Genomic DNA, 225659 nt, shown 5'->3' on the forward strand with positions numbered 1-225659 from the left:
ATTAATTTATCACGCTGTAATTTGAACGGTATCTTTAAAATGCGTACAGATCATTGCAAAAGTTTGATTAATACTGCCTGAGGATTTAAGGTTGGCAACTTTATCACGAATATTTAATAATATATTAATACACAAATATCAAACTTCGCTTGAAACTAAAAAGGTTCCTCAAAATACTGCAAAGTAACTATAAAAGACTTGGATATATTTTCTAAATGTTTTGAAAAACATTAATTTATCGGGATTTGTTTTGTCGATAGGCGGGATCCCATTTGCTTGACATACGTCATCATAGGAAAAAATCCCGAAGTAATCCTAAAAATTCGAATTTTTAAAAGCCAATAGGAAGGAAACTTAGAAAATATATCCAAGTCTTTTATATTTAGTTACTTTGCAGTATTTTGAGGAACTTTTTTAGTTTCAAGCGAAGTTTGATATTTGTGTATTAATATATTATTAAATATTCGTGATAAAGTTGCCAACCTTAATCCTCAGGCGGTATTAATCAAATTTTTGCAATGATCTGTACGCATTTTAAAGGTACCGTTCAAATTACAGCGTGATAATTTAACACATGCAAATACAGTTATAATAAAATCAATCAAAATGAAGTCCTATTCTTGTGTATTTTAGCAACGTTTATATACAGCAGTGGTTCCAGCGAATACATGCGAGAAAATTGAGATCCTGATTTTTGTGACATCACATGCATAAAGATAAATGAATTTTTCTCATGTTTTCTTTGGTATTTTTTTTAAAACTTCACTCACTCACCTTCCTGTAATCTTGATATGCGTAAAATATACAAGTTTTAAAAAAATCGTACGAGCCGAAGTTAATTTTTATGATGATTTGACGACTTACTCCAAGACTGTCTATATTTTTTGGAGCGACGAGCTTAATTGAGGAATTGAGGAATGGGGAAGGAAAGGGTTTCTCGTTTTTCACGTTTCTTATTTTTACGGAAATCGCTGAGATTGTATATTCTAATTCGAATGTGAGTATAATGATTTTTTAGGATTTTTGTCCGCATGTCCGCTTGTCCGCTTGTCCGCATGTTCGCTTGTCCGCATGTCCGCTTGTCCGCATGCCCGCGTTTTCCACCTAACCTCCAGCATCGGCCCATTTGGCAAAAAATTAGTAAAATTGATGCGTTCATCAGACTTGATGCAAGTTGTTCCATCAGGCTTGCTGCAAGTTGACATTTTCAGACTTGATGCAACTTGTTTCATCAACCTGCATCAATTGCAAGTCTGCAAATGTGAACTTGCAGCAAGCCTGATTTTACCGGCTTGGTGCAAGTTGATGACGTCAACAAACTTGCTGCAACTTGTTGACAAATTGCAGCAGGCCGGTAAAACCCGCAACTTGCAGCAAGTCTGTGGCGTTTCTGGCTGTGTACCCAGCAATATACGATATTGCTGCCTCTTTGTACTCAGACAGTTCAATTGCGTTAGACACATCACAGTAGTCATGATCGACGGCAGCTGGCTCTCTTAACTCCAGGTCGTATCGCCTTGCAATCGTTACGTCTGAGATCCCAGTTGGTGTTTCTTCAATTTCACACTGGTCTTTGACAAAGTTCAGTATCTCCGTGTCATCTTGAGCGACGCAGTTTCCACGTCCTCCTTTAATATTGTGCCTCATCAGCAGTTCTTTGTAAACAGCTACAAACTGGCGTGTGGTTGGATTATTATTCCATCCTCCGTATGCTCGCACAGCACCGAAGAACAACTCCAAGTGATCTTGGCTCATCTTGTACGTCAAGAGGTATTTTAGTACTGGTTTCTCCGTCATAACCAGATCGTCGGCCAATCCCAAAACTGCTTTGATGCAAATAAGAAAACCAAGAAACCCGGTCTTTCTTTTTGTCTTGAGAATCGATCTTCTATCAGGACCCTTTAGATTTCGAATGTACTCATTCGCCTGGCCCAGAAACTTCTTCGTGTGCTGATCATTCGATCTCCTGATTGGCGCTTTGTAATTCTTCGCTAGCCGGTTTCTGGAATTCAAAACATCAAATAAGCGATCAAGAACACGAATAAACTTCACAGTTGGACCACATCCCTGAAATTGTGGCAATTTCAGCTTACCTTCACACGGTATTCTAAAGCATCAGTGACACTCGAACTGAGCGCCTGTGTTGCTAGGTTTACCTTCATCTTCTGTGGTTTCCATTTGATACGCCCTGCCCGAAGCTTATTTGCCAGATGTAAACCCTCTGATTCTTGCAACTGATGCAATTTCTCGATGAATTGCCACTGAATTGTGTTCCCTTCTTCATCCTTCAGAACTTGCCAGTCCGACATTGTGTTTCGCACCAACTTTATCATGTGGCAGGCATCCAGAAACACGTAGATCTTGGCCTCTGGGTCACACTGGCGGATGCGGAAAATACGCCTGCAGGCTATCAGGTGTAAGAATTGCGCCGAGCTCCTTTAACATCGCCTGGTGGGTCGAAGGACCATCGCATGTGAAAGAAGTCACCTTCACCCCAACTTCGTGCAATTTTCAAATGCATTCTTTCGTCAAGTTTGCCTTCTCTTCACCAGTGAGTCCATTTACTAGAAAATATCCACAGGGTATTTTCCAACTTGAGTTTGCGCAAACAGCCATGTATACAAGAGCATCCGTTGCCTCAGGTAGAGAGTCGTCTTCAATGCCCATTCCGAGGTCGACATAGCCACGCATTCTCTTTCCATCCCACTCAACATGTTTTCGTATGGACATCTCAGGGTGCAGGCGCAAACAACTTCTTCACCATCTATTCTTGCAGCAAGGACCTTAGCTTTAAAAGCTGTCAAGGCATCTTTCGTGAAACCGGGTTCACCATCCATCGAGGTATACAACGATCGGATCACAGATACGTGTGGTAGCCCCAGCTGAAAACTTTTCCGAACATAATTATATGCCTTCGTCGAATAAAACTTTAAACATGCTTTTACTCAAAAATCAAATAGTTTAATTTTCAGCAGTGTTATATACTGCTGCAGTTCACTACCCCATCATTTATATATCATTATATATCATTGTATATTATATTATTCATATATATATATATATATATATATATATATATATATATATATATATATATATATATATATATATATATTATATACACTGTTAATTCAAAAGAGTCATTTTGACTCCTTCAAAGGAGTCGTTTTCTTGACCCCAGGACGACTCCTTGAAGAGAGTCATTTTGACTCATTTTAGGTTGACACCTGTAAAGAGTCATTTTAACGCTTTAACTAGAGTCATTTTGACTACCCATGGAGTCGTTTCAAAATGACTCTTGCATCAGTTAAAATGCAAATTAACTCCTCAAAAGTGTCGTTTTAAAATTTTACTCTTATTTGGGGTCATTACGGCTATTCTGTGGCATCAATATTACTCTTATTTGGAGTCATTCGACTCTTCTTTAGCATCGATTTTACTCTCATTTGGAGTCATTTTGACTCCTTTTTGACATCGATTTTTCTCTTATTTGGAGTCATTTCAACTCTTCCTTGGCATCAATGTACTCTTATTTGGGGTCATTTGAACTCTTCTTTAGCATCGTTTTTGCTCTTATTTGGAGTCATTTCCACTCCTTTTTGACATCGATTTTACTCTTATTTGAGGTCATTACGACTATTCTGTGGTATCAATTTCACTATAGTACTGTACACCAATATTAGTTTCATGAAGCTTGCGTATAATACAAAAGCAGAGTTAGAGTAAACGATGTTTAATAATGTATATGCAGTGAGTATTACAGCATACCATACATGCATCCCGCAAATATGTTTCTTTTAAGAGAAATTATATATAATAAATATCTATATATAAGCATGCAGGCTTTAAAATATCGGCCAACAGGCCATCTGTCAAATGTCCGGTGTCTTTAAAAAATGGGTTGGATATACATTTTTAAAATTAAAATATGGTAAATGGCCACATGTTAGCAGCAATTAATTAAGTAATGGTTTAAAATCGAAGTTTCAAACGATTAAAACAGTACAAAACTTCAGAGACAAAGAAAAAGCCTCAAATTTTATTTTATTCTGTAATTACAGTCGACGGCTAAACGTTTTATACTTCATAGACATAGTGTGTATTTTTTATATCAAAATTCAAACTACACTCTCAAAAACACTTTTTGAAGTTATAGCAAAGGTGTAATAGCCTTTCACAGGTTTATCCGTTTGCATAAAAAGCTGAAAATTAAACAAATAAACGGCATACAAAGCTGAAAATTATACAAATACAGCTCATCCTTACTGCGAAGCAAATACGAAAGAAAGAAAGTAAACACGCACCCTTTGAAAACACTAATAAGCTTGCAGATTATGAATTATTTCTCTTACACGGCTTTCGGTCTTGATTGTATCCCTGTTCATCTTTGCTATCTGTTGTGCTTCACATATCTTGTTTCTTCCCGTTTTACTTTGCACAAAGTTTATGAAACGCTTTTACAAAAAGGTTTACGAAATGACAGTTAAATTGCTGACGTTCTCATTGAAATTCAAACTTTCTGTCTTAGCCAATCAGAACGTTTGTTGATTATTTGTCATTTTTGATATCAGCATATACTTATCAGCATGAGTCGGAACTATTAAAATGGATTTATGTATAATATATTTTTATGTGTGCATATCCTGTTCCAGCTGACATTTTCAAGAAATATAAAACCAATATACATGCAGTGTAATATATATGTATATTTTTTATATGTCATATCAGGAAAAACGTTGACCGAAAACGAAGATTATCTTTTCTTATTTAATATGGCATTTTTGAATTTTTGTACTTTTCAAAAATACGTATTAAAAGTAAAACGCTGATATCTTGGGATATATTGTATCAAAATACGCATGGTATATACCAAATTTTAAGTTAGATATTCACGAATCTAAAAAAAAGTTATTTCAGTGTAACAGACGTTTTAGTTTTGAAGTTAAACAGGTTAATTACTCAATCAAACAGGTTAATTAACCTTTTTTTGCGCCACCCGGTATATCATACAGTATCATACTGTATCATATTGCATCATATAGTATCGTACTATATCATATACCATATCATACTTGATCATACTGTATCATACTATGTACTATAATTTCGGGAATAAATCTACCATATTCTTGTGACGTATCATGACATTGACATATCATCCCTCCATTCTTGTACGAGTAAAAGCCTAAGCAATTGCGATAACTGCTGTACGACCATATCACGTGTTAAGAGTTGGCGAACATCCTTTAGTAACTCAATTGTTGAAAGGAATGTTCAATTCTAGACCACCATTGCCACGTTATTCGGTAACGTGGGATTATCAAATGGTTATCGACTATATAAAATCTCTTGGGAGTAATGAGGCATTAACCGCATTACCTCTCAAAACCTTGTCTTTAAAGTTGGGAACACTGCTAGCCATAACTTCACTAGAACGTGTTCCAGAAGTCGTAGCTCATGACCTTCGATTTAGACGCGTCACTCCAGAAGGAGTCGTGTTTGAGCTACCGGACTTGGTCAAAAAGTCTCGCTTCCTTCATGGGTTTAAGAAATCGTTCCATGCGAGTTTTCCAGAAAATGTTAATATCTTTGTGTAGTAAATTGTCTTCAAGAACATGAAAAACGCACGAAAGAATTTCGAACACAAATAGGTCGATCAGATCCAAATCGATTGTTGCTATCTTATATTCGTCCTCATAAACCTATTACTTCGGATACTCTTCGTATCGTTGGATAGTAGAATTTTTAAAACAATTAAGGAGGAGTAGATACCAGTATTTTTAAAGCCCATTCAACCTGAAGTGCTACGTCTTCAGCTGCAGTTCAGCAGCCGTCAGAAACAACTGTTGCTTAAAGGATATTTTAGCCTTAGCTGATTGGTCTACGGACTCCACGTTTAAACGTTTTTATTATAGACCAGTTTACAATCAACCAGTTATGCGTAATGTTTTAAGTACAACCCCAACAGATCATGAGAAGCTTTGAACTTACATTGTTATATCGAGACGACTGTTCTGAAGTATAATATTCATAATAAAATATAATATAATATAATATAATATAATATTCATATAATATTCATAATAAAATATTCTGAAATATAATTTCAGATTATGCGAGGGCTGTTCTGAAATATAATATTCATAATATAAATATAATATATATATATATATATATATATATTATATTATATATATATATATATTATTATATTATATATATATATTATATTATATTATATATATATATATATATTATATTATATTATATATATTATATTATATTATATTATTATATTTTTTATATATTTTTAAATTATATATATTTATTATATATTATATTATATATTATATTATTATTATATTATATATTATATATTATTATATATTATATTATATTATATATTATTATATTATATTATATTATATTATATATATTATTATATTATTATATTATATATATTATTATATTTTATTATATTCATAATAAAATATAATATAATATAATATAATATAATATTCATATAATATTCATAATAAAATATTCTGAAATATAATTTCAGATTATGCGAGGGCTGTTCTGAAATATAATATTCATAATAAAATATAATATAATATAATATAATATAATATAATATTCATATAATATTCATAATAAAATATTCTGAAATATAATTTCAGATTATGCGAGGGCCGTTTGCGGCCTGAAGTGTAATACTGTAATATGAATTATATGAAGATAAAGGAGACGACATATAACAATGTCCCTCCCCCCGCCCAGTTTTCAGAGATTCGGGCTCATGAACTATTGGTTTGGAGTTTATAATTGTTTGCTGTTTTTTCAGGTGTCTAAATAAAATGGCGAAGGAGCTGGGCGCGCGAAGGAGTTTGGGGGTTTGCTGTTAATATTATGTTAATTAGTTAAAGTTTTACTTTGTATCGCTATTTTGAGTGAAATAAAGTGGTATTACATTGTTATATCTCGTCTCCTTTATCTTCATATTATTCATATTACACTTCAGGCCGCAAGCGGCCCTCGCATAATCTTAAATTCCTGGAGGACCGGTTCTCTGGAAAAAAACATTAGGAGCCGGTCCTCCAGGAATTATTATTATATAGCTCAGTGGCCTTCACTAGTCGGCGTTAGATCATATCGAACTAACGTACCTGATGTCATAAAATTTTCAATAACCCTAACCCTAACCGTAATTAAGGTGAAGTCAGAGATACTATTACATAAGTATATGATCACTCCTATACTGGGTATGAGGGTAACAGACATTTACACTTTCGTGTACATTTATAAATGTATAAATGTATCATCTTTCATCGCCATTTTTATTTTATCATTTTTATGAACCAGCTCTAGAAAGACTTCATGTAAGACTTCTGTTATTATACTTCCGTTATTGCAAAATTTATGACGTCATGTCTAACGCCGACCCTTCGTCGGGTCTCCCCAGTGAGCTCCACATATATCTGGATCTGGAGTAAGAACTTAAGACTTCCGCGAGGCGAAAAAGTGAAGCCAAAGATGGCGGATATTAGAGAGCTTAAGCATGCGACGTTTTTGTCAACACGGACGTCACGCGTACAAAATTTAACGGCTAAAAATGGCGTCAGCCGTTCTTGCTTAAAATCTACGACGGGAAACTGCACGGACTGCGGTTTCTGATTTTAAACAAAAACGGCTGACGCCATCTATAACGCCAAAATTTTGTATGCGTGACGTCCGTGTTGACAAAAACGTCGCATGCTTAAGCTCTCTATTGAGGCGCTATAGTACGTCAGTTTCAGTCCTCTTATGTGCGCGGTTTAACTTTATTTTTTCCTATTTTTGAGTAAAAAATGAGGGGAATTTCAATGAAAGGTAAAATATTAATGCTTTGTATTGAGATACTTTTATATTTCAATTAAATTAACAAAGAAATAAGCGATATCTTACAAGGAAAGCTAAGGAGTGGCGGATTGTTGATGTTTTCGGCTTTTCGCAAATCACAACATTTACTCACAGAATATGCTTCCCAAAAAAACATAAATAAAACTTTTCTCAGTTTAATTCATCTATATGAGGCTTTCATTCATGTAAAAAAAAAATCGGAACTGAAAACTATGCTGAAAAACGTACGAGTTTGAAATAATATTAATATATGATTATGAAATTTATAAACAAGACTCATAATGCACGTATAAAAGAACCTTAAAAAGAGCCCTATGCTAGGAAAGCTGGCCAAAAAATAAAGGAAAACTAGTGTTAAAGCGTTTCGAAACAAACAACGAAACAAGAAACTCAAAACATAAGTTGGAAATACATGAAAATAACTCAAAATTAAACAAATCTGAAATGCGTAGTTGAATTTATGGCGAAAAATGCATATTTACTCACACGTACAGTCGGAAAATGCGGCACCCACATCGGGTAGATGCAGAGAAACAGATTGTCAGTAAAATGAGTCAATTTTTTCCATTCTTGTGGTCTCAAAATGATGAAAAACACGAAAATCTGAGGGTTTCGGGAACGTCACTCCCGGTCAAAAACAATGAGAAATATTTGGCCGCGCGAGTTAGGAAACTGAAACTGACGTACTATAGCGCTTCAATTTCCGCCATCTTTGGCTTCACTTTTTGCACCCAAAGTTCTTACTCCAGATATATGTGGAGCTCACTGGGTCTCCCGTCGCCTCCTCCCCAAGCACCCCTGCGCGCTCGCACATCTTACAAAGATCTCTATATTACGCTGAATGCAACCTTTATGTTTTCCAATAAAGCGCCTGGGTACGAGGCTGTGGTGTCGTCATTGCGGAATATGGTTCATGTCGTAATTGAAATAGCAAAAAATTGTTGTCGAAGTACTCTCAACTTTTGCTGAGTAATAAATATACTATATAACTAAAAACCCACCAAAATCGTAAATGGAAGGCGCTGTAAGCGACAGTTCGGTTACAAGTGAATCGATAGAAGAATCAAAATTTGCTGGTGTTGTTTTCCACAATATTCAAGAAATATATCTACCCGGAAAAGATATACGTTGTTGTTATTCCATCAAACCGTCTGTCTTGGCGACAGCAAACGACTGGATAGGGCTCTACAAAGTCGGCTGGCAGTCTCCAAAGGAATATTTATGCTACGAATACTCCCCAGTCATCGAAAAGAGTGCCGAACGTACTTCGTCTATTTCGTCCAGTGCATCTTTGTCGACACAAAATTTAGTAGTGTTTCTCGGCAGCAAGCTGCCCTCAGAAGAATGTGAATTCTATCAGTTTTGTTATGTTACAAGCAGCGGGGAGATTCGCGGGGCTAGCTATCCGTTTCAGATCAGTTTTTCTAAGCCAGGCGAACTAGAGTGCAGCGAGGAAGAGGACGAAAGCGGCGAAACATTATTGATTGTTAAAAATCGCACAACTTTGCTCGAAGATTCGCTTGCAAAAGCTTACGACGAAAATTCTAGATTGAAAGCTTCGAAAGAAAAATTCGAAGATGATTGTCTCAAGTTTCAGGATATGATCCTGCAGTTGGAGGCAAGAAAAAGCGATCTGGTTTCTCAAAATGAAAAACAGAAAAGGTTGCTGGAAAAAGTGAATTCTGAAAAAACTTTTTTTGAGGAATCGTTTAAGGAGTCAGTCGAACAGCTGAAGAGTTCTCAGAGTGCTTTGAAGTTGGCAAACGAAAAAACGGAAGAAGTTCAAAAGCAGCTGGATCATGAACGACTATGCCATGTCCAAACAACTTCAGAGCAGCAGAAGTTTGATGAAGAAAGATCACAGCTCCTACATGTAATTTCCCAAAGAGATGGCACAATCCAAAACTTTTTGGACAGTATTGAGGAAAATAGTTGCAAGGCTGCATCTTTGGAATGTGAAATTCAGAAAATAAAAAGTGAGAAAGAAGCTGTGCTGGAAGATTACAATAAGCTTGTTGTTGAAAACATCAAGACCAATGATTCTCTGGTCAAATCAAATCAAGCACATGCAGCCTTGGAAAAATCTGTGGCTGAACAATGTGAACAAGTTTATCAATTACAAGCTGAGAATTTGGTGATGAAAGATGAATTGGCTGCCACTCAGAAAGAGCTGGAGGATATGTCCCAATCATTTGGCAATAAACAATCATCCATTGCTCAAGAACTTTGTAAGTATGAAACCCAAATTGAATTGGTTACATCGCAGTTAGAAGGCTCCCAGAAAGAGTTGTCTGCCACCAAGGAGAAACTTGATGATGCCCTTTCAGTCCTAGAAAAGGAGCAAAAAGTTAATCAAGAACAAGTCCAAGAATATGAGGGGTCCATTTTGAAGATACAAAATCAGCTGGACCAAGAGAGAGCTTTCAACAACTCATTGTGTTCTGCATCTGATCGCCAAGTTGGTGAACTTCAAGAACAATTGAATGTTCAATTGCAATTGAATTCTTCAGCTTTGAAGCAGACTGAAAAGCAAACTCAAGAAATTAAACATCTAGAAGAGAAAATAACTGTAAAAGAGAATGAAATTGAAAGAATGCAACTTGAAATGGAGAACTATGCACAGGAATTGGAATCTATTAAAAAGCTGGAAAACGGAAGTTCGCAGTTAAATGCAGATGCCAGCAAGGCTGAAGGAAATATCGCTTTGGAGGGATCATACTTTGCTTTAAAAACAGCCCATGAGCAACTGAGAAAGCAGTACATACAGGCCAAGAAAGATATGGAAAATGTCTGGCGTCAAAAAGCTGATTTGAAGCGACAGCTTGCTACTATTCAATCTGAAATGCCTGAATCTGACCTGCGATTCCAAATGGCTAACCTAAAAAAGCAAATTGAAGACCTTCGTATACGACTGAATATGGGAGCTGAAGCATACAAGACAAAGTTTAAAGAGTGTCAGAAGTATGAAAAGCAACTCAAGAAGGTTCAAAAAGTCCCCAGTTGTCAGAAAACAACACAAAGTCCATCATCAATGGCAGAGTTTGAGATTCAAAATCTTAAACAGACACTTGAGAACGAAAAGACAACTGCAGCCACCCTGAAGAAATCTTTGGAAAACTATAAGGAGGAAACACACAATGCAAGAGAAGAATTGTCAACGGTAAACAGCTTTAATTTATCACTATAATTTTAAGCTTTATAGTAATATGCCACTATATTCAGCTAAGTCCTATACACACATTTTGCAGGTGTTTCATTAATTTCTAAAATGTAGCATTTCTGAGGATGGCATTCCTCACCACATTACTATACATCAGTCCATGCAATGCTCTAATGAGATGGGAAAAAAGTGTGTTTTTAACAGGCTTGGTAGAACTACGAGTTTTACAGCACTGGTCCCAGGAAAAAAATGAAAAAAAAACCCAGCAGAGAATCCTGCACCAAATTTCAATGTGACTGCATTAAATTTCTTCAAATTTTGATAGCTCATAGCCCCTCCCCCCATATTGATGCCTAACAAGCTCATTGTCTTGTCTAATATCCAATATTCATATCCAATATTGATATCCAATATTGAATTACTGAAGTATTATATTGATAAATCATTCAAACGATTTGATCACTCTCACTTGCGAATGAGATCTCACTGACAACATTGATTTTGACATCGTTATGAACACTTGGGCTAAAGTGAAACTGCGAAAATTTCCAATTAAGTTAAATAAGTGAACTACAGTGTGTCCGAAAAAGAAGTGACCCTATAGAAATTATCATACTGTTGTAATTTGTACGCCTGAGCGCTACGCTAAATCAACAGATGCATACTGTAGACATCAGCTTCTTGAATTTTGAATAACTCCTATTACAAGTCCACTTCATGGCTCAACTGACAAAACAGAGTCTTTGTAGTATAACACAGTATAATTTCATTAAATATTCTTGTGCGTAATCACGTGCGTTAAGAGCACTGTTAAAAACAATGAGATAATTTCTATAGTTTCACTTTTTGGGACACACTGTATATCAAAGAATAAAGAATTATTACTGTGCGTATGTAGCTACGTTCGCATTGGCTGTTTATTTATGCATGGACACCACGTATTATGTAGGCATGTAGTTATAGTGCTTGCTTACCAGACAAAAGCAGGGCATCAATCATTTTAGCAGGGCAAATCTGCGAGAAACCCCCCAACTAAATGAGTCTAGGTTCTCCCGTGCACGCTAGCCATCCCAGATATTAGGGTGATTTAGCATGAGGACGTGAACGTCAAAGACGACGTGAAAATGGCGAGTAAATGGCGTGGCATGTCCATATTTGGGCGCATCACGCCATTTATTCGCCATTTTCACGTCGTCTTTGACGCTCACGTCCTGGTGCTAAATCACCCTATTATTGAAGTACTTCGGGCCTGTTTACATGGAGCGAGTTATCCCGGTTAGGCGAGGTAAAAAGCGCATCAGATCAAAGGCTTAACCTTACTAGTCTTTCATTATATGCAGTTTTCACCTCGCCTAGCAGGGATAACTCGCTCCATGTAAACAGGCCCTTGGTTTGCTAAATGTTTTTGCTAAACTTGTGCTCATCTTACTTTAGGACACATTATCAAAGAGTTCACTATAGCTACTTTTTTTAACAACCACATATTCTAAAATTTTATAGCATATATATGCACACTATTAACTACAGTCATATTAACTACAGGCAACATATTAAGGTACTGTACTTGCTACTTTATATTGTTTCATATACATATTATGTAGATTAAAAAAGAAAAAGAATTCTTGCAACGACAAGTCGCCACTCTCGAAAAAGAAGTTTGCATCGGCAATGAAGAAACACAAAAGCGTCTGGTTGAAGATAAAGAGCTCCAATCCCACATTGAATGTCTCCACAATCAGTTGGAGGCAAAGTGCAATGCCCTAAATGATATTGAAGAGAAGTACAAGGCATTAACTGAGAACAACGAAGGTGTGATTGCACCATTAAGGTATGTAATTGAAAATGATATTTAATTAATTTCTTTGGTTTTTTACGTTGTTTGTGGGGAGGCTGGCACCTCTACCATATTAATGCTCTTGTTTTGTAAATATAAACATGGAGGGTGTCTTAAGAAAGCAGCCACACTTAATATTCAAAAATAAACACTTAGAAGTACTATTGTACTATTGGGCCTTATAACAATACGAATGCATGTTAAGTGCTTGCCTTTTTTATACACCATGTACAATGTTTGTAATGTATTCCTCTTTTGCGACAGATCCCAAGAGACAAAAAAGTGTAATTAAATGAATATCAATCAGTCAAACAATAATATAATAATATTCTTGTATATTCGAATGGTGACAGTCAATAAGTAATTTCGCTTGTAAATGTATATTCAGGTAATTGCACTAATGAAGGCCCGGGTTAACGGACCGAAAGCTTTGCAGTATTTAACGTGGTATACCTACAAGCTAAATTACGTAATAATATAATAGTTTCAAACAAAACCTGGTGTAATAGCTACGTTAAAAAATGACGCACACCCATTGATAATGTAGAACATTATTTATTCGCAAACTTTGACCGGACAATTTTATCCCATTTTAAAAACCCCATGCATAAAAGTTTTACACGATTTCATGTCTCTTTACTTTAAGTGACGAGAATGAAAAACTTCAGCGTGCCCTTGAAGATGCATCCAATCAAAATGATTCGATAGTGATGGAGATGCAAGCTGAGAGAATTAAATGGAAACAGCAGATGGAGAAGCAGAATGCACTTATAGAAGAACTGAAAAGAAAAATTGGTGTTGATTGTGTTGCTTCGCAAGACGACGCAAACAAAGGTGAGTTTTCATTTTTCTTCGTTAGTTTTTGACGTTTTTGGTTTAACTAGAAGAGAAGATCTGAACGTTACTTTTTTGGCACCATTTCCGTTAGAACATCAGGGAAGCGAAAACGAAGGCTAAGCCAATCGAGGCAAATTCCTGTAACCCGAGATTAAACGAAGCGGTGAAATAACTTTGAGGCCTGGGTTATACATGCAGGGCGACTCTGATTGGCCATTTCTGTCCTTAACTACAGCTAACAGTTAACTGGTCTTTTATATAACTTGCTCCAACTTCGTTCCCAGGGTCCTTTTAATACCTAAAATTAATCTTCTCGTGGATTTCATCATAGAGATTATTAAGCTAGCGGCAATATAACGTGTGAAAATTTACGGTGTCCTAGGGAACAACTTTGCCTTCGGCTCTGAAATGCGCAATAATGAAATTAACCACGGGGTTAATTTATATGGACGTATAACGATTAGGTTCGAATATGCGTCAAATATTTAAATCACATTATACTGGAATTAATTAATAAAAAAAGTAAAGCTATCTCAATATATGTTAACTTTGCCACAACGTCAAGTGTAAAAAATGAAAAGAAAAGTAAACCTATATATTTGTTTTGTGGTTTGTTTTTAATATAGACAATGTATTTGAGTCGACCATAGTGGAGAAGACTAGCCGAGGACCCCCTTCGACCTCGATTCAACCTGAGCATCAGTGTCCTATCTGTGAAATTTTTTATCCACCCCACTGCGCGCAGAAGGACTTTGAAGAACACGTTCGTTCACATTTTGATGATTAGTGATAGGTACGTAAGAATGGAATAAAAAAATTTGTGTACTGCATTTATAATTAATTAGCCTAAAATCGACACATTGTAAGTGTGTGTACTATAGACGCGGAAATCAGCATTCAAAGAATTCCTTTGGTTTGAATAAACCGTCAGACCAATAGTCTGAAATGCAGACAATTTTAGGCAGTCAAAAAAAATTATCTATGCTAAGCCCCCAACATTTACTTCGAGGGAGCTATAATCTCCCCTGTCCTGAGTCTCAGGTGGACATCTGAAGCGAAAAATAGCCGAATCAATAAATTTAGGATTTCGTCTAAGATATAGTACACGTACTTCATAAGTTATATATCGTAGAAAGAGAGGGAAATTTGTAATACAAAGTATGATAATTTAGATCGAAAATGGGCTAAAACATTTGGCGTAAAAACAGGCATTAATAGTACTGCAAGAGCAAGTTGTTAGAGCTGAAATGGTTAAGTAATTCTATACCCATATATATCCGATTAATATAGAGTTTTGTATACTTGGCTCGTGCAACTTATGTCAATACCCCCATTGGAGTGCGCATAGATTATATATCCACTATGTTTAAAGACATTATTTTACTACTAAAACCATGTGGAATGCTTTTGAAATAGTAACTTTTTAATAAGTTCTTTACACGTTTGTTCGTGTAAGCACCACGTGAGTTAAGTTTTGCAAAACTTAATTAATTGTTAAAAAATTAAATTATTGCAAAGCTAAATTCATCTGGCGTTTCCACTAAAAAATCCATAATTCCAGCAAATCATATAATGGTCTGTCTAGTTCCCACGTTTTTGTCTCCACGTTCACCTGACTGAAATAACATATAATTATAAAGAACTGAATATATAATTACAGTACTCCACTAAGGTGGCTCCCTACAGTTTTAATTAGGTTGCACACCGTTGTGCTTATTTTATCATGTTGCCAGGTTTGATCACGAAACTCGGCTAGGTAACTGCTACATCAATGCATATTACGAACGATTAACAATTTCGTTAATGGACCTTTTGCATATAATAAACCAATTTTTTATTCGGGCAACAAAAAGGAAATTTCCTAAAAGTTTGGCTGCGAAATGTTGCAAAGTATGGAAAAAAATAGCCAGGCGAAGTTGGCAATTTGTATACTTTTTTACTACGGCCGGAAGTGTGTAACTAAACTAGTTACACGCTCCCGACCGTAGTATAATGTAGTATATATTTTCCATACTTTACAACATTTCGCTGCCAAACTTGGCAAATATACTAATTTCGGTATGCTCTTTTTAGCTGTGGTGATTTATTTCCTTCTTGCTATGTAGATCATAAGCTGGTCTATTATGCAAAAGGTCCATTATTCTCTGTTTTACAACAGGGCAATTTTAAAATAAATAAATTTTCTCCGGTAAAAGTTTCTAATTCTTTGCACACAGGAATATTACCTATATTTAGTTTAAATGATGGCAAACCGTTGTGCTGAAAAAATAATCGTACGAGCACTTTTTGAGGTAATTTTTTTATCTTTCGCTCGTACGGTTTTATTAACTTCTACACATTTCTATATTATTCATTTCAATATTAGAGGGAAGTCAGAGAGGTTTTAAAAATATTTACCGGAAGAAACACAATCGGGAATCATACGATTATTTTTATGTTCGTTTACGTTGGACGCGTGTATATCACCACGTTTTTTCGCAAAAATATATTTGTTGGAACACGGGTTGGAATTGATGCTCCAAAATATTACTAATATAAACAATACCATAATTTCATTTGTTAATGATTTTGAAAAATAAAACTGTAGGGAGCCACCTTAAGAAAAGAATATTGTCACTATAGACTGCACGAGCTGAATAATTTTTGGTCAGTTTTTCATGTAATCAAATACATATAAATTTATGCCTGGTGATTATTTGATTTAGTCATGTTTTTATGATCCTTACTTTCTCTGTATGGTATTCTACTGCATCGTATACTTTAAAAAATAGCTTTGGGCTGGTTCAGGAATATTTCAAAGTTGATTAAGATTGTGCATAAAAACTGCAACCCTGAGATTTGTACATTAGACCTTGTCGAGGATTTTAAAAATTGGATTGACTGCAACAGGGCTATAGAATTTAAAAACTGTTTGTAACTCCGCTGTCATCGTATAAACGTGTTGAATAGCGTGATGTTGATTTGAAACGATATTGTTAACCGATTTATCTGTATCGCGATAACGAGCTGGGAGAAAATATTGGGCCATACTACAGTCAATTTATCGGCAAGGCTAAAATGAGTACCCGTACCAATTTCATCCATGCTTGGCTTTTCTATTGGTAGCCTGAACTAATAAACTAAATAAAATCAATAAAACTGGTCACGGGTACCTGATTTAACAAGACAGGACAGCGGGTCCTGATAATACCATCGGACTTGCCACAGCAACTTGGTTACTTGGAGTGAGTAGTGCGAACACATTTTGTTGTTGGCTTGTAAACAAACTGGTAACAACTTGTTTGCAGACTCAATTACAACTTGTGCGTTTTTGCGATTGAGGCTAAACCAATGGGTCCCTGTCCTCAATATGGGGATACTCATACTGGTGTGATCCGGGGCACTTGCGTTGTCTAAACCGTATCATACGTGCGTTTCGCCACTGATGGTCAGGCGGATGTTCTTTGGTGTCCTTTTGAGGTATTTCTATAAGACAATGAATCGAAATCTTTATGCCGAATCAAAGTCCAAAGAAGAATGTTAATAGCGAGATTGACGATGCATTATAGGCTTCAGAATTATTCATTCACATTCGCAAAATCATTCTGTGATAAATTTTGCATTGCCTCTTTATTTACTTAATTATCTTGTACTTTCATCCTTTCCCACACCCTCCGAGATTCTAAATTATCACATCTCATTGGGTAGTCATGTCCTGTCTTCATTCGAGAAAAGGGAACAACAAAATCCCCTGTTTATATGTTCCCCTTTCGACGTCTTGGTCCTTTCTTTAAACACTCTGTTCTTTCGTCCTATTTATTCATTCTTACAATACCTATTTTATTCAATTTATGTGGCTGATTTGGCATGTTTCAAACCCTCCTTTGGAAATTAGACATGCTCGGAATATTGCAATTTGCAATGTGGATGAGGTTGCAACTATCTTATATTTACCTTTTTCAATTGCATGTTGTCCCTTAAAAGTTGTTCCATGTAGCTGTCTTTAACAAGTCAGTTTTGCCGATGTGAAGTAGTCCAGGTGTGAATTATTGACTGCACACACTCATAGCAGTACTCTAACATATCAATCTTCCTAGCTCATTCTGATTCAGCAAGTGAATCTGGGTCTGAACACCCAAACTATTTTTTAACACGTACAACACCATACAAGAACATATCACATGCAGTCTTATTACTATATGGCAGCTGAGGTAAAATTAAATATCAATAGTGTAGAGAAGTCCCACTGGATGTTAATTTGCTGTGTTTAAGGTGCAAATTAAATAAGATAGATAGATATGAGATAATAGATCACTAAATGAGGGAGCATAAGACTGTTCAAAGACTTACCCAATACTTTTAGTAAACTACAATCTCATATATAGCCACCATTTCTATCCCTAGCTGTTAATCTATTTCACTCAAAAATCAGTTGATCACCTTTATCCCATCTTTAGGTAACAAATATAAAAAATTTAAACAGGACCATCATTAATTGTCAAAATCATCATTTGACCATCATTTTAAATTATTGTAAATTAAAATTACAAATCTATATTTCACATACGTCAAAACAGGGAATATCACACGGTTAAACACAGTTCTTTAGTTTATAACAATATTTCTTAAAAGAATGCACATAATATATCATAATTATATAGCAACCCCCATGATGGGGACTCCAAGTTTTATAATAATAATATCCCACACATTTTAAACAGAATTCGACCTTACTATCTCTTTCGTGATTTTTGAGTCATGGGAACTCGAGAGTTCTTCAGTATTTTCAATTGTCGTTCTATTGCTTCCCTCATATTAATTTTATCAGGAATATGTACAAATCGGACCTGTTTTGCCTGAACACACATTTGTTCTAAACGAACCGTTTCCGATCTCTGGTTCGTAAATTCAACATTAATCATGTTAACATTCATATATCCATCTACTTGTGATATTTTACCCTCTGCATAAGATTCGTTTCGTAGTTCAACAATAGTTCTATGTCCCTCGCAAGCTTGTAATAACGCGATTAATGTTCTTTCCGCAAGAGCTCTTTCCCTTTTGCTGCCGGCCATGTTTAAATTTAAATATATATATTTACATAAAGTATTTCAGGTACATCATAATTTGCGTGCTCGGATCAGTGCGTGCTTGCTTCAGAGATAATAAAGATAAAATTGCACGTGTATTTTTAAAAAGCAAAATTATGGAAGATAAAGAGTTCAGAAAGAAGCGAAAAAAAATTTCCACTGGTGGCCCTTCAGGTATAGTTGGTATAGTAGAGTATTAAATAAGATCTGGACCCTAGTCGCGTATGAATAGACATAATTCCGTTGAGTTTCAATGCTTACTGGAATTATTAAATTATAAGTCTGAAAATAGAAAGAGAGTTGCCAAAATAAAATCCTTTAAATCCTTGAATAAAAGAGAAAGTAGAGGTTTCAAAGTAGAATGAATTATGAAAAAAATAAATAAATACTTAGAGAGAGCTTAGAAATTCAATATATTTTATTATTTAGTAGGTAACCTGTGTAGGTAGTCTCCTAGCTTTCTTGCAGTCACATACAGTATATTATACATCCAATACAGGTACACTAAAAATTCAAAATGTCTGCTGGTGAAACTTTTCCACTTTTCAATTGTGCAATGAAGTAGAATACAGGCAACTACAGAAATTGTAACATCATCAATATATTGCCAATGCATGCATGTGTACATGACATTTCTAATTATGAAAATAAAATGTGCCAGTTGTCTATCATGGTTGCCACTTGACAGGGCTACTGTAAAAGTCTACATAGATTCACCAAATGTTTCAACCTAACAGATTGTTTACAACTACATTGTGTAACATTAACAAATCTGTGAGATTATTGGGAATGTAAGTATTAAAATTTAACTTAGCACATGCCCTTTAGGACAATTGAACCAGATTCATTCAATTAAGTGCAGATGAATATGTTTATTATTTGTAGGTAAAAAGGTAAGGAAATTGAAGAAGAAATTCTCAAACCCTGTAGAGGAAGAGAGAGGTATTATTATTTTGTCATCTTTTCTCATATGCAAATTGATGCATCAAATATGGCTAGCACATCGTATACGTATTTTGTATCCTTTTACTAATTGTTTTCTCCTACATTTTCAGTTGAAAGTGTTGAACAAAATATTAAACCCAATGAAATGAATGAGTCTCGTGTCATTGAGGGCATAGACAATACAGAAGAGAATGAATATGAAGAACACACTTCCCTTAACCCAACAGGTACAGTAGTAGCGATCAATAATCTAACAAGAGTTCTACTGTTCAATTTTTTTTCCTTAAAACTGTTGTCAGACAATACAGAAGAGAATGAATATGAAGAACACACTTCCTTTAACCCAACAGGTACAGTAGTAGCATCAATAATCTAACAAGCGTTCTACTGTTCAATTTTTTTTCCTTAAAACTGTTGTCAGACTAGTTTTATCACTGATATAAAATGATAAATTCAATCGCCCCATTATTTCATCAAATTTTTTTTGCTAAATGTTTAAAAAATCGGTAGTACTGGTACCAAATTGTTATAAATGTTGCACACATATTATTATATACATAGAAAATAGAAGTATGTGTAATATGTGAACTAGGTTCTTACTCTTTTTCAGCATTGTCAACAAATGATGACACATCCTTTGAGTCTTTAAGAGAAAGTGTGTCGGAAAAAACGCTAAGGGCTATTTCAGATATGGGCTTTGTAAATATGACTGAAATCCAACATAAGAGTATAGTGCCATTGCTCAATGGAAGGTTTGTAATAAGTATAATTTATATTGCTGTGGTGCATGCAGGTATTATGACTTCAGAAGTGTTTTGTTTAATAAACTAAGCAGAACTGGGTATATAATATATACCCATTAATAATACAAGATCATCTGAACATTTCTTTAATTGTCTCCACAGGGAGAATTACTATCTAGAGAAATACATCCCTAAAGGCTAAAACTACATACACGGATGAGGGTTGTTTAGTTCTAGCCATCTCTGAAACGGTTTGACTAAATGAAAATTCAAAACAAGAAAATTGACAATTCAATGCAAATGCTTTCACTTGTGGAATGTGGGAACATACTAGTTGTTTGTGCTTGTTCAGATAAGCAAAGTTTTAAGGATTATATTGGATTTTTTAGTGTAAAGGCAGATGACATTACTGTATTTTGTCAGTGTTTTTACCTTAGTAATCCTTCCAATTTAAACTAAACTACACATATTATAAACTTTATATTATAAAAAACTTTATATTATATTACATAATGATAAATGTTCCCTAAAGCATTAGAAAGCTTAGTAAAAATTTCTCGACTTAAACATGTGGTGTGCATGTGTCTATAATAATAACTGCTACACAACACAGCATGGGATATACTTAACTTAACATAACATTTGTCCTCAGTTCAAATTTCCTGCAAAATTTTATAAGGAAATTCCAAACATTCCACTTTCCATATATATAATGTGCAGCTCTAGGTAATACTAGCTGCATAAAGAAAAACCTTTCTGATGTTGGTTTTAGAAGAAGCTCATGCTGTCCGGGCTTATGACGATAAAGTGTCAGAAAATTTTTGTCTTTAAAAATTTTGCCATAGCAGTGATTACATGAATTATATGCTGTTTTTATGTAATTAGCCATAATCATGTAAGGAAACGCCTTTTACGAAATAACCACATATTTTATGCTGTTTGCTTCAACATTTTATGTTCAACTTTTTTTTTCGGGAGGGGGCAAATTAAGTGCAACATTTGCATTCTATGTAGTTGGATTATGTTAATCTGAGGTTATTACCCCAACCTCATACCCAGGGTTTTATTACCTACGCTTCACAGCATTATCCCATAATACCACATCTAGTCTGTAGATAGTGTTTTTTTCAAATACGTGCATGTGCTTAAGTTTGCATGATTTCCCTAGCTTTTTACCTAAATATTTGTTGTGTAAATATCAATCTGCATTTGTTTCACAATACATTTATTATGTAGAGATTTACTGGGTGCAGCCAAAACTGGAAGCGGAAAGACTTTGGCATTTTTAATCCCAGCGATTGAGCTACTTTACAAACTTCAGTTTAAGCCCAGGAACGGTAAGATAATTTCTATGCTCAAAACGTTTTGTTATACTTTAAATTAATATAATTAGATCATATTTAGCTATGAAAATCGTCTATTGCACTGCAGGTGGCGACTAAACCTTCCCCCGCATAAACAAGGAATATAAGGCCTGGGGAGGACTCCCTTGGCACCTAATGTTCATTTGCATGGTTTGCGTATATCTGCATGCTCCATGTGCTTATGTTTTGTTCATCTCCATGTCAATCGTAGCATATAAAAAATGATCAAACGTATTTTGCCAATTCCGATTCGATTCGATTTAACCGTATATTCTCTATTTGCTTAAATTATCAGCCGAAAACGATTTTGGTTCATATAATTATATTGCTTATTTTTTAAGATCATAATTTTTACTGGAGAAATTAACTAGAATTTTTAAGGTTACCCAAAGTTCATCTAAGGTTCATCGGAAGTTTAGTATAGCCTATAGGGTTACCCTCGCCTTTAACGATGTAAGATATCTCAAAATCAAATTTGCTATCGTTTAAAGCGCGCAATAAGGTATTCTTTGACATACAGTAGATCCGCATGCCGCTTTCTTTCTTATCATATAACGATGTTAGCAATATTTTTTCTCAGGCACAGGGGTAATCATAATTTCCCCAACACGAGAACTTTCCCTACAAACATTTGGCGTGGTTACAGACTTGATAAAACACCACAATCACACGTATGGCATCATTATGGGTGGAGCCAATAGAAAGAATGAGGCTGAAAAGCTTCAGAAGGGCGTCAACCTGTTAGTTGCAACGCCAGGACGACTCTTAGACCATTTACAGGTGAACGGATTTTTTAAAATAGCTAAGGCTATGTAATACACTGTCAGCGTGTTTTTCATGTTGATAATTTTTGTTCATCATTAGTAAGTATCATGTTCATGATAAACATTATATTAATATTATACTATAGATATTTAATGTTAGGTTTGTTGAATTCAACGGAGTTCTATAGGCCTCTCCTAAAGGCCCGTTTACACCTGCAATTTTAGGTGCGATTTTATCACGAAGGCCAACTCAATGAAGAAAAAATGTCTTCGTGATTTTCCGAACTTTCAACAGGCAATGAGAAATTTGCCAACGATTTTTCCGATGATGATGTTTGTCGAGTAAATTGCATCCCGCCTCTGTTTAACAAAATTTCGATGAAAATACACTTTTTATTTGCAAAATTTAAGCATTTTTAAGTTGTTTTCAAGTCTAAAAATTACAGATAAATGTGGTAAATATATCCGAGGTGTTTGGTATCTAGTTTTTTTTTTCAAGAAACTAGGGTAATTTTTGTGTTTCCAGCGTTGGTATTAATGTATGCATTAAAAATATTTGTGAGGGTTGCCAGCCTTAGGATAATTATACACATAAGAAAGTATGCGGTACCCGCATTGACTGGGCTCCCTCTGATTTTATGTGCGATTTACTTCTTTTGATGGATGTGAACAAGAAATTAATTACGAATGTACTCGTTCACATCTATCAAAAAAAGAAAATCGCACATAAAATCGCAATTGTAAACGGGCCTTAAAAAGGCGGTTTTCCACTAGGCGGAGTTTTTCGATCGAACTAAATTTTTCACTCGATTCTCTTTTCAATTGTGACCGGTGAAGGAAATCCGCTACGCTCGAATTATCATAATTCTTGGTTTGCATTTGACGTCATAATGTTTGCATATGACGTCATAATCAGTCATCAGCAGTGAACTCTAATAAGACTGGAACGATAACTCAACAATAAAGACTAGTCATTGGATGAAGCCGATTTGAATATAATTTGCTGGTTAAGGCGGCAGCCGCGCGAGCAAATCAAGCCTTCAAAAGAACTGTGCATGGAGAGTGAGAATTCCGTAAAAATCGTATTTTTTGGCAAAAATTGCCAGAAAAGTGCAATTTTTATTTGACCACTTCAACTTTAAACAACGAAGTTACCCTTTTTTGATAGACCTAAGTAATCCGCATCATCTTACTGTAAAAACCGGCGAGGTACCAGCTTTGTACTTGAAATATTTAAAGAATTTGAACGGGCCGAAAAAAAACTTCGCCTTCAACTCGCAAAAAAATAGGTTTGCACCTTTTCACGTTCATAAAACTTGTTTTTTGTAAAATCTAAGTGTCAATGCTTGTTTTAAGCTTTTATTCATGATCAGATGAGATGGATTTGTATATAAAAACCGGCGTTGTTTTGGTGGTGTAATTTCAACTCTTGGCCTTCATGGCGGCCATCAGTGCTGGCTTCAAAGATGGCGGCCAAGTTATCGTTTCAGTCTTATTAGAGTTCACTGGTCATCAGTGATTAGGCGCCATCTTGGTTGATTCTACAAAGTTCTGCTTTTCAAGAGAACAAACTGCGTTGATTTACTTTTTCCTTGTTTATTTTGTAACTGCTTATCATCTCTGTCATATATTGGGTGGGAATAAAATATAGCAACGACGAAAAAATTATTTGTGCAATGTTTTGAAAAATCAACCAAGATGGCGGCAATTGCAAACCACCTATTGAAAAGAATGTCAGACGAAAAATTTCATTCGCTCGAAAAATTCCACCTAGCCTAGTGGAAGACCGCCCTTAGGACGTCCTTCTCCAGGACACTAATTCCACTTCCGGTACTCGTGCAATATCACAAACATTTATCAGTCAACAAATGTATGACGACTCTTTTGAAGTTATTCATTATTTTTTCTTAAATTAATTGGAATTAAGAAAATGCAGTTATTTCAAACTAACTTTAAAGGTTAATCTGGTTCAAAAAGAGTTGAGATTTCGCTAAAAATTTAAGTTTATAAAGCTATTTACGGCACATTTATATTTGAATTTGATAGCTCGAGTTCGTTGTATTTGATAGAGGGTTTAAATATTTAAATAGCTCGAAATGCACGCTGAAAGCTAAAGCATTAAAATGCATAATTCTTCCTTGCAGAACACGCATGGGTTTAAATTCAAGAATTTGCAATGCCTCATAATTGATGAAGCTGATCGAATATTGCAGATTGGCTTCGAAGAAGAAATGAAACAGATTATTCGAATTTTACCAGGTATCATATCAGACTAAAGTAAGCCCCTAAACGATCAGAGAATGGTGTATGAAGCCCCGTCTACACTACACTCGACTCGATTTTATAAAATGGGTACCCGTGCCTATTTCATCTGTGCTCGTCCTTTGTTTAGCACTAATAAATTGTTTAGCACTAACTTTGAACACTAATAAAATTGGGTACGGGTACCAATTTTAGCCGTGCCGTGCCAATAAATTCTGTCTGGTGTAAACGCAGTTTGAGTGGCATATCCTCCTAAAGCAACCCTTACTTAGCCTAAAATAAAAAAATGTGATAAGATAGCAGCAATACACTTTGTGAGAAGGATAGGAATACGATTTTAGTCGGTCGACTAAATATTTGCGTGTGCGATGTCATTTTTAAGCGATTTGATTTGGCAGACTTGCAATCGGAATATATTCAAACAGATATTTGAGGATTAAAATCGACCGGCTAAAATTGTACAACAAAAAAGTGTCATGTGCGCCTGGCAGCCTTGTACCCAGGCGCTTTAGTGGAAAAAAGATATAACGTTGCATTCAGCTGTTATATAGAGGTCAGCTGAAAATTATCGAGCGCGCGGGGATGCTTGGGGTGCGTTTTATATTTTACTACTAAAGTGCCTGGGTACGAGGCTGTACGCCTGTCTTTAGATGTTGATTCGACTGTTCGTGCATGCAAAAGGGAATTGTTTCGCATGCACTTGTCGAGGTTTCGTGTATGTATGAACAAAATAATCTATTTCGATTCAAACTAGGTCGTCGAATGACGGTATTATTTTCTGCAACACAAACGAAAAATGTTGAAGATTTAGCGAGAATATCATTAAAAAAAGCTCCATTGTATGTGGGCGTTGATGACAATAAAGAAACAGCAACAGTTGAAGGCTTAGAGCAGGTTGGTATAATTAACTAGGAACCATCTTATTAGCCGCCTCAGGGCCGGTTTACATGGCGTGAGTTATCCCGGCTAGGCGAGGTAAAAAGCGCATCACATCATTAGTCGTTCATTATATGTAGTTCTCACCTCGCCTGGCCGGAATAACTCGCTCCATATAAACCTACATTTAAACAGGCCCTTATAATACACATTAATTTCTTAAGCCACGTCTATCATTCAAATTAGACCAGTATTTTGAACTTTAATGAATGGGTAAATCGGGGAATTTCCACTATCTTTACTACTTCTGCATGCATACTCATTCCAACAATGGTAAAATTAATTTCGAGACTAGCCTTGATTAGAATGTCATTTAATGATACGCAGTAAGTCAATCGAAATGCTTCAATTGAGACCATTATTCGTTGTGGCATTTATAGAGTTTTAGTGTCTTCAAGTTATGACTATGAAATTTAAGGTATAGCCTACTCAAATGTATGACGTCCGTGACATAACGTGAAGACTTATTTTTGTTATTTCTAGGGTTATTTAGTTGTGCCGTCAGACAAACGTTTCTTGGTCTTATTTACGTTTTTGAAGAAGAATCGGGATAAGAAAGTAATGGTGTTTTTTTCATCTTGTCATTCTGTGAAATATCATTCTGAACTTCTTAACTACATTGATCTGGAGGTGCTTGACATACACGTGAGTATGGATTATGCATCGTTTTTTTAAGTCATACAGGCCTTCGAAATGGGAGTGGGGGTTATGAATTTATCAATTATAACTGCATGAATTTCAAACTTCCTGGTACCATGTATCACGCCCCGATATATTCAATAGCAATTAATCATCATCACACCGATGTGCATGTGCATGAGAATTGTCACGTTGACGTCAATAACGGAGGATGTTTACGTTGAACAATTGCTTTGCCAAAGCTGATTTCGTATGTATACGAGGAACAAGAATAGCAAGATCAAGAAGTCAACCTCTTGGTAACTCAGCCACTGCAAACAGACTCATCTGAAATTGTCATGTCACTTAGATGAATCGTGAACCGCTAGCTCTGATAAAAGTGTAAATTAACCTGAATTAAGATGAATAGAAAACTGTCTGAAGAGGTGCTATATTATGAAAAAAAAACTTTTGAAATCCTCCATGGAATTATTCTCGCTTAACGGTAATAGTAGCTAATGGACAAGGATTAGAAAGAATTGGAGGTTGTTTTTTTCATAGGGCAAACAAAAGCAACAGAAGCGTACAACGACATTTTTTCAATTCAGCCAAGCAAAATCTGGTATCTTACTTTGTACTGACGTCGCAGCTCGTGGCCTTGATATCCCTGAGGTAGACTGGATCGTGCAGTTTGACCCCCCTGATGATCCTAAGGTAAAGTTGCAAGTTATATATATATATATATATATATATATATATAATAATATATATATAATATATATATATATATATATATATAACTTTGGTTTTTCACACGCGCGAAGGAATAAAGATTTTATCGAGAAATATATATAAATCTTGCGCATCGTTGGAAACCGGCAAACAACGATTTTTGCCGCGTACTTTCATTTGCCTCCGCTGTAGTTTCATCCACTACTAAATTTAAGCGATTATTTAAAGATAAAACAATCTGTAATTAATTAGCGTGTAGGTACAAGTGTTAAATACTTACGTGGTGTACCTACAAGCTAATTTACTTATTGATGTCACCATGCAAACATACAAGACCTATATGTTACTATAAAACAATCTATTGTAGAAAATACATATTAATTACGCAAAACAAATAACAAAATAATGTTTTACGCGAAATAGAGTTTTAACTTATAAGCACCGTTCCAACCACACTCCAACAGTTTTTACCTAGTAATAATTTTAAATTGAAATATCTTCGTTAAGCGTCGTATGTGTCTTTGATAACAATCGAATTAATATGTTTTAGTGAATTGGGCGATATTTATTAGAGATATTCACATATTTTTAAAAAAGAAGATATTCCGATTGCTAGGGTAGCCTGACCCAATTTTATTAAGTGCCTTTTATTTAGTTCGCTTTAGATTGTAGGAATCAATAAGGATCAACATAGCTGACGTGTAAATTGTGCTCCGTAATTTTTAAAATTTTATCACCTATTTGAGCTCTCAAAATGTGGGAATTCGAAGATATTTCGTCAAGTGATTACAATTCGTACTTAAATTATGATGGCAAGCGAATTAAATGGTCACATAACCTTGAGGAGCTAGTGAAATTCGTTGAAGACATTCTCAAAATATCTGGCAAATGGTCCTCACCTGGTGGCACCGCACGAAAGTTTCCAAGTTCTGATGTGGACCTAACTTTGACTTGGTATCGCGGAAAACAAAACACGTTATTACTGCAAGGGAAAGCTGGCATCATGTTAAGAGACGATTTAATCAAAGTTTGCAAAAAAAGGTACAATGCTAACGGTATAAACTCCTCTGATGACCCGAATATAATATTATCTGCTGATCCCTCTCACGTTAATGCATTGAAAAATCCAGCAGATTATGACAAAAAAATTACTATAGATCGGGAGAGTCAAACTGATCAATGCATCGCAGAAAGGCGTCCGTGTGATTCGGTGGACTTGCTAGAAAACATTAAGTTCGATATTGAAGTCTTTAGTCAAGGGTCGACTCTTTGCAGAGTTTGGAATGTATTACTCAAATATGTTCAATTAATGACTTTGTATCCGAAATAAGTCGCCTTAGGGTTGAGCTCGGGGACGAAAAGGAGAAAGGTCGAAAATTAGAATCTGATATCCTGTTTCTTAAACAAGAAATTTCATATTTGAAATCGAAGGAACAAATGTATGAAACCCTCAATAACAAAATTAGCAATGCGAGAAATATCTGTGCGGAAACAAAGCCCGTACCGCTTAAAGAGCCTTTACATCCTAACTGCTCAGTCGAAATCCTAAATCAACCACCCGCATCAATTGTCATAACCAAGGAACTTGTCCCCCAAATGGCACCCGAGCTACATATTAGTAATGATTTAAATTCAAATCATCATTCAAAAGGATCTCAAAATTGTATACCAGAAAAATTGCAACCAATGATCAACCAGAAAGCACATTGTTGTGACCCAGAGCAAAAAATTACGGAACGATCATCGCCTATTAGTAAAGGGAAGGTATTAACCTGTGATCCAAGACCAGATTTTAAATCTCGCAAGTGTCTTTCTTATTTACCACTTATAAACGCACCCAATTGCGATTATAGTCCTGTCAACAGTGCAAAATTTAACTCTAATAGTGTGCAAGAAGATCCCACAATTAGTCAAGTAATATCTACAAACACAATCCCGGTCCGAATCACCAGTCGCTGCGATAAGCGTAATATTTACAGCAACCGAGAATGTAAAGGAAGGAAGAAACATGGTTACAAAAAGAAAAACCATACCCGTTTTTTTCGACATACGAGAAACCACAGTCGCCCCCCTGGATGGAAAGAGAAATGGAATGCTTATTTGGACTTCGTTCACACAAGTTTGCATCCCGATCACCCGAGTATGTCTCACCGATTACATCCCGATTACACACGATTACACCACGATCTCCCGGAAAAGATACTCATATAAATTCCATTCCGCCCTCCCAGCCACCTCTGACAGGAAAGGAGTCACGATGTGTCACTTATGTTCCCCCCATTATGTTGGCCAACGTCATGTCCCTGGTTTTCAAGATTGATGAGCTAGCGTATGTAATTGATAAACATAATCCTGATCTTGTTTTTATAACGGAAACCTGGTTGAAATCTAACATTCCGGGCAGTGTAATTAACATTGATAACTATAGCTTGCTCAGACTTGATAGAACCGAAAGAGAACACGGTGGAGTGTGCATATATGTGAAAGAAAAACATACATGTTAGAATATTTGCAGTCATCTCTGAAGCGAAATACCCGAAATGTGGACTGATTATCGCAGGCGACTTTAATAAATTGCCTGTTGGGCATATTTCTCGACAATTCCAACTCAAACAAATTGTTAACTTTCCAACAAGAGGCTCGAGTAAATTGGATTTAGTTATGACAAACCTTGCTGATTTTTATGATACACCTTTTTGTGCCCCACCACTGGGTCTGTCAGATCATGTAACTGTTCTTGCGTTACCTAAGCTCAGGTCGAAAGACATTCAAACGACACAAGTATGCCATGTACGTGATAAAAGACCTAGCACTGTACGACGTCTCGGTCGGTTTTTCTGTGAAGCTCCATGGGATCTTGTGATCACTCCTGAATTCAGTTGTGAAGAAAACCTAGATACTCTAACCAACATTATCAACTATGGATTAGACACTCTGGCGCCACTAAAAACCGTTAAGATACGGGAAAATGACCGACCGTGGATGAATTGTAATCTCAAATCGCTGATCGATAAAAGGCAAAGAGCTTTTGCACAGAATAACGATATTTTATACAAACAGTTGCGAAATAAAGTTAATAGAATGAGGAAAAAGTGTCGAAAAGCATATTACGAAGCTAAAGTAAAGGATATAAAGCAAAGTAAGTCTAAAGATTGGTAGTACGAGGTGAAACGTTTGTGTGGTCTTCCGTCAGGATCAGGATGTAATTCCATATTTTCAAACTTAGAACACGATATTCAGGATCCTGTCACACTAAGTAATACGATTAACAGTACTTTCTTGGAACCCATGCAAGGATATCTCCCTTTAATAATATCTCACCCATGACAGAGAATAACGCTACGATTGTTGTGACTGAAACGGAAGTGTGGACACACGTACACAGCATCAAATCGGGTAAATCAAGTGGTCCTGATAACTTACCAAACTGGGTTCTGCGGAAATTTGCAACTGTATTGGCATCTCCTATTGCAACAATCTTGAATGGTTCTTTTAAAGATGGCCGGTTGCCTTTGGTTTGGAAATTGGCAAATGTTTGTCCGATCCCCAAAAGTAAACAAGTGTTAGACATTAACAAAGATCTTAGGCCCATCTCATTGACCTCAACTTTGTGTAAAATTGCAGAGGATTTTGTAATCACGAGGGATCTTCAACCGACGTTAATGAAATGTATTTATCCTAATCAATACGGGTTTATACCAGGATCAAGTACCACCCTTGCATTGATTTCTTTGATCCATCGTTGGTCAGAGACAGTGGACAAGGCGGGTGGGTCTGTGCGAACACCTCTAACGGACTATCGTAAAGCGTTTGATCTTATAGATCATAATATACTTTATGAGAAGTTACGACGACGTGATTTGAAACCATCGGTTCTAAATTGGATTGTCGATTTTCTACGTGGAAGATTCCAAAGAGTGAAGCTTAATTCAAACTGTTTTTCTACGTGGAAACCAGTTAATGCTGGGGCTCCACAAGGGACGAAGCTTGGTCCGTGATTATTTCTAGTAATGACTAATGACCTCTCGATCTCAGATGACCAGTTCATGGGTGATATGATTAAATATGCTGATGACACCAGCATTTGGGAGAATCTCACTTATCAAGTTAATACCAACTCTATCCAAGAAGTGACAGATTCTATTGTGGATTGGTCCCAACGCAACAAGTTTGAACTTAATCCGTCTAAATGCAAGGAAATGGTAATTAATTTCCAACAGAGTGAGCCTGATTTTGCCCCTATTTTGATGCAAGAACAAATCACTGCTCGAGTAGAAAAGGCAACAATACTGGGCGTTTTGATAAGCCAAGATCTAAAATGGAATGGACATGTTGATAAAATAACGACGAAAGTTGCCAAGCGTCTTTATCTATCAAAGCAACTCAAGAAGTCTGGTCTTGACAGTAACGATTTAAAATGTTTTTACATTGCATCGATCAGGTCGATTCTCGAGTATGCTTGTCAGGTCTTTCATTACGGCCTGACAAAATACCTCTCAGACATAATCGAAAGAATCCAAAAAAGAGCAATGCGTATCATTTTTCCTGATCTATCGTATGAAGATGCTTTGGCTACTCTTGATATGAAGCATTTGTGGGTGAGAAGAGAAGACTTGTGCAAAAAACTTTTTAAATTAATAGTTAACGATGCAAACTATAAACTCCATCATCTTTTACCTATGAAAGTTCCGGATATGTACAATCTTAGAAGTTCGAAACAATTTTACATTCCTAACTATCGTACAAACAGATATAGGGACACGTTATAATATCCAGTCTCTTAAATGAATAGTAAATTATATAGATGTTTTTTACTAGTAGTGTACAGTATAATTTTTGTAATGTTTTTAAATTGTTGTATAGCCTCATGCAATTCAGCCGATTGGCTGCCATATGAGTATTATTAAACGGTTTATCTATCTATCTTTCTATCTTATAACCGTCCTGCATCATTTTGTACATCATGTATATGTTGGCTTTGAACACACCGAAATCGAATCCATTTATTAATATATTCCCATGCACTGATCTAAAAAGGCACACAATTCCCATTTGACATTTGTTTATTAATTTTTGTCCACGCAGAAATTTTCACCCTCCTAAGAATTTGAGCCTTTACTAAAATAACCCAAAACGTGCGTGGCTCCGTACAAATCATAAAATTTACTCTAATTTACAGACTATTAGAATTTTACAATAGTACATAGCTACATGTAGTCGTACAATAAATTACTTACAATAGTGACTTAGAAGTACTCAAAATAAAACCCGTTGTGCCCCAGTGTGACCCCCCTTACACTACATTTGGTTTATTGGCACGGCACGGCTGAATTCTATTTTAAAAAAATCTTATAAAAAATTTTATTTCGGCTCAGACGTACAAAGGTCGCGGGCATAGATAAAATTGGCAGAAATACCCATTTTAGCCGTGCATGCCAATAAATCGAGTGTATATAGTGTAAGGGAGTTACACTTTTTTTTACGCCTTGATGGATCTCTTTAAGTGATTGGTTAATTATCTCAAGTGATTGGTTAATGATTGGTTAGTGATAGGTTAATCATCTTAAGTACACCATACAGGACAGACGTAACCTATATAGTTGTACGAATTATAGAAATTATGAGAAATAATGACATATTAAATATATCGTTCCTTTATCAGGAATATATTCACAGAGTTGGGCGAACAGCGCGCGGTGCACACGGAAAAGGACACGCTCTTTTATTCTTACTTCCTGAGGAACTGGCTTTCCTTCGCTACTTAAAACACGCAAAGGTAAATGTTGTACAGAAAAATAGGTTTATTACGATTGGCAATAAACCCTCCAACCACGTAAGGTGTGAAATCGTCCTGGCGTGTGGTTTGGAAGCTGTCAACAATAAACTTAGGGATGTCGGAATTAAGGAGATAACGGGTGGTCAAAAGCTCTCATAACGAGATACGACAACGTCAAACTCACTTATCTACGAAATAATTGTTCGGCCATGAGTTAAAGATAGTGAGGATGAAGTTCACTTGCCTATCTTTCCTCATGATCGCGAGGGTCAATTAGCCAACGAGAAACCATTGTTTTCAACCGTTTATTCCCTAAACTTGTCTGTTTCCTTGTTTAGGTTCCTCTTAACGAGTATAACGTGTCGTCGTCCAAGATTGCCAACATTCAGTCCCAGGTAAACCGTACAAATGAATCGTAAACCAAATATTTTTGACTATTTTCTGAAATCTTTTTTTGAAAAAGACCATTTGAATGCAACAATAAAGCTAGCTTAAAACTTGAAATTTCTCTTCGGTATATTATTGCATGCTTTTACATAAGCACTTAATATTCTAAGAAAAACTGAAGTATACCAGTCAATAATTATGCCATCAACATACGATTCTTATCACACGAACAAACCAGTCCGGTTGGACGTGGTCAGTTGGTGACGTGTTGGCAAATACAATTGACAAATTTCTTTTGGACCTTTTCTGGAAACTAATTGAATTTCTTCTATTCGTGATTGTAATCTTTGATTTTCATTCCAGCTTGAGAAATTGATCGCAAAGAACTACTACCTACACAAGTCTGCGAAGGAGGGCTATAGGTCGTATCTTCAGGCGTACGCCTCGCATCAACACAGAGATATATTCAGCGTGAATACGTTAGATCTGCAGAAAGTTGCAAAGGCTTTCGGTTTTCAAGTTCCCCCTGCTGTAAATTTAGGTATCCTTTTTAGGGCTTGAAAGGGCCTGTTTTAATGAGGGTTTCGCATTTAAAGGCATAAACACACAAAAGTTCACAGAAACTTTGCAGTATTGTGATGAGTGGCGAAAATTTAAATCAGTCAGTCAGTCAGCGAGTCATTGAGTCAGTCAGTCATAGTATAAACTTTCCGGGGGGTGAACTTGATATGTGTTTTTAGCGATATTTTGTGCATGGCCCGATTTTTTCTCGAACTTCGCAAATGTGCATGTGCCATCGGGCCTTGATCAATAATCACAATGGAAAACACAAGGAGCGACAGAGTGTTGTAACGCAAAAATCGAGTAAATTCTAGAAATTCTACGCAATTTATAGATTTGTGTTATGCATTAGGAGCATTCAGTAAGACACAGATATCATTAGGACGGTAAATTCATTAAACAGAGAGCTAGGAAGAAACAACGCTGTGCTGTTTATTTATAGACATCTCCTTTATACTATAAAGCCCGAACATCCGACGCAGTACTGAAATAATTTTCTATTATATATACAGAGAAGGAACGAGACCGTAGCAATGTTATTTTGAAATTTTGAAACAATTCAGATGTTTATATTGATTAACGTGCAGGCATTACAGAATGTTTACATAGTCTAGGCAACTAAAATAGAATTCAATAATAGTCAAGGTATATGAGTTTGTATGCATTTCATTTAGGAGAGGTAAACTCAACTGTTTTAGGGTAAATTGACCATGGCGGTCAACATGGTAACGCTGCCGAAACATAATGCAGGGCGAAACATTCGAAACTGACCACACCCAAAAACGGCACATTCACTATAGTGCTATCTGCCAAACCAAAAAAGCTTTGACTAATCTGAGTTGCTTATATGGTTCAGAGATGGTGCTTTTAGGGGTGGTCATTGGTAAGTAGAAAATGCCAATAACACTAATACTTTACAAGAAAATGACCATGTATTACTCATGCACAAGTGTCAAATTGTGGCTTACAACTTCAAATAAACATATTCACATTTCGTACATTTTTAAATATATTCTCACTGTTTGGTGTAAAAAAGTTAATATTTTGTGACTGAAATATTAATTTGAAAATTCCCATCTTTATTCCCCTGTTTATCAGCGAAAATCGTTTGAATCCTTCCAAATATGAAAGTCGGTCGAGACCAAACATTCACGTTTTTAACAAGTTTCCAGAAGTTTTCAAGGAGATTTAAACAGTTTAACCATGGACAACGTAAAACCTCAACTTTGACCGAATACGGCACCATTGTGTCATCCCCTGTCGGTTATAAACAATTCCGCGTTGTTATTCTTACATTCAAGACCTTTTAATTTCAGCATTAACAAATATGACCTTTACAAAGGAGTCCGACTTTAAAAATGAATGAAATATGAGAAATAGCAGTATTTTACCATGAATATGCACACGAATCGTTCGAAACAATCCGTATAGATTTTCACGCGAGGAACGTGATAAGGAGGACCTGCCAGATGGATTGACCTCTTTTCGCACAAAGAAAAAAAAGCTGCATGCAAAAACAGAGGCCCAATAACTGTAGTTATTTACTGGATAGTGCCAAAGCGTTCTATGTTTTGTGTATTTCAGATGCGGCTTTCTGTCATCTGTGAAGATATTCACCCCCCCTGTCAGAGCTCTGTCCCGTTACTGGTGTATGGTAATTTTCTTGTAAAGTATTATAAAGCGTTAGGCATTTTCTACTGACCATATAAACATCTCCGAACCATATAGACAGCTCAGATTAGTCAAAACGTTTTGGTTTGGCAGATAGCACTATAGTGAATGTGCCGTTTTTGGATGTGGTCAGTTTTGGGATGTTTCGCCCTGCATTATTCTTCGGGCAGCGTTACCATGTTGTCCGCCATGGTCAATTTACCCTAAAATGGTTCAGTTTACCTGTTCTAAATGAAATGCATGCAAACTCGTATACAGGTCCTTGACTAAATGGCAATATCGCGGCGAACGTAATTTGAGTACTTTAGAGTATGATTTCTCCAAGCTTTGGTAGTAAATTTGTATCTTTGGATCTACCATCTACAATATCAACTCTTTAATTCACATCTATAGCTATAAACAAATATTTATTGAAAATACAATCAACTTCAACCCTGCTATAGGAAGCATACAAATTTTGCCATATTCGTGTGTGGTGCTGCATATTGAGCAATTGTAATATTAGCCGTTTGACCACGTTTGATCCGGGTATGTTTAACCTGCTTCTTTAGATTTTTATTGGCAAAAGTCAAAATCCTGTATGTTGCGACAGACGCCTGGTTGCCTTGGTATCGGGAGGGCACTCAAATTTTGCACTATCCTTGGATCCCTAGTTATTATAGTCTATAGATCCGCTTTCTGGTGTGATATTAGTCTCCATGCACTTGTCACGAGACATATGAATATCTGTATGTAATATTCAATCGTAGAAAAAGTACCCTTGACAAAAGAAATAGCTGTCCACAGCAGTAAAGGAGAGCGACCTCGAAAGCGTGGAGGTGGTGGCGGATTTGGTATTGGTTACAGAAACTCTAAAACGATGAAAAAAATTAAGACTTTCAAACATAAGAAGGTTAACAAAGATACCAGACAGTTTAGTAGATAGAATGTTCAACGTGTCTGACTGCACGGTTTTATCGTGAGCAAGATGCATTGGGTGGTCACTTTTTTAATCATATAAACAATTCATATAAACAGTTACCGGTCCTCTATTTTTGATGACAGAACCTATACGTAATGACAGAACATTTTCCCCTGAGTTTCAATACTTTATAGACGGCCATGAACACGCATAAGGCCTGCATGTTTCAAACGTTGTGGTGTTTTAAAGTATCCACAAACTCGGAATTCACAAGAAATCCACATTATACCACAAAAGATTTAAGTTCTCTAGTCTTTTGACCTTAGTTTCAGCGTTGCTAGATTACCGGAAAAATATTATTATGGTAAACTTCAGTTCAAAGGGCCGCTTATAAAACTTTTAGGCTCATTTGTTCAGTAAGCTATCATCCCTGATCAATGAAACAATTTGATACGAAGTCACCGAGGAATATTCTCAAAAAATAGAAAATTATTTTTACAAAAACTCTTTTAGGGCACAGAATACCTATCAGAAGGACAACTCCATTGTTTTTTGCGTAAGTGTGAATTTTGAGTTGTCCTTCTGATAGGTAGTCTGTGATCAGGGCCCATATCTGGCATCAGCACGAAAAAATTCGTCATGTTTTTTCGCTTCGCTTTTTCAGGGAGTTCTCGCGACCAAAAAGTGAAGCACGAAACATGGCGGATTTTTTCGTTCTTAACAATTCCGAAGTGAATATCTAGACGTTATATCTAGTCTCCCTCCATTCGGAACAATCAGCTTCCAGTATATCCATGCTCTATCTCATAGGGTCTGAGATTCACAAATTTTATTGAATTACGAGTGATTTTTTTTAATTAATTAACAACTCTATATAGACTATAGGGTCACTAATGAACTAATCCCTTGTAAAGTAGCTATTCTCTAAGACGGTTAAAGCTTGATTACGTTTGTTCTATGGGACATAGAGTCCCTCGAACAAGATAAAAGATCGCGAGGGGCTCCATGCAGTAGTGACCATATATTTTATTCGAGGGACTCTATATCCCATAGAACACACGTGATCTTACTCTAACCCGTACGTAATATTTAAATGTATATTCAGTATAGAGGGCTACGTACAGTTGTAGATAACATAATACTACATGCAGCTATATTTTAACAAACTATTGGTTTGTATTATATTTCGATCGATTCGCAATCGATTATATAAATGATGCACCGCGCACGATTTATTTACATTAATACATAATACAACTACAAATGTTGTTTTATTCACTGTTTTGTTGGAATCTGTTCCGATGAACTGCTCCGATTTCCAGCAGATCTAGATCCCCCCTAAATTGACGCCCGGCCATGTTCGGTGTGTATGTTGCTAGGGGGGGTTGTTAGGGGGGGTTGTATTCGGTAATTTTGCAATTCTAAGTTACCTTCAGCTCTCCCCAGAAAAAGTAGCCAAAGAGTTCGAGCTGTGCACCACAACTCTTGGGAGACAAAACTGTGACTCAGATAAATGACTCAGATAAGTGACATACACTTTTCAAATACTAGTATATTTCGCGCCAAAACAGACATTCGACGACGAAAAATAATAAAGAAATAAACAAAACCTATGCAAATTTTCAACTCCGTCGCCGGAGTAATAATTTCAAAGAGAAAAACATTCCTTTCAGGGTCTCGAACCTCCGCCTTGCCTCGGGAGAGCATTGTCTTCACCACTTTTATTATACTGATACGAAATAATAATTTCAATTTTTTCATTTTAATTTTAGTTATTTCAGGACAGTGGGTTGGCGTTGAACAGAGTGTCTATAAAATTATGTGGGGGGTCACAACCCCGCCGCTTGTTCGAAATGCGTTGAGCCGAAGTTTAAAAATATTGTCATACATCTTGTGTGTAGTACTTCCATTGAAAATTAAACTAATTACATCGAAACAATTATGATTTGGGCACTTCACTCGATGTAGGAATATTCTAGAGGTTTAAAGGGTCTTAATTTCGAGTGGTATTATACACACTTGAGATTCAAGCCAGGAACAGCTGATTAAAAATTAGTCAACTTTAGGTCCTCTGGCAGGAATCGAACCTACGCTTTTGCGATGCTGGCAAGAGCATTGCACCGGCATCGCAAAAGCGTAGGTTCGATTCCTGCCAGAGGACCTATAGTTGACTTAATTACATCGAAACAATTATATCATACAGTTGTTCAATAATTTCAATAATAATTTCATTTTACATTTTCCTGAACGCCTTTCGAATGACTGGCCACTTAATTTGAGTAAATACATAAAAATTGTAAAAATTGTGCCAAATGTATGTGAGAATTTTGTGGAAACTCTGGTACACCGCCACCTCGTACCCAGAGTCTAGGTCACACAAGCTTTGTAAGTGGGGTGGACATATATTCATATTTTCGTGTTTTACAATATTCATTTCTTTTCAATGTCCACCCCACTTACCGCTGCTGGCGACGCCGCTACATGGTCTAGGTACGAGGTTGGGTAGACCGTACGCCGTGAAGCAAAAATGTTTTCCAAAAAAGTAAGGACAGGATCAACACAAAGTGTGTTTACAAGGACCGCCGAAGTGTTTCAAAGGAAAGGAGGAGGCGGCAAAAAATGAACCAGATATGTTGTGTTCAGTTGGGTCGACAGTGAAGCAGAGATCGATAGTCAAGCCTGCTGATATGACCAAGTATGATATAACATACTGACAATTTTAAAGAAACTTTGCATTGAATAAACACAACTACATATAGCTGGTATAATCTAAAACTACAAGATATTCTCTATTCTAGTAAATAGATGCACATAAACTGTTTTGGAATGCAAATGCGTAAAATATTAGCGTTCAATCCCACGAATTTTATGCAAACACAATATTATACAGCAACTGTTCCAGATGTACAAATCTATGGGAAAGAAATCCGTTTGCCTCTCTAGTTGATTTCATTTGCTGAGGAAAATGCCAGTTTGATGGTGAAGATAGTTCGCGCCTCTACATTAGAAAAAAGAGAAAATCCAATGACACGTGATACTGCATTTTATTTCCTCTTCACACCCTTTTCTTTTCTTGATCTTTCGTAAGAACCCCTAATCACGACTAGTCAAATTCTTACAATAGATTATTTCAATAGTTTTATTTGTTAATAATTTTAAGATAACGAATATCCTCAATCAGTATACCTTCATTCCGTACAACAGCATGATTTATCAACATCAATGAACTAAGCGCAGTGCTTACATCATCCCATTCCATTAAGCCTGTTGCACTCTTCGTGGCTAAATGGCGAAATAATGTACGAGAGAGTGTTGAATATATACTGGTATAAGGCACGGGTTTCAAACTGATTATATCACTGGATATTATAATTTGCGATGCCTAAAGGGCTTCTAAATGTTTCTAACAGTTGATATGGAGAAGGTTAAATATTTCTAAAATCTTAATTTGTCTTTAATTGGTTGGTTTCACTAGGCATTTTAATGCTTCCGTTTCAATCGTGTGTGTCGTAGACATGTCAAGGTGGACAATGTGATAGCTTAATCATTCAATGTGTGTGCAGTGAACAATGACCGATTTGAATATATAAATAAAGATAAATCTCATCAGTGAAAATGAGCAGACTTGATCACAACTAAATGGTGACAAGGCATAATCTATTATGTTAGTGGATTATGTCAATTCAAAACGCAACGAAAACAAATTCGAAACGCAGCGTAAATTATTTTGGGCATTTGGGTGGAACTAACGAGCTTGAAACAATGCGACACACTTACGCTTTGTTGCGATTACAGGGTGTCTCAAAAAAACCGAAAACTATTGAAATCACTCATTGTTAAAATTTTAATGCCGTGTTCACGAATTTCAGCCCGTGGGGATTTAATGCAACTTATAAAATGCTACATGCTTTGTGTTGCTAGAGAAAGGGAAATATGTCGAAGGTCATGGTCCTTGAGATGCACATTTAAATATTGTTATCATATTTTGTAAATTGTAAATATTGTTAAAAAATATCATTTTTGCGTACAAGCAAATTTTACTGCATCATATGCATGCATAAACATGCGTATGGCAAACATTTATACACCTGTGGATCCCAACAGAGTGCTTAGGCATTCAAACTCTAACAATTGTATTGTTATGGGAGATTTCAATAGTTTTCGTTTTTTTGAGACACCCTGTAGAAAACAATTACTATTATTAAGCCTGGTTTTCATTAATCGTCGTCGTAATTAATCGGCGATGTTTTACGATCGATTCTCGGTGACCAACGATAGATGATTTTTTTCGATAGATGATTTTTTTCGATTGACACAGGAAAACCTGGCCTAATTGCGCCTGAAATTCATGTGATGGATGCGCAGTGCTGCATGCTTTGTTAATTGGGAATGGAGACGCTGTATTTAGGGTGAATTATTTGTATTTCTGTGCTGCATGTAGTTGAAACATCTCCCCATGCATGCACTCAAATCACAGATTAGAATGATTTATGACTCCTGGTCCTCATATGTCACCGACAATCGGCGATGTACAGGGTGTCTCAAAAAAAACGCAACACTTAATATTCTAAAATTCATATTGTTCATAAGCTCAATAGATTTTATGCCCCTGGGATTTTAAAATAGCTTCTAACCGTACAGTTCAACTGCTAATAGTCAAATCAGCTAAACTAATAATGGTGCAGCTCACAACCGAACAACGAGTTTTTATTGTCGTGCATGATAACTTGAATGCTAACTGTCGACCTTGTAAAATAAATTGTAAATAAAATTTTACTCGTTAAATACTTTCAATTCAGCTCGTTGGTTTACGCACCCGACTTTGTTTACCGACGATTGTGCCGCTAGAATATGATTACAAGCTTTCTCGCATTCCAGGGGCCAAACGTCTTTTGTGTTGTAGAACAAAGAGGATATTCATGAATATTAAGTGGTTGCGTTTTTTTTGATACACCCTGTATTGTATGTGCCCGGTGACGATAATAACATTTATTTCACCGACCATCGGTGACATATAAGAACTAGGCTTAAAGCCTAGTCCCTAGTCCCCATATGTCATCGACAGTCAGCGATGTATTGTTTTGTGGCCGATGACGACGAAAATTTTGTTCAAAATAACAAAGCACTTCATTATTGCGTCGCACACTGCGCGAACGCAGTCTAAAATTGCCGTCGGTGTTTTGTTTTTTTTCTTTTTTTTTCGTGTTTTTTACGTTCGCCGGGATTCGAACTCGGGTCGTGCGAACCAAAAGCAGGAAACTGCATGCACGATCACGCCATATAAAATAACACGTACACGAGTCGCTGTGCATGGCCGATAGCGCAGGAAATCCGTTTGACTTACCATTTGGGAAAATCTTGATTTTTGACGGCGCCGTCACATCATTGTCTGTGAAAATCTGCAACGGAGAAAGAAGCTGTAAATTGCGCTTTAATAATAATACATAATACTAATTTACTGTTGCGAGTATTTTCAGAAATCCAAAAGATGATATACAAGTCCGAAAAGCAGAAGTAATGAACATCACCAACATACAAGAAACGCTAAGGTGGCTCTCCGTATATACATGAACAGTTTCTTGAAATAATTAAATGCACATTTTAGCCTCGCACCCAGGCGCTTTAATAGTAATATATATATATATAACATTGCATCAAGGTATTGTATAGAGTTCAGCTGAAAAAAGCAAGCGCGCAAGGGTGTTTGGAGTGGTTTGTTTTAGCGAGGAAGCGCCTGGCAGAAAATGACCGATTTCTGGCAAATCGTGACCGATTTCTGGAAACGGTTGTATTTTGCAGTTTTTATTTTCATTATTTATAATTTTTTTTCTGGAAACGCTTGTATTTTGCAGTTTTTATTTTCATTATTTATAATTTTTTTACTGGATCGACTGTCAACAGGCTAGCCAAGTATTATGAACGTTTCCTTTGGCGAAGAATCATCTGAAGGTACTTTTATTTCAATATATTTTCCGTCGGAGTGACTATATCGTAGAGTACTCGAATAATCGCCGGCCGTATTTACATATTTACTATTGGGAAAAGCGAGCGCATTTCAACATATTAAGAGGTTTCTGTCCATGACATAAAAGATAAACTTATATTCCTTTGTTTACAGGTTTAATAATTCAAGGATGTATTCAACGCGATATGGCAACAACTTGAGTTTAAAAGTAAATTGATTCCATACGTGATACTTATCGGATATAATTTGTAACATGAAATGTTCAATATTAATCAACCTATAACATTTTTAAAAACCGGTGTATCTGTAAAAACCTGGATCTAATTCAAGTAATTATAGTATATAATTATATTGTATTGTATTATATTGTTTATTCATTTGATTGTTTCCATGTTGAATTCATTTTCTGCCAGGCGCTAAATTTGGCAAAATCACCCCAAGCACCCCCGCGTTTTTTTTAGCTGACCTCTATTTAATAACTGAATGCAACATTATTTTTTACTATTAAAGCGCCTGGGTACGAGGCTGATGTTTTGCCAGAAGTTCAAAATTGCATATATCTAACAAGCAACATATTTAAACGGCTAAAACCTTTTTAGAACTGTCTGGCTAATGTTCTATGGCAACAGAGGCGTTTCAAAATGGCCGCCAAACAAGGTTTAATCGTGTTTATATCGCAAATCATTTTTAAAACGTCTCTTTTGCCATGGTAACGTATGCCTGTCACAAGTTCCTATAAAAGTCATTTTATTTTTTAGTCTTCTAGCCAAACATTTAGTTAATATCCCTGTTTAAAATGATTGTGCATTTAACTATTTCAAGAAGCTGTAGGGAGCCACCTTAAACTTATAATAATAGAAAAACAACAAATCTACTTAATTAAAACAACAAATCTACTTAATTTGTTGTTCGAAATTGATAAAAAAAAAGCATCAATGAGCCTATTCATCATGAAAATTCACAATTTTTATATTGCTATAGTTTGCATTTATCTTATAAAGTGTCTACGCCAACGTTCTCCATTGTGTTTTTAAAACATTATCTGATTGACCTAATATCATTTCTTATAGCTACAGACCAAAAGTAAATTATAAAATAATTTATATATTGCGATGGCAGTGTTTACGCAAACAATTCGCACTTATGTAAGTCCATACCTCGAGAAGGGATCCCTCGGTGCTATCAGGGGGAGCGTTGTAGAAATGAAGAACTCTTGTTGGGGTAAAAACTCCTGTCGCTAATTAAGGAAACATCGTTGCAACAAACATAAATCCGCCTTTGACCCGGTGCATGGCTGACGACAAAAAACGTAATCCAGAGTGCCCAAAGCCTGCCGCGGACGCAGAACTCACATAAATCATAAATGCAAAAAGTTATTTGCATTAAAAAAAAACAAAAGGATACTGTTCTTACTGATTGCTTCGGCTGTTGTGAATCTATGTAGAAAAAACGCAATGGGCATGTATGTCGGAAGAAATTATAATCATGGCCAACCACGCATCTTTCAATCTCTAGTGTAGTGGAGCCTTTACTTTCATTTTGAATTTATTCATAATTTAATAGTATTTCTTTATTTGCCGAAGGCGATTGACGAAATTGCTGGATTATAACCGAGAGTAAGTCGAAATGCATAAATATTTCAATAAATGATTAATTGAGAAAACTAATCTGTTGTAGAGAACACATTTTTTCCAAACAAAAAGATGTTGTATGGAAGTTTAAGACGCTGCTTGGTGTGAAATAAAGTTTGGCAGAATTCTGTAAGGTAGTTTTTTAACTCGAATTATTTTTAGCCAAATTTTCATGCCTCTAGGGAAATTATGGCGACGTACACTTTACCAGAATGAAAGCAATCGGAAATTGACGTCATTTGAAGATCATGAAAACAAAAGGTTATTTCCTTGTTGCACCTGTTCAAGCAAATTCATGATCATTTGGCGTTTTTCTGTGCATGCATTCCGGAGAATGCACATCCGCCATTACAAGTGCCTATATGTATGACGACCAGAAATGATACCTGTGTAGTTTTGAGTCGTAGAAATCTTTAAAACTGGTCTCCACACTTGGGTTATAATTTGCTGGACAAGTCAAGCTTGTTTGTTTTGAAAAACTTGAAAAAAACGGAAGGGTTTAAAATTAGCTTTGTATCACGGTATTATCCTAACTGAAATAAAAATACAACCACTAGTGTTTGTAACTGCAAGTGCATCTTATTTAAATCTTATTTATTACAAATTTATTTCACAAGTTGTTTGCGCGCTCGTGATTGTATATTCAATACAACACGGCCGCTTGTGTTATAAACATTACATATTGAATGCTAAATTAGTTTTCCAAAAATAAGCAACCAGTTTTGTCAACTTGGTCAAACCGGTCATTGACAATATATTGTTAAAAAAATAAACACATGATCTTCACGTAAATTTTTAACTGTATGGATAAACTCCAGGCCCGTTTCGATTAACTTTTCCTTTTCCTATAATGTTTATGAGCTAAACACTTTGTTTAAGTAATTTGCATTTGATTTGGCACATGGAAAGTTCGACGTCTGAAACGAGGCCCAGTTCCGCCGCACACGAGAGCTATTACGGAGTTTACGATCTACGACGCGGTTAGCTCAACGTCGCTAGTCAATTATTTTGCTAGAAATAAACTGCGGGAAATTAATTATGCTGCCAGGACTTTGACATAATCATACAAACGTTTCGACTGTGCTAAGAACCTCTGATGTCTAGCTGATATTGCAGTTTCATATTAGATATCAAACAGTATCACGATGCCGCTGCTTTCATGTCATCGAGTACATAATCGAGGGCCGTGAAAATGGCTCAAAGGGTCGTAAGAATGACAACGCTGTCGCGGGAACACAAATGATGCATACCTATTGTTTAAGGCGCGGTCATACGGTGCGATTTTTCTTGCAACTTTCAATTCAGTTCTACTTTTAAGAGGTGTAAATTAGTGCAGAGTCTTCAAAATGTAAGTATAAGAAACGCCCATCGAGTGAAATCACAGTTATTAGAATATACATGGTTTTGAGACTAGATGGAAGTACAATACAACTCATTATCTATGTTATTGTCCAGGTTTATGCAAAAAATGGTTCCTTATCCGTCACATGCCTATTGTATTTTTGCCCAACTAACCAATAGCAATGGCTTGGCTTAGCTCCTCAAACACCACCAGAATTTTTCCAACTCCCCAACCTTCAAATTCGACATTTTGTGATAAAAATACAAATTTTTGTCGATTAGAATTGGGATCTAATTTTGCTTGTAAAATCTGACTAGGTTTTATTTAAAAACACATTTTGAAGGAATCGAGAAGCAAAGTTACACTTACACACAGAATATAAATAGGCGGTTGCGCACTTGCAGTATATCTATCTAAATATCTATCTAAATATCGATCAGTATCGGTTTTTCTTAAACATCGGCTTATCGATATTTCGATATTATTTTAGCAAAAAAATATCAAAAGAAATAGTTTGGAATAGTTAGGTATTATACAAAATTACTCCATGTGCATGATTAATATGCAACACACTGATGATTTACCTGAATTTCAGTTCGCTATCAAGCACTTTACAACCAGTTAAATTTTCGATGATGTTGTTACACGATGAATGGTCACCCATTTCCACCATGGCACAACCTGGTTTACTTGACATCAACTTTACCTATACGAAGGTAAAACAAAGAACCAATGCACCTTATTGGGTGGTCCATTTTCCTCAGATTTTGGATTAGCCACAGGATTTCACTAATGTGACTTCTCTATCTAAAAAAGTTATTCTTTCCTGGCTTCTTTTCACAATAACTGGGGCCGGTTGTTCAAAGCCAGGTTAGCGCTAACTCTGGGTTAAATTTTACTTCGCTGTTTTGGTTTATATGCTTCTACACCGCTGTTTGTTTCAAGACTTTACAAAATAAGACTTCTATTAGTCCTCAAAATATTTGTGAAAAAACATGTTCAACTTCATAAACGAGTAATTAAAAAAGATAGACGTGCAAACTGGAGTTAACCCTGGGTTAAGCTAACCGGCTTTTGAACAACCGGCCCCTGAAATATTTATCAAGTTGCACCGTTCCAACTAGACTTTGATACCCTGCCTATTCTACGATGAACACATGCATGTAAAGTTTTGTTAACTGACCAAAAATTAGGTAATTATTCCAACTCCGCAATATTAATACGTTATATATATTACAACATTATCAAACTTATTCATGCGATCGCTTATTTCGATATCAGCGATTAACAGAGAGCATACTCCATTCCTACCTTCATTACATTACCAAAAGGACACAACAAATTGAAGATTCCTTCACACGATAACTTGTCAGGATCGAAGCCATACGCCATAAGGACGGTAGGCCCGGGCCCTGAACCCATCGGACCGCGTGGTCCATGCATGAAATCTGATCTTTGGCCAAAACCTGGACGAGGACTTGAGATCATTCCAGGACCTCGAGGACCAGGATTCATACCTGGTGGGTTGTAAGAGGGACGGCTAAGAAGGCCGCGTCCACGGCCTGTTGGGCCTCGCATTTGGTCTAAAAAAATTAATTAAAATAATTAAAATAAAATCATTCGACAACCTCTAAGCTAAACTTTCAAAAGGGTTTCGCATCTCCTGCATAAGTGTCTCGTGGCAGTTTGTAGCTGGCCATATCGAAACGAAAGGTTATAGTTGTGTGAAAAATGTGGCATGACGCTTGCTGCTGCTGTCCTCAAAATATGAGGAATATATCCCCTTGTAACGCATTTCCGCCACTGATTTGCTTTGATATCTTTGCATAGAAGTTTCTCGTGTTGTGCGAAATTGAACGTGCAATGTCTGTAATATATGTGATGCTTCTTTGGACTTTCCAGAGAGGGACCGGGTGTAAGCCCGCCTTTAATTTAAACATTAACATCATGAACGTATAGCCGAATTGGCCATCAGTTTGCAAGAGCCACATTGGCCACTCTGCAACGTGATAGCTGTTTGATACCTTATATGGAACTGCAATATCAGCTAGACATCGGAGTTCCAAGCACAATATCAACGTTTGTATGATTATTCCAAAGTCCTGGCAGCATAATTAACTTCCCGTAGCTTATTTCAAGAAAAATATTTGACTAGCGACGTCGAACTGACCGTGTTGTAGATTATAAACTCCCTATTGACATCCAGTTGGTCAGATCAATCATGGTCAGATCTACAGGGTGTATAAAAAAAACTGCAAATACCATAATTTGTATGCACGAGATTATACATTAGAATTTCAATGACTGTGCAACTAATTACGCTTTTGGGATTTGAAAATACGTTTCCCAGGGTTATCAAAACCAGCACACACCAAGTGAATTAGAGAACTTTCACCGTAGGACGAGAACGAACGAATATGCAGGAATTTTAATTACTGGTGCATAGAATTTTATGCTCGTTATGCACATATGAACGAGATAAGACAAATACGAACGAGAATACCGACAACAGAAGACAATAGAATGGACCATTGCATGTGTACCGAATAAATCTGAGTAATATGCAATATGCATTGTTTAACTTTGAATGCCTTTGGCATATTAAATTACTATCTTCATAGTTCTTCTTGTTGTCAAACCACGTACACGCTATTTTTGACGTTACCACGTATCTATGGTTAACCCTACTAACTATACAGAAGCTTATTTACAACTGGCCCTATAGAAGTATTTATCGCTGTATAACACATTAACACTATTTATAATTGAATGCCAGGCCTATGTATACTGATGTCCATGCTTTAACAGCTGTGCTTATTTTCATTTGATCACATAACAAAAGCCAACCTCTGGGGAATGAGGATTTCACAATTCTTTCGTCCCGTTAATGATATTAATGATATTAATGAAGCTATTCGTTCGTTCTCGTGCTACGGTGAAAGTTATCTAATATAAACTTATGAGTTCGATTACGAATGGCTCAGTTAAGAACAGAACTAAGATCCCAGAAGCGTAAATAGTTGCACAGTCATTGAAATTCTAAAGTGCATACAAATTATGGTATTTGCAGTTTTTTTGATACACCCTGTATAGGCCTAGGCATACGTCACATATTGGTCGCGTCGAATGCAATTTAAACAATAGATAATGAGTTACAATATTTAGGCTCAATCTCATTTTCTCTTCTTTGAATAGACCCTTTGCATGTTAGACTACTTTTTGATCTGTGCAAAATAATCCAATCAAATCACCACAGCTGAAAAGAGCGTACCAAAATTAGTAAAAATGCAAAGTTTGGTTGCGAAATGTCGTAAAATACGGAAAATATAGCCTTGCAAAGTTTGCAAATTTCTATACTTTAGTTTAACGCACGCAAAATGTTACCACATTCGGGCCCAAAATGGTAACTTTTTGCGTGCGTTAAACTAAAGTATACAAATTTGCAAACTTTGCAAGGCTATATTTTCCGTATTTTACGACATTTTGCAACCAAACTTTGCATTTTTACTAATTTTGGTACGCTCTTTTCAGCTATGGTGATTTGATTGGATCATTTTGCACAGATCAAAAAGTAGTCTAACATGCAAAGAGTCAATTGCATTAAGGCGGATTTCCACTTACAGGGAAATCGTTCGCTAGCGAAATATTTACATATTTTCTTTTGAATTTTAACAGCATGAATAAATTAGGGCGACTCCACTGTTCTCAATTCAAAAGAAAATATGCAAATATTTCGCTAGCGAAAGATTTCGCTGTAAGTGGAAATCCGCTTTTAGACGCGATCAAAATGCGACGTATGAACTACGTCTTAGCTTCAGGTAGGCTGTGGCTGTTTACCTTAAGATAACCCTTCCAACAAATCTAGTTAACTGATCTGACATTGTATAGTGGCTGTATACACGTGTATTTGACGTGCTAGCGATTATTTTGGGTCTATACAACGCAAGCGCTACTTTAATTCTTTTATTACTCCGGCGTCAGCGACGGAGTTGAAAATTCGTCTTGTTAGTTTGTAGTTTGGTTATGTTTATAGGGTAATGCATAGTGTGATGAGCATTGCTATGCGACCTGTGATGGTATATTATGGTTTCCATGAGATCATCGTGCATAATACAGACAAGTAGCTATAAACCGTCAAGTGCGGACTGTGGACCAGTCCAGTGGATATAACGAATGTTTGCGGTAATAATGAGAGCTACAAAAATTTTTGGGTCGTGATCACAAAATGATTCATATAAGAGTGATCGGAATCATACCACGTCCTTTACATTCGGACACGCGTGTTGCACTGTATAAGCACTTTTTGACATCTGTGTTCTCTTACGTTTCAAACAGAATTATCGCCACAGCGATACGTAATTTTATGCCAATGACGTTTCAAGTTTAATAAGATGTTGCATTTGTACTTTGTTGCATGGAATAGTGTTGCTTTCTAGGTTGTGAACAGAACTACTGCCATTTTGGTTGATCAGAATATTACGTGTGCATTGAGGTGCTGCATTTTACACCAGTGCGTTCCTTTATGTATAGCTTGTGACTTGGATTATTGCCAATGATGTTCTCCAGAATGGTAGGTACTTTTTGAACATGTGTAATATGCTGTTGCACTGTATTTTAATGCATCGGTGTTCTTCTAAAGGTTATCAATGGAATTGTGTTACCAATTACCAATAACATTGATCAGAATGACACGTTTGTAACTTGTGTGATAAGCATATAGTTTGTTGCATCGGTGTTCCTCTATAACTTGTAAGGGGAATTATTGCCAACTGTAATGATCAGAATGCTTTCTTCTTTTCTTTTATTAACATATATAATAGATGGCTGTTACGCGGTATTTTGTTGCATCTTTTCCTGTCAAAACTTGGGAATAGAGCTATTTTCAACGTTGATATAAGAAAAAAAGTTTGCGAAATGTAAGCAAAGATGTATACATATCAAAGTGACATGCTTTGTATGCACCGATGCGTGCTCAATCCACCGGTAAAATTCACTGTGAGAATTTTGATAAATAATGATTTGCACGTGTCAGGATCTTAAACGCAGGTGGCTTGTGCGGAGAAATTGAATAATGCAATCTTCATGCGCAGAATCTCCAAATGTGTATGTCGACGGAAGCGACGTGGAACAGGCATGTTGTGCTTATTCTTTTTTGTGTTTGAGCTTGTGAAGTGTTCTGGCATTGTAGTCTGCAATAATAATCCTTGATTGAACCATGATCCTTGAAATGCACTGCTGTTCTGTGTGTATGAGGATTAGCCATGTTCAATGTCTTGTTCTTGCAGCTACGAACAGTTTACAAACTTACAGATACCTTGGAGAACGAAAACGTTCCATTTCCATAGTTTGCCAATGGACAGAAACTCCACACAACACCTCAGTACAATGCTAAAAGTTGGCAAACGTTCGCACTAGACTAAAACGTATCGGTGAGCCCATACTTCACAAGAAACCTACAATCAAGCCCCATCTAAAGATTAAAAATTGTTAGCATAAAAATGATTTTCTAAAACGAAAGGTTCATAAAAACGAATGGGTATAAAAACGTGCAGAATTGTATATAGTGCATGCATATAAAACGTATGAAATATTTGTCAACGATAGGACTACGCGCGCCAATTATATAGGGTCGTCTTTGTGTTCCCTTTCTTTAGTAATTAAAGGGACTGAGTATAATAATTGATAAAATAAATAATAAATATATAAATCTATATATGAAATCCAAATTGAACATATAGAAAGTTGGAAACGAAGTCCAGCCGGAAACGTCGATATATAGAATGTGATTGGCAACTTTATATGGAACTTGAAAACCGTTGAGATGCGTTGAGACGTGCATGCAAGGCCCGAACTCCGAGTGGCGTCAGCAAATCGACAACAAAACAAGTTTTAGTTGACATCATATATATGCGAACGTGATATAAAAAAGGTTGATTAGTTATTCAATTAATTTGATACGCTGATATAGATATTTTAACATACCCATTGCTGGCCGTGTGTAATCCCATGTTTCATGATCATTCTTGAAAACATTCAATTTAGGTACCTAAAGAAACAAATTAATAGTAACCATGCATTCAAACAAAAGGAAATTAAGACGAAATAACAACAAACATCTTGACGGCACCGCGTGTAAATAAAGTGCGGTGAACTCTTGCATAAGCTCTGTGCAAACTAGTAAGCATCAAACATGCATGGTTGGCAACATTCCTTCCTAAATGACAACGTTTCGTCATATTCTTGTCCAAAAATTATGAACTGAATGTTTGTTAGTGTTTCAAACCTTTGCGATATACAGTGGCGGATCCAGAGTAAGCCAGAGGAAATTACTATACAGCTCTAACTTGGAATCATATATTGGTAGATTTTTATGTAAAACAATTCTTTAGAAATAAAAAAACATTATCGTATTTTTACTAAGGTGTTTTGAATATGAAATTTAGGGTGAGTAATATTTTTTACCTCTGCGGAATCAAGCAATCGCGCGACAAATAGAGTAACGTATGAAAGGATTATTAATTATAGTTTAATAGTATAGAGAACTGATTTTGTAACTGGTAGGTGAAATTACATGTCAGTCTATTTTTATTCATATAAGTCTATTTTTACAATTTAAAAATACTAATTTATCATTATAAAAAATTATCAAAAGTATAAAAAGTACAGGGATTATCAAAGTCCAAAACGATTATTTACAGTTCTCTTTAGAAATCATTTGAGGAGAAAATGATTTACTGAAGCGTTCAGTTCTACATAGAAAATTTTAATACTTACATCTTGGTCGCATATCATAGTCTGTTAGAGCTTTATAGTGCAAAAGGTCGCTCAATTTATCATTGTTCTCATTCTTTTGGAAGAATTGTTCACATAATATTTCTCTCCTTACTTTTAGTAAAGGAATACCAGTAAAATTACGGGCTTCTCTATAACTCATTGATGGCAACATGATTCGCAAAGCGCGCCGCTGAGTTTTTTCAACGTCTTCATTCAAATACTCCTGGATATTAAAGTGCCAAAACTTGACAAGCGTATTCAAGGACAGGGTCTTATAATAGTAGTGTACACTGTGATTAACGCGTTCGTATCTGCGTTTGATCGTTTCAGCACTCTCAACATATAGAACCTTTTTCCTTCTTTTTTAACAATATTGTTTACAAGTTCGTTCCAATTCATATCTCCTATATGCTGAACCAGGACCTGGGCTGATGATTCACGTTCAACAGCAACGCCATTTATAAGGGTGGAAATCCTGTTTATCTTTCGCAAAGTCTATAATAATTGTATTATGTCTATAATTGATCCAAAATTACCAATTTTGGGTTGCCATGGTTCAGGCAAAGAAAAACATTTTTGTTGCTTCAAAATTGCAGAAAATAATAGTAAAAACCTTTTTGAATGGGTTACCGTGTAGTCCGGCCTAGAGTTTCATTAATTCCTCGAAACTTATAACTCGACCTTTCCGGCGCTCGTAAAAATACGTACAAAACTCGTACCACACCATGCAGGCCAGGCCAGATTACACATTACTTACATTTGAATATTCAATTTTCAGAGTGTTAAATCCCTCATAAAGATCCCAACCATCCAGAGCATCTTTTGCTTGTTGTGCAGATGTTGGGTTATCAAATCTTAGTATAGATACTTAAGGATCAATAAAACTAATTTTACATGCTTTTTTCCCACTTCTATTTCTTGTTGCCAAAAGTATTTTGTGGTGGACCAAACTTTCTCCCGCTACGTTCACTATAAATCGTGTTAAAGCCTGGTTTTCATATAATTTTATTGTGATTCATAAGCGACGGGGCTATTCGGTGGTCATCGATGCAGAAAATGCTTTGCCTATCGAAAAAATTATCTATTTTACTAGTTATCATGCATGAACAAGCAATCGTAGAACATCGCTGATGAATTACGACATGAAAACCAGGCATAAACGTGTTAAGGTGTACCTTTATTCCTTTAAACGAAGAGCTACTCTTATTTATAGACTTGGCAAACTATCATTTTATGTACATCTATAAACAATGTAATCCAACTTCAATAGACCGTCCTTCCTAATATATACGTAGCATTCCACGATTTCATCGTTGCAAGCAACACGCGAGTACTCATTTGAATTTATTTGGATGTCAAATCATTCTTAATTTAGCAAGAACCATCCAATACATATAAAATGAAAATTGGTTGCCAACATTATATTAGGCTTCTTTAAGTAAATATAAAACGAAGCAAAATGTATTTGGCTCCGTGTGTGTGAACCACTAAGTCTAAGAAGCCCCGTCAATCGTGATGTCACGAGGTCCTCAAAAATGATATCCTACAAACAGTAAACATTTGCTCTTTCTTGCTGTGTTAGAAGCAAATACAGCACGCTATGCTTCACAGCTTGCCGAAGTTTGGCTAGCTAACTTAACTTGCGATATTAACATCTTCACTTTGTTTGAAATTTACATCGACAATACCGTATGTTTTCAGTAAATACCAATAGTTCCGAAGTTATTTTTGATATTTTTTAAAATACACTGATCACCCTAAGCACTTCAAAGGATACTCAACCATAGCCTGTAACTGACCATATTTTTGAAATATTACAATCCTTTGAATGAAACCGTATCCCTGAAACACTTCATGTAAGTTGCTCTAAAGAAAAAAGTGTTATTCAGCTTGTTATTAAATCTTGCTGTTATGGATGCAAGGTCGTTTTGCAAACCACTAAAGGGAGGAAAACAAAGGCATTGACGCTAGTGCCTTCAGCCTTTGGCTAAACCCACAAATTCCAAATGACTTACATTTTGTGCATTATTCTTGCAATGATCTCCAGGGGCAAACTAGCGAGATAGTTCGGGTGGGGGGTGGGGTGGGGGGTTGAATATTCATATATTCCGTTCGCAGAAATTTTTTTTGGGATCACTTTCGTTGGGAGCTTTGTAACCGCGCCTGTTGTTATGCAATAACAATATTAAGATGAACTTAACCCGAACAACCGTCATTGCGCATTCATTCACCCCCCCCTAGCTACGGCCCTGTACACAACATTTCAAAGAGCGAACACAGAGGAACTTTGTTAGGTAAGATGTTTGAGAATCAAAAATGTCGTTTATATAATATATTTTTCCTATTATTTTCTATATTTATTCACATGGCATATGTGCCATTATGTGGACGTTTTGATCATGTTGACATCTAAATTTATAATTATAATTATACCAAGTGTCATAATTAAGAATAAAAAATGCATGAACTACAAAATCGAAGTAATAATAAGCACTAGATAAATAAATTTTGTAGCAAATGAATCGAAATGTTGACCAATATTGTAATTTTTGTACCAATGTTGAGCATTTAATGTACACAAGTATTATTATACACCCACTCCATCACTTTGACAAGTTTACAACATTTACACAAGCATACTTTAGAAAAATCTGGGCTGTAGAAAGTGTTTAACTTTTTACTTAACCCATATACTTTAACATATGGAACATATAACAATGCAATGAATCTGTTGGTCATTGAACAATTATTGCAGAATGCCTAACTGATGAATCATGTCAAAATAGGGCCAGCTGTATAAAAGACTAGTTAATTTTTACCTGTAGTTAAGGACAAAATTCATGATTTAAATAATTTTGCAGTTTATGATCACATATATTGAGTGCAGACAAGGATTTCTCCCATTAATTCTTTATTTTTTGTGTTATATCCCTCTTTTGACAATTTGACTGTTCTACTTATTCCCCTTCCCCTTTATAAGTCCTAAATTAAAATGCCTCAGTGAGATTTTAATTTTCTATTATTAACTCTTTAACATTAATTTGGATGCCAAAAAAGTGGGAGGGGGGGGGGGGCTAAAGCCTTAGTCCATGATACTACAACAATTATAGTAATCTTTATTGAGGAAACGTTGTTATCAACTCTCCTGACAAAGGTTCTTAGGTCCACCAGAGAGAAACATTTTCTAGTTCAGGCAGTTTCAGAAAAGAATTCGTAATTCTTTCAATTTTTTTATATCAAACTGTTGGAAAGTGGGGATTTTACCACAAATCATCAGTCTCATTTAACCCCCTCCCAAATTATTGCTGTAGTGCTTGCTATGCACCTGCCCTAAGTGTGGGGTGTCACACCCACCCCTCCACCCATATGTCTGTCCTATGCATACCACTTTGAAAATCTACTACATGGAGTTATAGAATTGTCATATATAAATATTTCAATGCAATACGGTAAATAATGGAAGGCACCAAAATTTATACTTTCCACAATATGAAGTCCAAACGACCCTCCCACAGGGAAATATATTATGTCGCTTTATGCGAAATTACATGGAAAATTACACACATGGGAAATTACACACATATTCAACAAGGGAAACCAATTTCACATATTCAACAAGGGAAACCAATTTCCATAAGGCATAACCACGATTAAATAAAACGTTTACCTTCTTTGTTCGCCGTGCATCTTTTCCTGTTGTGCAGAAGTTGACCTAGGCCTTCATTGCAACTCTTTGTTGAGAGAATAGACTGCAATACGCAGTTTACGAAGCATGTATTTCCTGAGTTTACGAAGCCTTTTAATGCGTAACCTGACATCATGATGAAGTTTGATTAAATTTGATTGGTAAATAGCTGAATTTGAATGAATACGTACAATTTCTCCGGTTGAAGATATAGTTTATATTATAAGTATACCACGCTCTATTATTATTTGGTGCGGGAAAATTTCAATATTTCCCGCTAAATGCTAATTAACCGTATTAATGACTTTTCAGGAACATTAATATGCAGTACTTAAATAACCCAAATTGACCCTTTATATCCAAACATGTATTTTGGATAAGGCGCGGTTACAAAGCTCCCAACGAAAGTGATCCCAAAAAAAATTTCTGCATTCCGTTCTGCCCAACGAATTTCTTTTGCCAGAAAACAAGTATGCATACAAAAGATATCCGTAGGGGGAAAATAAAATATATGAATATTCCACTCCCCCCCCAATTATCGCGCTAGTTTCGACCCTGATAACCAGCTGGGCTAGCTAGCTTATTAACGATCCATTTTCCCTGATCAGGTGAGTGATCTATTGTCTTATATTTTGCATGCTATATCAATACAAGATGCAAGCACAAACATGACAAAATATTTAAATATCTTACAGAAATGTATTTGCAATTGATCTTACTGCGGCAATAGTTAAAACATGGCAGTGGCGTAGGAAGGGGGGGGGCACTGGGGGCACGTGCCCCCCCCCCCCAAGATTTTTCAAGGAACCAAAAGTGCCCTTTTTTGAAGCGAAAAGAAACAAAAAAGTATCTATTATTTCCCAATAATCCTTAAATCCTTTGCGGCCACTTCAGAGGCCTATATCTCAAAATTTTCTCGGGGGAGCATGCCCCCGGACCCCCCTAGCAGTACGAAGCCCAAGAAATACGAAAAATGCTCTGCGGTCGGCGGTCCCTGAATCAAACCTTCCTTATATATATATTTTTATTAACCATTTTAACCACCATTTTTATTAACCAAAAGTGCCCCTAGAAGCTGGTGCCCCCCAACCTTTGGATGCTTCCTACGCCCTTGAAACATGGTGCCTACTACATTTTCTCTGATGCAGGGATGGATAGTAGTAAATAGGTCAAAAGGAAATAAGGTTTCGCCTGAAAACCAGGAAATCTACACAACAGATTTTATGAGCAAAATGGGAAAAAAGCAGGGTACTGGTTGGGACAGCTGAATCAAGCTTTACGAAAAATGGTTGAATTTCACATTTCTAGATTCAAAAGTGACTGAAATCATACTAACAGTTGTGACTCCATATTGAGCATTGAGAATAGTCAGAAGTAGAATATTGCCAGCAGAATTTAACATTTCATCATAATTTGGTTCATTCCCATGCCTAAATTATAAATATAGGTATTCAAGAAAAAACAGTAGACATCAAAACAAAGTTCATTATTATGCACTTAAGGAGAAAAAGGGGTTCTTCCAATATAACTATCAGCCAAGAAGCAGGACAACAACTTCATACCTGGTAATTTCCTGGCTCTTTGAGAAATTGAAAAAAGCAAACCTTCCACAAATACTCACTTTTTCTGTCTGTGCAAAACAATTTAAAAATTTTAAAAAAAGGAGCTTAGAAAATTAATAACGCTATAGGAACAAATAACAGAGTGTATAAAAACACAAAATGTGTAACCATGATTTCATCAATAAGGTTATTGAGACATGAGCTTTCAGTTTCCAGTAATCAGTCCTTAACTGGTAAGGAAAAATTAAATATAAATTTGATCTACAGACTTTGGTTAACAATTATAATAACAAAATTAAAATTAGAAAGACTGACATGAAATAGTTCGACCTGCATGATATCTGCCCAAAATGGGTGTGTGTATAATATACAGGTTTCCCTATTTAATGTCTTTTTAAATATAAAACTTTACGATAAAAACAAAGCTTAAGGGACATGATTTACAGTGGGGATCTTACTTCCATGTTAAAGCCAACTTTACCATTTATTTTCAAAAATATGGATTAAAAGTATAAAGAGTTTAAGAAAAAAGGCTTCTAGAAAAGAGCCATCTTTCATTAATGAAGCAACAAAAGCATTATTAAAATACCTGTGAATGTTCTACCAGATTTTTAGCACTTTCAATGTCATCAAATTCAACCAGTGCTTGCCTCTTTTTTTGAATCAGCTTTATACAACTAAAGTGATTTATATATATAGCAACAATTAAATGCAAGCAGAGTCCAACATTTTAGTAAACACAAAATGTTAGGAAGCAAAATATTATAAAATGTGGCAATTATAGCCTAATGAAGATAGCAAATTTTGTACACTTTTATAATACACAATGGAGTTTGATACCTTTTATTTAAAATAAGGCTGTCAATTGTCAAAAAAAAGTTCTTTTAACTTGTTTTGTAAATTTCGGGACATTTAGATGGGCTACAGATTTAGGTTTGACCTAACAGAGTAAGAACATGCAGTATGGAGAATTAATAGTATACATTTTTTTTTAAATTTTGTATCATATTTATAAAGTTCATAACATTTTTCAGAAATTTCTTAGACATATGGTCTCAAATCCACAATTTGTAATTCTTTTAAACACAGCAAGTTTGTTAACAATCCTTGTTAATTTTGTATCATATTTATAAAGTTCATTACATTTTTCAGAAATTTCTTAGAAATATGGTCTCAAATCCACAATTTGTAATTCTTTCAAATACAGCAAGTTTGTTAACAATCCTTGTTACAAAGATGCAATTAACAGGGGTTTCATTAGAAGCCAGCAACCGGCGATTTTCGCCGGCTACTTTCAATATCACCGCCGGCTACCTTGTATCGTGTATTAAAATTTTCAGTTTTAATAGAAAGTTTTAAATTGGTGTATTTAGATAGCAATTACAATATCAAATACGTGGTCAATTCAAAGTTGTGAAGATTATTTAGTGTTTTAAAATTGCCTTGTTATTCACGTAGGATGACAATTTTTTCACTTGTCCGCCATCTTGAAATAGTGAAAGTAAATATTAATTACAATGTTTATCTGAAAATTGCGGACAATGACCTCCTCTCCCCCCCCTAACAAATGGCGCTGCTAGCCCTGCCGCCTACTTTCCTAAATGCGCCTGCTACTTTCAAAAATAATGAAACCCCTGCAATTAAATATTTGAAGCAAGCAAAATTTATATCAGGGATAAAAATATTGATCAAGAATATAATCAACAATCTAGTGACAATTACCCTACTTTCAGGATCGGGCCATCTTCCTTTATTGATCAAAATTGATTGATATAGTGGTCTATTCGACTCTATTGTTCAAAACTCAGGAAAAGCTTGGCCTAACCTTTTTAACAGTATATTTCTCAAGTTCAACAAGTTCTTGAAAATATTTCCTGATTCAATAGAGATTTTGTTATCAAAAGTCTGAATAGACATCCACAAATACATAAACAAAAACAGCAGGTTGAAATTTAACCCTGGATAGAATAATCTTCTCAAATAGACAAACACATGTTTTATAAATATAGCGCTAATCAATCTTTGAACAATTGAACCGGTCTCTCTGGTCACCAACATACATGTAAATCGTACATAAACATGGTAGTAAGATAATTAGCAAGGGGTTACTCACGTTATTCTACCAAATTCTTTAAGAGATTGAACGATATCCATATCTCTTGCACCCTCGGCTACTCCGCGAACATGGACAACTTTCGATGGCGGCGAATAATGTGGATTCTCTGGATTTGTTACTGGCATTGAAGAACCATCCTCAAGTTTTATACGTTTTGACGATTGGCCATCCGTTTCGTTCGACATTCCGAAATTTTATTTTCTGCTTTGCCCAAAATTTTAAGTATCCTTCAATAGAACAAATCAGTGGAAAAATGCACCGAAGGTTTGTAGTATGGAGTGGTTTGGAATACTGTTTTTACAGCTGGAAGTCCAGTGTGGAAGTCTGGAACAATGTTTCCAATTGGTGTTTCCACTCAAGTCACTTGCATCGTGCTTCCACATGTAGGAAGAAATGGAAAAAAATATGAAATGGCCAATACGTATTTTTTTAACGCACACTGTGGTCCATCAGTAGCATAGGACGTGAACGTCAAAGAGGACGTGAAAATGGCGAATAATACAGCAATTTTCGTCCAAGAGCAAACCGCGAACATTTTTTTCGCGTGCAATCTTCATCTAACGCTTCCCCCCGGAAAATACGTACGACCAAATTTATTCACATTCATTGTCGGCACCGTTTTTATTTACGTTTTTAGAGTTTACGAAGTGTGGACGTTGAAACGTAAATTTATGTGTCATTGGCCATCAAAATCAAAGTCATGGGCGTACCAGGCAGGGGAGGGAGTTGTTGGGCAAAGATGGCCAGTCGGGCAATATTCGCATGACTAGGTTACCTGCAAGGTAGGGATTGCTACGAGCATTTTATAGGGTCCAAGTGAATTGTTATATGAAATGTTATTAAACTAGCAATAGAAGGTTTAAAACAGGTAAAGTGAACCTCTATTGAGCGTTAACTCGCTGGGGCTGTACATGAATTAATACCTGTTAGCGAGAACACTGCCAATGACGTTAATATGTAGGTCAATATATGCTATATCAAGTTCTAACTTCTATCACGAAATTGTTTTGAAATAGGCTGGTTTATATTATGATTTCGCGAGTAAATGTGCTATAAAGAAAAAAGATTTATAAATGTTCAATTGCCCAAAGGATTTATAGATTGCACTCGGCAAAAACGAATCGTCTGAAAATAGCCATTTTACAGTGTCGTCGGGAGTGTTTTTCCCGCTGTCGAAGGGTAAAGGAGAAAACGCTGTTTTGCGAGTTGCAGCTCGTTGAAGTCAAAGTCTTTAGAAGCAGCTAGTTTTAAAAATATTTTAACATACGAATCACAACAGGAGTATTAACAATATTAGGTAGAATTTTGCGCGCGTAGCGACATTTTCCGCGCAACAAAGTTGAAGTATTTTCCGCGCGGAAAATATTGTTTGGGCGCAAAATTCCGCCAAGCGAAAATACAGGCCCCGAGCAGTAGACCATGTTTAACAAAATAGAACATTTTTTGGTAACATGGATATTTGTTTTTAAAATATGCTATTTGTCTTTGTTGTAAGAGTCCATGTAAATGTTTGGCTTTGTCGCGTTCCCATGCCACCATTGACTCGTGGAGTCAATAATGACACGGAGTTCGCAAGTGTCAACCACACTCGTACTGTTCAATATCACAATATGAAGGTCACACTTCGATACATCAATATTTCTTTAATATGTTTGTACAAAATGCGGTGAAACTACATAAAAAATACATACACTACTAAATAACAGTATAGACACAATTTAAGCAAGGAAATAACAAGGTAGCTTACGTCTATTAGCCTCTGTAACTTTAAAATCCTCGTAAAGCGTATTTAATATCTAGGTTAACCCTAGTCCCCACTGCTTACTTACCAATTTGGAAGGTTAGGTGCAAGCTGTAGTCCGAGGTGGCCCGGGAACGAAGCAAGGTCGCAGGTGGCCTGGGAACTAGCACTGGTACTTGGATTAGGGAAAGATCCATGCCAATGGTATCTTGAACTGCCAACCACACTCGGATAGCTTGCACCCATCACACCAATGTAATTGGTGGTAACTAATGCTGCTTACCTTTCTTGAACAGGGTGGGACGGCGGGTTTTTAAACTTTTTGTTAAGCTTGTTACACTTTGCGTGCCGAGCAACTAATGACCGCAACGCGAGCGAGCACGCAATATAACACGTGGGCTGACGCAGCGCACCTCGACAGGAACACCTAACTTCCGGATCACGCGTGGTTTCCTCGCTATTAACTTTGGTTATTGAATAACCTCATTTAATATCTAGGTTAACCCTAGTCCCCACTGCTTACTTACCAATTTGGAAGGTTAGGTGCAAGCTGTAGTCCGAGGTGGCCCGGAAACGAAGCAAGGTCGCAGGTGGCCTGGGAACTAGCACTGGTACTTGGATTAGGGAAAGATGGAAAGATCCATGCCAATGGTATCTTGAACTGCCAACCAAGAGATGCTGCAAGCATCACCCATCCAAGTACCTCGCAAGCGAAGCGCGAGCTAGGGCGCCGGCCAGAGGATGGCCCAAATAGATTGACCAAGATAACGCGCTGTTGTTGGATACAAACGACAAACCGTACTAGCTGCGGAAACGCAAGATAGATTTGCTAAAATAATGCGCTGTCGGTGGATACAAACGACACACAGGACTATCTGCGGGAACGCACGATAGATTTGCTAAAATAATGCGCTGTCGTTGGATACAAACGACACCCCGTACTATCTGCGGAAACGCAAGATAGATTTGCGAGAATGACGCGCTGTCGTTGGATACAAACGACACACTGTGCTATCTGCGGAAACGCAAGATAGGTTTGCGAAAATGATGCGCTGTCGTTGGATACAAACGACAAACTGTGCTATCTGCGGAAACGCAAGATAGGTTTGCGAAAATGATGCGCTGTCGTTGGGTACAAACGACACACCGTACTATCTGCGGAAACGCACGATAGGTTTGCTAAAATAATGCGCTGTCGTTGGATACAAACGACAAACTGTGCTATCTGCGGAAACGCAAGATAGGTTTGCTAAAATAATGCGCTGTCGTTGGATACAAACGACAAACTGTGCTATCTGCGGAAACGCAAGATAGATTTGCTAAGATAATGCGCTATCGTTGGAAACGACTCACCGCAGGAACGACAAACGCAGACGCACACGATATAGGCTCAAAATGATGGTGTTGGCTGGCGAGACGACCGAGAAAATATACTAGCCGAATTTATATGGTGTGAGGCGCTGGCGGCCAAAGACAACGTCGGGCACGACAACGACCGACGCATACTAACGGAAAAGACGATCGATTAGACAGGATTTCGTGGTGTTTTGTTTTTTGATTTTTTTTTTTTTTTTTTTTTTATTAATACCACAATTATTACTATTTATAACCCAAAGAATACATTGACAACAACTAGTGCAGTGCATATATAAAACTCCGTGTTTATGTCAAAAGGTGTTGACAAGGTGCGTGTTAAACTGCCAAACGGGAAGCTACGCCCTCTAGGGTTGCCGCAGGTGTTCTTATATACAATTGATACGCGTCACTAATCCAGCGGCCAAGTGTTTTGATCAAATGGTCGGGAATGCCAACTGCGGCGGCTGTGGTTGCGGCGCCAATTCGAAAACTATGTCCGGAATAATGTCCGGTTTCGCCGATACGTAACATCGCCTCTTTGAGCCAAGTACAAAACTTGTCACGCGATAAAGGTTGTCCGTTTGGAAGGGCGAATAAAGGTCCTGGACTATTGCCCCGAAGATGAAGATAACTCATCAGGGCTTGCACGGCGCAGATTTTTGCTCGGGACGCACCAATACGCACAACGTGACCCTTACGAAACTGATCCGTTTTAGACACTTTAATATTGATTAATACCACTGTAGGGTTAATGCGCTTATCAACTTGGATGTCGTTCAAGGACAAATTGAGATTAGTATCAAAGCGCGATGAGCGTGTTGTGAACTCGCCGCACCATAGAAAGCCAAAAAAGCCTGTCAAACAAGCAGCCCGAAATAACGCGTCCATATACTTTGTCTGGTCGATTAGCTGATGAAGTTTTCGTAAAACCGAAATCGTAATAGGTAAACGTTTTTGAGTCCCAGTCCCTTGTAATCTCTTTATGCCCCGCAGCACTCGTTCCAGACGAAAGCAGTTCTCTAGGGGGTTTTTGAAACCGTGTTCAATGTGCAAAGACCGAACTCCAGAGAGATATACTTTAATTGAACTGGCTTTGAGAGAACGAGATAAGTGCGCGGCGAACAACATAAGCGTGTGCTCACTGGCTGGGAGAGGTGAACCGCTGTCGTGAATAAGGCGCGACCAATAGCAAAACTCCAAAAATCTGCGTTGCGAAGCTGAATATGTCCGTTGAGTAGATTTGGCGAGGCCGTGAAATAGCAAGGAGTTGGTGTAATCCGTTAAAGATAGCAGGTCAGCTGTGCTCGCAAACTCGCTGGTACCTCCACTGGGGTGGGATGAGCGCCGGGCGCGAGGCGAAAGAACTCCTGCAAGTTAAAACGGGAGAGAGAATCAGCAATCGCATTGGTCTTGCCCGGGACATGCGCTGCACAAACTCGAAAGTTAAATTTTGCGGAGACCAGAAAAAGGGCACGAACCAAGTGCATGATGTTGTTATCTTTAGACGTGCCTGACTGTAGTATGTGCACCACGCTCTGGTTATCACACCAGAATTTTATGCGCTTATTGGCCCATGCTGGCCCCCATAAGTGACACGCAACTACAATGGGGTAGAGCTCTTTGTACGCCATGCCCAACGGTTGTTGAGCGGGTAGCCAGTGTTGGCAAAACCACGCGCCATTATTGAATACCCCAAAACCCTGTTTTCCCGACGCGTCGCTGGACAGTTCAAAATCGGGCAGGGGAGCCCAATCAGGGAGGTCAAAAAAGTAAATGCCATTCCAGGATGGTAGAAATTCCGACCACCATTTAGGTCTAGTTGGCAATCTCGGGGTATGCGAATAGACTTCCAATAACGTTTGGAGTCTCGAAGTAGGTTGATGAGGCGGCGCAAAAATGTTCGGCCCGCCGGGACAACGTAGCAGGCATGATTGAGTTTGCCGATCAGAGATTCTAGCTCTTTGCGCTTGCAATACGTTTTTTCTGCCCACCGCCGAATAAGCGTGAGCAGATCAGACAGCTTGTCCGGAGGCAAGCGCGCTGTCATTCGCAGGGAATCGAGTTCGATTCCTAAGAAGACCAAACACGTCGTAGGACCCTCGATCTTGTCCGGGGCCAGGGGGATGCCCGTGTCATTCGCTGCCCGTTGAATAGCTTGTAACGAGTTAGCACAGATGGGTGACGCCGAGGGGCCTAATGTAAAATAATCGTCCAGGTAGTGCAAGAGATCCCGAACTAGGTAATTAGTAATAAGAATCCACTCAAACAAGTCCGCCAAACTGGTAAAAATGTAAGGGGCAGAGCGAAGCCCGAAAGGCAACGCGAGATCAATAAAATAATGGTCGCGCCATTTCATTCCGCAAAGGTAATAGTCGTCAGGATGGATCGGAACGATACGATATGCGCTTTGAATGTCAACTTTTGCCATCAACGCGCCTTTTCCGGCTTTGACGATTAAACGTATTGCATCGTCAACCTTGCTATAACAAACAGGGAACTCGTTCTTATCAATGCCGTCGTTGACACTGTGCCCAAGAGGGTGGGATAAATCTAGAACAAGGCGCCACGAATTTTCTCTGTTTTTCTTTGGGATAACGCCAAAACGGCTTATTTGTAAATTCGCAAATGGTGGGTTTTCCAGCGGGCCAAGAACTCGACCCGCCTGGATTTCGGTAGTTAAGTATTGATCAATTACTTCGCCGTGTTCAAGTGCGGACGGACAGTTGCTAGTAGCAGATTTAAGTTTTACTAAATTAGAATGAAAACCTACGCGAAACCCCTCGCGCAGACCAGAAATGACATAGTTAACCTCAACTTCAACAACAAGATTTAATCTTCCCATTATTAATACGAATAGGTTATTGAACTCTTTTATCCCAAATTATGCGAAAAAATCAAAACTTTAAGCATATTAGTATAGTCTTAGTATTAATACTTTATCGTAGCGGAACATTTTACAGTAATCTTAAATTTAATAGAATTTTATAGCAACATGTTGTAAATATAGTAAACATATTCCATATTTTATCTAAAATTCTTTGCCTGTAAATTCAATTGCAATTCAGTCGTAAGACTGCAAAAATTGATCAATTAAACATTATTATTATTATAACTCTATCTGAGTGACCAAGCAATTGCATCTCAAAGTTGTCCACATTGATTGGGGAGTTAGCCAGCGAGTCCCGGGGGTTAGTAAACAGTTTAACTGGGTTTAAATTAAAAAATAACGTACGATGCAAGGTGCTATAGTGACCAGTGTCAACGTCTAGATCTGGAGCGATGGCGAGCGTGGTCGGGGGAGGGTCGGCGTCTATCGCGAGGTGCGGGTGGGTCGTGGTCGATGCGGCGATGGAACTGGCCGCAATCTGGGACGTTGCAAACGTGGCGAAATCTACATCGTGACCGCGGAGAGATGCACGCCCCTTGATTCCACGAGAGGCAGAATTGTGGGCTACTAGGATTCCCACTCGCTTCGCTTCGGGGCACCAACGGCGTAGACTCGACGTTCGAGCGGCGACTACTGGAAAAACGCGCATTCATCGCTGACGTGTGAAAGTTGTAGAGATCAGTGCGCATGGTACTCCAGTCCCGAAGGTCGTTCACTTCAGCTTCACGGCGAAAGGCGCGATCGTAATGGAACCAGGCCCGACCGTCGAAACGCTTAGCCGTCCGAATAATCAGAGCCATGTAAGCCAGCAAATCACGTGCCCGATGGGGGTGAAATGTAGCCATCACCGATGTATATAGCTATTGAAGCACTCGACCCACGAAAGAATGTTTAATGGTGGTTTCTTTTCACGGGCCGACTTCGACAATGGCACGATCGACGAGCCCTCGATGGTGAAGCTACTAGGGTGACTAAAACAACTGCAACCTTAATTGACTTGGTTCTAGCTAACAATCCTGAGAGTATTTCTAACTATGGAGTAATTAATTTGGGGATTTCCGATCATAACCTAATTTTTGCTGTCAAAAAAATGGTGTTTCCAAAGAAAAAACAAGCCTTTAAGGAATTTCGAAATTTTAAAAATTTTAATAAACGACAGTTTCTCGAAGACTTAAATACGGTTCCCTGGGATTATGTGAACCAATTTAATGACCAAAATGATAGCTGGCAAATTTGGAAATTATTCTTTCTAGAGACACAAATTGTCAAATTGTAACGCTGCCTACGAAACAAATGTTAAGGATTCTACTTGCCGTTCAACATTTTGCTTCTCAGGTCTAAGTATTGATCAAATTGCAAATAATCTAAAATCTCTAAAAGTTTCTAAAGCTACGGGACTCGATAAAATTCCAGCAAAAGTACTTAAACTATCTGCGGATATAATTGCTCCATCACTGACTGCCATTTTTAATCTATCATTATATACTGGGAAATTTGTCAATGATTGGAAAATAGCGCGAGTCCAAGCAATCTATAAATCCGAAGATAGGAGAAAGTGTGAAAATTACCGTCCGATCTCCATTCTGCCAATTGTTAGCAAAATATTTGAGAAAGAAATTTTTCGACAACTATATGACTATCTGTCAGAGAACTTACTGATTTCAAAATTTCAATCTGGCTTTAGACCAAAACACTCAACATTAACTCTACTTCTTCAAATGTGTGATAAATGGTTGGAAAATATGGACGAGGGTAAAATTACTGGTATAGTTTCCTTAGATATTCGAAAAGCTTTTGACTCAATTGATCATGAAATTCTACTGATAAAAATGAAAAACCAGTTTGGAATAAAACACTCCGAACTTGCTTGGTTTGCTTCATATTTGACTAATCGAGAGCAGGTGTGTTATGTGAATGGCTATATATCGACTCGCAAAGAAATAATAAGTGGAGTTCCCCAAGGTTCCATTCTGGGTCTCCTGTTGTTTCTGCTGTATATCAATGACTTACCAGAGTACCTAAAATCTACTACCCCTGGAATATATGCAGACGACACTCAAATCTTTGCGTCGTCGGATAACTTTGATGAATTAGTAGATATGTTGAATTCTGATTTAAAAAATATCAGTAAATGGCTTAGTGATAATAAATTGCAACATCATACTACCAAAATCATACTGCCAAGCATCTTGCCCCTGAGCTTTGGCCTCTATTTCTTTGGATTATACCTAGATATATTGTTCTGAAGACATTCAAGACCATTCAAGAAAACATTATTAATTGCATACTTTCAGTAATTCTGCTGTTCATGCAGAGTTCAAAAAAGTCTAATTGATGTCCATATGATCCAATTGTCCCCAAAATGTCCGACAATAGTGCCAAAAAGTTCAAGCATTTGTTATAGGAATGTAGAAATAATGAAAATTTAAGTCTACATTTCGCAATTTTTTCCTGCTCTTTAATGTCGAAAATCGTGTCGATTTAGCACTTACACGGCTCTTCAATTCGTGGTCTACGTCCTGGCTACTTGCTTCGCCACTAGTCGCCGGAGTTTAACAGTAAAACTCGAACACAAGCTAGACTATATGTATCTATTTGAAGGAATACATGCACTTAAAGTATACGGGGAAACGTTTTTACTGTACATACACGCTCCGCACTGTACACATCTCGTCAACAATGACACTGTAATGGCCACTGCTTTTGACATCACGTGCAATCCTCTGTAGTACCAAGCTCGACTTGATTTCAATGAACTCGTTCAATATCTCTTTATGTTGAGTTTGGAGCTTCGTTTTTAGCCATGGCCCATGGCAAATCCTTACATATAAAATGAAGCAGCTCAAGGAAATTTTCTCTGTTAACATCAGAGACCTGCCAAATACGTTTTCTATCTTCCTCATGTCCTCCTATAGCAACATTATACATCAGACACCCGATTATATCACTTGGAGGTATTGTCGGTTGCTGAAAACATATATCTTATGAGCATTGTCCATTTCCTTTAGAACGCATGTGTTCATCAAATGGTTGGCCTTAGACAATACCCATTTGGTCATCGACGTAATATGCTTCTGAGATTTCCCATGTTTAGATAGCTTCTTTGGCTTTTTAAGGAGTCGTCCTTTCCAAATTCTTTGGAAGCAAAACATACACCCTTGTCTTCTAGTTTCATAGCTTATCCATGGATATTTCTTGTACCATTCCGTATGCCGGTATTTTTGAGTGAGGGTTTCATTTCCAAACTTTCTCGTTGGATATTTTGATTAAATCGGATGATTTTATCGTGGATATACTAATGCTGGAAATCCTCCAGATTTTTTTGCAGAACAAACCTGAAGAGATAAGACATGCGTCTTCCGTCATTAAGTTCATGTTTCAAAATGGGCTTCATGAAGTTTCACCAGTGTTCTATAAGGTGTTTTCCATTTTGACGACAATTCCAGCCACATCATGCCCACCCGAGAGATCGTTAAGCGACTTACGCCGCATAAAGACCTACCTTCGCTCCAAGATGGGCCCAGACCGTTTGAGCAGCCTAGCGCTTATATATTTGCATTAAACGTGCATGTCTACGCAAACAGAACACTCGAGAGTGACATGCGAAACATTACTGATATTTTCGGCAAGAGGAAAAATAGAAATTCATATTTCTTTTCACAATTGACAATAATTGAAATTAGTCTATTTTCCACAGACTATATACGTATATGATATTGCCTCTGGATAACATTTTCAGTTAAATTTTTAGTCAGTAAGTCTTTTTATATTAGGTGTTAATCAATATAAGCCCAATGATGTAGTCGATGTGAACTTGTTGTTGTCTATGACAACTTCACGCACAGTGCATGCATCTGAAGGTATACTACATGTTGAATCAATTTGTGAATGTATTATATATACAGACTACAGATTACGAGTATGAATGACGAAATAAAAGTCGGGCAATTTTCGGGGTAGTCGGGCAAATTGCGGAACACCCCCCCTGAAAAATGGCGAGAGTTACCCATTGACCGTTTAATTTTGCACTGTAATTGGTTAAACTTTACGCCTAATTAGCTTCCGTTCAGTTCCTTCATCGTCATGTTTGACACGTGAAAAAACGACAAAAAATACACCATGCCATTTATTCGCCGTTTTTACGTCGTCTTTGACTTACAAATGGTTATTATTGCACAAATGCGTCAACTGACAAATACATACTAAAATATGCGGAAAGTTCTTTCGATTTATTTGACTATAGCTTTTTCAAATATGAGATATATAAGGCTGTACGTCCGTGTACGTGCGTATGAAAAAAGCTAGGTGAATCCGCGAAAGAACTTTTGTATTATCAACCCGGTTTACCAATAAATCCCCAATCACTGGCAATAGTCTTACTGAATAGAAATACATTAATTTTACCCTTGAAATCAGACTGTTGCTTCAGCTATATCGTATACCATGTTCGTCCTCAAGATGACAAAAAGCTATTTCTCACGGTATGTATGAGATCCTTGGCGAACATGACATAAAAATAAGGGTGCTTTCCTTTGTACGGTAAAAACGTGCAGGACGGTTGGATCCTGTTGTATTTCGAACAGACAGATTTTTCAGTAGAGTGTTTCAAAAATTCTGCATTCAAGCATATCAATTATCGTTATTTACATTTTCCCAGCAGGCCAACACGGAGAATGCATTTTCACCATTTAGTCCACTTAAAGGAAAGCACCCCTATAGTACCGCTTAGTCGACACAATCAAACAAATATCTCAGAAATAAACGCGTTCAATTGCTACCATAGGCGTTTCATAATACTGCGAGCGGGCGGGAAAATTAGGGAGAGAGCAGCGCGGGCAGCATTAGAAATGCGGGTAATTGGTATCAGAACTCAGAAGCGCGCATCGCCCGAAGTCCACCGTCCATGTTTTAGTCTGCCCAATCACCCATTGTCCATTGCATAAATTTATCTTGCTTGACTGAAAATAATATTATAGCACGGATCATATTTTGTAAATGTTTGGCCAAAGTCGAAATCGAGAATGGCGAGACCTGTCGGTTAGTAAATATTTGTATTGAGTTATCTTTTGCTGAATTTACATTGCGCCTTTGTTTTCTATAATGTCGAAACGTGTATATATATAATACACGTGTCATATGTCAATTGCATCTGTTTATAAACCGATAATTTTGAATGTTTGAGGTTGTTTTCACCATTGCATAGCATAGAGATCAAACATTACAACGTAAATACATACAAAGAAGACAAAACAAGAATATTGTCTTTTGAAATTTCTGTTGAGGTCTTCTGCTTATGCTTATTTATGTTGATGCTTGTATCGCACGCATGTTTCATTGCGTTTCATTGTGTTTTGCCTGCAAGCCTCCCTTATACTCAATACTATGTCGTGAGTATCGTATCAAGGTTGCTGATGTCAAGCTTGCTGATTCATGTTTGATTTTCATACAAGAATATTTCTTTGTGTGTGCAGTCAACAATGTCAAAGATCAATTTAATTTAATACCGCGAAATAAAGATAAATTTATATTCAGACTATTTGTCTATTTCGCAACGGTGAAAATGATAGGATTTATTTGATATATCAGATCGTAGCTGGACGGCTTAATTTGAGGGTGTGTATTCATATGCTTATGTTTACATGCCGTATATCAAGAACATTGCTTTCAAAAGAAATCTGTTGGGCATTCATAACACGAATATATTAATATTAACCTCCGATTGAGCTTTATCTATGGCCCTGTATGTATTCTATACATATTATTATAATCATGATTTAAAAGATGTAACTTTGCAGGTGATTTATTTTTTAATATTTCTTTTCTTACATACTATACTTATCTTATGATTTAAATGATGATGTAGGCATGGAAAAGCGAGGGACTACCGTTGTCAACAACAAGTGATCGAGCAGCGAAACTTTATGATGCTGTCGTCACACAGGTATGAATACACTTAAGATAAGAATGTCATTTAACACGAAGGACGGTTGTATAATAGCCTAGTTAACTTTTAACTACAGGGTGTCCCAAAAACCCCCCAAACCATTGAAATCACCCATAACAATGTAATAGCTAGAGTTTGAATGCCTAAGCACCTTTGATGTAAGAATTTAAATTAAGAATTTGAATAAAAATTTATGCATAATGATGACAGTAAAATTTGTTTGTATACCCACAAATGACATTTGTTACCTACTAATATGCTTAACAAATATGATAACAATACTTAAATTTACAACTTAATCACCATGACCTTCGACATGTCCTTAATTCTCTAGCAAATTTTAAATTTTCGTAGGCCTATTTAACATTTTATAAGTTGCGTTAATCCCCACGAGCAAAAATTCGCATTGAAAGAAAATGGTACAGCTGACCGCGGAACAACGAGTATTTATTGTGATATTATCCCAACAAGTGTATAAATAAATGTTTGATATAAGCATTTTTATGCCTAATGATGACAGTAAAATTTGTTTGTATACCCGCAAATGACATTTATTACCTACTAATATGCTTAACAAATATGATAACTATATTTAAATTTACAACTTAAGCACCATGACCTTCGACATGTCCTTAATTAATTCTCTAGCAAATTTTAAATTTTTGCAGGCCTATTTAGCATTTTATAAGTTGCGTTAATACCCACAAGCAAAAATTCGCTTCGAAAGAAAATGGTACAGCTGACCGCGGAACGAGTGTTTATTGTGATATTATTCCAACAGAGTGCTCAGGCATTCAAACTCTAACAATTACATTGTTATGGGTGATTTCAATAGTTTTCGGGGTTTTTTGAGGCACCCTGTACAGGGTGTATCAAAAAACTGCAAATACCATAATTTGTAGGCTATCTTTAAAACAGGGAACGGGGAATAGGGGAATGGAACGGGGAATGGAACGGGGAATGGAACGGGGAATGGAAACGGGGGAAGGGGAATGGAATGGCTTCGGGGATGAGCCGGGGAATGAAATGGCTTCGGGGAATGTGCAGCTTGTGCGTCAGTGATTAAAACCTGTAAACGCTTCCATGTCACGAATCATGAGACAGCTACTCACAGTTTGAATTCCTTGAGGTAAAAGACAAAGCGATTACAAGCTCATAGTATAAATGCGATGTTTGCATTGTCATTGTGATGTACATTGATGTACATTATAATAGATAGAATTTGCATGGGTAGGTGGTCAATGTAAATCCTCCAAAATCTGAAGGCAATTAGTATAATACTGTAATAGTATTTTTGCAAAATCTTTTTAGTTTTACTATGCCTTATAAAGCTCAATGTGTGTGATTAAAAGGTGAATAAAGATACTGACACAGTGTCACTTGTTTGTTTTTTATTTCAGGCTATGTGAACAAGACCTCTGGACAGTTTTGTTTAAGCAGGAATAATGGTTGTGGTGGAAATGTGGTGAATGCATTCTTGACAAGTTAATGGGTTTGCTTCCAAGAATACACTGAAACTTGGAGCAAAATGACTTTGATATAATTATGTAATTAATATATTATTTATTAATCTTAATTATATGACTTTTTACCACATAATTCAAATAATGTTCAGATAAAGAGGTAAATATTTCACTGTTAATGGTGTAATAAATATTTTATATGTTGATTATATTCATAATGAATTATTTGTCCTGCTCCATACTTTGGCAATTCTGTTTAAGAAATCCCACCATAGTAGATCTTTTTGAATAGTTACAGTCAAGTTGTTGTCTAGTTAGTACAAAATAATACAAGTACTGCTACAATTAAACAAGGGAAAATAATAAAAATTAATTACATAAGCAAGCACATTTTCTATTTGAAAAGGTCTATGAATTGGATGACAATGTACTAACAATTTTGTGCATTAATTAAAGACAATTGTATTATTACTGTGGGTTCTTTAATATGTCCAATACTCCCAGTGACATCCCACTGAATTCCTGCAGGTGTCTCAATCCATCAAACCAGTTTATCTTTTATTTCTATATTTAAGTCAGAATCAATGTATGAATACATTGATTCTGACTTAAATATAGAAATAAAAGATAAACTGGTTTGATGGATTGAGACACCTGCAGGAATTCAGTGGGATGTATGGGAGTATTGGACAATATAAAAACCCACAGTAATAAACAATTGTCTTTAATTAATGCACAAAATTGTTAGTACATGTCATCTCAATTCATAGACCTTTTCAAAATAGAAAATGTGCTTGCTTATGTAATTAATTTTTATTATTTTCCCTTGTTTAATTGTAGCAGTACTTGTATTATTTTGTACTAAAACTAGACAACAACTTGACTGTAACTATTTCAAAAAAGATCTACTATGGTGGGATTTCTTAAACAGAATTGCCAAAGTATGGAGCAGGACAAATAATTCATTATGAATATAATCAACATATAAAATATTTATTACACCATTAACAGTGAAATATTTACCTCTTTATCTGAACATTATTTGAATTATGTGAGGTAAAAAGTCATATAATTAAGATTAATAATAATATATTAATTACATAATTATATTCAAAGTCATTGTTGCTCCAAGTTTCAGTGTATTCTTGGAAGCAAACCCATTAACTTGTCAAGAATGCATTCACCACATTTCCACCACAACCATTATTCCTGCTTAAACAAAACTGTCCAGAGGTCTTGTTCACATAGCCTGAAATAAAAAAAAACAAGTGACACTGTGTCAGTATCTTTATTCACCTTTTAATCACACACATTGAGCTTTATAAGGCATAGTAAGAACTAAAAAGATTTCTGCAAAAATACTATTACAGTATTATACTAATTGCCTTCAGATTTTGGAGGATTTACATTGAACCCACCCATGCAAATTCTATCTATATATTAATGTACATCAATGTACATCACAATGACAATGCAAACATCGCATTTATACTATGAGCTTGTAATCGCTTTGTCTTTTACCTCAAGGAATTCAAACTGTGAGTAGCTGTCTCATGATTCGTGACATGGAAGCGTTTACAGGTTTTAATCACTGACGCACAAGCTGCACATTCCCCGAAGCCATTTCATTCCCCGGCTCATTCCCCGAAGCCATTCCATTCCCCGTTCCATTCCCGTTCCATTCCCGTTCCATTCCCCGTTCCATTCCCCGTTCCATTCCCCGTTCCATTCCCCGTTCCATTCCCCGTTCCATTCCCCGTTCCATTCCCCGTTCCATTCCCCGTTCCATTCCCCGTTCCCTGTTTTAAAGATAGCCTAATTTGTATGCACGAGATTATACATTAGAATTTCAATGACTGTGCAACTAATTACGCTTCTGGGATTTGAAAATACGTTTCCCAGGGTTATCAAAACCAGCACACAAAGTGAATTAAACTTATGAGTTCGATTACGAATGGCTCAGTTAAGAACATAACTAAGATCCCAGAAGCGTAATTAGTTGCACAGTCATTGAAATTCTAAAGTGCATACAAATTATGGTATTTGCAGTTTTTTTGATACACCCAGTAGCTAATGGAAGAATTCGGCCAATTAGAATAATGTATTTTCTAGTTAACTGCGATTTACCTGCCCCAGCTATTTTATGCTTGTACCGTTTGTTACGGATTTCGTAATTTGTGATTAGGAAAGGGTGACGGTAAGGGACTGGGTTTGAAGAGCAATTATTTCGCGTACGTAAAGCTACGAGAGCTATCTGCTGAGATAAAAGTCACTCGTGAACATTAGCGTAAGCATAGTTATTGCGTAAGTTCCGAATATTCAACATGTTGAATAATTTGGTTGACCGAAACCACCGGTGAGAACCACAACCTTGAACAACGCCGGTGCGAAATTGAGTATCACACACGCCTCCTGTCATTGAGAACAGGTATCGTTTTTATCTTTCATTGAAGGATGTGGTCGGTAAACTGTAACTCAGAATCCACCTCCCCCCCAGGATTCGCACCTGAGATCTTCCGATCCGTAGATCCGACATCATATCCATTTGGCCACAGGGCCGCTACCTTTTAAATGAATACTTTTTCATTCTTGTTTGGTTTTCTAATTATTACCACCAAAATTCAAGCAATCGACAATAAAGAACTGGTAATAGCAGGTTGGCCGGTGTGAGACTCACGACGTTAGCGTTATTAGCACTACGCTCTGCCGACAGAGCTAACTGGCCTTTTTTTAAAGCTTTGGAGTATAAAGGTTTTAAACGCTGGGAAACTCAATTTCTATTAAACCTTTCCACTCTTTCTCATCTAATGAAGTGGACCCCGCCAGTGGACCCCGCCCACCCCGCCAGTGGACGACCTTTCTAATGTAATCAAGTTGATGAAAGATCGGTTGAATTTTAGAAACCTCGACCCCACCAGGACTCGAACCTGGAATTTTCTCATCCGAAGTGAGACGCCTTATCCATTAAGCCATGAGGCCTACAAGAATCCTCCAACTAATCTTGCAAATAATCATTATTCCATATATATGTTGGAAACTCTAAATGACCAACGATTGAGTATCACACACGCCTCCTGTCATTGAGAACAAGTATCGTTTTTATGTTTCATTGAAGGATGTGGTCGGTAAAACTGTAAATCAAAATCGACCCCGCCAAGACTCGAACCTGGAATCTTCTGATCCGTTGTCAGACAGCTTATCTCTTTGGCCACAGGGCGGCTACGTTTTTAAAAGTTTACTTTTTCATTCTTGTTTGGTTTTCTAATCGTTACCACCAAAATTCAAGCAATCCACAATAAAGACCTGGTAATAGCAGGTTGGCCGGTGTGAGACTTATGACCTTAGCGTTATTAAGCACTGAGCTAACCGGCCTCTTTTTAAAGCCTTAGAGTATAAAGGTTTTAAACGCTGGGAAACTCAATTTCTATTAAACGTTTCCACTCTTTCTCATCTAATGAAGTCGACCCCGCCAGGATTCGAACCTGGAATCTTCTGATCCGTAGTCAGACGCTTTATCCATTTGACCCCATGGCCGCTACCATTTAAAAGTATACTTTTTCCTTCTTGTTTGGTTTTATATTTGTTACCGCCAAATTCTAGGAATCCACAATAAAGATCTGGTAATAGTAGGTTGGCCGGTGTGAGGATCGAACTCACGACCTTAGCGTTATTAGCACCACGCTCTGCCGACTGAGCTAACCGGCCTTGTTTTAAAGCTTTGGAGTATAAAGGTTTTAACGCTTGCAAAGTCAATTTCTATTAAAATTTTCGATCAGTTGACTTAACGATTCCGCTCCAAAATTTGATAAACCTCGACCCCACCAAGACTCGAACCTGGAATTTTCTCATCCGAAGTGAGACGCCTTATCCATTAGGCCATGAGGCCTACAAGAATCCTCCAACTAATCTTGCAAATAATCATTATTCCATATATATGTTGGAAACTCTAAATACCAACGATTGAGTATCAAACACGCCTCCTGTCATTGAGAACAAGTATCGTTTTTATGTATCATTGCAGGATGTGGTCGCTAAAACTGTAAATCAAAATCGACCCCGCCAGGACTCGAACCTGGAATATCCTGATCCGTTGTCAGACACCTTATCTCTTTGGCCACAGGGCGGCTACGTTTTAAAAGTATACTTTTTCATTCTTGTTTGGTTTTCTAATCGTTACCACCAAAATTCAAGCAATCCACAATAAAGACCTGGTAATAGCAGGTTGGCCGGTGTGAGACTTATGACCTTAGCGTTATTAAGCACTGAGCTAACCGGCCTCTTTTTAAAGCCTTTGAGTATAAAGGTTTTAAACGCTTGGAAACTCAATTTCTATTAAACCTTTCCACTCTTTCTCATCTAATGAAGTCGACCCCGCCAGGATTCGAACCTGGAATCTTCTGATCCGTAGTCAGACGCCTTATCCATTTGGCCACAGGGCCGCTACCATTTAAAAGTATACTTTTTCCTTCTTGTTTGGTTTTATATTTGTTACCGCCAAAATTCTAGGAATCCACAATAAAGATCTGGTAATAGTAGGTTGGCCGGTGTGAGGATCGAACTCACGACCTTAGCGTTATTAGCACCACGCTCTGCCGACTGAGCTAACCGGCCTTGTTTTAAAGCTTTGGAGTATAAAGGTTTTAACGCTTGCAAAGTCAATTTCTTTTAAAATTTTCGATCAGTTGACTTAACGATTCCGCTCCAAAATTTGATAAACCTCGACCCCACCAGGACTCGAACCTGGAATTTTCTCATCCGAAGTGAGACGCCTTATCCATTAGGCCATGAGGCCTACTAGAATCCTCCAACTAATCTTGCAAATAATCATTATTCCATATATATGTTGGAAACTCTAAATACCAACGATTGAGTATCACACGCCTCCTGTCATTGAGAACAAGTATCGTTTTTATGTTTCATTGAAGGATGTGGTCGGTAAAACTGTAAATCAAAATCGACCCCGCCAGGACTCGAACCTGGAATCTTCTGATCCGTTGTCAGACACCTTATCTCTTTGGCCACAGGGGGGCTACGTTTTAAAAATATACTTTTTCATTCTTGTTTGGTTTTCTAATCGTTACCACCAAAATTCAACCAATCCACAATAAAGACCTGGTAATAGCAGGTTGGCCGGTGTGAGACTTATGACCTTAGCGTTATTAAGCACTGCGCTCTGCCGACTGAGCTAACCGGCCTCTTTTTAAAGCCTTTGGAGTATAAAGGTTTTAAACGCTGGGAAACTCAATTTCTATTAACCTTTCCACTCTTTCTCATCTAATGAAGTCGACCCCGCCAGGATTCGAACCTGGAATCTTCTGATCCGTAGTCAGACGCCTTATCCATTTGGCCACAGGGCCGCTACCATTTAAAAGTATACTTTTTCCTTCTTGTTTGGTTTTATATTTGTTACCGCCAAAATTCTAGGAATCCACAATAAAGATCTGGTAATAGTAGGTTGGCCGGTGTGAGGATCGAACTCACGACCTTAGCGTTATTAGCACCACGCTCTGCCGACTGAGCTAACCGGCCTTGTTTTAAAGCTTTAGAGTATAAAGGTTTTAACGCTTGCAAAGTCAATTTCTATTAAAATTTTCGATCAGTTGACTTAACGATTCCGCTCCAAAATTTGATAAACCTCGACCCCACCAGGACTCGAACCTGGAATTTTCTCATCCGAAGTGAGACGCCTTATCCATTAGGCCATGAGGCCTACAAGAATCCTCCAACTAATCTTGCAAATAATCATTATTCCATATATATGTTGGAAACTCTAAATACCAACGATTGAGTATCAAACACGCCTCCTGTCATTGAGAACAATCGTTTTTATTTCATTGAAGGATGTGGTCGGTAAAACTGTAAATCAAAATCGACCCCGCCAGGACTCGAACCTGGAATCTTCTGATCGTTGTCGACACCTTATCTCTTTGGCCACAGGGCGGCTACGTTTTAAAAGTATACTTTTTCATTCTTGTTTGGTTTTCTAATCGTTACCACCAAAATTCAAGCAATCCACAATAAAGACCTGGTAATAGCAGGTTGGCCGGTGTGAGACTTATGACCTTAGCGTTATTAAGCACTGCGCTCTGCCGACTGAGCTAACCGGCCTCTTTTTAAAGCTTGGAGTATAAAGGTTTTAAACGCTGGGAAACTCAATTTCTATTAAACCTTTCCACTCTTTCTCATCTAATGAAGTCGACCCCGCCAGGATTCGAACCTGGAATCTTCTGATCCGTAGTCAGACGCCTTATCCATTTGGCCACAGGGCCGCTACCATTTAAAAGTATACTTTTTCCTTCTTGTTTGGTTTTATATTTGTTACCGCCAAAATTCTAGGAATCCACAATAAAGATCTGGTAATAGTAGGTTGGCCGGTGTGAGGATCGAACTCACGACCTTAGCGTTATTAGCACCACGCTCTGCCGACTGAGCTAACCGGCCTTGTTTTAAAGCTTTGGAGTATAAAGGTTTTAACGCTTGCAAAGTCAATTTCTATTAAAATTTTCGATCAGTTGACTTAACGATTCCGCTCCAAAATTTGATAAACCTCGACCCCACCAGGACTCGAACCTGGAATTTTCTCATCCGAAGTGAGACGCCTTATCCATTAGGCCATGAGGCCTACAAGAATCCTCCAACTAATCTTGCAAATAATCATTATTCCATATATATGTTGGAAACTCTAAATACCAACGATTGAGTATCAACACGCCTCCTGTCATTGAGAACAAGTATCGTTTTTACGTTTCATTGAAGGATGTGGTCGGTAAAACTGTAAATCAAAATCGACCCCGCCAGGACTCGAACCTGGAATCTTCTGATCCGTTGTCAGACACCTTATCTCTTTGGCCACAGGGCGGCTACGTTTTAAAAGTATACTTTTTCATTCTTGTTTGGTTTTCTAATCGTTACCACCAAAATTCAAGCAATCCACAATAAAGACCTGGTAATAGCAGGTTGGCCGGTGTGAGACTTATGACCTTAGCGTTATTAAGCACTGCGCTCTGCCGACTGAGCTAACCGGCCTCTTTTTAAAGCCTTGGAGTATAAAGGTTTTAAACGCTGGGAAACTCAATTTCTATTAAACCTTTCCACTCTTTCTCATCTAATGAAGTCGACCCCGCCAGGATTCGAACCTGGAATCTTCTGATCCGTAGTCAGACGCCTTATCCATTTGGCCACAGGGCCGCTACCATTTAAAAGTATACTTTTTCCTTCTTGTTTGGTTTTATATTTGTTACCGCCAAAATTCTAGGAATCCACAATAAAGATCTGGTAATAGTAGGTTGGCCGGTGTGAGGATCGAACTCACGACCTTAGCGTTATTAGCACCACGCTCTGCCGACTGAGCTAACCGGCCTTGTTTTAAAGCTTTGGAGTATAAAGGTTTTAACGCTTGCAAAGTCAATTTCTATTAAAATTTTCGATCAGTTGACTTAACGATTCCGCTCCAAAATTTGATAAACCTCGACCCCACCAGGACTCGAACCTGGAATTTTCTCATCCGAAGTGAGACGCCTTATCCATTAGGCCATGAGGCCTACAAGAATCCTCCAACTAATCTTGCAAATAATCATTATTCCATATATATGTTGGAAACTCTAAATACCAACGATTGAGTATCAACACACGCTCCTGTCATTGAGAACAAGTATCGTTTTTACGTTTCATTGAAGGATGTGGTCGGTAAAACTGTAAATCAAAATCGACCCCGCCAGGACTCGAACCTGGAATCTTCTGATCCGTTGCAGACACCTTATCTCTTTGGCCACAGGGCGGCTACGTTTTAAAAGTATACTTTTTCATTCTTGTTTGGTTTTCTAATCGTTACCACCAAAATTCAAGCAATCCACAATAAAGACCTGGTAATAGCAGGTTGGCCGGTGTGAGACTTATGACCTTAGCGTTATTAAGCTCTGCGCTCTGCCGACTGAGCTAACCGGCCTCTTTTTAAAGCTTGGAGTATAAAGGTTTTAAACGCTGGGAAACTCAATTTCTATTAAACCTTTCCACTCTTTCTCATCTAATGAAGTCGACCCCGCCAGGATTCGAACCTGGAATCTTCTGATCCGTAGTCAGACGCCTTATCCATTTGGCCACAGGGCCGCTACCATTTAAAAGTATACTTTTTCCTTCTTGTTTGGTTTTATATTGTTACCGCCAAAATTCTAGGAATCCACAATAAAGATCTGGTAATAGTAGGTTGGCCGGTGTGAGGATCGAACTCACGACCTTAGCGTTATTAGCACCACGCTCTGCCGACTGAGCTAACCGGCCTTGTTTTAAAGCTTTGGAGTATAAAGGTTTTAACGCTTGCAAAGTCAATTTCTATTAAAATTTTCGATCAGTTTGACTTAACGATTCCGCTCCAAAATTTGATAAACCTCGACCCCACCAGGACTCGAACCTGGAATTTTCTCATCCGAAGTGAGACGCCTTATCCATTAGGCCATGAGGCCTACAAGAATCCTCCAACTAATCTTGCAAATAATCATTATTCCATATATATGTTGGAAACTCTAAATACCAACGATTGAGTATCAAACACGCTCCTGTCATTGAGAACAAGTATTTTTTATGTTTCATTGAAGGATGTGGTCGGTAAAACTGTAAATCAAAATCGACCCCGCCAGGACTCGAACCTGGAATCTTCTGATCGTTGCCAGACACCTTATCTCTTTGGCCACAGGGCGGCTACGTTTTAAAAGTATACTTTTTCATTCTTGTTTGGTTTTCTAATCGTTACCACCAAAATTCAAGCAATCCACAATAAAGACCTGGTAATAGCAGGTTGGCCGGTGTGAGACTTATGACCTTAGCGTTATTAAGCTCTGCGCTCTGCCGACTGAGCTAACCGGCCTCTTTTTAAAGCCTTGGAGTATAAAGGTTTTAAACGCTGGAAACTCAATTTCTATTAAACCTTTCCACTCTTTCTCATCTAATGAAGTCGACCCCGCCAGGATTCGAACCTGGAATCTTCTGATCCGTAGTCAGACGCCTTATCCATTTGGCCACAGGGCCGCTACCATTTAAAAGTATACTTTTCCTTCTTGTTTGGTTTTATATTTGTTACCGCCAAAATTCTAGGAATCCACAATAAAGATCTGGTAATAGTAGGTTGGCCGGTGTGAGGATCGAACTCACGACCTTAGCGTTATTAGCACCACGCTCTGCCGACTGAGCTAACCGGCCTTGTTTTAAAGCTTTGGAGTATAAAGGTTTTAACGCTTGCAAAGTCAATTTCTTTTAAAATTTTCGATCAGTTGACTTAACGATTCCGCTCCAAAATTTGATAAACCTCGACCCCACCAGGACTCGAACCTGGAATTTTCTCATCCGAAGTGAGACGCCTTATCCATTAGGCCATGAGGCCTACAAGAATCCTCCAACTAATCTTGCAAATAATCATTATTCCATATATATGTTGGAAACTCTAAATACCAACGATTGAGTATCAAACACGCCTCCTGTCATTGGAACAAGTATCGTTTTTACGTTTCATTGAAGGATGTGGTCGGTAAAACTGTAAATCAAAATCGACCCCGCCAGGACTCGAACCTGGAATCTTCTGATTCGTTGCCAGACACCTTATCTCTTTGGCCACAGGGCGGCTACGTTTTAAAAGTATACTTTTTCATTCTTGTTTGGTTTTCTAATCGTTACCACCAAAATTCAAGCAATCCACAATAAAGACCTGGTAATAGCAGGTTGGCCGGTGTGAGACTTATGACCTTAGCGTTATTAAGCTCTGCGCTCTGCCGACTGAGCTAACCGGCCTCTTTTTAAAGCCTTGGAGTATAAAGGTTTTAAACGCTGGGAAACTCAATTTCTATTAAACCTTTCCACTCTTTCTCATCTAATGAAGTCGACCCCGCCAGGATTCGAACCTGGAATCTTCTGATCCGTAGTCAGACGCCTTATCCATTTGGCCACAGGGCCGCTACCATTTAAAAGTATACTTTTCCTTCTTGTTTGGTTTTATATTGTTACCGCCAAAATTCTAGGAATCCATAATAAAGATCTGGTAATAGTAGGTTGGCCGGTGTGAGGATCGAACTCACGACCTTAGCGTTATTAGCACCACGCTCTGCCGACTGAGCTAACCGGCCTTGTTTTAAAGCTTTGGAGTATAAAGGTTTTAACGCTTGCAAAGTCAATTTCTATTAAAATTTTCGATCAGTTGACTTAACGATTCCGCTCCAAAATTTGATAAACCTCGACCCCACCAGGACTCGAACCTGGAATTTTCTCATCCGAAGTGAGACGCCTTATCCATTAGGCCATGAGGCCTACAAGAATCCTCCAACTAATCTTGCAAATAATCATTATTCCATATATATGTTGGAAACTCTAAATACCAACGATTGAGTATCAAACACGCCTCCTGTCATTGAGAACAAGTATCGTTTTTATGTTTCATTGAAGGATGTGGTCGGTAAAACTGTAAATCAAAATCGACCCCGCCAGGACTCGAACCTGGAATCTTCTGATCGTTGTCAGACACCTTATCTCTTTGGCCACAGGGCGGCTACGTTTTAAAAGTATACTTTTTCATTCTTGTTTGGTTTTCTAATCGTTACCACCAAAATTCAAGCAATCCACAATAAAGACCTGGTAATAGCAGGTTGGCCGGTGTGAGACTTATGACCTTAGCGTTATTAAGCTCTGCGCTCTGCCGACTGAGCTAACCGGCCTCTTTTTAAAGCCTTGGAGTATAAAGGTTTTAAACGCTGGGAAACTCAATTTCTATTAAACCTTTCCACTCTTTCTCATCTAATGAAGTCGACCCCGCCAGGATTCGAACCTGGAATCTTCTGATCCGTAGTCAGACGCCTTATCCATTTGGCCACAGGGCCGCTACCATTTAAAAGTATACTTTTTCCTTCTTGTTTGGTTTTATATTTGTTACCGCCAAAATTCTAGGAATCCACAATAAAGATCTGGTAATAGTAGGTTGGCCGGTGTGAGGATCGAACTCACGACCTTAGCGTTATTAGCACCACGCTCTGCCGACTGAGCTAACCGGCCTTGTTTTAAAGCTTTGGAGTATAAAGGTTTTAACGCTTGCAAAGTCAATTTCTATTAAAATTTTCGATCAGTTGACTTAACGATTCCGCTCCAAAATTTGATAAACCTCGACCCCACCAGGACTCGAACCTGGAATTTTCTCATCCGAAGTGAGACGCCTTATCCATTAGGCCATGAGGCCTACAAGAATCCTCCAACTAATCTTGCAAATAATCATTATTCCATATATATGTTGGAAACTCTAAATACCAACGATTGAGTATCAAACACGGCTCCTGTCATTGAGAACAAGTATTGTTTTTATGTTTCATTGAAGGATGTGGTCGGTAAAACTGTAAATCAAAATCGACCCCGCCAGGACTCGAACCTGGAATCTTCTGATCCGTTGAGACACCTTATCTCTTTGGCCACAGGGCGGCTACGTTTTAAAAGTATACTTTTTCATTCTTGTTTGGTTTTCTAATCGTTACCACCAAAATTCAAGCAATCCACAATAAAGACCTGGTAATAGCAGGTTGGCCGGTGTGAGACTTATGACCTTAGCGTTATTAAGCACTGCGCGCTGCCGACTGAGCTAACCGGCCTCTTTTTGAAGCTTTGGAGTATAAAGGTTTTAAACGCTGGGAAACTCAATTTCTATTAAACCTTTCCACTCTTTCTCATCTAATGAAGTCGACCCCGCCAGGATTCGAACCTGGAATCTTCTGATCCGTAGTCAGACGCCTTATCCATTTGGCCACAGGGCGCTACCATTTAAAAGTATACTTTTTCCTTCTTGTTTGGTTTTATATTTGTTACCGCCAAAATTCTAGGAATCCACAATAAAGATCTGGTAATAGTAGGTTGGCCGGTGTGAGGATCGAACTCACGACCTTAGCGTTATTAGCACCACGCTCTGCCGACTGAGCTAACCGGCCTTGTTTTAAAGCTTTGGAGTATAAAGGTTTAACGCTTTTAAGCTTGCAAAGTCAATTTCTATTAAAATTTTCGATCAGTTGACTTAACGATTCCGCTCCAAAATTTGATAAACCTCGACCCCACCAGGACTCGAACCTGGAATTTTCTCATCCGAAGTGAGACGCCTTATCCATTAGGCCATGAGGCCTACAAGAATCCTCCAACTAATCTTGCAAATAATCATTATTCCATATATATGTTGGAAACTCTAAATACCAACGATTGAGTATCAAACACGGCTCCTGTCATTGAGAACAAGTATGTTTTTATGTTTCATTGAAGGATGTGGTCGGTAAAACTGTAAATCAAAATCGACCCCGCCAGGACTCGAACCTGGAATCTTCTGATTCGTTGCCAGACACCTTATCTCTTTGGCCACAGGGCGGCTACGTTTTAAAAGTATACTTTTTCATTCTTGTTTGGTTTTCTAATCGTTACCACCAAAATTCAAGCAATCCACAATAAAGACCTGGTAATAGCAGGTTGGCCGGTGTGAGACTTATGACCTTAGCGTTATTAAGCTCTGCGCTCTGCCGACTGAGCTAACCGGCCTCTTTTTAAAGCCTGGAGTATAAAGGTTTTAAACGCTGGGAAACTCAATTTCTATTAAACCTTTCCACTCTTTCTCATCTAATGAAGTCGACCCCGCCAGGATTCGAACCTGGAATCTTCTGATCCGTAGTCAGACGCCTTATCCATTTGGCCACAGGGCCGCTACCATTTAAAAGTATACTTTTTCCTTCTTGTTTGGTTTTATATTTGTTACCGCCAAAATTCTAGGAATCCACAATAAAGATCTGGTAATAGTAGGTTGGCCGGTGTGAGGATCGAACTCACGACCTTAGCGTTATTAGCACCACGCTCTGCCGACTGAGCTAACCGGCCTTGTTTTAAAGCTTTGGAGTATAAAGGTTTTAACGCTTGCAAAGTCAATTTCTATTAAAATTTTCGATCAGTTGACTTAACGATTCCGCTCCAAAATTTGATAAACCTCGACCCCACCAGGACTCGAACCTGGAATTTTCTCATCCGAAGTGAGACGCCTTATCCATTAGGCCATGAGGCCTACAAGAATCCTCCAACTAATCTTGCAAATAATCATTATTCCATATATATGTTGGAAACTCTAAATACCAACGATTGAGTATCAAACACGCTCCTGTCATTGAGAACAAGTATCGTTTTTATGTTTCATTGAAGGATGTGGTCGGTAAAACTGTAAATCAAAATCGACCCCGCCAGGACTCGAACCTGGAATCTTCTGATCGTTGCCAGACACCTTATCTCTTTGGCCACAGGGCGGCTACGTTTTAAAAGTATACTTTTTCATTCTTGTTTGGTTTTCTAATCGTTACCACCAAAATTCAAGCAATCCACAATAAAGACCTGGTAATAGCAGGTTGGCCGGTGTGAGACTTATGACCTTAGCGTTATTAAGCTCTGCGCTCTGCCGACTGAGCTAACCGGCCTCTTTTTAAAGCCTTGGAGTATAAAGGTTTTAAACGCTGGGAAACTCAATTTCTATTAAACCTTTCCACTCTTTCTCATCTAATGAAGTCGACCCCGCCAGGATTCGAACCTGGAATCTTCTGATCCGTAGTCAGACGCCTTATCCATTTGGCCACAGGGCCGCTACCATTTAAAAGTATACTTTTCCTTCTTGTTTGGTTTTATATTTGTTACCGCCAAAATTCTAGGAATCCACAATAAAGATCTGGTAATAGTAGGTTGGCCGGTGTGAGGATCGAACTCACGACCTTAGCGTTATTAGCACCACGCTCTGCCGACTGAGCTAACCGGCCTTGTTTTAAAGCTTTGGAGTATAAAGGTTTTAACGCTTGCAAAGTCAATTTCTATTAAAATTTTCGATCAGTTGACTTAACGATTCCGCTCCAAAATTTGATAAACCTCGACCCCACCAGGACTCGAACCTGGAATTTTCTCATCCGAAGTGAGACGCCTTATCCATTAGGCCATGAGGCCTACAAGAATCCTCCAACTAATCTTGCAAATAATCATTATTCCATATATATGTTGGAAACTCTAAATACCAACGATTGAGTATCAAACACGCCTCCTGTCATTGAGAACAAGTATTGTTTTTATGTTTCATTGAAGGATGTGGTCGGTAAAACTGTAAATCAAAATCGACCCCGCCAGGACTCGAACCTGGAATCTTCTGATCCGTTGTCAGACACCTTATCTCTTTGGCCACAGGGCGGCTACGTTTTAAAAGTATACTTTTTCATTCTTGTTTGGTTTTCTAATCGTTACCACCAAAATTCAAGCAATCCACAATAAAGACCTGGTAATAGCAGGTTGGCCGGTGTGAGACTTATGACCTTAGCGTTATTAAGCACTGCGCTCTGCCGACTGAGCTAACCGGCCTCTTTTTAAAGCCTTTGGAGTATAAAGGTTTTAAACGCTGGAAACTCAATTTCTATTAAACCTTTCCACTCTTTCTCATCTAATGAAGTCGACCCCGCCAGGATTCGAACCTGGAATCTTCTGATCCGTAGTCAGACGCCTTATCCATTTGGCCACAGGGCCGCTACCATTTAAAAGTATACTTTTTCCTTCTTGTTTGGTTTTATATTTGTTACCGCCAAAATTCTAGGAATCCACAATAAAGATCTGGTAATAGTAGGTTGGCCGGTGTGAGGATCGAACTCACGACCTTAGCGTTATTAGCACCACGCTCTGCCGACTGATCTAACCGGCCTTGTTTTAAAGCTTTGGAGTATAAAGGTTTTAACGCTTGCAAAATCAATTTCTATTAAAATTTTCGATCAGTTGACTTAACGATTCCGCTCCAAAATTTGATAAACCTCGACCCCACCAGGACTCGAACCTGGAATTTTCTCATCCGAAGTGAGACGCCTTATCCATTAGGCCATGAGGCCTACAAGAATCCTCCAACTAATCTTGCAAATAATCATTATTCCATATATATGTTGGAAACTCTAAATACCAACGATTGAGTATCAACACGCCTCCTGTCATTGAGAACAAGTATCGTTTTTATGTTTCATTGAAGGATGTGGTCGGTAAAACTGTAAATCAAAATCGACCCCGCCAGGACTCGAACCTGGAATCTTCTGATCCGTTGTCAGACACCTTATCTCTTTGGCCACAGGGCGGCTACGTTTTAAAAGTATACTTTTTCATTCTTGTTTGGTTTTCTAATCGTTACCACCAAAATTCAAGCAATCCACAATAAAGACCTGGTAATAGCAGGTTGGCCGGTGTGAGACTTATGACCTTAGCGTTATTAAGCTCTGCGCTCTGCCGACTGAGCTAACCGGCCTCTTTTTAAAGCCTTGGAGTATAAAGGTTTTAAACGCTGGGAAACTCAATTTCTATTAAACCTTTCCACTCTTTCTCATCTAGTGAAGTCGACCCCGCCAGGAGTCGAACCTGGAATCTTCTGATCCGTAGTCAGACGCCTTATCCATTTGGCCACAGGGCCGCTACCATTTAAAAGTATACTTTTTCCTTCTTGTTTGGTTTTATATGTGTTACCGCCAAAATTCTAGGAATCCACAATAAGGATCTGGTAATAGTAGGTTGGCCGGTGTGAGGATCGAACTCACGACCTTAGCGTTATTAGCACCACGCTCTGCCGACTGAGCTAACCGGCCTTGTTTTAAAGCTTTGGAGTATAAAGGTTTTAACGCTTGCAAAGTCAATTTCTATTAAAATTTTCGATCATTTCACTTAACGATTCCGCTCCAAAATTTGATAAACCTCGACCCCACCAGGACTCGAAACCTGGAATTTCTCATCCGAAGTGAGACGCCTTATCATTAGGCCATGAGGCCTACAAGAATCCTCCAACTAATCTTGCAAATAATCATTATTCCATATATATGTTGGAAACTCTAAATACCAACGATTGAGTATCAAACACGGCTCCTGTCATTGAGAACAAGTATTGTTTTTATGTTTCATTGAAGGATGTGGTCGGTAAAACTGTAAATCAAAATCGACCCCGCCAGGACTCGAACCTGGAATCTTCTGATTCGTTGCCAGACACCTTATCTCTTTGGCCACAGGGCGGCTACGTTTTAAAAGTATACTTTTTCATTCTTGTTTGGTTTTCAAATCGTTACCACCAAAATTCAACCAATCCACATTAAAGACCTGGTAATAGCAGGTTGGCCGGTGTGAGACTTATGACCTTAGCGTTATTAAGCTCTGCGCTCTGCCGACTGAGCTAACCGGCCTCTTTTTAAAGCTTTGGAGTATAAAGGTTTTAAACGCTGGAAAACTCAATTTCTATTAAACCTTTCCACTCTTTCTCATCTAATGAAGTCGACCCCGGCAGGATTCGAACCTGGAATCTTCTGATCCGTAGTCAGACGCCTTATCCATTTGGCCACAGGGCCGCTACCATTTAAAAGTATACTATTTCCTTCTTGTTTGGTTTTATATTTGTTACCGCCAAAATTCTAGGAATCCACAATAAAGATCTGGTAATAGTAGGTTGGCCGGTGTGAGGATCGAACTCACGACCTTAGCGTTATTAGCACCACGCTCTGCCGACTGAGCTAACCGGCCTTGTTTTAAAGCTTTGGAGTATAAAGGTTTTAACGCTTGCAAAGTCAATTTCTTTAAAATTTTCGATCAGTTGACTTAACGATTCCGCTCCAAAATTTGATAAACCTCGACCCCACCAGGACTCGAACCTGGAATTTTCTCATCCGAAGTGAGACGCCTTATCCATTAGGCCATGAGGCCTACAATAATCCTCCAACTAATCTTGCAAATAATCATTATTCCATATATATGTTGGAAACTCTAAATACCAACGATTGAGTATCAAACACGCCTCCTGTCATTGGAACAAGTATCGTTTTTACGTTTCATTGAAGGATGTGGTCGGTAAAACTGTAAATCAAAATCGACCCCGCCAGGACTCGAACCTGGAATCTTCTGATTCGTTGCCAGACACCTTATCTCTTTGGCCACAGGGCGGCTACGTTTTAAAAGTATACTTTTTCATTCTTGTTTGGTTTTCTAATCGTTACCACCAAAATTCAAGCAATCCACAATAAAGACCTGGTAATAGCAGGTTGGCCGGTGTGAGACTTATGACCTTAGCGTTATTAAGCTCTGCGCTCTGCCGACTGAGCTAACCGGCCTCTTTTTAAAGCCTTGGAGTATAAAGGTTTTAAACGCTGGGAAACTCAATTTCTATTAAACGTTTCCACTCTTTCTCATCTAATGAAGTCGACCCCGCCAGGATTCGAACCTGGAATCTTCTGATCCGTAGTCAGACGCTTTATCCATTTGGCCACAGGGCCGCTACCATTTAAAAGTATACTTTTTCCTTCTTGTTTGGTTTTATATTGTTACCGCCAAAATTCTAGGAATCCATAATAAAGATCTGGTAATAGTAGGTTGGCCGGTGTGAGGATCGAACTCACGACCTTAGCGTTATTAGCACCACGCTCTGCCGACTGAGCTAACCGGCCTTGTTTTACAGCTTTGGAGTATAAAGGTTTTAACGCTTGAAAGTCAATTTCTATTAAAATTTTCGATCAGTTGACTTAACGATTCCGCTCCAAAATTTGATAAACCTCGACCCCACCAGGACTCGAACCTGGAATTTTCTCATCCGAAGTGGACGCCTTATCCATTAGGCCATGAGGCCTACAAGAATCCTCCAACTAATCTTGCAAATAATCATTATTCCATATATATGTTGGAAACTCTAAATACCAACGATTGAGTATCAACACGCTCCTGTCATTGAGAACAAGTATCGTTTTTATGTTTCATTGAAGGATGTGGTCGGTAAAACTGTAAATCAAAATCGACCCCGCCAGGACTCGAACCTGGAATCTTCTGATCCGTTGTCAAACACCTTATCTCTTTGGCCACAGGGCGGCTACGTTTTAAAAGTATACTTTTTCATTCTTGTTTGGTTTTCCAATCGTTACCACCAAAATTCAAGCAATCCACAATAAAGACCTGCTAATAGCAGGTTGGCCGGTGTGAGACTTATGACCTTAGCGTTATTAAGCACTGCGCTCTGCCGACTGAGCTAACCGGCCTCTTTTTAAAGCCTTTGAGTATAAAGGTTTTAAACGCTTGGAAACTCAATTTCTATTAAACCTTTCCACTCTTTCTCATCTAATGAAGTCGACCCCGCCAGGATTCGAACCTGGAATCTTCTGATCCGTAGTCAGACGCCTTATCCATTTGGCCACAGGGCCGCTACCATTTAAAAGTATACTTTTTCCTTCTTGTTTGGTTTTATATTTGTTACCGCCAAAATTCTAGGAATCCACAATAAAGATCTGGTAATAGTAGGTTGGCCGGTGTGAGGATCGAACTCACGACCTTAGCGTTATTAGCACCACGCTCTGCCGACTGAGCTAACCGGCCTTGTTTTAAAGCTTTGGAGTATAAAGGTTTTAACGCTTGCAAAGTCAATTTCTTTTAAAATTTTCGATCAGTTGACTTAACGATTCCGCTCCAAAATTTGATAAACCTCGACCCCACCAGGACTCGAACCTGGAATTTTCTCATCCGAAGTGAGACGCCTTATCCATTAGGCCATGAGGCCTACAAGAATCCTCCAACTAATCTTGCAAATAATCATTATTCCATATATATGTTGGAAACTCTAAATACCAACGATTGAGTATCAAACACGCCTCCTGTCATTGAGAACAAGTATCGTTTTTACGTGTTCATTGAAGGATGTGGTCGGTAAAACTGTAAAAAAATCGACCCCGCCAGGACTCGAACCTGGAATCTTCTGATTCGTTGCCAGAACACCTTATCTCTTTGGCCACAGGGCGGCTACGTTTTAAAAGTATACTTTTTCATTCTTGTTTGGTTTTCTAATCGTTAACCACACAAAAATTCAAGCAATCCACAATAAATGGTAATAGCAGGTTGGCCGGTGTGAGACTTATGACCTTACGTTATTAAGCTCTGCGCTCTGCCGACTGAGCTAACCGGCCTCTTTTAAAGCCTTGGAGTATAAAGGTTTTAAACGCTGGAAACTCAATTTCTATTAAACCTTTCCACTCTTTCTCATCTAATGAAGTCGACCCCGCCAGGATTCGAACCTGGAATCTTCTGATCCGTAATCAGACGCGCCTTATCCATTTGGCCACAGGGCTGCTACCATTTAAAAGTATACTTTTTCCTTCTTGTTTGGTTTATATTGTTACCGCCAAAATTCTAGGAATCCACAATAAAGATCTGGTAATAGTAGGTGGCCGGTGTGAGATCGAACTCACGACCTTAGCGTTATTAGCACCACGCTCTGGCCGACTGAGCTAACCGGCCTTGTTTTAAAAGCTTTGGAGTATAAAGGTTTTAACGCTTGCAAAGTCAATATTAAAATTTTCGATCAGTTGACTTAACGATTCCGCTCCAAAATTTGATAAACCTCGACCCCACCAGGACTCGAACCTGGAATTTTCTCATCCGAAGTGAGCGCCTTATCCATTAGGCCATGAGGCCTACAAGAATCCTCCAACTAATCTTGCAAATAATATTATTCCATATCTATGTTGGAAACTCTAAATGACCAACGATTGAGTATCACACACGCCTCCTGTCATTGAGAACAAGTATCGTTTTTACGTTCATTGAGGATGTGGTCGCTAAACTGTAAATCAAAATCGACCCCGCCAGGACTCGAACCTGGAATCTTCTGATCCGTTGTGAGACACCTTTCTCTTTGGCCACAGGGCGGCTACGTTTTAAAAGTATACTTTTTCATTCTTGTTTGGTTTTCTAATCGTTACCACCAAAATTCAAGCAATCCAAATAAAGACCGGTAATAGCAGGTTGGCCGGTGTGAGACTTATGACCTTAGCGATTAAGCACTGCGCTCTGCCGACTGAGCTAACCGGCCTCTTTTTAAAGCCTTTGGAGTATAAAGGTTTTAAACGCTGGGAAACTCAATTTCTATTAAACCTTTCCACTCTTTCCTCATCTAATGAAGTCGACCCCGCCAGGATTCGAACCTGGAATCTTCTGATCCGTAGTCAGACGCCTTATCCATTTGGCCACAGGGCTGCTACCATTTAAAAGTATACTTTTCCTTCTTGTTTGGTTTTATATTTGTTACCGGCCAAAATCTAGGAATCCACAAATAAAGATCTGGTAATAAGGTTGGGGCCGGTGTGAGGATCGAACTCACGACCTTAGCGTTAATTAGCACCACGCTCTGCCGACTGAGCTAACCGGCCTTGTTTTAAAGCTTTGGAGTATAAAGGTTTTAACGCTTGCAAAGTCAATTTCTATTAAAATTTTCGATCAGTTGACTTAACGATTCCGCTCCAAAATTTGATAAACCTCGACCCCACCAGGACTCGAACCTGGAATTTTCTCATTCCGAAGTGAGACGCCTTATCCATTAGGCCATAGGCCTACAAGAATCCTCCAACTAATCTTGCAAATAATCATTATTCCATATATGTTGGAAACTCTAAATACCAACGATTGAGTATCAACACGCTCCTGTCATTGAGAACAAGTATCGTTTTTGTTTCATTGAAGGATGTGGTCGGTAAAACTGTAAATCAAAATCGACCCCGCCAGGACTCGAACCTGGAATCTTCTGATCGTTGTCAGACACCTTATCTCTTTGGCCACAGGGCGGCTACGTTTTAAAATATACTTTTTCATTCTTGTTTGGTTTTCTAATCGTTACCACCAAAATTCAAGCAATCCACAATAAAGACCTGCTAATAGCAGGTTGGCCGGTGTGAGACTGATGACCTTAGCGTTATTAAGCACTGCGCTCTGCCGACTGAGCTAACCGGCCTCTTTTTAAAGCCTTTGAGTATAAAGGCTTGGAAACTCAATTTCTATTAAACCGTTCCACTCTTTCTCATCTAATGAAGTCGACCCCGCCAGGATTCGAACCTGGAATCTTCTGATCCGTAGTCAGACGCCTTATCCATTTGGCCACAGGGCCGCTACCATTTAAAAGTATACTTTTTCCTTCTTGTTTGGTTTTATATTTGTTACCGCCAAAATTCTAGGAATCCACAATAAAGATCTGGTAATAGTAGGTTGGCCGGTGTGAGGATCGAACTCACGACCTTAGCGTTATTAGCACCACGCTCGGCCGACTGAGCTAACCGGCCTTGTTTTAAAGCTTTGGAGTATAAAGGTTTTAACGCTTGCAAAGTCAATTTCTTTTAAAATTTTCGATCAGTTGACTTAACGATTCCGCTCCAAAATTTGATAAACCTCGACCCCACCAGGACTCGAACCTGGAATTTCTCATCCGAAGTGAGACGCCTTATCCATTAGGCCATGAGGCCTACAAGAATCCTCCAACTAATCTTGCAAATAATCATTATTCCATATATATGTTGGAAACTCTAAATACCAACGATTGAGTATCAAACACGCCTCTGTCATTGAACAAGTATCGTTTTTACGTTTCATTGAAGGATGTGGTCGGTAAAACTGTAAATCAAAATCGACCCCGCCAGGACTCGAACCTGGAATCTTCTGATTCGTTGCCAGACACCTTATCTCTTTGGCCACAGGGCGGCTACGTTTTAAAAGTATACTTTTTCATTCTTGTTTGGTTTTCTAATCGTTACCACCAAAATTCAAGCAATCCACAATAAAGACCTGGTAATAGCAGGTTGGCCGGTGTGAGACTTATGACCTTAGCGTTATTAAGCTCTGCGCTCTGCCGACTGAGCTAACCGGCCTCTTTTTAAAGCCTTGGAGTATAAAGGTTTTAAACGCTGGGAAACTCAATTTCTATTAAACCTTTCCACTCTTTCTCATCTAATGAAGTCGACCCCGCCAGGATTCGAACCTGGAATCTTCTGATCCGTAGTCAGACGCCTTATCCATTTGGCCACAGGGCCGCTACCATTTAAAAGTATACTTTTTCCTTCTTGTTTGGTTTTATATGTTACCGCCAAAATTCTAGGAATCATAATAAAGATCTGGTAATAGTAGGTTGGCCGGTGTGAGGATCGAACTCACGACCTTAGCGTTATTAGCACCACGCTCTGCCGACTGAGCTAACCGGCCTTGTTTTAAAGCTTTGGAGTATAAAGGTTTTAACGCTTGCAAAGTCAATTTCTTTAAAATTTTCGATCAGTTGACTTAACGATTCCGCTCCAAAATTTGATAAACCTCGACCCCACCAGGACTCGAACCTGGAATTTTCTCATCCGAAGTGAGACGCCTTATCCATTAGGCCATGAGGCCTACAAGAATCCTCCAACTAATCTTGCAAATAATCATTATTCCATATATGTTGGAAACTCTAAATACCAACGATTGAGTATCAAACACGCCTCCTGTCATTGAGAACAAGTATCGTTTTTATGTTTCATTGAAGGATGTGGTCGGTAAAACTGTAAATCAAAATCGACCCCGCCAGGACTCGAACCTGGAATCTTCTGATCCGTTGTCACACACCTTATCTCTTTGGCCACAGGGCGGCTACGTTTTAAAATATACTTTTTCATTCTTGTTTGGTTTTCTAATCGTTACCACCAAAATTCAAGCAATCCACAATAAAGACCTGGTAATAGCAGGTTGGCCGGTGTGAGACTTATGACCTTAGCGTTATTAAGCACTGCGCTCTGCCGACTGAGCTAACCGGCCTCTTTTTAAAGCCTTTGGAGTATAAAGGTTTTAAACGCTGGGAAACTCAATTTCTATTAAACCTTTCCACTCTTTCTCATCTAATGAAGTCGACCCCGCCAGGATTCGAACCTGGAATCTTCTGATCCGTAGTCAGACGCCTTATCCATTTGGCCACAGGGCCGCTACCATTTAAAAGTATACTTTTCCTTCTTGTTTGGTTTTATATTTGTTACCGCCAAAATTCTAGGAATCCACAAAAAGATCTGGTAATAGTAGGTTGGCCGGTGTGAGGATCGAACTCACGACCTTAGCGTTATTAGCACCACGCTCTGCCGACTGAGCTAACCGGCCTTGTTTTAAAGCTTTGGAGTATAAAGGTTTTAACGCTTGCAAAGTCAATTTCTTTAAAATTTTCGATCAGTTGACTTAACGATTCCGCTCCAAAATTTGATAAACCTCGACCCCACCAGGACTCGAACCTGGAATTTTCTCATCCGAAGTGAGACGCCTTATCCATTAGGCCATGAGGCCTACAAGAATCCTCCAACTAATCTTGCAAATAATCATTATTCCATATATATGTTGGAAACTCTAAATACCAACGATTGAGTATCAAACACGCCTCCTGTCATTGGAACAAGTATCGTTTTTACGTTTCATTGAAGGATGTGGTCGGTAAAACTGTAAATCAAAATCGACCCCGCCAGGACTCGAACCTGGAATCTTCTGATCGTTGCCAGACACCTTATCTCTTGGCCACAGGGCGGCTACGTTTTAAAAGTATACTTTTTCATTCTTGTTTGGTTTTCTAATCGTTACCACCAAAATTCAAGCAATCCACAATAAAGACCTGGTAATAGCAGGTTGGCCGGTGTGAGACTTATGACCTTAGCGTTATTAAGCTCTGCGCTCTGCCGACTGAGCTAACCGGCCTCTTTTTAAAGCCTTGGAGTATAAAGGTTTTAAACGCTGGGAAACTCAATTTCTATTAAACCTTTCCACTCTTTCTCATCTAATGAAGTCGACCCCGCCAGGATTCGAACCTGGAATCTTCTGATCCGTAGTCAGACGCCTTATCCATTTGGCCACAGGGCCGCTACCATTTAAAAGTATACTTTTTCCTTCTTGTTTGGTTTTATATTGTTACCGCCAAAATTCTAGGAATCCACAATAAAGATCTGGTAATAGTAGGTTGGCCGGTGTGAGGATCGAACTCACGACCTTAGCGTTATTAGCACCACGCTCTGCCGACTGAGCTAACCGGCCTTGTTTTAAAGCTTTGGAGTATAAAGGTTTTAACGCTTGCAAAGTCAACTTTTAAAATTTTCGATCAGTTGACTTAACGATTCCGCTCCAAAATTTGATAAACCTCGACCCCACCAGGACTCGAACCTGGAATTTTCTCATCCGAAGTGAGACGCCTTATCCATTAGGCCATGAGGCCTACAAGAATCCTCCAACTAATCTTGCAAATAATCATTATTCCATATATATGTTGGAAACTCTAAATACCAACGATTGAGTATCAAACACGCCTCCTGTCATTGAGAACAAGTATCGTTTTTACGTTTCATTGAAGGATGTGGTCGGTAAAACTGTAAATCAAAATCGACCCCGCCAGGACTCGAACCTGGAATCTTCTGATCCGTTGTCAGACACCTTATCTCTTTGGCCACAGGGCGGCTACGTTTTAAAAATACTTTTTCATTCTTGTTTGGTTTTCTAATCGTTACCACCAAAATTCAAGCAATCCACAATAAAGACCTGGTAATAGCAGGTTGGCCGGTGTGAGACTTATGACCTTAGCGTTATTAAGCACTGCGCTCTGCCGACTGAGCTAACCGGCCTCTTTTTAAAGCCTTGAGTATAAAGGTTTTAAACGCTGGGAAACTCAATTTCTATTAAACCTTTCCACTCTTTCTCATCTAATGAAGTCGACCCCGCCAGGATTCGAACCTGGAATCTTCTGATCCGTAGTCAGACGCCTTATCCATTTGGCCACAGGGCCGCTACCATTTAAAAGTATACTTTTTCCTTCTTGTTTGGTTTTATATTTGTTACCGCCAAAATTCTAGGAATCCACAATAAAGATCTGGTAATAGTAGGTTGGCCGGTGTGAGGATCGAACTCACGACCTTAGCGTTATTAGCACCACGCTCTGCCGACTGAGCTAACCGGCCTTGTTTTAAAGCTTTGGAGTATAAAGGTTTTAACGCTTGCAAAGTCAATTTCTAAAATTTTCGATCAGTTGACTTAACGATTCCGCTCCAAAATTTGATAAACCTCGACCCCACCAGGACTCGAACCTGGAATTTTCTCATCCGAAGTGAGACGCCTTATCCATTAGGCCATGAGGCCTACAAGAATCCTCCAACTAATCTTGCAAATAATCATTATTCCATATATATGTTGGAAACTCTAAATACCAACGATTGAGTATCAAACACGCCTCCTGTCATTGAGAACAAGTATCGTTTTTACGTTTCATTGAAGGATGTGGTCGGTAAAACTGTAAATCAAAATCGACCCCGCCAGGACTCGAACCTGGAATCTTCTCCGTTGTCCACACCTTATCTCTTTGGCCACAGGGCGGCTACGTTTTAAAAATATACTTTTTCATTCTTGTTTGGTTTTCTAATCGTTACCACCAAAATTCAAGCAATCCACAATAAAGACCTGGTAATAGCAGGTTGGCCGGTGTGAGACTTATGACCTTAGCGTTATTAAGCACTGCGCTCTGCCGACTGAGCTAACCGGCCTATTTTTAAAGCCTTGGAGTATAAAGGTTTTAAACGCTGGGAAACTCAATTTCTATTAAACCTTTCCACTCTTTCTCATCTAATGAAGTCGACCCCGCCAGGATTCGAACCTGGAATCTTCTGATCCGTAGTCAGACGCCTTATCCATTTGGCCACAGGGCTGCTACCATTTAAAAGTATACTTTTTCCTTCTTGTTTGGTTTTATATTGTTACCGCCAAAATTCTAGGAATCCACAATAAAGATCTGGTAATAGTAGGTTGGCCGGTGTGAGGATCGAACTCACGACCTTAGCGTTATTAGCACCACGCTCTGCCGACTGAGCTAACCGGCCTTGTTTTAAAGCTTTGAGTATAAAGGTTTTAACGCTTGCAAAGTCAATTTCTTTAAAATTTTCGATCAGTTGACTTAACGATTCCGCTCCAAAATTTGATAAACCTCGACCCCACCAGGACTCGAACCTGGAATTTTCTCATCCGAAGTGAGACGCCTTATCCATTAGGCCATGAGGCCTACAAGAATCCTCCAACTAATCTTGCAAATAATCATTATTCCATAATATGTTGGAAACTCTAAATACCAACGATTGAGTATCAAACACGCCTCCTGTCATTGGAACAAGTATCGTTTTTACGTTTCATTGAAGGATGTGGTCGGTAAAACTGTAAATCAAAATCGACCCCGCCAGGACTCGAACCTGGAATCTTCTGATCCGTTGTCCAGACACCTTATCTCTTTGGCCACAGGGCGGCTACGTTTTAAAAGTATACTTTTTCATTCTTGTTTGGTTTTCTAATCGTTACCACCAAAATTCAAGCAATCCACAATAAAGACCTGGTAATAGCAGGTTGGCCGGTGTGAGACTTATGACCTTAGCGTTATTAAGCACTGCGCTCTGCCGACTGAGCTAACCGGCCTCTTTTTAAAGCCTTTGGAGTATAAAGGTTTTAAACGCTGGAAACTCAATTTCTATTAAACCTTTCCACTCTTTCTCATCTAATGAAGTCGACCCCGCCAGGATTCGAACCTGGAATCTTCTGATCCGTAGTCAGACGCCTTATCCATTTGGCCACAGGGCCGCTACCATTTAAAAGTATACTTTTTCCTTCTTGTTTGGTTTTATATTTGTTACCGCCAAAATTCTAGGAATCCACAATAAAGATCTGGTAATAGTAGGTTGGCCGGTGTGAGGATCGAACTCACGACCTTAGCGTTATTAGCACCACGCTCTGCCGACTGAGCTAACCGGCCTTGTTTTAAAGCTTTGGAGTATAAAGGTTTTAACGCTTGCAAAGTCAATTTCTTTAAAATTTTCGATCAGTTGACTTAACGATTCCGCTCCAAAATTTGATAAACCTCGACCCCACCAGGACTCGAACCTGGAATTTTCTCATCCGAAGTGAGACGCCTTATCCATTAGGCCATGAGGCCTACAAGAATCCTCCAACTAATCTTGCAAATAATCATTATTCCATATATATGTTGGAAACTCTAACCAACGATTGAGTATCAAACACGCCTCCTGTCATTGAGAACAAGTATCGTTTTTACGTTTCATTGAAGGATGTGGTCGGTAAAACTGTAAATCAAAATCGACCCCGCCAGGACTCGAACCTGGAATCTTCTGATCCGTTGTCAGACACCTTATCTCTTTGGCCACAGGGGGCTACGTTTTAAAAGTATACTTTTTCATTCTTGTTTGGTTTTCTAATCGTTACCACCAAAAATTCAAGCAATCCACAATAAAGACCTGGTAATAGCAGGTTGGCCGGTGTGAGACTTATGACCTTAGCGTTATTAAGCACTGCGCTCTGCCGACTGAGCTAACCGGCCTCTTTTTTAAAGCCTTGGAGTATAAAGGTTTTAAACGCTGGGAAACTCAATTTCTATTAAACCTTTCCACTCTTTCTCATCTAATGAAGTCGACCCCGCCAGGATTCGAACCTGGAATCTTCTGATCCGTAGTCAGACGCCTTATGGCCACAGGGCCGCTACCATTTAAAAGTATACTTTTTCCTTCTTGTTTGGTTTTATATTTGTTACCGCCAAAATTCTAGGAATCCACAATAAAGATCTGGTAATAGTAGGTTGGCCGGTGTGAGGATCGAACTCACGACCTTAGCGTTATTAGCACCACGCTCTGCCGACTGAGCTAACCGGCCTTGTTTTAAAGCTTTAGAGTATAAAGGTTTTAACGCTTGCAAAGTCAATTTCTTTTTTTCGATCAGTTGACTTAACGATTCCGCTCCAAAATTTGATAAACCTCGACCCCACCAGGACTCGAACCTGGAATTTTCTCATCCGAAGTGAGACGCCTTATCCATTAGGCCATGAGGCCTACAAGAATCCTCCAACTAATCTTGCAAATAATCATTATTCCATATATGTTGGAAAAACCAACGATTGAGTATCAAACACGCCTCCTGTCATTGGAACAAGTATCGTTTTTACGTTTCATTGAAGGATGTGGTCGGTAAAACTGTAAATCAAAATCGACCCCGCCAGGACTCGAACCTGGAATCTTCTGATCCGTTGTCAGACACCTTATCTCTTTGGCCACAGGGCGGCTACGTTTTAAAAGTATACTTTTTCATTCTTGTTTCGTTTTCTAATCGTTACCACCAAAATTCAAGCAATCCAGAATAAAGACCTGGTAATAGCAGGTTGGCCGATGTGAGACTTATGACCTTAGCGTTATTAAGAACTGCGCGCTGCCGACTGAGCTAACCGGCCTCTTTTTGAAGCTTTGGAGTATAAAGGTTTTAACGCTTGCAAAATCAATTTCTATTAAAATTTCGATCAGTTGACTTAACGATTCCGCCCAAAATTGATAAACCTCGACCCCAGCAGGACTCGAACCTGGAATTTTTTCATCCGAAGTGAGACGCCTTATCCATTAGGCCATGAGGCCTACTAGAATCCTCCAACTAATCTTGCAAATAATCATTATTCCATAGATATGTTGGAAACTCTAAATACCAACGATTGAGTATCAAACACGCCTCCTGTCATTGAGAACAAGTATCGTTTTTACGTTTCATTGAAGGATGTGGTCGGTAAAACTGTAAATCAAAATCGACCCCGCCAGGACTCGAACCTGGAATCTTCTGATCCGTTGTCAGACACCTTATCTCTTTGGCCACAGGGGGCTACGTTTTAAAAATAACTTTTTCATTCTTGTTTGGTTTTCTTAATCGTTACCACCAAAATTCAAGCAATCCACAATAAAGACCTGGTAATAGCAGGTTGGCCAGTGTGAGACTTATGACCTTAGCGTTATTAAGCACTGCGCTCTGCCGACTGAGCTAACCGGCCTATTTTTAAAGCCTTGGAGTATAAAGGTTTTAAACGCTGGGAAACTCAATTTCTATTAAACCTTTCCACTCTTTCTCATCTAATGAAGTCGACCCCGCCAGGATTCGAACCTGGAATCTTCTGATCCGTAGTCAGACGCCTTATCCATTTGGCCACAGGGCTGCTACCATTTAAAAGTATACTTTTCCTTCTTGTTTGGTTTTATATTTGTTACCGCCAAAATTCTAGGAATCCACAATAAAGATCTGGTAATAGTAGGTTGGCCGGTGTGAGGATCGAACTCACGACCTTAGCATTATTAGCACCACGCTCTGCCGACTGAGCTAACCGGCCTTGTTTTAAAGCTTTGGAGTATAAAGGTTTTAACGCTTGCAAAGTCAATTTCTATTAAAATTTTCGATCAGTTGACTTAACGATTCCGCTCCAAAATTTGATAAACCTCGACCCCACCAGGACTCGAACCTGGAATTTTCTCATCCGAAGTGAGACGCCTTATCCATTAGGCCATGAGGCCTACAAGAATCTCCAACTAATCTTGCAAATAATCATTATTCCATATATGTTGGAAACTCTAAAACCAACGATGAGTATCAAACACGCCTCCTGTCATTGAGAACAAGTATGGTTTTAAGTTTCATTGAAGGATGTGATCGGTAAAACTGTAAATCAAAATCGACCCCGCCAGGACTCGAACCTGGAATCTTCTGATCCGTTGTCAGACACCTTATCTCTTTGGCCACAGGGCGGCTACGTTTTAAAAGTATACTTTTTCATTCTTGTTTGGTTTCTAATCGTTACCACCAAAATTCAAGCAATCCACAATAAAGACCTGCTAATAGCAGGTTGGCCGGTGTGAGACTTATGACCTTAGCGTTATTAAGCACTGCGCTCTGCCGACTGAGCTAACCGGCCTCTTTTTAAAGCCTTGTTTTAAACGCTGGGAAACTCAATTTCTATTAAACCTTTCCACTCTTTCTCATCTAATGAAGTCGACCCCGCCAGGATTCGAACCTGGAATCTTCTGATCCGTAGTCAGACGCCTTATCCATTTGGCCACAGGGCCGCTACCATTTAAAAGTATACTTTTTCCTTCTTGTTTGGTTTTATATGTGTTACCGCCAAAATTCTAGGAATCCACAATAAGGATCTGGTAATAGTAGGTTGGCCGGTGTGAGGATCGAACTCACGACCTTAGCGTTATTAGCACCACGCTCTGCCGACTGAGCTAACCGGCCTTGTTTTAAAGCTTTGGAGTATAAAGGTTTTAACGCTTGCAAAGTCAATTTCTTTTAAAATTTTCGATCAGTTGACTTAACGATTCCGCTCCAAAATTTGATAAACCTCGACCCCACCAGGACTCGAACCTGGAATTTTCTCATCCGAAGTGAGACGCCTTATCCATTAGGCCATGAGGCCTACAAGAATCCTCCAACTAATCTTGCAAATAATCATTATTCCATATATATGTTGGAAACTCTAAATACCAACGATTGAGTATCAAACACGGCTTCTGTCATTGAGAACAAGTATTGTTTTTATGTTTCATTGAAGGATGTGGTCGGTAAAACTGTAAATCAAAATCGACCCCGCCAGGACTCGAACCTGGAATCTTCTGATCCGTTGTCAGACACCTTATCTCTTTGGCCACAGGGCGGCTACGTTTTAAAAGTATACTTTTTCATTCTTGTTTGGTTTTCTAATCGTTACCACCAAAATTCAAGCAATCCAGAATAAAGACCTGGTAATAGCAGGTTGGCCGGTGTGAGACTTATGACCTTAGCGTTATTAAGCACTGCGCGCTGCCGACTGAGCTAACCGGCCTCTTTTTGAAGCTTTGGAGTATAAAGGTTTTAAACGCTGGGAAACTCAATTTCTATTAAACCTTTTCACTCTTTCTCATCTAATGAAGTCGACCCCGCCAGGATTCGAACCTGGAATCTTCTGATCCGTAGTCAGACGCCTTATCCATTTGGCCACAGGGCTGCTACCATTTAAAAGTATACTTTTTCCTTCTTGTTTGGTTTTATATTTGTTACGGCCAAAATTCTAGGAATCCACAATAAAGATCTGGTAATAGTAGGTTGGCCGGTGTGAGGATCGAACTCACGACCTTAGCGTTATTAGCACCACGCTCTGCCGACTGAGCTAACCGGCCTTGTTTTAAAGCTTTGGAGTATAAAGGTTTTAACGCTTGCAAAATCAATTTCTATTAAAATTTTCGATCAGTTGACTTAACGATTCCGCTCCAAAATTTGATAAACCTCGACCCCACCAGGACTCGAACCTGGAATTTTCTCATCCGAAGTGAGACGCCTTATCCATTAGGCCATGAGGCCTACAAGAATCCTCCAACTAATCTTGCAAATAATCATTATTCCATATATATGTTGGAAACTCTAAATGACCAACGATTGAGTATCAAACACGCCTCCTGTCATTGAGAACAAGTATCGTTTTTACGTTTCATTGAAGGATGTGGTCGGTAAAACTGTAAATCAAAATCGACCCCGCCAGGACTCGAACCTGGAATCTTCTGATCCGTTGCCAGACACCTTATCTCTTTGGCCACAGGGCGGCTACGTTTTAAAAATATACTTTTTCATTCTTGTTTGGTTTTCTAATCGTTACCACCAAAATTCAACCAATCCACAATAAAGACCTGGTAATAGCAGGTTGGCCGGTGAGACTTATGACCTTAGCGTTATTAAGCACTGCGCTCTGCCGACTGAGCTAACCGGCCTCTTTTTAAAGCTTTGGAGTATAAAGGTTTTAAGCGATGGGAAACTCAATTTCTATTAAACCTTTCCACTCTTTCTCATCTAATGAAGTCGACCCCGCCAGGATTCGAACCTGGAATCTTCTGATCCGTAGTCAGACGCCTTATCCATTTGGCCACAGGGCCGCTACCATTTAAAAGTATACTTTTTCCTTCTTTTTTGGTTTTATATTTGTTACCGCCAAAATTCTAGGAATCCACAATAAAGATCTGGTAATAGTAGGTTGGCCGGTGTGAGGATCGAACTCACGACCTTAGCGTTATTAGCACCACGCTCTGCCGACTGAGCTAACCGGCCTTGTTTTAAAGCTTTGGAGTATAAAGGTTTTAACGCTTGCAATGTCAATTTCTTTTAAAATTTTCGATCAGTTGACTTAACGATTCCGCTCCAAAATTTGATAAACCTCGACCCCACCAGGACTCGAACCTGGAATTTTCTCATCCGAAGTGAGACGCCTTATCCATTAGGCCATGAGGCCTACAAGAATCCTCTAACTAATCTTGCAAATAATCATTATTCCATATATATGTTGGAAACTCTAAATGAGCAACGATTAAGTATCACACACGCCTCCTATCATTAAGAACAAGTATCGTTTTTATGTTTCATTGAAGGATGTGGTTGGTAAAACTGTAAATCAAAATCGACCCCGCCAGGAACCTGGAATCTTCTGATCCGTTGTCAAACACCTTATCTCTTTGGCCACAGGGCGGCTACGTTTTAAAAGTATACTTTTTCATTCTTGTTTGGTTTTCCAATCGTTACCACCAAAATTCAAGCAATCCACAATAAAGACCTGCTAATAGCAGGTTGGCCGGTGTGAGACTGATGACCTTAGCGTTATTAAGCACTGCGCTCTTCCGACTGAGCTAACCGGCCTCTTTTTAAAGCCTTTGAGTATAAAGGTTTTAAACGCTTGGAAACTCAATTTCTATTAAACCTTTCCACTCTTTCTCATCTAATGAAGTCGACCCCGCCAGGATTCGAACCTGGAATCTTCTGATCCGTAGTCAGACGCCTTATCCATTTGGCCACAGGGCCGCTACATTTAAAAGTATACTTTTTCCTTCTTGTTTGGTTTTATATTGTTACCGCCAAAATTCTAGGAATCCACAATAAAGATCTGGTAATAGTAGGTTGGCCGGTGTGAGGATCGAACTCACGACCTTAGCGTTATTAGCACCACGCTCTGCCGACTGAGCTAACGGCCTTGTTTTAAAGCTTTGGAGTATAAAGGTTTTAACGCTTGCAAAGTCAATTTCTTTAAAATTTTCGATCAGTTGACTTAACGATTCCGCTCCAAAATTTGATAAACCTCGACCCCACCAGGGCTCGAACCTGGAATTTTCTCATCCGAAGTGAGACGCCTTATCCATTAGGCCATGAGGCCTACAAGAATCCTCCAACTAATCTTGCAAATAATCATTATTCCATATATAGTTGGAAACTCTAAATACCAACGATTGAGTATCAAACACGCCTCCTGTCATTGAGAACAAGTATCGTTTTTACGTTTCATTCAAGGATGTGGTCGGTAAAACTGTAAATCAAAATCGACCCCGCCAGGACTCGAACCTGGAATCTTCTGATCCGTTGTCAGACACCTTATCTCTTTGGCCACAGGGGGCTACGTTTTAAAAATATACTTTTTCATTCTGTTTGGTTTTCTAATCGTTACCACCAAAATTCAACAATCCACAATAAAGACCTGGTAATAGCAGGTTGGCCGGTGTGAGACTTATGACCTTAGCGTTATTAAGCACTGCGCTCTGCCGACTGAGCTAACCGGCCTATTTTTAAAGCCTTGGAGTATAAAGGTTTTAAACGCTGGGAAACTCAATTTCTATTAAACCTTTCCAACTCTTTCTCATCTAATGAAGTCGACCCCGCCAGGATTCGAACCTGGAATCTCTGATCCGTAGTCAGACGCCTTATCCATTTGGCCACAGGGCCGCTACCATTTAAAAGTATACTTTTCTTCTTGTGTTTGGTTTATATTTGTTACCGCCAAAATTCTAGGAATCCACAAAAAGATCTGGTAATAGTAGGTTGGCCGGTGTGAGGATCGAACTCACGACCTTAGCGTTATTAGCACCACGCTCTGCCGACTGAGCTAACCGGCCTTGTTTTAAAGCTTTAGAGTATAAAGGTTTTAACGCTTGCAAAGTCAATTTCTTTTAAAATTTTCGATCAGTTGACTTAACGATTCCGCTCCAAAATTTGATAAACCTCGACCCACCAGGACTCGAACCTGGAATTTCTCATCCGAAGTGAGACGCCTTATCCATTAGGCCATGAGGCCTACAAGAATCCTCCAACTAATCTTGCAAATAATCATTATTCCATATATATGTTGGAAACTCTAAATACCAACGATTGAGTATCAAACACGCCTCCTGTCATTGGGAACAAGTATCGTTTTTACGTTTCATTGAAGGATGTGGTCGGTAAAACTGTAAATCAAAATCGACCCCGCCAGGACTCGAACCTGGAATCTTCTGATCCGTTGTCAGACACCTTATCTCTTTGGCCACAGGGCGGCTACGTTTTAAAAGTATACTTTTTCATTCTTGTTTCGTTTTCTAATCGTTACCACCAAAATTCAAGCAATCCAGAATAAAGACCTGGTAATAGCAGGTTGGCCGATGTGAGACTTATGACCTTAGCGTTATTAAGAACTGCGCGCTGCCGACTGAGCTAACCGGCCTCTTTTTGAAGCTTTGGAGTATAAAGGTTTTAACGCTTGCAAAATCAATTTCTATTAAAATTTTCGATCAGTTGACTTAACGATTCCGCTCCAAAATTTGATAAACCTCGACCCCAGCAGGACTCGAACCTGGAATTTTTTCATCCGAAGTGAGACGCCTTATCCATTAGGCCATGAGGCCTACTAGAATCCTCAACTAACTGCAAATAATCATTATTCCATAGATATGTTGGAAACTCTAAATACCAACGATTGAGTATCAAACACGCCTCCTGTCATTGAGAACAAGTATCGTTTTTACGTTTCATTGAAGGATGTGGTCGGTAAAACTGTAAATCAAAATCGACCCCGCCAGGACTCGAACCTGGAATCTTCTGATCCGTTGTCAGACACCTTATCTCTTTGGCCACAGGGGGGCTACGTTTTAAAAATATACTTTTTCATTCTTGTTTGGTTTTCTAATCGTTACCACCAAAATTCAACCAATCCACAATAAAGACCTGGTAATAGCAGGTTGGCCAGTGTGAGACTTATGACCTTAGCGTTATTAAGCACTGCGCTCTGCCGACTGAGCTAACCGGCCTATTTTTAAAGCCTTGGAGTATAAAGGTTTAAACGCTGGGAAACTCAATTTCTATTAAACCTTTCCACTCTTCTCATCTAATGAAGTCGACCCCGCCAGGATTCGAACCTGGAATCTTCTGATCCGTAGTCAGACGCCTTATCCATTTGGCCACAGGGCTGCTACCATTTAAAAGTATACTTTTTCCTTCTTGTTTGGTTTTATATTTGTTACCGCCAAAATTCTAGGAATCCACAATAAAGATCTGGTAATAGTAGGTTGGCCGGTGTGAGGATCGAACTCACGACCTTAGCATTATTAGCACCACGCTCTGCCGACTGAGCTAACCGGCCTTGTTTTAAAGCTTGGAGTATAAAGGTTTAACGCTTGCAAAGTCAATTTCTATTAAAATTTTCGATCAGTTGACTTAACGATTCCGCTCCAAAATTTGATAAACCTCGACCCCACCAGGACTCGAACCTGGAATTTTCTCATCCGAAGTGAGACGCCTTATCCATTAGGCCATGAGGCCTACAAGAATCTTCCAACTAATCTTGCAAATAATCATTATTCCATATATATGTTGGAAACTCTAAATACCAACGATTGAGTATCAAACACGCCTCCTGTCATTGAGAACAAGTATGGTTTTAAGTTTCATTGAAGGATGTGATCGGTAAAACTGTAAATCAAAATCGACCCCGCCAGGACTCGAACCTGGAATCTTCTGATCCGTTGTCAGACACCTTATCTCTTTGGCCACAGGGCGGCTACGTTTTAAAGGTATACTTTTTCATTCTTGTTTGGTTTTCTAATCGTTACCACAAAAATTCAAGCAATCCAGAATAAAGACCTGGTAATAGCAGGTTGGCCGGTGTGAGACTTATGACCTTAGCGTTATTAAGCACTGCGCTCTGCCGACTGAGCTAACCGGCCTCTTCTTAAAGCCTTGTTTTAAACGCTGGGAAACTCAATTTCTATTAAACCTTTCCACTCTTTCTCATCTAATGAAGTCGACCCCGCCAGGATTCGAACCTGGAATCTTCTGATCCGTAGTCAGACGCCTTATCCATTTGGCCACAGGGCCGCTACATTTAAAAGTATACTTTTTCCTTCTTGTTTGGTTTTATATGTGTTACCGCCAAAATTCTAGGAATCCACAATAAGGATCTGGTAATAGTAGGTTGGCCGGTGTGAGGATCGAACTCACGACTTAGCGTTATTAGCACACGCTCTGCCGACTGAGCTAACCGGCCTTGTTTTAAAGCTTTGGAGTATAAAGGTTTTAACGCTTGCAAAGTCAATTTCTATTAAAATTTTCGATCAGTTGACTTAACGATTCCGCTCCAAAATTTGATAAACCTCGACCCCACCAGGACTCGAACCTGGAATTTTCTCATCCGAAGTGAGACGCCTTATCCATTAGGCCATGAGGCCTACAAGAATCCTCCAACTAATCTTGCAAATAATCATTATTCCATATATATGTTGGAAACTCTAAATACCAACGATTGAGTATCAAACACGGCTTGTCATTGAGAACAAGTATTGTTTATGTTTCATTGAAGGATGTGGTCGGTAAAACTGTAAATCAAAATCGACCCCGCCAGGACTCGAACCTGGAATCTCTGATCCGTTGTCAGACACCTTATCTCTTTGGCCACAGGGCGGCTACGTTTAAAAGTAACTTTTCATTCTTGTTTGTTTCTAATCGTTACCACCAAAATTCAAGCAATCCAGAATAAAGACCTGGTAATAGCAGGTTGGCTGATGTGAGACTTATTACCTTAGCGTTATTAAGCACTGCGCGCTGCCGACTGAGCTAACCGGCCTTATTTTGAAGCTTTGGAGTATAAAGGTTTTAAACGCTGGGAAACTCAATTTCTATTAAACCTTTTCACTCTTCTCATCTAATGAAGTCGACCCCGCAGGATCGAACCTGGAATCTTCTGATCCGTAGTAGACGCCTTATCCATTTGGCCACAGGGCTGCTACCATTTAAAAGTATACTTTTCCTTCTTGTTGGGTTTTATATTGTTACGCCAAAACAGGAATCCACAATAAAGATCTGGTAATAGTAGGTTGGCCGGTGTGAGGATCGAACTCACGACCTTAGCGTTATTAGCACCACGCTCTGCCGACTGAGCTAACCGGCCTTGTTTTAAAGCTTTGGAGTATAAAGGTTTTAACGCTTGCAAAATCAATTTCTATTAAAATTTTCGATCAGTTGACTTAACGATTCCGCTCCAAAATTGATAAACTCGACCCCACCAGGACTCGAACCTGGAATTTCTCATCCGAAGTGAGACGCCTTATCCATTAGGCCATGAGGCCTACAAGAATCCTCCAACTAATCTTGCAAATAACATATTCCATATCTAGTTGGAAACTCTAAATGACCAACGATTGAGTATCAACACGCCTCCTGTCATTGAGAACAAGTATCGTTTTACGTTTCATTGAAGGATGTGGTCGGAAAACTGTAATCAAAATCGACCCCGCCAGGACTCGAACCTGGAATCTTCTGATCCGTTGCAGACACCTTATCTCTTGGCCACAGGGCGGCTACGTTTAAAAATACTTTTTCATTCTTGTTTGGTTTTCTAACGTTACCACAAAATTCAGCAATCCACAATAAAGACCTGGTGCAGGTTGGCCGGTGTGAGACTTATGACCTTAGCGTTATTAAGCACTGCGCTCTGCCGACTGAGCTAACCGGCCTCTTTTTAAAGCTTGGAGTATAAAGGTTTTAAGCGATGGGAAACTCAAATTTCTATTAAACCTTTCCACTCTTCTCATCTAATGAAGTCGACCCGCCAGATTCGAACCTGGAATCTTCTGATCCTAGTCAGACGCCTTATCCATTTGGCCACAGGGCCGCTACCATTTAAAAGTATACTTTTTCCTTCGTTTTGGTTTATATTTTACCCGCCAAATTCTAGAATCCACAAAAAATCTGGTAAGAGTAGGTTGGCCGGTGTGAGGATCGAACTCACGACCTTAGCGTTATTAGCACCACGCTCTGCCGACTGAGCTAACCGGCCTTGTTTTAAAGCTTTGGAGTATAAAGGTTTTAACGCTTGCAAAGTCAATTTCTTAAAATTTTCGATCAGTTGACTTAACGATTCCGCTCCAAATTTGATAAACCTCGACCCCACCAGGACTCGAACCTGGAATTTTCTCATCCGAAGTGAGACGCCTTATCCATTAGGCCATGAGGCCTACAAGAATCCTCCAACTAATCTTGCAAATAATCATTATTCCATATATATGTTGGAAACTCTAAATGACCAACGATTGAGTATCACACACGCCTCCTGTCATTGAGAACAAGTATCGTTTTTATGTTTCATTGAAGGATGTGGTCGGTAAAACTGTAAATCAAAATCGACCCCGCCAGGACTCGAACCTGGAATCTTCTGATCCGTTGTCAGACACCTTATCTCTTTGGCCACAGGGCGGCTACGTTTTAAAAGTATACTTTTTCATTCTTGTTTGGTTTTCTAATCGTTACCACCAAAATTCAAGCAATCCACAATAAAGACCTGGTAATAGCAGGTTGGCCGGTGTGAGACTTATGACCTTAGCGTTATTAAGCACTGCGCTCTGCCGACTGAGCTAACCGGCCTCTTTTTAAAGCCTTTGAGTATAAAGGTTTTAAACGCTTTGGGAAACTCAATTTTTATTAAACCTTTCCACTCTTTTTCATCTAATGAAGTCGACCCCGCCAGGATTCGAACCTGTAATCTTGTGATCCGTAGTCAGACGCCTTATCCATTTGGCCACAGGGCCGCTACCATTTAAAAGTATACTTTTTCCTTCTTGTTTGGTTTTATATTTGTTACCGCCAAAATTCTAGGAATCCACAATAAAGATATGGTAATAGTAGGTTGGCCGGTGTGAGGATCGAACTCACGACCTTAGCGTTATTAGCACCACGCTCTGCCGACTGAGCTAACCGGCCTTGTTTTAAAGCTTTGGAGTATAAAGGTTTTAACGCTTGCAAAGTCAATTTCATTAAAATTTTCGATCAGTTGAGACTTAACGATTCCGCTCCAAAATTTGATAAACCTCGACCCCACCAGGACTCGAACCTGGAATTTTCTCATCCGAAGTGAGACGCCTTATCCATTAGGCCATGAGGCCTACAAGAAACCTCCAACTAATCTTGCAAATAATCATTATTCCATATATATGTTGGAAACTCTAAATACCAACGATTGAGTATCAAACACGCCTCCTGTCATTGAGAACAAGTATCGTTTTTATGTTTCATTGAAGGATGTGGTCGGTAAAACTGTAAATCAAAATCGACCCCGCCAGGACTCGAACCTGGAATCTTCTGATCCGTTGCAGACACCTTATCTCTTTGGCCACAGGGCGGCTACGTTTTAAAAGTATACTTTTTCATTCTTTTTGGTTTTCTAATCGTTACCACCAAAATTCAAGCAATCCACAATAAAGACCTGGTAATAGCAGGTTGGCCGGTGTGAGACTTATGACCTTAGCGTTATTAAGCACTGCGCTCTGCCGACTGAGCTAACCGGCCTCTTTTAAAGCCTTGGAGTATAAAGGTTTTAAACGCTGGGAAACTCAATTTCTATTAAACCTTTCCACTCTTTCTCATCTAATGAAGTCGACCCCGCCAGGATTCGAACCTGGAATCTTCTGATCCGTAGTCAGACGCCTTATCCATTTGGCCACAGGGCCGCTACCATTTAAAAGTATACTTTTTCCTTCTTGTTTGGTTTTATATTTGTTACCGCCAAAATTCTAGGAATCCACAATAAAGATCTGGTAATAGTAGGTTGGCCGGTGTGAGGATCGAACTCACGACCTTAGCGTTATTAGCACCACGCTCTGCCGACTGAGCTAACCGGCCTTGTTTTAAAGCTTTCGAGTATAAAGGTTTTAACGCTTGCAAAGTCAATTTCTTTTAAAATTTTCGATCAGTTGACTTAACGATTCCGCTCCAAAATTTGATAAACCTCGACCCCACCAGGACTCGAACCTGGAATTTTCTCATCCGAAGTGAGACGCCTTATCCATTAGGCCATGAGGCCTACAAGAATCCTCCAACTAATCTTGCAAATAATCATTATTCCATATATATGTTGGAAACTCTAAATACCAACGATTGAGTATCACACACGCCTCCTGTCATTGAAAAAGTATCGTTTTTATGTTTCATTGAAGGATGTGGTCGGTAAAACTGTAAATCAAAATCGACCCCGCCAGGATCGAACTGGAATCTTCTGATCCGTTGTCAAACACCTTATCTCTTTGGCCACAGGGCGGCTACGTTTTAAAAGTATACTTTTTCATTCTTGTTTGGTTTTGTAATCGTTACCACCAAAATTCAAGCAATCCACAATAAAGACCTGGTAATAGCAGGTTGGCCGGTGTGAGACTTATGACCTTAGCGTTATTAAGCACTGCGCTCTGCCGACTGAGCTAACCGGCCTCTTTTTAAAGCTTGGAGTATAAAGGTTTTAAACGCTGGAAACTCAATTTCTATTAAACCTTTCCACTCTTTCTCATCTAATGAAGTCGACCGCCGCCAGGATTCGAACCTGGAATCTTCTGATCCGTAGTCAGACGCCTTATCCATTTGGCCACAGGGCCGCTACCATTTAAAAGTATACTTTTTCCTTCTTGTTGGTTTTTATATTTGACCGCCAAAATTCTAGGAATCCACAATAAAGATCTGGTAATAGTAGGTTGGCCGGTGTGAGGATCGAACTCACGACCTTAGCGTTATTAGCACCACGCTCTGCCGACTGAGCTAACCGGCCTTGTTTTAAAGCTTTGGAGTATAAAGGTTTTAACGCTTGCAAAGTCAATTTCTATTAAAATTTTCGATCAGTTGACTTAACGATTCCGCTCCAAAATTTGATAAACCTCGACCCCACCAGGACTCGAACCTGGAATTTTCTCATCCGAAGTGAGACGCCTTATCCATTAGGCCATGAGGCCTACAAGAATCCTCCAACTAATCTTGCAAATAATTTATTCCATATATATGTTGGAAACTCTAAATACCAACGATTGAGTACACACGCCTCCTGTCATTGAGAACAAGTATCGTTTTTATGTTTCATTGAAGGATGTGGTCGGTAAAACTGTAAATCAAAATCGACCCCGCCAGGACTCGAACCTGGAATCTTCTGATCCGTTGCCAGACACCTTATCTCTTTGGCCACAGGGCGGCTACGTTTTAAAAGTATACTTTTTCATTCTTGTTTGGTTTTCTAATCGTTACCACCAAAATTCAAGCAATCCACAATAAAGACCTGGTAATAGCAGGTTGGCCGGTGTGAGACTTATGACCTTAGCGTTATTAAGCACTGCGCTCTGCCGACTGAGCTAACCGGCCTCTTTTTAAAGCTTGGAGTATAAAGGTTTTAAACGCTGGGAAACTCAATTTCTATTAAACCTTTCCACTCTTTCTCATCTAATGAAGTCGACCCCGCCAGGATTCGAACCTGGAATCTTCTGATCCGTAGTCAGACGCCTTATCCATTTGGCCACAGGGCCGCTACCATTTAAAAGTATACTTTTTCCTTCTTGTTTGGTTTTATATTTGTTACCGCCAAAATTCTAGGAATCCACAATAAAGATCTGGTAATAGTAGGTTGGCCGGTGTGAGGATCGAACTCACGACCTTAGCGTTATTAGCACCACGCTCTGCCGACTGAGCTAACCGGCCTTGTTTTAAAGCTTTGGAGTATAAAGGTTTTAACGCTTGCAAAGTCAATTTCTATTAAAATTTTCGATCAGTTGACTTAACGATTCCGCTCCAAAATTTGATAAACCTCGACCCCACCAGGACTCGAACCTGGAATTTTCTCATCCGAAGTGAGACGCCTTATCCATTAGGCCATGAGGCCTACAAGAATCCTCCAACTAATCTTGCAAATAATCATTATTCCATATATATGTTGGAAACTCTAAATGACCAACGATTGAGTATCACACACGCCTCCTGTCATTGAGAACAAGTATCGTTTTTATGTTTCATTGAAGGATGTGGTCGGTAAAACTGTAAATCAAAATCGACCCCGCCAGGATTCGAAGCTGGAATCTTCTGATCCGTTGTCAAACACCTTATCTCTTTGGCCACAGGGCGACTACGTTTTAAAAGTATACTTTTTCATTTTTGTTTGGTTTTCTAATCGTTACCACCAAAATTCACGCAATCCACAATAAAGACCTGGTAATAGCAGGTTGGCCGGTGTGAGACTTATGACCTTAGCGTTATTAAGCACTGCGCTCTGCCGACTGAGCTAACCGGCCTCTTTTTAAAGCCTTGGAGTATAAAGGTTTTAAACGCTGGGAAACTCAATTTCTATTAAACCTTTCCACTCTTTCTCATCTAATGAAGTCGACCCCGCAAGGATTCGAACCTGGAATCTTCTGATCCGTAGTCAGACACCTTATCCATTTGGCCACAGGGCCGCTACTATTTAAAAGTATACTTTTTCATGCTGTACGCTCTGCCGACTGAGCTAACCCGTCTTGTTTTAAAGCTTTGGAGTATAAAGGTTTTAACGCTGAGAAACTCAGTTTCAATAAAAATTCTGCACATTTTCTAATCTAATCAAGTTGATAAAAGGTCGGTTGACTTAACGGTTGCGGTCCAAAATTTGAGAAACCTCGACACAATTGGGTATCACACACGCCTCCTGTGATTGAGAACAAGTATTGTTTTTATGTTTCATTGAAGGATGCGGTCGGTAAAACTGTAAATCAGACCACGACCACGCAAGGTTTCGAACCTGGAATCTTCTGATCCGTAGTCAGATACTTTATCCATTTAGCCACAGGGCGGCTACCTTTTAAAAGTAAACTTTTTCATTATTTTTTGGTTTTCTAATCGTTACCACCAAAATTCTAATTGTTACCGCGTGTCATTTTTGGTGTGTTTAAAGCCGGTTTTCCACTAGCGATATTTTTCGCTAAATTGTATGATTTTGGCATTAACCATTATTAATTGACATGTATGGTTTAATGTATTTTAGTATGTTGGTTGGTACGATGATCTTAATGTCAATGGGATCGAGTCTTCACTTAAGGAATTGCTTGAAGCTGACTCCAGTTTTGGTTTGTACCAATTTTTGACTATCACGAAATTTAACAGTAGACTTGTATCATAAATCCTAAGCGAAAACTCAAGTGGGGATAACGTTTAACGCATTTTCATGGTATCAATCAAAAATACCTTAAAGGCCCGTTTATACCAAAGACGGATCAGTTATCTAGACCAACTTGGGCAAGCGAAAGATAGTTCGTTTTGTGTGTAATCACAGGCAAACAGACGGATTATCCGTCAACACGACAACACGACAATATGTCAATTCAGATGAATTTGAATGGGTTCGTCTCCACGCATCATCACTACGAAAAATTATTCATAAATTCTTGTGCACCCTTCTTACCACATGAATAATTTCCCAATTCATGCGCGCTCTCTAAACACGCGATTTTGTCTCGTCACTATAACCTGTTTTAAAAGTAGACTGGAATCATTATATTCTAGTTCAACCGACTCCCACACGGCAACCATGTAGAACAGTACTCTCACGTTACTTTATATATATATAAATTAGACTGTAAATATTTAGGAATCAAATGTACTGATGGTTTTTTTCCGTGTTTAAATAAAGCATATGTATGTATGTATGTATGTATGTATGTCATATTTGCCAACTACAACAGACATGAGATGACCGTACACTCGCGGAAAGTGTATAATTTAATATCATAACAAAAGGACACGTAAGCGAAAACCAGATCGATAACGCGACAAAAACCAACGAAAACGGACGAAATATAGCATATAGCGAAAATAACACTATATTCGAACCCGATGTAAATCCCGGGGGGAATGATAACGAGATCGAAATAGCCTCGACCAGCGACAGGCCGCGACAGCCGCGACGAAACGCGAAACCTTTGGAGAAATCAATCGAAAATACTAGCCAGATGGAACAATCAAAACTTGAAAATCCGATCCGATCCGCTGCTCGTTTTCCGGAGTGGAAATTAGCCTTAAGAGGGCAGTAATGTTCGACATAAAGATTTACAAGTTCGCCGAGATTTACAAAAGGCGCATCCTTGAAGAACCACAATCGGCTCTCAACACTCAACGCGAAGACTCGCTCTAGCAAAGCATAAGCTACCCGCTTAGCAGCGCTACGCCTAGAAGACGACGCAGCGATCGCCATCGCGAAGGCAAGAGCCATCGATGACGAACTCGATCTGGATGTTATCCATGAGCAAAACCTCATAGACCTGCCAGCAGAGAATCCCAAAAACCGCGTACAACAATTCATTGATAGCCAATACCCTCAACAACAAATTGGTGACACGGAACCGATCAATCACGATTCAGGGAGTACACAACAAATGCAGTCTAACCTCAACCCAACATCGTCACCTTTCACACCCAAAGACTGCCCAACCACAACTGGGTCCGATCAAAACGTCGTGAAATCTTACATAGAATTTATGGCACGAAGAGAAGTCCAAAGCAGAAGAGTCGAGAAATTTGACGACGATCCACAGAATTTCCACACGTGGAAAACATCCTTTAAAACTATGCTTAAGGACATAAGCATTACACCCTAAGAGGAGCTCTCGCTTTTATCCGAATATACCAGCAAAGAGTCCAAGAAGCTCGTCCAAAAACTACATAACGCCTACATACAAAAACCCGACCAAGGGTGTGTCAGAAGTTTGGACCAAACTAGGCCAATAAAAACTCCAGGAATTCGGCGACCTTTTACTCAGCCACAGTGTGCCAAAAAGCGATGAACCATTTTCCTAAGGCCCATCGTAGAGAAACTCCCCAGCGATGTCCAAAGCGGTGGCAAAGACACGCCTCGGATACAAAAGGGAAGAACACTCCGATTACCCACCGTTCTCCGAGTCCTCCAAATTCGCACAGGACGTTTCCCTGGAGAGGAACAACCCCAACCTCATGATCGAGCATTCTACAAACGAGCACCTCTCCCTTCCTCGCAACAAACCCAGGCAATCCTTTAAAACCGACGTGAAAAAGAACAACCAAGACCACGCGGCGTCAAACCCTACAACCCTGACGAATGTATTCTGCATGGGAAGCCTCACCCGCTCGCATCGTGTCGTGTCTTTCGAGCAAAGTCGATAGAGGAACAGAAAAGTCTCGTTAAAAACACCGCCTTTGTTTCCGTTGCCTCGCATCAGTCTCTTACATGGCGAAAAATTGCAAATTCACTGTAAAATGTTCTGAGTGTGACAGTGACAAACACTTAGCAGCATTGCATGTGGACCGCCCTCCTAAACCTCTCAACCCCCAAAGGGACGATGGCGAGGAGAAGAGAGAAGACGACCAAGAACCACACAATAACATAACCACCTCCTGCACCAAGATCTGTGCCGATAAACCTGGAGGAAGATCCTGCTCGAAAATATGCCTGGCAAATGTCTTTAGCATAAAAACACCCGGAAAGAAAGATCAAAACATACGTCGTAATCGACGATCAAAGCAATTGCTCCTTGGCCAAACCGGAACTGTTCAATCTTCTTGGAAAAAACGGGGCACGACATCCTTACACACTGAAGACATGTGCGGCGACCACGCTTACCGAAGGTCGGCATGCCAAGGACTTCTTTATTGAATCCACTGATGAGTCGAAACGTTACCCCCTCCCGACCATTATCGAATGTACTGCGATTCCGGACAATAAGAACGAAATTCCCACACCAGATATCGCCAGAGCCTACCCACACCTCCGCCTAATCGCCAAACACATCCCCGAGGTCGACGAAGACGCTAGTATACTTTTACTCATCGGAAGAGACGTTCCTCCGCTACACAAAGTGAGAGAGTCAAGAAATGGGAGAGAAAACGTACCTTGGGCACAACGATTGGATCTAGGCTGGGTCATTCTGGGAAATGCTTGTCTCGACGGCGTGCACCAACCCACGGGGTCCTCCACCTTTGCCACGAACGTGACACGAAAATCGATCTTCGAACCCTGCTCTAATAAATTCGAAGTTAACGCTGCATGCGATTCCGATCGGATCCACAGTACCGACAACCGAGAACGCTTCATACACGGCAGGTTCGAAGACGGCCTCGCTTCCGATGTATTCCAACGAAAGGATTTGGACAATCAGCCTGGGACTTCCGTAGAGGATCGAAACTTCATCGACGTAATGAATGCCAAAGTGAAGAAGAGCGAATCCGGTAATTGGACTGTCTATTGCCCTTCCGAAATCAAGTCGCACAGCTACCAGATAGTTACAACGAAGCGCTGAAATGACTCAAATCCACTACTTGAAAACTATGAAAACCCACTACTTCTCCTTCATGCAGAAGATCTTAGACAACAACTACGCTCTTAGACAACAACGAGTACCTGCAAACGAAGTGAACACATCACAGCCGAGGTGGTACTTGCCTCGCTTTGGCGTATACCATCAACAAAAGCCCGACAAAATACGCGTAGTGTTCGACTCGACGCATCGAGAAGTAGAAGGTATCTCGCTTAACAAGATCCTCCTTCTTGGCCCAAACCTCGCCAATAGTTTACTTGGAGTGCTGATGCGTTTTTACTTCCAATAAGACGAAAGTGGACCCAAAGCCAACCGAATCTGCGACTAGGGGATCTGGTTCTTTTAAAAGATAGAGAGATCACTAGGAACGAGTGGCCAATCGCAATGGTCACCAAAGTATTCCCAAGCGAAGATGGTAATGTCAGGAAGATCGAAATGACGACAGCAAGAGGGGGATCCAAGCGATGTTATAACCGACCTGTCACAAAGGTCGCCTAAAATGAACTAGATAAGGAACAGTAATATAACTAATATCTACGGACACGATTATAATATTAATGTTATTTCTGTTATGTTGTTGCAGTGGTAATAATTTACCAGGCGAGGAGTGTTCTGGCCGCCTGCCGGATTTTTCCCGCGCTCTAAGAGCAATCTGCCCCCTCATTGGTTGTCCTGCGGGATATGGGGGGGGGGGCGCTGAGGACTTGGGAGTTTTTTCTGGTTTGTTTTTCGACGAGAGAAGCACTAGTTTTTTACAAAGACTCTGTAGAATTGTTTTTTTTTTTTTTTTTTTGTTATTAAAAAATTTCTAAAACTACTCGGAAGTCGTTTGGTTACAGGGCTGATGAAGGGGCCCCGGGGTAGCCAAGGGTTCTGAGGGATCAGCACAATATTCGTCTACACAGTTCGTATATTGATAGTTTGTCGTGTGTTTATACTCAGGCGAATGATATGTCAAACGGATCATTCGTCCAGACGGATAATCCGTCTCTTGTATAAATCGGGCCAATATTTTAATATCGTTCGCAAGCTGATTTTAATTTTTGAATTTTTACTTATACAGAAAATTTTTCATGTATTTCACAATTCTTATTAATATATAGAAGCACTAAAACAATGTGAAACGCATCCTGTATAAAAGTTTTCGTTAATCCCGCCGCACACGAATGCTATAGTAGCTGAGCTAAAGACCTCGCGTGGCTGTTATTTAGCCGGTTTTCGACTACTAGCGGTTATTTTCGCGCGAAGCGACATTTTACTTTTGTTTCAAAGCTCTCAACTGCAACCATCTGGAACAAATTGCTCAAATACAAAAGAATAAAGTCACTTCGCGCGAAAAATATCGCTAGTGGAAAACGGCTTTAGCTCAGCAAGTTACTTTCGTGTGTGGCGGGCAGCGGCCATTATCAGCATTTTATTTCTACCATATGAAATTTACAGTCACCTATGGCAATATTAAATAGTTCTACGGTGCTTTTTCTACAGTAATGGCACATGTATTAAAAAATGGCCTGGAACTTATTGGAACTGGGACAAACATTTGGAAAGATACAAGCCTAAGACAATCTATAGATGAAATGAAGGCAATTGTTGAAAAGAATACATCGTTAACCAAACGAGAAAGAAAACACGCAGCCGCAATACAGGCGTGGTCCCAGGGGTATGGAAATGAAATATACTACACGCCTAAAAACGATCAGGTTGATGCAATATTGATATGAACAGGATGGAGCAATGTTGTGCTGCCCACATTGTTCAGAGTTGTTATCAACAATCAACAATATTGTTACACCCGATTCAGTTTCAACAATATTGTTCAATGTTGTTACACCCGATTCAATGTTGTTACACGCGATTCAGTTTCAACAATATTGTTCAATGTTGTTGAAAAGTATGAACAATGATGGCAGCACAACATTGTTGCATGCTGATAAACCGCAGGTGCAGAGGATCCTAATGTTTTGGATTTAAAACTGAAGTAAGAAACATGGCGGATTTTTCGTGCTGACGCCAGATAAGGTCCGAAAAATTTGGTCAGAATTTTGAGTCCGCTCCAACCATCACTCCCCCCCCCCTGTTTTTAAATTTTTAAAAAACTTTGCGAATTCTCAATTTTTGACGACATTTTTTACCATTTGTTAATTTCATTTCATGTCATTCCATAGGGGTCAACGCGGTTACGTCACACTATCTTATGTATATAATTAATATAGACATATAGTATGACGAAAACGCGATGACCGGGCTGCCGCCTAGAGTAATTCTCGTGCTTTAAATATAGCAAACGATTACTAAAACCGCGGTATTTAATTAAGGATAACATTTGAAATCGTTGGCGAAACCAAAATCGCGAAGCCGAAGGAATTTGAACATGAAATTTAATATCATATTTCATGAAAACAGATTTAGGATCGGGTATGCTTTGTAGTCACTCCTAATTTGACTATGAATATAATATGATTTGTGGCACTTGACTCGATGCAGGTAAATTCTAGAGGTTCAAAGGGTCTTAATTTCGAGTGGATTATACCCACCTCAAATTCAGGCTCAGTTACAAGGGCATTGCACCGACACTCTCTCCTCCGCAGAGGTTTTCGTCGGGTTTATAAAGGGTTTAAAACCGCAGGAAATCGAAGCACGGACGGCGGAACAGCGGGTGGGAGAGGAGAGAAGGCGAGAGAGAATGAATGCAGGGTTCAATAAAATGGTGCAAATGCCTGGCAAGTGCAAGGATCTTGCAACTAGATGTTAAAATATATAATTTTGGCAGAAAAAAATTAAAATGATCGCAAAACAACTGTACTTACTAGTCATGTTAAGATAAACATTAATATTCAGATGACGTCAGTCTCTCGATGAACACGTGTCATGATCACATGAACACCAGCAATATAAAAGTTTTGTGTCATGTAGTTGTTTGTTGTTGTTGACTCCAGTACTTTTAAGTTGTATAAGTTTTAGTAAATAAATCTCTTCCACCTTCATGATTTTGACAAATCACGTATTAAAAAACACTTTATGTAAATAAATTCTGATATAATCCTGAAGCTCGGAAAAAATAGATGTGTTATGTACATCTTTTGTGCAAGTAGTAGTAAAATGCCAAACAAATGTGAATCTTACAAGTACGACGATAATTGGGGTGGCACATATTCATACATAATATCTAATATTCATGTTGTGCAAGATTAATTTCTTTTGAAATCCATTGAGTTTACAGGTCTTTTAGCATGAATATATGAATATGTACCCCCCCCCCCAATTATCGTCTCCCGTACGCCACTGAGTACGAGTCGGAGTCTGTCACAAACTGAAAAAAAGGCAGTTGTTCCTTCACGTCGAAAAAATTGGTAGAAAAATATCAAGATTCCCGTGGAAAAATACGGAAAAAATCACAAGAAAAATAAAAATATATTTCGAGAACTCCCGGAGGGTGAAGGAGTGCGCCTGAAGCATTGTATCGCGGTTGTCAGTGTTCATTGCCATGGCCTCTTCGGACCATATCTGGCGTCAGCACGAAAAAATCCGCCATGTTTCTTGCTTCACTTTTTTTGTCAAGAACAAGTCCTCCAGGAATTATATAGCCCAGTGGCTCGAGCAAAACTCTGGTTAGTTTTGGGTTGTCCTATGCTGTCTGTGAACTTAATTTTTTTGTTTTATTCATAATTATCCTATAAAAGCCTGTGTAAAATGAATAAGTTAGCCAAATTACCATAATCTTAGTGATGAATCGCATCCGGTGTCACTTCGTTATTTACGTATCTCACAGCCATATACGTACAGATGAACCACGTGTATATATTACTTTAACTCTTAACCCACAGAAGGCGAAACGAGAGCGATAACAGTTATTCTGCGAACTCGAGTCGTATATGTGCTGATAGCCGACGAGGCGCGCAGCGCTGAGTTAGCTATTAGTCATATACGACGAGAGTGAGTAGAATAACTGTTATTATATACACAAGCGCTGGATAAAAACAACTTTCAAATTTATTCGTAATTTGAAAAATAGTGAATACAATCGGGTTTTTTTGAACGTTTTAATACGGAAAAAACACAGAAACAAAACCGTATGTTTTGTAAACCTATAGTTTTTAACCACCGTTGAATACTTTTGTTTCAAAGTTTGGTCACCCTCTCGGTGCATGTTGGCGTACTTTTATCAAGGAAAATTTGAATTTAATCGTCACTTAACTCCCCAAATCTCGCCGCCATTTTGTTTACGTTTCTCTACTAGACAGCTAAGATCTGTCTAATAGAGAGCCGATCAGATTGCATGTTAGCTCATTTCCAGCGCTTGTGTAAATAATAACAAAAATTGTCGCTGTACAACATCATAAAAGATACGCACCTCACTTTAGTATCTCCCTGTATCCCCCTCTATCTTCCTGTGCTATTTTAATTGCCCTGCCGATGCAGCTTGTTGACTAATTTTCTTCTCAGATTTGTTGTAAAAGCTTTGGATACGTGGGAGGAAATCTTAACCGAGTACCCTACTGACGTCACGGCGTTGAAGTTTGCACATGATTCATACTTCTATCTGGGATATCAAGATCAAATGCGGGACTCCATCGCAAGAGTACTTCCAAATTGGAATGATACAATTCCGCTTTATGGGTAGGGAAATTAACGTAATTTTCATTATGTTCATGGTACAATTTGTCCATGTACACAGGGGAACATTTGCAAACGGTTTGTTGCCTAGTTTTCATCGGTTTGAGTAGAGCACGAGGCAATATAGATTCAAGGAATATAGTGGTTATTTTTATAAATCCTAGGAATATACTGGTTATTTTTATAGGTTCCTACCAAATTTTCTTTAATTACACTGTTCTAACTCAATGCATTATACACTTCTACATTTTTGCTTGGAACAACGCGGGTTTATTTGAATGGGGCTAAACCCCTGCAAAAATTGGGTTGCTATGTCAGACGGAGGCTTTGTACAATTCAATATTTTTAGTTAAGTGTTCTAGAAAGTTAAGTGTTCTCCTCTTTATTTTACCTATAAATAAAAGCACTGTGCGTTTTAAATGCACCATTTTGAAGTTGCATGTAGAAGACTGGCGATTGCAAGGTATAGGCATTGCAATAAAAGTTTGCTTTTGGGATTTAAATTATTAATCTTCTCGCTATCACCAGTCATGTATTGCAACGTCGTAAAAGGTAATATTATTGTTCACATCATTTCTCAAATTCGCATTTATGTGTTTTAGGTTTCTGCATGGAATGTACGCTTTTGGGTTGGTGGAAACCAACTTTTACAATGAAGCTGAAAAACATGCCAAACAGGTACATGGCAAAAATTATAATCTTCATTGGCGATTTATGGCTGCATATCCCTTTCTTTCTTCTAAAGTATAGATAAAGTTTAGATAGAGTTTTTTTCTCTTCTATGCAGGGACTGGATTTAAATCCGTACGATTGTTGGTCGACTCACGCTTTATGTCACGTCTTAGAGATGGAAGGGAGATATGATGAGGGAGTCACATTTTTGAAAGATACTGAAAATTATTGGACGGTAAGCATATTTCTGATGCTGCAATCTTTTATCATGCGTATATTGTTCACTAAAATCTAATTTTTGTTGTTAACTCCATGAATTGTATGAAATTTTAAGAAACAATATGTCAACCTCGCTTTTTAGAGAGGGGAGATGCTAGCTTGTCATAACTATTGGCATTGGGCACTTTACCATATAGAGAAGGTAATTTTTGGCCCATTTTCCATTGACATACATTTCAATGACTAACGATATGCTTTATTGAACATTTTAAGGGTGAACATGAAGCTGCCATTGGCATATACGACGAGCAGGTAGGAATGCTGAGAAAATAATCTTTCGTGTAATAACACCTCTTAGTAAGCTACGTAAATGTTGCTATATACCATGCACTGGCATTATATATTGGAATTTGGCATGACGAACTACAATATTATCGATCACTATATATAGTTTGAAGGCATACCATAACCATGCACGTATTTGGTATTTGCAATGATGACGTATAACTGACTATTGAACTTGAAAAAACTGTAACGCTACCTACGAAACAAAATGTCCCAAATCGTTAGAGCCAAAATTTTACGTCCATTTCCTGTTAAGAAACATTCTCTCGAAGTTATGATTCGTTCAAACCAATCGATCGAACTTTTCGTTTATTTCAGCGATTTAAGTTATACTTTTGTGACGAAACGTATATTGTTTGAAAGTGAAAAATTTGTTGAAAAACTGAAATTTATACATATACTCTTAATTGTGATGAAAACGTTGTTAGAATAGGCGCATTTACCCAGAAAAATGTGAATAGATTCGGGTGACGCGGGCTTCAGCTCTACGTTCACCATGCACCCTGCCGTTCCAAGTTTTCGTAACATAATTACCGTCGCTTTCGAACAGAGCCGTAGAAGCCGTAGCTATAGAAGCTTATAATTGGGGAGAAAGGGTATATCCATATGCCCGACTGATTTCTTTTGTACGCTATGTTCCTATATAATTTTATGATATGCATGTATAAACATAAATATATAGGGCGCTTTCCTTTATACGGAAAAAACGGCCAGACCGGTCCTGTTGTATTTCGGTACAGTCAGATTACTGGTATTTTAGAGTATTTCAAGAACCCTGCATTCAAGTATATCGTTATTTACATCTGCCTAGCACGAGAAATATAGTTTTATCGCTATATTCTTAACGAAATGCTCTATTTCAATTTAAAATATGACTGGTCTGACCATTTTGGCCGCGTAATGGAAAGCGCACTATGAATTTACATCCCCCCAATTAAGCGATCTAGCTATGGCATGCTTACTGAAAATCTTTACTGTCTTTACACACATATATAGTACTTGGAACGTCGTTCGGAAATTCGCAAGTTCGTTACGAAGTTCAAAAATTCATAATTAAATTACATGCCTTTCATAAACAAAGTTTCAATCAAATTGGTTGTGGATTCATAAGCTAGATATAACTGGATAACTTGTTTATAATGTTAATGCATGCATGTATATATAATTATGAATTTTTGAACTTTGTAACGATCTGGCGAATTTCCAACACCCGCAATACCCGAAGATAGGCTGCCGTGATAATTTAAACGAAAGAAATTTTTCGGCAATTTAATTGTTAAAATGTTACTATTGCCGATTATTATGATCCAACCTGAGGGGTTGTTCACATGAGCCCAGTTATCGAGATTTAACGAAGCGTAAAATGGACTTTGAGGTAAATAACAGGATTCTGGAATTTCTGGTAGTCGTGTAGTCATACTGACAATAGCATGTGCTTGTTCTGTTTCAAAAAGACTTATTTCAATATGCTTCAAAATAAATTTTTACACCCGGGCTCATGTGAACAACGTCTGCATATGGGTCGGGATAAGTACGAACTGTGACGTCACGTACCAAAGCTCATTATTTTTACTCCAGTTTGCGGCTGGTGATCGCGAAGTCAAATCATCAAACAGTAATTTGTCTTCTGCTAGAAATTAATTTTTTACCACATATAGGTCTTTCAAAGAGGCAAATCTGGAGCAATGCTTGATATGGTTGATGGCTCTTCATTATTGTATCGACTGCAACTGGAAGGTGACGTACTGGAGTACATGCATATATAGGACTTGTTTTTGTCTACAAAACTACATCATCTTTCCAATTGAACTTTCACGTTAAATTCTATCATTGCGTCTGGCTATTAGTTATGCAATGAATAAAATGTATAACGACTCCGACCTCTTTGTCTGTTCACACACTTATAAAACCCTCAGGTGAAAACAGCCTGAACAAACATCACCACTTCCTACAACTAAATGACAGCACAAATTCCGAAAAATAACATTTTCGGTTGGAAATCCAAGATATGCCTGGAACAATTTAGAGTAATTAAATAATAGTAGACAATGACACGGTTGTGGTATTTTGACTTTATTGCAAAATCATCATCAGACTAACTTATAGTCATCACTCATCAGTTCTGATGATGATTTTGCAATAAAATCGAAATACCACAACACGGCCGTCTAATCCATACCTTCGATTCCTCATTTTCATTTTACGGCTACTTTGTTTTATAGTTTATTTTCTAAAACCGTCGGCTAGTATACTTGTCATACAGCTCGAGACTAAAAAATTGGCGCCGAACTTTCTTCAAACGTTAACCGGCTGTAAATTATCCTCTGGAAATTTATGCTACGTGAATTGGGACATCATATTATTATACTTACAGTTATTATATGGCTAGTTAGTTGCAGTTCAAATGCTTGTTAGCTTTTCTTAAAAAACAAGGACGAAAAATTAATTCTATAGGACGTCATTAGTACGGGGACAAAATGGATGCCGGCACTGGGGCTGGGACGAACCAGTGGGACGAACTGAACAAAGGCTAAATAAATATTATCATTATTTTTAAAGGAATAAATGTGAACGATAGATGGCGGGAAATACAACAACTTTGGGGTGATACCCACAGTGATGATCACGTTCTGGTGAGTATTTCCAAATTAGTGAGAGGTGGAGGAAGTTCGATATTTCGTCTTTTTTGACGTCATGACCGTCGTGGGGTAGTTCTAATTTAACTTCAAGAAGTATAAAGTTTTACGAAACCGTCTTATGGTCGTTAATATTTCAGCTTCCCGGTTTCAGGGCCGGTTTTCAGTGAATTTGCAATGATGAAGTATACTCGGGGTCGTATATAATTATGCATTCCACATAATTTATGTTTTCTAAATAATTTCTGTTCAACATGATAGTTGTTTTATTGATTATTACTATATAAAGAATAATGTGCGATAATTAATACTTGTATACGATGTATACCTGCACCTGCACAGGAATGTTGGTAACCACATAAATCCGTTGATGATGTTTGAGATAAAGCCCCCGGAAACCCAATTTTGACGCATTTTGCCATTTTTGGGCTGCGATGTTCTCCATATAATTTGCAAGATAACTTTAAATAGTCGCGAAGGGCCATTTTGAAACCTTAGTCTAGACTATTAGAGCCTTTTTTAATGAAAATTTTGGACGTGAATCCAGATCCGTACATATCTGACTGATTGCCATGCATGTTTTTTATTTGGAATGAATAGGTATTTAATGATTTACACTTACTTATGTGTACATTGGGATCAAAAGATCAAGACGGAACAACAAAGATTATGGAATCGATGAAAGATTTTATAAGGTATGTTTAAAATACTGATGTTTTAAATATGGGACACTGCACCAGATAACCGTATAATCAGTTCAAACAGTTATCTCTGATCTGCCACGCCCCCGTCTTTTCTATTAATTCTCAAGAAGCATGAGACACTGTTAGGAGATATTGGAGTTAAGTTTCTTTGCTCTTCCGAATCATCGCCTTACCTTACCTATACTGCGTTTCTGTCAGGTTTTTTAAAGTAGTGCGCTATATTGTTTTGTAGGGAACGTCAGGGAACTAATTGCGAAGTGACGAAAGAAGTTGGTTTAAAGATGTGTGAAGCTTTTGAATATTTTGACCAGGTAAGTGTCTAATCTGTGGCCAAAAAAAGCAATTATATGTATATTTAGATTATTACGTGAATTTCTGGGAATTCTGGCTAATGTCGTACAGTATTCAACGTGAACATTTCTGTCAATCTCAGGAAAATTATGCAAAATGCACTGAATTGCTGGCTCCACTCAAGTACAAGTTCGTTAAAATTGGTGGGAGTAACGCTCAAGTAGGTTTTTATATTCTTTGATAAATTTGTTCATATTCTCTATTTTTATTAAACCCCGCGGAGATAACGTCATGCATAACATTAGCTACTTTATAGAAATTAAGAACATTTATGCGCACGCATAGTAATGGTGCATGTAGTACATCAGCTATCTGATACCCGAATAGGAATCAGGCGTAACACTAAATATCGAATTATCCCGAAATTCGGGGTAAGTCGACAGTGGCCGCGGAAATCTTTACGTAGGGGGAAAGACAAATATTTATATATTTATGTTATTAACGGACCGTAAAAACAAATTAAACAATCAATTTTGACACAAACTAATAATGCTGAACTTGAAAATATGGATATTCATCCCCACCCTCTTAACGATCTTCGCGGCCATTTTACTTAGGGAAATTTGTTCTCGCGACTCGATCAGCTAATTTTTGCTAAAATCATTCTCCTGCTCCCCACCCCCAAATTTTTAGGGCAGGTATGTCAATGGTTATTACAATTTAAATTAGGCGAACGCATTACGCCCCTATATTATACACATTATTTAATATTGTTGTTCTAGAGAGACGTATTTCATCAACTTCTTATTCACTCAGCTATGCGTTCCCCCCTTAAATCTCATCAGTGTCTTGCAAGGTACGGTCGCATTTTGTACTTTATAAATACAAACATAAACCTAGGTCATAATTATAAAATCCACGATGGCTATAATTTTTAGAATTTAACCGCATAGAAAGAGGTTTAGATTGAATTAGGACTAGACTTCCAGATGAAAAGAACCTTTTCCGAGCTCGTCTACTTTGAAACGTTGAAACCTAACCAGCGCTTATATAGGGTACGTTTGAATATAGGCGGCCCTTTTTGTATAATCAATTGGAATCATATTACTATTTTGAATTTGGGCGACAAGGCAGCTATATAGGGTAGATCAATGAAGTTCTGTCAAAAATAGATTCGCTGTCAGAATAGTTTACTTATTAACCAAGATAAGAACAACGTGTTTTTCAAGAGTAATTCTGGAAAGAGTAATTCGGACACAAAAGCTACTGCCGGATGACTTTCGTGTGATATTTGAAAAGAAAATTACACCAACTGTTTCAGCAAAAACTTCTATAGAAGACTAGTGCAAAACTTTGCGGCAAGAATAATCAGAGGAAGACGAAAATATAAGCACATGAAATTAATATTTAAACATCTGACCTGGCGATTTGTCTCAAACATGTATCAACCTCTAATTATTTTAATTCGGTTTTAAAAAGAGATCATCTTTACACAAGATAAATGGGAGAAATAGACGAAAAGTAAATATTCAGGCTTAAATAGATCAGCAACCGGCACTACGAAACCTCCCCTCATGGGCAGTGGGTAAATCATGCAGATAAATATCAAATAGAGCAGGTCTTAAAATCGAACCTTGTGGTACTCCATGAGTTCTGGACTGCTTGCATGGGATTAAATTTCTCAACTGAAAAACTGCTTTTGTGAAATTTGAAAATTATAAACTAAATTGCTCCAATTCCGTTGAATTTGTATGTAAAATGATAAGATTGCAAAGATTGATCTAGGGTGATTGTTATCTTTTAGAGGGTTGCTGGCTGAGAGAAAGGCCATGAAAGAGAATTCACCGCTGACCGACAGACTAATGATGATGTGAAAGTGTCACCATACCGCATTGTACCGATTGTGAAACAATAACTAGATCACATATCCGACAAACCAATATCAACGAAATACACGATCAAAAATCACAAGACGCCGATAGATCTGTTTATATAAAACTTTCCCTATCGGTTCGTGCCCACTTTTTATTTATTACTTACTACATACCTTGTATCTAGAACTAAATAGTTATGGATTTTATTAAATAAACTATAGCAAAAGTCGAAAAGCTCGGAAGGGTTCATTGTAAATCTGTTAATTTTATTTTCTTTACTGTTCTTTAACTCCAGCTAGCGCGATATCTTTTCTGTTGCTTTTCAATGGTAATAATCATTAGATAATTCGTCTATATATCAAATGGGTGAAGGCGGCTAGCGCACAAACGCTAACCTTACTGTTCCATTGCAGATTAAGAATACTCCTCGGAAATAACAAGAAATCATGTTAGAATGCTATGTATAAACCAACATTTTGACAGTGGACAACTTATTCCCAATATTATTACTAGAAAAGGAGGGGGGGATGTGAGTAAAACTATTTTAAATCAGCTGTATAAAGGATTAACTTATTTTTGCGGAAATAAATTATTACTGTTCATACAATATAATAAAGTGTTACTGCTCATACAACGAATGCTAAATTGCCTCAAAAACTATATGCATAACGGTCGACGGAATACAAAGGATTACAAGTCAATATGGTGAATACTTTTTCAATATAATTATGTTCAAATACATTTTGTCGGCGTTGACGGAAACTCCTAAGCCTATGCTCTCATGCAGGACACGCAGCGTGGGCTATATTTCTTTTCGCAAAGTTGTAACATAAAATCTTAAAAAGCTGCCTATATGTCCGTTGATAGAAATTTTATTTTTCATAAATGTGTTATGAACAATTTTTATTCCCCACCCTAGAGCTCGGGGGACTCCGTCACTTGACACCCTGTCACTCCTAAGTTACGCCACTGCGTCGTCTATTTGGAACTAAGTGAGCCTGAATTGAGCAAGTGCTCTTGAGTTGCTCAGGTTACTCTGATGGAGTTTTGATTGCTCACATGAGCCATATGAGCAGATGCTCAGCGGTTCCGTTAAGCCTCTGAGACGACGACGATATATGCGATAAGTAGCCTACTGTTAATAAGATGTTTAAGAAGGTGTTTCTTATCTTCGAGTTTTACTCAAACACCACTATATATAAACAGTCAGGGGAGGATCTTAGGTTGTCGGAATAATGTTGACTGTGGAAGAATGAATTTCTAAAGACATAAATAATTATAATGAACTCGAAATTTACATATAGCGGGCCAAAATCGCCAGGCTCGCTACGCCACTGCCTTTCAGACGCAACACACACTAGACTCTGGTATCAATAGTCAGTGTGATTTAAAAAAGTCTCACTCACACTCCTGCGTTAGTCACGCGATTTTGCTCTTCCCCCAAAACGATTAAGCATGAACAAAGGCGTTAACACCACTGACCTATACCAGATGGACTGAGCGCGCGACCTATTTAATCAGGAGCTGAATGAGACCAGCGTTGCTCACGTCATATAGGTCCTTGCTCTCATGCGTAAACTTGCTGACCGAAAATAACTAGCTCGTAATTCGGATTTCGAAGTGAGTAATATTAAAAGTTGATTGAAATATGATATAAATTTAGGTAAGAATTTATAAATATACTAGCAGTATAAGCTAGCAGTCCAGTCGTAACAAGCAGAAATATAAATTTTTGATAATAAGAATAGCATCTTAATAATTTTTTTAAAAAATAACTTCAGTTCAAGTTCGGCCGTTCACGTTCTTGTGGTGGTAGAATTTAGCACATGCCGTTTTAATTTCTGATTGAACTTTATCACGCCAAAATTTGTAGGCTGGGATGACATACTTATGTAATTAAGGCACGTTGGCGTTTCTTTATAGAAAGTTTCCAGGCAGATGACATCCAGGGTTTATCACATTTCCTGTCTCGTTTAAATTTAGGTGGAAAAAAGAAATCGATCTTCTCAGTTAATGTTTCATTGAACTTCTTATACCTCAGGTCGCAGTCGAAACTCGTGATCCACTGCCCAAAGTATCTTATACCCAACTATCAGTTAAACCTTGTTTTAAAACATGATTATTATTAGGTTTTTGATCACGATGTAAGTGAGTTTTCAACAAAATTGGATTGTGGTCACTAGAGCCCATACATGGCAACTGTGCCGGAGGGATGTTAAGTCAGTATATGCTTTTTGTTGAAACCTGTACAAGTCGGATTAAAATCTCCTGTTACCATAACTAAAGCCTCAGGGTGATTAGCAAGAAAATTATCGACGTTTACTTGAATATGGTTGTATAATTCCATGTTTTCGAGAGCAGAAGACGCAGGAATGTGGTAGATGACCGCAAGAAGGAAAGCAAATCGTTCTTGGAAGATAAGTAGGCCTAACAGAAATCCATAAAGACTCAATTGATGGGTTTGTGTTATTGAAATTTAAAGGGTTGTTGTGCCTGCGGTCCAAAAAGTCCAACAATACTCTTTTTAAACACGCCATGCCACTTTTACATTGGGATGACTAATTGTTAAAACATTTGCAGGGTGAATATAATATTTAAGGGACTGTGGTGAGTGTTATAAAATATAAATAATGATTTTCATGGCTTATTTCGAATAAACCACGATTTTCATGGCTTATTGCCTTGCTATTGCGAATAAATTATGATTTATGATTCCCATGATTTGTCGCCAGGCAACAAGAAACCACGTGATTGATTTTGACCAATCGTGTGAGTAGATTTAGGCCAATGCACGAAGATTGGGTATGGTAGAAAACGCGGGTGCGGATAGGCGGATGCGGATACATTCTTGCGGATAATGGTAGAAAACGCGAGTAAATTCTTGTTATTTTACAGACTTTTCGCACAAAAGAGGCATATCTTGACAAGAAACTGTGAACTCTTTACATTTGTTTACTAATTTATTAACTGAATCATTTATTTTAAAGTCATTTTTTATGAAGCGTACCCGAAATGATTTTCGGTGAAACGATACTTACCCTTATTGCACTAACTGTCGTACTAACTTTTATTATCAATCCACTCATCGAAGACAAAAGTTGGAAACAATCGTAGTTTTTTCCACCTAACATTAGCATTGTTCACCATGCAAACCTAATTACATAACTGCAAATATTGCAGATGTTTAAAGTGGGCAAGTGAGTGTTTGTGAAACTGAATCGTGTTCACGGAAAACGAGAAAAATAGGGAATTAAAGCTTTGCGTTTCCGGGAAACAGCAAGGCCGATATTGCTTGGCAGTATTTTCCATCCATCTCTTTTGTTTCATATTTTCATTCTTATGTGACAACATTTATTTTGTCTGGAGTTTTAAAACATCTCAGTTATTTTGTCCTTTATTGTCCTTTAGCCTAATAGCCTAAACTTTTTCTTTCCTTGCTGTTTGTCGTTTCGTGTATAATGTGAAGCTTAAACTCTCTTATAACAAAATCTATCCGGCACTGAAATACGAAGCCATGTTTGATGTTTATTAAACAGATCGAAACCTGAAGCTGTTGTTTTCGCATGCGACGGCATGTCTTTGTTCATGCAATTACTTACACTTTGCTAAATTTCGTGAGCCCTTGGCGTAACGGAATGTAACAAAATCCAAGAACATGGCTTGTGAAGTATTTCTTAGGTTATTCGTCATCCGCTTAAAAAAACATTCCCAAAAATAAATAATTTCCCGTTCTTTTGAGTATCATTTGGTCAAATCAAAGCGAAAATTGGACATAGGAGTTTGAGACGTCCCTGTAAGAAAAATAAGTCAACGGCGAGAACATATAGTAGATTTATATAATAGGAACATATTATTATTGATTTTGTGTGAAGTTAAACAGATTAAAAAGAACCGGGATTTAAAATGATCATATTTATTGCCCACCCTCCAAAATCGCTAAGCTTAAGCGGTTATTACTCCGGCGTGAGCAACGTAGTTGAAAATTCGCCCAGGTTTTGTTTTGTTTTTGTTTTGTTTTTTTATTATTTTTCGTCGTCGCAAGGGTGTTTTGGCGCAAAATAAACTAGTATTTGAAAGGTGTATGTGACCGTATTTACCTACGTCACAGTTTTGTCTCCCAAGAGTGTGGTGCACAGCTCGAAATCTCTGACTAATTTTCCGATGCGCGTTTGGATTTCTTTCGAATGATACGGCAATTCCTCCAAGAGGAACAAATAAACCGTTCTTTTGATGCTGTTCGATTGAATTTAGATTTAGTTTGGTCCTATTTTAATAATTGAGAAGTTGAGAAGGAGGTCCCAGCTACATGGCAACCGTCAAAGCAGAATATCAGAAGCAAACCTTCATCCCCACAAACAGAAGTTCGTAAATCCTTAGAAACAAGCGCTACCAGTGTGCAATATTATCTGAAGTATCTGAAGTTGACACGAATACGCAAGAGTTACAACACGCTCAAGAGTGACTGTCCTCGGTGACTCAATGATTAAGCATATCAACCCTAGACAGCTCCAGAGCGGGGTAAAACCAAAGATTGTAGTAAAGACATTTCCAGGTGCTACAATAGCTGATATATCTCACTTAGCCAAACTAACTTTGTCTACTACCCCGGATGAGATAATCCTGCACATTGGCACTAATGATATGAAAGCTAATACTCCAGAAGCCGTAATTAATTCCGCAGCAAAACTTGGGGAATCCATAAAACAACAGAGCAAGGGCCCAAAAGTAACATTCTCAGAAAAAAGCCACCAGAGTTGATGATTAAAGGCTACTAGAAAGGCAACTCTCTACAAATCTCTACAAAGGCCAAATTATGCTTCGAATGAAAATGGCGATCTATTAGTAATAAGAATATAGATAAGTCCCACCTGAATAATTATGGTCACTACTGGAATAAATATGGGACATCAATTCTTGCTAAAAATATTAAACGCAATTTAATTAATAATTGACTGGGCAAAGTTAATAGTGTTAATATCAATAGAGATCACACGGGACCATCCAATCGAACAGGTGATCATGATAACCAGTTTAATAAAACACATTGAAGAACTTGATATATTTATATTAAACTTACCATTCGATATACTTTGCATTAATGAGACAATCCGTTAGAATTTACTCGCATTTGCTACAATTAGCCGCACGAATTTACCCGCGTTTTCTACCATTATCCGCACGAATTTGCGTTTTCTACCATTATCCGCACGAATTTACCCGCGTTTTCTACCATTACCCGCACGAATCTCTCCGCATCCGCCTAACCACACCCGCATTTTCTACTATACCCGAAGATTCAGTATACTGTCAAATATATTGTACCCGCCCCAAATAAAAAACATCTGCTGGGAGTACTCCGTGCCCTCTAAGTGGAAAACGAACTTGATAATCTGTCAAAATAAAAACTTGATATTAATACCACTTAATAAAACTTAATACCACCACTCATTCCGTCCTTCCAAGAATACCGTATTTACTCGATTGAGCGCCGCCCCCGATTGAGCGCCGCCCCGAGTGAGCGCCGCATCTGAAGTTCTAAAAATTTAAAGAGCGCCGCGGCGCTCAAACGAGTAAATACGGTAATGCATAGTTTGTCGTGCATTCCGAAAATGTTGCCCGATTTCCCAATTTTTCGAACACCTGCGCGCAGGTTTTAACGAAGTTATGCCGACTGTGTTCCGAGTGGACCTTTACAGCGGTCACGTGGTGTCAGAATAAAAACAACAGCATTGCGTTTATTTTGGAAAAGCATCGTTCCATAAGTATAGATCGTGACTATTTGGCAAAAAAGAAATTGATGTTTTCTAATCACAACAGCCTGTCACATAGCAATCACAGCCGAAGCAGTTCAAGAAGTCGATTTGAGGTGAGTGTGCGCGCGATTTTTGCCTCTGTGCAATGTTTTTGCCCGCTATTGGGGATCTATTTTTGTCAACACAAAAATGTTTTCAGACTGTTATCCTTCAGATATACCTCACAAACGTATGACAAGGTTACGTGGAAAGGCACTAACACACAACAGAAAGTTGGGTTAGTTACCCAGCACATAATTCACAATTCTGTCGAGTATCTGCGAAGGCTAGAACATCCGATCATGTCCGTTGACAACGGGTAAACTTCGCTAAGCTTCTTACCCTTCGTTTTGTTGTGGGTAAAAATTCCACGAGTTCAAGTGCCTAGATGTTCATTGAGGACAACATTTTTATATAGGTGTATTAGTAATGAAAAAAGAACAATTATTGTTTGAAAATTTCGAATAAATGTAAGCGAATTCCAATGAGGGTTCTAGAGAAACTACACTACTGTATGAAAGTCGTGCGGTTACCTGCTTTGTTGTGGTTATGTGAAACCTAAACAATTAATGTGTAAATGTGCCTCATTGCCCGGTTCGTGTTTTCATTTCGGAATGAGAAGCACAGGCTTCAGTAAAAGACAACAGTTCTCAGTGAAACGACATTGTTCTACTTCAAGCTATTCACGTATACGTAACACCCAAAAGGTATTAATGTATTTTGCTTCCTTATCCAAATTTAGATATCATGTAACACAAGAACTAGTTCGATTTGATATAAAGTAAACTACAGTATTTATACAAGCAGTACATTATCTATTATAATGAGAGGGGCTTAGACCATTTAATATATGTTTTACATTGTATCAAATTTATATTAGATTATAAAATACTGAAAAGAAGGAAAACCCCATGTGAATACCAGGTGATTTTTCAATTCATTATAAGGAAAATTTTGCATATGCATAATGTTCGAGTATATCCTTGACTCTGATTGTATGACATGTTGGTGTACATCTGCGAGTGTTCCTTGTGTGTAGAAAACTTTACAAACATCCCTATTCTACAGTATGTTTGCCCTTTATGCATACATTTCCAGCATAGCCAGGCTAAAATAACCTGAAGGGTGTTTCATAATCTTGTAGACCAGGAACAGATATTGATTCAAGATTATAATCTTGTTAGCTCATATTTGAACATGTTATAAGGAGTGTCTTTAATACATGCATCTACCTCAGGTAGCTAAGTCAGTAACAAATTTTTAAATGTTCATAGCATTGTAATCCAAATGTAATTGAAATTTCGGTTCAATGTTATGAAAATGTATTACAAATTATTTAAAATGTGAGATATGATTAGCTATGTTTACATTTATGACAGTTTTTACAGACGAGATGAATTGCTGTCTTGTACCTGCAGATACCTGTCTAACATATTCTTCATGTGTGGGAAAAATCTGCATGTCAAAAAGGGCATGTAAAATTTAGGAGCTAATTGCTAGGATTGGTTAAGTTCAACTCATCTAATATAACTGACAACCAATGTTGGGTTAGGCAAAGGTCAAAGGTGCCTTTGCAATCATCGCATGTCCTGTAATTGGTAAAATTTAGAGACTTCTTTGCCATCAGTTCAAAAATACTAGAATCTTTGGACTTTTTTACTTAGGTTCTTTTTTAGAGAGGATTTGAGGTTTTTCATAGAATTATTGAAATGTTTGTTATCACAATGTCTTCTTTTGGGTTCCGTAATGATAGGTGCATTTAATAATTAAATTACCAAATTAAATTTTGTGTGAATAACCCCTGCAATATTCCAACTGGTCAATAAATGCAGCCACTGCATCAAACTTCAATTATGCATACAAAAATACTTCTTCATGTTCTCATAATTCTACATAAATTGCTAATATTTTATATTTATACTTGTTTTGTAAAATATATAAATAGAAATATATATATATATATATCATGCGCGCGTGCAACAAGATCAATTGAAAATCACGAAATCAAGCAAGAGAATTAAACGGACATAATCGCCTGATGATCGATCGTTAAAGATCGTGAAACTCTGAGTAGCGAAAAATCATTGTAATTTTAAGATTTTAAATAATAATAATAATAATATGAATATGAATATATATTATGAGGCTATAGCATTTTCAACTGCATAGTATTAATCTTTTATGTATTTTTATTTTTTAGTTACAAGTAAACAGAAACCCTGATGATGATTCAATAGGATTAATCAACAGGAAGCTTCCGGGTGAACTGGTATTAAGGCAAGTCTTGCTTACATGACTTTTTTATTAAATAATTGGATTTATGAAAACTGTTTTTTAACTACAATTTTATTGTATATACTATCTGAATATAAAATTTAGGAAAAGTATAATTTTATATAGAATATGTTAATTATTACGGCAAAAAAAGTTCCCAGTGGGTGAAAACAAGATTGAACAATGTTGTACTGCACAGAATGGACATAGCTTTAAAAAAAATTGCTACAACTTAATAACGAACATGTTCATCAGATACAAACAAGTGTTCAGTCCAGTGGCGAAACTAGCGCGATAATTGGGGTCGAATATTCATATATTTATTTTATTCAAAGAAATCTGCCAGACGGATTTCTTTGGTACACATATACGTGTTTTCAAAAGAAATTCATATCACGCTAGTTTCGCCCCTGGTCCACTCCTGTTTTCATCAATCAGGAACAACCTGATCATTTGTTACGCGTGCTGAATTGTTAGATAAAATGTTATGCATTTACTCACTAGAGAACGAAATTCTTTTTTTGCTTTCGGATAAAAGAAGATTTCGTCGGAAATTCGTCAAAAAAAAGTTAGCATGTTAGCAAAAAATACATCAACATCGTGTAGCTATCAATCAGAAAATTATTATACATATACGTGCTTAGGTGACATGGAGTAGTCGAGTGAAATGCATGTGCATAGTGCAAAAACTACAAAATTGAAATGCTAGTCTGAGTGTTTACTTAAATTACAGTCAATTTCAGACTACTTTAACATCATTAGCTTTAATCAGCAAGTAATTAGCTTTAGCAAAGTGCGTAATTTATTACAGGGCCGTCGCTAGAAGCTTATTTGGGGGGGGGGTGTATTGTCATATTTATATGTTCGTACAACCGTAGAAACAATAGCTTACAAAAGAAATCAGTCGTGCATAAGACGAATATATAAATATGCACCCCCCCCCAATTAAGCTTCTAGCGTCAGTCCTGTTTTCATGGGATAATTTGGTTATATTCTGTCATATTTGTTGTAGGGTTTTTTCATTTCTCGATGTAGTTTCTCTCTGCCGATGTGCTCAGGTATCAAAGGTAGGTACAGTATATTGTATATTTCGTACTTAATCTTGAACATTCAACATTATCGACAATATAAAGAAGTTGTTTTTATTGCCAATACCAGTCTAATAAATTTCCAGCTCGATTGTGGTTAAGCTTAGCTTTTGTTCTAACCACCACCTAAAATAGACAAAAAATATCTCCACTTTTGACCTAAGTACACCTGGTTAAAGCCCCGTTTACATGTCACGGTTAACATGGGTACCCTTGCCCATTTCATCTGTGCTCGGCCTTTGTTTTGGTAACCTGGACACTAATAAAATTGGGTACGGGTACCAATTTTAGCCTTGCCGTACCGATAAATTGAGTGTAGTGTAAACGGGATTTTAGATGTCGGTTTTTCATCGCGTCTGAAGCAACTAAAGCCCGTTTTCCACTAAGCGAATTTATTCGAATAGTTTCAAATAGTTCTACATATTCTTCTCTATCTAAATCGTTATTTATATTCTGTTTAGTTATGGAATGTTTTAGCATTGGATGGTAGTAACTGGCAGAGAGTTGACCTATTTGAATTTCAACGAGATATCAGTGTAAGTTGTTAATAATAAAGTTGTTAAAAATTGCCAAAACTTTCGTGAATTAATGTTTACACGTCTTTAATTGCGAATTCAGTTTTCATAATTCATACCGTTATTCCCTAATGCTATTCTGTATGTAACTCTGTCTTAGACAGGCAGCTCTAAATTTTTTGTGTCTATAGACTAGTAATTTTATGGTTTATTTTCGAAAAATTGATTGCTTCATTACTTTGGATGCGTTATTTTGGGAGATATAATTATTAGGAGATATGATACGAAACGCCTGCTATATAGCTAGCACTAGCAGTACTAAAAGGTAGCATTTTAAAGTGGCTAATAGAAGTTTTAAATTCATAATAGATTATAAATTTAATATTTCATATCTCCTAGGTTGATTCAGATCTAATAAAAGTTTATTTTCTGTAATACACTAATGCAGTATTATATACCGTATATATATAAATTATGCGTAATAACCGATCTTCTTGTTTGACGAAAAAGACACTCCATGCAAGATTTACGTATTTCTGCGGATAATTCTTAATGGAAACGGTCAGTGTATTTATGGTCATGCAAGGTAGAGCCTTTGACGTATTTGTGCTTGTCAAATGCCCTGTTCGAACTTCTTGCTTCTCATCTGTCAAAAGACCTTCCTTTCTGTTTATTTGCTTTTGACCCAATGACTCGTTTTCGTGTCGGATATTTTCCCATATTTCTTGCACTATTGGAGTTAAAAGTCATGAGTAAAGTTGATATAACCGTCATGTGTATAGCTCTCGTGCAGCAAAAGCTGTCAGTCAGAGGCTATTGAGTCAGAAAAGAGCCTAGAAAGAGGGGGAAGGGTTGGGGTGTAGTCAAATCAGATACTCGCTATATGAACATTTTTGATAACGTAACGAAAAACAGGTATTGAATATACTTTAAAGACTTTATTTTTCAACATGATGATCTTGAATACGACTTGATTTTCGTATCTTTTATAACCGTAGTCGTTAGTACTAGAAAATATAGGATCGTTTAAATCCACTGATGTTTTCTATTCATTATAGGAGACTGTAATCCAGAACTTGTCGCGGCGATGTGGAGGATTCCTAAAAAGATTAGGGCTTAAGGGGTGTCAGAGTGTTGGTGATGGAGCATTACGGTACACTTTGCTTTATCTGTTATAGACAATCTATCATAGAATTGGCTGTAACTTAAATTTCACTCGACTTTCATTTTTTATTAATATTTTGGAACTTTTTGCTGCGTTTTTAGAACATTCCTTCATTCTTGTTTTAGAATATTTTTATGGCTGTTTAATTAAGAACATTCCTTTATTACTGTTTTAGAACATCTTTATTGCTGTTTTTAGAACATTTTCCTGCGAGTGTAGAAATATCGAGGAATTAATTCTCGAAGGATGCAAAAAGATATCAGATAGGTAATTGTACGGTACGCTATTCTTTGTGAAAAGATAAAAAATATTTTTCCTATGTCGAAAAATATATGCTAATATATTTTCCCTATAGCGAACCATTCTCTGCAGTGGAAATCCAGCCCGAGAGCGTAAATACAATAATAACTCATTAATGTCACTTGCTATTTTCTCTAGTACGTGTTTCAACCTTAGTAACTATTGTAGAAATCTGAGAGTATTGGATTTGTCTTCTTGTCCTCAAATAACAGATAACGGTTGCATCGCTTTAAGGTTGGTAAAAAACGACGATATAGGGTTGACCTTTCCTCCCAATTTTTTCCCCGCAATTTGACGTTAAGTATTTTGGTGTGGTTGCCTGTCCCTCACTGCATCGTCTTCTTCTCAGCTTGAGAGTTCTCCCAAGGTATTATTATTCATAAAATACAACTTATTTATTTTCGCCATGGCCCATGGAAAACTATGACGAATTCGCTGTTCCACTTGTGGAATGTGATTTTTTTTGCAATTTCAAGTTTCAATATTCAATATTCAATACCACCGTTGTATCATTGTTTTTCTTTCGTGGAGCTTTCCAACCACTGTGTCGAAATCAGACCTGTTGATATGGCCCCAGTTATATAAAAGACTATAGTTAACTTTTAACTGTAGTTAAGACAGAATTGGCCAATCAGAGTTGTGTATTTTTTAGTTTACTGGGATTTAACTATGCAAAATGTAGTTAATAAGTTTTATACAGCCGGTCCCTCGCAGGAAATTTTTACAATTACAATATATTTGCGCGTGGAGTGGAATTTCTTTTTGTTTTTCTCATATTAGTTCTGCATGAAAGCGCGCAGACAATGAAAAATTTCGCAGCGTGGAAAACAAACCTAATGCATAGGTTGACTCCGGACGAACCCGTGCATGTGTAGTTTTTGTGGTGTGAGAGTGATAGTCCTTATATATGTGTGCATGATTGCAGTAATAAACTCTTTGTTTATTTCTAGTCAAGGATGCGAGAAAATAGAACATATTAATGTCTCATGGTGTGGCCAACTTACGCAAAATGGTGTTAGAATTTTATCAGAGGAATGTTCACATATACAAAGTTTTATTGCAAAAGGATGTACTTTAGTAAGTCAGACTTACACTCAATATAGGCACTTGTATGACCATGCACGCTGGGATAGTGCGTATAGTAAAACGCGCTATTCATTTTGTAACCAGTAAATATTATCAGTTTTCAAGTTAATGAGAAGTTACAATCTCGATTCCTAAAACCAATGAAGTACATTTAGGCGCTTTCTGAAGCGGATTTTCAAAATGTTTCAAAATATATTGTTTAGTATATTTCGCTTCCAACTTTTTATGGACATCTTGTCCTTGTCCTAATTAATATAATCCTCATATAATCATGTGATACGCTCTAATTTTTTCTCGCATCGCTTTGGCTGTAAAGTGAACCAAGATTTTTTTCAACACAGATCCAAGACGAAGGCGTTCAGCACTTAGCCAGAAATTGTAGAAATCTACAGACACTTAATTTACACAGTTGCGAGGTGAGATTTTGCACTGCACCCTCCTATCTTTAGATGGGATCCTCCAAAAAAGTTTACCCTTTAAAAAAGAGACACTTTAGTATGACATTCCAGGTTTTTCGCTTCGCGATTCGTTATATGGCTTTGCGTCGCGCGAATAAATTCGCCTAGTGGAAAACGGGCTTAACAGGGCGCTCAAATGTATATATAAGCGCCCTGGGGCTTAACATGTTTTAATTACGTGACAATGAAAATCACCAAATGCATAGTAATCGATTACGTATATTTAATTAATTTAATGTAAAAGCGCTTTAAAAAAGAGTGTTTGCTGAAGGGCTACCGTTTGAAATAATGTACAATAATCAAGCTTCTATCTGCGACCGCGTCCACATTCGCATACAATGGCATGCATATTTTTTACGTGAGGTCAACTGAGGAGAGTGAAAATTGAGGAGGAGGATGACTTACCCTATTTCTGGATGTTATTGATTATATAGTTACTAACAGATGTGGCGATAAAAGCTGTTGGTGAAAATTGTTCAGATCTTCAGTTTTTGTGTGTGTCAGGATGCCTTCATCTTACGGACGCTTCTTTACAGGCGCTCGGCGAAGGATGTCCACATCTTAGGTATGTTGAGTGAAGTTTGATATACGTATATTTTGAAGGCTTGCGGGAGTTGCAAACATGTCGAAAGAACTTTATCATATAGATAACATTCAAGTATTGGTGAATAGCTAATTTTATATAACCAATTGAACTATTCAAGTTAATAAGTTCACGGCGGTTCCATCGCGGGTGGTCTGATCACTCTGATGTTGAAACATTGATCCGTATAATCTCTCAACATGCATGACGTTACCTACCAATGATGATTTGCATTAATATGCCAGGCTTTCAAGCAACGCCTTTGTCCATAACGATCATATATATTGTTAATGGAATGGTCTTTGACACACTGGTTCTACCACAGGTTCCAACTATAAGTTAGAAACGGCCTTTTTATGTTCACTCATGAAACAGTGATGTCAAACCACAATTTTGTGTTTGTAACTTTTGCATATTGAAAGAAACTTAATAATTCAATCTTGTGTGACGAGTCGCAGGAAAATTCGGAAATGTGGGTTTGATATTGCGCGACCTGAGTTATTCCCTAGAGTTTTAAATCGGCAACAATCTGTTATCATTTGTGTACCACTTCAATTCTTTTTTTCTATATAAAATACGAGTATTTCTGACATTTTAGGACTATAGAAGTAGCGCAGTGTTTGCAATTGACTGATGCTGGCTTTAGTAAATTAGCGAAGGTAAGAAAAAATCTATATTAAAAATATTAAAAATCTATATTAAAAATATTAAAAATCTATATTAATATTAAAGCTTAGTACAATCGCCACACAACGTAGCTATACTATGTATACATGTAGGTAATCTTCACGGCCACCTGCAGTAGGCCGTGGGATGAGCATCCAAAAGATGCTTAGAAAACGGATTCCGTTGCACCTCTCGTGGAACTACATAATTTTCACATGAATCAATAGATAAAAATTTACTTTATCAGAATCCGTTGTTCCCCAAGCGAAACAGGTGCACAATTGGGAAAACAATCCCTCCAAAGTTTGCAGTACAGGAATAGTAATCATGCATATGTGGCAGGGTGTATAAATGCAATAAAGTCAAATCAACTGTAATCTGTTGTAAATTTGGGCGTGATCGTTTTGTTTAATATAGGGCTGTCATAATTTAGAAAAAATGGATTTAGAGGAATGCGTATTGGTAAGCTCTCTTTTTTTGATCCCACAGCACAAGATTTTTATTATATTTTTATAAAAAAATGTTAAGTCTTTCTTGAAATATCTCTAAGAATATCACAAGGAAGGTATCTATACTCATTTTACGCTGGTTTCTCGGATGGTGAATATAACCGGACACCCTTGGCCTGGGCCAGCGATATTAAATGAAACTTCAGCCAGTGTGAGGCAATGAATAATGAGATTATACAAATCAAAGCTTCTTTTGGAGTTTACAAGTCGTTCGCTGTGTTCGCAACAAAAAACTTTTTACCTCTTGAGTCTTGTTTACAACGCTTTCGGTCTCAAATGTATTCGATTAATTAGAAGACGTTCGTTTTCACGTTGCAGAACGAAACAGCGCCGTCATGCTGTATTAAATGACGTTTTTGTTACATTACGTGTCTCCTGCAATTTTTTTTATACAAAAAAGTTAAATAATATTCTATGGTATATTTCAGATTACAGATGCAACCCTCACTAATCTTTCCACCTGGTGTTCAAATCTTCGTCAACTGGTAAGAGTGCACAGTAACCCATGACTAGAAATGGTGGTGCGCCATGGAACGTTTCTATGCTTGATTTAAGAACACATTTTTGAAAAATATCATGCACCAAATTTACAAAGGGTGGAAATGCAAACCCCCCATCCCCATAAGTAAGACGCTTAAGCAGCCGGCACATACCAACGTGAGTTTTCACCTTTCCCATTAAAGGGCTGCTAAATTGAGTGAAAGCTTAATTGGGAGGGGGTGTATATTCATCTTATACCCGACTGATTTCTTTTGCAAAACATCCCTTTAAGGCACATTTATTTTGATTTCTTTTTTCTACAAACTTTCTAATTTTTTCTAAATTGGACCTTTACAATACCATTTAGTTAGTTTTTGGGTTTATGTGTGGGGCAAGTTTATTTTTTAGTGTGTTAGTTTTTGTTGAACTATATGGTTATATACACACCACACGTTGCCGCCATCTTGAATCAGGCCTGGTTACAAGGCAAATTTGGAAAATGAGCCCAAAATATTACGTTGCCAGCTTGATAATAATGATCGTATGTTGATACTTTTCGCTCTTCTCCATCAATGTTTAATACATTCTACATTACAATTATCTCTTATTGTAGAGTTTGTCTCATTGTGAACAAATCAGTGACGACGGTATTCACAGATTAAGTGCGGGACACAATGCTGAAGAATACCTCGAGGTTTTGGAATTAGACAATTGTCCATCGATAACAGACACTGCGCTATATCATTTGAAGTAAGTTTCTACACATTTCTGTTCAAAATGCTGCCGAACTGAAAAAGACACCAAGAGTAAATATGTGTAGCACAAAAACATTGTACCTGTTGTGAGTTTGAAGGTGACACTTTAATTCTATTTCAATTTCCCAATGTATATACAACACTTCACTATTTTTCTATCAATACAGGGACTGTAGATCATTGAAAAGGATAGAGCTTTATGATTGTCAGTTAATTACTCGTGGTGGAATCCGTAGGCTTAAGGTAAGAGTAACATTCAGTCTATTTCCGATCCATTTTCGCGTCTCTTGTTGAGAATTGGAATTTCGAAACTGACGACATTTCGAAACAGCTACCAATTCAAAGGTCACTGAAAACAAATGAATGATTATCTTTGAATTGGGACGGTCCGTGCTAGCTCGTGGTAGTGAACAATTTGTACATGGCATTAATAACATCTTTTTTATTTTAGAATCATCTTCCAAATTTAAGAGTCCATGCTTATTTCGCTCCCGTCACGCCGCCGCCGAGTGTCGGAGGAGGTCGGCGGCGTGTTTGCCGATGCTGTACAATAGTATGACGTATATTTCATGTATCATAGATTTTACAAAAATTTTAGCCTGTAACTTTAGGTTACTAAACTAGTCATATACTTTTAATCCGCATTGATTTTAATGGCGACAGACAGACTTTTGAATTCATGACTATGTTTTAATCGCGTCTGGTGGTCTCTTTAGCTCTCTGCTCATACGATAAGCATGCTCAACAATGACTTTACCATTTAGGATATATTATTTTACCTTATGCTAACGTATTACATTCTTTTAGCATTATTGTTGGAAATGGATAGAATTTTATTAATAAGAGCCTTTGTTGTGGTTCAAATACTTGTACGTCGCCTGTGGTTGTTCTGGCCCGCAATTTCGGTTACCTGTTTATGCTAACGACGATTTTCATTTGGCGTTTAACCACTGACACTCACTCTGGTCCTATTTCTAACCATGCATGCATGCGCAACGCAACCATAATATTTCCGTAAGGGTAATATTTTCTCTTTCAAACTGTCCTAACTTCTCATTTTTTTTCAAAACTTATGGAGTAAATAACGGAGAACGGAGAACAATTAATAAATTAAAAAACTGTAATATCTTTGCCCCAAGACGGTACAGCTACATTAAGTGCTATAATGTGCCGTTTAAAATATCCAAGTTACTTTCTCAAAAATTGTTGGTCAAAAATGTGTACCTGTATTGACGAAGTTTTTGAACCACAGCAAAAAATATCACCAGTTGTTCGAACTTAGTTAAGACAACAGAAAGCACAATGCTATAAGCATGCTAAAATGGGTTACGGAAGTGCATGTGTGATTAAAATTTTAAACTTGTATGGAGTATCTTTCACAAATCATTCGCGTATAGTTACCGTTAAATGTCGTGAAATGTGTTGTCCATGCATGGAATATAGTCTACACCGATACTAATTTGTTCATTACACGCCTAAAAACGATCAGGTTGATGCAATACTGATTTATCAATAAACAGGATGAATTTTACAGATTTTTTAGCTGTGTATCTAGCGGAAAGGGAAAAGGGATGAGTTTTAATTCGATGTTTTAGTTTTTATGTAAGAGACACGAAATCCTCTTCTATTATTTTGGAACCAGATTGTGCGAAATTATACAAATTGCATTGATAGTATTCTTTTTGTGGTTGTTTCCATTCTTTCTTCTTTTCATGTGGTTTTATCTGGTACGTAGGGTATTCTGTACGACTTAACGGGCCTCGAACAACTGGAAATGCATAGTCATATAGATGTAAATATTTGTAGAAAGTATGTATGTATATGGTGTATATGGTATATATGGAATACGGTTGCGTTTTTGTTCTGTTATACTAATTTTCCTGAATTTTGGCTATAATTTAAGACTATGCTTACGAGTTATGGTTTTATTATGATAAAATATTTGCCACGGTATTTTCACAATTCGGTTAATTTTTTTCAAGCGGAGGGTAGAGGGACGAATGGCTATATGTCGTTTTAGTATACACGCGACTATTGTCTGTTACAAATCCTACAATCTGATTGGCTGCTCAACCATTGTCTATTCGTGATGGTGCATGCTTGGGAAAATTTCGCTCGCGCGACCGTATAAAATTGAATTATTTTTCGGTGTAATTGCGGTGTATATATCGATTATTTTCTCGAAATTAATATATCTAGGTACAGGGTGTACACTAAAATAATTAGACAACTCGCCTTCGTTGTCTATGAGCGAATAGTCTACTCAGGCTTCGCCTTCGTTGACTATTCGCTCATAGACATCTCCGACTCGTTGTCTAATTGTTAAATAGATGAGATGTGCATGATATCCACAGAATGGTCGAGAAATTGCATTTGCGGCGTGTTCCTATATCATGGTTGCAGATTTTAAATATAGCAATAGTAAATAGTAAATATTTAAAAAAAAACTTTGCAATACATTTTGTAATTAAACTGAAATTTGTCTTGATGAAATCGGGAATTGCAAATCGATTTGACGTCATGTCCGGTAATTTTAAAGGCCGATAAATCCATCAAGACAATTTTTTTAATAATATGTAATGCAAAGTTTTTTAAAATACCTTACCATGATAGAGACACTTTAAACACGAGTGGAAAATAATTGCATATTTAAATGCTAAAACAATATTGCCATTGGCCAATGCTAGTTCGTAACGCTAAATTTGTTCACAGCGCGCGAGTGAGGGGAACCTATATACCTGTTTTCGTAGAAATTTCGAAGAGCAGTTAGAAACTGATCTTTTCAGTAAACCTAGACATACGGACAAATATCTATCCTACTTGCATCACCAAAAAGTCATAAAAAGTCTGTTGCAAAAACTTGTTTCAAAGACGGAGCTGAATCGTTAACATTTAATCGCGTTGCCAGGGACAACGAGAGTGATTATGTCCTCAATGTGTTGAGAGGGAACAATTATCCACGAAACTTTTTAAATGTTGTTTAAAAGCTCCGGTCGCGACTAAATGTAATTCCTTAAGGCTAGTTTCCACTCAGGAAAAATCTCCTTTGCCCTTTGGATCGGAACGGACAGGAAAATTTCCTTTGTCGGTGAGTTCTCAGGCGGCGTTTATACAAAGGAAACTTTCCTGTCCTGTCCGATCCAAAGGAGAATTTTCCTGAGTGGAAACTAGCCTTTAGAGGGTGATTCCTCAAAAACGGGCTTACTGTTTTAACAGGACGATCCTGAATAATTAAGGGTCAAAGTTGCCTTAATGTGGTCAACTACAAAAAAATTATGACTTATCCTGTTTTTAAAATTTCAAGGGATGCAAACCTAAATGTACCCCTAAGCGATCCTGAATATTGTTTTTCCAAAAAATACACAAAGAACGCGAGAATTAAACAAAAAGTTTTATTAATTAGGGTTTTGCCCCGAGCAAACAAAAGGGTCGATTGACCTATTCTATTGTTTCATTGTTCTCTATAATTTATGAATATATGCAAAACTTTTTTCGTCGCTTTTCTTAGCAAACTAAAATTTTCATTACCCTTACTTTGGTGCATGATAACTCAAAAAGTAATAAAGCTAACTTGATGAAATTTTAATGGTTGACTTTTGACAACACAACCATTATAACTGACACGTAAACCCCCACTATCCCCAAGATAGACTTTGACACCTGACCCCAGTAACGTAGTACTAACGCATTTTATGCACACACGGCAATCCCTCACCCCTTTTCGATCAAACTTCTTGAACGAACACAAGCTCTGCTCTTAAGCATATCCAAGCCGATTACTGATTAAATTCCACTCGTTTCACAATTGTAGAACTTGGATAAACCAACGCGATGAGCCATCTTTAGTTAGAGTTGTTATGTGAATTTCACATAACAACTCTAACTAAAGATGGCTCATCGCGTTGGTTTATCCAAGTTCTACAACAACTTTGGTAAGACACACAGTTTAATTTTACTATTTTACCTTTTACGAATACATTTCCACACAGGTTTGATTCTTTATGCTTCTCCTATAAATACACACCACTTTTACCCTTTTTCTTATCTTCATGTCTCTTTTACACAAAGCCAACCCTGCTCCCCGCTCCCCTCTGTTTTCCTTTTTTTATCTACCTCCTCACATAACTTTGATTTCAAGTTGAACATACTACGTAAAGGTTCACTTTAGTAAATAGTTCAGTTGCATTTCTCTTCCAATGATTCCGTACACTATACTAACTCGAAAATGAACTACAGCTATACAGGCAGCTACGTCGTCCACATGGTCATCCATAAAACTATATACTAAATGATTAGCTTCAAATTATTGGACGATGGTGTCGCTAAAACTTTCTCTATGCTTGCGTCGTGTAGGAAAAACGATAATTGGGCAGGGGCATATTTATATTATATTCACCGACCGTATTATTCGCGACTGCGTGATTAACAAACAGGTACGTACCGATTAAGTTATATGAAAACAAACCTATAATCAAATTTGCGTTTAATTCATATTCAGTTGAATCGCAAAGTGAAATTATTAATTTTTATCAAAGATGCCGGCATACTTGACAAATTTTAGAGTAGTTGTATATTTTTCTGTCACCCGACTGAATAGGCAATAGGCCAGTTATTATATTAGCTTCTAGCCATACTTAGAACCATGATATGAGTGAGCCAATTCAGATAGTGAATCTGTTTGGTTTATACAATGGTAAAGTGTTAGCAAAGTGCACTCATGGAACTCAGTGCTGTTTGAAGATATCACCATTTACATACTTTCACTGAATAAAGGCATGTGTTGTACTGTTATATAATCTCCAGGGTGTATTCTGTTAACTCTGTTTTTATATGCAGTAATCAATCTAGGATCTTTTACCTAAGTGGAACGGTGCAGTAATATGCTCATTAATCTTTTAATTACTAAGGGCTGTTTTCCACTGTCGCGTTTTTTGTATGTAGGTATACGCACGTAAAGGTTTCAAATCATTTAAGTGATACTTATGAAATCAACGACTCACAATAGATGCATACAGGGTTGGATTCTGTTGATGATTTGGTGTAAGCAGCATGCACGCAGGTTAGAACGCCATAATAACCTTAAGCAAATATTTTAACAAAGAATAACAACATCAGTTTGCGTTGAATTAATTTTTGTTTAGATTGACCAAAATGATAAAGATATTCTGTTTGGTTTTATTGGTTGCTGTATTAGCCTTTGAGATTGAAGCATGGGGTCCGCGTGTACGTGTACCGCGTGTACGTGTACCACGTGTTCGCTTTCCGCGTATACGTGTGCCGATCTTAGATAAAGCGAGAAAGGCCTTCTATAACGTCTATGGACAGCTTTGTGGTGATAAAAAAATATATGGTTACAGTTTAGTAAGACGAGCAAGAAGCGTCCGCGGGGGATATTCATTTTTCTAGCGAAACCCCAATTTGCTTTTTGGAAAAAGATCTATCGAATCAAACTACTATAATGAACGTAAGTATTCGTATAACAACATATTGTCTTATTGTTTAAATCCCCGATTCACCAAGTTACTGGCGTTAACAAAATTAGGTAGTTTCAATTAAAAATCTAGTAAAATAACATATTAAGCATGGTTTCAAAATTTTCATGCCTTGCGTTGTCTTTGAAATGTTTTGTCTGAAATTATCTTCCGTCCGTCCTTTTTGTGTGAATTAAACGAGGTAAACAAGTGGAGTAATATTTTTCAAGCCTCGTAAAAATATAAATGTCCTTATTTTTAACGGCATTCATCGTGGGAAAACCATAGATAGGTAGATAAATAGTTTAATAATATTGTGAAAATTTACAGCCTAAATTAAGCTATGGCAATTTATGTGAGACAACGGATCCGCAACAACGGATCTTAGCTAATTATCACCATATGGCAATAGAAATTTGTAGCTATAAAATTGCTATGAAAAATACCTTATCAACTACAAGTCTGTTAGTTTTACAAAAGGAGACGTAGTCATTTTGTGTAGTCCTCACAAAATGACGCGATACACGCCTAAAAACGATCAGGTTGATGCAATATTGGTATGAACAGGATGGATCATTGTTGTGCTGCCCACATTGTTCATGCAGATTTATTTTCAACATTGAACAATATTGTAACACAACTTACACCCGATTCAGTTTCAACAATATTGTTCAATGTTGTTGACAAGTGCATGTGAACAATAATGGCAACATGCACAACATTGTTGGCTCACAGTTTTTAGCCGTGTATAGGAAAAGATACATTTGGGACTTCGCCTCAATTGTTCTTACAATGCAGAGTTTAGGTTGAACGATTATATTTAAGAACGTCGGTTGAAAAACTCCCGCAGTTTAGTTGTAAACGTGGCAAAGTATGAGTAAAACGTTGATGGGCGTAAAATGATTAAACATATACAACACGGACCACGGTGGAAAAAAGATTAAAGCCTGTTTTCTATTACGCTTACGTTCCGGCAGCGGGATTTCAGTAGGTGAAAATATTTCTACTTAGCAGAAAAGAGATTCGTGCATGAAAATTCGTGAAAAAATTGTGCGCTGAAACGATTTTAACGCATTTCGAATTGCGATATTATTTATTATGCATCACGATTGAGTAAATGAATTCTTATTTTGTTCTTTAATCTCAATTTATAGAACCACTCATGAATGACAGAATGGTAACACCCGAAATTACGCAGAGCAAAAGATACCTATATGGACCTTCGCCTAGCTCAATTGCCTATATAAGGCTTATAAAGGAGTTACACTTTATGACAAATGTTGCAGAAATAAATGCTTGGACGCTGAACTTGCGGAATATATTGTGCAACATTGGCTATAGGCTAACTCAACATCATCTATTAGAGAACGGAAGGGAACGGAGTAAACAGAACACAAATTGAAAAACCCAATCACGATAATTGATAAACACATACTTACACTTAGTATACACATGCATAGCTACGCTGTTGTTAATTCAATTCCTATGAATGTTTTCCACTTTGACCTTTCAGAAAGTCATTTTTCATTATGACTTTTTACAAAAATGTTGGGTGATATTTAAAACTTTAAGCCAGGCCATGGTCCCTCAAGTGCTTAGTCGATGGTACAAATCCCGAAAAAAATCTCCCCCGTGGTTTAACAAAAAAATTTAATTATGCATGACCTTTGAGGAAAGAGATTGTGTAAAATTAACGCCACGGCTATATACGCCATATGATCATCTAAGAATGTTTGATCTCGTGGTCTAGCGGTGAAGATGATACTCTCATGTGTTATCTCATTAATGAATGATACATCGTATAAGCTTAGGCGTCCAAAAATAATCACTTAATCTTGTGGTAAAATCACGGACAATCGAGCGTACGATTGAGGGATCAAGGACGGGGAGGCACCTTTCCTCGTCACAGTTAACAAAAATATATGGTTGGGTATGTGTTGCTCGGTTATGTTGCTCGAGAAGGATTTGTATACAAAAAGACTTCGCAATGAGGGAAAAAAGGAATTTTTCATTAAAAATACATATTTGCTCAGTGAAACTATACCATTACGATATAACCAGACATTAGAGTGTTATAGCAATTCGTATAAAATCGTATATGAACTAGTATACTCTACTAAAAGCAGGTGAATAGGTTTGAAAATAACTTTGCAAAACAACGATAAGGAAAATGACTTTCGAGGAACGTAATTTGGACCGATGTCTCTCTCTAATATTATCTTTATATATCATATTTGATATAATCACCCTGAGAAACATTGGCGTTCTAGTTTTGTTCACCCTACTTCTTTAATCTTACTGAGGAAATATCTTTCCATTGTATTAGCACAGCGATAGTACTCAGTGTCCGGAGCATTGTACGTTCGACAATTGCTAAAAATCCTCATCATGTCAGCTGCGAAGAGTTTCTTGGTGCTGTAGTAACCGGCCTTGAGGCGATCTGTCATCGTTTTAAGGTCTACATTTAAAACAAGGTATACTCAATTGTAATATCACGCTAGCTGTCGCACATTATAGGCTTTCCGCGTTTAACGCGTCATCATAAGAAAGATTTTAAACGAGACGTTGTGGTGAATCGGTGTGTGAAACTCACAACTACATATAATTCCATTATTTTCCATAAAAGATATGGCTCTGCAAATATATGTTGCGTACTTTAGTACACTTCAGTGAACTCTAAAAAGACTGCATGAACTAATAACTTGATAGGTTTAAATCCTATTATTATTTATTGAAAATGAGTCAAGAGTTTTGATTGGCCAGCAGCTGTTGGCGAAATCGTCGTATCCGCTCGGCAGCTGCCCAAATTTGGACAGTGACATCACTTCGTCGGATATGAAAAAAATTATTGCACGTTTGACGTCACTTCGTCAGATATGAAAAAAATTATTGCACGTTTGACGTCACTTCGTCAGATATGAAAAAAATTATTGCACGGTATGACGTCACGCTAATTTATGCGGCTTGTGCCAAAACCTAAAAGCGGGAAAATACGAATGTCTAAAAATGTCTACAACGCAAGCGTTTAGTCTAAGCCCAAAATTTTTGCAAATAAATAATAAAACAATTATTGAATTCGGTTCTCGCAGGATATGAGGAATTATCAAGGCCTCGGTTTGTGTTATCCGCCTCAGCCTTCGGCTTCGGCAGATAACACAAACCTCGGCCTTAATAATTCCTCATATCCTGCTCAACCTCATTCAATAATTGTTTATTATCCTATTATTTGCTATTTCAAGTGCAAAGCTTATATAACCCGCCGGTTTTTACAGTTACATTAGTCATTATGCCAATTACTAAGTTCTATCTACAAAGGTTAAGTTATTCGTTGTTCAAAGTCAAAGTGGTTAATTGAAAAATGCACTTTTCTGGCAAATTTTTGCCCCCAAATACGAAATTTCCCGCCATAATTAGATAACTTCATGTATCCAATGACTGGACCTTGTTATGGAGTTATCCTTCCAGTTTTATCAGAGTTCACTGTTACACTCACCCATTGGATACTTGATGTACTCGTAATAATCAGGAGCTTCCGAAACTTCTACAGCTTTCATAAAAGGCCAGGCACTCGCGTGGTTCTGTAATGTGACGAAAACTTTATGAACACAAAAATGATAACAACTTGAAGAACGGGGAAATCATACAACAATGGCTAACCGAAGGAAATAGCCCCATAAAGTGTCAGAGGTAATTTTTATTACTCATAATGGAAAAAGTCATAATGAAAATCATACACCTCGATTACTATTACGATAATAGCGACGTATTGCCTATATCAAATCCATTACAAACCAACCTTGACTTGTGTCAAAATATTCTTCAACTGAACGGAAAGTTTCTCAGAATCAACAGTTTCATCCGCCCTTGAATAAAATATTTCTTGTTAGCGACAATACAACAGACACACTTTGTATTTCATGGAAAATCCAAGGCTTATCCCATTAAGCAATTATTGACACGATTTCATGAATGAATGTATAGGTAGGTATTTAGAGAACCACAATATAACGATATTTTTCACGTACAATATTTCCTAAATCGCAGCCATTAGATTAAAGAAAAAATTTGCACACGGGCAATCATTACTACCTCGTCTTAGTCGGTGGTTTCCAGCCTGTCTCGTCTAAAGAGAAATTGTAGGGTTTAAACCTGGGTAACCTACCCCCTGTAATATATAATCTATATGACCCCATGCAGATCGCGCTTGAACAGGGGGGGGGGGCGGTTGTATTCGTTGTACTGAAAATTGGATCCACTTGATTCTTAGTTCAAAATCTGCAGTTTTATCGCTTTAAGGCATTTTTACAACGTAGGCATGAAACTCGAGAAATCGATAGACTTACCCACACCAGGAATACTCTCAACGGGAATCTGTCTAACGCCTTCTTTAAAGCACGTCAAACCAGGATAGATTTTCTTGATTTCGTCTTGTCGTTTTTGAATAAGTTTTTTAACAATCTGCGTGGGTAAAAAATTACGTTATATAATGACAATCCCAGATGGTACTATTATTGTATACCATCATGCAATCATTAACCATGAACAAAAACGGACGATGTCATTGTCAAAGAGATTATATTAGCTAAAGCAGTCGTTCTGGGTAGATAGAACACAACTTCAGTTTTTAACATTACCTCCAGATCGAATTAAATTATAATAATTAATTCTTAAGTTTTTCTTCTACGAGTGTACCGAAATAGGTAATATTTCACATATAAGTTCAACTTTATGCACTTTGCTAAATTTGGATATACTGACTATAGAGGGAGTAACACGCGGAAGAGAAGTGCGCTCTTTTGACGGCGAGAGGATTCGCGTATAATCATATAGCTAAGTAATTAAGCTTGTAGGTAATTATATAATTTTAATTATATAGTTGTTGATATTCTACCTTATAAATAAAACATAAAAACATTACACAAAGTACTAAATAAAAATAGATTTGATACTTTTGAGAGTGTATTAGGGTTAGTTTTAACTGCTATGTTTACGTAAAAGGATAAATACAGATCGGTTATAGTCACCACCACAGTATAGGAAGAAAACAGTAGAGCCACTTCACTATGCAACCCTGTGCTGTATATTTAATCAGTCACTGCATGCCGTTAGCCAATTCGAAGTTCAGTTCATACTCATTCAATCTGTCGTTCATTTAGGAGTTGGTTGTATAGGAGCACCGTTATCACTCTTTACTGCTGCGAAACTCCTGGGTCTCATGCAGCGATTGCTTTCCGAACGTCATAATTTTTCAATTGTCGATTCTACTGGATTCTCTTGGGTGATATATTTTACATTGTTTGAGAGATACATTGGAGTGCTGCACTTTTACATATGCCCTCAGACATATGTCTTTTTATTTCACTGAAGCTGGCAGCTGCAAGAGTCTTGGTTATCATTACCGTCCCACTGCTAATAAATTTCGCGGGTTTTGTCAACACTAGAATATATTTCGAGGTGAAGATTACGTCGTTCCGAAGTGAAACCAAGTGTGAATAAATTGTCGAGCATAAATCCAAAATGAAGTTATTTCTTCGCAAGGTTAAGTACGCAAAGTCTTGCCAAACATAGCGCTAATAATGGTCATATCCCCCCGGAAACGACCTTTTGCTAGATTGCTTTCGCGCCCGATCCTGACGTTCGAAGCGAAGGAGTTGCCGTGAAAATATAAATTTGTTTTTTGCTTCGTTTTTGGGGAATGTTTGCCACAATGTCACCTGGTTTATTTCAAATCAAACAATGTGTCCAGACAATGTTTGTTTACAGTGTATATATTTATATTTTATACTTAAATACTCTTGTTTTTAAACTTCGTTTTTTTCTCTCCACAAGGGCCCAATTTTTCCCAAACTAAAAAAGTAGGTGTATTTAAGAACAATCTACACTATTTTGATGGTTTGAAGATCTAGGTGTACCTCAAACTTTCAAAAACTCAGAAAAACCGGGAAAACACTTTTTTTTGTCATTTTCGTGTTTACTTCAATATTATTTCGTAAAGGCAACATTTTTGTTAAATCTGATTATTTGAGAAATTCAGTCATCATTCTTCGGGTTTACGTATATTATACGAAGCTAGTGCAAGATTTAATATGAAAACTTCATCGATTTAAAAATTTTTTTTGACAAAAATATTTAAAAAAGACTGTGTCTACCTGCAAACTGAGCACAAAGTCGGCTTCAGTCCCCCCCCCCTGAGTTATCGTTCCAGATTTATTAGAGTTCACCGGTATTTACCTCCTTTTGTTTCTTTATAACAGAAGAAAATTCTGTATACTGTATCTTGGGATTGAGGATACACTTTAAGAAAAAGACACAAACTATTAAAATATTGAACAAGACGCCTGCTAGGCGCTAAGGTCGCGTCGTTCGTACAGAAATTTAGTATGACGTCTGAGGTCTTGTTGACTGACTATGAAGTGTTGGCGTTTTCGAACTTAAGAATTAAGTTTTACTTTTACATATTCATGAATACATCGCATGAATCATGGTCTTTATTGATACATAGAAAAGCATACCGGCAAGTAAGAGAAAACTCTACTTGACCCCGCCATGGGGATTGAACCCACGACCCTCGGAATGATACTAGTGATATCTCGTGAGATTGTATTGTGATTTTATCAGAGTATTCAGCGAATTTAAGATAATCAACTTTGGTTCAACAAAAATGTTGAAAGCAGGAGAGACACAGAACAGCCCCTTTCAAAACAGCTCGACATCTTTTAGTGTAGGCTTACTGTGCTCTAAGTGTGCAGTTGTATGTGTAATGAGCGTAAAGATGACTTGCTAGCATTTTGATCGCTTTCTTGATTCTTCTATATTGCTTCGAAGATGAAACGAAATATGCCCAAAGTGAATACAACACGTGATATAATAATAGAGCTAATGATAGAGTCTTGGTAACCGTAGCCTGGCAGCTTACCTGTGCGCAGGTCCACGATTAGGGTGATATGGCCTGCAGCTAGCGACGCTGGGGGTCGACCCGAGAGGAAAATAATAATAAAAATAAAAATAACCAAGCCGAAACTACAGAAATGGGAAGGGTGAAAACATGATATAGCTTGATCTTACATGCATCAGTGTTGCTCCTTCATATTCCTTTATATAACCGTGGTAAACATTTCGTGCCAAAGTAATCTCCTTAGAAAATCCCTTGAGCAAAAAAGGGAGAAATACACGATTAGAGAATTTAACATCGACAATAGATGAATTATAGTAGTCATCATATAAAATATTACATTACAATAAAATCATGATTGGAATGAATCAAGGAAAATTTTTTTCTTCGAGGTGGATTCAAATACACTTTTAATTACAATTCTTATTTTACATCACGCACGCAAGAGAGGTCTCCTTTTCATAACACAAAAAAGTCACATTTTCCTTCATTTGGGAGTTCTATAATAATTTAGGTAATTCAATTCTGTAAAAAACCTGCCCTTCCCCCGAAAATCGCATCAGCTTTCATATAAATATCAGCGCAGCCAGCCTGATGATTTAGTTTATGTTTACTTATTCATTATTCATTTCTTTAGAGATTCATTTTTTCCATCGACAATGAACACCAAAATATTAGCATGGCCCTAGCTGGATTAAATTGTCAGGCAGGCTACGCAACTGATAAATTTCGAAATTTTCTTGGGAGAGTATGCGGCCAAACTATCCTAAGACTGCCTGCTTTCCTATTCCAAAATAGGCAATGTATTATCGCATTACAATGCTTTAAAGTACTGTCATGAACTAACAATGCTGGTTTTTTCACGTTTGCTTGGGAATTTGGACCCGTACGGAGAATTTGGGCCTGTGCCCACAAAATGGGTGCGACTCAAATTGTCTCATTGTATTTTAAGCTAGTCAAAATGACGATTAATTACAATAGTTGTTTTCGGATGAATGCGATACGATATCCTGCGTTTTACATGTGCAAGGTCAGCCTCGTTCCCAGGCGCTTTAAATAAAATAAATATAGGAACACTACAGGCTATTACATAGATCAGTGGCTTTGCGCAACAAATCATTTAAGACTTAACGCAACGACTGCAGCATTTTCAAGAGCTACAGTGTACTTACTTGTTTCTTAAAGTAGCCGATGGCAAACTCATCTGCATAAGTTAAAAAATTGAGTACTCCATGTTGAATGTGATAGTCCTTGAGATGATTCATCAAATGCGTACCGTATCCCTAACGGTTAAAATTACATCAATTGACTTCTAAACAGATTGTAGTCGTATATATATATATATATTATATATATATATATATATATATATATATATATATATATATATATATATATAATATATATATATATAATATAATAAATCTATTCCAAATAGACTTTTGTAGAACACAGAGTGCTCAATACATAGAATGCAGAGCGTGTTATAACAATTATAAATACAATTCTTAAGTGCATGAAACTTAAAGTAGCAACTAATTAAAAGAATTGTATTTATAATTGTTATATATATATATATATATATATTATATATATATATATATATATATATATATATATATATATATATATATATATATATATAGTTATAAATACAAAGGTAATGAAAACCATATATTTAGTTATAAATATAAAGGTAATGAAAACCTTTAAACGTTCTAAATAACATGGAAAATTGTTCACACTAGTCTTGAGCGATTCATATTTATAAAATATTACTATTCTTGTTAAAACTTTGATGACTGCAGTAGAGGGGCAAATGTTCCTTAACTTATCAACGAACATGCAGACTCAATCTCATAATGATAAGACAATGCCCTCATGATTATACATCTAAAGATGATTTCTACCTTAACTTGTTCATTCGAGCTTACGGCACAGAAGACAATCTCCGTAAAATTTTGCGTGGGAAACATACGAAAACAAATGCCGCCAATAGGTCTGTTGTCTTTAACCAAAGCCAATGTCTTGTGTTTCCTTTAGCATAAAAAATCGAAGATGATATGGTAACTGACTGCAGAAAACTTACGCTAATTAAATCACCCCTTAAGGCGTTATACTCGCATAAAATTCACTAAAGAGTAATGAAATTGCAGGAAAAACAAAATCACGATTATAAAACTTTGTTTTTTTTAATTCTTAGCAATGCATGTAAGAATTTTCGCATATTCATCAGCAAATTTTCACAATCTACGGGAGGGTTTTCAATAAAATTTATAGCGTTTTGTTTTAAGAAACTAACGAAAGGCGAAACGCTCTTTATATATCCTCCACCTGAGTTTTTGGCTTATCTTTTTAAGGCACTGTTTTTCCTACAGTCAATTTATAAGAACGGAACTGCTAAAATTGGTACCCGCATCCAATTTGATGCACAGCAATTTAAAGCACGGGCATCCATTTTGACCATGCCGTGCTAATAAATCGAGTCTATAGGTGTAGTGTAACGAGGCTTTAGTTTGCAGCTAAATTTTACTGGTTCACTTACTGATCAAAAACCAATCTCGTGATATATTCTTTCGGCATTCGCGGTAGTTGATATGAAAATACGTTTTTCAAGCCAATCAACCACATGATATTCTCTCGAGAGAGCTGTCGTCGCAGCGAGTTTCCGACGACGTGAAATTCTATGACGCCTCGCTTCTCTTCACAACGAGCTGCCTCGTCTCGTGCGCTATGTTGCCCAGGGTACAAACCACGCTGTAAGTACAATGTTTAAACGAAATTGACGAGTTTAATTTGAAATTGACATTTTCTAAACCAATAGTAGTACATCAAGACTTGATTTATACCGTGAAAGTTTCCGTAAATATACAGTTGGAATTGGTACATCCAAGAGAGTTGGTAGCTAACACGTGTCAAGGTAACAATTCAGTTACAGATGAAAACTGTTTAAAGTTTGTCAAATATTTTCACAAAAATTCTTGGCAAGATTCCAACCGTGATCACACAAATCTGACAGTGTAAACCCTACTTTCATTTGCTGTTTCATGCATAACCTGGACCATATAGGTAAAAACTTATATAACTGCATTTTGCGTAGTTAATCTTTCTATAATAAATCTCAACTAACTTTCTTAAACCGACCTCTGTAATAATGACAAATTACAGGGTAAGCTTTTTACTTGTGTAATCGAAGCAACGCTATTAATAAACAAGACGCCTACTAGGCGTTATGGGTCGCGTCGTTCACAGCGGCGTAGCCAGCCCAGCTATGTAAATTTTGTGTCGTAAATGTTCTTAATAATAAAAATGAACAATATACCGAACTATAGGTCGCATGTTGAAAGCAGGAGAAACAAAGAACAGCCCATTTTAAAACCGCTCTACATCTTTTACGTAGGGTAGCCGGTGTAGGCTTACTGTGCTCGGCGTGTGCAGTTGTATATATGTGTAATGAACGTAAAGATGAGGAAAGCGTTTGCTGGTATTTTGATCGCTTTCTTGATAATAATAACCAGCAACTTACCTGTGCGCAGGTTCCCGATTAGGGTGATATGGCCTGCAGCTAGCGACGCTGGGGGTCGACCCGAGAGGAAAATAATAATAAAAAAAACCAAGCCTATAGGACCAATAAAGTCCTTAAAATAAACGCTAAAGGTCAGCGAGGTAATATCAACTGTATATATTTATCCAAACTTTTTGTTGCATGCAAGATACGGAAGATCGCTTGGGGAGATTCATCGAGTTGCAATTCCTATAAATCCAGCAATCAAATTTTTGAATGCCTCATGTCTACAAATTGCACCACCTCCTATTAAGGAGTTGGTTGGAACTATCATTCTTCACTGCTGCTGGACTACTTGTTTACTGCTTGCCTTTTTGTTTTTACAGTCTGTCTATAATTCTCACCTCTGGTCCTAACATCTCATGCTCTTCAGTAACAACAGCGACGATTTTAGCGAAAACTTCCTCAGGAACATCACCTTTGAAACAATACGGGTATTTAACAATTACTTAATGGTTTCCTCAAGTTAAGAACTCGCCTTCGGCTCGTGTTTCGCGCGCTTTTCTTAACTCTCGCAACATTCCCGCATGTTTGGACCCGGCCATCCACGGAAACCATTAAGTAATTGTTTTATAAAATAACAAACCATAATAAATTTGTTTTTAAATTCCCGCGAAATTTCCCGCTTCAACCAATCAGAACACGCGTTATATACATGTTATTTTATAAAAATAATTACCACATTGTCAAATGTACCAAAGATAAGGGTCTGGGGGCGAGAGATTTTGAAATTTTGAAAATCATTTAGTGGAAACTGTTTGCGACCAAAGTTACTCACAAAGTTCCTTTCCTTTAAAGCATTAACGATAGTTATGATTACCTGCTAACTTCTGTCTTTTGTTTTCTGATTTTGGAGTTCCAGAATCTAGCGGTCTTTTGTTGTTGTGCAAATCTGTTAAATAAAATTGCAACCAATGAACACCGATGTATTTTATTTCTGATTTCAAAAAGCCAATTAACTTAATATAAAATTGAATGGTACAAGTTTGCAAAGAACATCATAATTGAACATCATAAAGAGTAATGGGTCTGCAGATAGAAAGTAATTTTTACTCTCTTTAAAGATTATTCTATGAAATAGGCTTTACCGTGACCCGCAGACGATGGGGCGGCCAGATGAAAGGATGACAAAGTCCGAGGGCTCAACAAACCACTGTCCACACTACAAATGTTAAAATTTAAAACATGACACTACAACAAAGACCGTAAACGGTTACCAAAATGGGATTAAATAGAGGATCAGTATAGTCTGATCCTACTGTATTCACTCCTGGTGTCGGTTGTTCCAAAGGCGTTTAGCTTAAACGGTGGATAAGCAAAAGTTTAAAAATACTCTTATACATCTTGTGAATGATTGCATCTGCATCTTATGCTTAAATATGTACTTCCATTGAAAATTAGACTATTTACATCGAAATAGTTTAGCTCAGCTGTTCAATAAATAGATCATTTTGTTTTCCATTTTGAGCTTATCCACCGTTTAAACTAAACGCCTTTCGAACGGTCGGCCCCTGCATGGTGCACAGGGCCGTCGTCATTCATATATTAGTCTTATGCCCGACTGATTTCTTTTGTTGTGTTTCTACGGTACCCGGTTGTACGAACATGAATAAATGATTTATAGATATTCATCCACATTCAGTGCTATTTGCTAACTACCGACACCCAAATAAAGGCTTTTACTCGAGATGTTTTAGTTAACCTTGAAATTTTTCAGGTAACCTATATGTTTCACATCCAGTCATGCATAAAGACTTTGGATAATGGCCTATACTTTACCTACTACGACGAAATTTGTGCAGAACCTACCTTGTATCGTTCGTACTTTGAGGAGATGATGGGGTAACTTCCATTTCCTTTTTGATTTCAATTTCCTGCATCCAGATAACGCTATCATTTTGCATAACATCTTCTTCTAGATCTTTAAGAAATCTGACAAAAATTTAAATGCACTCGACAAAAAATAAGAGCTGAAACCTGTTAAAAGGGGCATTCTAAACATCTGGTTCAATCATATATATATGTATATTTTGTAGTTGAGGGTAAATAAATTACGATTTCTTGTCATCTAACTTAATGAGGAACAATTTCTAGAGGAAAATTAATGATTTCTACGCGTTAATGAAATTAACATGCAACTTTACCAGGAATAAAGAATAAATAAATCCCTCTTAGAAAGGTTAATTGCGGGTACAGATGTACAATAAATATATAATTTATTGCAAGATGTAGGAGAAAGGGTGGGAGGAAAGAATTATGTACAATTTGAGGTATATGTTTATACCGTATGTAAGATATTTTCTTTTCGTTTTGTATCTTTGATAGTCAACGGCCCCTTAGAAGTCAGCGAGACTAAGATATTTTGCCGAATGGCTACCGTTGCTTGTCTACATAGCTAAATAATAATAAATACAGCTGCTTCATATCACATTTACCTTGGAAAGTGCGTGATAAGAATGGCACGTTTCTCTGCAGTAAGTTTCTCTCTATCAGCTGAGAACTTATCCAGTATTTGTCTGCCAACCGAGGGTAACACCACTTGGAAGAAGCTCCTTCCGAAAACTTGCGAAAGATTGTACTTTGTTAAAGTGTTACAAAAAACAGGGACTCGGCAAAAACATAACCACCTGTGAAAAATACGCGATAAAATAGTTAGATACTGCCGAATCGAGACATCCTTTTCCGGGAGTATGCGTTTGGTACTTATATGTAGCTATGTATGCGGGGGTGCGTGTCAGTCAGGCAGCAACAATGTCGGTGGATGTCTCAAACATTTCGATTAACGATTTCAGGGAACATATATGCTGTATATAGTAGAATAAGTTTTCAGCTAAATCCAGGAGGCAGTTGAAAAACTCTGGGGTTGGTTGCACGAGGGATGGATAGCTCTATCCAGCGGATAGAGATTTTTTAACCGTTGTACAAATGCTGAAAAAGCAATAAAATTTCAGCTTTGGATCTAACAATTTGAGAGCGAGTGGAAAATTGCTATTCCGGGCTGGATAGCACTATCCGGCCTTCATACAACCACCCCTAAATCGTAATTAATTTCAAAATAAACTATACTGATTGCGATTGGTTGGCAAGTCCTGTCAATGACTATAGTTACAAGTTACAACTATACTGGGTTAATTTCCGAGTTGAAACTGACACCAATCTTAGCGGTGTCATATATGTAGCGGTGCTATGTGGTGATATAATCTCATTACTAAGCATGCCTGAGTGCATGATTATTACATGCTTTTACCTCGAATAATTGGTTTTGTAAAAATTGTTTTCTTCACCGCTGTATCCTTGTTCCTTCCTTGATGACGGAGTATCTAACGTCCAATTATTGAGGCAGTGGATAAACATTTTGGCTAAATCATGCATCATCTGTTTGTCTTCGCTGTTCTCATACTTCATATGAAGGAACTTGAAGATTGCCTGGAAAAATTTTGTTGATAATAAAACCTCAGGGAGATAAAAAAAGTCAGCTGCAAGATTGGCGATGATACGCTTTTTAACTTATTACCATATCATGCATCGCTAAAATAGTTCATCATCTTTGATGCAAGGTTTTATTCAACAGTTTTCTGCCAAACCCTTACACCTCTCTAGAGGACATACATAGCAAATTATCTTTTCTTAATCCACTTACATTTTCAATACTTGGGCTCTCAAACGGCGGATTTCCCATTAGGGCAACGGATGGCTTCATATAAACGGCTTGAAATACACACTTTCGAAGTAATTTGAATAAACCAGTGTATAGTTTCTTTGTGTCTTCATCTTTCTCATTATGTACACAAACATACAGTGTTTCTACATCAACCACAATTGACAAGACATTGTCAAGTTCCTCGTCAGGTTTGCCATCCAAAGTGGATAGATGACTTGCAAGAGAGTGATTACAGCTTCGACATTGGGAGTTATCATTTTCAGCAGTCGTTTGGTTACCACCAGGAGCGGAGGCGGAGTTTCTCCATCCAGTGCATTTGCAAAGTTTGTCACCCTTTGAATGTTTTATAACAGAATGGTGTGAAAATATATATGCTTTCTTTAACCTAACTTGTTTTGCCCATTTTTTCTTTCAGTTGGTGCCCTTATATGGGCAACGCTTGTATTGTACTGGGAGTTTTTAGGAGTTTCTATTGTAATGGGGAGTAGTATATTCCCCAAGCCGGTGCAAAGAACGGGTAATGGAACTGATTCCTTTCAGGATTAGAAATTACACCCGGATATTACAATAAACATCAAAAGTTTACCAAATTCTATGTCACGGATGTTGAACTTCAATGGTCCGGTTGACCACAGTTCCAATGGGAAAAACTTTTGCAATAAAGAATGTACTTGTACAATTATGAGCTTATGTCACTTTCCAAAGACTGACTATGAAAGGCTATTACACCACTGCTTTAACTGAAAAAAGGTTTTTGAAAGTGCAATTTGAATTTTTATAGAATAAATGTCACTACAAGACTTTTAGAGTTAGGTAAAGTTTTCTTCACTTTCATTACTATTTTTGGAGCATATCATCGCAGACACTGCAATTTTTTTAGTGCACTTCACTTTAATTGTGTATTATGTATATATAAGCTTCGGTCTAGCTAGCACTGGGAATTATTTGCTTGCAGTTTGAAATGGCAAAGGATTGCTGGATGCATTGTATTTCTAGTCATTTTTTTTTCTTGACCAAAATTTTGGCTTAGAATTGACTTGTAAGATCCTAGATATGGCTCTGGACTAATATAATGTGTCAATAAATTAATTAATTATGTGGCAATTTATTAATTTATTAATGCATAATTATCTGTTGCACAGTCAGTTTTCCTGCAGAATACTCATTTATTCTTTATTTATTCTTTATGTTTTTATCCAGGAAAAACATACGAACTTGCACACTTGTTTTGACTCTGATTTACTCAAAAATGTTACTTCATTATATTCTGTACCTTACACTGAGAGTAACTTGCAAGTTTTTCTAGTTTCTTTTGTCTTGGGAGCCCTTTCATTTGACTCTTTCGATTGCCAATCCGCGCCAAATGCGCTGGTCTTGTCAACTCAGAAGGAATAAAAGCTGAACTAGATGCCTTTTTGACTGGATTGCTTCCAGATGTACCCGGTGAGTCCGCCATCTTGGATTCTGCTTGATCTTCGCGAGGATCTACGATGAGAAATTAGTCTTTGTTTGTAGCGCCTTTGCAGCGAATGCGATATTTTTACACTTCTTTCGAATCATTTTCCCTTGTATCAACTAAAATGTAGCAGAGTACAGAGAATAGCAGAATTTTTACGTAAGACAGTCGCTTTAAGTCAAGAGGAGATTTTTTAGAATATCGAGTGAGCAACGGAGCTAGGCCCTGGGGACGAGGATGGTAATTACTTTACACCACTGAGTAATTATACGGTCTTGCATTATATATAAACGTCGAATATAAGAAATCTAAAAATACGTCTTTATGTAATTTTTTGAACTCAGTCAGGCTTTTCTCTTATAACCCATTTCAGAAAAAATTTAAAATCTTTCGGTATAAAAATGACACTTGGTATGTCCACTGATTATTCCCCCATGTACAGTTTTATAATTAAATATTACATATGATTTTATAATAATGTTAGGCTAAAGACCTACAAGAAACCTAGTTACGCTTTTGAGGCAAACTGAAGAGACCATTTTAATGAAATGAGAACTTTAGCAGGAAATAGTTTCGATCCATTGACCTCTGGGTTATGGGCCCAGCACGCTTCCACTGCGCCACCCTGCTTGCTTGCCCAATAGTGATATGCCATGAATATATAAGCTGATCTTTATTTTCTTTTCACTTGTGCTATTCCGAATAAGTTAAGAAAAGCGGGAAAAGTTCTTAGAGGTATCTAACAGAATAGAATCTAACAGGCATAGCGCATGCAGGGAGTGTAGCTCAAAGGTAGAGCATGCAGCTGCAGATCGTGAGGTCAGTGGTTCAACTCCGCTCGCTCTCTTCTTTTTGATAAATTAAAGAAGGATTCAATATTTTTTTATTGTACTAATTAGTGCATGAAAAATCCCAATTTATTTATGTGGCAACAATCCGTTGGTTTGGTAAAATAATATAAGCAGTTTAGGTTTCTTGAATAACTCTCTTGGATACATGCAAATATATATATTTGTAAACCTGGGGTCTGGGTTATGGGCCCAGCACGCTTCCACTGCGCCACCCTGCTTACTGCCCAATACTGATATGCCATGAATATATAAGCTGATCTTTATTTTCTTTTCACTTGTGCTATTCCGAATAAGTTAAGGACAGCGGGAAAAGTTGTTAAAGGTATCTAGGAGAATAGAATCTAACAGGTATAGCGCATGCAACGATCAGGGAGTGTAGCTCAGTGGTAGAGCATTCGACTGCAGATCGAGAGGTCAGTGGTTCAACTCCGCTCGCTCCTTTCTTTTTGATAAATTTAAGCAAGGTTGAATATTTTTCTTGTACTAATTAGTAAATTAAAAATCCCAATTTATTTTTGTGGCAACAATGGGTTGGTGTGGTAAATAATCTAAGCAGTTTAGGTTTGTTGAATGACTCTCTTGGACACATGCATGTTCTATATATTTGCAAACCTGGGGTCCACACCTGGAATATGGGGAATATAATTGCTTTATCCTAATAATGTTCGTGTATCGACTATACTATGATATCGACTATGGTATCACTTCCAACTTTGAATCCGAAAATCCGAGTTCAATTATGGGTAGAAACTCAATTAAAACATTCGTTCTACGTCTTTATGTATAATCTTTTTGTATAAAAGTGACACTTGGAATGTCCACTGAAGAGACCATTTTAATGAAATGAGAACCTTAGCAGGAAATGGTTTCGATCCATTGACCTCTGGGTTATGGGCCCAGCACGCTTCCACTGCGCCACCCTGCTTGCTGCCCAATACTGATATGCCATGAATATATAAGCTGATCTTTATTTTCTTTTCACTTGTGCTATTCCGAATAAGTTAAGGACAGCGGGAAAAGTTCTTAAATGTATCTAAGAGAATAGAATCTAACAGGCATAGCGCATGCAACGATCAGGGAGTGTAGCTCAGTGGTAGAGCATTCGACTGCAGATCGAGAAGTCAGTGGTTCAACTCCGCTCGCTCCTTTCTTTTTGATAAATTTAAGGAAGATTGAATATTTTTCTTGTACTAATTAGTAAATGAAAAATCCCAATTTATTTTTGTGGCAACAATGGGTTGGTGTGGTAAATAATCTAAGCAGTTTAGGTTTGTTGAATGACTCTCTTGGACACATGCATGTTCTATATAATAATTTGTAAACCTGGGGTCCACACCTGGAATATGGGGAATATAAATTGCTTTATACTAATAATGTGCGTGTTTCGACTATACTATGATATCGACTATGGTATCCAAGCACGCTTCCACTGCGCCACCCTGCTTGCTGCCCAATACTGATATGCCATGAATATATAAGCTCATCTTTATTTTCTTTTCACTTGTGCTATACCGAATAAGTTAAGAACAGCGGGGAAAGTTTTTAAAGGTATCTAAGAGAATAGAATCTAACAGGCATAGCGCATGCAACGATCGGGAGTGTAGCTCAGTGGTAGAGCATTCGACTGCAGATCGAGAGGTCAGTGGTACAACTCCGCTCGCTCCCTTATTTTTGATAAATTTAAGCAAGATTCATTATCTTTATTTTATTAATTAGTGCATGAAAAATCCCAATTTATTTTCGTGACAACAATCCGCCGGCTTGGAATATTATCTTAGCAGTTTAGGTTTTTTAGATGACTCTCTTAGGATACATGCATGTTCTATATATTTGTAAACCTGGGCTCCATACCTGGAATACGGGGAATATAATTGCTTTATCCTAATAATGTGCGTGTATCGACTATACTATGATTTCGACTATGGTGTCACTTCCAACTCTGAATCCGAAAATCCGAGTTCAGTTCTCGGTAGAAACTCGTTTAAAACAATCGTTCTACTTCTTTATGTAAAATCTTTCTGTATAAAAATGACACTTGGAATGTCCACTGAAGAGACCTGTTTAATTAAATGAAAACCTTAGCAGGAAATGGTTTCGATGTTTTGTCTTAGGAGCCCTTTTGACTCTTTCGATTGCCAATCCGCGGAAAATGCGCTAGTCTTGTCAACATAGAAAGAATAAACGCTAAACTTGTCAACTGGATGCCTTTTGCCTGGATTGCTTCCAGATGTACCCGGTGAGTCCGCCATCTTGGATTCTGCTTGATCTAAAGGATCTACGATCAGAAATTTTCCTTTGCAGCGAATGCGATATTTTTACACTTGTTTCGAATAATTCTCCCTTGTATCAACTAAAATGTAGCAGAGTACAAAGAATAGCAGAAATTTTTACGTAGAAATTTGCATTTTTTTTAATTTTGTTATTAAATGATGAAATATTTTTCCATGTAGTGTCATTTTGACGTTTCTCGATTTGTAAAGAGCCGAGCTTACTTCACACACACAACAGGTCTAGATCCAACTCTCTTATTTATATTTTACATTTGTTATTTATACTCTCGTTCTATAGGGCGTGTACGCTTCTTTATTACCTACAATGCTATTTTTATTATCAACTGCTATATTTATATATTAATCTCGGAACTCGGAAGCACTTGCAATGGTGCATCCGCGGCAACTTACTTTTCCTTATTCTATTTGGTGTTTATATACTTAGTCTATATATATTTCAGTTACTCCATTATCCGATATCCGTCACACCATCCTCTGCTTATGTTCTCGTCCCGAGGACATGCTTTCAATCAAACCCGTGTCTTAATGGCGGGTTAATGTTTTGTCTGAGTCTGGCAGGTCGAGCGCGAGGAAATCCGTCAATTCCGCCTTGTTGGGGTGTAACATAGCCACCTTGAACTTGCCTACTTCCTAATCCCTTTGAAACAATATGATAGTCTACCCCAGCCTGTTTTAGGATTCTATAAGGCATCACCTATCTATGTCGGAACTTCCAGCCTCTCGGTCTTTTCAACATGACTGTTTTGAAAGGCCATCAAGTAGTTGTCGGTTGATTGAGCTTTGCCTGGTTCTCCGATGCTTTTGATAAATGTTCCTCTGCTATGCGTCTAATATCATGAAATGCTGACCTAACTGACTGTAAATATTCGCTCTGGGGGCATGGATGGTGTTGTTAGCGGCATGCCTAATTCCAATTCAACTGGCAGCCTAGGTAATTGGCCAAAAACTACCTCATTGTAAGCGAACGTGACTGAATCCAGCCACAAGTCCCAATCATCTCGCCTATTACAAACAAAGGAGGAAAGCATAGGCTGAATTGTGCGGTTTTGGCGCTTTGACTGTCCGTCACACTGAGGATGGTAGCTAGTAGTGCGCGTTTTCGTAATACCCATAAATTACACACTTTATGCAGCAGCGTTCTCTCAAAATTTCTGCCTTGGTCTGAATGCAAGACTGCTGGGGGCCAAACATGGAGAAAATGTGACTGACTAGGAGTGGCGCAACTGTGCTGACTTTTTGATCGGGTGAAATGATCGACCACAACTAAAACGTGTTTGTTCCTTCGACTGGTCGGGTGTCCCGTAATGTAATTGATTTTATTGATCCTGAGTCAATGAGAGCACTAACACGGACTTGGTCAACAAAACAGTCAACAAATGGGTGGATAACTGTACAATTATCAATAATATTTGTACTTACGACAGGATGGGCGCGACCTCCACCGACTTTCCGTCCATCCCATTGTAGTTTAAATGATGCGATGAGCGGCATTCTCGTGCGATGTGACCAGGTTTCCCACAATTGTAGCAAGTCATCGTTCGACGCGCACTGAAGGGTCGCTTTCGCGTACAATCTCGAGCGAAATGCCCTGGTAAACGGTAAACCACATGGATAGCAGGTACCAGTGGACGACGGCCGAGGGGAGGGATTCGCAGAGGTCTCTGTACGGTTCAGGCGGTTCTCGAGTGCTTTTTGTTTCTCGGCGATGCCAGCAACCAATCTCTTTCAACTGTGGATCAGGTGGATGCGGTGGGTGAGCGATAGCGTCAATGTGAACACGAGGAGTCTCTGGTACGGTTGGTAGGCCAAGCCCACGAAATCGTTGTGTGAATTCGACTATTTGGGCCAGAGTAGGTGTAGGCATGTGCTCCAGCATTTTTAACTTCAGGGTTGGTGGTAGACGTTTCGAGAACTGCCTCGTCAACAACGCGGACTTAGCATCATCGGAAAGAGATGGGTCAGCTTTTGAAAGATATTCTCTAATTCCCATTTGTATATGGCCGGATCCTTCTCGGGTCGCAGTTCGAAATCAGCGAAGAAATTTTCGCGTTTAGCTTCGGAAAGGGCTCGTCGCATCCATTACACGGCATCGTCGTAAGTCCGTCTCTCAGCCGCAGGAACAGCATGGAAGTTACTTGCGGCTCGACCACGTAAGAAAGCGGGAGGTTTCGCAACCGTTCGCGGAGCAGCAGGCATCAAACTCTCGTAACCAAGCGTCGAAATCACCATAATCAAATTTTCTCGGAAGAATTGCAGTCGACATCATGCACTTTTCCGCTGCCACCAGTTGTAACGAGCCGAGCTTACTTCACACACACAACAGGTCTAGATCCAACTCTCTTATTCATATTTTACATTCGTTATTTATACTCTCGTTTTATAGGCCGTGTTAGCTTCCTTTAATTATCTATCTTGGTATTTTTATTATCAACTGCTATATTTATATATTATAATCTGGGAAGCACTTACAATATGATTTAAAATGATTTATTGTTTTTCAGCGGAAGAAGGTGTGATTTTTTCTAAATTTATTTTGGAGCAATCCTGACGATTTGGTCCAGCTATGCAAATTTCGAGTTATATTTATAATATATTTAGAAATTTATTGTCTTCACACTCAAATGAAGACCAAAATATTAGTATAGCTATAGCGGGATAAATCATCATGCTGCATGGCAAGGCTACTGCGGCCACAGCTATGATGCAAGACCTCATTATAACTCTTTTGCTCGACACGCAAAATACGACGTTCAGAAAAGCCTAACACAATCGGAGTAGCAAAGGTCATAGCACTATAATAATTAAACAATATTATATTCCATTGCATTCCATAAAATAACACCCCTGATTTCACATGTGCCTGTATCTAGACTGATAATCGGAATAATAAGCTTCATAATGTTCATTAAATACTGAAATAATTAAAGTTCAGCTATAAAGCATCGTGACTTAAAATGCAACATAATTTATTAACGCTGCCCTAAAACCTTAGCAGACATATGATAATGCACGAAAGTGACTAACTTGACAGTTTTAAAAATTTACAGCATTGTAATAGTAAAAAGTTTCAAAGTCAATAAAGATGGACCATTTCAATATGCATTATCAACATCATGGAATCAGAAAGAAATTCAGCAAGCTACGACCAGTTGATATCACGATTCAAAATTGGGCTCGTATCTGAAAATAAATACAGAATAATACATGAATCGCTTTTCACAATGGCTGATTCGCCAATAAAACACTGCACATTATATAATAAAATAAAAGAATTAAACAAATTAAAGAATATTTCAAGTTACCACGCGTAATGGTTAAACGTGGTTTCCCTAGCTCTAGGCGAACAAAATAGATACGAAAACAATCAACAAATCAATTGTAATTTAGTTTAAACTATTACTCCACCCCATTTAAACTATTACTTGGAAGAACGGGGACGAATAATTCAGTCTTGTCGAGGCACCTCGTGACCTCATGATCTTGATCAGCTGGACTGACAAACAGCTGGAGTGTCAAACATAAACAAACCCAGAATGAAGACATATAGAGAAAACAAATGCAAAGATTCTTACAATTGGAAAACACTCACGGAGGGATTTCAAAGTGCGATAGTTTTCCCGTGCAAAAGCACTTTGTAACTGTGACACACCTAACTGTTATACTATAAAACGCTAATGAAGACACTCTAAAATAACGAAATGAAATAATAATGATGAATTTTGTCAACCTGATCAGGTTACAATCGCTTACTTCTTTAGTCTTTGCCTAAGTTTCTTCATCTGTTCATTCTTGGTCTGTAGCATTTGCTTCATGTTTGTATATTGTGTCGTTTCATTAAATTTTTTCGTCAATTCCTATAAGATGAATACTTTGACTTAGCCACATTACGGTAATACGTACAATTTTGCCATTGTAAAGACAGGCAACCCAGTAAATACGACATGTCATATGAACTATACCGTACAAGGCCGATTAAATATAGTGGGTGGCATCGGGGATGATGATAATAGCATGAATAGAAAGGATATAATGGTATAATACTAAGTTTCACGAAATTATGTAACAAGAATAAAAGTAAGTTTTCCAGACCACTTACTTTTTCCTTCTCTTGCAAATCGTGTTGTAACCGCAGGATTTCATGCTACAAAGAAACATAACATATTCATACTTTATAGATTATAAATAAACAACCTGACGTGATTCTCTTTTTCTAGGACGTTTTAAAACACATACGTAAATTCTGAGCAGCTATATGTGTCAAGAATGTTTATATTCACGTGATCTCAATGGTCATGATAAACGCACGTTTTGAGATTAAAAAACGAAAGCAGAGGGATTTAAAATAATCTATGCTGGTGTCCACCAAAATGGCATCTAGCTATTATACCTTGGCATTTGAGAGTTGCTCCCCTATTTCGGAAACTTTACCACCGCCAGTGGAACTAGCCTTAAAATGATATAACAGAAAGTATAAACCGTATTCACTATAGTGTAATTACCGGGTTAATATTTCATCATGTTTTGTTTGTTGTTTCGTAAAGTGTATACAGTTGTTTTTATTCATATATGATGAGCCAACTGGTGAGTGCTACGTGACAAAAGAATCTATAACGACGTTTCCAGGATTTTGTTCTCAGAGCTCTCAATTATGCAAATTTATCTTACCCAAATTAATGCCAGTATGATAAATACTAAACTATACTCTGCACATTTTTTCATGGATTTAATTTACATGGATTTTATAGTGATGTTCTTCGATATAACTCAAATTGACAATACCATATTCGCAAATTAGAGTTTCGGTTTAGAAATCGTTGTTCCTGTAAATGCTTTTGAGGCATTTTTACAGCAGCGTGCTTTTAAAAAAATGCTACTCGCTCTATCCGTTAAAACGGTGCCACGTGATACTTACTTTTCTAACATTTTCCATTTCCATTGTTACTGTTTGCATTCTCCTTTCCAGTTCCTTGATTTCCTCTCCATCCCCAGATTGCGACATTGTTGACAGTTGTGACTGGGTCTTTTCCAGATCGGCTTTCAACTTACTTCTCTCGTCCAGCACACAGGCCGCCTACACATTCGAAAAGATATGATTATATCATTTGGTGTGATGACTGCGCGTGTTTCACTAAAGGATAAGGTCTCAAATTGAATATAATTATACATAAAATCTGGCCGCTTTTATGAATGGATGAAGTGAGGTGATGTGGTGGATGTTCGAATATTTGTCATACTGATTTCGTATATGAAAGCGGTGTGAACATGAATATTATAAACATATACCACTTCTATTTAAAGATGCCCTCCCACTGTATTCAGCGATATGCGGATCTGCCAGCGATATAGGTACTTTGTACAGTAATCAGGGGCCATTTGTATAAAAGTAGTTAAGGACAGAATTGGCCAATCAGAGTTGGGTATTTCTGAGTTAACTATAGGATTTAACTACGCAAAGTGTGGTTAAAGAGTTTTATATAACCGCCATCTGTAGGTTATAATTACCATCGATTCACTCATTTTAATTTTTTCTTTCAACCTAGCATTTTCTTCTTGGAGTCTATTAATTTCCTAAATAAACAACAATGTATGAATAAGAGGAATCTGGAATTTGAAAATAAAATATGACGACAACTAAGCAAAATTACGTACCCAAAAATATAACTAAAAATTAATTACAATGTTTAGTTTTTTTGTTTCGAGGAACAAACATCCTGAAGTGAAATCTCATGCGGAGTCTATCAGAGGGGAGAGAGAGGGGGCAATTTTCATTGGGCATAAGGTTGAACCGAAGGTCAAAAGTAAACGTGGGGAAGGGAAGGCAACGATGATTTAAAATTTATTTTGCTTCGGCCTCCCAAATTCTCTGGCTCTGATCTGATGATGTTCGTGATCTCAAATTACGCATCAACAACCTAAATCTCATTCATCACAGCAAAAACGCCTTATTTAGCAAAGAGAAGATTGTTCCAATTTGTCCGTTATTTAGAACGCACGAGATGGTGTAGGTCACTTCATGCTCAATATCGCGTGTGTCAAATATATTTTCTATTCCTTGTGAAATATAGTACCCAATACTCCGTTATATCAGGCCTGGTTTACACCGTTAAAGTTCTTGGTTCACAGGAGAAAATTTGCACTGATAAATCTAAGTTTTAGTTAAGAGTATCACGATGAAACAACCCGGTGTTAACTACACGGTCTCAGTTCCCTTGAATTTCTATACCAAATACTTTGAAAATGAGGGATTTGCTTTTCGCAAATTCCAACTGGATCAAAGGAAATTTGACAGTGTTAACTGGGCGTTTAGTTTGGGGCGTTTTTTAAGGGCGCTGTGAAGCTTATGGCATTAATTATGTCATTTCAAACTATCCCAATTAAGAAACTCATATTTGGGAATTATTTAATGCTTTATAGCCTGCGCCTATAGTTAAAAAGTATAAAACATAACTTTCTCTAATCATATACATCTATAAATCTAGCCTCTTTATATATCAGTGTACGGCAAGCTACATATTTCATATTAGAATCATACGTTTCTTTTTGTGCAGGGAGCAATCTAAATGTATGATTTAAAAGGATTTAGCAATGAACAAGCAATAATGAAATAAATGCTGGGAAAATACCGTATACATATGCTGTACGAGACTTCGCAGAATTCCCATTTCAAATGACGGTTCGAATTTCATGGCAGATTCCATTTTGAGAACGCATACTATATTCTCATCCTTGCGTTGGAAATATTTTTCAAGAGGGCGATATTGAGTTGTGTTGATACTGCACGTCATATACATACATGCATAGATCATATAAATTATGCGCATTCACTTCAGTAGATTCCTATCTTAATTGTTCATAGCCAGATCATATCACAAACTCATGCAACAAGGTTATCTATTCTGATCTCTCATTACCCATAAAAATCTATATTTTGATTATCGAAACTACCTAGAAAAAATGGGCAAAATGCTTCTCCTTTCGATCATACAGGTTCAAGGCAGCTAAACTTTTGACTCATCTGAAAAAGGCCTAGGGCGAATTATAGGCAGCTGATATACTACATTTGACAGATTACATGCATTTGAAAACACTGCCACGATGCACCTCGGTTATTTTTATTATATTTATAGAGATTTTATTTTCAATGTTTTTGTGTAAAAATAACTTGCACTGTTCTAAAATTAGGCTGAAATGCCTTAATTCTTGTCAGGATTGCAAAAGGCTCCTTTAATGATTATTCACACCGTAATTCCTCCTTAAACACAAATTGTGTACAATTTCACGTACTTTATGTGTCCTTAATTTAATTACGTTTCATCGAGTTTAGAATGAGCAATAAAGGCTTATATAATGAATCACAAATCCACAAAAATGTGGCGCTTTATTTTATCATTCATCTACTCGGAAAACAGCACATGCAATTTTTGAAAACTAATCACTAGGCCCTATATATACAGATAGACTTAAAAAAACAGAAATAATAAAATTTATGAAAGATGAAAATTTGGTTTATTAGTAAAAAAGCGTTTCAATTATATAAGTTATAAAATATCATAACAAACTTCAAAACGTATTGAAATTATGGCAATTAATAACACTATCAAAACTACTCTACTATTTCCTTAAGCCACAAACTTATGTAAACTTTTACAAGTTTAGGATACGGAGAATATATGGAATGAATGTAAACAATAACATGCAAGCACCTGCATTCTTTTTATTTATGCGGCAGAAGTCATAATATGTGCTTATGCCTACTGAGTTTATTCTTACGGTTTGAACAAAGCCGACATATATGTACAACGGAGCACATATATCATCAATTTAAAATATGAAGATGGTCAGTCTAGCTCTCGAGTCACTAATTTTTTGGAAACTATCACCGTCGTTGCAATGAAAAAGTGTTGAAAAAAATATTACATCAATTCGTTACCTTGATTTGATAAAGATATTTGAAATTGCCCAACTTCCTGTTCCAATATATACTTGTTCAGTCACTGAACAAAAATCATTGGCGATTCGGACTTACAGGAAATTGACCAATTTCCCAACAAATGTCTTGACAAACTTAGGTACTGAATTTGATGCAATATTTTATCAACATTTCAATTGCAACGACAGTAGTATAGAATGCATGCAGTACGTCAGTAGAAATAAAAATTAGAATGATGTGTTATTATGAACACAAATTTGATATAGCTATATGTAGTTTCAGTATAGAATCTGTCATAAAAATGTTAACCAAACAACAGACTATGACTATATATTATATACGAGACTCTCCTACTACACATGCATGCATCCAGTTTCTATATTCCGATGCTAAACCAAATTTAAACCTTCTGTTATATAAAGAAGCGACACTATGGAAGCAGATACGCGATGAACAGTATCGCTATATAGCTTTGTTTTATGAAGAAACTTTGCAACTGTTTCATCTTTTTTTGTTCTTGTACGAGTTAAAAATAAAGTATCGCTTTGACGACATTATAAACATGCACACGAATGATTATTTGAAAGACTGTAAAATATTTATTTGAAATCGTTAATTAAAAATACTCGCTTATATTTTCCCGTAATTTCACGAGAATATACGGCATAATAATGATTATACTGTGTGTCAAACTAATAATCTAAGATGACAACTATCGTAGTTAATCAATAAAACTATATTATGCATAGGGATAATTTCTGTATTCGTAAAGACAATAACAATTTAATACGGTAATGTGCCATGTAAAAAGCCTTTAAAATATACCCCGGAACGCTCTCGCGTATAGGGGACTGAAAATATGAACACAAGCGTGCCTAGCTTTTCTGTCATTATTTGGTGCATGGCAGCGTTCTAACTTTTCAAACCAACTCCACTGCATGAAATCATGCACTCATTGCAGAATATATATACGGCTACAAAGCAATAAAATCGAACGGTCTTTGTGGAAGTTGGTTCGGCTTGAAGAGAACATTCTGCCTGTTTATAGGTCTTAAAGTAATGTTTCATTGAAAGGAAATAAACTTAATTCGCAAAAGTACCAAAAAAAATTAATGATGTATATGAGGCCCAGCGCCAGCAAGTTTTTACAGTCACCATCTACGGTGGCAGCTTTTATTCCCTTTTGGCAACCGACCCCACGAGAGTAAAGGCTTAAAAGTTTAGTCATGTAGAATGCGCGATGCATGGAGAAGCGCTAGAACTAAACACTGGATTGGAAAAACAATATTGACTAAATTTATACTCATTAGACCGAAACGATAAAGCAAAACATTTAGAAAGATTTACACCTTCCATCTATAAATAAAGAAACAGATAACCTACAGTATGTATTATATATTCCTTCACCATAACGAGATGCTTACCATTTGTAACAGTGTTGAACCGCTGCCATCACTAAGAGGTTCGAGCTTCGGTTTTTGAGCTAACTTGGACGAAACAGACGTCTAGAGAAAATATGTAACCATATACGTAATTAAAATATATACGATACGTTGCCTTAATAAGAAGCCTTTAAAAAAATTGACAACTTCGCAGGGCAAAACGTTCCACATTATTTTTCAATGTATGCAACCAATCTTTCTATGCAATCTCGCATGCTTTATAGTCTAGACTAAAGAAGAGACTTTAGAAAGTTTAGTCTAGTTTAGAAAGTTTTAAATTTAGTAAAATTTTACAGTGAACATGCCAGTGAATATAAATAAGGTAAAAAATAACATAGAATGTAGTTTGTTTGTGCTCTCGGGTTAAAAGACGACTTTTCTTTATTAATCGCTGTATAAATTTCATGCCGAACAGAGATGTTCAGCATTTTTTGCTTATATAGTTATTGATTGTATTGTCCACATGCATTCAGCATTTTTTGCCGCTTATATTGATATTGTATTGTCAATATACACAGTTACAAATTAAGTTTTGAATTGTGATCTGACAGTACGCATTGTATTGTTTGTGGATTTTTGTGCAGTTTAAACACCCTGCATGGACACGTACCTGCGAAACAGTCTTCTTTGCTGAGAATTCTCTTTCTTCGAACTTCGCGATTTCTTCAATAAGTTCCCTAAGTATTGCAGACTTAAATTGAAGGCAAAGTTGTTCTTACATACTGTATGTATCGAATTATACCCACAACAGTTTACATAGTGTACGTACCAATTTTTTTTCAAATTATTTAAATTATTGTAAAGCTTATTATACATGCAGACAAGCTTTCAACATAACTGATACCTTACTGTACATGTAATTCGCTTGTACATGTAGATAATGGCAAGTCCTTATGGGGATTCTCTTTTGTTGCAATAACTACAAAGTTAATATTATTGAGTGACCTTACCTATTTTCTAATTCAGATATATCAGCTTGCAGATTAAGATACCATTTTTCCGACTGAGAAAAGAGTTGCCTCAATAGCAGAACATTCGTGTGCGCGGTGTTTATTAACTCTGATTCCACTTCCCCTTTAACAACAGACTGCAAGCTGTGAAGCATTTCTAGGACTTCTTCCAAAGTATATGTATCTTCAACCAAGCTGTAGATGGCAGATTTGGAACGATTAAAATCCCCTAGCCTTGTCAAACGAAGTCGAAAATGCAGACTAGCAGTCGAAAGCTTGAATGTTAGTAAATATTTCAACCAGAGGACGTCTACCACTCAAGAAATTTTTACCCTTATGAACAATGGTCTGCTGGTCATAGTACTGGTAGGCTTTTTGCCATCAAATACTCGTAAAAAATATATTTCCCTTCTCTCCTATTCCCTGGAACGTGAAGTGAAATACAATCCCCCTCGCGAAAGGGAAAGTAAGAGTTCTAGAGAGCTTTTAAACGAGTGGAAAGTTGTTGACCCAGGCGAGTCGAATCAATTTTTATTTGTTTAATTTTCTTTTTAATTGTGACCGGTCAAAGGCCGGATTCCTCTACGGTCGAAATTCTCACTATTGAAAGGAAAATCAGGCAAAAAATTTCGTTAGATCGAAAAATTTAGCCTAGCTAGTGGGAAACTTGCAGTCTGGCAAAAAGACGATTTATGATTATACTAGCTATAGCTAGGATCCTTTCATCAAAACAAGAATAAACTTACCGACCGTCTTTATATTCTTCAAAACATGCATCCACGGAACGTAAGCATTGTCCACGATTGTATCGGGCAAACCTCAAGTAATTTATTATTGTTTCTTGATGATGTTCATTTATCCCGATATCACCCTGACATTAAACAGAAATTATTCATTACTGTAAATCTGGAAAAAATTTGAGACACAAATACTGTATATCAGGATTTTACGGTGTGGATAATCATTTTGAAACACGAAATATAACCAGTTAGTCTAGCTGCTGGTTGATAATTATGCGGCAATAAAATCATCCTAGTCTTTCTTGTTTTAACATATTTTGGGTTTCAAGATGTTAAAAATCTTTTGATTCTGTTTTGTAACCTTTAAAATTGTATTGGTTTACTGTCATTGTTTTACGTGCGTGGTCTATAGAACCGCCGAGGACAGCTAGCACCTTATTCCTGGATATTTAAAGCAATAATCATATTCACTTATGATTACGGAAACATGACCTTCAATATCTTGATGATATTGCTGTTCAGAGGCGAGTTACCAATTTCTTGGGGCGCTAAGACCCCACATTAAACATGAGAACCCCTACTTCGCCTTTGTTGCTATAACTGTTCCAATCAAAATAGCTTATTTAAATAATTATAATCAATCGCAATAAAACAACACTGTTATAAAAGTATATAAATTTGAAAATTTATGATGATCAAGGCTGTTGTAACTATTTTGACATTCAATGCTGTATCTGCTACTGCATTGCACTGGCCATAGGAACAATAGCTTTCAAAATTATAAATAGGGGTATGTACACCTGCCTAATTAAGTATTTAGCTACGGCCCTCACGCACTGGTAAGAATGAGCATTAATGAGCATTAATTAACACAATCACAAAGTACCATATGCTCAATTAACATGTATCAAGTAAGGTAAAGTGTGATTTCAGACATTTTTTACAACCTTGCAATGGGACATGGTTGTAAACAGAAAAAAATGCATGCCTGTTTTATCAGGTATATCTGCATAATATATTGAGGTGCATTATAGCTTATGTATACTTTCAAATTAACCAAAGATAGGCAGAAAGAAAATAAAGGCTGGCACAATTTGAATTTGTTGCAGTTCTACGGATGCTGTTTGCTATAATTAATATATGTCTGACATGCAAAAAATGATTTATCAGATGAAGAATGGCATGTAGTATATATATTGCAATAGCACATTTCAATAGATTAGGCATCTTCCAGGTGACTAAAGACAGCCAATTCACATATCTATAATTAATTAACTAGCTAACATATTATTCAAATCATATGAAACTCATGTAAATGACCAAATAAATATATTTCTTCCATGCTATTTATAGCTTATTGTTTATTCATTAATTTTATTGCTTTGTACAATAAGTAATGTTTAATAGCTCAATCAAGGCAGTCAAATAGTCAATTTTAGTGCAAAAAATGTGGTTTGCACTTGTAGTTGCACCTTGTTATTGTTACAAAATGATTGGTAATTGCTAACATTGTTATATAGGTTGCTATTTGTTCAGTTTAGTTTTCATTGAGGTTCAGAGGTTAAAAAAACATCAAATTCATTCAGTTATAGGCAACTTGTGGTTGCAATAGCCAACAATTAATATGTTCATAGAAGATTACCAATTAATCCACACAGCACATTGTACATGTGCACATATAAAAGACATCAGATCTAAACAACGCTGCTATACTAATTAGTGAATGGTCAAGCCCTTAGTCTTCATCAGACTGAGGCTTCAACAGCAGCTTATATATTTTTGATAGACATATGCATCTTACCGGAATAGGAAGTGTTAATTCTTTTGTAATGTTGTTGTTTATAGGGTTCATCATGGATATGGCCCAATCAGGGAAATGTTGCCATTCCAATGTTGAACACAATTCTATGTATCATCTCACTCATTACAGTGAACAGTTTAACACTACTTCACCATAATTTTATCCCCTTTTCCGTCGAAAGTGATTGGTATGAAGTGTATTACGTGCCCATTGTATACAATTCGTGCCCCCATACTGTTACACTGAACTCAGTTTGTTATTTTACTAAGCTTTGCAAAATCGTCCAAGTGTATCTCCTGAACTCAAGTTACTCAACCAAAATATACAAAGATATATTTAAAACTATATATTTATAAATATAACTATATATTTATAAATCATTACAACCCAAATATACATAATATTAGTTTGAATGCATTTTGTGCACAGTGCATATTAAAAAAGCCGCTTGCGTGATTATTTAATAGAATTAGATGTAAAATCCCTAGAAATCGGGTTTCATACGTTGCACCAGAAACAACCTTAAACGCTACTCACCATTCTTCAAGGTTTCGACAAAGGCTTGAGAATATGTCAAAAAATCAAATAGTTTATTGTTCTGTAACGGCTTGCAGAAATGCCACACAGCATTCACCTGCCAAGGCAACGCAAACACATGCACTTCCTGTTCTGTGTCCACGAATGTCATCCATTTTAGTCTCATAAGATGAAGTATTGAATCTTGTTTTCGCTTAAAGGATCGCAGGCGTTTAAATTTGGTTTTAAAAATTATTATTGTTTTTTGTCAACAATTTCAAAGAAGATTCGAATGTTTGCATATTCTCCATGAATTTGTTCCAGGAAGAGAATGTCGTTAGGAGAACCATCATCTAATAGGTAAACATAATTTTCAAATATATCGGAAGTGTCTGACAAGTATTTTCATTCATCGTATTTAATAAACTTTGTCAGATAATTTCCACATACCATGGACGAAAGTTTCCGTGGACTGGTGGGTGATTAATAAAACGTGCAACTGCACCCTCTCGAATATTGACGAATAAACACAAGAAGAAGGGAAATTATTAGGTCTCTCTCTCTTTATATCCTGGCATTGGGTAGGATCCCTTGACCTTGTAATGTTTTTAGTGAAAATACCCGATCATGCCCTAAATAATGGGGCATGGCCTAGCTTCAGTAGCTTGTAATGGCAAAATAATGTGAAACATGCTAATTTTAGTGCTTGGGACAATAAAAAACTGAAGTTCCTAAGTGAAATGTTGAGTAACTATGTGTAATACTGATTGACAAGGAAAATTTATCATTGTTACTTATGTACAGTACTGTTTGTATAATTAGCATTGTTTATCTTTTTTTGTTATAGTCTGTTAAGATTACCCTCTAATGATATTGCTGATTGCGTCTTACTGTTAGGAAAATGTAAACAGGTAGGTTACCAACAGTGTTTGAATAACACAGTATGAAACAGACTTTAATTAACAGTATGAAACAGACTACATTTAATCAATTTTAATTATAATGTTGTTTTTTTTTAATCAAATAAAGATATGAGAAATTGCATTAGCCAAATGTTTATTTTTTTTTCAAATTATGCACAACTTGGACCAGCTAGTCCAACAAACTTTCTCGATTCTCTGCAAAATACAACAATTTAGTGCCTTATTCTAAATTAAAATTAGCATTAAAAACAAATGACATTAAACAAATGACAATTACCCTCACACCAATAATAACTGCAAACTATAGGCTCTAGGGGACATTTGGACATCCTTATATTTCTTTGCCTATGTTTTCTAACTGTGCAAGGTTCAAAATTTTCCTACTCAGCGACATGCATGCATACATAAGCGCCTAGAATGAAAAACTATACTGTGAGCTGAAGTTGTATATGAGTTGTCAGCCATATATGACAGGAGAATGGTATAATAGTTTTATAATATAGGTTTATATACACAAAACTTATAAATGAAAGCGTGGAAGCATTTGTTAAATTATCACGAGTTCTCTCTGTATCACTGGGGACTGTTGCAGGATCGAAGGCTGGATATAACACAATATAACACAATAATAAATTAATTTTCAACTGTTCTAAAAATACCTGAAAAGCAGTAAACTAAGGATTGGTGCTAACACTTATTAAAGATTTCAAAATTTTAGAAGATTTAATAAAAGTTTTACTGCATAAGGGGCCACTATCCCATGGATAGCGCTTTCAGAAACCAGCCCCTGGCTTTTTTTGACTATGCATGGTATGTAAGCTATTATACAGCGAGTAGTTCATCTAATTCCAATATGTGGGAAACTATACATATGGTAACTATGGTACCTATTTTATGAATAAGATGATGAATATGAATACATCATTCAGATTCCAATTTCTTAGCTCATGGTAAGCCCTCCTCGAATTTATAACGTGAAAGAGAAACCATTTTATTATATTGAGGTATCTATTTCTGGGTATTTTTCTTTTAGACTGTGTACATACTTGGTAGCGTTGACTTGCGAAAGGTATCCGGTGTTTTGTCAATCCATGGACATGATCTCAAGGATAGCGAATGGCATTCAGCTTGCTCCAGTGGCGGAAAACTCGTAACACTTGAATGCAATGCTCGACGTCGTGTCGAGTATTCAAGCGAACTAGTCAGCGAGATAGTTGATGTTAAAACAAGGAAGGCTATTAAAGTAAAATTAAAACTGGCAAAGAATGATATTGGATGCATTGTCTTTCTTAAAGCAAACATGCTTCCATTTAAATTGGGGTGGGAAAATTTGTTTGAATTTGGCTCAATAAGTGTAAGTATTCTCTTTTTGTTTGGTAATGTCAGTTTTTCCTTTATATATATATATATATATATAGTTTTTCCTCTTATATGATCAGCTATCATGCATCTATCAGCTATAGTCAGACCAATGTAGATCAGACCATGTCTTCAAACAACTTCGTATCACGTGTAGTATAACAACTGCCTATAATTATTTAATTAATTATTTATTTTTTAATTAATTAATTAATTATAATAACTTGTAGGTACACCACGTAAGTATTAAATACTGCATATTTAATACTTATTAAATCATACAAGAAAATTATAACTGCCTATAATCGGTAAAAAAAATTGTCGACGTAGGGCCTTTATCACGAGAGTTTGTAACCCGATTTTCGTCAGTTGTTATATCACATTTGATATGATTAGTTAAATTAGTTTAAATTAAGGGGCCGGTTGTGTAAAACTATTTAACTACACGTTGCATAGTTAAATCCGACTCTGATTTTCCACTTCTGCCCTTAACTACAGTTAAATTTTAACTAGTCTTTTATGCAACTGGGGCCGGTTGTTCAAAAGGCGTTTAGTTAACGGTGGATAGGTTCAAAATGGAAAACAAAATCATCTATTTATTGAACGACTAGCTGAAATATTTCGATGTATATAGTTTAATTGTCAATGGAAGTACATATTAAATGCATAAGATACAGGTTCAGTCATTGACAAGATCTATGAGAATATTTTTAAATTTTGGCTTATCGACTGTTTAAGCTAAACGGCTTTCGAACAACCGGCTCCTGGCCCCTGCGCGCTAACCCCCGACACTGACACTCGCACACATTGAATGTGGCATAGAAATATTGTTATCACTGATCATTGAGAGTCCCTTCATAATCATGCAATGGAAAGATTCAAAATAAAACATTCAAAATCAAGCATTGAAAATACCGCCCGCAAGGAATCGCTATGAAATGATTAGAATCTTCCACTCAATGGGTGAGGCAGCTTTTAGAATACAAGCGTAAGTGTACTACTGAAGAGGGAAATAATATCCGTTTAATTAATAGGACCCATTTCATATTATTTCTAATTTCTAATAGCACGATATCTAAAATTGCCGTTATCACTGCAGACATTTAGTTTGGAACAACATTTCTATATTTTTATAGAATAATGAAGATTTGACCTCAGATCAAGAAGAAATTCAAAGTAAGACCGCCGACCTTAGTTTTACTCTGGTAAGTAAGATTTCATGGAGTTATGGATGGATGTTTCTTTGCTCTTTAAGTTTATATAAAGTTATGCAATATACTAGGTTATGCATGCAGAAATAAGACAATTAGACAAACAAACCCCATTACAATTAGCCTTTCTCACGATGACGAATATGCCGCCATTTCTGGGGTGCTTTTTTTCAAAACCACAAGCGTGAGACCTCATAACGGCCACAGTTTTTAATTTTAGGCTGGGTTATTCTTTAAATGGACTGTTGATTTTGAAAAAATTACTTTTCTTGTTAAATCATAATTTTTAAACCTATTTCAGAAAATTGAAAGTACCCCAAAACGTCATCGTGAGAAAGGCTAATTAACTGATCATATATGTTTCTGTAATGTTCGGATAGGACCTGTTCTTTAGGGGTACCACCAATTAGTTTATTTAACGCTATTTTTCTAATTGAACAATCAATGGATAACAATAAAAATACCTGTTATATGCGATGTTATGAAAATCCCAGGCTTATATACCTGGGAGCGGTTGTACAAAAGCTTGATAGCACTACCCCCTTCCTGTTGAATTTGGACAAATCGGAAAACCGATTCGGGCGCGCATTGTAGCACCGTCACACCGCCACTGCATGAGTTGTTACAGATTTACTAATGCCCAGCCGTCACTTCTCGTTAATGTATATTGCAGTCTTGCGCTTTAGACTATTTTTTTAAGTTGGCATATTTTGTATACTTTTGTATATTAGGCACGTACGGAAATGTGTGACTAATTTTAGTTTTAACATATATATATATATATATATATATATATATATATATATATATATATATATATATATATATATATATGTACAACATATATATGTACAAACATATATGTACCTTTTGTCTATATATACGATCCATATTGTATCCGTTCATGTAGTTCTTTGAGCTGCCAAACGCATTTTCACCATTACTAGTCTCGCCAAGCTGGAGGAGTATTTCTAAGCTTATTCTGTCCAATAAAACTGGTAGGTTATTTTATAATTATGAGATTTATATTTATAATTTATGTTTCTAATTTATGCGATTTTAGATAATTGTGATCAATTTTCTACCCACAAATATTGTAATTTTGTAAATATTTTTGTATATACGTTTATCTTTTTTTCTTCTTTTTTCTATCATAAAACAACCCCTGTAAAAGCAGCGCGATTAAGCTGAAGGGCTATTATTTAAAAATAAGAATTTAATAATAATAATAACTCATTCTAAAGCAGCTTGGCACTTCGAGTATAACCTAACATTAATAGCACCTGAAAGACTTCTCTACCACTTGAACTAACTACAGGCTTCGCAGAAAACGTTGTATTACTGGCCTGCATGTTAAAGTCTTTTTTATCGAAATCGAAGTTTTCTCGTATTCTTTAACCCGATCTTAATTTCATTTTACATTTGATGAGAAGTTGTATATCGCTAAAATATATACTCTTATAATGCCGCAAGTATCCTGATTCTTCCCAGTCGTTTCCAAAGTCGTGTTCTTGATTGCGCGATAGGTTTCAGAACGATATACCGACATTTAATTTATACTCGTTGATTGCATAACTGCATGCATACATGTAACTTGTTCTTGTTGTAGACTATAATGCTCCAGTTGTTCTCATATGTGGCGGAAAAAACGTTGGAAAGTCCACATTTGGAAGATATTTAGTAAATAAATTGCTGAACACGTATGTAATGTATATATGAATGATATATATGAATGATAAGCATGATAATTATTACTAACAAGTAGCTTCATTTCTCCATTGAAATAGCTATTTTATATTTTATATTTTTCAAAGGCGAAAATATTTGTATTTTCTGGAAACAGACGTTGGTCAAAGTGAATTCACAGCACCCGGAGTATTATCTCTAACTAAAGTTGATAAACCTATTTTTGGTTAGTATTTATCTATGCTTACAAATGCATGCACTATTAATAAAATCTGGAATAAAAACTTTCAAATTCAGGCCCACTGCATGTGCCATGTGCATGCAAAAGGTTTGTGCATAATACTAGAAAGCATGATAACATGTATTTGAAAAACATGCAATATTATAACAGTTAGGTGCTTTCAGGACACATCTTTTAGAGAGGTGGGTTTATGTTAACCTTGCTAATTTGAGCAATCCAATTTTGTATAGGTCCCCCGTTTGTACACCTGGCGAAACCTGAAAGGTTAGTTCATTTGAGAGAACTCGATAATTATTGCGCTCTTGTAATGATGTTGCATGTATCAAAACTGTAGTCCGCCATCTTGGGTGGCATGAGCCTCTTGTTCAACCGATTACAAATGCTTTGAACTTCGTCTAAATTAAGGTGGCTCGATACAGTTTCTCGAAATTTTTTGGTGCACATTTTAAAGAGGGTTACTAAGCATCTAAATACTTCACTAGAAGGCTAAAAGTTAATATACTTTGCCGGAAACGTATCTAGAGTGGAAATCTTTCCAGAACTTTTGCCTGGCACCCGTTACCATGGCAACAGAGACGTTTCAAAATAGCCGCCAAACAGGGTTTAATCGTGTTTATATCGCAAACAAGTTCGGTGACCCTCAATTTTTTTGCATTAAAGTTTTACGCTACAGCAGCTTTATTTATGAAAAAAGTTTTAAAAAAATTCTTTCGTGGGGAATTTTTTTAATAAGCCAAATTTTGTAAATAGAAAGAAATCCCCATGCCCATGACAGATTTTTTTTAAAACTTTTTTATAGATAAAGCATCTAAACGTTTAATACAAAAAAAAAATAGGGTCACCGAACTCGTTTGTGATATAAACACGATTAAACCTTGTTTGGCAGCTATTTTGAAACGTCTCTGTTTCCATGATAACGGGTGCCAAGCACCGCTCTAAATACGTTTCCTGTAAAGTATATTGACTTTTAGTCTTCTAGTGAAATATTTAGATATACCCCTTAATATCACATTAAAATGTGCATCTAATAATTTTGAGAAATTGTATCGAACCACCTTAGCCGTATTAGTCGTCGTAATATAACGTAATAAACGACACTAATTGCTTTTTTATTCTTTAATTGCCAAGGGCATTTTTCTTTGGAGACATCTCCCCAAAGGACCATCCAAGTACTTACGTGCAATTGATATATTTCTTATACAAGTACTACGTTGAATATTGTCGTGAAACACCCTTGATAGTCAATACATGTGGCTGGGTGAAAGGTGAAGTAAAACATTGCAACACATGCAGCATTCTTTTCTGACATTGAAGTTTGTTTGTTATTGACTTTCAATATTATTGTCTTTTTGCTCCGTAACAAATGTATTACCAGTGTTGTTTCGCGCAACATGATTTCATTAAAACGTTCTACTTATATTGTCATTTTCACCTCTTCTGCAAAGTGAATGCAACTCGTGAGACCTGGTGCAAAAACGAGGCTTGTCAATTTACTTAGCGCCGATTTGTTACAAAATTCGTCCTCTTAACATGCCTCTTAACTCAAAGCAATGATTTGCAAGTGCTGCCGTTAATGAAATAAGCGAAACTATGCTACCAAACACTCCCTAAAAAATAAAATACGATTATATGAACTAGACATCTGATGTTTTTAATGTGCTCACTGAAATCGGCCATGGATATAGTGATGAAATACGAATAATTTTTAAGGGACGGGTTAATAGATCGTTAGCGTTGTAATAATTTACGTGGTGTTCTTATGAACGTGGTGTAACTATGCGTACGTCATTATTGTTCGTCATGCAAAATTATAGAATTATATTCTGTTTGTGTTTTAGGAATGGGTGTTCGGATATTGTTGGATATAATCCGTATTGTTCAGCCAAGTCATGTTGTACAAATTAATTTCGACTCTCAGGCAGCTAAGAACTTTCCAGTCCTTAATAAAGAATTTTTATCCTCAGTAAAAGGTTGGAGTTATCTTTGTCCCGATGAAAGGTTAGTTCAACGCTTTATTATATTCATTTTGAAATCAATAGTGTTTCTTGCAATCTGATTGGTTAAAAATAGTCTGATTAACTCCCAAATCGCACCATTTTTGAGCATTAATCACATCATTTTGTAGCCAATAAGATTGAAGCTCTGCACGACAATAACCAACCAGATTTAGAATTTCAGTGTAACTATATCCAATCAAAATTACAGGGGCACAAAATTTTACTATGTTTTTTTCAAATGCCCCGCAAAATTTCTTGACCAGACTTCTTTACTCACCTGTTACACCGTTTACGGTTCTTTCAGCCAACAAATCGTTTTGAATTTGTTTATTTTTTGTATGATTTCAAGATTAATATCATAAAGTGGGAAATTGCACTTCGTGTCGTGCAATTTTGGTGTGAAATCAAACTTGTGATTACAAATCACACTTCTGCTTCGCGATCGTGCGACTTTGTAATCACGCGTTTGATTTCACACCAAATTGCACTCCACTCAGTGCAATTACCATTATTGATAATCATATAGTGACTGGTTAAGATACTTCATTCGGCGCCTGGTGTATTTTGTTATTCTAACAGCACGCTTTAACTCAAATGTAACTTAAATTTTTTTTGTAGTGACTCCTGGGCATGTAATCCTTATATTCAACAAATGGATGCATTCAAAGAAGACATGGAAACTTCAGGGTACGATTTAACGGTAATCACAGGATATAGGGTATATCACAGGATATAATCTCGGAATATCATCAGTCAATGTTCTTGATTATACAGCAAGCAGATAACAATTAAATCTTCCAAACACTAACATAAAAGCATTCAAATTAATTTATAATTTATGAGATTAATTAATTTATTAATTTATAATTTACTACAATTAATTTATAATTTACTACATCCGTTCAAGAATATATTTTGTACATTTCTCTTTCAGGTCAGGTTTAAAACCAAGCGACCGCCGATCTTTGTCTCTCTTATCCTATTTTATACCTCAGACGAGCATTACAAGCGTTACTACATCCGTTCAAGAATATATTTTGAGGCATTCTAACGTGTATTCAAGATCTTTGGATGGTCTCACGATTTTAAGTGTGTATGATGATGTAAGTAATTGTTTCTATCATAAAATGAATGATAAAATCCGTAGCAATGTATATATCGCGTCACAGGCAGGCAGTATTTTTATTGTTATAATAGTGAAATTATTGATCTATTTAAACTCACCCCAATCTGACGGGTACTAAAATCCCTATTTGTCAAATTGTTTAGATATTTAAATTGAGTCGAAAGTTATATTGTGTATCGTCGAAAAAAGTTAAAATGGTGTCTAAAACATTTTCTAAAAAATCTATAGCTTCTTCCTATAAAAAACACTTATCTCTTGAGAATTATGTAATTTTGGTGGATTTCATATCTTTCTCCCCCCTCCCCCTTAAAGTTAGAGAAGATACCGCTAACTTTACATTTGCTTTACTATCAGGTAAAATTCTCCTTGCAAATCTTTAACAAGTTCGTTTAAAATTACTCAAAGTCCATGTCTATTTTTCATGCATTCCAAAAAACGTATATATGTACATAAAAACGAAAGGCTGTATATGAACGCACAAATAAATCGAACATTTCTGAATAGATCTGCCCTGATGAACTGCTCCATTCTATCAACGGTAGTGTGGTCGGTCTTGTCAGAACCGATGTAAATGTGGTAAGTTATATCAGGTAATTTTACACACACAAGTTTGCACAGATACATGTGTGTATTAAATACACTATTATAGGCACTCAAACCTCAAGGATTGACTGGTTTACTGGTAAACCGAATCTTTTGTCAACTGTTATAGTTGTTTATTGTTTTGGGACAATTTTTCTATGAAAATTGGAGCATAACTGTTCTCGAAATCTTATGAGGTTTTCTTTTAATTTTACTGTTAGCGGTTTGCTGTGAACGTCAATCATTGTTTTACTTACCCTAAGTTTGAAGGGTGAGCTATAATGTATTATTGCATCTCAATTAAACAACTGTGCGACTTCATGTTTCACTCGCGTAATGTACTCGTTTTAATGGCCACTTTTGAAGCTTATGTATTTAGGGAACCGTCTCTATACCGGGAGGTGTATAATCCACCGTAAGAAGGAGCTTTTTTCATTTTTTTTCAGACAGAATCAACTGAAGTAAGCGATGATAATTTTCTTTTTAATAAGATGCAGTTTGGACAATATCTAGGGTTAGGTGAGTTGGTTTCGTAGAACTGGATTATTTTTTACGTTTTCTTTTTTATCGTGCAAACTATTTTACATGCAGGTATAGTTCGAAATATCGACGTGGAGAAGCAGATTGTGTATATCATCACACCTGAACCCATTGAAGTTTTAAATAAAGTTCAAGTTCTGGTGAAGGGAAGTCTTGAGATTCTTGACTGTCTATATAAGGTAAATGTCATAGGAGGCCAATCGATTTCTTTGCTGGAAACAAAGAAAACAAAGGTCATTATAATACCAATAATCTGGCTAATTTATTCCTTAAAAACAATCCGGTTTGTTTATAGTGCAGGAATAGGAATACGAATTAAAAGAGTTTTGTCCAAATCTCTATCTATGACAGTCCGCCTAATCAGTTTCGTCTTATATCGAAAGCGAGAAAAGGCTCCAGCAAAGAATAAGTTCTTTTATATTACGCCGAGTAGCAAAAATCTACTCAGTACCCTGTACTCCATATCGTCAAAGTGGTCTTTATATACATAATTACAGTGTCTGGAAACGCGCTGGGCATTTTGGCTTATTGATTGCATGTTTGTCGAGGGTAGAATGTCTGTCTCACAAGAATTAAGCTTTGTTGGCCGATTTCTTGATTATGCTAAGAGCCTAAGAAGTAAAGTTTTTTTAGTGTGAAAGGCTATAATGTAGATGAGAAAAAGGACAAAAGGTTTTAGCTACATGCGTTTTGTGACAATATTGTACGGGGTGTATATGTAGAAAGCGTCCTTGTATTATTTGGGTGTAAAAGAGAATGATAAGCATAAAAATTTGCATGAAAATTTATTATTAAAGTAAAAATTTGCTAATAAAACCTACTTATTTTCTCACCTCAAGAAACAAGACACGTACGGGAAAAGACCTTATGTAACATCAGAGTTTTCCTACAGCCACAGAGGATCGGGACAAAAAAGAATTCGATATAATTTGTTGAGACAAAAATCACCACATTCACCAAGCGCTAACAGTCCAAAGACCTAGGAACTAACACGAGCTTGCAGACAGTATTTTAAAACAATTTGTACACGTTTGTATAACGCATTCTAATAAAGTTTCCACCGCATTTTCGTGATAATTATAAGAAAATGGTACCAGTTATTCATTTACTATTGCTAATTGTAATGCCTAAAGCTAATCGCGCATGCGCGTTGCGAGAATAGTTTTTGACATTGGCTCTGCATCATTTATCGAATGTGAAATGTCAAGGTGACGTACAGAAAAACTGTGTATAGTGTAATGTGGTTCGAAAGCAATTACGGTTTTAGGATAAGGTGCTCCTTTCTTCCCCAAATAATTATATTATTAATATTATTTTTATTTATATTTTGAAAAAATCTTTGAAATTTGTTATTTCACTAACATATTTGTGAAGGAATTATCGAATTTTTCTAATAATTATAGAATTAGAACAAACTTATGTTATTGTTATTTCTGAACGCATTTTAATGCTTAAAATATACCATCCTTCCGGCATGGAAAATTGACGAATTCACGTTTAATCAAGCCTGTTTCAGACGTCGAACTTTTCATGTGCCGAACCTGATGTGACGGGTCTTTGTTTAAGTTCATTTGCGTTCAATCCGGCACTTGAAACAGAATGTTCCATGTTTGAAACGGGCCTTAGTATTCGTAATGAATTAGTGCATGTAATCATGCGATGACAAGTACAATTCGGCATTATAGTACGAATGATGTTTGAAAATTTTGGCAAAATTAGTAACATATTCAAACATCATGAGTATACTATTAAACCCTAATTGTACGGGCAATATTGGATGATTAATTTGCATGTTTATGATCAGCATGACAAAATCATAAAATGCGTTTCGTTTGAAGCGCTCCCTCGAGATCTTTTAAGACATAATTATTTTCAATGCATTCATGATAGTTTGTTGTACAAATACACGCTCCTGCTGCACATTTATCATATATGGTAGTATTTTCGTTCACCTTCTAATTGGCCTTTTTTTCTTCCTGTTTGGCTTGCATCCAAATAAATTTTTGCCATTTTGTCTATTTTTGCAGAAGAATTTATGAATAACTGCGCTCTTGACCAATCAGCATCCAGTAATTTCAGCTCTATTTACATTGCGCACAACTTTAGGTACGGTAAAAAATGGTAAGGATGAAATTGGTTAGTAAAGTTTTACCCATACCAATTTTATCTGTTCAATTTCAGTTTTGGTATAATACAGGTATACAAATAAAATTGAGAATGATGAGATTTGGAATACCTTCAAATTTTATCAGTACCAAAACTAAAACTGTGTGTAGCGTAAATGGGGCTTTCATCGTGCTAATAATAAAATATGTTGAAAAAAATCCACAGGATTCCATTATAATACTTAACTTAAATATAACACTTAGGTGCTATGCAATTCGCCCTGCGACTTGTAATGCAAATCTAAACGCTTGAGACATCTAAAGTTGGCAAATACAACACTTTTATTACGCTGACTTATCTTAACATTTCGAGCACTCTTTACAAATTAACATTCCTCAGAATTACAAACAGTCCTTTATGAATTCAGAGAAAAGCTTTTGTCATTCTCTCACTACCTATTTTCCACATGCATGACATACTGCCAAGGTTGTGTATATAAAATTGTAAGTCGGAGTAAGGACAAAAAAGACGACAAACATTGTTTGTCTGACAGCAATGTGCTATAATATAAAAAAGTTACAGGAAAGTGACTCTTAATTTAAGTCAATATAAACTATATTATACTTGTTATATTATTCTGCATTATGGAATTCTTGTTATATCATGTTATATTATGCAATTAAAGGTGCATAGCTTCGCGATATCTGTCGCATTACGCACAAAGGCTGCATGGTTTTCAAATGTCATAATTGGTCATAATTCCTTGTTATTCCTTGTTAATTCGACTTAAAAACTAAATTACAACAATTTGCGAATTATGTAATATAATTATGGAAACCAGCCTTAACTGAAAATACCATTTATACGTTTTTTGGTGCTATTATCAACTAATGGAACACGTTATTTGGAGAAGCATTCCTTCGTGCATGTGCGTTTCATTTGCTTACCTAAAATTTTCTTGAATAAAGCGAGAACGTCAGAATATTCGGGATCGAGAACGTCAGAAGTATCTGTTGTAATGTCTAGATAGTGGAATAATGGTGTAGACAAATTTCATCAAATGTGTTTTTGAAATTAAAATCTCTTCTTTCTGTTCTAAACAATATATTCATTATAGTAAGTATACTTTTTGTACCCCTAGTCGAAACTGAAGACTCAAAAATTAAAAAATGCATCGTGAGCCACTCACTGGAAATAATTTAAATTGTTCTATTCCAGGATGGAAGCAACCTCGTTCCCATGGTCTTTTGGGACTATATTGGGAGGGTTGGGGAGAGGAGAGAAGAGGAAAGGCCCTGGGATCGGCCGTTCAAAATACCCACATGTGAGTATTTTGAATAAGCATAAATTAACAGATCAAGGTAAAATGCCTTGGGAACGAGGTTGTTGGAATCTTGTTTTCTGCCATTTACCGCACCCTTTGAACGCTTATTTATTTGCTCGGTTCGGAATAATTAGATATAATTGTACATAAATTAGGATAAATCATTTAACCGATCAGAAGTCAGGAACGGCTGGCCGATCCCAGGGCCTTTTATCCAAACCCAGCCGAATCAAGGTAAAATGACATGGAAATTACTTTCCACGCAACACAACACCGCGGAAAAAAAGTCTAAATGCACGCGTCAACTCTGTCTCTGCCCGTAATTGGCACCGAAAAGTTGTTCCGAACGTTTCCAAAGGCTCAAAATGGCGGGAAAAAACCTGACTTCAGTCTTCGAGTTCATTCTGTGTGTTCAGAGCCATATTCGGATATTTCAAGCGCATAAATAAACATTGCATTCTATATATAAGCATTCTACAATTTTCAAACTTTTACTCCCAATATTTCGCCAGATGCGAGAAGTTTTTGTCTTCTTCGAAACATATTTTGGAGCCACCCCGTTGGGTGGCAAGAATTGTATTTCGTTCGGCACTTTACATGCATGCATGGCCAGAAATGCAGGGGCCGGTTGTATCAAGTCCATTTAGCTATAACGGTGGATGACCTTATACAAAGATACTGTTTACAACTGCATAATATTTAGTGCATATATATACTAGAGATACATGTAATGTATTCAGTAACCCCTTGCCAATTCCAAACAACCAATTTGACAAATTCCTAAGTTAGCGAAGTCTGAGCTTATATTACGACATGACTCAAATAAGTTAATAACGGATTTACTAATATTATTCGGAATTAAATGTATAGTCAAATATGGTCGTAAACTGAAGTTAACATCACCCGTTTTTCTGCTGCTTCAGCTTAGAAATTTATTAGTCTATATGCCCCAGTTACAATTTATGGACTCTTACAGCTTAGTAATGAGTAATACTAATGGTTAAAAATTCAACCTTCAAAACGTCAAAACAGTACAAAATCATCAGAGTTCAGGGACTAAACGTCAAATGTTATTCTTTGAATGTGCGAATATTTGCATTCGACTTTGAAGCTTTGAATTGAAATTTTTTTAATCAAACTTCAAATTTCAACTTTACAAAGTCAACCCTTTTCAAGGTACAGTACTCTCCAGAAATAACTTAACAAAAACAGCAGTTAACCTAGGTCAAACCTCGGTCCGATCACGGTTGAACCGAGGACAGATCTAGGTCCAACCCCGGTGAGATGGAGGTTAAACCTCGGCCTAACTCGGTCTGATAAACATTTCTTAAGAGTTTTTCGATTTGGTTATTGTGTTGTCCTTCTCAGCCGTTCATAACGTTTCGTTCGCCACTGCGAAGGTATTTTTTCACTTGCAGTTGTCTGCGGTTTCTATCAGGCGACCGCAACCGAACCGCAGTGTTAGGTTATTTCTGGACAGTACTGTAAAGCAATGGTGTGATAGCTTTTCGGAGTCTGTTTTATCTTTGCAAAACAATATATCAAGCTCAGTATATAGTCTATGAATAAACTAATACAGCAAATACGGAATAGACAAAATAGACACAACCTGCATGTTTAAAAGACTTGGTAGCTTATATATAGATTATATATCATTCTCCTTTAATCGGTCAGTCTTAATTGCGAAACTATGATTATGAGTTTGTAAATGAGATTATAATGTCGTCTATCACATAACACATTCAAATTTATAGTGAAATACATTTGAGAATATTAAAGTTGTGTTTACCCCGAAAGAGTGACTATCTCGTGTGAGTGTAGTTTGTCAGTCATGCATGTGATTGAGGAGTTTCTCAACGCTTGCGATTTTTCTTTTTGTCATCCTGTGGTTGATGTTTCTTTCTAAATATTTTGGTCATAATCATCGGTTTTGACTCAGGATTTGATGCACCATGTGAATTAACTGTGGTGACAGTAACAGACCTTGGTTCCTGAAAAGTGAAAATATTTCACTGTAGCTCCGACTATATACAAATTAGTATTATCATATAACTATGCATAATAAATATTTGGAAGGTTTTTATAAGTATGGATATTATTATGGATACTATAATTTCCATTTCCATACTATATACTACGGAAACATGCAGTATATGGGTGCAGCATATTTCCATAGTATGGATTTTGAAAAAATATTCCGGTGATGCACGCACGTAAAAGCATGGGCAAAAGCTAGCCTCCTCCACAGGCATCTCTTATGTATTAAATTATATTAGGTTATTAGGCATGGGTAAAGGGTTAGCTGTCTCTGGAAGGCGAGGGAAAGATTTTTTTTCTCGTTCCGACCGACAGCTAGCTCAAGCCAAATATGCATATTTTTAATACATAAGAAATGCCTGCGGAGGAGGCTAGTCAAAAGCATGTTTCTCGTGGTAGGTCCGACAACAAAGGTTCACTTTCAATTTTTATTTTTTTTCTTATAACAATTTCATTTGGATCAGTCTCGATGAAATAATAACATTATGCTAATAAACCCCGATGCTGTATTTTTTCTATATGCTATATAACCATGTTATAACACACATTTACTTCTGATGGGGCTATGGTAGCCATAGCTCACCCTGTTCAGCCGAGCCCCTGATAGCCACAGCATTCCTTATATCTTATTACCCAAATTCATTCTCCTACGAATTAATGTGATTCTTACAAAAGTACGCATGTTAAATATAGACCTAAACTCTAAGAACCGCCTTACTTAAGCCGCGCTTAAGTGGCCTGGACCAGGTCTATAGGACAAGTCTGGGTAATATGTGCCACGTTCGCACTGTCGTCCTTGTTGCTGATATCGGATAGCCAAAGTAATTGACAAAATACTTGGAAAAAGACCCAAAACATGCCGAAAAGTGGTAATACTATATGTATCCTATACAAATCATACTATTAAGTTCAAAATTTGTCAAGACTAAGTAAAGCCTGTTCACATTACAAAAATCTTGCCCCAGGTCAGGTCCACCTGCTGTTGGCCTGGATTTTGTGGCCTAGACCAGGTCCAGGCCTGGTCTACGCCGGATAAACAACCTGGTCAAGGCCAGGTCAAAGCACGTAGTTTAAACGCGGCTATTGTTACTTACACAAAAACTGAAGCGACGATAAACATATTTCATATAATTGCCATACCTTTGGTGCACAACATATGCCAACACAAGCATAGATTACACCGATGAATGAAGTGATTTCCAAAATCAAATAGATAAATGTGGAGGCAGCTGTGACATTTCTCACCGTTCTCAGATCAGAACAACTAATGTCATCTATATGGGGGAGAAAGTTTAATTACATCTGTGGGGGGGGGGGGGGGGGGTGGCGGTAAGTTCGATCATTTCTGATCATCACAAGAGCGACCTGCATATGAGTGGGTTGCATGCTTCCAGCACTGGCGAATACTAATCTCCTTTAAAATCTTAGAGAAAACCACGTACATTTCCCAATCTATTACTAGAACACAGCGTGAACCCTGCATGAATATTTCTGGAATTTCGAAATAAATCTGAAATTTCCTATGCACACAGTAATTGTAGCGAAAACAGAAGTGCGGTAACGTACAGAATGTATCTTTATCCGTTCTATACGTTACGCTTCTGTTTTCTTAAACTTAACATTTTGAGTAAAACACACAGAAACTTACAGTCCGTAAGATCTGCAGCAACCCCGCAAGGACAGTGATCGGGTAAAACTGGACCAACAACCAGCGAACTCGAGCAAGTATTCAGAAATGTCCAAAATATGGCAGAAATTATTATTCCAGCGGCTGCAATGAACAGGCCAATGACTTGAAAAACAAGAGCAAATCCAAGCTAAAATCAATTACACAGCGATCATTATAAGGTCGCTCTATATAAGGAGCTAACAAATTAAGGGCCACACACACTGAGCGCGATTCGCTAACACGACGCGAATTTTTCATTTTCATAATTAAATAAATTCTACTCAGAAAGAACATTTTGAGAGATTTTGCGAACCAGACCAGTCAAAATGTACTATGAATCGGTAATTACCGAGAATATCACGACATTGTCAAAGTTAGCAGCTTCGCGTTTGCGGATCGCGTCGTCGACCGGTGTGTGCCGGCCTTTAGACCTTTTAAATAATTACGTTAAAACTTCGTTGTTTTCAACTTACAGTATTGGAGATAAATTTTTCTCATTCCTAAACTTTGAATAATTCATTCCATTTTAGGCGAAACCATCTATAGACCTTTCTTATAATGATATCGAACGCGGAGCAAGCCCAGCCCCCCCCCCGCTTCCGACGCCCCTAAATTAAAAAAATAGGTTGCGAATAGACAAATATATTTGTGATCTACATCATTTCTCTGATGATGGTCCAGGCTCACGAGCCAAAAGCTTAGAAAAATTGAACTTATTACAAGGCGCGTATAGATCAGAAGTTTTTTTGTCTATTTTCAAACACCATGCAAAACTTTAACGCACACAAATGGTTGTGATCCTAGCTGTAAATGGAGTATTTTCCCAAATCCAAGACATCGTTACCCGCCCGTTAATTTTCTTTAAAAAAGTTAATAGACGTTTGCCGAGCAATCATCATTCATCGAAGTTGTATGTTTTTTGGCGTCAAAACTTACGACTCTGGATTCTTTAAAAACTCCCGCAGTAAGACAAATCACGCCTAAAGCGATGAACTACAGTAAAGAAACAAAACAATGATTTTAGAGGCGATACGAAAGTGATACGAATATGGGGTGGGACTAGTTGTTAATATAGAATTCAATTTATCGACTAAAACAGTTACTTATAATATCTCTTAAAATATACCTTATTTTAATGTTTTTAAGAAAGTAATTGCTTCTGACTTGGGACGCTTTGCCCGGTTATTACAACAGGCAGCCCGGTCAATGCGGGCATCGCGTACTATCTTATGACTGTTATTTAGTAAGAATTTAAAAAATTATAACCATTTGCAATTTTTTGTGTGTATTACACTTATTCGGTGTTCGTTGGAAATTTAGAGGATGTATAAGACTTATCAGAACTATCTTGTAACAAGTCTGATAATGCCATCGGACTTGCTATAAGTTGTTAACAGCTTGTCCCAAACTTGTTACAACAAATTGGAGCAAGCAGCGCGGACAAATCTTGTTGCAAGCTTGTGAACAGACTTGTAACAACTCTGCTGCAGACTTGTTACAACTTGTGCGTTTTTACGCGTGAATATTTCACAAATTTTTGGGTTTGATGTTTTGGAAGCAAAACCTTCATCACACTAGGTCTAGGTCAAACGTCGCACTTCCAATGCTCCTAACTTAAAACAATAGAAAACAAGGCATTATTATCTATACCTTTTTCAGTGTCTTTGCGCATGAGAAGTACGACGTTTGACTCTCGTATAAAAGACTAGTTAACTTTTAACTGTTGTTAACATTTTGGCCAACCAGAGTCGTGTATTTCTAAGTTAAATAGGATTAAACTATACAATATGTAGTTTAAGAGTTTTATACAACCAGCCCCAGGTGTCTACAGAGTATCCCAAAAAGGCGGGCCTATTGTTAGAATTTGAATGGCATAGCACTTTAAGTGCTCTAGTGTGTCCCTGAAAAACAGTTATCTGCCTTGAACTTCGACGTGGTCCCCTTCTCTTCTTCTTCGTTTCTGCCTAGCACTAATTTGTTATTCGTGCGCTTTATAAATTTCAACGTCTTAATGGGTCGTTTTGCACATCTTTGCGTTCAGCTTATAGTGCTAGGCGGCGAAAAATTTCAGGGACACTATGGAACACTTATAGTTTATGCCATTCAAATTCTAACAAAAGGTGAATTCAATAGCGTCTGCTTTATTTGAGACACCCTGTATAATAACAGCTGAAACTACAAATAATCATACATTTATTATTAATCTTCATGGAAGCTTCCTATATAGTTCTGGGAGGATGTTAGCCAGCTACATGAAAACCTTTCTAAAACGCGTGTGGTATGTGATACCACTGCATTCTCTTGAATGGTTCGCTAGCAAAATATTTGTATATTTTCCTTAAAATTATAACAGCATATACAGGGTGTATAAAAAAAACTGCAAACACCATGATTTGTATGCACTTTACAATTTCAATGACTGTGCAACTAATTACTATACGACCATTGTGTTTCGCGTACCCTTGTGTTATGTGCTTAATTTTCCAATAAACACGACTTTAGACGGAGGTTGAGTTTGCGCGTAGAAGTAATTAGTTCAATTTGACTGTTCTCAATTCAAAAGGAAATATGCAGATTTTTGGCTAGTAAATAATTTCTATGCCGATTTTTCCCGAATGTAGCAACATTTTTTCTAGGCCAGTGCCCACGTTTGATCGAAGTTTACACCGATTCGTCACGTACTGCATGGCTAGCTTGCCAGGACGACCATTGACCGTGAGTTTGCAACATTTATACGATCACTCAAATCCCAAAATTATATTGTTTGATCAGTGCTATGAATGCGGCATGATTATACATGGCACATGACTTGAAACATATTTACACAAATAATATAAAATTATAGCCCATTTAATTAAGCAGTTTTTTGGGAGCGAAAAACGTAAACTCGTGATAACAACAATGCTTATATACGGAGATAGGTGCAAGTCTTTATTAATCAAAGAAAAATGATACCCAAAATATACGTTTGGGCTAACGATGTGTTTGGAATAATATACAGTATAAAATATACCGTACATGATAATTATTAAATGCTTTAAACGAATATATAGTTTACATTATGAAACACTATTAAATGATTTATGGCTAAACGAATTAATAAAGGGTCTATATATGTATAAAAGATCACAATTTATCAAATAATGACATCTAGCTACGTCTGCATGATCTCACTTAGTGTCATTGTGTATTTGTGTGATATGACAATGTACGACAACAAACACAGGAAGATATATAAAATACAATTGTATTTATATGTTTATTCAACTTACATATGCTGCCCATAATCCAATAGTTGCTCCCACGGGGCCTGTCAATTTGCTCTTTGCTACAGCCCCACATGCTACACCAGCACAACCAAATATCAGTTGAACGACACCAAGATGAATACACGATCTAGCTATGCGCTTTGATAACGCCATGCTGTGTGGATTCAACAGGAAAATGCCGAATGCTGCTTGACGTACCGAGATGGTATCAGATTTCGATAAATAAATGTGTAATAGAAATGATATATTTAACGCGTTGTATATCTTTATTAATAAAAATAAAAAGACAAAGAATTTTCGTTATGTTGTTTACAATAGGAATCTTAGGCCCTATATTGTTATATGACGAATATTATGTGTCTACTTCTCCCATGTAACTTCCGTTTACCATGAAAGGATAACAATTCCAGAACAAAGACAAAGTGCTTTTAGCAAATGCGTTATGGTCTTATCATTGTGACATTGTTTTTGCTAGAAAATTATTGAGATTTGTTTTGTATATTATAGTCAAGACGTATACACAAGGGAATTGACGAACTTTACGTCCTACTTAATTGCACTGTTCCTTTTTAATTTCATTACTATTTTTTGAATGTTTGAATTCAAAATGATTGAATTGATTATTTGATTTCCTGTTTTCGTTTCAGCGTCCTTAAAAATAGAAGCCGAAACTTCCTTCCTCAATACAAGCATAAACAATGTTTTCCAGGGCTACTTTAAGGAATTTCGAGTGCATGGGGGACCAAAATGGGACCGCTCCCTGGCGCAACGAAGTTTAAATGTTGATCATGGCCGAAGGTTTATAAGTTGAAATCAGTTGCCTGATTTCAAAATAATATACAATGTTTTCGCACTCAACAGATGATACAATGAAGTACATTCAGGTTGGATTACACAAACGTTGGCTTTTATCAACGTTTTTTTAAACAGGGGACTTCTAATAGGACGGGGGGGGGAGCCTTTGCCCCCAGTCTATATGTTAAAAGAGGCCTGATGTTTTCGACAGAAGCTTTAATACGAAAGCAAGGCTTATAGCTGTCATAATCCGTATGCCTCGGTGATAGTTCGAAACTTCTGCTCAAGATCTTCTGTTTGGGGGAGGCTTGAATTTTTTTTTGGGGGGGGGGCTCAAGAATGCTCACCAATCGCACTGAGATAATCATGCTTTCTCGATAGCTCATTGATAAGTATACAAATTAACTTAAAACAACAGTTTCGGCACATGAAAATTCGACGTCTGAAACAGGCTTAACAAACCCGGCAATATAACAACTTGTGAGTGCATGCCCAGCCGGCGAACGTATGCATGACAACTTAATCATTAAAGGCCGGTATTCACTAATCGCACCTACGGCTAATTATGCGTTGACGGCCGCTTGAAAGTAGACTACAATTTTGTCATACGTTTTCTAATCAGTAATCAAGCCAAACAAATTTAGTAATCGAAATATTCTTCAGTCTTTAGAGCAATTAGACCATTCTGAATTTACTCTTAAGGAAAAGTTGGCCAAATGAAATGATATGTATATAGCTACAGCTACACATGCTCTACACATGTCATGAGAATCAAACACTTTGCTTTGGTGTCCCAGCTGTTCCACAAACTGCAAAAGTTGCAATTCTGTGATGTCTAGCTATCTCCCGCAACTTAATACTAGCCACTTCTTTTTAGACGACTTTTTAATTCAGCTATTCCAAAGATCGCAAAAATTGATTTTGTTTTATCATGATTAATAATCTTCGGGTTTTCCCCAACGCAGTAAGATTACGTCATATTCATAGTACATATCCTGAATGACAAATCATCCAGCTTTCTAGCTTTATTAACCCTAGGGAAAAACAAATACTGTACGACTTGTAAGATATCACAAGAGTTACCTTTTTTCATCCTCGCAAATCTCGTAAAATGAAGCATATTTCCAGAGACCAGAAATAGGGAAATGCCCGGCAAAATAATTATGCATTCATTAAGTTGCTAGCAACAACACTAGCTTCGGGACATCAGAATTCAGAAACTTTCCTATCATGGCTTATCGATATCGTTCTTCGCCTGGATATTCATCCAATCCATATTCTGAATTGACAACAGAGATTAAGGAAGAGTTCAAATCTATTGAGCTCGCCGCCAATTCGACTTTGGAAGACAAATTTAGATGGTGCGAGGAACTTCAGCAAATTGTTCAACGCGCTTTGCCCGGAAGTCGGCTCATCTTGGTCGGTTCGTCAACAAATCTATTCGGTTTTAAACACAGTGACTGCGATCTCACTGTGATAACCAGGGAAAGTTATGTTTCTGAAATGGGATGCCTGAGTAAAATTGAGGAAGCTTTAAAACCTTACCGAAGGCGGTATAAAGTGGAGGTATAATTGAAATAAATAGAATTTAATATATCTTGCTTCAACTTGCTCACGTTTGTGTGAAATGCAATATTTTGACCCCAATCTTACATTGTGGGCTTGCTTCAAGTGTAATCTGAAATTCTAGGGTAATAGTTTTAAACAAAAGACTTTCAAAGGACTGACATTTTACACCTCTTCCTCACCATCAGCGCACTGAAAGTCCATTGACAAACAAGATTTAGTTGGAAACTTCAAAACGTAATTGGCTAATTGCCAATGTAATGTTCCATATCATGCTTGCAGAAACTAGTAGATCATGATTCCTTTGAGTATTGAACTGTTTGGTTAACTTCCGGCGCCAATATTTGTGTACAATGCTGTGTATAAGGTTTCGATTCCTTCATGATCTTATAATTGATACTACCACGGACTACAACTTGACGTGTACTTGACTTTGTACAATAAAGTAGCATTTTGCAATAAAGTGCGTTGAGCCCGTAAATTCAGCCTATTTTGCTCTGTAAATTTGACTGCTCGTCCCTATATGGTATGGTATTTAAAGCGAGGTATATAATTTCCTGGGCAGGCTGGGCTAGCTAGGCTTATACGTTTACACTATGAAATGACTCAACGAGTGGGTGTAGTCAATATTTCTACTGTTGGACACAGATACATATATTCATAATATTTCTAAGGTAACTATTTAGTAGGCTAATTGTATGATCAGAAAAACGTCAAAACCGTACAAAATAACGTCAAATTTATCAACCTCGTCCCCAGGGTCTTCTTCGTGGCGCGCCGAGGAAAAAGTGAGAAGACCCTGGTAAACACTGTGAAAATCCCCAAGATTCTTGGAGGTTGAGTGCATGCGTAATAGCGAATTTCCTTAAGTACTGACCGAAATGAATGCTGGCGTGCAAAAATTTTAGGGTTTTCACATCACATCAGCGTTTATTTCGGTCAGTACTTAAAGGAAATTCGCTATTACGCTTTCACTCAATCTCCAAGAATCTTGGAGAATTCCACAGGGTTTACCAGGGTCTTCCCCACGGCGCGCTACGAAAAAGACCCTGGGGACGAGGTTGCGAATGTCTTTTAAATATTTTATCTAATTTTTTCATTTTGAAGCGATGTTTTACATTAAGATTCAGATTTCGACTTTCAAAACCCCTTTTTGAAGTTAAAGCGATGATGTGATGCCCTACATTTCCGTGTCGAGTATGGCTTTGGCCATGCCAAGTTCTCGTATACACTAAACTGCCTGCGTTACAGCAAACGTGAAACGTGGAACTACCAAAATAGACACCTACCTGTTTAGAACATGCATTTCAAAGTTAATAAGATTACGAATCGTTTCTCTTTCACAGTGAGTGAGTTTCGCTGTTAAATCTTGGACTGCATCGCTTTTTGTATCGTAGTAACATTTTACTCGGGTGTAATTCCTAATCTCTAGTTGGTGTTTCCACCCCCCACGGCGTTTCGCGCCGACTCGTGAATGATATGATTATGAAGAGAGTGATGTAAAAGCTTATGCTTGTTAAAAAGGGACAAAACATCAAGATGCGATAGATACATAGATAGATAGATAGTTATTATACTACCTCTGTTTAGGCCTCTCTCACGTAACATAAACTTAGCAACCTCAACATTCTCCAAGCCCTGATCTGAACGAACACGGGATGGTAGGTTGTAACGACGAACAGCTTCTTGAAACAGTTCAAGAACAGTAATAGCCTTGTTATTTGTAGAAGCCCTTAGAAATACAATTAGCCGAGAGAACCCATCGATGCCACCATGAATGACAATTCTGTAAGGTTCAATTAATTTATGATCACCATCAATATGCCAGAGGGCATTTGGACAAGGTACAGAATATTTTCGCCTGACAATCTTGAAATTGTGTCTTCTGACTGCTGAGATAACTGGGTTAACTCTAGCAATAGATTCCCGTACACGTTTCTGCTGAATCATTAATTTTTTTGCTCTGAGTCCTCCTTCAACTAAACCAAGTCCTAAAAATAATAAGGAAAATATGGTAAGAAGATGTAACAGTTGTAACAGTATTTTTTCTTTTCCTGAAAAGTGAACCTCCCATGTGGAAATCATATGCAATATACCATATACAACACGTAAAAGATGTGAGATTTTTACGTGTGTAGTCACAGAATATACCTGCTTCAGGATTTATTCTTAAAATTCCTCGAACATGCTCATCTAATTCGCCATCTTCAATACATGTATATGCATCAGCACCAATAGGCATATCAAATTCCCTGCGTCGGCGAGTCAATGTTTTGGATGAAATTCCAATAATTTTTGCAATGTCCACCCATTTCATTGATTCTTCACGCAGTTGTTGAACAACAGTTTTGTCAACGGCAAGTCTTGGCCGACAAGCATGCCCTAAATGCTGAGTAGAACAGCCGTGTTGTGGCAGGTGTATTGCTTCCATATCAGGAGACGCCACTGATTCGGCATGTCTGGCTTGATACCTTGTTTTTAGAAGACGCACAGAAGTTATGAGCCGTTCCAAATCTTCCAATAACTGATCAGGTGATCTGCCACCAACCCCAAGAGTGGCAACACGACTTGATAATAACCCGAGGGTTCTTTCAAACTCGCTAAGGCGGCATAACAGGCTGTCCACGCGATTTTCTTCATATTCTGCACTTAGTCCTGTGATTCCTTCTCGCACACATCTTAAAAACTCTTCGAAAAACTGTCCAAGATTGTCGACAAAATGCGCCATGCTACTTTTGTTCACCTTCTCTTTTTAGTTTTTATAAATATTTGGTCAGCGGTAACACTAAACGGGCAAGGGAGTACTTCATTAAAGCATATATAAATCTTGATATAAAATGAAAATAACGTATCTTGATATAAATTTACGAATCTAGATATTATAGTTAAGTGTTGATATAAATATATGAATCTTGATATATATATTTAAATCTTGATATATATTTATAAATCTTGATATATATATTTAAATCTTGATATATATATTTAATCTGGTATGTATATACCGCATCTTGGTATACATATATGACACTTGATATGTATCTATCGCATCTTGATGTTTTGTCCCTTTTTAACAAGCATAAAAGCTCTCAGCGCCCTACGTTAACTCGACAGGGTTACGTAAAACATACTAACTCTCCTATGTTCCTTTAAAGCGAGTCAGTGAGAGTAAATGGGATGGTCTCAAAGGAAAATTCTATAGTTTTTAGCGGATAACTCCAGCATACAAGGCATACTTGCTTACAGGCAGGTTTCCACAATATATTTATGCGTGCCTGTAAATTTTTTTAACAGTTTTCTAAAAGAAAATATTTTGAAATTGAGTATTTGAATTGTATGCACGTTGTAGTAACATGTACCTGTGCTCTAAATTGGCGATATCTAAAGATCTAGGGCAAATTCTAAATCTTTCCACGCCCATGAAAGATGTTATTAATTCCTCAGAATTTCCCGCGCGCTACGGCGCTCAGCTTATAGCCACTGACCTATGTAAAAGCCTGTTATTGTGCCTATATTTAATGTTATTTAAAGCGCCTGGGTACGAGGCTGGTTCACTGTAATAATAAATTTATTGGTTGAATATAAGATTTTTACTTCATTACTATGTTTACACCTTACATAAACGTTAAATATAGTAAGAGCATGACTCAGCGCAACCGGAACGCCGTGTCTATGACGTGTGTCTATGACGTGTGTCTATGGACTTGACTAATGTAACGTCACAGGATGCATTTGGTAAAAATCTAGTTTGAAACTCGGGTTAAATTTACTCGGCGAAAAATTTGGTTTAACTTTTTTTTTCGTCCCACCTGGCCATTTGGAATCACGAGTAACTTTTTCACTCGAAAAACTGCTTTAGTTTACAAATAGGCCTACTTTGATTTCTTTTAGTCAGTATACGGCGCAAAAGTGCCAATCCTGAAGATTCGAGATGACATATCTGATTATGAGGGTGACATCAGTATCAACCAAAAATGTGGGGTTCAGAGCACCTATCTACTCAAATGTTATGCTTTGATGGATCCACGTGTACGACCGCTGGCATTGATAATAAAAAGATGGGCGCAAAAAGCAGGCATTTGCGATGCGAGACAACACAAACTCTCTGGTAAAGTATAGCAGATTATTTTTAGACCTTATTGAAAAACTATATTATTAATATCGTTTCACGAGGCCTAGCTTTTTTGAGGTACGATGTGTAGGATATATGTATAGTAAGAATTTGACGTATGAATAAATTAACGATATATGCTCCGAGGATTTGAAAGTTTGCGCAACGTTGGAAGTTAATAATCTATTATGTCTTTCGGGAAAAAACCTGCTTTCCGAAAATGCCCGATTCAATGACTAAACATGTCATTAATGATTTTAAAACTGAACTAAGGTGTATACGTGGAAATAAGGAAAAATTTGTGTCAGAGGCGAATTGCTACCATTTGTGTTAGATACGTATGAAGTGTAAACCATTTCACGGCGTCACGTTTAGGCCCCACACACACCTGACGCGATTCACATACACACCAGCCCATACACACAGGATACGACGCGAATTTTCAGCTTTGGGAATCAAATAAATTCAATCCTTGAAGAAAATTTTAAGAGATATACGCACCAGACAAGTTAAAATGCACTAGGATTGAACCATACGGATCTTGCACGTGTGAAGATGAAAGTTTTTTCTGTTAAATTACTAAATGACTGAATATCAAGACGTCGAAATTTAGTTTTAAAACTTTAATACTTCACGTTTTCCAAAATTTTAAAGGGATATGGAAATAAAAATTATTTCTGCTTTGTTGAAAAGGAAATTGATAGTTATAAATGAGTTCACGGCAACCAGGTATATAATCCATCGTAATTATCGCTACTCTGGTTTTAAAATGAAAGTAATCACCACACAAAGATTAACTTTCACGACCCAACGTTTCTAGTGTCTTCATCAGAGGTGATCTGATGTTTAAACTCGGTTCCTTATATACTCTCAAAATGACGTCATCTATCGATGTAAATATTCTTTTGGCAAATAGCTTCCGTCATCCCTATTTAGGGCACAAAGACTCGCATTAATATGCCAGGCTTCCAAACAACGCCTTTGTCCATAACGATGATTAGTGATGATGACTTTTGAATCGTTCCACCCAATGTTATGATTAGTTTGACACACATTTTGAACTGTCTAAGTTCGAAACGGCCTTTTGATGTTCTTTTAAACGTGTGCCGAACTGGCGTTTTGTTTGACCTAGATATTCTTTCTCGCAATCATTTTGAGAGTATATAAGGAACCAAGTTTCAACGTCAGATCACCCCTGATGAAGACACTAGACCGGAGTGTCGAAACGTTGGGTCGTGAAAGTTAATCTTTGTGTGGTGATTACTTTCATTTATTAAAACCAGAGTAGCGATAATTACAATGGAGAAAATTTATACTTCTTATAGAACCTTTTTACAAAATTTGTTTATCTTCCTCACTTCGCAATATATTAGTGATCAAAAACATCCTATCGAGATAAATCCGCCATCTTGTTTTATATTGAGATCTAATTACGTGACGTCAAAAGCCGGGTTGACGCTCAAAAAATAACAACTACATGTTTACGCTTTAGTTTAGAACTCTATGAACAATATGATTTAAACGCTATAATTTGAGATACGTGCGATTGTAATGCTATGAAACTATCACTTCACTGAATCGTTAACTTGAAGCTACAAAACGAATTTTCACCCAGGCTATGTCATGCATATTTGACCCAAAGAGATTACAAATAACACTAGAGGGGGCATCAAGGAGAAATTGGGGAGCGCACTAATCGGGGGCAATTTCAGCAGGGGGCAAATCACGATGTCCGAGGCCAAAGTATATCGTTTTAAACGAGTTTTTTCTATCCCTGAATGTTTTTTCTATAAAGTATCATTTCAGGTAAAACCAGTTCAAAAAAGCACTGTTTTTCCTTAAAAAATCGGCAAAGCAACCTAAAAATCGAATATCATTTTTTTAATACAAATTTTAGTTGTTGCTTACGTGATTGCTAATTAAGGGGAGGCATTGATCTAGCCAATCAGCGCTTGGCTTATCATCCGGAACTTTAATTTGCCCCCAATTATCGCGCTCCATTTTTCGACTGATGTTTTCGATACCAATGCCTCCTCCAGTGTTACAATCTCATTTATAATCTCTATGATCCGACCAAGAATATGCATGTCCAAAATGGCGGATAGAAGACAATTTCATTCGAAAATATTTTGAGAAGTAGCTAATAAAGTTAACAAAAATACGTAAGCGAATTTTGTAAACATTCATGATGTTCTTTTAAAATAGACGAAGATAATTTTTAAACCGAAAAATTTTGGAAGCGATGCCTGTCATACATAAAACATTCTATGGATGCAATCTATTTGCTTATTATGATTCTTTTTTTCAAATTCCTATGGTTCCTTGATTTTTGTATCGAATATCTTATTTAGTTTTGTAAAAAAGTAACACTTAATCTATTTTTTTCTATCATTGCTGCATGGGGACCTCACGCGTGTAAGGATCATGTGTAACCACTATACTAGACTACAGAAAGTATAGAAGCAATTTAACCACAATCTTTCTACCTGTTCTTTATTAGGATTTGCTGTGATCCTGCTTATCCTCCATTACCTCCAGAAAGGATGCACTGACCCTGTTATACCTTCCTTGCAAGCAACATTTCCCCGGTTTTTTGCTAGCAGTTCGTCAGTCCTTTCACTTGCTGAAAAGCTTTCAAACACGAAAAAAGATAGCGTCCCTTACGATGTGCGAAGTTATTCGTCACGAAATACCCAGACGTTAGGGGAGTTACTTGTTGGATTTTTCAAATTTTACTCAAATTTTTCTTGGGAGAAGGTCATCTCAATTCGCACTGGGGATTATATCCCATTAAGTAACTATAGTGAAGGCACATGGAGAAAACCTCAAATAAGAATAGAAGATCCTTATCAGCGTGGCAACGTTACTAAAGCAGTTTACCAGATCAGTGTTTCTTACATGATCAAGGAGGCTTTTGGGAAGGCTTCAAGGGAGTTAGAAAGAGATCCAAGTTTGACCGCGATCATGTGATCATTGTAAATGAAAAAGATGACAGATGTAGCTAATCAACTGTACGTAAAAAATCCATTTCTATTTTGAAGGTCGGTAGCGTTATTGGAAAAAAAAATTGTGTTCAAAGAGGATTTCATCATGAAGTTTCTTTATAACCTTTTTCTGTGACAGTCGTTTATTGTTGGTCGTTGCAGTGCTTTTATAAGCAAAATTATTTTACTTAATAGAAGTAGTTTAGTCCTTTGAACACATTCAGCATAACACGACAGGAGATTTGAGGTTTATAACATTTAGAAATTAGAGTGAATTCTAAGTATGCTGGAATGATAATTCGAATTGAGGTAGCTAAAAATGCTGGATTAGTACCAGTCCATTTCTATTATTTTTGTCTTCACGGATAACGACCGCGCTGATAAAAACAACCCGCCATCTATAATTGCTCCGCGATCCATTCTAAATAAAGTACTCATATTAAAACAAATGAGCAGTAGCGTAGGTATTAGCTACAATTTACATAGGACAAAATCCTTAAATTTTAGCCCGCAAACAAATTTTTTCAAACAGAGCTAGATTCTGTATGCTGAACTCGAAGTCTATTCTCTGAGTGATTTGGTGGGGGTGGACTATTTGCTTGAGCAAGAGAGAGAGAGAAGGGAATTTGTATCCTTAAATTAGATTACTGAAAGCGGTCGTTTCAGGTCATCGTATTTCATTCCCGCGTTGATACTACATTACCCTACGACACGAGAAAATATAGATATATTAAATATATCAGTCGGGCATATTGTGCTCTTATTGATTCTAATTCGTACCACCACTAAAGTGATAATTGCTCTTAACATGGGGCTATAGCTAATTAAGATTTTGAGCTTAAAAGGTCTTAAAGGTCTGAAATATGTTACCAATCTTTCACTAAATCTTAATTAATGAAGAATTAAAAAAAAATTTCGACTGAATCAACAACGATCATCGTTTGTCGGCAAAAGGAATTTTGGATATTTCAGAGATTTTTATTGATTTTATGAGACATGCCTAGTAGAATTCCCAATAGAGTCTGGAGATGTGTACATCTGCAGTCATTGATAGCTATGGTTATAAGATTGATATTTTCAGTAGGGAACTTTTAATGTCTTATTGATGGTTCAAATCTTTCAGTTTCGATTCTTGATTCTATAGTCTTTTTCCGTATGATTGTTCAGAATTGGTCCATCAATCTCCGTGAAGATGCACATATTGTGCATGTTACATGCGCATACCTAGTAAACTATTTGCCTAATATAAATCTGTCATGAACAATCAGCTTGCGATCAATAAATTTTTTTTAGGACAAGTTGAAAAACCTATTTCCTTGCAACTTTCTCCTTCCACAAATCCTTACATGTATCAGTCATCTGTTATTGGCGCCAGCTAGAGAGTTTCTGTGCCAAGTTTCTGCACTTTCTGTGCCAAGGTCTTCATACTAATGTTAGGGTGTATATCTCAATATTTGATCAGTTGATTGGTAAAGTTATTTAAAAATAAAGAAAAGAGTTTTACACCGATCGTTTTCGCTAGTTATTCTTTTTCGACATAAGTTATTCTTCTAGTTATAACCCGCCATCACCTCGACTATACTGAGTATTCCTTAGCAGTGTCAATATTTATTTGTGGTAGGCAATTACACGTTACTGCGCATTTGGCTTATGCTGTTATTGTGTTCCAAAGTTATTTCCTGTTTGTCTATATATTACATTTGATTTTGTGGTCAAATTATATAAACTGTAATTTTCTCCTTCAATTATTACACATAATGACTCGCCGCCTGTAGTAAACAATGTTTGTTTCCCACCTTAATTTGTAGCGACGGAGCATAATTTTTACGCAAGAACTTGAGTGTGTACGACTTCGGCTGAAACGAGATTTGGTTTCAAATTACGTAAAAGGAGATTGAAATTTGATTTGAAAAACACAATGACATTTGGGAAAGTACATTATCACTTCCAGAAAATCCATCAAAACGAGATGGATTAGCGGCTTACAGATAGAGGTACGGGTTACACAATGACGTCCTTAAGCTGCGCCAATTTCTTTTTTAATAATATTTCCTCCCTTAGTGCTATGGTGCTTACTGCATGCCACTGTGTCAGTATAAGTAAGCGTGAAATTACGTATTATTTTTTACCTTACCCTAATATATTACTGTATAATTTGCCTATTTCTGATGATACCAGCAAAGCATATTCAGTGTTTGTCTATACACAAGACTATAATGTCTCGTAGCACGTCTTCCCTGCTAGGTGGGTAAAAAGCGACAGTTGAAGTATAAGCTAAATGCCTGAATCGTATTGAAAATCCAGGTTTTGGTTACAAATTCTTTTGGATTTATGCAGAATTTCTGTTTCAATAATAGTCTCCAAATCAGCAAAATATTGTCTTTGTTTTCGAAGCCAATGCATATATGCATGTGATTAGTGTTCCATTACGTAGATTACTAGTCTAATTTCAGGGTTATCGGCAAGAGAGACATGCATGTTTATGCCGTGATCTGGTGATAAACTAATAAGACATATATCTAGTCATATCTTTTAAACCTCATAAAACTGCTCTCATCAGAGCATGAAGCTACTTCATTTAGTATTCGACCAAGAAAACTTATTAGAAAGCAAGAAAGCGCAATAATTCAGATTGTGTTACGCAAAAAACATGCAAAATATACGGTAATTTGTATGCACGAGTTAGTACATTTGAATTTCAATGTCTCACTCTGTGCACATATTTTGATACTACTTGGATTTTGACATTATATTTTCAGTACTATATTTAGAAACGCATTTTCAATCAATTAAAATGCCAATGTATGATCGTGCATACAAACCATTCTAATGCAGATGCTTCGAGTGTTCTATGAATAATGCATGAGCTGTAAAAAAGCGCAGTCTTTAATAATGATCGTTGTGGTCTGATCAAGGTCACTGCGACTGTCGTCATCCAATCAAAATATGGCCCTGAATTAAATTTAATCAGATGCGAGCACTCTAGTACGCTCTTGCGATAAGATTCCTGTTAGACTTGGAATCATAATGTACTGTGCCAGGAATGCGTAATATTGATTTAGTCAGAAGCTATCGATGTAACAAACTGGGCATGGAATTTAATGCAGGTCAAGCGATCCTCATTTAAGTTCTTAATTCAGTTTTCAACTTCTCAGAAACTCATTTGCAAATCAGTCAAATCATATACTTAACCACTTAGGAAGCGTGCAAAATTTCAAAGATGGAAACCGCCTCTCTTACATTCTTCGTATCAATTCGAGCCATAATTAACAACGTGCCAGATCTTGCATATTTCGTTTTAATAAACAAAATCACTCATGAATTCATATAGAATGCTATATGCCGCATATTAAATTCAGTTGTAAACATATTGAAATAATTGGGCGCCAATGTTCATTCAATAAAGGTAACTAAAGAACCTTTCCCTGTGCATAAGTTGATTAATTTAAATATAGTTGTTTCCGTTTCTCACAGAGGAAATAACTCGATCACTGCGATTTCCGAATTTATAATTTATTTTCTATTGCCCTTAGAAAATAATATAGGAAATGCGCTTTAAAGTGGCGTGCAACTATAATCAACAATTAGCTTGCTGACAGCCAGGATAGATAGTCGGTTATATATATATATATATATATATATATATATATATATATATATATATATATATATATATATATATATATATATATATATATATATATGTAAGGTGAATTTGTTCTTCTGCACAAGTATGACCAACCGGGCAAGCAGAAAATTCTACTTGACCGCGGTGGGAATCGAACCCGCGACCTTCGCATTTCTAGAACGATGCTCTACCGTCTGAGCTACAAGGCCAAGTTGGGAACGACTGTGATTTTGCTTAAGTTGTTATTGACAATGCGGAGTTTCGTCCTTTAACATGTCGTTATGCAGTTACATCTGCAATATATCATCAACATATATATATATATATATATATATATAATTATATATATATATATATGATTTGTAGTAGGATATGGAATAGGAATATATTCATGCTCGTCTTCTCTTGCTTTTTTCTTTAGGCGACAAGTAATTACCATACATCTAAATATAAAAAAATATAATCTTTGGCAATCACATCTCAAGTGCTGATTAAAATGTCGGAATGTTTATTGTGAAAGTTGAAATTGTTTGCTGAAACGGGGGCTTAATCCGGCAATTAAATTCTTCAGTATTTGCCAAGTTGTTTTCTCCATGTTATTTAACTACAATAGATAAATTTAAAAATAATAAGATTGTTACGAAAATGGGTGTATAAGTTATAGTTTCATTTATATTGCTTACCTTTGGCAGAATGGAGGATTGTCTTTGTGACTTGTGAGTAATTTGAATTTTAGAAATATATCGCTGTATGTTGCTGGGTTGAAGAATAATGGTGATTATGTGAGCTATGAATAAATTTCTCTTCTCATTATCAATCATTAATAAACAAACGGCTTGGAATTGAAAATTGTGAAAAACAAGCATGTTTACAGATGGCTGATGAATTTAACATATCACGTTGCCATCCAATCAAATCTTCTTTAACATCATTCTGTATCAAATTTCCGATATATTAAATTCATGCACAACTTCAAAACGATATGTTTAACAAAATTTTGCTTTGAAAGGATCAAGTCTTACACCTGGTCTGTAAACTCTTCATGGTTCAGGTATAACTGCATTCTCCAAATGGCGATCTGCTTGTCATTCAGAATCGTATTTGTTGCAGTTGTTCTCATGTTCTTTAATTGGCAGCTAGCTATTGCAGCGACTGAATCGAATCGTAAGTTTCAAAGGTTATCTTTATAATTAAACAAGACGCCAGGTATATAGGCGTTAACCACGGGATACGTGGACGGGGTACTGGGCAATGGACAAAAATATTTATATTGTTTACAGTAAATCGGAATTCGTTTTCATGTACAGATCTGTAATAAATACAATATAGTCATATAGAAATAGCACAAGCGACACTATATTTCAAATTACTTAAAAATTATTGAATAAGACCGTCCGAATAAAAATATAATCATGCTAATAGTGAGGTTAGAGGCAATTTCCCCACAAAAAGAAAAGTGCACCAAGGTTAGTAAGCTACCATGTTTGTCAGGTCAGGGTGCGCGAAACTTGTGTATTTTGGTATTGAAATCTACTAGAAATATGTGCTAGAAATATTCACACTTCGAACGCAAGTGGATCACAGGTAAGAATCACAGCTAAGATCACTAGAACTAGGAACTATTGTTATAAAAGGTGCAATTTCTTGTGTCGAAGTCTTGAACTGACAATTATAATGGTAATCTATTATAATCCGTAACGTCGAAAGATTAATTAGTAGAGTTTGGTTTGTCAAAGTAGTGGAATACACTGGCCCAAATTACGGGGCGACAAAATTATTATTGAATAGGAATTAATTGGAATGTAATGTGTATTATATGAAAGTCTTTAAATTTTTCATTGCCAGAAACTTGATATCGGTAGCATGGAAGCGCATAGGAAAATGTTTCATGATCATAATGAATACTTCTTTACCGCGGCCGAAGGAAAGTCATATTACGAAGTTTACGATTGACGACGCAGCAAGCTAATTAATTCCCGGTAGCTGATTTCTAGCAAAATAATTGAGTAGCGATGTCGAGCTAACCGCGTCGTGGACCCGTAACCAGTCGATATTTCACGGGGCAAAGCCAAGTTTTTTATTATATACCACTTGTCGAAGAAAAACTAACCACAAAGTAAACAACGAAATATTTATTCATAAAAGATATAATTTTAAATGGAATGTCAACAAAAGGTCGCATGTTCACGTGCGCCGCATGTGATTATTTTCTATGAAATGTTGGGAAAATGTATGTTATTATTATTATTATTATTATTATTATTATTATTATTATTATTATTATTATTATTATTATTATTATTATTTAATTATTATTATTATTATTATTATTATTATTATTATTATTATTATCATCATCATCATCATCATCATCATTATTATTATTATTATTATTATTATTATTATTATTATTATTATTATTATTATTATTATTATTATATTATTTATTATTATTATTATTATTATTATTATTATTATTATTATTATTATTATTATTATTATTATTATTATTATTATTATTATTATTATTATTATTATAATAATAATAATAATAATAATAATAATAATATAATAATAATATTATAATAATAATATTAATAATAATAATATAATAATAATAATAATAATATAATAATAATAATAATAATAATATAATAATAATAATAATAAATAATAATAATAATATAATAATAATAATATTATAATAATAATATTAATAATAATGATTATTAAGACATCGAGCAGAGGTCAGACGTTCTCTGTACATGTCTATAGTTTAAATGCAAATTCTTACTTGAATCTTAATATATTTCAAGAAATAGCTATCAGTGTAAATTGTAATCATGATTCGTTCCAGTTTCATATATATGTTACTCATTTTCGTGGTTTGTTCGTTCTGTGGAGAGGATTTCGTGACGCTGGGACGCCACTCATGGCGATGTAAACAGCGAGTTCATCGTGCAGAGCAACAATATTTTAGTGATTATCCAACGAAGCAAGCGCCAGCTATCAATTCACCAAATATCGTTATTTCAAGTCGTACTGTACTTAAATGTTGTTGTGGAAAAATATGCAAAGGTGCACGTGGTTTAAAGATGCATCAACGCAGTTGCAGAGTTATAGACGGACTTAATAGTGAACTATCTGCAGACCTAGAAGAACAAGAGTTACAAGACAGACTAGATTCAGAAAATATATGTGAGCTAACAACTAACAACGAAACATTTATTGTGGATGAGGAAGAATTTCCAGTTTTAAAGAAAGGGATCAAACTACCTAAAAGTGATTCAGAATGGTCAACGGCTAACGAATATTTTAAATTCGCTCTACAATTCAATGAGCCAATTACATCACAGGATTTAGATTCAAATATAAAGGTATTAAATAACACCATTTACGAATATTTTGCTCAAAATTTTGGTTACATCAAGTCGAAGCCTTGTGAATCTTTAGTAAATAAATACAGAGGATATACTGTGAAAGATTTAAAGAAAGCTCTAAAAATCCTCAAATCTACAAATGAGGAACCCGATGAAATTAGATATGTGTCGCATATTCTGCGTGACAAAATTCGCCACAACAACCAGTCTACTGAGTCGTGTCTAGACAGTAGACAATCGCTTAATCATGATAAATACATCAAGAAAAACTTCTGGGGTTATGTCAAAAATATTCTAAACAAAAGGATGTTTACTTCCATCTTTTAGCATGACAGAATGCTTGTCGTATTTCTCAAAAACGCTCTCAGCTATCCATCCGAATAAATTGTTCAACATTCCCAGCTGGATTCCCGTATTATCGCAACCAGAAGTCCAGTTTGACCTTGACCCGCCGACATACCAGCAAGTCACAAATATAATTCGTAAAATGAAAGCATCTGGTTCCCCAAGCCCCTTAGATCAACTATCAATTATATGTTTTAAACGATGTCCTTTCCTCAGATCCCATCTAACCGAACTAATACATAATGTCTGGTCGTCCAAAACCATACCATCAGAATGGAAGAAGGCGTGTACAATACTCATCCATAAAAAAGGCGATAATAATAACCCATCAAACTTCAGACCTATCACATTGCAGAGCATACCGTTGAAAGTATTTACTTCTTGTTTACGTAACGCCATTTATTCGTTCTTAACCGCTAACAACTTTATAGAACATAACATACAAAAAGGATTTACACCTAACTTGTCTGGAATCTAGAACACACTGCGCAAATGGCTAATATTATCAACACAGCAAGGATAAAACAACGCTCCGTCATCGTCACCCTACTTGACTTAAAGAATGCTTTTGGTGAAGTGCATCACAATCTAATCACATCTATACTTGATTATCATCATATCCCACAGCACATTAAACTCATTATTACCAGCTTATATACAAATTTTAAAACCTCTGTAATTACACAAGAATATCAAACTCCATTTATATCAGTTGGCCGTGGCGTGTTACAAGGCGACTGTCTGAGCCCACTTTTATTTAACATGTGTTTTAATACCTTCATTCAACACATAAACGCTGAAAAATATCGTCAATTTGGCTTCTCCTTCCAGCTCCTTAATCCTATACACTGGTTTCAATTTGCGGATGATGCTGCTGTAATAACTTCCAATGAATCAGAAAATCAACATCTTCTCAACCGGTTTTCTATTTGGTGCCTGTGGTCGGACATGGTTATACGAGTTGATAAATGTAGTACTTTTGGCATCAAAAAGTCTATGACAAAATCAATTCAATATTTACCAAAATTGTTCATTAATAATAAGCTAATTCCAGCGACAAAAGTGGGCGCAAGCTTTCAATACTTAGGAAGATACTTCAATTTCAACATGTCAGATGAACAACACAAGTCTGAATTGATTTCCCTTGTTGAAGACTTAATGTCTGTTATTGATTCCAAACCACTTCATCCAAGAAATAAATTACTGCTTTATAGCCGTTATGTTTTATCAAAATTATCTTGGCATTTTACTGTCACAGATCTGTCAAAAACGTGGGTGATTGAAAATATCGATTCCAAAATTAACAATTATATTCGTACATGGCTTGAATTACCCATATCTGGAACGCTAAGCACAGTATTCCTTACCCGAAACAAATTTGGTCTCAGTATTTCGCCTCCATCCATTAAATTTACCCAATGCCAAACCGTTCGACGTAATGCTCTTAAAACCTCACCGAACACTGTTATCAGTAAACTTTGGAAGTCAACTAGCAACAGCAAAAATATACAATATGATGTATACACCTCTACAAAACAAATAATTAAGGAATTTCGTTCGAGACAAGAGGATAAACTTCGCAAGCAATTGACCTGTCAAGGCTCCTTTTTCAGAAATGTATCGAAATTTTGTCACTCAGAGCTGACAAGAATGTGGTGTGCATCTCAAACAAATTTACCTAGAAATATATTCAATTTTACCATACGGTATATCAACAATTCACTTCCTACACGTCAGAATCTTGCAAGATGGGGATTATCGGCAACTTCAGATTGTTCAAACTGTTTATCTCCAGAAACACTACTACATGTAGTGGCGGGTTGTAAATCGTATCTCGAACGGTTCACGTGGAGACATGACTCCATCTTAAACCTCCTCGCAGCCAACTTACAAACCATCAACGGCGCGACTCTCTTTGCCGATCTACCAAATTACAAGAGCCCATCAATCATCACTGGAAACTCCCACCGTCCTGACTTGCTTCTATTAACCTCTAAAGAATGTCTCTATATTGTTGAACTAACTGTTGGTTTTGAATCAAATCTTGAAAAATGTTAAGCGCAAAAAATGCAAATACTTAGAATTAATTAGAGAACAACGCAAACATTACCAAGCAGTAAAATTTATTAATCTATCAATTAGCTCTCTTGGTGTCTTTTCAAAAGAATGTTCGACATTCTTAGAAATGCTTAAAGATATTGGCTTTGAAAGGAACCACCATGAATACCTTATTAAACGAATGACGACGATTGCAATTCGAACAACCTATTACATATTTTGTTGCCGGAATAAAGATTGGTCCAATCCTGAACTTTTAACATTTTGACCTATATTTTATAACGTTTTTATAGATGATGTATTGTAGTTAATTGTAAAATTGTAGTCATTGATTGATTCAAGTAGCCGATTGTAAATTACCTTATATAAGTGAGATTTACAATTGTATATACCCTAAAAATTTATTAATAAAGTTTTCATTATTATTATTATTATTATTATTATTATTATTATTATTATTATTATTATTATTATTATATTTTATTATTATTATATTATTATTATATTATTATATTATTATTATTATTATTATTATTATTATTATTATATTATTATTATTATTATATTATTATTATTATTATTATTATTATTATTATTATATTATTATTATTATATATATTATTATTATTATTATTATTATTATATTATTATTATTATTATTATTATTATTATTATTATTATTATTATTATTATTATCCACTGGTTCCAATTCGCTGACGATGCAGCCGTGATCACAAGCCAAGAGTCTGAAAACCAACACCTACTAAATCGTTTCTCCATCTGGTGTAAATGGGCTGATATGATCATACGTGTTGACAAATGCAGCTCATTTGGCATTAAAAAGGCTATGACTAAATCTATCCAGTATCTTCCAAAACTTCTAATAAATAACCACCTAATACCAACAGTTAAAATTGACGGATACTTCGAATATCTCGGTCGTTCATTTGATTTTAAAATGACAGATAATACTCATAAAGATGACCTGATCTCACTTGCTAATGACCTGATGACAGATATAGATTCTAAACCACTTCACCCCAAGAATAAACTACATTTGTACAGTCGATATGTCTTAACCAAATTATCTTGGCAGTTCACTGTTTCAAGTATATCACAAACCTGGGTAATTGAAAACATTGATCCAATTATAAATCGTTTCGTCAGGAAATGGCTAGACATACCAATATCTGGAACTCTCAGTGCTGTATTCTTACCTCAAAGTAAATTTGGTTTAAATTTTTATCCCCCATCAGTCAAATTTGCTCAATGTAGAACGATTCACCGTTTAGCTTTAAAATCCTCTCCAAATGAATCAATTAAACATCTATGGAAATTGATTAGCACGGACTGCAATCTTCAATACGACGCCTATAAATCGACTAAAGAAGTGATAAAAAACTTCCATTCTAAATGTGAAGACAAACTACATAACGAACTAAAATCCCAAGGGTCCTTTTTCTCACATATTTCAAATCTGTCCTTATCGGAACTTAACAAATTGTGGTCTACCGTTCAATCCAAGCTTCCGAAAAATATTTATAACTTCACTGTGCGCTACATAAATAACTCTCTTCCAACACGTAAAAATCTTCAGAGATGGGGCTTATCATCTAATTCCGAATGTTCGTTGTGTCTTAATCAGGAAACACTATTACACGTGGTTGCTGGATGTTCATCATATCTTGACCGTTTCACGTGGAGACACAATTCAGTACTAAAGTTTTTTGCTGAAACGTTATTACCTCTACACGAATATAACATCTATGCTGATCTTTTTGGATTCAGTAATCCCTCAATACTTACTGGAGATTTATATCGCCCTGATTTAATCTTAGAAAGTAAAAATAATTCCCTACTCTACATAGTCGAACTTACAGTCGGGTTTGAATCAAACTTGAAAAACAATGCTAATAGGAAAAAATTAAGGTATAAACAACTAATTATTGAACAGAAAAGAAATTATAATGATGTTAAATTTATTAATCTATCAATAAGTGCTTTAGGTGTTTTTGCTAAGGAATGTAGCCCGTATCTAGATATGCTAAATGACATAGGTTTTGACGAGAAACATAAGAAATACCTAATTAGGAGAATAATGGCTGTCTGTATCAGGTCTACGTATTATATATTTTGCTGTAGAAACAAGGAATGGATGAATCCACAGTTATTAAGTTACTAATCAGCACTCTCACAAATTTTGTAAATATAGTGTATACAATTTATTAGGATATATCTTTTTGCTTTTATATAAACATGTCAGTATATATACATATATATTCCACGATTCAAGTAGCCAATTGTATGTTACCTTTTTCAAGTGAGATATGCAATTGTATGTATTGATTTTCAATGAATTAATAAAGTTTCCATTATTATTATTATTATTAAGGTGACCTTAGTGAAATTAGACACGTCTCTAGAATATTGCGTAACAAACTTCGCAATATCAACAACAACGACGATGGGCTAGCCTCTTGCAATCAGACGCTCAATCACGACAAGTATATCACCCGGAACTTTTGGGGCTATATTAAAAATATCATAAATAAGAAGGATTCAATATTACCTTCCTTCAACGTGCATGAAATCCTTCCTTCAACCTTCCTTCATGGTGCACTAAAATTAATCCTAATCAACTGTTCACTATTCCCAGCTGGATTCCAAAGTTATGTGACCCCGAAGTTCAATTTAACCTTAATCCCCCGACATACCAACAAGTTACTAATGTTATACGGAAAATGAAAGCGTCTGGCTCCCCTTGTCCCCTTGACCAACTTTCCATTATTTGTTTCAAGCGATGTTCGTTTCTCAGAAGTTACCTTACCGAAATTATTCATGAAATTTGGCACTCTGGTACTGTCCCAACTGAATGGAAGCGAGCATGTACAATTTTAATTCATAAGAAAGGCAACACTGCTGATCCTTCAAACTTCCGACCAATTACGCTTCAGTCTATACCATTAAAAGTCTTCACGTCCTGTCTAAGAAATGTAGTGTACTCCTTCCTAGCATCAAATAACTTCATCGAACACAAGATTCAAAAAGGTTTTACCCCCAACCTTTCTGGAACTCTAGAACATACTGCGCAAATGGCTGATATCATCAATAAAGCTCGGATCAGACAACGCTCTGTTGTCATCACCTTACTTGATCTAAAAAATGCGTTCGGCGAAGTCC

The 225659-nt window shown here is 37.2% G+C and overlaps 11 protein-coding genes and 126 non-coding genes across 143 annotated transcripts; 9 read left to right on the forward strand and 128 right to left on the reverse strand.

Moving 5' to 3' along the window:
- The first annotated feature begins 8788 nt into the window (after positions 1 to 8788).
- LOC114534174 (tax1-binding protein 1 homolog B-like) lies at positions 8789 to 16138 on the forward strand. Its single transcript, XM_028555723.1, has 4 exons — positions 8789 to 11059; positions 12661 to 12887; positions 13540 to 13727; positions 14357 to 16138. The coding sequence occupies exons 1-4, from the start codon at positions 8912 to 8914 to the stop codon at positions 14515 to 14517; spliced, it is 2724 nt and encodes a 907-aa protein (XP_028411524.1). The 5' UTR covers positions 8789 to 8911; the 3' UTR covers positions 14518 to 16138.
- Positions 16139 to 18884: 2746 nt separating this feature from the next.
- Positions 18885 to 37922, forward strand: LOC114534199 (ATP-dependent RNA helicase HAS1-like). Its single transcript, XM_028555752.1, has 14 exons — positions 18885 to 18973; positions 19685 to 19741; positions 19855 to 19971; positions 20355 to 20496; positions 21724 to 21824; positions 22432 to 22631; positions 24760 to 24874; positions 25632 to 25771; positions 26297 to 26458; positions 26993 to 27145; positions 32826 to 32939; positions 33278 to 33334; positions 33690 to 33867; positions 36335 to 37922. The coding sequence occupies exons 1-14, from the start codon at positions 18916 to 18918 to the stop codon at positions 36481 to 36483; spliced, it is 1743 nt and encodes a 580-aa protein (XP_028411553.1). The 5' UTR covers positions 18885 to 18915; the 3' UTR covers positions 36484 to 37922.
- Positions 37923 to 38735: 813 nt separating this feature from the next.
- Positions 38736 to 59827, reverse strand: LOC114534166 (heterogeneous nuclear ribonucleoprotein L-like). Its single transcript, XM_028555714.1, has 15 exons — positions 59532 to 59827; positions 58008 to 58095; positions 57419 to 57486; positions 57193 to 57286; positions 53949 to 54037; positions 52929 to 53025; positions 51380 to 51443; positions 46709 to 46980; positions 45982 to 46103; positions 44442 to 44534; positions 43829 to 43860; positions 43582 to 43655; positions 41804 to 41858; positions 39646 to 39741; positions 38736 to 39457 (listed from the first exon to the last, which is right to left on the reverse strand). The coding sequence occupies exons 1-15, from the start codon at positions 59717 to 59719 to the stop codon at positions 39399 to 39401; spliced, it is 1491 nt and encodes a 496-aa protein (XP_028411515.1). The 5' UTR covers positions 59720 to 59827; the 3' UTR covers positions 38736 to 39398.
- Positions 59828 to 70448: 10621 nt separating this feature from the next.
- On the forward strand, positions 70449 to 130305 carry LOC114534183 (tetratricopeptide repeat protein 38-like). The gene is made up of 16 exons (XM_028555736.1): positions 70449 to 70555; positions 71382 to 71459; positions 115650 to 115731; positions 120436 to 120610; positions 123394 to 123567; positions 124167 to 124242; positions 124352 to 124471; positions 124598 to 124657; positions 124729 to 124767; positions 126459 to 126537; positions 127360 to 127433; positions 128037 to 128131; positions 128373 to 128451; positions 128574 to 128651; positions 129214 to 129287; positions 130236 to 130305. Exons 1-16 carry the CDS (start codon positions 70514 to 70516, stop codon positions 130303 to 130305), a joined length of 1395 nt encoding a protein of 464 aa, XP_028411537.1. The 5' UTR covers positions 70449 to 70513.
- On the reverse strand, positions 75832 to 75904 carry Trnar-ucg. The gene has a single exon. It is a non-coding gene; the product is annotated as a tRNA-Arg (tRNA).
- Positions 76558 to 76630, reverse strand: Trnai-aau. Its single transcript has one exon. It is a non-coding gene; the product is annotated as a tRNA-Ile (tRNA).
- Positions 76739 to 76811, reverse strand: Trnar-ucg. The gene has a single exon. It is a non-coding gene; the product is annotated as a tRNA-Arg (tRNA).
- On the reverse strand, positions 77292 to 77364 carry Trnar-acg. The gene has a single exon. It is a non-coding gene; the product is annotated as a tRNA-Arg (tRNA).
- Positions 77464 to 77536, reverse strand: Trnai-aau. The gene has a single exon. It is a non-coding gene; the product is annotated as a tRNA-Ile (tRNA).
- On the reverse strand, positions 77645 to 77717 carry Trnar-ucg. Its single transcript has one exon. It is a non-coding gene; the product is annotated as a tRNA-Arg (tRNA).
- Trnar-acg lies at positions 78210 to 78282 on the reverse strand. Its single transcript has one exon. It is a non-coding gene; the product is annotated as a tRNA-Arg (tRNA).
- Trnai-aau lies at positions 78382 to 78454 on the reverse strand. The gene has a single exon. It is a non-coding gene; the product is annotated as a tRNA-Ile (tRNA).
- Positions 78563 to 78635, reverse strand: Trnar-ucg. The gene has a single exon. It is a non-coding gene; the product is annotated as a tRNA-Arg (tRNA).
- Positions 79122 to 79194, reverse strand: Trnar-acg. Its single transcript has one exon. It is a non-coding gene; the product is annotated as a tRNA-Arg (tRNA).
- On the reverse strand, positions 79294 to 79366 carry Trnai-aau. Its single transcript has one exon. It is a non-coding gene; the product is annotated as a tRNA-Ile (tRNA).
- Positions 79475 to 79547, reverse strand: Trnar-ucg. The gene has a single exon. It is a non-coding gene; the product is annotated as a tRNA-Arg (tRNA).
- Trnar-acg lies at positions 80041 to 80113 on the reverse strand. The gene has a single exon. It is a non-coding gene; the product is annotated as a tRNA-Arg (tRNA).
- On the reverse strand, positions 80213 to 80285 carry Trnai-aau. Its single transcript has one exon. It is a non-coding gene; the product is annotated as a tRNA-Ile (tRNA).
- Positions 80394 to 80466, reverse strand: Trnar-ucg. The gene has a single exon. It is a non-coding gene; the product is annotated as a tRNA-Arg (tRNA).
- Trnar-acg lies at positions 80959 to 81031 on the reverse strand. The gene has a single exon. It is a non-coding gene; the product is annotated as a tRNA-Arg (tRNA).
- Trnai-aau lies at positions 81130 to 81202 on the reverse strand. Its single transcript has one exon. It is a non-coding gene; the product is annotated as a tRNA-Ile (tRNA).
- Positions 81312 to 81384, reverse strand: Trnar-ucg. The gene has a single exon. It is a non-coding gene; the product is annotated as a tRNA-Arg (tRNA).
- Trnar-acg lies at positions 81874 to 81946 on the reverse strand. Its single transcript has one exon. It is a non-coding gene; the product is annotated as a tRNA-Arg (tRNA).
- On the reverse strand, positions 82045 to 82117 carry Trnai-aau. Its single transcript has one exon. It is a non-coding gene; the product is annotated as a tRNA-Ile (tRNA).
- Trnar-ucg lies at positions 82226 to 82298 on the reverse strand. Its single transcript has one exon. It is a non-coding gene; the product is annotated as a tRNA-Arg (tRNA).
- On the reverse strand, positions 82792 to 82864 carry Trnar-acg. The gene has a single exon. It is a non-coding gene; the product is annotated as a tRNA-Arg (tRNA).
- Trnai-aau lies at positions 82962 to 83034 on the reverse strand. The gene has a single exon. It is a non-coding gene; the product is annotated as a tRNA-Ile (tRNA).
- On the reverse strand, positions 83143 to 83215 carry Trnar-ucg. The gene has a single exon. It is a non-coding gene; the product is annotated as a tRNA-Arg (tRNA).
- Positions 83709 to 83781, reverse strand: Trnar-acg. Its single transcript has one exon. It is a non-coding gene; the product is annotated as a tRNA-Arg (tRNA).
- On the reverse strand, positions 83881 to 83953 carry Trnai-aau. Its single transcript has one exon. It is a non-coding gene; the product is annotated as a tRNA-Ile (tRNA).
- On the reverse strand, positions 84062 to 84134 carry Trnar-ucg. Its single transcript has one exon. It is a non-coding gene; the product is annotated as a tRNA-Arg (tRNA).
- Trnar-acg lies at positions 84627 to 84699 on the reverse strand. Its single transcript has one exon. It is a non-coding gene; the product is annotated as a tRNA-Arg (tRNA).
- On the reverse strand, positions 84798 to 84870 carry Trnai-aau. Its single transcript has one exon. It is a non-coding gene; the product is annotated as a tRNA-Ile (tRNA).
- Trnar-ucg lies at positions 84986 to 85058 on the reverse strand. The gene has a single exon. It is a non-coding gene; the product is annotated as a tRNA-Arg (tRNA).
- Positions 85551 to 85623, reverse strand: Trnar-acg. Its single transcript has one exon. It is a non-coding gene; the product is annotated as a tRNA-Arg (tRNA).
- Positions 85723 to 85795, reverse strand: Trnai-aau. The gene has a single exon. It is a non-coding gene; the product is annotated as a tRNA-Ile (tRNA).
- On the reverse strand, positions 85904 to 85976 carry Trnar-ucg. The gene has a single exon. It is a non-coding gene; the product is annotated as a tRNA-Arg (tRNA).
- Trnar-acg lies at positions 86469 to 86541 on the reverse strand. Its single transcript has one exon. It is a non-coding gene; the product is annotated as a tRNA-Arg (tRNA).
- Trnai-aau lies at positions 86640 to 86712 on the reverse strand. Its single transcript has one exon. It is a non-coding gene; the product is annotated as a tRNA-Ile (tRNA).
- Trnar-ucg lies at positions 86821 to 86893 on the reverse strand. Its single transcript has one exon. It is a non-coding gene; the product is annotated as a tRNA-Arg (tRNA).
- Positions 87388 to 87460, reverse strand: Trnar-acg. The gene has a single exon. It is a non-coding gene; the product is annotated as a tRNA-Arg (tRNA).
- Trnai-aau lies at positions 87560 to 87632 on the reverse strand. Its single transcript has one exon. It is a non-coding gene; the product is annotated as a tRNA-Ile (tRNA).
- Positions 87741 to 87813, reverse strand: Trnar-ucg. Its single transcript has one exon. It is a non-coding gene; the product is annotated as a tRNA-Arg (tRNA).
- Positions 88307 to 88379, reverse strand: Trnar-acg. Its single transcript has one exon. It is a non-coding gene; the product is annotated as a tRNA-Arg (tRNA).
- Positions 88479 to 88551, reverse strand: Trnai-aau. The gene has a single exon. It is a non-coding gene; the product is annotated as a tRNA-Ile (tRNA).
- Positions 89226 to 89298, reverse strand: Trnar-acg. The gene has a single exon. It is a non-coding gene; the product is annotated as a tRNA-Arg (tRNA).
- Trnai-aau lies at positions 89398 to 89470 on the reverse strand. Its single transcript has one exon. It is a non-coding gene; the product is annotated as a tRNA-Ile (tRNA).
- On the reverse strand, positions 89578 to 89650 carry Trnar-ucg. Its single transcript has one exon. It is a non-coding gene; the product is annotated as a tRNA-Arg (tRNA).
- Trnar-acg lies at positions 90144 to 90216 on the reverse strand. The gene has a single exon. It is a non-coding gene; the product is annotated as a tRNA-Arg (tRNA).
- Trnai-aau lies at positions 90315 to 90387 on the reverse strand. The gene has a single exon. It is a non-coding gene; the product is annotated as a tRNA-Ile (tRNA).
- Trnar-ucg lies at positions 90495 to 90566 on the reverse strand. Its single transcript has one exon. It is a non-coding gene; the product is annotated as a tRNA-Arg (tRNA).
- Trnar-acg lies at positions 91059 to 91131 on the reverse strand. Its single transcript has one exon. It is a non-coding gene; the product is annotated as a tRNA-Arg (tRNA).
- Positions 91231 to 91303, reverse strand: Trnai-aau. Its single transcript has one exon. It is a non-coding gene; the product is annotated as a tRNA-Ile (tRNA).
- Trnar-ucg lies at positions 91412 to 91484 on the reverse strand. The gene has a single exon. It is a non-coding gene; the product is annotated as a tRNA-Arg (tRNA).
- On the reverse strand, positions 91975 to 92049 carry Trnar-acg. Its single transcript has one exon. It is a non-coding gene; the product is annotated as a tRNA-Arg (tRNA).
- On the reverse strand, positions 92146 to 92218 carry Trnai-aau. Its single transcript has one exon. It is a non-coding gene; the product is annotated as a tRNA-Ile (tRNA).
- On the reverse strand, positions 92324 to 92395 carry Trnar-ucg. The gene has a single exon. It is a non-coding gene; the product is annotated as a tRNA-Arg (tRNA).
- On the reverse strand, positions 92884 to 92956 carry Trnar-acg. Its single transcript has one exon. It is a non-coding gene; the product is annotated as a tRNA-Arg (tRNA).
- Positions 93788 to 93860, reverse strand: Trnar-acg. The gene has a single exon. It is a non-coding gene; the product is annotated as a tRNA-Arg (tRNA).
- On the reverse strand, positions 93960 to 94032 carry Trnai-aau. The gene has a single exon. It is a non-coding gene; the product is annotated as a tRNA-Ile (tRNA).
- Trnar-ucg lies at positions 94141 to 94212 on the reverse strand. Its single transcript has one exon. It is a non-coding gene; the product is annotated as a tRNA-Arg (tRNA).
- Trnar-acg lies at positions 94704 to 94776 on the reverse strand. Its single transcript has one exon. It is a non-coding gene; the product is annotated as a tRNA-Arg (tRNA).
- On the reverse strand, positions 94873 to 94945 carry Trnai-aau. The gene has a single exon. It is a non-coding gene; the product is annotated as a tRNA-Ile (tRNA).
- Trnar-ucg lies at positions 95053 to 95125 on the reverse strand. Its single transcript has one exon. It is a non-coding gene; the product is annotated as a tRNA-Arg (tRNA).
- Positions 95618 to 95690, reverse strand: Trnar-acg. The gene has a single exon. It is a non-coding gene; the product is annotated as a tRNA-Arg (tRNA).
- Positions 95788 to 95860, reverse strand: Trnai-aau. Its single transcript has one exon. It is a non-coding gene; the product is annotated as a tRNA-Ile (tRNA).
- On the reverse strand, positions 95968 to 96040 carry Trnar-ucg. The gene has a single exon. It is a non-coding gene; the product is annotated as a tRNA-Arg (tRNA).
- On the reverse strand, positions 96532 to 96604 carry Trnar-acg. Its single transcript has one exon. It is a non-coding gene; the product is annotated as a tRNA-Arg (tRNA).
- On the reverse strand, positions 96703 to 96775 carry Trnai-aau. Its single transcript has one exon. It is a non-coding gene; the product is annotated as a tRNA-Ile (tRNA).
- Positions 96881 to 96953, reverse strand: Trnar-ucg. The gene has a single exon. It is a non-coding gene; the product is annotated as a tRNA-Arg (tRNA).
- Positions 97445 to 97517, reverse strand: Trnar-acg. Its single transcript has one exon. It is a non-coding gene; the product is annotated as a tRNA-Arg (tRNA).
- On the reverse strand, positions 97617 to 97689 carry Trnai-aau. The gene has a single exon. It is a non-coding gene; the product is annotated as a tRNA-Ile (tRNA).
- Positions 97795 to 97867, reverse strand: Trnar-ucg. Its single transcript has one exon. It is a non-coding gene; the product is annotated as a tRNA-Arg (tRNA).
- Trnar-acg lies at positions 98358 to 98430 on the reverse strand. The gene has a single exon. It is a non-coding gene; the product is annotated as a tRNA-Arg (tRNA).
- On the reverse strand, positions 98529 to 98601 carry Trnai-aau. Its single transcript has one exon. It is a non-coding gene; the product is annotated as a tRNA-Ile (tRNA).
- Trnar-ucg lies at positions 98708 to 98780 on the reverse strand. The gene has a single exon. It is a non-coding gene; the product is annotated as a tRNA-Arg (tRNA).
- Trnar-acg lies at positions 99274 to 99346 on the reverse strand. The gene has a single exon. It is a non-coding gene; the product is annotated as a tRNA-Arg (tRNA).
- On the reverse strand, positions 99446 to 99518 carry Trnai-aau. The gene has a single exon. It is a non-coding gene; the product is annotated as a tRNA-Ile (tRNA).
- Trnar-ucg lies at positions 99626 to 99698 on the reverse strand. Its single transcript has one exon. It is a non-coding gene; the product is annotated as a tRNA-Arg (tRNA).
- Positions 100357 to 100429, reverse strand: Trnai-aau. Its single transcript has one exon. It is a non-coding gene; the product is annotated as a tRNA-Ile (tRNA).
- Positions 100533 to 100605, reverse strand: Trnar-ucg. The gene has a single exon. It is a non-coding gene; the product is annotated as a tRNA-Arg (tRNA).
- On the reverse strand, positions 101106 to 101178 carry Trnar-ucg. Its single transcript has one exon. It is a non-coding gene; the product is annotated as a tRNA-Arg (tRNA).
- Positions 101672 to 101744, reverse strand: Trnar-acg. Its single transcript has one exon. It is a non-coding gene; the product is annotated as a tRNA-Arg (tRNA).
- Positions 101843 to 101915, reverse strand: Trnai-aau. The gene has a single exon. It is a non-coding gene; the product is annotated as a tRNA-Ile (tRNA).
- On the reverse strand, positions 102024 to 102096 carry Trnar-ucg. Its single transcript has one exon. It is a non-coding gene; the product is annotated as a tRNA-Arg (tRNA).
- Positions 102573 to 102645, reverse strand: Trnar-acg. Its single transcript has one exon. It is a non-coding gene; the product is annotated as a tRNA-Arg (tRNA).
- Positions 102745 to 102817, reverse strand: Trnai-aau. Its single transcript has one exon. It is a non-coding gene; the product is annotated as a tRNA-Ile (tRNA).
- Trnar-ucg lies at positions 102926 to 102998 on the reverse strand. Its single transcript has one exon. It is a non-coding gene; the product is annotated as a tRNA-Arg (tRNA).
- Trnar-acg lies at positions 103493 to 103565 on the reverse strand. Its single transcript has one exon. It is a non-coding gene; the product is annotated as a tRNA-Arg (tRNA).
- Trnai-aau lies at positions 103665 to 103737 on the reverse strand. Its single transcript has one exon. It is a non-coding gene; the product is annotated as a tRNA-Ile (tRNA).
- Trnar-ucg lies at positions 103846 to 103918 on the reverse strand. Its single transcript has one exon. It is a non-coding gene; the product is annotated as a tRNA-Arg (tRNA).
- Trnar-acg lies at positions 104412 to 104484 on the reverse strand. The gene has a single exon. It is a non-coding gene; the product is annotated as a tRNA-Arg (tRNA).
- Trnai-aau lies at positions 104584 to 104656 on the reverse strand. Its single transcript has one exon. It is a non-coding gene; the product is annotated as a tRNA-Ile (tRNA).
- On the reverse strand, positions 104765 to 104837 carry Trnar-ucg. The gene has a single exon. It is a non-coding gene; the product is annotated as a tRNA-Arg (tRNA).
- Positions 105328 to 105400, reverse strand: Trnar-acg. Its single transcript has one exon. It is a non-coding gene; the product is annotated as a tRNA-Arg (tRNA).
- Trnai-aau lies at positions 105498 to 105569 on the reverse strand. The gene has a single exon. It is a non-coding gene; the product is annotated as a tRNA-Ile (tRNA).
- On the reverse strand, positions 105677 to 105749 carry Trnar-ucg. Its single transcript has one exon. It is a non-coding gene; the product is annotated as a tRNA-Arg (tRNA).
- Positions 106241 to 106312, reverse strand: Trnar-acg. Its single transcript has one exon. It is a non-coding gene; the product is annotated as a tRNA-Arg (tRNA).
- Positions 106410 to 106482, reverse strand: Trnai-aau. Its single transcript has one exon. It is a non-coding gene; the product is annotated as a tRNA-Ile (tRNA).
- On the reverse strand, positions 106591 to 106661 carry Trnar-ucg. Its single transcript has one exon. It is a non-coding gene; the product is annotated as a tRNA-Arg (tRNA).
- Trnar-ucg lies at positions 107175 to 107247 on the reverse strand. The gene has a single exon. It is a non-coding gene; the product is annotated as a tRNA-Arg (tRNA).
- Positions 107737 to 107809, reverse strand: Trnar-acg. Its single transcript has one exon. It is a non-coding gene; the product is annotated as a tRNA-Arg (tRNA).
- Positions 107909 to 107981, reverse strand: Trnai-aau. Its single transcript has one exon. It is a non-coding gene; the product is annotated as a tRNA-Ile (tRNA).
- On the reverse strand, positions 108088 to 108160 carry Trnar-ucg. The gene has a single exon. It is a non-coding gene; the product is annotated as a tRNA-Arg (tRNA).
- On the reverse strand, positions 108643 to 108715 carry Trnar-acg. The gene has a single exon. It is a non-coding gene; the product is annotated as a tRNA-Arg (tRNA).
- Positions 108814 to 108884, reverse strand: Trnai-aau. The gene has a single exon. It is a non-coding gene; the product is annotated as a tRNA-Ile (tRNA).
- On the reverse strand, positions 108993 to 109065 carry Trnar-ucg. Its single transcript has one exon. It is a non-coding gene; the product is annotated as a tRNA-Arg (tRNA).
- Trnai-aau lies at positions 109712 to 109784 on the reverse strand. Its single transcript has one exon. It is a non-coding gene; the product is annotated as a tRNA-Ile (tRNA).
- Trnar-ucg lies at positions 109891 to 109962 on the reverse strand. Its single transcript has one exon. It is a non-coding gene; the product is annotated as a tRNA-Arg (tRNA).
- Trnai-aau lies at positions 110600 to 110672 on the reverse strand. Its single transcript has one exon. It is a non-coding gene; the product is annotated as a tRNA-Ile (tRNA).
- Trnar-ucg lies at positions 110778 to 110850 on the reverse strand. Its single transcript has one exon. It is a non-coding gene; the product is annotated as a tRNA-Arg (tRNA).
- Trnar-acg lies at positions 111348 to 111420 on the reverse strand. Its single transcript has one exon. It is a non-coding gene; the product is annotated as a tRNA-Arg (tRNA).
- Trnai-aau lies at positions 111520 to 111592 on the reverse strand. Its single transcript has one exon. It is a non-coding gene; the product is annotated as a tRNA-Ile (tRNA).
- On the reverse strand, positions 111702 to 111774 carry Trnar-ucg. Its single transcript has one exon. It is a non-coding gene; the product is annotated as a tRNA-Arg (tRNA).
- Positions 112266 to 112338, reverse strand: Trnar-acg. Its single transcript has one exon. It is a non-coding gene; the product is annotated as a tRNA-Arg (tRNA).
- On the reverse strand, positions 112438 to 112510 carry Trnai-aau. The gene has a single exon. It is a non-coding gene; the product is annotated as a tRNA-Ile (tRNA).
- Positions 112619 to 112691, reverse strand: Trnar-ucg. Its single transcript has one exon. It is a non-coding gene; the product is annotated as a tRNA-Arg (tRNA).
- On the reverse strand, positions 113180 to 113253 carry Trnar-acg. The gene has a single exon. It is a non-coding gene; the product is annotated as a tRNA-Arg (tRNA).
- Trnai-aau lies at positions 113351 to 113423 on the reverse strand. The gene has a single exon. It is a non-coding gene; the product is annotated as a tRNA-Ile (tRNA).
- Positions 113532 to 113604, reverse strand: Trnar-ucg. The gene has a single exon. It is a non-coding gene; the product is annotated as a tRNA-Arg (tRNA).
- On the reverse strand, positions 114093 to 114165 carry Trnar-acg. Its single transcript has one exon. It is a non-coding gene; the product is annotated as a tRNA-Arg (tRNA).
- On the reverse strand, positions 114265 to 114337 carry Trnai-aau. The gene has a single exon. It is a non-coding gene; the product is annotated as a tRNA-Ile (tRNA).
- Positions 114446 to 114518, reverse strand: Trnar-ucg. Its single transcript has one exon. It is a non-coding gene; the product is annotated as a tRNA-Arg (tRNA).
- Trnar-acg lies at positions 115014 to 115086 on the reverse strand. The gene has a single exon. It is a non-coding gene; the product is annotated as a tRNA-Arg (tRNA).
- Positions 130306 to 136019: 5714 nt separating the features above from the next.
- LOC114534180 (F-box/LRR-repeat protein 20-like) lies at positions 136020 to 147877 on the forward strand. Of its 2 annotated transcripts, none has more exons than XM_028555732.1 (16): positions 136020 to 136171; positions 138298 to 138374; positions 139384 to 139438; positions 139921 to 139995; positions 141033 to 141127; positions 141338 to 141406; positions 141578 to 141673; positions 142390 to 142516; positions 142867 to 142941; positions 143418 to 143548; positions 144165 to 144225; positions 144650 to 144694; positions 145170 to 145226; positions 145835 to 145971; positions 146144 to 146219; positions 146428 to 147876. In XM_028555732.1, exons 1-16 carry the CDS (start codon positions 136103 to 136105, stop codon positions 146533 to 146535), a joined length of 1353 nt encoding a protein of 450 aa, XP_028411533.1. In that variant the 5' UTR covers positions 136020 to 136102; the 3' UTR covers positions 146536 to 147876. The 2 variants fall into 2 exon arrangements, with proteins under 2 accessions (XP_028411533.1, XP_028411532.1); XM_028555731.1 differs by lacking the exon at positions 136020 to 136171 and adding an exon at positions 136600 to 136804 and having other exon boundaries at positions 146428 to 147877.
- Positions 147878 to 153445: 5568 nt separating this feature from the next.
- On the reverse strand, positions 153446 to 167193 carry LOC114534201 (histone acetyltransferase KAT2B-like). The gene is made up of 18 exons (XM_028555756.1): positions 166839 to 167193; positions 165545 to 165898; positions 165152 to 165330; positions 164340 to 164531; positions 163714 to 163836; positions 162993 to 163066; positions 162725 to 162796; positions 162249 to 162322; positions 160885 to 161096; positions 160250 to 160376; positions 159512 to 159622; positions 158513 to 158593; positions 157679 to 157741; positions 155791 to 155905; positions 155537 to 155570; positions 155244 to 155310; positions 154941 to 155025; positions 153446 to 153905 (listed from the first exon to the last, which is right to left on the reverse strand). Exons 1-18 carry the CDS (start codon positions 167019 to 167021, stop codon positions 153724 to 153726), a joined length of 2328 nt encoding a protein of 775 aa, XP_028411557.1. The 5' UTR covers positions 167022 to 167193; the 3' UTR covers positions 153446 to 153723.
- Positions 167194 to 167579: 386 nt separating this feature from the next.
- Trnam-cau lies at positions 167580 to 167651 on the reverse strand. The gene has a single exon. It is a non-coding gene; the product is annotated as a tRNA-Met (tRNA).
- A 590-nt stretch (positions 167652 to 168241) lies between these two features.
- Positions 168242 to 168313, forward strand: Trnac-gca. The gene has a single exon. It is a non-coding gene; the product is annotated as a tRNA-Cys (tRNA).
- Positions 168314 to 168725: 412 nt separating this feature from the next.
- Positions 168726 to 168797, reverse strand: Trnam-cau. The gene has a single exon. It is a non-coding gene; the product is annotated as a tRNA-Met (tRNA).
- A 151-nt stretch (positions 168798 to 168948) lies between these two features.
- On the forward strand, positions 168949 to 169020 carry Trnac-gca. The gene has a single exon. It is a non-coding gene; the product is annotated as a tRNA-Cys (tRNA).
- Positions 169021 to 169466: 446 nt separating this feature from the next.
- Positions 169467 to 169538, forward strand: Trnac-gca. Its single transcript has one exon. It is a non-coding gene; the product is annotated as a tRNA-Cys (tRNA).
- Positions 169539 to 173012: 3474 nt separating this feature from the next.
- On the reverse strand, positions 173013 to 183686 carry LOC114534181 (leucine zipper transcription factor-like protein 1). 2 transcript variants are annotated; one of them, XM_028555734.1, is made up of 11 exons: positions 183564 to 183686; positions 181232 to 181356; positions 180486 to 180680; positions 180146 to 180212; positions 179518 to 179598; positions 175666 to 175731; positions 175076 to 175234; positions 174551 to 174610; positions 174260 to 174304; positions 173914 to 174017; positions 173013 to 173343 (listed from the first exon to the last, which is right to left on the reverse strand). In XM_028555734.1, the coding sequence occupies exons 1-11, from the start codon at positions 183564 to 183566 to the stop codon at positions 173319 to 173321; spliced, it is 930 nt and encodes a 309-aa protein (XP_028411535.1). In that variant the 5' UTR covers positions 183567 to 183686; the 3' UTR covers positions 173013 to 173318. The 2 variants fall into 2 exon arrangements, with proteins under 2 accessions (XP_028411535.1, XP_028411534.1); XM_028555733.1 differs by lacking the exon at positions 183564 to 183686 and adding an exon at positions 183027 to 183229.
- A 114-nt stretch (positions 183687 to 183800) lies between these two features.
- LOC114534208 (polynucleotide 5'-hydroxyl-kinase NOL9-like) lies at positions 183801 to 194608 on the forward strand. 2 transcript variants are annotated; one of them, XM_028555764.1, is made up of 16 exons: positions 183801 to 183902; positions 184390 to 184453; positions 185499 to 185819; positions 186961 to 187029; positions 187946 to 188033; positions 188645 to 188735; positions 188850 to 188947; positions 189193 to 189226; positions 190091 to 190227; positions 190801 to 190960; positions 191578 to 191646; positions 191894 to 192062; positions 192590 to 192661; positions 193114 to 193186; positions 193259 to 193386; positions 194047 to 194608. In XM_028555764.1, exons 1-16 carry the CDS (start codon positions 183874 to 183876, stop codon positions 194188 to 194190), a joined length of 1746 nt encoding a protein of 581 aa, XP_028411565.1. In that variant the 5' UTR covers positions 183801 to 183873; the 3' UTR covers positions 194191 to 194608. The 2 variants fall into 2 exon arrangements, with proteins under 2 accessions (XP_028411565.1, XP_028411566.1); XM_028555765.1 differs by lacking the exon at positions 183801 to 183902 and adding an exon at positions 184109 to 184123.
- Positions 194609 to 197515: 2907 nt separating this feature from the next.
- Positions 197516 to 205560, reverse strand: LOC114534171. 4 transcript variants are annotated; one of them, XR_003688120.1, is made up of 6 exons: positions 203616 to 204257; positions 201280 to 201336; positions 200817 to 200951; positions 200323 to 200491; positions 199815 to 199948; positions 197516 to 198628 (listed from the first exon to the last, which is right to left on the reverse strand). XR_003688120.1 is itself a non-coding variant. In XM_028555718.1 (6 exons), exons 1-6 carry the CDS (start codon positions 205525 to 205527, stop codon positions 198491 to 198493), a joined length of 717 nt encoding a protein of 238 aa, XP_028411519.1. In that variant the 5' UTR covers positions 205528 to 205560; the 3' UTR covers positions 197516 to 198490. The 4 variants fall into 4 exon arrangements, 2 of the variants coding, with proteins under 2 accessions (XP_028411519.1, XP_028411520.1); XM_028555718.1 differs by lacking the exon at positions 200817 to 200951 and adding an exon at positions 205491 to 205560 and having other exon boundaries at positions 203616 to 203797; XR_003688119.1 differs by having other exon boundaries at positions 200817 to 201336.
- Positions 205561 to 205618: 58 nt separating this feature from the next.
- On the forward strand, positions 205619 to 213876 carry LOC114534169 (poly(A) RNA polymerase GLD2-A-like). Its single transcript, XM_028555717.1, has 3 exons — positions 205619 to 205973; positions 209865 to 210081; positions 212585 to 213876. Exons 1-3 carry the CDS (start codon positions 205638 to 205640, stop codon positions 213052 to 213054), a joined length of 1023 nt encoding a protein of 340 aa, XP_028411518.1. The 5' UTR covers positions 205619 to 205637; the 3' UTR covers positions 213055 to 213876.
- On the reverse strand, positions 206952 to 208740 carry LOC114534168. The gene is made up of 2 exons (XM_028555716.1): positions 208125 to 208740; positions 206952 to 207964 (listed from the first exon to the last, which is right to left on the reverse strand). Exons 1-2 carry the CDS (start codon positions 208699 to 208701, stop codon positions 207402 to 207404), a joined length of 1140 nt encoding a protein of 379 aa, XP_028411517.1. The 5' UTR covers positions 208702 to 208740; the 3' UTR covers positions 206952 to 207401.
- Positions 213877 to 216832: 2956 nt separating the features above from the next.
- Trnas-aga lies at positions 216833 to 216905 on the reverse strand. Its single transcript has one exon. It is a non-coding gene; the product is annotated as a tRNA-Ser (tRNA).
- Positions 216906 to 225659: the final 8754 nt, after the last annotated feature.

Source organism: Dendronephthya gigantea, unplaced genomic scaffold (genome assembly GCF_004324835.1).
Source record: "Dendronephthya gigantea isolate DGI-Jeju-01 unplaced genomic scaffold, DenGig_1.0 000098F, whole genome shotgun sequence".
Lineage (NCBI taxonomy): Eukaryota > Metazoa > Cnidaria > Anthozoa > Malacalcyonacea > Nephtheidae > Dendronephthya > Dendronephthya gigantea.

Bases quoted from the DNA above. Each gene is read 5' to 3' on its own strand.
- LOC114534174 (XM_028555723.1), top strand. From the start codon at position 8,912: ATGGAAGGCGCTGTAAGCGACAGTTCGGTTACAAGTGAATCGATAGAA. The intron at 11,060-12,660 runs GTAAACAGCTTT...CATATTATGTAG, and splicing joins CAAGAGAAGAATTGTCAACG to ATTAAAAAAGAAAAAGAATT. The intron at 12,888-13,539 runs GTATGTAATTGA...CTTTACTTTAAG, and splicing joins GGTGTGATTGCACCATTAAG to TGACGAGAATGAAAAACTTC.
- LOC114534199 (XM_028555752.1), top strand. From the start codon at position 18,916: ATGGAAGATAAAGAGTTCAGAAAGAAGCGAAAAAAAATTTCCACTGGT. The intron at 19,742-19,854 runs GTATTATTATTT...CTACATTTTCAG, and splicing joins CCCTGTAGAGGAAGAGAGAG to TTGAAAGTGTTGAACAAAAT. The intron at 20,497-21,723 runs GTTTGTAATAAG...TTTATTATGTAG, and splicing joins GTGCCATTGCTCAATGGAAG to AGATTTACTGGGTGCAGCCA.
- LOC114534166 (XM_028555714.1), bottom strand. From the start codon at position 59,719: ATGTCGAACGAAACGGATGGCCAATCGTCAAAACGTATAAAACTTGAG. The intron at 43,861-44,441 runs GTATCATTTCTG...TTTTCTACATAG, and splicing joins TACGACTCAAAACTACACAG to ATTCACAACAGCCGAAGCAA. The intron at 39,742-41,803 runs GTAAGTCAAACG...TTCGCCATTTAG, and splicing joins AATCAAGATTTTCCCAAATG to CCACGAAGAGTGCAACAGGC.
- LOC114534183 (XM_028555736.1), top strand. From the start codon at position 70,514: ATGTTTGGCCAAAGTCGAAATCGAGAATGGCGAGACCTGTCG. The intron at 124,658-124,728 runs GTAATTTTTGGC...GAACATTTTAAG, and splicing joins CACTTTACCATATAGAGAAG to GGTGAACATGAAGCTGCCAT. The intron at 128,652-129,213 runs GTAGGTTTTTAT...TTGTTGTTCTAG, and splicing joins TTGGTGGGAGTAACGCTCAA to AGAGACGTATTTCATCAACT.
- LOC114534180 (XM_028555731.1), top strand. From the start codon at position 136,667: ATGTGTAAATGTGCCTCATTGCCCGGTTCGTGTTTTCATTTCGGAATG. The intron at 141,674-142,389 runs GTTGGTAAAAAA...GTTTATTTCTAG, and splicing joins AACGGTTGCATCGCTTTAAG to TCAAGGATGCGAGAAAATAG. The intron at 142,517-142,866 runs GTAAGTCAGACT...TTTTCAACACAG, and splicing joins TTGCAAAAGGATGTACTTTA to ATCCAAGACGAAGGCGTTCA.
- LOC114534201 (XM_028555756.1), bottom strand. From the start codon at position 167,021: ATGGCGGACTCACCGGGTACATCTGGAAGCAATCCAGTCAAAAAGGCA. The intron at 165,331-165,544 runs GTAAGTGGATTA...AAATTTTTCCAG, and splicing joins AGAGCCCAAGTATTGAAAAT to GCAATCTTCAAGTTCCTTCA. The intron at 155,026-155,243 runs GTTGGTTTGTAA...GTCACATTACAG, and splicing joins ATATTTTGACACAAGTCAAG to AACCACGCGAGTGCCTGGCC.
- LOC114534181 (XM_028555733.1), bottom strand. From the start codon at position 183,080: ATGATGAACCCTATAAACAACAACATTACAAAAGAATTAACACTTCCT. The intron at 181,357-183,026 runs GTAAGATGCATA...GTTTAATGTCAG, and splicing joins AATTAACACTTCCTATTCCG to GGTGATATCGGGATAAATGA. The intron at 175,732-179,517 runs GTAAGCATCTCG...TTGTTTATTTAG, and splicing joins GTTCAACACTGTTACAAATG to GAAATTAATAGACTCCAAGA.
- LOC114534208 (XM_028555764.1), top strand. From the start codon at position 183,874: ATGTCGTTAGGAGAACCATCATCTAATAG. The intron at 184,454-185,498 runs GTAGGTTACCAA...TTTTTCTTTTAG, and splicing joins TGTTAGGAAAATGTAAACAG to ACTGTGTACATACTTGGTAG. The intron at 190,961-191,577 runs GTTAGTTCAACG...TTTTTTTTGTAG, and splicing joins TATCTTTGTCCCGATGAAAG to TGACTCCTGGGCATGTAATC.
- LOC114534171 (XM_028555718.1), bottom strand. From the start codon at position 205,527: ATGCTTCATTTTACGAGATTTGCGAGGATGAAAAAAG. The intron at 199,949-200,322 runs GTAAGTTTCTGT...TCCCCCATATAG, and splicing joins TGCTGCAGATCTTACGGACT to ATGACATTAGTTGTTCTGAT. The intron at 198,629-199,814 runs GTATGGCAATTA...TTCACTTTTCAG, and splicing joins GCATATGTTGTGCACCAAAG to GAACCAAGGTCTGTTACTGT.
- LOC114534169 (XM_028555717.1), top strand. From the start codon at position 205,638: ATGGCTTATCGATATCGTTCTTCGCCTGGATATTCATCCAATCCATAT. The intron at 205,974-209,864 runs GTATAATTGAAA...GATTTCTTTTAG, and splicing joins GAAGGCGGTATAAAGTGGAG to TCAGTATACGGCGCAAAAGT. The intron at 210,082-212,584 runs GTAAAGTATAGC...GTTCTTTATTAG, and splicing joins GAGACAACACAAACTCTCTG to GATTTGCTGTGATCCTGCTT.
- LOC114534168 (XM_028555716.1), bottom strand. From the start codon at position 208,701: ATGGCGCATTTTGTCGACAATCTTGGACAGTTTTTCGAAGAGTTTTTA. The intron at 207,965-208,124 runs GTATATTCTGTG...TATTATTTTTAG, and splicing joins AAGAATAAATCCTGAAGCAG to GACTTGGTTTAGTTGAAGGA.